This window comes from Gymnodraco acuticeps, unplaced genomic scaffold (assembly GCF_902827175.1).
Source record: "Gymnodraco acuticeps unplaced genomic scaffold, fGymAcu1.1, whole genome shotgun sequence".
Taxonomy (NCBI): domain Eukaryota; kingdom Metazoa; phylum Chordata; class Actinopteri; order Perciformes; family Bathydraconidae; genus Gymnodraco; species Gymnodraco acuticeps.
Window position 1 is genome coordinate 910,203 of NW_022991375.1, and position 224,217 is coordinate 1,134,419.

The following is a 224,217-nucleotide window of genomic DNA, read 5'->3' on the forward strand; positions in this document are numbered from 1 at the left end:
GCCCCGAACCACACACGAAGGCAACATTTACATTACATTTAAGACATACAACTGCAACGAAAGTAACACAAACAATTATGTTAAAGTACTATTACATTACATTACATTACATTGCATTTAGCTGACGCTTTTATCCAAAGCGACTTACAATAAGTACATTCGACCAGGAAGACACAACCTTGAAGAAAACAGAATCATATAAGTATATCAGGTTTCATAGAGCCAAACATTTCAAGTGCTACTCAACTGGCTTTAGGTAATCCAGTCCTTTATTAGTATAAAGTGCTTCGTTAATCGTTCTAACGCTCGAAGTGGAGTCGAAAGAGATGAGTTTTCAGTTTGCGCCGGAAGATGTGCAAGCTATCTGCCGCCCTGATGTCAATGGGGAGCTCATTCCACCATCTTGGAGCCAGGACAGCAAACCCACGTGTTTTCGCCGATGGGAACTTGGGTCCCCCTCGCAGCGAGGGCGCAACGAGTCGTTTGGCTGATGCAGAGCGTAGTGCACGCGCTGGGGTGTACGGTTTAACCATGTCCTGGATGTAGGAAGGGCCAGATCCATTCGCAGCATGGTAAGCAAGTACCAGTGTCTTGAAGTGGATTCTAGCAGTTACCGGAAGCCAGTGAAGGGAGCGGAGGAGCGGAGAGGTGTGGGCAGTGCTTGAATTGGAATGAAAAAGGTGCCAGTACTCTAAAATCAGCAACTTTTTCAAGTCAATTTTATATATACAGCCCACAAACAAGAATTTGGCTACTATAATGCTGGTGGGTTTGTCTCTTTACTACTGTATATTTTAGAAAGGTTCACTGTACTTAACATTTTTTATGATAGGCAGCGGATATGGCTAAAGCTCAGTAAGGTCAATATTAACTGAAAATATAGCAATCAAAGTCTAGATCTTCTGCTGAAGACACATGAAGCAGATACCTTTCAGGTGAGAGCCCCTCTGGTGGTGTTCAACATTAATGACAAGGAAACAAAGCTCTGGTCAGAAGCATTTTTTATAAAAAGCTTTAACAAAATTAAGTATTTCTGTACATTTTGAATGCAATCTAACTTTCCAACTCAGAAAACGAAAAACGAAAAGTGCCAAAAGTCTTCTCACATGGCTGAGCTGCTTTGCAATATACTTCACCACTGAAGAATACAAATATGTATAAAGTAAACTATGATGCAATCTAACTTTCCAACTCAGAAAAATGATAAAGAGCATGAACAAAGAACATGTAAAAACAAATGCAAAATTTGCACAATCTAAAATGAGAAACTGTAACTGCAAGTAACAAAGTCTGAGCCATGGTAAAGAGTTACATTGAACACCAAGCTGATCAGATAACTCCCTGGTTGGTCTGAAGTCCTTCTATCTCCAGGATCTGTACAAATCGGCACATTATGCCAAAAGTCTTCTCACTGGGTGAGCTGCTTTGCAATATACTTCACATTGTTAGAAAAGGCTCCAGAAGGCCTTGGGGACATCAGTATCAGGGGCTGGAGCTGGACAGGCTCTTTCATCAGCACTTCTCCTTCCCTTTGCCAGCCAGGACCTCACATACTGTTCCGGATTGAACTGTCCTAGTGATGGTCCATTACATTTAATGAAAACCAGGCCTGACAGAGAGAGCATTCCTTTTTGCAGTAAGGATATCGTTCATGCAGATGAATGCCCGCTCACACTCACTAGTGGAGACAGCGATGGTTCGGACTGCTTTCAGTAGAGGCTCCTTGGCAGCAGGTGTACGGGATGCCCTGGTTTCCTTGTATTTGCGAAAGCCCTGAACAGTCTCTCTTCTGTCCACTTTCAGCACTTCGCACAAACGTAGCACCTCTACGTCCTCATACTGTACATCTAACTCCTCTTCAGGCCAACTTCCAGGATGGATAACTTTCATGTCCTGGATTAGCTGATTGTCCCGGGCCTCCCGGCCATGTAATGGGATTTCTCTTGTGCTGACATGAGAGGAGGTTGTGGAAGTCATTCTGTGTCTCAGATTCTCTACCATACTGCGGAAAAACTGACCTGCATGAATCTGTACAAGCCTGCCATTCTCACGCAGGGCAACACCCTTGAAGGACTTCTCAGCTAGAGCTGTATGAACTGTAGTCATGTGTGGGCCAGGCATGGTGACCATGGATTCAAAAACTCGTATTTCTCGAGTTAAGAGCCTATCTGCTGTAGGCAGTGTCATCTCTCTTTTTTGGAGTTGCCGAGAGAGGTCGCTGAGCTCTGTGAGCGCATCGTACATCAGTCCCAGATTGCTGACAAACGTTGCAGATGTGAGCACATCATCCAGGCCCTTGTACTTTGCTCTGTCTCTGGAATCCCTGCTCGTGTCGTTTGCAGCATTTGTGAAGTGATCATGAAGCACTCGGTAGTTTTCCCAGACTGCTCTGACGCTCCTTTCACTTGAAGCCACCCAGCGGATGGACAAAACACGCCCTATCACCAGGAGACGCTGTCCGACTGCTTGCGCACACTGCGCTAACTGCCTCTGATTTTTGGGGGAGGCATGGAACAAGGAATAGAGTTTGTCAAAAAAGATCTGGAAATGATTGAGCCCTGAGACCTCCTTGACCACATCCCCAACTGCCAGCTCTAGACGATGATTGGAGCAGTGCCACACAAACAGGCTTGGGAATTTACTACACAACTGGGTAGCAACGCCTGTTCTCTTCCCTAGCATGACTGAAGCCCCATCACATGCAAAAGAAACGAAACACTGACCTAAAAAGTCCTCGTTAAAATCTCTTCCAAGACACTCCATTAACGCCTTTGTGATGTCATCAGCCGTTGTTCCATCCAACTCGATCAGCTCCCAAAAAAACGTTTCGGGCTCAGCATCAGCTAATGCTGAGCGTAGACACACAACAAGCACCGTTTTTACCACTAATAGTGGTAGATTCATCGACCAAAACACAGAGTTTTCTTTGGTTTTCTGTAATGTCTTTTGCCATTTTTTTCTTCAGCTCATGAGCTATGTGGTCGATGATTTCGCCACAGGTTTTATTGGAGTGCAAAACCCTGCCCACGTTCAGCCCATTCAGTTTCTGTACATTCAAATCAATTGGCATGTCTGTGAATGGCCGGCTATGTTTGCCAATTTTATATGCCGTTCGAAAAACTCTGATAGTGGTGTCTAATTCAGATGTATGCATAGACTGCACTTGATGTTGAATAGTTTCACGTGAAGCAGATGTAAGGATGTCAGCAGCTTTTACATGGGCTTGTGATTCTTTATGTTCTTTGATTTTTTTTTCTCAGGCTAGCTTGTTGTTTGCCCTTGTCAACACCGAAATGAGACACTGCCACACTCACCCCATTCAGTTGACAGTTTCAGTCCTTGTCCAGTGTGTATTCCCAAAGATTTGACATCTCTGCATATCCGACATCCTAGCTTCTTATCTTTAAGAAGGAGCCATGCATTGGTCTTGCAAAAATATTGCACCTGGTCCGTTGTCCAGCAGTCAGGTGCATCGCTTTGCCCGGTGTTGGTGGTGGCAGTTGCGCCAGCAGCAGCTAACGTTAGAGGCTCTGGAGGAGGCGGCGGAGCTAGTGCTAATGCTAATGCACTAGAACTTGGAGCAGGAGGATCAACCAAAGAAAGCTCCCCATCAGACACAATTTCCAACACAGGCACAGCATTCTCTGTATTTGAAGTTTCTTCCGGCGACAACCGCTGTCTTTTTGCACTTTTATTAATCCATGCTAACATTTTAGAAATGCTAATTGTGACGTGACTTGCTTTCCTTCTCTCGGGGGCGTGCCTGCTCTGTTCTATCACTCTACATAGCCACCCACTGGGTGGGAGTTGCACTGCATAAACACAACACACGTGCATCTAGGTATGTAAATTGTTAAAGCATTAAAACATGGTTTTACTAACAGTTTTCAGTATGTTGTTACTTCGGCATTATTATTATTATTATTTTGAAACGTGTATTACTATTAAATCACGGTCAAATAGGTTAATTTTGACATAGTCGTTTCCACCACAGTATTTACATGGAGAAGATAAGCCCCGCCCCCTCTCCAGCACGTTCTGTTTGAATGACAGGAGTAAACAGCTGACAGCCGCTGTGAAACTCCAGCGGTTAGAGCGATGAGAATGTCCGTTCGGCACCTCATGACGCATCTACTGAGTACCGGGCGGCTATATATATGGATGTATAATAAGAACGGCGGGAGAGTGTTGAGTACTGGCACGGTGCATGAGTACCGGAGTACCGCCAGCATGCCGGTACTGAGCAAGAAGTGCCGGTACTCCATGGGTCAGAATCAGAAGTGCCGGTACTGCGTACCGGTGAGTACCGGCCCAATTCCAGCACTGGGTGTGGGAGAATTTAGGAAGGTTGAAAACCAGACGAGCCGCTGCATTCTGGATGAGCTGCAGAGGTCGGATGGCACATGCAGGTAGACCAGCCAGGAGGGAGTTGCAGTAGTCTAGGCGTGAGATGACGAGAGCCTGGACCAGAACCTGAGTCGCTTTCTGAGTCAGCTGGGGACGTATCTTCCTGATCTTGTAAAGCGTGTATCTGCAGCAACGGGTTGTAGCAGCGATGTTTGCAGTGAAGGACAGGTTGTTATCTAGGGTCACACCCTACTATGATACAGTACTGATATTTTCAGACTTTGTTCTTTACTTTATCCGTCTTTATATGTAGAAGATATTAAGTTGTCTCCGTCATGTTGTTTCCATAGCAACAACAACTTTCTGTCAACTCGCCTTCAAAATAATATATTATATCCTTTTTTGTTTCACAGAACACAAATTGGGTTATTTACATAATATATTTACATGATTTTGTTGTGCAATAAAACAACCCGATGGACACACGATAAAGGAAATGTTCAAATTCGGCTCTGATCGTAGCAACATCGGGCCATTCGTGAGGGCATCTTAAGCCATCGTATGATTGCTGGTGGAGTTTCTCAGGCTCCGGCAGCAACTTCGTGAGCGGTGGCAAAATCTTTGGCATGCCAAAACATTTCCGAAGGACCTTGCGAAGGTTCATTTTCGTGTTGAATTTGTGTGTCCATTTTGCCCTTCGTAAGGCCATCGTGAGGGCATCTTGTTATCATCGGTTCTCATTCGCCCCGATCAGAGTGATGCACCGATGATAACACGAAGATGACACGATTTGACAAGATGCCCTCACGAGTGCCTTACGAAGTTGCCACTCACGAAGTTGCTGCCGGAGCCTGAGAAACTCCACCGGCGGTCATACGATGGCTTAGATCAGTGATTCTCAAATGGGGGTACGCGGACCCCTAGGGGTACGTTGGGGTACTGCAGGGGGTACGTGAGATTTAAAAAATAAATAAAAAAAGTTAATTAAAAAAGTTCCATGCATGATTACAAAAATAATCTTAGTACAATAAGTTAAATAGAAAACACAATTCTATATAAAATATTCCTAGAACCACCTCATATAAACATGTCAAATGTGTGTATTGTATAGTTTTGCATAATATATCATTTTGTTCATTGGTTTGTTAAACTTCAATTGAAAAACTCCTTGGAAAAATCTGTTTACATTTTTTTTTGTTATGTTATTATTTTTCATGCATAAAATGAAAATATCCTTAGTTTGTTGTAATGCATGCATGAAGGAGTAAATAAATCACACACTGAGGGAACATCACAATATTGGAATTATTTGTATAGGGTTTTTCGATCAAACATTTTTGGGGTCGGTCAGGGGGTACTTGGCTGAGAAAATGTTTCAAAGGGGGTACATTACTGAAAAAAGTTTGAGAAGCACTGGCTTAGATGCCCTCACGAATGGCCCGATGTTGCTACGATCACAGCCGAATTTGAACATTTCCTTTATCGTGTGTCCATCGGGTGTCAATTTCGGGACAGTGTGACAGGGGCTTTAGGAGACTTATAAATCGTTGTCATTTTGCATTGTAACTGACAGGTGAAGGGTCTCACAATTGGGATTTCCACATCTAATGCAACCCATTGCATTATGGGATTCTAAGCAGAAAGTACATTTGCTCTTAAACTTGCGAGTAGATGTAGGGCCCTTATATGATGGGAGCAATTTAGGCACAACCAAAGAGTCACATTGGTCCTTTTTCTTTGAGTCAACCCTGGAGCCCCTGTGCTAAGCTAACGTTTTTCCATCAGTGTTAATTTTGACTAAATATGTTCAGAAACGTCCTTTTTTCAATGTCAATGACAAGACATCATCGAATTCCTTCAACACTGTGACTGTATCAACATGCTATATTGTTGAGGGAAAGATGAGACAAATAGTATTTAAAAGAGGGGACAACATTTATATCGTTATATACAGTCTATGCGTTCAACGCAGCACTTCTATGTCCTGCAGTCCCAATATGAGGACTACACTGTCAGCACCCAATGAAAACTGTTAGGAGGACTTACTCAAGTTAACAAAAACAGGGCTTGGAAGAAGGAAACTTGACTGAAATGTAAAATATAATTTGATGACTATAAAAAAATCAAATGTCAAGAGTTTACTTTGACTGAAACTCCTAAAACAGGTTAGTGTCTTTAACAAAATGAGACTAAAACGCACCAAATGCACAGCACTGAGACTCGACTAGGATGAGGTTGACTATATATGACAAGAACTAAGAATATTTAGCCAGGATGGAGACATAATAACTGTCAAAATTAGATTAACACACAGAGATGAAAAATTAATATCAACCTCCAATCAAACTTCTGGTCAACGAAACAACTGTGAAGAGTGACAGTACACGTGTAGGTAACAGTAATAGTTTTATAATTGTGAACCTGTTCACTACTCATTATTGAAAAAGTATTGTGTCACTAAAAACATTACTGCTATGGGACAATTACACAGATAATTTTGCTCTATTCATGTTCTAAAATTGAGATATTGCAATAAGCATCAATGGCAATTATTGAATCATCATTGAATTACTGCCATCATCCCTCCTTTGAAGTGCAAGCAAACAAAGAATAAAAAAAAGAACGGCTTTATGATGTTTTTTCGGGTTCCTTCATTTACCTCACAGCAAATTACCCAGGAGGAAATGGCCAGTGCAAGTGGATTGTGGGACTTTATTTGAATGTTTCCTGCAGTAAGTTATTCCTTTGTCCGGGCCGAGCTAATAGCAGGGAATGGGATTCAAATAGAGTCAAGCTGCCTCCTGAGATCCCTCAATCCACCGTTGCCATAAAAAGAGGTCTGAGGCCAGTCTAAATATTTGGTAGTCTTAGCAGGTTCATGTTAAAAGACACACACACACAAGCACGCACACACACACGGTGAATGCACAAGCAGTCCGAGGCTGTGAAGTTGAATGGCATAGCTCAAAGCCTTCCTCCCCCTATCCCTGCCTCTTTCTCTCTCTAAACCGCCAAACCATTCTCCCCCTTTCTCCAGCTCAGAGGAATTCATTAACTGCCTCTCCACAGAGACACTATGGAAATCAGGCAGCTACAAAGGCAGGGGAGAGAGGCAGAGAGAGAGAGAGAGAGAGAGAGAGAGAGAGAGAGAGAGAGAGAGAGAGAGAGAGAGAGGAGAGAGAGAGAGAGAGAGAGAGAGAGAGGGAGGGGTGGTGGTGGTGGTGGTGAATGGGGCTATATTATCCTATTAGATGGTGGATATGTCTCGTTTCCCTCCCCTGTCAAGAGAAAAACATTAATTTTAAGTGAGAAACGAGACAGAGAGAGAGAGAGAGAGAGAGAGAGAGAGAGAGAGGAGAGAGAAAGAGAGGGAGAGAGGGAGGGAGAAATTGTGAGGGTCTTTAACATTGCTCTTTTATCGAGCTGAAATGGAGAGTCCCCTGGCTCCATTTACCTTGGCAATGAGGATAGAGTCGCTCTCCATGAATGCCATTTAAAATGCCATGGAGATTAAGCATCCTCTCTCTCTCTCCCTTTTTGCTGTTTCTCTCTCACACACACACACACACACACATCAGCAGCAGAGGTGGCGGTGCTCGTCATAATATGTGTTTAGGAAAACAGCTTTGAGATTCATGAGTAAAGCCCTTTAGGTGCCAGCGAAGAGAACGGGAGAAAGAGACAGAGAGGACCATCACTTAGCCAGAGTGGGCTTTAAGCACTGTAATTAAATCATTAGATCCTCCACCCCCTCCCTCTTTTCCTCCCTCCCCTTCCTTTCCTCTCCTCTCCCTCTCCCTCTCTATCTATCTCTCAGCTCAGCCAAGCTCATCAGGGGCTCCAGTGTGAAATGATGAATCTGTATTTATGGGGATGGAGTAATTACACACTAACCTCTGAGGGAACCCAGGAGGGCCACAGGGCCACCAAGCAGGGCGCTGGGTGCTCAACCTCATTAGCACTGCCCCAATGCTGTGTGTGTGTGTGTGTGTGTGTGTGTGTGTGTGTGTGTGTGTGTGTGTGTGTGTGTGTGTGTGTGTGTGTGTGTGTGTGTGTGTGTGTTTCAAAGGAGCAGATTTAACAGTTAAGCCTGTCAATGAGGAGCCATCAATATGTATCCGCATCTTGGTGGTATAGAGGGAAGTATTGATATTAGTATAGATGTACGTGCTTCTAAATCTGCACCTTATCCAAATATATTGATTCATATTTATACATTATGTATACAATATTCTTCTGTCGTGTGAGTTTATTGAAGCCTCACACTTTACTCTTTGCACTTTAAGGTTGAATGCAAACTGCATTTCGCTGTACTCTGTGCAATGACAATAAAGTTGAATTTAATCTAATTAGTTGTTTTTGCATGTCAAATCTCAACTTTATACTTTTTTAAATGACCAGATATTCTCATCATTGGTGACTCTAGTCCTATAGGCTCAGCAGAATACAGTGAGTCCATTCTTCTCAACAGACATCTGTCATTTTCCACTCCACAGCTCCTGTGTGCTGCCTATCTCTGCTATCTCTTATCCTCGTCAATCTCTGTCATTACCTGCACTCTTTATCTTCGCTCTGAAAATATGCTCACACCGACTTCCGTCGATAATCACGGACATTCCTCTCGGATCTGGCCGACCATATCGATGCCTCCCGGCCCATCTGCTGGACAGAATGTCCCGGCATACCCTGCGGATCAGCTGTCAAAGCGTGGAAGGAAAATGACACCCAAAATATGCCAGTTCGTTTTTTGAAATATTTAAATAAGATAAGATAAAGATGAGATTATTGATCCGAGCAGCATAGATAAGACATTGCACATGAATCAGAGGTAAATAATAAATAAAAAAACAATAATAAATACATAACTCTTATTATTATTATTTTCATTATTAATATCATTAATATTAATATGAATTGTCTTCTACTATAACTGCTGGTGTATGTGCACAACAATACGGGGGGGGGGGGGGGGGAATAGTGTTGATTAAATAAAGTCATTCTAGCCACAAAAAGCTAATACACACCATGTACACACTTGCACACACTTCACAGGTTTTCCTCTCTGTATAGACACTGCAGAAATTAGATCACACACACCAACACTCACACACATACACACACACACGACCTAGGCTAACCAATGCACTAATCGCCTGCCCCGGGCATAGGAGGAGCTTGGTGCTTAAGTAGGCTGCCAATCAGTCAGTCAGCTCCACATCCAGAAGCTCCTGCGGCCAGATCCACGCATCACTCCGCACTCGAGGTGCCAAACTGCGGCTGTGATACAACTCCGGGTCGGTGGAAGTGTGGAAGCTTGACAGTTTCTTAAAAAGGGGGGACTCTGGTGATTTAGACGCCCCCTTCATCCACTTCTTTCTGGGGATTTTTTTGTGTCCTGCCTCTTGCTTCTTGCAGTTGTGTGACTTTGGCTTTGAGAGAGATTTACAGTATAAGCCGTTTTCCGGACCATGTCTTTCCCTCAGCTGGGATACCCCCAGTTTCTCAGTGCCTCCCATGAGATGTACGAGCGGCCAGCCTCTGCCCGGGAAGGAGGCACTGAAGGCGGCTTGAGCTCATCCGCAACCGCCGCGGCTGTCGGCTCCATGCTGGGGATGTACGGAAGTCCATGGGCGGCTCACAACTACAGTGCCTTCCTGCCGTACAGCGGAGCCTCAGACCTCGCCCTCATATCCCAGATGGTGAGAGTTCAGATCAGGTGTTAATGATGGACTATCACTGCTGTCTGTCCGGCTCAGCTCCTCTGTACTAATGCGCAATTACCAAGTAGTTAAAAGTGATTAAGATATGTAAATACAGCCATTCTTCTTTATTAGATATTTGTGGATTTTAGAATCGTTAATGAATAATACATGTTAAGTTTAAAGATCACATTAATATTTAATGAAATGCTTAATATGTGCAGTCTGCAGTATAAATGTGCTTTTATTGAAAATGTTGAACATATAACGTGTTTTTTTACAAAATAGAAATGCATCACAGTTAAGGTTAAACTTTGCAATCGTCAGTTTTGATTTGTGTGTGTAAATAAAACAATTGGGCAAATCCCTGGTAATTTACTGTAAGACAATGTTAATTAATTAGAAAAACACTATTAATATTTCCTAACTGTTATGTTCAGAGACGTTAGGAAATTAATTGTAATTCGTATCCGTTTGTTAAATCAAAACAAAAGTTGACATATTTTAAATGTCATTAAAAAACATAACCACTTTACGGCAACGTGTTAATTGTTATTGGCTGTATTCCTAATTCAATATTAATAATTCCCATAGGCTAAATATATAACCACTTGGGGGCAAATTGACATACAAAGTTTAAAAAAGTTGTATGCACACATTTTAATTCAAATGTTGATTAATTGTTTTACTCTTTTCACTTGAAGAGGAAATATTTTTAAAGTCACTCAACAAGTTGTCCCCCCACCCCTCTCCCATTAACATTTCAGGGCTCCCAGTATGAGCTGAAGGACAGCCAGGGCTCCCACCCGGCCTCTCTACCTGTCCACGCCGCTCAGGGCTTCTACCCATACGGCCAATACCCGTACGGGGACCCGTCGAGGGCCAAGACGGCCACCAGGGAGACCACCAGCACCCTGAAGGCCTGGCTGGGGGAGCACCAGAAGAACCCCTACCCCACAAAGGGAGAGAAGATAATGCTCGCCATCATCACCCGGATGACACTCACACAGGTGTGTGTAATGTTTGGAAAAATCAGTGTGACTCATTAGAGGCCCTGGATATTTCATGTGTTTCCAAACACAATAATATATTTGCTTGTTTTAAAAAAAGTTATATCATACGTCCTCTAATAGTTCATTAATCGACGTGTTATATTACTTAATATGATTATCCAGTTGCCAGAGGATATTTAAATAAAGTCATCCCGAGAGAGATAAATCTCCTGATATTTAATATCTCGTTTAATGATAATGACGAATTAGGGAAGCATAATGAGGCTTTTTTTACATATTTAATCAGTCCATAATTTGGGCCACGTATTGTCAAACTAAGAGTGCCTTTTACTCTGATTTATAATACGTGGACATTTTTTTCTTATCCCAGGTATCGACGTGGTTCGCTAACGCCCGCAGACGCCTGAAGAAGGAGAACAAGGTGACCTGGGGCCGCAGCGCAGAGGACAGGGACGGCCGCATCTTCAGCAGCGACAACGAGGACGATATCGGAAAGAACGGCAGCGACGACGAAGACGAAGAGGAAGAGATTGATTTGGAAACTGTCGACATCGAGAGACCCGAGGTGGAGCAGGGGAAGGGAGGAGAGGGGAAGGGAGGAGAGGGAGAGGAACAGGGGGAGGCGGGCCTGGCCGACAGAGAGCTGCAGGCCTCAGAGCCGAAGAGCTCCGAGAGCAGCAGGACGCTTTCAGTGGACGCGGACATTTCTCTCAACAGATCGCCTGTTGTCAAAGTTGTGGATCGTTCTCCCAGCAGACAGGAGTGCCAGAGACCCCCGCAGAGCAAACCCAAAATATGGTCCCTGGCTGAGACCGCCACGGCCCCGGACAGCTCTCACAGACCTTCCACCCATGCGCACCACCCGGCTTTGGCCTCCCCCGGACACCCGGCCTTACTCCCGGGTCATGGGATTTACACATGCCAGATTGGCAAACTTCACAACTGGGCCAACGCAGCTTTTCTGAACGCCAACTCTATTTTGAACATGAGGTCGCTCCTCGGAGGTTCGCCGGCCGGACACCTACCTCTCCACGGAGCGGTTCCCGTTGCGCGTCATGACACACGGCCTGCTGCGGCGACGGGGCCCGGAACTTCGGGGACGGAAGAGGACAGTGATGTGGAGTCGTCGGGGAGCTTCAGTCCAAAAATAGATGGTACGGAGTGCATTTGATTCTGCAAACCCTCTGAAAATATATGGAACTTAATAGGCCTCAACGTGACGCAAATATCAACACTTCTAAAGAACCAGAATTCCGTTATTAGTCCCATAGCGGGGAAATGTAGAGGTTTACAGAAGAAGTGGCCAAGCAGGTAGAAAAAACATGAAATAATAAAAAAGAAAAGCACTAGTAACATAATACAAATAAAGAGAATAAGTATGGCAAAAAAATTAGTAGCAGCCACAAATTGATCTTAAGAAAACCTAATAAATAGCATACAGAAGTATTGAGAGAGTTATAATATAACTCCAACTTGTTATTAAATTGATCTTATTCTTCTTTTTTTAAGAGAGTGACCACAGGCCCGATTCTCTGAAGTCCCCTTTCCAGCTGATCACTGACAGGTAACCATTTGAAATCAATTTGGCATCACGACATTATCAACTTCAATGTCTCTCCACATGTCCTGTGCTAAATGAACCCTAAAGCCGAGGTAAACACTGTTACACCTGACCAGGCAGAGCTCAGCACATAAATCATGTGATTGAGTCTCCACTTTAACGCCTCGTCAGGCAGCAGGCTAATATATCCTGCAGGGTTCCACCCCCCCACTCCCCCACCAATGCTGAGTTATCGCCACCTATGTCATTTAAATAATCTCCCTCCATTTATTCACGCCCCCTCAGTGAATGCAGCTAATGTATGTCAAAGAAAACGCTGAGAGCAACATCAGGGATGTAGTGGAGGGTGAAAAGACATAAAACAATTTACCTATAGTGGTTTCAATTTGCATAAATAAAGTTTAACATTGTCTTTAGAATTTAAAGTCATTAGAATTAAGACTTGTGTGTTATTTTGAATATTTAGGATACATTATATATAGAGAGAGATAGATAGACAGATATAACAATATTTAAAAGATTCAATAAGATACAAATATAATAAAATAAAAAGGAACACTAGCAGCAAGTACAAATTCACAAAAGGACATCAATCTCTAAATACTTCACAATTTAACGACAATATACAATCCCACTAAGTTAAAGACATAGAGAATTATACTACTGACACATATTGGCATGGACTATATACACTGATTTTCCACTATTATTTTATTAAATGATTGACCTCTGACCTTTCCTTCTTGATTCTCCCTCACTTCAGACCTCACCATGGGACAGCACAGCAGCGAGTTCTGACGACGACATTATGAGAAGATAAAGAAAGAAAAGAAAGGAATAATTTTATTTAACGGAGAACAGTTTAAATGAAGGCTATTTTTTGAACAGTGCGACCTGTTATAGTATTACTGTTTAGCTTCGACTTGCAAAAAGAGATGGTTGTTTTTTTTGTCACAGATTTGCTTGTATCTCTCTCTTCTGTCTGTCTTCGCCTCTTCTGTTGTGAATGGAAACCTTGAAATATTGTAAATACAGGATATGAATTTGTCTTTAAAGAATATATTTTTTGGGAACTAAATAAATGTCATTATAGTCATTTTATTATTGGAGAGTTAATTCCCTGGACCTGATGAGAAATTGTTCATGTTTTGTCAAAAATGTCTGGAAAACCAGGGGTACAACGAGGATTGTGTCCAAATGTTAGTGTATCATATATTTTAGAGTATGGAAGATTATTTTATAATTTCTTATAGTATATTATTTTATATGTCAGATATCAATTTAAATGTGCACTTTAGAATGAATCCTATCACGGCAATTCTCTTTTTTATAAGCTTTCCTCTAAGAAATGAAGTGTAAACTCACACAGGATTTGGTATTTTAAGGGAAAATGACCAATACACATACATTTACAAAAAGATATTATTGATTTCCACTTGCTCACTTCTTAATTGACCCCTATGCACTGTGTCTACTTGTCTCACACTCTCCCTGCCAACTAAACCATGCAGTGTCAGCCCTTTTTTAGCAAGAAAAGTCCCACCCTTATTGAAACCTGCACCCTCGCCAAAACTTGGAGACTTATGCCAGCACCTTGGAAGCCACTGCAAACGCTGCGGAAATTGAAATTGAAGATTTCCAGGACCTTATGAACCGGCCCAGGCCTCCCTGCTTTAATGTTGGATTATACCCCCTCAGTGCCACCACTGCCGCCTCTGAAATATGGATCAGACGGCAGGAAAGGCCAGAAGCCAGTATGGGGGCGGCAGCTCAGGGGGGAGGTGGGTGGGAGGTGGAGAGGCGGGCGGTGGGGGGGAGGTTGTGTGTCACTGTGAGCCATCCTTGACGTTCACAGAGCACCAAAGACGGGTAAAGGCAGAGAGAGGATGGTGGGGGGTCTCAGGGCTGTTAATAGTGAGTGTTTTTCAAAGCTTTGCTCCTGTTTGTGCTTGGATTAGCAGCAGGTCATGCATGCCTCATGATTTGAGTCTTCTGGAGGGGCCACAACAGCACTAGCTTCATTTAAACACAAAATCATTTTTAAAATGTAAACTTGCTAATCAGTCAGTGAAGACATCTATGGATATTAGGGAACTGTTATAAGCTCAGACTTAATTTTGATAGTCCAATCAATCATCGGTTTACCGCCAAGTCGCTTGGGGCTCTTTGTCAAGTCAACGGCTGCAGAAGTGTACAGATGTTCAGTAATTTGGAAACAGTTAGAGTGCGGTTAAACTTGGGTCGGATTGGGAAAGGCGACATATTCTCCAAAGGCATAACAAATAAGGATATGCAGGTTTTGTAAAAAGTCCTGAAAGTTTGGAACCATTGTGTTATCAAGGTTAGCAATATACTTGAATTTGAATGCTTGATCCCAACACAATCTGGTGTTTCTTCAACACAATCATTCATGTGTTACCAGGGGCGCCGTAAGGGGGTGAAAACTTAGGACGATTCTAAGGGCCCGTGACTGACAGGGGCCCAAACCATTTAAAAAAAAAAGTTTAAGTAACCAATGTGATATCTTTTCATGGGGCCCAAAATCCCTGGCGGCGCCCCTGTGTATTACAAATAATAGTCTCGTCACATTTGTTTGTTGAGTGAAGGGGAGCTAGCTTAGCATTAATAAACACATCAAAGTCAATACAAACAGTGGCTTAGCTAACCAAAGTGTACATTGTTGGGTATAAAGGAATTCGATAAAGATTATTTATCACAATTGCAGTTATGGCAACATTGTAGATGTGACGATAAAGGCTTCGAGAGTCTGGACATTTTTTGATTCCTTTAAAAGTGCTTGAATTTTACTTTTAAGAGGATGTCCAAGCTGTGTATGGCTATGTGATGGATAGCAACTTGCTAGTTGAAGTTAAATGAAGGGTTCTGCTTTAATTGCCTAAATATAATGGGGACGTTTTTGGATGCGGCCCTAGCTGGGCAGCTTTACAGTACACAGTGAAGTGTTGATTTGAGCAGGCATGATAGTACACACTGACAGAATCAGAGCCAGCAGGTTCACAGACCTGCAGATTAACTCAATGCTGCCCCCTCACTCCCAGAGCCAGTAGTGTACTTCATCTAAGTAGACAACTGTCACTGTGTGTGTCCCCAACACTAAAGCTTTCTGCAAGCCCACTGTCAAATTCCAGACAGTTGTTACAATCTCTAAGCAATATTTTGGTGCATTCTCTACTAAATTGGCTTTTTAGCTGAAAAACACTGATGCACCGACCTATTAATGCTCAATTTGCATTTTGTCGCTTCATGCAAAAATCATCTACCTTTACATTTAGTAACATTGACGTTTTCTTCAATTTAATTTCATAGAGAAAAGGGAACCAAATGGATTATTGGAAAATGTTTTAAAAAAGAGACCTTTCTTATGAAACATGGATGAATTTGAGAAAGTTGGATATACTGATGATTTGGATATATATGGAATTTACAGGACAGACAATATTTATTGTATTGGAAGAAGATTATTCTATTTTTATTTGACTCAAATCAACAACATGTTCCAAGTACACATACATCGGGCTCTATGATGGCTTTATCGGTTATCCAGATTATATTTAATAGGACATTTGCAATCATCATGCCAGAAACTAATTTAAATCTTTCCGGAGCATGTGTGAAAAATGTATTTTACAACATTTGCTCCCCTTTCCAACTTGTACATTAACATTTGGCCTTATTATTTTTAAAAGGATCAACATATTATAAGGGAGGGAGGTAGGGGATTATTTAAAAAAAAAAACATTATCTTGGATCTATGAAGCTGGCTGTTTCCAATTGATATACGATTTAAATACACTATTAACATCACAGTATTTAATAATGTAATAAGTAAATTAATGGGGCTGCGAGGGAGTGTGGTCATCTTTCAACCAGAAGGTTGTGGGTTCGATTCCAGCCCATGCAGTCAACATGTCGATGTATCCTTGGGCAAGATACTTAACCCTGAGTTGCTCCCGATGGCCAACGGTGTGTGAATGTGTGTGAATGTTAGGTCCTAGAGTAAGATACACTGCTCTGTATGAATGGGTGTGAATGACATGTAGTATGTAAAGCGCTTTGAGGGGTCTTAAAGACTGGATACAGCGCTATATAAGTACAGTCCATTTACCATTTACCATTTATAGGAAGTCAGAGATAGGCAGTTTTATTAGCGTTAAACAACTTACAAACAAGGATTAGTTTGGTATTTTTGGAAATACACTATTTGATTTATTTCCAACAGTTAGCACCTTATAACAACTATAACATGTCATTTTTACACTTTGGTTTTTGAAGCAACAAACTGAATACAAAGTGTTTTTTAGTGAGGTTTAGGTGAGTGAGGTGCTGGTAGGAATTTTTACAAACATTTTTTTAAAAGAGTTGCCCCTGTTTCCACTCTTTGCTTAGCCAACAGGCATATTAGCTGCACCAACACGAGAGTCTTCACTCAACGAAAAACAAATGAGTGAATTTCACAAATGCTGAACTCTTACCCTTAAACCTGACACGTGTGTACGAGCTCTGGGGAAATAATGATTGTGACTTTTCTGGTGTTTTTTCTACTTTCTCAAACACCATATTTCCTAATTCATCCACCCACCCTTCCTTTTTACAGGCAGAGAAAGAGAAACCGGGAGCTAGAATGAGTAAACTGGGGTGTACAGAGAGAGAGATGATGCACTGAGAGCCATCATTGATGTGAGGAACAGCATGGAAGGAAGCCAGACACTTGAGGCCATTTTCACTTCCTCTGCCAACTCCGACAGACTGCCACCAGCACGGCTGAGGAGAATATCAGCCACTCTTTCTCTTACACACACACACTTCACTTTCTCCAAACTTCATCCCAGCCAGATCACGCTACTCTTCTTCCAAGTACCCAAACAATATGTTATTCTTTCAAAAGTTGGATATCAGGAAGCTTAGCATGATGGCGCTGAAAAAATGACATCAAAAGGCCGTTTAATCAGTTACACAGGGTGTCCAAAACATGTTTCGCTATATGAAAGGAGTGGGAAAAAGTGAGCAGATCCAAAATATGATTAGTGTTTGCTGGCGGGGGCTGCCGAAAAAACTTCTTCAGTTTCAAAGTTTGTGCTTCATGTTGGTTGTTTGTCACCCAAGCTGCCCCAAAACTTTTTCCGAAAATAGAGCTCACTGTAAACAGCCAGGAGAGAGGAAAACTTCTGAATATCACTCTCACTCTCTGGACTTTCTATCAGCCCCTCAAACTCTCGCTGTGAAAGGACTCTTCATTGGTGCTTTGGTATTCTGATATAGGCTCTTTGGTGAGTTCTAATCCCTATTAAAGAGGTAGATTATGGAAGGGATTTGTCTTTGATTTGCCTGTCCCACTGCTCCTTTCTGTCAGCACCTCTCGCTCTCTATATATCCGAGCCTCGTTCTTTCTCCTCTGTCTGTCTTGATGGGATGGTTGATGGTCACGGATTGAACAATGATTGCCTCCATGTGTCATCCACCCTCACACTCCCCTAACCCAGCCATCCTCCTGTGATTACGGCCACATGTATGAGGGCCCCTGGTCGCCTGAATAGATTTGTTAAAAGGCCTCCAGTGGATGAGAGAGGCTCGGTGTCGCCTGGCCCTCGTGTGCACATCTATCCCCTTTTTTCGAGGCACTCTGCATGGGGGTGAGCTCCCTGCATCCCCTCTCCTCCCAACTTACCCCTCTCCTCCGCCACGCAGAGATAATCAGGCTTATGTAAAGACGACGTGCTCTTTTGACAGTCATCAGCTCATCAGTGATCCAATCAAGACCCAAATCCGCCATTGTTCGCCCCTCAAAGTGTCTCAAATCCGCTTGTGCAGGAGAGAGGGGCTGCGCTCTTTATCCTGCCAATCACTCCTGACATTCCTGCCCCTGTTGCCATGGCCCGGGGTCAGAGGTTGGGAAAACAGAGAGCATGAGCTGACTCGGGAAGAATGGCGGTGAGCTAAAGGAGGGACTCTCCACGCCACGGCCCCATTGGTCAGCCAACGTAGGGGGTAAATGTAGACAAGTTAGGACTCTATAGCCCCGCTGAGAGGGCCAGTCGGACAGAAAGAGATCTGGGCAGGGACGAGAAAGAAAGGGGGGATGATGAGGCAGAGAAAGGGCCAAGGGAAGGAGAAGAGGGCATGAGAGGTGTGTGTGGAGAAAGGAGCTAAAAAGAGGGTTAGGGAGGGACGGTGTTTGATTTCCAAATAGGCTTTGCAGAGCTTGACCTCAAGGGGATCGGAGAATAAAGGGCCTGACACACAGTTAAAGAAATAATGAACATGCAAGTTAATATTTCTTGCATTTGTAATGGATTTTCTGCACCTAACACGTAGAAATGAAGCATTTGATCGCTAAAACAAGCCACTTTTTAAATTCCATACAGCCGTAGCTAACGAACACATCGCCAACAAAGAAAAAAGACGTTTGATCCATGTGTGTGTGTGTGTGTGTGTGTGTGAATGCTATCTGCAGAGCTGTAATTTGAAATGGAAATGTACCTCCCAACGCAATGAAGCTAATACATGTCATTGCGGGATAAGCAGGGCACTGGGTTAAATCTGTTGTAATGTTGTCAAAAGAATAATTTTCTGTAACCCAATGTATACGTAAGTGAGCAAATGTTTAGCCTAGACAAGATATCATAGGGAATTTACGCCATTCACTGTTCCTCCATAGGGATTAGTGGAATTAAGCGTTTTACACAAAAGCAAAGTATCAAAACTCATGAGTAATTCAACAAGCTCCACAATTCAGAGTTTACCGAGTGCTGTGTTTATTGTCGCGTTGCAGCTGCGTGTACCGTACAGACACATCGCAAACATTGTCAACTCCTTTTAAAAAGGAGACCAATTTAATATACAGGGAAAATACACACAACAAATACTATGAAAGGGTGGGAGTGATAAGTCTTTTCTCTTGTTGCCTGGCCATTCATGGCAATAATCTGAGGGAAGAAGCAGATTAGGACAGAGGGAGGGTTCGTGGCCGAGTGTTCGCATCGCTGGCTCCTTTCAGCCATTTTGAAACAATGTTTATCCACTGGTTTGTTATAGCGTAGCAACTTAGCTTAGTTTACTGCTGTGAGAGTCCTGAGGGGGCTGAGGACTCGCTGTGTCTTTGTTCAGCCTCCATTGAGACACACTGGAGTATTAGAGCGGGGCGGAGAAGCTGCACAAAATTAATTCATATGTGATCTCAGCGATTTCGGTAATTTGTGCCTCGGTTTGTAAAATGCCTGGGAAATGTCGATGGGAATGTGCTCGACAAAGTCACATTGTAGGTATGTACAGCCAATGTTTGCACGTGAGGAAGAGAAATAGCATTTGTCTCGACTTTTATAGGGACCAAAAATCCAGTTTGTAGCATTTGAACTGTGTTGAATGTGTGTCTGTCAATATCTTCTCTATTATGATCTGCCAGTGCAGGATGGTTACTTCAACGTTTATACAATTGAGTGTAAGTCACTTTAAAGGGGCCATACTTGATATCTCATTCTAACCATGTTAGAAATGACAATGTGAAAACAATGGGACAATGTTAAAAGAGTCGCTAGTAGATGGACCAAGAGGAGGATTATAATTGATGGAGCACGAATCAGCTCTTTGTTGAGCTGTTCGTCTGTAACTTCACTGTTCTGGTTCACTCTCAACGCTCTCATAATGGTATCTTTGGACAGAGCAACCATCCATTTTTAGAAAAAAACTCTATCATACAGTACTTGCTCTGCACCTAACTACAGACTAACACAGTTAAGCCTCAGACATACTTTCTGAGTCTGAAGCTGAGGATTTGTACCAGTCACGAAGATGCAATTCATACCAAAATTCAGGGTCAACACACCATAAAAGTCGGGGTGGTGTTGTTACGTTTTAGCCAGGAGTTCAATGTCTTTTGGCTTTCTTTGTACTCTTTCGAGGACGAATTATACACTGAACAAAAATATAAACGCAACACTTTTGTTTTTGCTCCCATTTTTTACGAGATGAACTCAAAGATCTAAAACATTTTCTATATACACAAAATAACCATTTCTCTCAAATATTGTTCACAAATCTGAAAAAATCTGTGATAGTGAGCACTTCTCCTTTGCCGAGATAATCCATCCCACCTCACAGGTGTGGCATATCAAGATGCTGATTAGACAGCATGATTATTGCACAGGTGTGCCTTAGAATGGCCACAATAAAAGGCCACTCTGAAACGTGCATTTTTGCTTTATTGGGGGGGGTCTGGGGGGGTCCGAAAACCAGGCAGTATCTGGTGTGAGGGGTAGGGGTAGGGTTAGGGTTAGGGTAATGTTGTGAATCGAGTGGCCTGTGTTCGTCGTCCATTACATACGCCTGCCCATACCATAACCCCACCACCACCATGGGCCACTCGTTTCACAACATTACCCTAACCCTAACCCTACCCCTAACCCTAACCCTACCCCAGACAGATTTTTTCAGATTTTTGAACAATATTTGAGAGAAATTGTTATTTTGTGTATATAGAAAATGTTTTAGATCTTTGAGTTCATCTCATAAAAAATGGGAGCAAAAACAAAAGTGTTGCGTTTATATTTTTGTTCAGTGTATATACGGCATTAGTTACTGCCAAATCTCACTTCAAAACAAACATACATTTTGTCAACTTCTTCTTCGGCTTCTCTGTATACCAGCTACAGGTGCATTTGGAAAATAGGGTCACAACATTTGGGCTGAAACCAAATTTCCACTTGGAGTCAATGAGGATTCTCATGGACAAAGGCAGATAACATCTATTACGTCACTTGAAGGACCAAAAGGACACTTAAGGACACGAGGATATGGATATTTTTGAATTAGCCTTTAATGAACGGATGGTCCACAGAGTGGAGCGTGTGGAGATGTGGCATTTAAGGCAATCAGCAGCTACGAAGCATTGTAACTGCTGATTATGTTATAATAGTGACACTATTATTTGGATACTAGGTCATCACTGTGTGAAAGCAAATCATTCTTTTTTTAAAGTCTCTCATTATTTGAAGATATTGAGTCATTCTTTTCAGAAACGAAGTCATTAATTTGAGAAAAATTATCAAAACATTATTTTTTCTTCATTACGTCGGCAGAGATTGGCTTCCATAGTAAGCAGGTTGAAATTGGCTGTTGGACATTGTTTTAACAAAAGGGATATTTTTCAGACTTTGGGATGACAACAGATGCATAATACAAGATGCGATCGGGACTGTCTGTCAGTGTACAGTAAACCAGAGTGCTAAAGAAAACCTCTGCAGTCTTTCACTCTGTTGATAATGATAGATGACTCAAGGGTCGCATATCGTCACAGTGTAATTACACATGAGATGCATGCACACACACCATCATTCTACACACACACACACAGTCGCAGAGTAATTTGAGTCCTCATTCATCTGCCCAAGTCATTTAGGGTAATAGAGCTTAATGGAGTATATTAACCCTGTCCAGCTTGCCCACCCCCACTCAGATATATGTGTGTGTGTGTTCATGCAAGTGCACAGGGAAAGGGGAAACCTGCCAACTGTTTATCTGCAAGACACACTCACACACAGACACACACACACTGGGGGAGCAAAGATCTGGTTTCCCACTGTCACAGATGCTTACCCGCCTCTCCATTAGTGATGTGATTGGAGTGGACACAGAAAACCAGCAGCCTCATTCCCACAGGGGCAATCTGAGGAAATTATTGCCCCCGCTCCTCTCCGGGGAATGTCAGCGCTCTACGAAGAAGCACTTAATCGACTGCTATCACATGCAACTCTCTGTAAACTGCATAGCATGGCTTTCTGAGCGGTTGCTGTGGATTAATACTTTGTGAAAAGGCGTGTGATGATATGTGATCAGGCATGGCACACGGCGAGGAGGGATCTCACGATGTGGAATCAGGGGATCAGACGCTGGGAAAGTGACAGGGAGATAATCACTGGCGAATGAAGGTCTTCAGTGTGTTTTAATGTCATTTTCTAGGTGGGTGTAAAGACAATTTAATGCTGTAAACTATAAGGAAAAGTATAGTATAATAGTTTTTATATTATATTTTGTTAGCTGTAATTGGTCCTTCATAGTGTATATTTGACAGACAGTCTTCAGATATATATCTTAAAATGTCAATATGTATATTTTTAGTTGTGTTTTATTTTCAATTTTTAGACGTTTATATCTGTTTATTTGGTACTCTTTTCCAAAATTGAGGTACAATGTATATGCAGATAAAGATGTAGCAAGGGCCCTAAGAAAAAAGGGCGTTACCTCACTGGGGTAACATGTCCTGCACGCTTGCGGTGGAAAAAAGTCCTGGGAGGTCCAGTGAGAGAATGTAACATGACAACCAAACCCAAGTGAACGCACGCAGACAAGCAGAGCTAGTGTACCAGCTCTGGTCACAATCCTGTGGGCGACCTTTTCACCCCGGTCAATAACAACTGCCAGTTGAGCACACTGCGCCCTCAGGCTAACACACACACACACACACACACACACACACACACACACACACACACACACACACACACACACACACACACACACACACACACACACACACACACACACACACACACACACACACACACACACACACACACACACACGACAGTACGGTTGTAGTTCTGTAAACCACCAGAGGATGGCACCTGAGGTCTAAGCAGTGCTACTGAAGTGTTCATGTGAATCACTTGGGGAAATGTGACTCTGTTCATGGTATTCCCCAATCTATCAACATGATGAGACTAGGGTAATGATCTGACATTGAAGGTGGTCCTCAGTTTTCTAGGATTTGTGGATTTTCAAGAAATAATGAATTTTTTATTCCAATTTCGATTTTTCAAGTTCATTTTAGGGGAAATAAAAATGTCTCTTTTCTGTCCTTTTAACCAAAGAAGTAAAACAGAGACAAAGATGCAACACTCACATTATATGAAGTAGAACTTGGGCCCTCTTAAACTAAAAACAAAGCAAAAAAACAACATTATTCATACACATGCATACATTTTTTACAACACACAATTGTACATATTGGTGAACTTAAAACCATGATTGGAAATGTATCCGCTCTTTAATTTGACTTTGCACTGATTTCTGTTGTTTGTTTTGTCGTTAATATCTCTTTTTGTTTACTTCTGTTTTAAATGTTCTCTCAACTTAATTTAATATGAGGTCAAGCTCCAAAGAGTTCTTCAAGATTTAATTTAAAGGAAGAGTGAATGATTGAAAAACATTTTTGTATCATTTTGATACATTTTTCTTAATTTTTAAGAATTGCTCATACACATGATTTTGAGAGCACATTTCAGACAGTGTGAGTATTATTTTATTTAAGTAAAGTGCAGAATTGTTCTTTTACAGGTCAAATCCATGCATTCAGAATAGGATTTAGTTAAAAGTACACAACTCATGATAATAATGTGCTTTAAATGAATGTGTAAATAAGCCACTATTCGCTCAAAAGGTTTGCCAAGAGAATTTGAAAAGTGACAATACTGTAGGTCAAGGTTGAGACCATCATGTTTTCACTGCCCCCAAATTGCCAGAATAAATTGTTATTTTAGTTTGTAAGAAGAAAATATATTGATTTGGCTAATATTATTTGTACTCATAGGCAGTAGAGTCGGTGGGAACCTGAACAAGATGATGAAGGCATGTCAACACATCTGTAAAAAGTACAGTTAAATAATTGTTTAAGAACAGCAAGAGAAAATAAACCGATACAAATCAAGGCTGACCAAGAGCGTTAAATGACAAATAAACAGAGAGGGTAACAGCCCGAGGATCAGTGGGAGAGTTAGGATAGGTTAAAAGTGTTTGTTAAAGGCTCTATCGGTCCCTGTGGACTGAGGCTTGAAGAGCTGAATAATGTATGTCCGCTCCCGGAGTAATGAAGTGGAAGTGATGGGGAGGAATACGGCTGGCCTCCCAGGGCTCAACGCAAACTGTACACACTCTTAAGAGCTGCCTGTAGCCTAAACCCGTTTCCCTCTCTGCTTCTGTCTGTCTCCGTCCACTTCTGCCACACACACTGCCACACACACACACTGCCACACACACTGCCACACACACACACTGCCACACACACACACTGCCACACACACACACACTGCCACACACACACACCACACACACACACACACACACACACACACACACACACACACACACACACACACACACACACACACACACACACACACACACACACACACACACACACACACACACACACACACACACACACACTGCACAGCGGCTAAGAGTGTTAGCTTGTCTCTGTTCCAGGATCCTACATCATTGATGAGGGAGATCAGGGCATTTAAAGTATCCCACTCAGCAGCTCCAGATCCTCCATGAAGCTCCTCTTAGACACAAGCAGAAGGATGCAGCAGATAGCATGGCTGCTGCTCAGTGGTCAGACAGGTACTCGGTGTTGGCAGCCTTGTTTGTGGATCACATCGAGCCGGGTTTGCACATGTACTCGGTCAGTGCTATTGTGCTTAACAAGAGAAAAGCTGCTGCTGGAGGCCGTGTCATGTGGTCAAAAGGAACGCCATTTCTCTCCTCATGATCCATGTATTGCCTGTTCTTCTCTGTCTACTTCTTTATGAATATACCACCTTTTTTCACTGGGAAAAGGTTTGAAAATAAATGGAAAAGTCTTCTGTTACCCCTGTGTTTCTCAAGGTTCAAGGTCCATGGTTCTTTATTTGTCAAACGAACATAGCAGTGTAGTTATGTCGATGAAAATCTTGTCTCACAGGCTTCTCCAACAGTGCAACACAAAACACAGATAAACAGAAACATATGAGTCCAATGGTAGAACATGGTGGGCAGAGGAAGTCCTGCATGGAGATGACTTTTCTCCCTTGTTTTGTTTCACTTCACTTCAAATAATAAAGCCACAAAGTTGCTTGACAGAAACAATGACAACTGCATGGGAATGAAACTAAAGACCGGGGGTTTGCTGGTTGCACTGCTATCCTAGAAATATTGGCGGTTGTCCTGTAAATCATCCTCAGACTGATAGCCGATGCTGAGATTGCTGCCTTAACCTTCCTATACTTTTTGTTGTTGGGTATATAAAGACAATGTTAAAGGTGTTGGACATTTTGGGAGTTTTGGAGTTTGTTTTCTTCCAGAGTTAGATGTTAGAAGATTGATTCCAACCCAACATCGGTCCAGTTATTAAAATAATTGAAGAGGCTAAAGCCAGCAGCCATTTAGCTTATAGCTTAGTACAGACTACTACCGGTGGAAACAGCTAGCCTTGGCACTGTCCAAAAGTAATCAAATCTACCAATGACACTGTATATCTCCAATGTATCATCAGCAGAGCCGGCCCGACCCATTAAGAGACATAAGCGGCCGCTTAGGGCCCCGCAGCCACTAAGGGGCCCCCTAGCAAAAAATAAATCTCAGTACACCGTCGCCATGATAAGTATGTTTGATTAATTGTGTTAATATGCCTAGATTGCCTACTCTCAAAGTCATGTATTATATTATTGAGTCAATAATATAATACATTAACCGTGCTTTACCTGAACCTCATCATGACACAAGAGAGGACGGCAGGATTGTAATTTCCCGTGTTCAGTGAATGCAACATAGGCAAGACACCAGACCAACCAGAGAGTTGAATGGAAATAAACATCTGTCTTATTGGCTGACAGGTACCTATCCTGTGAGCTGTGACAATGTTTAAAATAAACTGTCAGTCGGACAGTCAGTTTTTGAAGATGGACATAAGAAAACATTTTCTTAAAAAATACGACCATTCTCAAGTGGTGGCTCACACAACAACCCCAGAGCCACCACTTGAGCCAGGTAAACAAGGTATGTAAATGTCAGTAAACTTCCAAGTTATGCGAACATGTAAGCAAAGCATAAATTACAGCTATGTTGACGTTATTTTGAATCGTGGGGGTAAGCTAAACCGTTAGCAAGTAGCTATAGCTAGCCAGATATATTAAATAAACACTTTGTCATACAATCTAAATGTAATGTTTTTTAGCGTTACCTGGTGATTTCAAAGAAAGCTCTCTGGGAAATGTTGACTTACTGTCTGTGTTCGACATGAAGCTAGAAGCTACCTTACAGTACACAGTTGATCCGGAGTCCTGTCAGTTAAAGTGTTTCATAGTTAGCTTAGCTAAGCATCAACCTAGCACTGAAATATATGGATGTTATGTGACAGTATTTCTGAGAAAAAGTCAGCTGAAATGGTGGCATAGTTGCCACTGCTTTACGTGTCGACAGCATGTTTGAACGTATTTGCAGCAGTAAATGTGAATTTAACCTGAAACCTGAATTTAAATGTGCAACCTCTTTTTGTGACAGATTTTTGCAAGAAATTATAATTATTTTGAATGATATTCCTATTGACAGCTAGTTTCTATGTGAACATTATGAGATGGACAGCCAGAGAGAATAAATGAAAAACAGTTATGAAATACTATATGACAAAACAAGAATACAGTTTAAGTGATTTGTAAAATATCCATAAAGAAAAATCTGTTTACAGTTCTGTTTCATATGGGTGTTGAGAGATGTTTCCATAGATCTCTTAATTTTGCTCTCAAAGTGCACCAGATTGATGCTTTTAACTTCAATATTTAAAAATAAATCTTCCCGGGGGAGCATGCCCTGAGGACCCCCTTAGAGGATGTTAAGTCCACGGTGTTTACATGCTTATTTATACAATATGTGTGCTTATGCTAACATCATAAGACAAAAGTTGGTTCCGTGTTGTGTGTAGTGAGAACGCGCTAGAGTGAGGGGGGCCCCCAAGCCAAAGCTCGCTTAGGGCCCCCAAAAGTCTAGGGCCGGCCCTGATCATCAGTACAATAACCAGTGTAAAGGTGACAAATTGTGGTTTTAACAGCAGATTACAAGTGGATACTTCAGGAACTCACTATGCCCAGCCAAGGAATAGTCAATGTTCACATTATAACATTCAAACAGCAGGGGAAGCTGTTCATATCAGCCTCTGACCTATTATTCCAAGTCAAAAATATCGTAAATTCCTGGCAAAATTACATTAAAGATATCATCACTGGTAATGCCATCTTAATAACATTCAATATTAACACAATGCTTTTCATCCAGTTCATATAAAAAGGCACATCAACAGTGTGTTTACATCACTTGATAACACAATGTTTCAAATAAGCCAAAACATGCAATAGTAGTTAGTGAATTACGACTCTTTGAAGGGAGCCGGATCTTATGGCTCCGTTCCTTTCCGAGAGCCGTTCAAAAGAGACGTTTTTTTTTAGGGGGGCGGGGTTAATAGGTTTATCTGCGAAAGAATCATCAGGATAATGATTGACTGTATTGCCAGAAATCTACTTTTACTCAAAGAAAATGTATAACTTGCTACATCTCTCAGCCAGCCAAACTACTACTCAAGCAGCATGCGTTATGGCAAATTTGCATTCAGGAAAGTAAGTTCCTTTGAAGGCGAGTGGATTTATGGCAGGCAGTGAACCACCTATAAAAAGAATGGCTCTCACCAAGTAGGACTCGGTTCCCTTCGTTCGAACCAAAGAGCCGTTCAAAAGAAACGGATCGTTCGCGAACGTCACATTACTAACAGTAGTCGATTTAGATTTTTCGATGGTGTAACAATCAAGCTAGTTTTGGCTAACCCGTTAACCAGCATCACAAATAGTCATTTTTACATTTCTCTTTTTCCAAGGATAAACTGTAGTGCCGAGAGACGGGAGTCGGAGGCGGGGTATCAAAGTTACAAGTTATACTTTTATTTAGCATCTGAACACACATGTAAACAACTTCATGCCCGGGAAGCGAAGACCGGCAGAAACAGGAAGTCCGGCTCACTCAAATGTCCGTGCGGAACAATACCTCAACCCATAAATCCGTGGGTGAATAATGTCACCACACAAGCCCCCCCAGTATTCACCCATAGTCAAAATCCTCGTGCCTGGGAGGAAGTACCACCCGACCCCGGGCGTACGGACCACAGGGGCCGAGGAGGGCAGGGCCGCAGGTGAGGGCAGGGGCGCCAACGAGGGCGAGGGCATCCCCACAGGGGGCGGGCCATGGGAGGGCGGCCCCGACGTGGGGGCAGAGCCAACTCCAACGGCCTGGAAATGTCCATGTGAGCAGGCTTAATCCGATCAACGGACACAGTCTCAGGCCTGCCACCAACATCCACCACCAGGCTCTTGTCCCCGTGACGTATGACCCTGAACGGACCGTCGTAAGGGGGCCGCAGGGGACCGCAGTGGGCGTCGTGGCGAATAAAAACGAAATCTGCCGACCGTAATCCGGGGGACACTCGGAAAGCTGGGTTGCTGTGCTGCGACATGGGGACGGGCGTGAATGTCCCGGCGGTCTCCAGCAGGGAGGAGCGCTGCCCGGCTGCAGACCAGGGCATAGTGGCGGTGGGAATGAATTCCCCGGGGACCCGTAGCGTCTGGCCATAGACGAGCTCCGCCGACGAGGACTGCAGGTCTTCTTTGAGGGCACACCTGAGGCCGAGCATAACCCACGGGAGCTTATCCACCCAGTTGCCGTCTGTCAAGCCGGCACGCAGTGACGCCTTCATGGACCGGTGAAACCGCTCACACAATCCGTTAGCCTGGGGGTGATATGCGATGGTCCGGTGCAGCTTGACCCCCAAACCCACAGCAACAGCGTTCCACAGCTCTGAGGTGAACTGAGAACCGCGGTCAGAGGAGAGGTCAGATGGGGTCCCGAAGCACGCCACCCACGTGCCCGATGAATGCCGCGGGCGACGTCGGAAGCTGATGTCGAAGGCGAGGGGAACGGCCTCGGGCCAGCGGGTCGTCCTGTCCACCATCGTAAACAGGTAGGTGAAACCGTGAGAGGGGGGAAGCGGACCTACGAGGTCGATCATTGACATGGTCAAACCTCCTCTCAGGAACCGCAAAAAGTTCAAAAGGGGCCCTAGTATGGCGGTGGACTTTGGCCCGTTGACAGGCCACGCACGAGTCGACCCAGGACCTCACGTCCCTTCCTTAAGCCCCTGCACACACGAACTTCTGCGAAAACAACTTCACGGACGGTTTCCTACCGGGGTGGGAAAAGATTGTGAACGCCTCAAAACGGGTCGACGCCAGTTCGCAGGGACCAGCGGTCGAGGCTGGCCCCGTGGAGACGTCACAACACAGCTTTGCGCCGGAGTCACCGACCCGTGACCTCCTCCAGGCGTAATCCCGTGACCGAGGCCTTGAGGGTCTGGACCCCGTGGTCAGAGGTCTGGTCAGCGCCCATGCGGAGGTAATCGAGGCCCAGCTGCACAGCTCCGATGACCGCTCTGGAGAGGCAGTCTGCGACCACGTTAGCCTTGCCAGCGATGTGTCGTATGTCCGTGGTGTACTCGGAGATGTACGAAAGCTGGCGTTGCTGTCGGGCGGACCACGGCTCGGCCACCTTGGACATGCAGAAGGTCAGTGGCTTGTGATCCACGAACGCCGCAAACTCCCGGCCTTCCAGCAGGAAACGGAAGTGGCGAACCGCCAAATAGAGACCAAGGAGTTCTCTGTCGAAAGCGCTGTACTTGCGCTCCCTGGGAGTCAACTGGCGACTGAAAAAGGCGAGCGGTTGCCAGGCGCCGTCGACCCATTGTTCATGCACCGCGCCCACTGCGTAGTCAGACGCGTCGGTGGTGATAGCGATGGGGGCCCTGTGTGACGGGTGAGCCAACATGGCGGCTTCGCTCAGGGCGGCTTTGGTGGCGTTGAAAGCGACCTCCCTTTCAGCCGTCCATTCTATGGCCTGGCCGGAGGATTTGTCCCTGAGGGCCTCGTACAGCGGGCGCATGGTGTGGGCCGCCCGGCGGATGAACCGGTGATAAAACGTCATCATCCCGAGGAACTCTCGGAGCGCCCGAGCTGTAGGCGGTCGTGGAAAGGCAGACACAGCCTCCACTTTCGACGGGGGGGGGGGTGGCCCCATCCTTGCTGATGAGGTGCCCGAGGAAATGGATGGAGGACAACCTGAACTGACACTTTGCCGGGTTGATAATCAGGCCGTGTTGGTTGAGCCTCGTGAAAAGGACCCGGAGATGTGCCTGGTGCTCTTCGGAGGAGGAGCTGGCGACCAGGATGTCGTCTAAATAGACGAAGATGAATGCATGTCTCTGAGCGCTGAATCCATCAGCCGCTGAAAGGACTGAGCTGCGTTCTAAGTCCAAATGGCATACGCAGGAACTCGAAAAGCCCAAACGGCGTAAATTACCGCAGTTTTGGGAACGTCCGAGGGGTGCACCGGAACCTGGTGGTAGCCCCGCACCAGATCCACCTGGAGAAAACCAGGCTTGCCCGCCAGGTGTGCAGAGAAGTCCTGGATGTGAGGGGACCGGGTAGCGGTCTGGCGTAGTGGCGTCGTCCACACGGCCTCTACGGTAGCCGGCAGGACGCTCCGCTGGGCTCCTGTGTCACAAAGGAGTCTGCGACCAGAGAGGGTGTCCCTGATGAACAGGAGCCGGTTGGATGTGCCCACGCTCGCGGCCACTACCGAGCGCAGGCCTTGGCGTTTCCCGTTACCTAGTAGGTGCAGGGAGGATGGCACATCTTCGCTTTCGCCCCGTAGCGTGCATGGTAATAACACAGGCCAGGGCTGGAGTTGCTGACGTCGGCCCCGGAGCTTCTGCTAGGTGGCATGCCTGTACCAGGGAAGGTGCTGCTGCGTGTCGGGGCCAGCACCTCCGGGGCAAAACGCTGGGTTGCCAGGAAGAACCGGTCGGCTTCTTCGGCCAAAGCGCGGGGCTCAGTAATAGCCGTGTTAGCGAGCGCTGTCTGTACATGCGGCGGCATGTGCCGAAGAAACAGTTATATGAACAAAAAATTAGGTTCTTCCGTACCCAGCAGGCTGAGCATCATCTCCATGTGGTCAGAAGGCTTGTTGTCCCCCAGGCTATGAATAGCGAGCAGGCGTCGGGCCCGGTCCGACCGTGACAGCTCGAAAGTCTTTAGCAGGAAAGCCTTGAACGCTGCATATTTATCCTGGGCAGGAGGAGATGCAATAAAGCCCACCGTCCGGGTCGCAGTGGAGCTCCCCAGCGCCGAAACAACGTGAAAATAGCATGCTGCGTCGTCAGTCACTCCGCGGAGGGCGAACTGAGCCTCCGCCTGAGCGAACCATGCAGCCGCAGATGTCTCCCAAAACTCCGGCAGTTTGAAAAAAACGGCGTTACTTGCCATGCTCGGTTCAGTCTCGGATCCTTCAACGAGACTTATGTCGGGGTCACCAATGTAGTGCCGAGAGACGGGAGTCGGAGGCGGGGTATTAAAGTTACAAGCTATACTTTTATTTAGCATCTGAACACACATGTAAACAACTTCATGCCGGGAAGCGAAGACCGGCGGAAACAGGAAGTCCGGCTCACTCAAATGTCCGTGCGGAACAATACCTCAACCCATAGATCCGTGGGTGAATAATGTCAATTACCACAAAACCACATTTAACTGTTAAGCTTTACAAGATCCCAATAGCAGGGTTTTGTTACCTTTGGTTAGAGACAGGCCACCCAAATATTTTTGGCAAAGAAGGAAGTCAGGTGCCGTATTGGGAAAAGGGTCGGTGTAGATATGCAAGTTGACTTACCTCCATGCTCCAAAATGGTGGAATGAGCTCCCCATTGAAATCAGGACAGCAGATAGCTTGCGCTTCTTCCGGCACAGACTTAAAACTCATCTCTTTCGACTCCACTTCGAGCGATAGAATTACTAACAAAGAATTGCTAACAAAGCACTTATATTATAATAAAGGACTGGCTTATCTAAAGCCAGTTGAGTAGCACTTGAAATGTTTTGGCTCTATGAAACCTGATATTTTCTTCAAGTTTGTCTAATTGTTGGTCGAATGCACTTATTGTAAGTCGCTTTGGATAAAAGTGTCAGCTAAATGCAATGTAATGTAATGTAACTTAGGTCGTAAACATACTTATATCGACCTCAACAATGACATTGTTCTTAACTTAACAAATCTGTTTTGTTTCAATTTAAAAGGGGAAGCAAGTGTTACAAAAAAGTGACTTAAGTTAGTCACTTTCCAATGTGCGGGTAGCTGCAGCTTATCTACAGCATAACAAAAGTAGTGATAACAACTGATAACGTCCATTCAATGGGCTGATAACATTTACAACTGTTGGCCTTGCAGGCTTTATGCTAAGCTAACTATCTAGCTATGGTTTTAACAGATAGTTTTAGTTCCCAAAATGTCAAACTTTTCCTTTAATTATTATTTTTAAACCAGAAGACAATATATGGAACTATTTAATCTCTTTTCTCACTACATTTCTCCACCCCAATGAGCCTGAAGTAACAATGAAATCATGTTTTCACTCAGACTCTTCTCACCTCATTGTGGGCCCCTTAGCACCAACCACTTAGATATTTGTATTCAAGGTGAAATAGCTTAAGCCGAGATGAAGGCTCAAAAAGCATCTACATGTTAAACAGTGATTAAAATTGCATAGATTTCAGACTTTAAGGTAGAAAATATTCAAATGTGGCGCACTGTGATTGAAGGAACTTGTGATTGGAGTTGTTTGCCGTTGTCTTCCAAACACTTTGTGCACCGCCCGACCCTCCTCCTCCTCTCACATTAACACGATTCTATCATTAACCCCCACGCCCCACCTACTGCATAATAGCTGGAGCTGGATGCAGGAAGCAGAGAATAACAATGTGTTCCCTTTCTCTTTTCTTGAGGAGCATCTTGAATGAATGATTGATGTTAGGGGAGCTACATCAGAAGGATATAATCACGGTCTAACGAATGCAGAGCCTTAAGAAATATATACTGGAGGAATGCCATAAATATATAAACACACCATATATTAATATATAAGTAGAGCAATGAATATTCAAAAAGAGGGAAATAATATAATCTATGCCCCTCCACGCAATGCATTATGTTTACCCAGGAAAAAGGTAACAACAGATTCCAGATTCAACCCACCTCTCTGTTTCCTCTACACCTCACAAGTTATTTTCCCCAACCCAAGATTAAACAAAGTCATGTTCATTGTCAGTGGCTAAACAAATAGCAATTCTCTGTGAGTGACATGTGTTTTGTGTGGAGATGTGCAACGCCAGCGATGGGAGATAACTTCATTTCCATGCTTTGAGCACAGATGAGGGGGAGACAGTTAGTCCATGTTCAGTATATGAGCACCTTTCATGGGACAAATGGAATGTCAATCAAGCGTCGGTACACAGATGCATTTTCCCGGTGGAGCCCGAGATGCTTTCTGGAGATGCAGCTCTGTTGTTCCAACTCTACTCTGGGTGCACTGGGAATATTTTGTCCTTTTACCCCTGCTCATCCCCTCGCTCCATCTCAGATCCCCTGGCTATTAACAATTCTTTCTGCTCCCCAAGTTTGCCTCTTTAGGCTTCCCCGATTTTCCACATTTATTCCTTTATTTTATCTTGTAGGCTACGTTAAGTTTCAGACTCTCAATTTGTCTTTTATTTCTTCTTTCTCTATTTAACCTCTCATGTATTTAGAATTTTTGTCCGTCTCTCCTTTTCTGACAATATTAGGGACTGTGCAAAAAAAAACTAAGGAAGGGGGAATGATATTCATATGTCATTATTATAGAACTTCTCTCAGACAACAAATATATTAATGGAAAACATGATAAAGAGATGCTAATCAAACAGTTATCTACAGAATGAGTGAGCTTGTCTCAATCGGCAACCCTGTCTCCTGGAAATAACCTATAATCTGCAACAGCATTTTTTTATGGAAAATAAATATCCACTGGATTATGCCTTATGAAATATTGCTCATTCACTTTAAAGCAAGTCTAAAACGTAAAGTAAAATTCTCTCTGACAGGGAGTTTTCTTTTTTTCCTGAAAAGTATCTAAGCTTACAATGCAGTATCCACTTTTAATGAATAAAGCATGCTTAGGAAATGTTCTTTCATAAAAAAAAGGTCAGTAACGCGCTCGGTCTCAAAATGAAAGATGTGGAAATCATGATACATGTTGCTTTAGCTTCATTCAAAAGTCACATTTGTAAGCTATTTGATAAATATTGTTTTTTTAACAATAAATCCCATCAAAAGCTAACCTCATCTCACTCATCATTTGTACCCAGTCCCTAACTCCTATCCTCCATATTTTGTGATTCTACCCCTAAAATTCTTTATTTCTGACACTTTTGCACAAAATATCCAATTATTTTTAACACCACAAACTACTCTAACATTTCCCCTATCCCTTGTGCACTTTACCTTCATCCACCCTATACAAAATAAATGTGGACCTAAAGGTGGATTGAGAAGAAATGTTTCCACTTCCGAGACTTTGATATTAAAAACATGACAAGCCATTCAGTTGGTAAAGGTGCTTACTCAAGGGAACGCAGAGTGTTTATTCTTTGATTAATTTGCTTGAAGGAGACCTGAAATCCCCCCACTCATGAATATGTGGATGACAAGGAGATTTCACTGTGGTGACAAGTTATCTAAACTACAGGGCAAAACGATTATGCTAATATCAGGATGTAGTCATCAATCATCTTGTGTCAATGTGGTGTCAAGGCATCACGTTCCCGATCCCCCCTCTGGCCATAGCACTGAGTGTAGGAGTGTGTTTATGGGACATGCAGATGTGTGTTTGTTTGGAAAAGAAAATTGATCACATTCTCATTACGCCTGGGGATTATTGGTGGGGTTGCTTTTGCGTTTGCGTGGAGCTGTTCTCCTGGATAACAGTTGGAAAAAAATGGGAGGGGATTAATTAGGTGAGTTTCTTCATCTTGATATGAACACCGGGCTACACACACACACACACACACACACACACACACACACACACACACACACACACACACGCGCACACACACACACACACACACACACGCACACACACACACCACACACACACACACACACACACACACACACCACACACACACAACACACACACACACACACACACACACACACACACACACACACACCGAGAGTCCGGGCTGACGTCAGATCGACGCGCCTTAAAACCAAAGAGCGCATAACAGGAAGATGCATGGTTTGATCACACACTCTCGCTTTGGATTGTAAGATAGCACGGATACAGTAGAAGCTGCAGTGGACGAGCTGAAAGGGAAGCCAGGAACTTGTATCGGTATTTTTCTCTTGGTGCGTAAAATGAAAGTGGCGCGTAAATGTCTGCGCGGTAGATGATATTTTTTTTAGAAGTTTACTTGAAAACTAAATTGTGAGCTAGCTTCAGAGAAAAAGTCTCCTTTTGGCACGGATGCAGTTGGATATTGCCCCAGGTCCGCGCTCCTGCTATTGATCTTATTTCAGCCATGGCTTACTCTCAGCTGGGATACTCCTACTCCACCACACCTCAGGTAGTCAAAATGTTGTTACATGTTTCCTTCAAGTTTTAACAGACGACATTTTACATTATTATTAGTAATTATCGATTGATTTATTTGACATTTTAGAAAAACTGAATGAGAAGATCTAAGGCGTATAGCCTCTTAAAACAAGGAAAGACCAAATAAAACACCAGTTGAAGAACTAGATTTGTACTGTAGATGTTTGTTTTTGCAGTTAACTACTACTAAATATACTTTTTATTGTACTGGTTTTCGAGAATGTGAACTTTCCTTTCTGTAACTTTCTCAATTGTAATGTTATGGGACAAATAAGCTTAATTTTGCATTTATCTTGCCAAAGTTTCTGATGACCCCCGGCTCTCTGGCCGGTTGTCTGGAGTCGGGAACTCCTCCGCCTCACACGGTGCTGCGCTCCCCGGCCCACCAGCTCACCTCTGGCCCCGGCATTGGAGTCTACAGCGGAACGTATCCAAAGAGCCAAGGTTACTATAACACCTGCTCCAGCGACGCCACCGCCCTCTACTCCAGAGTGAGTCCACTTCACGTTAATTGATACCATCATTTTCACTTTGGACAATGCGTAATTGCGCACAATAGTTCTGGCACAGGCGAGAGTGAAAACGAGTGACCCTGTATTTTTTTGAAGGCTGTATGTTATCAAGTAAAAAGGTGAATTCAGGATAAGTCATCCTTAAGTATCAGAGGGGATTTCTGTGAACAATATAACATCTGAATACATGTATATTTATATTAGTCATTTGATAATATTTTCAGGCACCACTAGATCCCAAAGATGGAGCTGCATCTGTGGGGACATCTCATACTCCTGGCTACTATCCCTATGAATATGCACTTGGACAATATCCATATGACAGATATGGGTAAGTGAAAGTCTTTTAAACCTTAAACTAAATGGTAATCTCTTCAATAAGAACTAATCACTCTCTAAAAAAAAATATTTCAACTGACTGCAGTGATGTTTGTAGAGACCTCCTATTTGCTGTTTTCTCTTGGCATCATTATATACATACTGGAATAGTACTGGTACAAGGATGTATACTTTTTTTAGGGAATTTATAGTATTGTCTCTCTACCAAGACATCTTTAATATATATTATTTAATTTAATTTAATTCATTTTATGTATTTATTTGATAAGGTTCATGAATACAAATACATTAATCTCAGAATAGAGAAGAGTTGATTTATGCCAGATTTGAGATAATGGTTCATTTCCATCTGCAGTCCTAAGGCAGACATAACAATCAACAAACACTAAAAACATTGCATAAAAGTCAATCGTTACCCATAAATTATAAGGCCTTTCCTAGTAAAAGCACTTATTGTTGATACGACACAGCTAAATAATATTACAATTGTTATCATTTCTCTCAGGTATTCCAGCTCTGACGGTGCTTCCCGTCGTAAAAACGCCACCCGAGAGACCACCAGCACCCTGAAGGCCTGGCTGCAGGAGCACCAGAAGAACCCCTACCCCACAAAGGGAGAGAAGATAATGCTCGCCATCATCACCCGGATGACCCTCACACAGGTAGCTTTCTGTTACATAAGAAAGTCACTCTGAAGTTTAGTTGCCTGAAAAATGTTGTCTTGTTTTTCAAGGTATTTAGCGTAATTTGCCCTTTCCTTGTTTTTTTTCTTTACACTACAGTATGTTTAACGTCCTATTTGTATTATTTTCTGTTCCTCTCTGACATGCCATCTCTCCCTCCTTCAGGTGTCAACGTGGTTTGCTAATGCACGCAGGAGGCTGAAGAAGGAGAACAAGGTTACGTGGTCACCGCGGCCTTGTAAAAGCTCTGATGACCGAGGCTGTGATGAAGACAGCGATGAAGCGGAGAAGCCACTTAAAAGTGACAAAGACCTTCCTGGTAAGCAAGACCTACTCAAATCAATCTGTCAATAGATTAGCATGTGCAGACTTCCTGTGATCTGTATGATTCATTATTGCAGATCAACAGTGTGCAGACCTGCAGAGCGACCTTGAGGACTTCGACCTCCTGGAGTCAGATGGTTCTGATTGTGAACCGAAGCCACAGTTTCTACGTGAGGACAGTGACGCAAACCCAAACACAGAACTCTCACACGGGCATCTCGCACACAACCCAGACAACACACGGCACGGAAAAGACAGATTGTCCCCAGACTGTCCCCAGACTGTCCAACAGCAAAACAATACCTTCTATGCTAATCCAGACCCTCGAAGTACAGAGAGCAAGCCCAAAATCTGGTCCATCGCTCACACTGCTGCGTCATTGGACGGCAGCTTGCAGCCAGAATACCCCCCCTGCATGCTGTCGTCGACCGGGTCCTTGTCTCCTGGGTATCCATCAAACATGGCGCTCACCAAGGCAGAGAGGGAACAGGAGTCGCCAGTCGCCTCGCTCAGAGAATGGGTGGACGGAGTTTTCCACGGTCCTCCTTTCCAGCAGCCCAAACCAGCTGATGTGTGGAAAGGCTTAAATGATGCCATGATAGACAGCCGGACAGTCCTTTGAACTTGTGAAGACTACGTCATCATTGTAGTCCAACCAACACATCATTGACGGAATATTTCAAAGACTGATGAACTTTAAAAAAACAATATATTCTGTCTATATTTTGTTGTCGTGACTTGAACCAATTCACCATTCGCAAATAGCTACCCCTCAGTTACTGTTGTTACGTCTGTCAAACTTCCATTTTCAAACAGCAAATTACCTTTAAAGTTTAACACATTTTTTAAATCAATGGGTCCAGACAGAAGTAGAAGAAAAGCCGCTCTCTCACAACCAGCAAACAACCATCGCATATGCCATCTGATATGCCATATAACAGACTTCCTCTAATGGCTAGCTTGCTAATTAACATAATGTTCAGACTGTTTCAATGTGTCTTAAATATGCATGGCCACATACAGTACCTGCTGTAATACTAAGAGAAAGAGATTTTAAAACTGTATGTACTCAGCAAAAAGTCAGCATATATTCACCAGTTGATGATCTAGGAAACATTTATCCATATGATAAAACATTATCCCAGGTATTGTTGACTCTTGGGTTTAAACTTCCCCAAATCTGGTCATGAGATGCTAACATTAGCCACACATTTAATTGCATATAATACTGACTTCCACACAATGCAATACAGTGGATATTCTAGTTGTTTAAAGCAACATTGTGACCAGCTAGAGGCATAAAGCAACATTGCAAACCCACCAATAATTATGGTTAATGCTAATTTATGATAAGTTCCTTGGCTTTGCAAGTCACTGTTCACTTTTAATTAGCCCTTAGCTAACTGGACACTCTAATGATTGCAGTGCAAAGCATTCAAACAGATTAATCTAGCGTATTTCTTAAACTTATGCTTGTGTTTTTGTGTTTCCAAGGTAAAAAAAAGACACCACTCTCCAAACTCTTAGCAGTATTTCTATTTCTCCAGTTCTATATGCATGTGGAAACAAGTTTGACAGAATTTTGCACGGTTACATTTGGTCTGATTGGCCAATGGTTATGTGGGGTAGGGGTTTAGCGAATGGTAAATTACCAATCCTATTTTGACATTTTGAAAGGCCCCAACCCTCTCCCAACTTGCTAACTCTTTTGGTCCCCATCTTTGGTTAAATGTCTTTGAGCAAACTGTGTCACCACACACATTCCTGCAGCAAGGTTGTACGGATCACACACACATGAAAAACATACAATATTGTACACTTGCACTATAGCCTGCACAAGCACTGAGTCACAAAAATAAAAGGTGTATTCCGTAGCATGGCAAAGATCTCTGAGTGTGCGCTTACATTAGCTGTCCACTGTGCAGGAACCATCAGTGGTATCAGTTGGGTTGATGTGAATCCTGTTTGGGAATAGTGAAATATACCTACACAGCTGTGGGTAAATGTGTGTGTGAGTGTTTGTGTGTATGTGTGTGTGTTTTGAGTGAGGGAAAAGGGGGGAAGTGGGTGGTATTCAGCCGTGACTAATGGAAACACACAGAGGAGGGTGCTGCTAAATTGTTAAATCGATGCCACTTCCACCTCGGCTCCAGATATAGCTGCAATCAGCGATGCGTCCCTTTTCATTAGGCGGCTTTTGACTTTGTCAACCTGGGACTGCAAGAAAATCCACCACGCACAAAATGCTTCATAAAACCTCTTAAGTAATTTTGAGTAAGTGTCACATCTTTATCCACTTCAGTGAGCTTTTCATACAACCCGTAATAAAAAACAGCATTGAAACAAACAGAGAAATAAGACTAGCATCATTAGGCCTAAATAATTTATAAAAAATAAATCCCCATCAACTTCAATTATTAAAGAAAACTTCACAAAATTAGCACTTTAACCAACACTTTCTGAAACAAAGCACAACAGGAAACAGTGAGAAGTTGTTGTTTTTTTTTCACCCCCCATCTTTTCCTGCTGTTTTCGATTTAGGAACAGTGATAAAGTATTTATCAGAACAGAGGAGGGATCTTCCTGGGCTTTGTATGGAATTAACCATTTCAGATTAAATAATTCAGGAAGAATTCAACCGAGAATTTCATTCTGTTTCTGCCTCATAAATAAGTCAGATTTAAGATGATAAATAATGACATCTGACTTCTTATTTCGGTAAAGTTTTCTTTCTTCCTCTCGCTGTCCGACAGGATCTCATTGTGGCTTACTGCAGATATATTTTCATGTTTTGGCTCAATTTCATTCCCTTTTCTATATAGGTTAAATGTACTTATATTGATACAATTTTGTTTTCTTTTAACAAAAAGCTTGAGGGTGGATTTCGCATCAAAGGAGGAGGTTGTGGTGTCATGAAGGATGTGGAATGGCACTCAGAAAAGAGGTTGACCTGGTGCTGAGTGGGGTTAACAGATATAAGGTTAGATGTGTTCTCACCTCTGGCTGTTTCAGACATGACTTGTCACTTGGGCAAAGAGCATGCGGAAAACTGCAAAAGTGCATACAGTATACTGTAAATCCACTGCAATCCACTGAGAAGCACTAAATCACACCTAACCTCTGGCTTTTAAAATAAGAATTAGTAACATGAAAAACCCTCAAATCTATATGGGTTTGATATGCAATTGTGTAAGTATTTAACTTTAAGTTTCCATTTTATCAATAATCTACCACATCCTTTTCAATAGATTTCCATGTTGAAGTCAGATCGAGTTTAAAGAGAAATACAAAATGTTCAATAACAGTTTTGAGGTACTCTTGGGAAGCTAAAAAACATTTAAATATCATGACGCATTTTCCGATTTCCAGATTTTCGAAAAAATGTAAGTCTGACATTCATTCTCATTTTAGTTCTTTTTTAACGGCAACTAACTTGCTTTCAAGCTCCGACCTACAGTATATGTTCCAAAGATGTGTAAAAAAGATGGCATGAACGTCAAAATTAGGAAAGTAAGCAAGTATAGAATTATGATGCAAAATACTGTAAAATTTAGACAAAGACAGTTTTTGGCTGGAATTTAACATGTTTCCTGGTGAGATGAACCCTCAATTCTCTCTTTTTACCTCCACATTCTTCCTCCACTGACAGCTGACACTTTATTGCCTCTTTATTCCTCATTCTTACCATCACCCATCTTCTTCCTCTTTTCCTTCACCCCACATCTCATTCCCCCTCCTCCATACCCTCCCACCCCCTTTGCCTCTCCCTTTCTCCTTCCCTCACCTCTGTCTGCTCTCCACACACAAGCAAGACACTCAGCAGCCACTCTGACAAGAAGGCCTGCTCTCTGGTCCATATAATGTGATTAAGCCTCAGTGTGTTGCTTTACAGGTCGGAGGGTGTAAGAGCCACTGTTTACTTGTCTGGCTCACACCACCAGGCATTGTGTGGCCTAAGGGAGAATTGACACAGGGTATAGGGGTGGTAGGCAAAGGGCACTCAAAAAAAGTTTTTTTTCAATTAATTGTTCAAACTACTCATCCTATACTCTGTGGCCCTTTTTCGTGAGTGAAAAGTCTGAAGGAATGTCTGCACAGGAAGTATTGACAACTTCAAATTACTCCTCTATGCACCCTCCGTCTGACACCTATTTCCTTTCAACACTGTCTGAGCCTCCCTGGCACGCTCACACACACACACACACACACACACACCCTGGCATACATATACACATAGTTCTAAGTCTCTTGCGTCTTGTCACACACACTTTGGTTTCCCGGGGCTATCAAAGTGCTGAGTGCAAACTCTCTCCTCCAAAAACTGTCACATGTCGCCAGAGGTGTCTCGCTCCCCGCGGTAACCCTCTGAGCTCCTGGCACAAGTACAAGTCATTATTTCCATGGTAAAGGTCAGAAGCTGTGTCACCTGACTCTGAAGTGGAGCAGTGTGGAGACGCCCCGAGACAACGACCAAAGGTCAGTTTCCTGTTGGCTTCTCATACAGTAAGTATAGATGTGAGGAGGACAGAGCTGATCCCAGATCTGCGTGCGAGCCCCTTTTGGTCACTGTGGCTTCTAAACGAGGAGGTTCAGATAATTGGCTGCAGGGAGCTCCATAATGAGCCTGAGGGTCTGTAATGTGACACATCTTCAAGGAGACATATTTTAATAGGGCAATTACGGCGTCAAGGAGGATGTTTTGTGTAGAGTGAGTGATTGTTGTGGAGGGGCGCTGTGTTAAGAAATTCAATGGCATTTAACTCCATTATCTATCGTGTGGCTCACCAGTGAGGAGACTTTAAATATCATTACAGTCTTATCTTTGAAAGGACTGAACAAACAGTGCAGGTCATATTAGGGTTAAAGGAACAGTTCACCCCAAATCACAAATGTATTTTTCTTCTCTTGTAGTTTTATTTCTCTATATCTAAAATGTATTTTGTTGGAAATGTGGTCTGAGAGATGTTTGCCTTCTCTCCGATATACTCAAACATCACTCAGCTTGTGGAGCTGTAATTGCAATACATAAATGTTTTCAAAGAGCAATGCCTATTTCCAGAAATCACAACTTGTTTAATCAAGATAATCAACAAACTTGGTGTGAGCAGTTTCATGTAGGAACTATTTTCTTTATACAGAACGACACCCGACAGTTGGATCCACCCGCAGAAGGAAGCCTGCATTTCCTCAGCTAGCTAAAGCTCATTTGAGGGAAAAGCCATTACATTTTACATATTGAGCTTTCAAGTAAACAAGCATCTTGTCCATGAGTAGATGCACATGTCCTGCATGGGCTATGATACGATTGCTGTGTGTAGAAAGAAAATAGTGACAATAAACTGGTCACCACGAGTATAGGGTTATGATTTCTGAGAAAAGAGACATTGATGGTGAGTTCTTCGAATATTTATTTGGCACTTTGAATACTGTAAGACAAATGCCATTTAGTACCATTATATTGGATAACAATCTCTATGGTCTATTTAGGGTGAACTGTCCCTTTAAGAGTTGTATTTGCAATTATATCTCATTATGCTGAAAGAAAGTGTGTAACTGGATGTAGACCCCTGCGGTGATTTGACAGTTTAAGGTTGAACCCATGAATGAGTCTGTGTGCAAATTGTTTGAATCAAATTTGATAATCTGGAGTTACTTGACGATGTAAAAGAATATTTTATTATGCCGGCTGATGCATTTAAGAGCAGTGAATAATTAAACAGGGCGGTTAAATCCAGCACAAAAACACTGCACTGTTTAATTCAGCACAATTCATATGCTCAGTTTCATCTGAAGATTTTGCCCCGGGCAATGCCTCCAACTCAACCAACCACCACCTCTGAACCACTCAGACCTACCAACCGCAAGACCGACCAGTCAGCTCTCTGACATGGACCCGGCTCGCCTGCCTCATTTTAACAATGCACCTCTCTCCCCTTCAATCATCCAAAGTGGTCTGACTATAGATGAGGTTAACTACAGCATAAGCCTCACTTCCAGGAGTCACCAGGGCCAATTATGTCAGCCTGACTACTCTTCCCAACCTGCGCTCCATGGTGTGGAAAATGCAGTTCCACTGGCTGCATCACTGGGGACAGAACAGGCCAGTGCTGTCTGGAGCCGGAGCCTAGCGAAGGCCAATTTGGCATGCAGAGGTCTATGGAGAATAGGCCCGATGAAATATATATATGATCTTCTTCAAACATGTATTGTTCCGCGCTGCTGTGTCTTATCAGGCTGGCTCCCTCCTGATGTCCTCCAGGCTTGGCAGAGCAAGACTCTACATCGCAGATTGTGTGGGACCGATGCACAAGGAATGCTAAAGTTCTCTCAGTGCATCTTACAGTAAACAGTAGAGAAGAGCCTGCTTATTGGTTAAGTTCAAAGCAATGCTTTTGTTTAAAGGTGCAGTGCAACTTTCATCCAATATTATTATTATTTAATTTCAGAGCAATTAATAGTTATTTTGCACAGAAACCTTTTTAAAACAAAAAGCTTTGGTTTGTGCTTGAGAAAACTATTAATTTTATTTCTGTACAAAGCAGCCTTTCACTGTCTTTCTAGTACCAGACCAATCTCATCTGCAGGACACTGCTGACCTCTGCCTGTCAAATGTGGAACTTCATCTGGCAATTTAACCCTTCTCTTGCGTCAAAATTGACCGGTGTGTTTTGCACAGTGATATCTCTGGAACACCCGATCCAATTTTGATGGTTGACATATAATTTGAACAGTCAGAGCAAGTATAATCCAGGAGTGACATACAGAATGACACCAGGGGTGAATTTCATGTTATAATTTTGCAGTAAGTTCAAAGATAGTGCATACTGTACATTACTGTATATTATAGAAATGCTTGCCATGTAGGCTGTGTTTACTGGAGATGGAAATGCTTTAGTTTTAGTTGTAGCTGAGATTCTTCCCGTTCCAATGATGTAAGGGATGTATATTGATTTGATACAAGCAAGCCAGTGTTTCATTGTGTACTTTCAACTACAGTATAGCCTATGGTCCGGACCCACTGGTGGGCCCATCAAGTTCAGCATTCACTGCATTCACTGTGATGAATATAAAATAAGACACTGATGCTGTTTTCCTCAATGATCATTTAGAGAAAAATAAATATTCAGGGCTCCTCTCCCTCAGGGGCCTCTCCCTGGTCTGTTGACTGTTGGTCAGGCTCATAGTCTGGATCGCTGTTGTCTTCCATTTCTGAGACATCGTCCTCTATGTCTGGTTCAATCTCCTTTTCATCTGGTTCAAAACATTTGTCCAGAGCCTCTCTGACAGAAAATCGCCTAATCGGTCACCTACTCATTGTGTCAATGAGTTAAATGTGAGCAAGGCACAAATATAACTGCACGAGACAGTAATGGAGGGGCATTTACTGCGAGTAAGTGAAAGGTTTTTCTTTCTCGAGCTCGCACATGTGAGAAGGTACACTGTAAGACCGAACAGTACAAGCTTCTTGAAGAATATGGGTTGTTTTAACCCAAACATTTATAAAAGTTATTTCACCGCAAATTTTCTGATGACTATGAACTGATTTGTAATATTGTGTATGCAGTATTACTTACACAATACTGGGGGAGGGGGGGGGGGGGGGGGGTGCTAGTGTGTGTTAAGATGAGAGATAAAAACCATCCCTTGATTGCAAAGTTAATGCAGACTACCTTTGCCCTGCAGCACAATGAGATCATCAATGAGCTACCTGTTGGAGAGACCCTGGAACGCTGGCCTGCCTTGACAATGGAGTCAGGTGAAAATATTTTAGATATTACAACTATATAATAATTTTGTGTGCCTTTGTCACTGATAACTTGGCATGTTTACTCAGATTTAGCATGTCATGTTTCTGTTTATCTCTGCTGCCTTCAGTCCACATATACATTGTACTCTGAATTAAATAGTCATTTTATATGTTGGCAGATTTGTGCAGAGTTTCACAGGATAACGAACATCAACCTGAAGAACTACTTTTACGCGGAGTTGGATCGGCATGCTGTTGAGCTTGTTCAGGAAGAAGGCGCCACGCAAAGGCGAAGTGTCTGAAGTTCAGCTCTTCACCGCCTATGACCTCCAGGTGAGGTTAAGCCTCTTGGTGTTTTATTATCATACTAGAGTGGATTTTCTGTGTGTGTTGGGGGGCGGGGGGTCAGCCTGATAGATTTAGATGTATTATTAAGATACTTGTGTTTGGGGAGGGAACAGCAGTGTTAATGTTATTGCACCTTGTTGTTGTGCTAATGAGATACAGGTGGGATCGCAGACGCCTCAATTGCTTCAAAATAGTAATCTCTTCAGTCATGGAAGAGCCCTTGTGATATAAATTGTTGTGTGGCTATGCTGTTAAGCATCCAAAGTAAAACAAAGATATGTTTTCGCATTCAAGGATCAAGGTGACATCCATAGCCGACGTGCTGCTCTCCTCCCTGCCTGGATTTCTGCATGAGGATGACTCCAGGTTTCTGAGGCTGTGGCATGTAAGTCAGCATAATAACTGTTTTCAATGTATGTGACAGATCATCAAAAAATATAGTTTATCTTATAAATATACATACACACACATACACACAGACAGACACACACACACACACACACACACATATAGACACACATACATAGACACACACATACATAGACACATACACACATACAAACAGACACACATAGATACACATACACAAACACAGGCATACACTCACACACATGCAGACACATACACACACAGATACGCACATACACACATACATAGACAGACACAGACACACACACAGATACACACACATAGACACATGTACACATACACGCATAGACAGACACACACATAGATACACAGACAGATACACATACATACACATACACACGCAGACACACACACACACACACATAGACACATACATAGACACACACATAGACAGACACACATAGATACACAGACAGACACACATACACACGCAGACACACACAGATACACACACATAGACACACACACATAGATACACAGATACACACACACACACAGATACACACACATAGACACAGACACACACAGACACACACATAGATACATACACATTGACACACACACACATACATAGACACACACATGCACGCAGACACACACACACACATAGACAGACACACACATTCACAGACACACACACAGATACATAGACAGATACATACACACACATATATATATATACATAAACACACATAGAAACACATACACACACATAGACAGATACACACACAGACACACATATAGACACACACAGACAGACACACATACATACACAGACACCCATACATACACAGACACATACACACAGACAGACACACATACATACACAGACACACACAATCAAGAGAGGGCTTTCTTTCCTGCAGCATCAGTGTTCAATACAAAATAATCTCTAGTGTTCCCCATATATTTTTGCATGTGTAGTAGGGAGAGATTATACTGTAAATATATATTCAGTTTCCAGTTTATTAGGTACAACTAGCTAATAGTAACAGTCTAATACAGTGATAAAATAAATCCTACCCTTATGAAGATTATACATGTTTTTTCTGTAGAAAGAATTTATGTCAACTAATTGGTTATTTCAGAGGCTGAAGTTTCTGGTGCAATGCGAATAGGCGTTTCCTTAAACCCACGTTATGCACAAAACATTAGGTTATTTGATGTGATATGTCACTGATGTATTTTTCAGCAAACATATTTCTGAGATAGCTAAGGCAATTTGGGGTAATAGGTAACGTGTATCTGTTCTTGTCATCAGGTGGAGCAGTCTGAGGATCCAGAAATAGATGACGTCGCGGTCGGACTTCTCCAGATCAGTGCCAGGTCAACAAATGCCACGCTCTTCTGCCCAGAGAAGATCGCTGTTGTCATAGAGGGGGACAAAGTTATGGAACTCCCCACACTGGCTGAGGCATTCATCCATCTTTTCGCACTGATCTATGCCCTCCATCTGAGTTACCCAAAAGAGTTGGCAAACACTTTCGACTTCATCCAGAAAGTATTGATGGGCCTGGATGAGGGGAACATGAGGCCCAGGGTATTGAGCCTAAAAAATGAGCTTCTCACATTGTAGTCATCACACAATATAACACACACACACTCCCTTGTGGCTGGACGCTGGCATTGTGCCCCACACACACCACACTCCCTTGTGGCTGGATGCTGGCGTTGTGCCCCACACACACATACACACACTCCCTTGTGGCTGGACGCTGGCATTGTGCCCACACACACACACCACACTCCCTTGTGGCTGGACGCTGGCATTGTGCCCCACACACACACACACCACACTCCTTTGTGGCTGGACGCTGGCGTTGTGCCCCACACACACATACCACACTCGCTGGCGTTGTGCCCCACACACACACACTCTTTAAATCTGCTCTATGCATGGTAATATGTGTTACTGTTCAAGTTTGTTTGTAAATGTTAAAAAAGGATGGAAAACATTTTCACATAAATGTTGATACCTTACAATACATATTCTACACACACACACAATGTTCTCGGTTTACATCCTGCACTTTAAATCTGTTCATTGAAAAATGTGTTACTGTTCAGCTTCAAGTTGAAGGACTGTTTCCCATACATTATTTTATACTTTAAAAAAAAAAAAATCTGGATATTTGTCAAGGCCTTAGCACTCTTTAATTTATTTTGTATTTAAAAGTTAGTTATTTGCTATAATTTATATATATTGTTTGGTAAAGTGTGTGTCACTTAATAAAACAGTAATTTGCATTTAAATTGTCAGTTTTAAAGTGCTTTTTAATGTTTAGTCAAAATGTTAACTTGGGGATTTTGAGTTACAGTTAACTAAAATGTTCGATGTAATCGGTTTCAACAAACGTTTTAAGTATTCGACATTCCGTTTTGAGTACTACTCAATTGAAAAAAAAAAAAATGCATATTGGGGTTTAGAGATAATACAAATATTTAAGTTAAATCTACCTGATTTTCATATCTACTGTGCTAACAAAATAGCTAGTTGAAGAGATATGAAAATGTTTAAGTTAAAGATACTTGATCTTTATATGTACAGTGTTAACAAAAATTATTAGTTTAAATAACTTAATATATCCATGTTTCTTTAACTTAAAACAATATGTTTGTCACTTAAAAATTACTAGTAAATAGAACTCAATTGATAAGATTATACTTGAACTTAAAACATTTAAGTTATGGTACTCAAAAATGTCGATGTAATCAGTTTCAAAAAAACGTTTGAGTTCTATTAACTTGTCAGGTTTTACAGTGTATGATACAGCGAGAGAAAGTGAGAAGTTCCCGTAACTTCGAGTAAATTGTTTTGTCTGGAAGGTGTGGGGGGACATAAGCGTGTGTGTGTGTGTGTGTGTGTGTGTGTGTGTGTGTGTGTGTTTTCCATCTGCAGGATGAACATAATACCTACCCATTCATTTTCCTATGGCGGTCAATTCTGACCGAAAACATCATGGGTGTTTCACTGTTGAATACATCACAAAAAAATCAATGCAAGTGGTGATCATCAATTGTATATGTTCAGAGGCCTAGTGTGGAGGATAACATAAGGTCTTGAGGCAATTGGATGAAAAACACAATATTTATGATAAAAAACAAAGTCACTCGGTTACTTTTGACCCGAAACGCAAGAGAAGGGTTACATAGATAACTAACTCAGTATCCCAGAATGCCTCACTGCACAGCCTGCCCAATGGAATTGGGGACATCAAGTCAAAAAAGAAACCCCTTAAAGACATATTTGTATCACCTTTTTCAACGGACGCATGGTGCACATACAGCATTGATTTCATGATGAAAAAGAATCCACTCTCAGACAGACACACGTACAACATATCATTTATTAACCAATATGGCAATTTAAACAGAGAAGCAAAGCTGAGGACATGTTTCAGTGATGATGCTTATGCTTGAATTGTAATCCACAGTAGCCACATGTGCCCACTTTTGTGTCTTTATCCTGGAGAAAGAGAGACAAACATGATAGTTATAAATTGGGACATTTGCTAAATCACTGGGTTCCTGCACTTCACTGTAACCCTGCCATCTCACTAAATATTGTGTCTGTCAATTATTGGACTAGATCAAGTATCCCTATTTAATAAATACAAGTGCACTTTAGCTACATTGAACCCTTCAATCTGATCCACAGAAACCAAGTATTGATTGTTGGTTAACTAACAATAAATAGCCACCATGACATATCATTTCTGATAAAATGCACCGGTACAACTTATCATGTTTTGTCAAAATGGACAATTGGACCACTTTAAATCATTTCATGATATAAGTAGCAGGCTCTTACCAGGTTGATGTAGACTTTGGGATGGCCCAGGGCTCCTCCACCTCCATCACATGACACCACTCTGGCCTCAACTTCAGTCACTGGCTCCTCCGCCACCAACTTGATGGCAAAGTTTGCATTCACCTAGACCCAAAGAATGTGATTTTTGTCATTATTGGCTTAATAAAAAACAGGAAACGGAGAAAGTATAATGCTCTGATTATGATTATTATCCTCTGTGCACACCATATACTTATTGTGTTGTGTGCACATAGTTTTAATAGAGTAAACTTGTATATTGTGTTTACCTTTATGTGCTGAACTTTCTTTTGTAGCAGTCGTTTGAGCATTGTATGGTGAAATGAGGAGCAGTAATGGACTCAAGAACAGGATGCTATTGTTTGACAATATTTATATAATGTAAGATACCATACAAAAGTGTGCACATGTGAGGATGTATCACAGGTGCACACACCAGCAGTGGGGCACATTGACAGGCTCGTTGTTTCTTGTCATTATAGCGAATATACATATTTTTTAAGTTTGTTTTTCATTGCTTCTCTTACCTCTTTCTGCCTGCCAACGAATCTTGCCCTCCTGGGATCCTTTTCATCAAACACCTGAGAGAAAAACACTAAACATTAGAGAAGAAGACAACAGCGGCACATCATGTTTCATATCTTATATTTAGCTCTAGATATGGGGGGGGGTTCGTTTTCTTACTCTATGTTTTGCTAGCTGAGACAAGGTGTCATTGCCTACGCTGTCATTAAAACACGAACATATGTTGAATCACTGTGTATATGTTTTCTAACAAACAAAGGCCAATTTAAAAATGTTAAGGAAAACGTTAAGGGTCAATACGAAGTGCTGTCCGATAATGGAATTAACGTTAGCTAACATTGACACAATGCTAAGCTAACGTAGGGACACCAAGTGAAAGCGATACATACGAATATGATTTAAGCTTACCTGTCCCGTGTGAGTAATGGCCTCGCCGGTAGTGGCAACCTCGACGCTGTAGCGATGAACAGGGACAGCAGAAAGCCTCAAATGTGAAACAACCACCTTAGCATTTCTAGTGAAGGACAGAACTCTCCCCATTGCGGCCGCCATGTTTACAACTGACTGGTTTCCCAAGCTGCACTGCAGAAAACACTGCTATTGGATCGACCGTGCCCTGAGATTTGCTTGCCAGGCTCAAGACACTTATGTGTAACACCTAAAACAAGCCTTTAAATTGACTCATTATTCAGCTACATGTTGTAAAAGTTAAAAAACAAAGACATTATGCATGTTTAATTTGGACAGTAAAGCAAGGTTTCACCAAAGTCAGACAATCAAATTGTCCGAGAGGCCAAACTGAGGGCATCAGTTTAGAAAATTAAACCACAAAACGGAAGTAGCTGTATCCTCACAAGCAAGAGCAGCATTACGGTCAAACTCTGGCGATATAAACCCAACATTTAGAGACTTAAAGCACATTTTAAACAACAAAGGGATCCCTGAAAGGTTTGTTTACGTTATTTAATTGTGGAATAAGACTGTGTCATGTCGGGGACTAACGCGTGTGCCGTTTTTATATCTTTCTTTGCAATGGCAGGTCAAACCCTGACATGCTGCTCTCCTTGGCAGGTCGCTTATTATGGTCGCATAGCTAGCCCAGCATCGGGCTCTACTACTGTATACATTTGTTAAAACTTGTATGTATGTCAGACAGCTCCATGCAAGGATCCATGTGTAGATAGTTGCTCATTGTTTTAAGAATAAGGCTACGTTTAACCAGTATAAGGTAAGGGTTAGCTGAATTAGCAGAGTGCAGAGTTGTGACTTTAGCCAATGGGATATTACAATAACAACAACAACAACTATTTTGCAAACAAAACACTCTAATTCGGCCACCCTTAAATTAGGAAACCACCAACTACCTTAAAGACAGGTACTCGGATGGGCCAAATTGCTAAAGTTATTCCCGGGTTTGAGGACTCATTCCTGCACCACTCGAGCAGTATTGACTCTACAGTTGACCCCTAGGATAATGGCTCACTTATTACTTTGGGTGTCAATTAATCAATAAACAATAACCCAGGGGACTACAATTAAAAATGCTTTTTTTCTTTTTCTAATATTAATTCTGCCCCCTTAACAAGGCCTTGCTTATTTTCTCTGCAGTGCCAGTGATTTTGCTGCAGACATTGACCACCATATTAAGAACATTCTATGAATCTATGTGTTCACCTTTGATATTAAAACCAGAACATCGATATTGGTAACATTTGTTTTTAGGATCCTGTCAACTTAAAATGTTCATTTCCCCGAGACGAAAGAAACACTTCTGTAATGTTTTGTATTTCTCTCAAATGTCATTTAGTTGTCTTGGAAATGTCCCAAATACTTGTAGGACTCCACCATTTCTATAATCTGGAAATGAATAACTGTACAAGGAGAGGAGTGATGATACCTAAACTCAAGGCACGTGCCAGTAGTCTTTGACACTGTTTTTCTTGCTGTTATGCAATATTTGACACATCTAAGAAAAACAAGTAAGGGCATTTATTGTTTATTTTTCTCAAATAAGAGTTAGAAAACAATAAAGAAGCAACACTTAAGTCACATCACAACATGACACTAACCAACTCCCAGACTTAAAATATGTTTGTTATGTCACAAGGTCTTGTTTAGCAACTGTAATGGCACATGAACGATATGATGATTTCTCCGTCTCTCTCTGCAGCATTTGACAGCATGGCGTCCCTCCTCTTGAAGCACCTGGCTTCCTCCCTGACCCGACAGGTGGCCCAGATGAGCCGGTTAAATCTGACCTTCTCTTCACCAGCAGCAAGCGCCTACAGAAGTCTCTGCATCCTCTCCACAGCTCCACACACGCTCCTCCTGTCGCCGACCAGAGTCAGCTCCATCCAGTGCTGCTCATCCGGCTCCTCGTCTCCGTGTGGATCCTCTCTGTTGGGACAGTGTCAGCATCTCCCCTGCAGCCAGCCCTCTGCAGGCATGAAAACCAGGTCTGCCCTGAGGAGGCGCTGCAACGACTGTTTCTTTGTACGGCGGCGGGGGCGCTTGTTTGTTTTCTGCAAGACTAACCCGAGACACAAGCAGAGGCAGGCATAACATGATAAAGAAAATTGCTTTAAGATTGTGAGAATTTTGAAAAACTGATGTGAAATAAATTGTTTGGCTAAAGACTGTGTGTAGCTCTTTTATCGCCCTTTCTGTAAACCATCATATTCTATCATTTTGGTACATTTTAAAATAGCTATGTATAATTTAAGTTTAATTAAATTACAGTTTTTTTCAATTGCTAAAACACGTTTTTTGAAAGCAGGGCTTATTTTCTCAAAACACTTAACACAATTCACAAAACCACACACAAAGTGCAAAACACCTCCTATATACTGCAAAATGAAGCACTGCACTCAAAACTACATACACACTTACCGAAACCAAACACTTCATTCATAGTACAAGACACTTTATCCAACCAACTACACACTGTGGTGCTCTATCTAAAGCACACACATGTTGTATGGTGTTCTGTATGTAGAGAATTCTGCATATAAAGATTGTTGAAGTCTACAAAAATATGTGCAGGAACACAGATATACTGTTGTTATTGGTGCAACATTCATGCACAACACATAGTTACAGTTGTGTAAACAAAAATGATGCCTCAAATACAAGGCAAAAACATGTCAAATACAGTAAATGGAAAGGAAAACTTTGAGGAAAAAGAAATACAACAAATATTTTTTTAAAGAAAACAGGAAAGAAAAGGCTGCATCTCGCCACCCAGCTGGGTCTGGCCACAGCGCCTCATCCACATGCAGAAGAAGCATGCATCCATTGACCTGACGGTCACACAGTTTCAACCGTTATGCTGCAAATAACTTTATTGCATTTGCTTAATCTTTATCAAATATGTTTTATGGCCAGACAGATTTAAAAACAAAAATAGAGCCCAAAATGTTCTACCAGGCTGGGCATTCAAACCCACTTCTCTTAGAATTTTAGATATGGCCTAGCTGCTTTAACCACTGAGCTATACAGCAGCTTAAGGTTTTCAAATCCGGCAGAACCAATCACTGGTCTGCCACATGTGGAAGCCCCTCTTTAGTTTCTCACCTGTGAGCCCAGAGTAAAACATGTTTGTGTGCACAAACTAGAGGGGGACAGCAAACACCAGTGTGATTTTGGTGACAGTACGCCTTGGACATAGTTATAGTGGGGGTGCCAAATCCGGCAGCACCAACGCCTGGTCTCCTCATATGGAAGCCCCTCTTTAGTTTCTCACCTGCTGAGCCCAGAGTAACATGCTTTAGTGTGCACAAACTAGGGGGGGACAGCAAACACCAGTGTGATTTTGGTGACAGTAGGACTATCTTGGACAAAGTTAATATGTGCAGTGTTCTGCAAAAAGTACCAAGTTGAATTGCAAATTGAGTGCAGAGCTGAACATGTGTTTAGAGTTTTGGAGATTTGAGCTGAGGTTTTGCTCTTTGAGTGTGAGATTAAATAATTCTTCTTTATGTGTCATGTCAGCAACTTAAAAAAACTGCAAGAGTATGAAATGGTAAAGAAAACACAATTAAAACAAACGCACTTTTGTTACATAGCAACGTATTTCACAGCATTTATCCGATTATAGCCAATTTGGCTTTAATTATCTAATGTAATTGTTATTGTTTGCCTTTCATGGTTAACTTGGGTCTTATATATTATCACAAAGCCTGTTTTATTTCAGATTCCTTTTCATCATTCCTCCACATGAGGGAGCCAAAGTCTTGGGTTTGGGTAAGAGCTATAAATACAGGATCCAACCATAGACTTAAAGGTCCAACCTGCCATAAGGCATCAATTTGACTCCCTTTTTCTAATGAAGTGATACCTTTTATATTAAAGGTATCACTCTATGGTCCCTATAAAATAGTCTTTGCCCATATCTTTGTAATATTGTGTCTAAAAACGATACATTTTCTTCTAGGTTAACATATTCTTGAGGTGATAAACAAGTTGTTACTCCAAAAATGTATAGCCTACTTTTCTATCATTGTATTAATACTGAAAAACAAGAGGAATCACAATGCACACAAGGGTATCGAAAGGCTGTAACGTTCAAACTACAGGCATTGAAACCTGACAGGGTTGAAAGGTGTTTGGGAACAAACACTAGGTCTCGACTGCGGGTCAGTGAGCAGCTAGATTTATGTTATTAGGTGTCTTTAAAAGAGGTGTACAACGTCAAATATCAGCATTTCGATTTTTGGTTATAAGCCACATTGTACGATGTAAATTGGCCATCTGCAGCTCCCAGAAAGTACAAAGTCAGCTTAAATGGGACAGTTGCTGTTATCTAAAAATAAAAGACACTGTTCATTGGTGGATGAAGCAGCAGGACACAATACTTCAAGTGCAAACTAAATCTCACTGAACCCAAACATCTAAAACACACATTCCACAAAAATCTTCTTTTCATCAGTTTTGTATCAGTATATGTGTGTATATGTATGTGCATGTTTGTCAGTGACGGCTTAGAAGATTATTTTAATATTCCAGATGTCAACCCTACTACTTGTGGTTTTCATAGAAAGGATGATATCATATTTGTTTACCCAGGTCTCACAATGTATGGGGTTCGAGGTCAGTACACAGTTGTGAGTTAACAGTGCACCGTCAGTCCATACCGTCTTAACCCCTTATAGTTGTATATTTAATGAGTTGAACAGGTTTATTTTATCATTCAATTGTTTTTTTTCGGGCCTTTACTTGCATAAGTGACACGTGCATGTGCTTGGGGACCTGCATGCATCTTGTTTTAATAAGTCTTCCTTGCCTTCAAAATAAAGGCTCAAACACGACACGCTTACACTACTTGATTTGACTTGTAAGCTTAATGTGTAGACTATTTGAGAATAAAGCACATGTTCCATTTCCCAAATGATAACCTATTTTAAAGATTAAGCACATCAATTATTTTTTATTATTCATGCTCAACAACATTTAGGGCATTTTAGACTTTATACAAAGATGCACATACTCAAACTTTTCAAATTAATTGTCATTACTTTTGTATTTCCCCGCACGTGTACAGAAGAGGTTTAGGGCCATGGGAGACGTTTTATTTTGGAATGTGACCAAATAAAATTCCGAGAAAGAAATGTGTTGGAGGAGATAGTGAAGACAATAGTGAAAAGGGTGGAAATCCCCAGTACCGTATGTATATAAGAAACCACCTTTTGCAAGAGGGTTGTTTGATATGGGAATTAATGTGTGGGGATTACATTTAAAGTAAAATAATGCAAGGACTAGAAGAGATAGCATCCTTTTTTTTTTAAATATATTGTCTTTCTATTTAGTTATTCAGCAATTATTTGTATTAGACTGTATGTGATTCTTTTTTTACTATCACTACGCACTGTTTTTTACTTGTGTTTTTGTGCATAATATTTCCCGACAGACAGTAATAGACTACTTGTAAAATGTGAATACATGAAGTAAAAAAACTCTGTTGCTGTTTGAGGTTAAAAATATTTAATCTACTTAATATAATGTGGGATGCCTACATATATAACAATGCATTATATTATATAAAGCTATAATTTAATTATTTTTATCTGAATTGGTCCCAGAAAACACAATATTTACTTGAATTATTGTTTTTTGTTGTAAAAACACATTGAACCTGAAAATAGAGTTGAGGACACACCTGCAAACTAACCTTCTCAATCAAAACTCCTACTCCATGTTGGATCATATTATGCTGACGTTTATATGGAACATGACCTTGATATTGAAACATGATTAATATAAACGCAGGGTGATGATGAATGGCTGAACTGTAGGGTGGTGAACACGTGAAATGTTGCTTGGAGAAAACAGAGTTTGTAAATGGGAAGAAGTGTGCCAAGAACAAAAATATGTCATAGTTGACTTTTGAAAAACAATGGATACAAATCATTAAAGAAACAAGGAAAGATAATATAATGCATATAACTGGCTTTATGTTGTCATGGTGATTCAACAGTGTTCCATAGTTCAAATCTTCAAGAACATTAGAACCCCTTCATAGCTAGAGATTCCTAACCAGCTCACTCACACACAAACTGACCATCTTCAGAGACACAACACAGTTTTGTCCCTTCGATTAAGTTGAGTTTTTGTGATAGTAATGGCGTTTTACAGGACACTTAAATCTCTCCTGTCCCGTAGGCACGCAAGGAAAAACTTTGATGTAGGGAATGATGTAAGTAACCAACTCAACCCCTTCCTGTTGGAAGATAGAAAGGTGGGGGGCTAATGAAAGTTTTACACTTTTCTATTCTAAAATGTATTAAGGTATCATTCACCAGCACTGTTTTAGCTTTTAATCAAAGCTGATTGAAGATTTGAGCATGTTAATCCGGTTTAAAGGAGGATCATCCCTCAAAACGATGAGATGTAATACACAAACATTTCTCTGGACAATTCAGATTTTCAATTAAACGGGAAACATGTCTTGTTTTTATACATTCCTTTAATGAAAGATGTTAGGACCTGGACACTTATTTTTATAGACAGATCAGTCTCTCTTTGAACAAGCATCACAATGAACAAGTAGTGTCTTGCAGAGATGGGGACTCGAGTCTGTGACTCGGACTCGAGTCGCACTTAAGTCGCACACACAGAGACTTCAGACTTGACTTGGACTCCTGCTCAAAAGACTTCAGACTCGACTTGGACTCGTGTTTTGGGACTCGTGAACAATCATTGTGTTTTCTATTTTTGGCGTATTAAAGGTGGGGTAGGTAAGTGTGAGAAACCAGCTCGAGATCGCTAGAATTTGAAAATACACAACCGGAGAAAATCTGCCACTTCCTCACAGAGCCCCTCCTCCAACACACACGAACGCGCACATGACCAATGAGGGCACGAGATAAGTTTGTGCCCCGATGGAGACTGACAGGCAGGTAGGCCATCCAGTTACTTTAGCCGGGCCGGCTATCGGGATGTTAAGAGCATTCCATGGAATATAACAAGAAGTGTATCTCGAGCCGGTTTCTCAAATTTACCTACCCCACCTTTAACATTAACATCATGGTAACACCATGGCGACCGGCGGCACACCTGCAGCTGTACCGCTTGCAGGTTCAACTATAAAAACTTCGAACAAAAACGCCGGCGGCACCAACAAAAGGAGCGCACACTGCAAAGTCTGCAATATTAAAATCAAGGATGCTGGTGCAACAACGTCAAATTTCATCAGGCACTTGAAAACTCACCCGGAGAGGTCAGTCACATTAACGCATATGGACGGTTAGCAAACATGTTTAGCTCAGCATCAGCTATGTAATGTTAACTTAGCTTGCTACTAGCTTTGTAACTGAATATTTGAAAAGATGAGTGAATGTTTGCTTGTCACACTTGTTTGCGTTGAGTGGCGTTGACATCCAACTCTTGACATGACATAAAAAAGGTCGGTAACGTTAATCATTACGTTCCGCTGCCACCATCTACTGGCTAACGTTAAACGTAGAAAAATACATAGTTACATACATAAATACATCTGTCGGTTTATAGGCAGGTTACAGGTTTATTGTTGACCACGTAACGTTAATGTTACAGGTTTATCAGGTTACCATTACACTGGGTTTGAGTGAGAGGATAGAGGAATATGTTTATTTATAGTAGACTTAAAAGATGTAATTAGAGACCCAGTGTAATTAAACAATACGGTTGCAGAGGTCAAATTTTAACATTTTTGTCCACTGGCCAAATGGCTAGCCTAGTGAATGTTGAAATGTTACCAGCCACTCAATAGATTGCCATTGTTATTTGTGGCTGGTGCGTGCAACATACAGTACCAGCCACTTGCATGATTTACCAGCATTTGGCTGGTAAATGGTGTTAATGGTAGATATCTCTTTTGGAACAGGTCATGTTTTAATATCACCAGTTCAGTATATTTCAGATAATATTGCAGCAATAGTTTTTTAGTTGCAAATGGCACAGAACAAATGTTTACTTTTAAGTACTTTTAAGTACTTTTAACACAGTTTCCCTGCGGGGGATTAATAAAGTATTTGTGATTCTGATTCTGAAGTGTTTTGCTTATAAGTTGTTTGCATTTAGCTAAAGTGTGATGTTTTTCCTCATATTGTATTGCAATAGCCTGTTTAAAGTGATCATATAACAAACAACTAATCAGTACTGATACTGTATGCTAATAGATATAGGAGTGATAATAATACAGTACATGCTTTGAATTTCTTAGATATAGCTGTGCAGTATTCTTAACAGACTGGATAGCAGCAGACAATAGAAGGCTTATTACAACCAGAAGAGACATGAGACTTTTATTTTTTAGAGACTTGAGACTTGACTTGAACTTGTGACCAAAGACTTGAGACTTGACTTGGACTTGCAAAAAAAGACTTGTGAACATCTCTGGTGTCTTGTGTCAAATCATGTAAAAACGCTGACTTTCCAAAATGAAACAGATCTCTTTCGAGTGTTTGAATTCAAATCATACTACAGAAAAAAACAATGAGCAATTCATTTAAAAACATATGTATTTGTTTTTGTATACAGCCAGAAGAGAGGTATATCAATCAACATGGATCCAGTATACAGTCCAGGATCCTGGAAATCAAGGAAGCTGACAGAGCCAAGAGGGATGCACAGGTTCAGCGTACCGAGAGGCTCTTTGCCTCACAGAAAACCTGCAGTGACACTGTTCTGGAGAGACTGGGATTGTCCCTCCAGCCCCCTGACACCCGAACCCTTCTTCAGCGTCCAACTTCTCAACCAAGGAGACCTGAATCCTCTCAGCCAGGAAGGAGAATCAGGCACGTTTCAGAGGACATGAGGTTGTTGGAAGACAACCCCTTCTTCGAAAAAAAGCTGCTGATGGGCAGTAAAGTGGCAATACTTCATTGTAAAATGGCAAAAGTGGCAAACAAAAACAGGAACACAAGCCCAGACTACTCCCTCAGCTCAATAGACACACACACTCCTGATGAGCTGAGGATCATTCCACACTTAGGTCGTCCTATCAGGAGACCATCTCGTCTACCAGTGATGAAAAAGAAACACAGTGAAGAGGGTATGTATGACTTTATGGAAACTTAAAAGGACATTTAATGACAGTAGAGAAGTGGGAAATGTGAGTAAACATCACCAATTTGCTTTTAATCTGAACAGGCAAGGAGGTAGCCGACGGTTGCATACTCAGAACAGCTCAAGAGAATTTCAAGAGAATTGCAGCAACAATGAAAAAGTTCATGGTTGACGACAGTCCTGCACCAACTCCACCGCCCAGAAGGACCTCGTATGTGGCACGTAAAGCTTGGAAACCCACTTTGAAACCTCGAGCAGCAGCTCCCCCGCCAAAAAAAGCCCCTCGTACCCACATCCAGGCAGAGGCACCCAAGGTTCCCGTCCCTCCAAAAAAAGCAGCCCCTCCCAGCAGAAAAGGACCTCACCGTGGGACGAAACTCAGCCCTCAAAGGGCTGTCCCACAACAATATATGGAGCCTTTGGCCCACCCTGAGGAGGGCCTGTCCAGCTTTTTTCAAAATATTGGCTCAAATGAATGGTAAGACAACAACACTGCAGGAGTGTTAAGATCGATTATAACAAGCTGACATAACCGTCCCAATGCCTTTATTTTTGTCAACTCATAGGAAGAAAAAGCTTTTGGGATTAAAAACAATTCAAGCTATTGCACAAAACCACCAGGAATTACTAACTAAGATTAAACTGCATGAAGTATGCATAGTCCTTGCAGAACAGGTAATGTATTTATTTTAATAGTGTTGTTGTTGTTGCATGTTCCCGTATGCAGAAGTATTGACTCTTTCTTATTGACCATCTAGGTGAATAACCTGCGCTCGGTCGTGGCCTGCGCTGCAATGGACGCATTAGCAGATCTCCACTCTTACCTGGGGAAGATGATGGACCCTGAGGTGGAGCGGACCGGAGGCGCCCTGCTGCTGAAGCTGGCACAGACGACCAACGCCTTCATCCTCCAGCAGGCTCACCTCGCCCTGGACGTGCTGGTGAAGGGATCCAGCCCTGGAAGAGTTATGAACGTTCTCCTTAACATAGGATCGAAGTAGGGAGAATTTACAAAGAGGTGTAGCAGTGTTTCAAGTACATGAAATGTTGCATAGTTCATTCTGACATTCCCATGTTTTTGTCCTTTCTCAGCCACCGTTGTCATGCAGTGAGGGCGTGCACAGCATTGCACCTAGAACAGCTGTTGTACATCATCGGAGAGGATGAGATCTTTGCCTCTGGGAAGATAATCTCAGAGCGTCTCCTTATTGCCGTCAGCAAGATGGCTGTGGACGCTGCATCAGAAGTCAGGTGAGTTACCAAGTCTTAAAGGTCACCTATTATGCAAAATCCACGTTTTCCTGTCTCTTCTACATCAACAAGTGTCCCCTATGTGTAAAGACTATCTGAAAGCTTCAGAAAAAAAGATTCTCTCACTTTTTGTCCTGATCCATTTAAACCTGTCTGAAAATGAGCTGATCAGATTTTGGCCACTTGATGATGTCATAATGATTTTTTGGCTTGTGTAACCATTAGCCAATCACCAAACAAGGTAACCCCCCCCCCACACACACACACACCTTATCACCTGAATCTCCTCCTAGAGCACCATTGTGTTCTTTGTAACCAAATCTCTCTCAGAGGGGCGTGGGGAGGGGCTCCTTATTTTCATCTAAAGTAACAGACAGAGAATCAGCACTTTTGAAACAGGTCTGAAACAGAGGGGATTATGGGTAATGCTGCAATGATCGGTTTGGTGTTTGGAGCCAAACACTTCAGAGACATGTTTTGTATATATCTGAGACCTATAATAAAGTAATGAAAAACAGTATAATAGAGGACTTTTAAATTGTTTAATCGTTGTCATATTTGCATAACCTTTCCTAACATTGTGTTTGGACACTAAATTGCTAAATGCGGATTGTTTATTTCTGAACAGGCTCCATGGACAGAGCATGCTCCTGGTACTCTCCCGGCAGGAGGAGTTCTCTGTCCTGTGGCATAACATCATCCCAATGAAGGACAGGCACCCATTGCAGAAGATCCTGCAGAAGATGAGGCAGTAGAAGCGGAGGCGACGGGAAGACATCGGGGCAACAACAAAAAGTAGACTGGCATGGGGTTGCAGGGGTTAGCTCTGTCAGCTCACAGAAAGTAGGGTTTCAGGTGATCAGGTGGGTCTTTCTGTGTGGAGTTTGCATGTTCTCCCCATGCCAGTGTGGGTTTACTCCAGGTGGTCTGGTTCCCTCCCATAGTCCCAAAGATATGCAGAGTTGATTAATTGTTGTCTGTCTTTATTTGTATTTGTGTGTACTTGTTCCGTTTATTTTTCTTCTGCACAGGCACCATGGACAGATCACGCCTCAGGGACTTGCCCACCAGAAGAGGTCCACGGCCATGCCTACGAATGACCGCTTGCAGGAGATGCTGTCGTAGAAACGCAAGCCAAAGGAACCCAGGAGGAGATTTTGCACCACAGAGGAGACGGGAAGAAAGGAGGACATCGGTTCACTGTGTAATTTAGGCTGGCATGGTGGTGCGGGGGTTAGCTCTGTGGCCTCACAGAAGGAACATTGTTGGTGTCTAGCTCTTTCTGTGTGGGTTTCCTCCAGGTCGTCTGGTCACTCCCACAGTCCCAAAGATATGCTGATTAGGTTCATCTGAGATTTTAAATGATATAATATACAAAATAAATGTAAAACCCATGAATGTTTTTTGTATTGTTATTCGGTGGGAATGATATACCTGAATTGATGTTCAACATATTGCACATTACTCATTTAATTTCAATGGCAGTCAGTTTTTCTTTGTCGCTTTTACTTCAACCACATTCGCAATGAAACTAATTTTACGATCATATTTTCACCTATAATGATCTGATGGAGTGACACTTTTTGATGATTCATATTTTTTGGAAATACTTATTTGTGGCAGTGAGGGAAAAAAGCTAACTAAAATGTGCCTTGAACATACAAAACAACACCTTGTCCATTCATTGTACAGTTTATTTTCTTCTTTGAACATGTAGTATTATTGCTTTTTGTCCTCAATGATTATCCACAGTCCTATGACAGTCATGACTCGTTAGAACAAGGCAGCGTACTGAAGAAAGGCTAAAGTCTTTCTTTTATAACTAAAACCTCTGATTAGCTTCTGGCTTTAGTCATAAAACAACCCTCAGGTCCTGATGCTGACACCTCCAGCCCTGGTCCTCTCCAGTGAAGTCCACATATACCGACATCATCCAAATCTTTTTTTCGGAATAAAAGTGTTTATGCATAACTGCAGCAGCAGTTGATTGAGTGAGGCACTGCAATAAAAAAGGCACTTTGGTAAATGCTGAGATGCAAAGTAACACGATATGAAGATGTTGTAGATTACAGTTATGGTAATGAGAGGAGAAACTATTTTAACAGAAACAACACCAACAGACGATCTGCTCGGTCCAGAAGAGGAAGCAGGAAGTCCCTTAGGTTTGCGTTACCATGACATGGAGTGATGCATGTTAACCAGGTCAGGACACTTGGAGCCTGCTCTCAGTTCAGTTGTATACCTCCCTCCCTCCCTAGGTCACCACAACACAGGGAAGTCCGTTTTACTGAAGCCCGGGTCTCTGCGAATCTCCCAGTACAAGTTGTTGCTCACCCACGTGTCATTGTTAGACTTCCTGCCAAACACAACAAAAGGATTTTCCTAAGAACAAGTAGGTTGAATAACTTGTTCACACAGGATATTGCTAGCATTCGGCTGACGTAATGCCCGAAGCAAGAAACAACAACAAAACCTTGATGCACGCAGATAAGAAAGATCAACATACTTGAAAAAGCGTGGCTGGTGGCTCATGTTGTTTTCCTGCAGCACTTTCCTCCTCTCTCTCTGGAGCTGCTCTATCCTCTGCTTCTGCTCCTCGGCTCCTTCTGTGTTCCCCTCCTCCAACAGCCTGGACCAAGGACACAAAGACAGTGACTCAGGATAGAAGATAATATCACATTATATTTCGTTTAGCTCACGTTTTTATCTAAAGACATTTACAATAACTGCAGTAGGGCTGACACATGTATCAACATTTGATCGGGTCATATCGCAGGAAGCACAATATTTGTAAAAGGCTAAATGTGGTAAAATACCATTTTAAATGAAGTATTGGGGAGCTGCAGCAATGTCCTGTCCTATAAAGTATACTCTACTACAGAGTGAAGAAATCATATCTGTTTGGTACAGACTATCATAATTTCTTTTATGCACGTCATGCCCACCAAAATCTAAATAATCGCATTTAGTTATGTTTCCCAAATTGTGCAGCAAGATACAAACTCAGACAGAAACCTTAAAATACCTTAGCTTCCATTAAAGCCAAACTTTTTAAGAACCGAGACATTTTGTTACGTTTCTTGTGTGGCCATTGTGCAGTCGGACAGCAAACAGAAACATTTTGTTTGAGACTCTGGTTAGGTTAGTATTTTTTGCAGTCGACTTTCAGTTCCTATGTCAATATAGTTACTAAATGTCCTCACTTAACACTTGAAGGTGAAAAAGGCGTTTTCTGTACCAAACAGTTTAACTCTTCATAGGAAGAAAAGCAAACCGGTGTTACGGAGAATATTAACAATAGCACCTTTCTGCTCAAAACGTTTCTGGAACTATGGAACCAGAAGAACTCTAACATGTTTTCACATACAACAACATATTAGTAACCCTGCTGTTTACTGCCACACTTTGATGTTTAATGTAATCGATCCTACAGAAACTAAATTCAGCTCCAGGTTTATTTCCTGAAAAAAGTTCTCAGCATCTCGGGAAAGTCCCTTCAGTGGAAACACTCTAGAAAGCTCTGTCCCTGGTACGCCATGACAGCGTGACAGTCAGCCGGCCTTTTATCATTTACACCTTGGGTTTTCCAAAGTTTTTAGCTTCATGAGAAATGTGTGCTTGAGTACTTGAGTATATGTGTACTTAAGAGCAGTTCTTGAGTAAATGTGTTTAGTTACTTTCCATAACTGAGTAAATCATAGTATAAACACTGCAGATGGATAAAGATGGCAACCTCTGGTCCGGCCTGAAGCGTGTGTCTGTGGAGGGCAGCAGGAGTCTCAGGTTGGAGTCCAGCTCGTTTAACTCCACTGCAAACTGGGTGAAGCCGTAGTACTGGTCTTGCTCCACTGGCATGGGGTCTACACACAAACACAAATGTACAGTTAAACTAGGGCTGAACGATTAATTGATTTTAAATCGAAATCGCGATTTGAAATGATGCGATTATCAAATCGCAAAGCCTGCGATTTTTAAAAACTTTTTTTACATATATATATATATTTTTTTTTCTTGTGTGTCAGTCATCCACACCAATCAGAAGTCCTGTGCTCCACATGTACCAGCCATTGTTAACCAATCAGAAGTGGCCCATGATAGAAGGTGGTCCAAATGGCTTCCAATGGAGCTTTCCTAGATGGTTTGGTGAAACAAACCATCTGAGTCAGGTTAGTAATGCTCCATCACATGTTTCTATGACAGGGTGAATCTTAAACTGAAGCTTGACTTTAAAGCAACCCAACGGAAGTTTCATGTAAATGTAGTTCTTTCACTCGTAGCTCGGGCTGCGGGGTTGCTAGAGACGGGAGCATGTCGATGCGACCTTCCTAGTCGGAGATATGGCCGCATTTTACAATAAACTTCCGTTGGGTCGCTTAAAAACAAATATCGCAAATCGAATCGCGATGTTTGTCAGAAAAATCGCAATTCGATTTTTTTCCCAAAATCGTGCAGCCCTAAGTTAAACTCAGTTTTTTGTTCCTGTAGTGCCTTGATGTTAAAACGTTATATCTGACTTTCTTCGGGACCAATCACTCACTTGATCTCCAGATACACGTGGCAGAAGGCGGGTCTCCTTGAAAAACTGACTCGTGCCATTTTCCAAAGATGGAGTGAACTACTTTTCCATTTGAATCCGTAATCACGCCTTCTATCTCGTTAACTGTGGAGCTCCAAGATCTTGCCTGGATAAAGAAAAAGGAAATTGTTAGCATTTTTTTACATAAAGAAATATATTACATCAAATGAGAGCAGACATGTGACACCCATGTGATTAATACCGTAGGATTTATGTCATGGTTACAGAGGATTGGATCCATTCTGCCTCATTTTACATACTTCGATTGTGATTCCTATACAGCAGAGGGCGCCATTTGTTTGCCTTGATAGTGCTAATGGAGGAGCTATATTTGACTAGGCAGCACTGCTTTGAAGAACACTGCAGTAATCTTTTAGAGGAGCAGATATATGTGTGTGTGTTCAAAAGGAGGATTTAAGGTGCTTACAGCCACGCACCTGACACTGACACTTATGTGAATGTGACTCATACTAAGAGGGGAGAACCAACAGTAATAGTTTGTTAGGTACAATGAGGTACAGCATGTCCCTACAATGGAACTACACTGAACAGGAACAAGACACAAAAACCACTACCTTTCCTTTAAAAGCACATCAAAACTGTGATTTAAACATCTGTGTTTCCTAACCTTGACGAATGTGACTTTACACTGACAGGCGTCACTGTTGATATTTTTGATGGACATCTCTCCGTAATGTTCGATCCAGCGCTGGCCGCTCAGGATGTTATGGATGCAGGACGTGACTTTGTTCCATTCATAGTGGTCCCCAAACCTGGAGAAATCAAACACATACTGGACTTAATACAGTTTGTCTCATTTGCTGTACAGCGTATACTGCAACTAATTACAATGATGTTCATGTAAACACCTTTCAAACACGCAATGAGTTAAAGGTTCAAGGACTTACGCAGGTAGTGTGACATGTGTGGTCCCCATGGGAACAATTTCCATGGATTTGCCCCAGAATTTATTTTTCCATCGAACATCTAAAAGAAACGGGTCGTAAGAATTACAAGGTAAGTGCTAGTGACAATGAACATTGCCATATTGTCATAATCGAACACGGCAAAAGTCAACTGAATAGTTTGATTTTGAGTTTTAAGATAAGGTCACATTATAATCTGCACAGTAATTTCTTATACTGTATGGATATCATGCACATCAGGAGTGGAGAGTAACAGCAATCACCAAGGCAACGTGAGGAAAGAAAGTTGTCTGCTTTAAAAACTGCCCAAAAAACCATTGCATTTTCATATTATTTAACCCTTTATGTTACTAGGTCTTTTAACCAACTTCAGTCCTGACCATCTCTACCAAATATTCATTCGGTCTCAGAACTTCAACGTTTTCAAAGACAGTTTGTTTACATTATTTTAAAAGAAAATAGAAAAATAGAGAAATGTCTGTTTACTAAATGCTACGTGGATTTTCTTTCAGTCTTGGAAATGTCAATGATTAGCAACAACATTGATTTGTATGCTTTTTTATGTGCAGCAAACCAGAAAAATAATCATATGCAACAGGGAGAAAGTGGCTCAAGCTCGTGGAAAACATTACGGATTAAAGCCAGGGCTTAAAAATCCTGAATAATAATAGAATGCATGGTTTCATGCTGTAAGGTTGGAGGAATGTGGCTTAAGGGGTTTCAATGGGGATATGTCTTCCATAAGAGTCTGTATGTCAGCTACACACTTTATTACAGACATATCATAGGAGCTGAAGTTCCAAAAAAAACTCAACCCATGGTATGCCATATAAATTAAAAGGGCAAACAAAGTTAGAAATGTACACCCAAAAAATGTCCCTAGTGAAGCATATTGGTTAAACTTGACCACAACGCACAGCAGGTCTCGCTGAAAAGCAGAAAGGTGTGGTGGCAGTGTAATCTACGTATAAGCCCAGACAGAAATGAGATTTTCATTCCATAAAGGCTCTTTCCAGCTCACCTTGCCAAAAGGTGAAGTTCCTTGAATCAGAGTGACATGCTGACACAGGCGGGTGATGACTCACCTGGGAAACATAGAGGGTGAGATAAAAGAATATTATCAAACGCTCTACAACAGAAGTTGTTACATGAATCATTCAAAAACAAAAAGTGTGAGAAGTGAAACCTATAATGTTCTTTTCCCCAATGATAAACCATAGCTACATTTATTCAAAGAGATTACTTTAAAACACACAAGACCACCTAAGAGACAAATGGCAAGTCAGTGCAGGACGTCTCACTAAATCCAATCTAGTAGCAAACTATGTCAAGCAAAGAAGTCTTGGGAATTGTTTTGAACAGTAACAGGGAGAGGGCACAAGACCTCCATTTAATGTTGATTGCATTCAAACTACTGTATGTGAAATCAACTGAAAGTAGCCCATCATACAGTGAGTCATGTGTGTGTTTTAGACCCCGTGATCTCTTACCTGCTCAGCTATAAACCTGTAGTTTTTATCAGGTCTGTCACACTCGTATGTCTCTCCCAGGAGGGGGTTGAAGGGTTTACTTCCTGCTCGATGGTAGGTGGAGGCATATGCAGATATTGCAAATGTTGCAACATACACCTGCACAGAAAGTCAGTGGGGATGAAGTAAAGTTGTTACGCGTGTATTCAAAGTATTGGCATATTTGCTACATAAGGTTGTGAACATGACTGTGTGAACATGCATGAGTGTGAAACCACCAACTTTGTTTACATGGGACTATAGACATATACTGTAAGGACACTCACACACTGTGTTAGAGTCTGTGTTAATACATGATTTTAGTGAGAGGTATTTGTGCATGTAGAGTTAATAATTATTATTTGATGTATTATGTGCAGCACTTGATGTACATTTCACTACAAATGAGAGTCAAATACTATAGATAAAAAACCTTCTAATCAGACACAAGAAGATACAAATAATTAAAAGGCTTCTAGCTTGTAAGAATAAAATATTGATTAAAGCGAAAAGAAGCGCTCACAAAGCAGAAGTCGGACATTAGAGTAGTTTTAAAAAAGCTCTGGAGCTTTGAAACATATTTCTATATCTTGCTACATTGATGTTCATATTTGTTCCCACTTCCTTTCAATTATTGCATTTCCACCTTTAAGTAGAACATGTTTTAATATTGCAGGATGAATTTATCAAGTGACAAAACGGATCACTTGTTGTATGGCAAATACCTGTAATAAAAAAATGTAGTGCCAATCTTATAGTGGACCTATTTTTTGACATGCGTTATGTAATATGCATGTACATTAAACGCTTTAATGTAGGGATTGGTGAATGCTTAAATGGCTCTATCTAGCTCTTGCAGGTGTTTCTCTCCTCACCATGCGCTGGAAGGGGTCCTGGGTCTGGTTGGCGGTGTCCAGCAGCTCGCTGTACTCCAGCTCCTCACACAGCCTCTGCAGGGTGTTGAGCGGCTCGTTGAGCTGCACTGGCATGGCCACTTTGGAGAGGTCCTTCCCGATGTTGTTCTTCAGGATGTTCCACAGGCTCACGGTGCTGGTGGGGCTGGTAGACGGCAGCGCGGAGCGACGGCGAGCCAGGGTCACCACGCTGCTAACTACAGGGGAGAAAGGTGGAGATCATACTGGTTCGATCATTTAGATATAGTTATTAAAAACCAGTGAGACGGAGCATGTGAGAGTGAAATGGGAGAGACGTCGATGCTTGGTTGTGGTATTTTCTAAAACTAGTTGCGGTAAAATCTTTGATGTTCAGAACACATTTGATTGATGTGATTTATTTAAACCTTAAACTAATCAATATTCATCTGACACTGTGTTTGAACTGTGAGTTCTTGAGCACATTTAGATACAAAAAGTACATACATCAGTACCATAGCAGCCCACTAGATGCCGCTCTGAGGACCACCAGAGAAATGTGGGTGTATTAGGAGATACTCTAAAACTGTTGAATGGGTGTTCTTTTAATATTTTTGAGGAAGAAAATGGCTAAATTGAATTTTTGCAAAAAAACAACTATTCACACAAATGTGTTTTCAGTCCCCTTACAACATGACTCATAATACTGGCGTATCACTTCACAAACACATCTTGATAAAAGACCAATACAGTAGAGATAAAACAACCAGTCATTTCATTTCCATTAACCCCATTCTCTGTTTTCTATACCACATTCAAACCAATATTTCTATTTGCAACTGAACAATGCAATTACATTTAAGTTTTGTTACCTGAAGGCAAATGTTTCAGCAGTGAAAACCTAAAAACTAGCACCATCTGCAGCACTGAATTAATGATGCCTGTACACAGATGCTTTGTCACATACAGCATAAGGCAGCTTCGTAAACTACGTTTGTTAACACGTCTGCAGGATGGCAGTGGTCATGTTCAACACATTCCCTGAGGAAGTGAGCAAATTCTACGATTCCAGACATTCATAATTCATTTGATGCCAACACTCTTTGAGAAATAAACCTACAGAGGCTGAGTCACATAAGCTCTGCCTATCTTGGAAAGATTAAGGTCTTTTTGCACTCTCACTGTCTTTCCCTCTGTTAAGAGAGTTAACACACGGACAGATGCACGCCTTGTTACTGTATAATGTACCAGAGTTGTGTCTCTCACTGCCTCCCTCGTTGCTGTAGGTATCCATGGAGACGCTGTCACTGATATCACTGATGTACGAGTCATCGTCGGACACCTGGAGGTAGAAAATCAATGCAGAAGGTCAAAATGTGGTCATTTAAATAAGAAAGAAAACATGCACCCAGTGTAAAGTCTGTTTGTTGTGACTAACTGGTATTAGTGGTTCAAATACAAAAAGGTTGTGTTGAAACTTGTTGCTAATTTGAGCAGGTCTGAGGGTAATACAACACAGATTACACACTGCTAACCCTTAATTAGCCTTAAACTTGATTAATTTGATCAATAATGCCGAAACAAATAGTTAATCTTATCTATTAAAGTGGACAATCTTGATAAAGTGTAATTTATAAAAGAAAAAAATGCTATTTTCTGTTCCTATATTCTAAAACATTAATATAAACAAACAAAACAAGTCATGTACAGACATGGATGGACATTTTTCCCAGTTTTTGAATTTTTCTGGACGAAACAATAAGTCTTTTAATAAACCAATTAATTTGACTTGAAGCATAAAGGGTAACGTCGTAGCTAGTGTCTCACCTCATTCTCAGAGGAGGAAGAGGAGAGGAGGTACTCCTGAGCATCGAAGAACTCCGATATGGACTCTGGGATAGACCCTTTGCTCTCATTGGACACCTGGTGGACTAAGGAGTGGGAGCCTCCTGGACAATCCTGGTGAAAATAAGAAGTATGTTGAGAGAAGTTGTACCTGTAGTGATTGGTGTTGGCCATTTGGGGTGTAACTGTGAAAAAGCATGATTTGTAACCACACTCACTGAGGCAAAGCTGGTCTTCAGGCCGATGACCTGCGCCGGCTGTGGGGCCTGCAGGTCGATGGTGTGCCTCAGTCTGTCTCTCTCCGCTACCAGGGAACCAAAGGCCGATTTCAGTGTGGTGTGGACTACAGAGAAGAAAGAGCCAGGCAGAGGAACTGTTGGACAGTTGTCATGGAAACTATCCTACCATATAGACAAAAAAAAGCATGTTTTTCTATCTAATGTAAAAGCCTCTTCTGAGCAGACTCGCAGACGTCACAGCAGGCACTCACTGTTGCTGGCCAGCCTGCAGAAGTCCTCCTGAAGGCGGGACCCATCTGTAGGCGAGTCTGGGGATTCGGGACAGATCTCCGGTGCGTTTTCCTCCGTGGTGGAGAGATTGGGATTAGAGGCGTGGAGACGAGGGGATTGGGAGGAGATGCAGCTTGGGACCTGGTGGACAAAATCAGAGAAAAGGTGAATTGATGCAAACCATAATTTATCCACACTGTTGAATGATTTCAAAAAAGGTTTCTTAAAATCTGGAGATGTACCTGTAGTGTGGCTTTGGGTTCTTTGCCATTGTTTTTGGATCGCCATCTCCTTGGCCTCTTCTCTTTTTTGGGCATGTCATAATTAGATGCCTGTGGGACCAAAGGAAACTATTTATTTCAGTTTTGACCTAATCACACACAAATGTTTTGTCTTTCAGGCTTACATTACTTGATGCGTAAGATACTTATTTGACTTCTTACTCACTGGGAACATGAGTAATTTTCATGTTACACCCACAAAGTTCGCTAAAGCATATTTATTCAATATTATTGAAATAGCTTAAATAAAATGTAGATTCCGCGTTTTGAATCAAATACATTTGTGGTCAAATATCTCTAGTAGCTTTCTGTTCCGTATATTCTTACATGCACAGCCATGGCTCGGTAAATAGTATACAAACAAAGTGTGTCAGACCGAGCTGCTAAACGCTATTCCAGTTAGGATAGCGGGGGGACAAAATGATGTTTCAAGAGAAAGGCAGCGGCGAGGGACAGTAAATCCGGCACATGCTAACGTTCTGCCGCAGTGTTGATGGGAGGGGTGTATTGGTTTTGGATTTGAATTCAAATATCAATCTGTCTCCAGGATAGCGGACTCCACCTTTAAAACAAAGAACACCTCAACATGGTATGATGACTAACTTAATGTGTGTGCCTGGGCTTACTTGTAGTGCACTAATGGCGGGGGCGGAGTAAGTGCGGTGGAGGACCTCCATGCTCTTCAGCAGCAGATTGAGCTCCAGCAGGTACGATTCACATTCCTCCAAGTCTGAGGGAAGGAGAGGTTACTATTAGATGAAAGATTGTGGGCATGCATAAATACAAATAAACCATTTCAAACGATGTATTGAACTGAGACTTGTTGTAAAGGGTCATTTCTGTATATTTGAACAGGTTTTTGTGTTTAAGTGACAATTATTCTTGAAATGGGTTCAATACTAGCGAGAGCTAAACGTCAATGTGGAATGACCCCAAGTGATTACATCCCATAACGTCTCTTAAAAGTGTTTTTGCCAACGACAGGCTGATGGTGTTTGCGTGATCCAGTCGGTTTGTTATTGTGTCATGTGCCCTTTTGCCGGAAGACAATGGTGGGGATGTGAATGGGAGACGGAGAGAGGAGTGCCGGTGTTGTCAGAGTTTGTAGTGTTTGAGTACACAAAGCGTAGCCTAGTGTATTCTAAAAGAATTTCAGTGTCATGGCTGGATATTTAGGTGATTTTGACAATGTGGATGTTACGCAATATTTCATAAAGAGACATCCTTGACTTAGTGAGACACAATAAAAGGAGCCACCTGAGAATGTGTGAAGTAAGTGGGCAGAGAGAAAGCAAAACATAAACCAACCTTTGCAGCATTTGTTCATGTCTTCTGAGGAGTGGAGCCAAGAACTGACCTTAGCCTGGTGGACCGACGCCTGCTTAGTCAGAGTAGCCCTCTGTTTCAAAGAGACAGACGAGAGAGCACAAGGTATTTCCAGCATCACATAGCAACATCTGTACCGTGTGTGAAATCCAAGGGAGCAGTAATGTTTTCTAGAATTTGCACTTACTTTTCTGAGGGAATCACTGAGAGAGGGGGAGGAGGAGGCGTGGGGGTTGAAGAGGTGCCTCTCATGGGGGTACATGGCAATCTCGTTCTGCCGAAATACGCGGTGATGACGCATCTTTGACACCCACTCCTCAAAAAGCTCGGGAGACTTCACCTGGGTGCCATAAAGTCAAATTAGGAGCAATATCTTGAGTGTCTTTGAAAAGAGACGCAGCACGTAGGCGCCGAGACATTTGAGTATATCTCTGACTCATAATGAATTCAGCATAACTTTGATCGTTCTGGATTTACCTTTAAGTGATAGATGTTATTCTCCGTGTCCAGGTCGATGCACATGGCTTTCTTTTTGATCGACATGACCGAGAGGCCGACGTCAATGCAGCCGTGAAGCTTTCCCTTCTTCATCTGCAAACATAACAATGTGTTATCTTGTGTCTTTGTTTTGTGGAAATGCAAGAATATAGTCTTGGTGAGGATACTTACATCAGGTCCGCGCTTCGCATACTTCAAGATGCCTTTCTCCAACACGAAGTATCTCTAATTGGGAAACAAATCAAACATGTTTATTCAGAGTTTTCAGTTCTTGACTTATAGGTTTATTGAACTCTTAGGTTTTGGGTAACCTGTGTGCTTTTATTTTATCCCATGTTTTATTGTGTTTTTAGCACTTCTTAACACGTGGCTTGTGTAGTCATTTCTTATTTTATGATTCCTTTGATGTTTTAATGTTTTATCAAGCGCTTTATAAATAAATGTTACTTACTTACTTACTTACTCACAATAGTTAAAAACACTAATAAAAAAAGCTATGCAGACACTGTTGTGGACCTATAACCGTGAACAGCAGCAGTTAAAGAAGTGATCAGCAGTGACCACATACAACAGCTTACAAGCACACCTTGTTCTCTCGAGTTGTTACAGTTAACACTTGCACACTGATAAAGCACTTTGAGAGTACTTGAACATATTCTCTATTTAAGTGTCTTTTCAATCCAAGGCAGAACTTCCCAGGTATGCACGAACACACAGAAGAGGGGGAGGAAGATGAGTCAGGGTTACAGTATAATCGGCGGGGAATAAAAAGAATGGAAAGAAGGAAGAAGACATAATAATGGTGAAGAGGAGGAACTGTGGAAATAGCTGGAGGTATTTAAAGAAAGCAGGTCAGAACTTAGACATTTAGGCAGGACTGACTAAATGTCTGCTTCAATCATAGGTATCATCTTTAAAAAGCGTAATTGCTGAATTTCCTTATGTAAAAAAAAACACAGCTACAAACAATGAATACACTAAAGAATCTAAATCAAAAGAAGTCTGCTGTATCCAGAAAACCATTTGCCTAACCCTAAACCCACATCTCTGACAATCTCACAGCTGTGGCTCACTATCTGACACCCTTTGCATCGAAAATAGCTCTTTGGTTGAACAAAAGGCAGCGGGGGCGTTGTATAATAAGACGTGTTACAATGCAATCACTGACTCGGGCTTCCACAGGGTTGCCGAGGGGCTCACCTTATGCCACCCCTTCATGGGCCACTTCCTCCTCTTGAGCAGGAAGCCCTCCTGTCTGTCGGGCTCCTGCATGCTGGCAGGAACCCCCCGGAGCCCCTCCACGATCTCCCAGCTGTCCTGGAGGGAGTCACAGGAGCAATACCGTATGAGTTACACAGGCATTTCCTCTTACAGAAGAGAGGTGTAACACAGTCTCAACATGTAAACAATCCTCACAGATAACGTTTAGGTTTAATCATGTTGTGACTGCATTACAGGTTAGTGTAAATACAGTGTTATTGCACTTAACGCATGTGTTTATTGGCATTCATCGGATTATTTTAATGTGTGTTCACTGAAAACAACAATTAATAATGGCTACATTTCGACTGCTTTATATTGACAACTAGATCTGCAAGAATTAGCCAATCAAAAGTAATCATTTCATATTTTGATAACTGTAATATATCATTCAAAATGGCAGAACATTTGTTTTAGCCTCTTAAATATAGATTGTCTGCTTTATATCATATTAAAGTGTAAAAACAATATATCCCCTTTGACGATGTCTGTTTTTCATTTTCTGACAAAACGATAATTCAGGTAGAAAATGGTGATTAAAGATGGTTTAGAAGCAGACCTATAGAGAACAGACACACTTTAAAACACACATAAGAAGTGTTAATATTTGACCTGCTTCGGTATTAGCTGAGAATAGAAATCAAATGCCGAAGAGCTTTTTGTAATCACAGCGAAAACTCATATTCTCTACAGTAAAGTAGCACACAGGCATACCTGGTTACTGTCGTGCTTAGAGGAGCCGCTGCTGTCACTGTGAGTGGGCGACGACGACGTCATCTTTCTGGGACTGAACCGCTTTCTGCCCACCGTTGTTTTGTTTCTGTGGAAACCGCAGCAGCAGAGATCACAGCAGAGCCGCCAGGAGCATCACTCTGACCTTTGAAGGCCAACGAAACAGTCAGCACTGCGGAGAAAGGTGGGAAACAAACTGATGTCAGAGCAGCGCTAAGGTAGCAGCGTGCAGGACGACACAGATCCAAACAGAGAGGAATCACTTACTCAATGAGTGTCTGACTAACTGTGAACAGCCTTATTGAGGATATAGAAATCCCCTAAATCCAAAATAACTTGGTTTTAAGGAACAAGAAATATCCAAAATAAAAAAAACACATGAGAGGCTGATAATTCTTTATCATGAGCTGTGACGCACTCGTAGATCAGGGTTCAACGTGCACCTTGTGTTCTCAATGATGTCTGCCTTTTTGTGGACTCTGATACGTTTTGAGTACACACATAACTCACATATATGTTTACAGTCAGCATTCATCACTGTGCCATACAAGTGCGCTGATCAAAGGCCTTCGTGTAAAAAAAAGCACGTGATCATCAGGAAAATAGCAATACATTCCCCATGGAGTAGGGGATGCACCACTCTGAATTTGTCAGCCTCAATACCTTTCGCCTCGTACTTTTAAGGCGTAAGGTAACATCAGTTAGAGTTGGGCGATATGGCGGTACACAGTATACCGCAATGGTAGATTTCTGTCCATCGGAAGAGATTCAGCGATACTCAAAAATGAGTAAAACATGCAACATTTGATATTGTTTTAGTATTACAAAGAATTCAGGCTGGATTTGTTTTGCTCCAACTGGTCACAAGTAACTCTTCAGAACATTTCTAACCCAAATAAAAGATTATTTTAACATCTTGATTTAACGTTCATTTCCGAATTGTTAAAACAATTTGAAACAATAGGAAACAGATCGGTACAAAGACAGATGTACTGAATTATTACCTATTAAAATAATGGTTTCCAATACAATGTCGGCCATTTGTCACCGATTCCTAATCCAGCGATAATAATAATAATAATAATAATCCTTATATTTATTATAGCGCTTTATCAAAGACTCTCAAAGCGCTTTACAAATACACATACAGATCATACATGTAATGGTCGTCTACTGTGGACAATACCCACAGGAGCATATCCGGGTGAAGTGTCTTGCCCAAGGACACAACGGCCTGACGCAGTGGGGCGGGAGCGGGTTTCGAACTGGAGTTCCCCAACACCCCCCTTGATCTGATGATCAAACGCACAGACCACTGCGCCACCCGTCCCACGATATGATCAGTATATCAGTATCTCTAAGTAGAGTGTGCAGAGCATCCTACAAGTGAGATTATCATTGAAATAAACAAAAGGGTTATAAGTCCAGACAGGCTACTTGTGTCGCTGTGCCAGACAAAACTACCACGTTAAGATGTCTAACACAAAGCGTTATCCTCGCAGCTTCACCCTTGGCTAGTCTCACATGGAACTTCCTCCTCCTTCTGTATCAGCTTTGTGGAGTTGATTGTGAATTTGAATGTTTCTTTCATGTGTGTTGATCACATGCTGTGTTTGAAGCTCTGCCTTGAGGTTTCGTGAGGTCATGGATGGTGTATGTTAAAGCTACTTCTAATTTATCTTTATGACAACATCATAATTCAAAACCACCTGCGATGAAAACACATTCCCAATTTGCTTTGCACATATAAAGAGTTTTGCATTGTGCCTCTACATATAACAGATAGTACGCGCTGTGCATGTTAATGGTTGCGTGGGATAAGCAGGGAACGCCGTCTTCTCACTCGAGTGTAACATTCATTCTTCTCCTCGCCACAAAGGACATGCCCCAACCTGGGTGTGTGTTTTATTGCCACTCCCTTTTTATGAGTATACTGTCAAAACCTAGCCTCGGGCGTGTTTATCAACATGTGAACAGGGCACGTCACGGTCTGTTTGCTTTGTGTGTAGACGCACGCACATTTGTGTAAACTCTTGGATTTTCTCAAGTGTGCAGCATGCTCTGCAAACGGTCTAGTGGTTTGTGTGCGTGTGTGCGTGTGTGTGTTCAGTAGTTCCCCAAGGCCCCGCTCACAGTCAGTAGGCCTACCATGCCCAGGACGTGAGTCATCAACAGGAAAGAATGTGCTCCGTGCTTCGATACCCCCGACACACCATAACACACAGCTAGCTACGGTCAACACTGGGCTAAAAGCAGCTTGAAACACACGGACGGCCCACTTTCTTCACAGCTCCGGAGCACAGACTAAAAGTACAGACAGCATATTTTGAGACGGCTTGAATTGATAAACTTGGAGGGCTCGGATTAGCTCATCAAGTTGTTGGGTTCACACTTTTCAGGCTGTGACATGTCTGGCGTCTCCAGCTGCCACTGAAACATTATCTCAAATCAAGTTCAGGAATTTGCACTGAACACAATTTATCTAGGCTTTCAACAACAAACGGTGCATCTATACATAAAACATGATGTATGGGGGTGTGTAGGAGCTCAGGGCATGGGTGGTACATTTCCAGCTTTGACTGCATTTGAAGAATACAACTAGATGATTACCTTTGCATAACACGCTGTCCTATTCCTCAGCCGTTTCACTTTTACACAACTCAGCAGAAAAGTTTGCAGAAACACACTTCCCTTTGAGCAAAAGCCTCCACTGCGTCTGTGCACATATTTCGATTTGAAGTGTCACTACCTCTCGACACTTCCTCACTTCAAAAGCTTCCATGAAAGCTGTGTATTAGTCTATCTGCTACAGATGAACTGTACAATGTGTGAGTGAAGCTGGGCCATGTCAGTCCCTGAACATCCTACCGAGTGCCCTACTTACCTCCAGTGAGCATTGTACACCGCCGAGACACCTGCGCTGTAAGACTAGAAGTGCTTGCCTTTAGTCTTACGTAATGGTAGTCAATCATTAATAGCACAACACCTTGTAAATGATCTGTTAAGATGAAAAAGGGGTCATTCTCACGGCAAGGGCCAATGCCACGGAGTCACAAGCTCCAATAAGGGAATACAAGGTTTAAAAGGTGATGGTTTTTGTGTTTTCTTTCTTTTAACACGTGTCAGCATTCATGGGATCAGCTGATGGGAGAAAGGAAGTGATTAGCCGATTCAAATGAGTAAGGTTGTCAGGATGTATGAAAGTCTGACAACAGAGAGACGCCATAAGGTCACGTGTCGGTCCAACAACAAACCTGTAGAAAGCCGATTAACCTTTTAATGAAATACTGTACAGTAGAAAACGTGTTATTCTTCTGAATCCCAGTAACCGACAAACTGTCAACCACACTAACCACTGTTGCTTCCTGAAAGCTTTCACATGCCAAACTTTGTCCACAAGAGTGCGTGCACTTCAGGAATGCTGCTATTAAAAGGCATTGTTCAAATAAACTCAAACAATGTCCAGCAAGTCATGAAGTAGGCCTGCATCATAGCTACAGGCGACACGTAATGTGTGGTTACAGAAAGCCCTGAGGCTTTCATACAGCAGAGCCTCATCTGTTGTTTCCACGACAGGTTCTGAAGACAAGTGACGCCTGAGGAATCGTCAGGTTGGAGTCTCCAGTCCTGGCATCACAAACACACAGACATTGACTTAGCAGCCAATCCATCTGCTTTTCCCCGTTCACATTCTCCCAACAGCAGGACTGCCATTAACCTGACAGTGCACATAGTTGTATATCCTCTCCATTGCGGGCGGCAAACAGGTCCTCACAGATGGACCATATGTGACTTTACCTCCAATAAAGCGTCTTCCGGTAAAGCTGTGCTTGATCCGCTGATTATCAAACTGAGAGCCGGCTTAAAATAGTCTCACATCTGGCAATATTACCCAGCTACTTCTTAACACACCCCAAATGCTAAGCAATGGATGTTGTGCATCATATGGTTTTGCATTAGATGTTGGCAGTCTGCTTATCTGACCTGTGACAATAGCCTTAACATAATGTTTCCTCTGACGTAACATGATGCGTGCGTTTTCTGTATTCAGGCAGAGAATAACTCATTTGGGCGGCAGCGAGTGATCAAAGAGGTTCAAATCAGCCTCAACATGCCATTCAGCAGCCAGATATTTCCATGTGCGGAGACAGAAAGAGAACAAGCATTCTCATTTATTCTTGACCAATGTATTTTTGCAAAGCTGCATCCCAAAAGACGTCTCTTCTTGGTCTATTTCCTGCTGAGACAACAGACACTTTGTGTTACTGCTCAATCACAGGGTTGCTATGGATACTAAAAAACACAAGGCAAGAATATATTCAGTTTGTTTGTTGTTTCGGGAAAATCTGAGGGCATAAAACATGGGGCTATTTATAGAAGCTTTGCCGTTACCAGCAGGAACACGATTTCACACGAGTGTCAGCTGGAAGTAGGACACAGCATCCTATAACCTTATAAAAGCATGAGTTCACAGGCGCGCTATTCTCTGAGTGGCCACTTGGTGCGATAGTCAAAGCGGGAATGCTGTGGATTGACCAGCTTTTAAGTGGGTGTTGTGCAAAAGAGAGTGACATAGAGATAACTCAGTGAGTCACGACAGCCATGCTGGATGTTCACGCCCAGAAATGTTGCAGCAGGAATAAACATTTTGGGCTGGACTGCAATCAGCTGACTGAAAGACTTCATTGATCCATGTGTTGCAATCCTCTGTTGGATCCAGATCACCAAGTTCAGAGGGGAAAGCCTGGAACAGCGCCCCCTAAAGACACACAGGATTCATGGCAGATACAACACAAGGGTCTTTAACCCAGATTGTGGGTTTGCAATGCAGCCTTTTAATACTTCTACTCTTCCTAGGGCTGCAACTTGTGTGCATCTTCATTTCAAAACAAATCTGGAGTTCATTTTCTGGATTATTGGGTAAGGATCACTTGGTCTTTAAAGTGTCAGTCATATCAGAAATTCCCAAAGCCCTTTCTGACAACCTCAGTGTCTCATCTTTCCAACAATCCAAAACACAATTGTATTCAGTTGAATATGGTATGAACTTTTTGATTAGTCAACTAATAGTTTCGTCTGCTAGATTAGAGGAATAACTCGTTCATATAAAAGGCTTTTGATGAGTATAGACATTTTATTTAAAGCCATTTTGGTATTCTCTCTCATTTTTGTCTGTAATGTAGAAATCTACAGCATATATCAATATCTGTCTACACATCTATATATATCTTTATTTATACCATTTGTTGAACCAGCCTCCTCTCAGTTTAGATAACACTTCAGGGCTTTATAGATTTCTTTAACACTAGCTTGGGTCCTGTGCTGGCAATGTGTGCCAACAGGCAGTCAATGAATGGCAGTAGATAGCGATGCCATCTCCACTCATGCATACAATGATCCTGTTTGGACTAAGAGGTGTAAGGCCAAGTATTGATATACAGTATGATAACAACAAAGCCCTTAAGCGTCACAAAAGCCTAAAGTGAAACCCCTGAACGGCTAATGCCGATTATTTTATTCATTATTGGAGAGGGATACAACAGACAATTATTTATTATCATTTAAAAAAATCATTGTCCATTACAAATGACCAGAGTTCTAAAATGAAATCTTCAAATATCTTGTATTTTCTTACATTACTATGAATTAACTAGAACATGGGTGCCCTGTTAAGCTTTTGTCAATCGACAAATGGAAAATCGAGTAATCATTTCAGCTCTATCAGTGAGTGTGGCCTGCAGGTACACATACTGTACTCTGTACTGTAGTTCAAGCACAGGATATTGTATACTGTCCTATATAAAACACTTAGCATTGCTATAATATGAATGAATGAACATGTCAATGAATATCTCTTAAAATCCTAACAGCATAGCAAAACAACAGCCCTAATAGGCTACAATGTCAATATTTACCATTAACACAGTAAATAAAAGCAGTAACAATAGTGTGCTTGTGCTGGGGGGATGTCAGCACTGTAACCGATGCAGATTGGTTAAATTAAAAAGTCATTAATGGGGATACACTCCACGGGGAGAAACCACAGGTGTCCCGTGCTGCTCAGTTCCTGTTGCCAACAGCCAACACAGCAATTCAAAGTTGTCAGCCCAGACAAAATATACTATATATCCCATGTGGTCGTGAACCCCTGCGCTCACACACAGCCTCAATGAAACCCAACCGGCACATCAAACAGGAGATACACGGACGCTTTAACGCACCAATTTAGCTCCAAATGTCACGAGGAAGTCCATTAATAATTCTATCGAGAGCGATATTTGACAACTAAAGCCACGACAGGAGTCAACTCTCCCGCTCACTATAAACGGAAGCTATACATTAAGGGGAGAAACACAGACATGGTTCCACGCGAGTTATGAGTATTATTTAAAGAATATACTTACGGTTCTGTGGCGAAAGCTAAAGCATCCTATCCTGATAGTAGAGACATACCGTACCTGGCTTTGGGCTACTGCTCCTCGTTACAATGCCGGAGCTATGTGGAGGAGGAGGGCTCTGCTATGTGGGCAGGAGTGACTGACGTTCCTCTGAGCCAATCACAATCCAGGAAAGACACCCGGGGGCGGGTTTAAAGAATGCGCGGACACTTTTTTGAACGTACCATAGAGTGACGTAGGCAGATATGTCAAAGACAGGAAAATACAATCGAGGTGAAAGTTTGGTGATAAACAATGATGTGGCAGGTAAGCTCCAGCTGTTCACGTGAATTCATGACAATACACGAGTTAATGAGTGTGTTTATGTGCTTTATGTTCGTTACCCCCATTCATAGACGGTTTGGTTTCGGTCATTTTGGCATCAATTACAAGCTTGCTTTATATTTCACTGTGCCTTGAAGTCGAAAAAACAGGCTGTTAGATTAAAAGATATGAGGCCCATTTCCCCCCGTGCCCTTCATCTTTGACCCCAGCATACAACTACATAGTTCAGTCAGGTTTAAAGAGACGTCAGAACATGTGTGTAGGTTAGAAAAACTGGCTAAAGATGCCTTTCTTCTTCAATAACGAAAGTGTAGCTTAAAAAGTAAATAATATAAACACAACTTTCTAAAAACGCTTAATCCTTATTCACAATCAAACAAATGTAAAGACTAATCACTAATACAAAATTGAGAGTAACATGATAATTTGAGTGAGAATGAGAAGTTTCTGTTTACAAAGCTGAGATACAACAATACAATCCATGAAGTGTTAATCTTTTCCCATTCAAATCCTTTCCAGATGCTATTTGATTAACGATAATGTAATCGTTGATTGTTTGTTGATTCAACAAGGTTGTCAAAAGAGATGGTCAGCTGTATTCTAATGAAATGTTAATTAAGTGACAACTCTGAAAATAAAAGTCCACTTCGTAGCTTCGGAGGTCAAATAAGTCATACTCCATCATGTAACAACCAATACAAATGACATTATTATTACCCTTTATTTTTGGAAAGGCCATAGAACAAGCTTCCTTTGTCAAGACACCCTCATTATAATACAATATAGTCAAACAGTTTTACAGTTAAGACAATGGAAGTTATAATATGCATTGCGAAATGTTTACAAAAAACAGGGCAAGGACATCTAGATAAGGTACAAGATCAACTCAAAGAAAACATTCACAATGCTCAATGTCAATCAAAGGGGGTTTAAATTGATTGAAAGGGATTAGCTTGACTAAGCCTATTAAAAAGCCAGTTTCCCAATCCCAGTATTAATGTAGATAAAAAGTTGTTGTTCTTTCTCACTACCATAAATTACCACCCTACAACAATAAACAATAATGCGTTGTAAAGCCATCCTAAGATATTTCACGATTATATTCAGTATTAATCATCAAAGAATAAGGAAGAAATGGATATTAAAATGATCATTAAATAGCTTTTTATGTCTGAACAACGCTCCAAAACCTAAATATATTCAGTTTGTTATGACTTATCGACGTATGACTATTATGACTGAGACAAAGAACTATAGGGGCTGTTTGGTGATTTGGCTTGAGCAATGACTCGGCGATTAATTTTAACATTTTTCCAGTAACCGACTGATGAATCCTCTAACCTGTTGAGGATTGTAGGACACGTTTTGATCCTGCGTAAAAGCCAGTAGATGGGGAGATACAGTATTTCACAATAATCAGTCTGATGCTCGTCCTCAGACATTCTGGTTGCAAAAGATGGCTTTAACCACAAGTGCTGTTTGCTGGAACGATGAGTAAGTGACAGAAGTTGTGTGATTGCAACCAGACAGGGTGAGCATGTGGGTGAAGGAATGAGCATGTGTTTATGTGTTTCTATTTCATATCCGTAAGTTTTAAAGCTCCTGACGTCTTTCGCCAAGAAAAAAGCTTTGCTAAGTCGACCTCTACTGCCCTTGTTTCTCTCCGAACCACCTTCATTCCTTGGATTTGTTTACCCAACAAAACAAATTCCCTCCTTTGCATGGTCATGAGTCTGTCACTTCCTGCCTGGGCTTATTTCTATGGCAACAGAAGGCAGGGAAAACATCAAATGAGGGAGACAAATGTAGTAGAAAGGGGAGTTAGAGCTGGGTGTGGCCAGAAACTCTGAACCGACAAAACTAATGACTATGTTTTTGGAGTTTAAAGGAATCCTGCACTGAGAGAAAACGAACGTTGTTAGCTGACGTGCCAAAGCGTGATGTTGGACGTGGAATACACAGAAATAATAGATTATCAGTGTTTGTATCACAGACTTTTCCATTGTCAAACCAAGTTGGAATCCCATGTTCCCATGTTCTTCTCACAATGGAACACACCCTGGCATGCCTGACACGTGCCACACACATTCACATTTTCCACTATTAGCACATCTTATGGGGTTGATGGAGAACTGACAGCGAGACCCTCATAAATAACACAATGTAATGTAAGCTGAAACGTGATACTTGCAAGTGTGTGTGTGTGTGGCAGTATAGCTATTCACATCCCTTATCATCTTACTGTCATTTACAGTGCACACAGGCAGATTATGTAAGACAGTGTCATCTGTAGGTTAGATTTGGTTACTGCAGTGCTGGTGGTGTCAGTGACCCCATGTTCTGTTTAACAAAGAGACAAATAACATGGACTGCAGGGAGGTCCCCGTGCTGTTTGAACTGCAGAAGAAGGTCTTTCATTTTCTTAGCTCTGTGCAATCTGACTTTAAGTGTAAAGGGGGGAAATGAAGAGAGACAACACCCTTCAACCAGAGAACCTCTCTCAGAAGTTTAAGTGCCCTTTAGCAAGACTGACAAGGTCCCTGTTCTATATCTGAACATGACCTCTGACCCTATTAACCCTCAAGGGGGCTTGAGTTTAGTTCTGTGATTTTTCTTGGCGAGGGTCCATTCTTTTCTATTGATTAAACAAACTAAATATACCTTGGTAATTAGTGAGCTTTTAGACGTGCTAGGCGGATTTTGTTATCTTTGGACGGAGTCAGTTCAGCTGTTTCCCGCATCTTTCTCCCCCTGTGCACTCCACATGTTCAGCTAGTCTAACTTAGCCTTTAAGCTAACCTTCCTTTGCAGTAGATGTTGTGGAATCACTCTTCCCAGGTAACTCCCAGCAAGAAAGAAAACATTTCCAACTATTAACATTTAGCTTTAAGATGATATGATGATCCAGATGCTGTCCTTTAGATGTCAGTTTATCCTGTGATGTTGTGGTGCATACAAAGAAAATCACTTTAGCATTGGGTTAACCCTAACCCCAAATGAATTGCCATACAATAAACCTGGAGTCTTCAGGCCCTCTGAGTTGCCCTCTTTACCTGGTTGGTAAGTCGGAAAAAAATACGTTTCTCAGTATGAACCAGCATTACTGTATCACTACTGTTGCCCCTAGTGCTAAAATGTTCCATGTCTGCAGAGGGCGATGTTGCACAGAAGCAATGCAGCGTGGGGCTTCGACAGAGACGGGACAGCTGCAGTTCAGATGTCTCAGCTCAGATTTATTAACTGACGACTTTGTTTTAATGGCTCTTAAAGCCCACATTTTGTTTTGAAGTCTTGTTTGTGACTAGTTTTGCATTATGCTTGCTTGAGTGACGCGAATCCCAGACTTTATGTGCATATGAGTGTTTTGTGTTTACTTTCGTGCCAGCCTATCACAGTTTCCAGGGTGCTTGAGTTCCTGGGTATGAGTGTTATCTTGTGTTCAGCTCAGTGATCTTAAGGCATTACATTGTCCCGGGGTTATTATGTGGTTGAGGCTGATTATGTGCATGCAGATAGTTTCTATCAAACTCAGTAGATCAAAGGGTTACCCTCCCCAATACACACACACACACACACACACACACACACACACACACACACACACACACACACACACACACACACACACACACACACACACACACACACACACACACTATCCTTTACACTGCTCTCCTTATTCCTCTATCTCCCCCTCCATTCTCTCCACCATTTCAACGAGGCAATAGCATGCTCTCTAATTTTTTCCAGATGTCAAGTACCTCCCTTCCCTTCCTTCATTTCTAACTCTCACAGGGTCGACTGAAAACCCGGAACGTTTTGCCCTCCTTTCCCCGCTCCCCCCTTCCCCTCCTCCTCTCTTTCTCTCTCCCCCGGCTCATTCGACATGTTGGTTGCAATGACAAAACATGACCTCTTAGGAGGTCAGACAGGAGAGGCTTGAGCTCTCCCAAAGCAGAAAGGAATGTCTAAGCAAATGTGTTCCCACATTGCATGATGAGATCGTGCAATCAGACGTTCGATCGGCGCTGTATTTCAGTGCCAGCTGTTTGTGAAATGCTCTTTTGCTTTGAATTTGATGAGATTTGTATTTTTTTACCAGCACCTTTCTTTAAGTTGCTGCAGCTGGAGTCTGTCTCGTCCATTTTTCCCTCCATCTTGCGCTTCTCGCTTACTTCCTGCTATGGGAACCACTTGGGGGTGTGTGCACGGGGATGTGAAGGGTTATAGGCATGGGGCCCATGTGTTCCCTCCACTCTTATTCACTTTTATACATTAAGTTGCACCTAAAATGTGTCTGCATCGTCTTAAATATCTTCGTCCTGTTACACAGAGGGGATATAATCTATTTCACCATCTCCCTCTTAAGTGCATAAACACACTCCATCATCCACTCACAAACATATACAGGCACGCACACACCGTTAATACGAGTAAGCATGGACTACTAGATCCATGATTCCCGGCTAAAGCACTTAACGATCCCAGCAGCTGTTGCTCATGTAAACTCTCTCTCTCACACACACACACACACACACACACACACACACACACACACACACACACACACACACACACACACACCACACACACACACACACACACACACACACACACACACACACACACACACACAGTCCCACCTCCTCATCGCCTTCTCCTTTCCTTTGTCTCGCTCTCATTTCTTTATCCTTGCATATCGGTTCTCTAAGGCAACTATGACTTCAAATATAGACTTCACACAAAGAAACGCATACATGCTCCTAATCAAGCAAAAGTGCACACACACAGATGTGTACAAGTGAGCCTACACATGCTTTCTAACTTTGCCACACACTGGGACAATCTGTTATCTGTTTGGACGATTTGCTATTGATTAAAGGCCTGTTGGAAGAGTAATCTGGGGAACAAAGCATGTTCATTGTGGCCCATCCTTCCCGCTGATTACTATGATAGAGCCCGGATACGTGCGGTGTTATGTTACCAGGACGTGTCCCATACGGGTTGTGTGTCTCTCATGCATGGTAGGCCCTGAGGGAAAAGTGAGCCGCTGTGATCCCTGCATTCTGACGTACAATGGGATGCACATGTTTCCACTGGCACAACTTCCTGCAGGTTTGTGACTTTGGGAGAGGCTTACACTGTCTGTCCTGCTGGCTGCAAGTGTTTCATGGGATTGTGAAGTCCTGTGTGCAAGAATGTCTTAGTACTACATGTGTACTAATATGCATTCTCTGCCACAGCAAGATGCAGCATTTTACCTTTTTTTACATTTTAGCCTTGTTGCAATTTAACACTACTAAATGTATTTGAAGGTCTGGATTAGTATTTGACTGAAAACACGTGTATTAACATCCATTAAAGTATATAATAGTTGACATCTTGTGTGTGGTATGAAACTACAGTCAGGAGATAGCTTAGCTTAGCATATAGACAATAAAAAGGGCCAGCTTGCATGGCCTGGAGACTCTGGTTGTGTTTGAAATTGCAAACTCATGTGTTGCATTCTACATACTCAAACAGTATATACTGAATAATGGCTACTCAATGAATGATTCAGTATTCCATTACCTGCAGACTGTTCACACTGACTGTATCATTATGAAGTTACTGGTCCGAGCAACCTTTGAATACAAAATGTTCATCAGTAATCAACATGACGTCTTCTACGCGTTTAAATACTTTTTTCATTAAGAAAAAAACCGATTTCTCCCTTCACGCACGGGCACACCAACACTCCTCTGTCTCTGTCACTCATTCGTGGATAAGCTATTTCAACTGCTAAAGCCTGTGCAGGAGAAATGTAACACTGCTCGGTGACCTACATACACTGCAGCTTCATCTCATTTACATGCACACACAAACTCACCTGCACTGACCTGGTTTTTCCAAACATAGTTTGGCACACACAGAAGTGTTTAGTCTTGTGAAACAGGCACACTCATATACAAGCCATGCGCTCTGTGTTTATGTGGAGTTTCTCCCACACATACACACTCTTTTTCTCTGCAGAGGGACTGAAATGTCATATGGCCGGCTGATTGGACAGCGAGAGGCCCTCTGCGAGGAGAGGGAGGTGATGAAACGATGGGCTGAAAGTCTGCAGCCTTTTGTTTGCAGGCACAGTGGCAGGCAGCTCTATACGGGGTCCTCAAGGCTGCCTATTGTGCCAGAATCTTTCTCAACTGGGTCAGAAGACTTTTTCCCCACACAACTATCTCTGTCTGCATCGGTCTAACATTGCACTCACTTCCCCCTCGTCTGATCCCCTCCCACCGAATGCAGATTGTTTCCATCTTTGATTCTATTAGTCTCATTTACACACTAAGCTCTCCCTGTAATTAATCCTACACCCTAATCCTATTTCAAATGATATGTCAACGTTAAGCTCAAGTTTCTTCGTAATGCTACAGTTAGAGCTAACCTGTGGTGATGAAATATTTTGTGTATTCCTTTCAGCTCTGACACAGACCAGGTTACTGCCATAAAACTAACTGGACTGGTCCCTAAGTGTCTGAGTCCAAATCTCTGACTGTTTTCTCAGTGTGTGTGTTCCTCAGAGAGACAGAGGGGGAGCGGAGATGCAGAAACTCTATGGAGAAATGAGAGACAGGAAATGACCTCTCTGAGAGAGGAGGCTTCCCCAAGGGTTGGATTTCTCTCTGTCTCTGAGACACATACGGCTATATGATGTCTACCAACAGATATGCAGAGAGCTAGAGTCAAACGTTAGCTCAGCTCTGGAAATCATTGCGTCACTGGCCTCCCAAGGGAAGCTGTGTGTGTGTGTGTGTGTGTGTGTGTGTGTGTGTGTGTGTGTGTGTGTGTGTGTGTGTGTGTGTGTGTGTGTGTGTGTGTGTGTGTGTGTGTGTGTGTGTGTGTGTGTGTGTGTGTGTGTGTGTGTGTGTGTGTGTGTGTGTGTGTGTGTGTGTGTGTGTGTGTGTGTGTGTGTGTGTGTGTGTGTGTGTGTGCCTTTGTGCATAAGCAATTATGACTGCTTATTCATCCCATGGTTGACTAATTTCTGCACATGGAAATTGACATCATGTTGCAACTGAGTGTGTGAACTAGTTAGCAAGTGAACAGGAACTCGTAAAAAATGTTAGCTACAAGCCTAATAGACAAGCACATTTAAATTGTTAGCTAAAAGTAAAGAATACAATTCAAATAGCTCAAAGAACAAGAAACAGTTGAAACGTCCAGGGTTGGTAGTCCCACTTTTTACTTGGGACTAATGAACGTAATAAGATAAACGATGATAAAAACGGTGTCTTTAAAAAGCTCCCTGAGCTCAATATCAAGTGTCTAACTCCTGAAATGACCCTGGAGGTGACCTCTGACCCCAATCATGAACATTTTTAGGACCAGCATTTCCTTACAGCGCCCTCTAGAGAGCGAGATCTAAATAATGTGACAAACATCCCCATTCTCCCCTATGACATCTCAGCCAGAGCAAACATAACATTTATGAATACATTGAAACAAAGCATATTGTAACAATATCCAATTTTATATAAATAACCTGGCCAAATATTATCCAGGTAGAAATGATTGGAAACATGCAATGGGTGCTGACTGATCTAATAGAGCTGTATAAGAAAAGATGGGAAAACCTTGATATGTGTGTACTGTATTTCAGTTAGTAAGCACTCTACCTCATGTGCCATAAATGTGCAGATGTTTCTGCAGTAACATTGCATGCTTTTCAGACTGAACTGGAGCATACACTTTCATGTACAAGCAGGGAATGGTGCTCGACTCGCCCTGCATTTATTTCCAAACTTTCAAGTTGGGGAGATCTTTAACTGAGATTTGGCACCTCTTTTCGTCAGTCTTAACACACACTTAACTTCCCAAATTCCTCATCTGCAAATGTGAACCATCTGTGCTCTTTTGTGGCCCCAGCAGCCCAGCGTGTTAATGAGAGAATGGTAAATTACAGCTAAAGCTGCTGCATGATGATGGCGTTTCTACTGTAGCCTTTAGTGTGTGGACTGAGCTGTTGATGTGTTGATTATAGATTACACTTACTTACTTTTTCTATGTCTGTTCTTTTTCTATCAGGATGCAGCAAATAGCTATTCACTACAGCTGTTTTATGAATTATAATTTTCATATCAATCAAAACCGGTGACAATATTCATCTAAGCTTTTTGTTATACTTGTTACATGAGTAAGTTTGCTCTGTCTGCACCCTGCTGCAAGGAAATCCAAAACCTCGGGATCCCCTCGGGATTTCGTGGGAAGTAAATTTCCCCTTCTGCTTTGTCCATACCCGGGATCCGATCCAGATCTCAGACCCCCGGTGGCTGCGGGGGCGCGCAGAAAATACGGTCATAGGGTCCAGGCAGCTCAGTTTCATTCTCCTTCTCTCACTCTAGATCTCGTGTACGTGTGTATTGGTTTGATTATGTGCGTGAACGCGCAGCGCTCTGGATCTCCTGCGTCAAGACTTGTGCACATCTGGTTTTGGCAGGGTCGCAGAGTTGCGGGGGAGGGTCTTTGTGTGTGTGTGTTTGAGAGCACGCTCTGCGCATGAACTCTGTAATTCGCTGCAGATGACCACTTGGGGGGTGGTGAGCGTTCCCTCAGACAGCATCAGAGAGCACGGCACTAATTAATTTGCTCTATAGAAAATGCTGCTATAGTGGTGCTGGAGTCGCGTGTAGCCTACTGCACTTTTCTCAGCATGTTTAAGAGCAACAAGTGGATTATGGACGAGTCTATCTGCAGCGTGAGAGGGGAGAGGGGCGACTGCACCTGAACAACAGAAAGCGAATGCTGCACCAGTCTCTCCTGCGCAGTGGGAATGGATACCGGCAATTCCCTGACGGGGATTTGCTTCATCCTGCTGTCGCTCAATGGATTCATCTCCTCCTCACCGGCGACAATCCTTTGTCCCGAGCGCTGTGACTGTCAGCACCCGCAGCACCTCATGTGCACCAACCGAGGGCTGCGCACTGTGCCTAAACCTGCCACGCGTGTGCCCGAAGAGTTGCTAATCTTCAGCCTAGGGGGCAACTTCATTGGGAACATCTCTGCCTTTGACTTCACATGGTATAGTAACCTTGTACGATTGAATTTACAATACAATCAAATACAAAGTATTCACCCAAAAGCATTTGAGAAACTCTCCAAGTTAGAAGAGCTGTACTTGGGACATAATATTTTATCAAGTATACCTGCTGGGACTTTACAATCCCTGAAGAAATTAACAATTCTCTGTGGAAATGATAATGACATTAAGGAGATCACACCAGAGTTCTTTGCTGACTTGGATAATCTTGTTAAACTGCGTCTGGATGGCAACTCAATAGAAGTTCTGCAGGACTCTGTTTTTAAAAGTTTGACCAGTCTACATTACCTCCATCTGGAATTCAACAAGCTGCAGCACATTCACAGAAACGCTTTTTCTAAACTCATCAACCTGCGCTTTCTAAACCTGGCCCACAACAAGCAGTCAGCCGTGCACAATACCCTAACTTTCTCCCAACTCAAAGCTCTGACAACCCTGCTGCTGTCTGAAAATGAAATTCAGCACGTCGGAAACCACGTCTTCCAAAATCTGAAAAAGCTGTCCAAACTGTCCCTCAGCAACAACAGAATCTCCCGCCTGGACAGCGGGGCTCTGAAGGGGCTGTCCAGCCTCAGAGAGCTTCTGATTGATGGCAACGAGCTGGAGGAAATCCCAGCCGGTCTCTTGGACTCTCTTGAACGCATCGAGGAGCTGGACTTCAGTCGCAACCGTATTTCTAACGTGGACTCTTTAGCTTTTTCCCATCTTAAACATCTGAGGGTACTGAAGCTGAAGAACAACATGCTCACCAGCCTGTCAGGAGACATCTTTGCCCTCAACAACGTGCTTTACAACCTGGATCTCCAGGGCAACAACTGGACGTGCGACTGTCGCCTGGAGGAGCTGAAAAGATGGATGACTGCTGCGCATTCTCAGGGAAAGTTATTGACTGTTTTTGTGCAGTGTCATGACCCTGCAACTCTAAGGGGGAAATATCTGGACTATGTGAACAGCTCCCAGCTGCAGCCTCTCGGGAACTGGACCCATATGTGTAGTAGCCAAGCTGGGCCAGAGGAGAGCCGAGGAGGGGGTGTGTTGGTTAAGATGAAGGGGGAAGAGATAGGGAAGGTGGATGCAATAAAGCAGGAGGAGGGAGGTGAGGAAGTCCAGGTGGAGGAAACAGGTGAAGATCTGAGACAGGCAAACAGCTTTGGAGTTATAATGAAAAAAGAGGGAGAAAAAAGGAAGAGACAAGGACAGAAGGAGGAGGAAATCCAGGAGGACGAAGGAGGTGTGGAGGATGCCAACCCATCTTCTTCACCAGGAAGAAAGAAACCAAACAAAGGGCCACTCAGCCCAAGGTCACGACCTGCGGCAGAGGCTCCTGGGAAACGTGGCAATGGTAGACGAAGGTCAAATGTTACATCCAGAACTGAACCAACAGCTATTTCAACACCTACAGGAAACCAGGACAGAAACTCCACTGATCCAAACTCAGGGCTCATCACTGCCTCTACACTCCAGTCAGGAGAAAAGTTTGACCTTCTGAGGTCAAATCACGAGGAGGCTCTACCAGTAATCACAGATCCATGTGAGTTCAACCACCATTATATCACTAATGTGTCAGTGGATCAAGTGACATCCAGTACTGTCACCATCTACTGGACTACCAGGGATCATCACCGCTACTCAGGAGGACTTGGCCCAGGCCTAGATGAAGTCCACTATCGGATTCAGTTTGACCGCTTTGGTACCGCAGATCGTTTCCCCCGGTACGTTTACGCTCGCGGCACAGCTCGCTCCGTAACCCTTCGAGAACTCAGCTCAGATGTGACCTACATGGTGTGTGTGGAGGGAGTAGTGGGAGGATCTGTGTGCCAGGTTGCTCCTCGTGAACATTGCACAGGACTGGTCACTCTTCCTCAGGGGTTCAGCCGTGGAGGCATGCTGACCTCTGACCTCGAGCTGGTGACAGTGGCCACGCTGGCTGGGAACGCCATGCTGCTGCTGGTCATCGGCAGCGTCTGGCTGGGGCGGAGCCTGAAGAGGAGGCTGCAGAAGAGGAAGACGGCGGTACACGTGCGGCACATGTACTCCACCCGGCGACCGTTTCGTACCGCAGTGGCCGCCGCCTCGGTGTCAGCTGACTTCACCACCTACCAGAGCAGCCGTCCCGCACGACTTGCACCCCTGGAGGAAGGGGACCTCATCGAGTTCCCTTGTGACCGCTTTCTGGACAGCAGCAGTGTTCGTAGAGATAGTGAAATGCAGAGATTTTCTGACTAGAGCCATAACATATCTTAAAGTGTTACACTCTAAGATAAGATAAGAAATACTTTATTGATCCCAATTTGGGAAATATTTGCGTTGCAGCAGCATAAAAATACATGGCATTGTACATTAAAAATTAAAAGACTAGAAATAAACATTCCAAAATGTAAACATCTCAATTAATCTACCACAGCAACACAGGAATTGCGCTGCAATCGTTGGTGTATTTCCCTGTTGACACACTTCCATACTAAAAACATTGGGTGATTTTATGGCTATGAACAAACCAAGTCAACAATCCCACTATTTTGTGTCTTTGGTTTTTCACTTGACCTTAAGAAAACTTTTGAAGTGACAATGAAGTGAACAGCTGAGCTCATCAGTGCCTTTTCAGACACCAGAGGAAGTACAATCCCTCTGACTTCCTTTTCCTGCTTTGTGCCTTTCCTCTTTCATTTCCTTGCACCTGCGAGTGTTTGTCAAAGTAAGACTTATTGTGTGTAAGCAAGAATGATTGCTCACTGATTTCGACTAAGGTGCTAACGTTGAGTTGATAGACATCATATTGTCTCATTGTTGTACAGTATGTAATGATAGCTGCTGGTGGCAGGGAAAAACACATGTTTGTATCACATCTATCATGTTTTGTACTTTTATATATAATTCTTCATTACACAAAGAAGTAAAGTCCCCAACAATGTGATTGATTTGTCATTTGAGTGTTGATTGGATGATTAGATGATTTAACTCAGATTTGACTGTCTCTGTGGCTTTCAAATATCTTTCATTTAAGCCACAGCTAATGTCCATCACAAAGGGATTATGTTTCTAGAGAATATAAAAAGATTATTAAATATTTATATGTTTATAAAAATAACATATTCACACAGAAAGATTACTAGCGTTAACCTCTTGAACTCTATGTTGTATTTGTAGTTGTTATTGACCTCAGCCAAGCATGCTAGATAATATTTTCTGTAGTTTTAATTGACTGGTAAATACTACTTTTAACAAAATATATTTATTTTATTTAAAATTGCAATTAATGAGATGTTTTACTACGCAGCTAATATTAAGTGCTTTAGAGGGAGACCTGCACCATGTGCTAGGGAGTGGAAGATAATGGCAATAACATGTTGGAGAAGCGAGTGTGTGAGTGCATGTGCATCCGTGCTTTTGAATGCATGTCAAGATGAGGTCTGGGATTAGTTAGTCAGTCCCTTTGTTCGAGTAGACAGGGTGGAGTGCCTCCCACACTTAGTCCAAATCAGGCACACATGCACATTTGTGCACACATATGCACAAATGCATGGATACAAGATGTATTAATATCACGAGACACTCAGGAAGTCAGAACGGAAAGCTTTTGACAAAATAGTCCAAGAGTCTACAGCTGGTACCAAAATTAAGTCCTTTAGTTTGGGACACTTTACTGATAGTAAATATCAGTCAGGCAAATTCAATGTTAGATTTTTCTTTGCTTTGCGTAATACAGATTACTAATGTCTATGTACTGGCTAAACATAACACAGGCTATTACATGTCACTTGTTTGACGCTTTTATCCAAAGCTATACTATACAAATACTGTGGGCAATCCCCACAGGAGCCATTTGGGGTGAAGTGTCTTGCCCAGGGACACAACGACATGCTGACTGCAGTGGGGTTTGAACCTGTGACCCCCTGATCCAAACACCAACGCACTACCCACTGCACCACATGCCTCCCTATGATCCACTATGCTGACCATTCCAGCCATCATGGTCAATAACCACTAACAAAACCAGTCACTAGATGGCAGACTAGACCATACTGTATACAGAAACAATCAGATATTTATAATATCATTACTCAAAATCACAGGTTTCCTGAGTCAAAAATAATTCTGACATGTTTTAAATGATAAACAATATTTCAAAAGATCTAAAATAAATATATTGCATTACCAGAATAAGAGATGTTGTATTACCTGACAGGGATTGAAATATGAGGTGCAGATTAAAGTTAGTGTTTTAGTGAGAAGTACAAAAAAAGTGCCTAAATGGAAAGTCTGTACAACTGCGTTTTAAATGGCTTTCCAACACAGACGTAGGTTTGATTTAAAATCTTAAATTAAATATCTGTTGTGTAAATATGAATTATTTGTAGAAAAATACAGGTTTGAGAAGATGCTTAGGCATCAACTAGAAGGCATAGAGTGTGAAATATAAAACTAATGTTTTTTAAATTAGTGCAAGATATAAGAGCAACAGATGTTTTATGATGGTGTGTGTGTGCATAGTCAGAGCGTAGCAGGCTTGCAGAAAGGATCCAGTTGCCATGTAACCATCTCAGTAAAGGTCATTTTTGCACCTGTTATGGAAATGTATCAGTATGTGGTTCTGGTCTCCTTTCCAACCAGAAAAAGATGATAATAATATTGAAAAATACCTCGATGTTCAAATGGATGTATACATTCACCTATCCAATTCAGCATTTTCATCCATAATGCAAATACATGATGCTGAGTCGGACTTAAGTGTTAGGTAATCCAGGCTGTAATTCATCAGCCCCCCCTCATCTTTGTAGTCCAGGCGTAGGGTCGTGCCCTGTCATGCCTTCAGCTGCCGAGGAGGTGGAGATGCTGTTGTGTTGGACGGCCTGCAGATGAGGCCCAGGACCTGCAGGGATGGGACTTCCTGCGGGGCTCACCCCTGCAGCTGGAATCAGAGACAGCTGTCAATCAGAGACACCGATCCTGTGAGGACTGTCCATTCTGTGAGCACCGTTTGTAAGCATTATGCATGCAAATTAATAAAAAAAAACACGACAGCTAAGATTAAAGGAAAATATCTCTTTTATTTTAACAAATGAATACTGTACATACAGGTAAAAAGACAACAATAGAAATATACGAAAGTAACTCATGCCAATATTGCATCCATCTTTGTTCTCTGAAACTCAACATTTTAAAACATAATGGCTGCTTTCTTTTAAGCCACAAGGTGCAGTATATTTTTTCTTTCCTTTTTAGGTCACATACAGGTTCAATTATTGTCGAACATTAATTTTAACCTGTCTGGAGTGCAAGATGGGCACGCTGTTCCAAGCTAGCTTCATGCAAGGCAAAATGGCAAGATATTGCATTTCACTCCAGAGTATTTCAAATACCATCAAGTATGAGTTCATTAAATGAGCATGAAAATGGAAATGAAAAATGCATTCCTTTTTAAATGGAGCGTTAAGAGAGTGCAGTGCTTCCCCGCGATTGGCTCTCCATAGGAATAAAAGTGCATGTACCAATATTTGGAGACTGTGGGGGTTAAAAGCAGAGTTTTTACTCTTAAGTGCTGTTTAGTTGCACTCAGCTAAATACAGTTTAAGGTCGCTGTCTGTTTGCTGAGGGGGGGGGCTTTGCATAAAAACACAATGTCACCATGGGGTATTCGCTTATGTGCACATACAAAGTTTCTGAATTATTCCCTCAGTGGTGGATGGAGATGATTGGTGTCAGGCATCTGGAAAAGCTGGTGAGATGTCTAGGGAGGGGGGCAGTTGTTTTACTCACTGGGATACCCCTGTGACTCTCTCTGCCGGGCGGTGACAGGACAGTCTTTGTGGGTGAGCAGAATCTCCTTTAGCTGACCCACCTCCGACCTCAGTGACGTCACCTCGTTCTGGAAACACAGAGAGAAGCAGTTAGTATCCCTGAAGTGCAGATTGTGTTAACTTGTGTGTACTTGTGTGTGTGTGAGGAGTCTGTCCCACCTGTAGCTGCAGGTTAGTGTGTGTCAGCTCTTCAGCTTTCTTCTCCAGCGACGACACCCACACTTTCCTCTTCTGTCGGCAGCGGGTGGCTGCAGCCCGGTTTCGCTCCAGGAACTTCTGCCTGCGCTGGTCGGGGTCTTGGTCTGCCGTCCTCCTGCGGCGGTGGCTGCCTACTCCTCCTCCACCTCCTCCTCCTCCTCCACTTCCACTTCCACTGCTGCAGCTACTATCTGCTTGCATTGAATGCTGGGAGTGGGATGGATGCATCTGCTGCGCAACTGGTGATAACTGCAAAAAAACAAAAAACCTTTAAAAAGTAACTCTACCATGCCGTAATGCAGAAATGTATTTAGTTAGCATATTTTGGTTGTTCTATACAACTTGGATACAAATACAAATTCTGAATAGCAATAGTAGGTCATGACGGTTCAAACCAAAGTAAATTAATACTCCCCCAATAGTTTTCATCTGAAGCTTAACCTTATTAAACGTACCCTTTTCATAATATTGATAACATTGTCATTACATTTTAATCAAGTAAAACAAACAAACAAAAAAACGATATGTCTATGTGATGTGGTTTTTGTGGACATGATTTGGCGAAATGTGTACAAGTCCAAAACAAAACAATCATATAGACAGACACTAGTGTACAATCCTCCTCAATCATACATTTGAACTTAAAACAGACTGAAAGCAGAATAATATATGTATAGTGTACATTACTTATGCAATTTTAAAGTCGTCTCAAGTGTGAATTTTTAAATGAAGAGTTAGTTCATGATAAACAGCCCATTTTGAAAATGTTCAGCTGTATTCTAGCAAAAAAACAGATGTGAGATTGTTTTTGAATGTTTCCCAAACCTCCACACAGTAGGTCCTTCATCGGCATAGTATATATACTGATGGTAATGATATAAAGTCAGGTTTCACCATCATCACTGGGCAAAGCAGTAAATATAAAGCATCGTACCTGTGAAGGAATAGACAGGGGTGGTGCAGGAGGCGAGCCCTGGTGCAGGTGGGGGGGCGGGGCTTGGTGAGCCTGCTGGTGGAGGCTGTGGGGACTTCCCATGTGCTGCGGAGGCGGAGCGTGGCATCGCTGTTGGAAAGTGATGGGCGGAGCAGGAAGCTGCGGATGATGAGGAGGATGAGGGTGGTGTTGTAGTGGTGGAGCCTGATGACGCTGTGACATCATCTCCATCATGTGATCCATGGCTGTCACAGGGTTGTTGATGCCCACCATGGCAGGGTGGTGCTGCTGGAAATGATGGCCCAGCGTCTGTTTGGATCTCTGAGAAGAGACAAAAAAAGACCAATATATATATTTAAGTATTCATGTGGTACACTCAGTGGTGGATAAGTACTCGTATTTTAAACATGTGAAAGTAGCAATACTTCATTTAAAAATACTTTAGTTAAAGTACTGAATTCGAAATCTTATTTATGTAAAATCATAAATGTTTTTGGATCCTTAAAATCCCAAAAGTACTCGTTATGCGTCATTTCCAAAATCAAATACAGTATATATTCAATTACTGTATTCGACTTTTGATGAATTAAGGCAGAGCTCATTTGAACTACTTTGTTTAAACTGCTACTGAATACCTTAACCTATAAGAATATGTCAACGTATATTTATTAGGAGATTTAAATTATAGCATACAGTAGCATTAAATGAAAATGCTCAGGTAAAATAAAGGTCATTCAAAATGTTACCTAAGTACAGTACTTGAGTTAAAGTACATTCCACAGCTTGAGTCACTGTAAAAAAACATTTGATGTTGCATAACACATTAAATACCAGCTGAAAATAACAAGATTTGTATATGTATGAGATATGATGTCAGCTTTGAATTATGTTGACCACATGTGCAAACATCACAACAATCACCCAAACCAATGCATACCTCACACATATCACATTTCTGCTATTGAAAAGGCTGTGTGCTGTGAGTCAAGAGTTGTACATATCATATCCTTAAGAGAGATTAACCTCAGTAATTGACACTCATAATAGTTTGTATATTTTCACATCTTCTCATTTAAACAGCAGATTCCTTCTGATTGTATCATGGCCTCTAGGGACGTTACAGACTCTCAAATGTCTCAAAGGCTTGTGAACCTGCTATAAGAGGACATAGGAAGGACTTTTACAGCAAGTGAAATATAGTTTCTGAATCACTGAAAGTCTTTTGTCAATGAATGAAATACAACTTAAATCCATTTAGGCCTAGATGGATTTGGGGTTGAGTTCTGTTTAAGCCACTTTATTAAATGGCTTAGTTGAATGCTCAATGCTGTCAATTTACATAAAAACACATGACGTGTTTACGGTTTATGAAACATAATAATCTTCCCACTAGTAAACAGAGTATCCGAACTTGGATCCACAAAATATACAGTACGTAAACTCTTATATGTATTTTTAAGTGATAATAAATAAACAGAATAATATTCTATAATAATACAACACCCAAGAAAGCCTATCTGCGTAATGACCACTTTTTAATTCGAATTAAGTAGCATTTTGAACTCAGGACTTTTACATGCAATGGAGTATGTTTAGGTTGTGGTATTACTACTTCTACTTAAGTAAAGGATGAGTACTTTTTCCACTACTGCCCACAGGGTTATTAAACCTAACGATGTGACACACTAAACACTTAACACCAAGAGCTGTTGTCATACATAAATGTTTCACAACTCTTATACTTGGTGTGCTTGACCCCCAACACCGACTAAATTGGTAACAACCGCAGACTGTATGTACAGATATATTTATCCAGATATAAACAATGTATGCTAAAAGCAGATAAGCTATCAAACATACAGGCCACTTCAGGCCATTTCGGGTCAAACGAGCCTTAGTATCCCACAGTATTCTACCTCTAAGTAGCTAAATGTCTCAAAATTAAAATGATAACCGCTCTCAGCTACTATCTCCCACTCAGCCCATCATCGGCTTTTCTCCCAATTATCCACAACTGTGAAAACAACTGTAGATAAGAGGGATAATGTGTTCCAATAAATGCTGCAGTCTGCAGCTTGGTACCTTCACACTTTATCATTCCCGCATATCATCTGACTAAACAGACTGTAAGAGCTAAATTAAACCTCATCTCACCTTTCTCCTCCCCTCAGCAGAGGAGGGAGAGGTCATGTTTAGAGCATGACATCACCCTCCCTCCCTCCCTCCCTCTCTCTCTCTCTCTCTCTCTCTCTCTGGCAATATTGCTATCTGTTCCCTGTTACACAATATTTCTCTAAGAGAAGAAGCAGATTTTTTTTTCCCCCTTCAACGGCGAAAAAAGGGAGCACATTTAGCCGTTGCCAAGGATGAGGTCACTGAGTCTGTCTGTGCCAGCCAGCCCAGTGCCTGCCACACACACACACACACACACACACACACACACACACACACACACACACACACACACACACACACACACACACACACACACACACACACACACACACACACAACACACAACACACACACACACACACACACACACACACACACACACACACACACACACACACACACACACACACACACACACACACACACACACACACACACACACACAACACACACACAACACACACACACACACACACACACCACACACACACACACACACACACACACACACACACACACACGGGACGTGAGTATCTCAGCTCTGTTTACTACATAGAAACAGCCTGACACTGGGGCCTGTGATTACATCATGGGTCTCCTTGGCCTGGATGACACACCCACGTTGATATTTCTGTCTGGAGGGATCAGTGAATGAAGACAGAACTGTACATGAAACACTGATCCACTTGTTGGACGTTTACTTTTCCTCTTCAGCTGAGAGTGGAGTTACTGTACAACAGAGGCATGTTAATAACCCTTTTTGTGGTTTTACAGAAGCAGGGTCATGTTTAATACCTCGGAATTGTAAAACACAACACCAGACGAGACTAAATTACAATAGAATACAATTTAAATTTGTCTGGAGAAAAGGGGGTTGTATTCAAAGAAGTAAGGTTTAGATTTGAACCTGCGACCTGAGCAGCTCCAAAACCTGAGACCACTTTTCATTTGCCACTCTATATACAAGCTCTGCACATGAAGTCATAACCCGTGTGTGTGTGTGTGTGTGTGTGTGTGTGTGTGTGTGTGTGTGTCTGTGTGTGTGTGTGTGTTTGGGTGGACGCAGGGTGTTTTCACAGTTTTCCCTTTGAAGTTGCTTTTGATAGCACACATATTTAACAATTTATACTACATGCACCTAGAAAGAGGATATGTAAAATTTACCAGGGTAGAGATTGAGAGCAAGTTGACACAAGGAAAATAAAACAACCAAGAAAAGCCAGGGAGAGCATGTAGATTAGGACTTCCTGTGGTGCGGGACCTGTGTGTGTATGTGTGTGTGTGTGTGTGTGTGTGTGTGCGTGCGTGGAGCGTGCGTGCGTGCTGGTTAAAGTGTAGAATTACACTCGGTTTCCCGCCTGTCCTGATTAGAGAATAATAAGCCAAAGGCAGAATGTGTGTTTTGTGGCTTCAATTTCAGAGGAATGGGACAGCAGTTTGAGTAATATAGTTATTTAATTTCAGTTGGAGAATTACATAAGAAGATTGATAGCACTAAATATAAAAGGCACATAGAAAGATAAACCGTGACACATAGACCAGCCACTTTCCCCTTTTGGAACGCTCCCTTAGTTGAGCGGCAAAAAGGACAAAACGACATCCTGCAACATGGCTGCTGTGAGTAAAATTGCAGAAATGTATTTTCTTTATCTTTCTGAAGTCTGTTACAGAATCGCTCCAAATTATTGTTGAATCTGAATGTTCAGTCAAACACCCAATTTCCATTCTTTTTTTTCGCCATTCATTTATTTTTCTCGCATTCGCCTACAGGGACTACTACGGCAAATTGACACTTTAACATGTTAGTTTTAGTACAGATTAAATAAGATGAAATATAACATTTAAATAGGTGAGCTTTAGGGGTGCTGGGAAAGGCTGATTTAGTCACTTCTGGATAGATTCAGGCTATATGTTCTCCCCTGTTTTACAGCCTTTGTGCTAATATGAGGTAACCAGCTCCTGGTTGTAGCTTTATTCTCACTGTGCAAGTATAAGAATGGTTAAGAAATGACTATCAGCTCTATTCCAAAAACAATGGCCTTGGTATAGGTTTTCAAGAAGCCACGAGTGGTCCAGCTGTACTAACTGTTGTCAGCAATTGTATATATGTATGTTGTGCTCATACAGGAAAAGGAAACGAATAATCAGTGAGAAACAATAAGAAAATGTGTGCTCAGTACCTGAGGCGAGGAACAGGCGTGGTTGTGTCCAGGACCGGGTAAACCCATTACACACGACATTTGCTTCTCCATCTGAAGAAGGAAAGGAATTGACACAAAAATAACCTTTCAAGCGTTACAAGGAAAAGCTATAGCGCATACATAACCTCCAGCATAAAGACTTCCTCACAAGGTCACATCCATTTGGAGTTTGACACTTTTCATTAATTCATACACAAGAGTGAAGTGATTTTTTCTGTCAGCCATGAATATTTCCAACTCGAGGATCTTGACCACTTTGGCCACTATACTTGCATCCATAAATCATGCATGTCTGGATGCAAATGTATGTGTGTGAGTCTCTGGAACTTACAGGCATGTGCTGAGCAGCTGCCCCTTGCATGGCGGGGTCTGGCAGCGTGCCAGGTAACGAGGCTGGCAGCGGTTGTCTGTGTCTGTTTCGCATGTGGAGGAGGGAGGACAGCGACCCGGGAACCGGCCTGTGGTCAGCCGCAGAGGGAGAGAGAGGGAGGGACGAGTCAGAGACATCCACGGCTAAAGTTTCACTTATCCAGTTCAGAGAGGGGTGCAGGTTTAAACATGTATGGCTTAAATGGCAGAGATAAATGGACATGGTCAACAAAAAGTAAACTAGGGGTGAAATAATGAATGACATTAATCACAGTGATGATAGAAGATGGATTAGGTTAAATCCTATTTGATTTGTTTTACCAACAATTGGCATTGGCAACACATTTACTTATTTACCTCAAGAGAAACAGATTGTGTCCCTTTTTTTAAATATCCATCTCAGAGTTTTCTGCCTCCATCCCAACGCTTTGAAGCCAATTGGAATTGTGTTTGAGGTGCTAAATACATTTAAACAGTTAGAGATTTCCACTGTCTTTTCAGAAACAATTTCCCAATTACTCTGGATAATCCACAGACTTTACTGTTCATTAGAAAGAAATAATCCGAATCAAACACTTTTGTTCTGTGGATTATCCAGAATAACAGAGACATCTGTTTCTGGAAAGAGTTGTTTCTATTTCCATCATTTTAAAAACAAATGTTCAATGCTGTTCGCACAACCATTTTATTATATTTACCTCCACTGTTCTGAGGTGGAGGCAGTTTAGCCAAATGTGGACCAATCTGGCTCTAATTAAATTTGAATAATTTTTCATCGATTCCTCTGCGAATACTGATTTATTTTACATTTTATAGTTAAAAAAAGGGTGACCGTATTTTGCATGACTCAACTTCTTGAATTATTTTCCTGCCTCAGAGTTTAGCAGGGAGGATCTCAGGTTGCGTGCATGTGAGTGTTATGAGAGAAAAGGGGAGAAGGTGGGTTTTAGGATCTTATTGGATTACCTCGAGCCAGTCCAACCTGGCAACACTAGCAGGGTAAGAAATCTAAGAGGTGGAAATGTGGGGCAAATAAAACATAAACTATCGACAAACCACTAAAAGCAAGTGAGAAGATGAGTTGTTTTATGATCTGGGTGAGGAAACACTTAAAATCTGGACAAAAGCATTCCCTCAAAAAACAAACAACAATCTAACTGTTATTGTTTGTGGGCTGGAAGGCGTAAACAGAGGTTTGAGGTTAAGAAACTAAACTGTAATGAGGCGAAACAAGTGAACGAAAACAGAGATATGGAAAAAAGTGACAGCTTGAGCGTGAGGAGAGGAGCTCAGGGATCTCAGCGGGGGGTGCAGAGACCCGGGGTGCCATGTGCTGAGCTAACCGCTCTGGCTCTCAGCCAATAAGAGAGCGTGGGCAGCCGTGGCCGCGGTGATGTCATCCGCAATGATGTCACCACTGAATCTGGGGTATGCGGCCCGTTTAACATACAACAAAGTACAGACAAACCAAAACAGCATTTCCTCACGTAACCACAACAGTTCTACCGGGACAACAGCCAGACACATTAAGAAACCAGGTCGCTATGGAAACTGGTCGTAAACACGAGGGGAAACAGTCAGACACACGATCCGTGGTTCGTTTAGCAACACTTAGCTGGTTTCACTGACTAAGATGCTGTCTGGATTCAGCTGGCACTGATTTGATGTGCCATTATCAAGCCTCAGTCACTGCCCACAGTCCTGTCCTGTCTGCCCCGGGACAGATGTTTGGACTTTATAATGTCATTTTGGCCCTTTGGTTCATCTAATGTGGGAAAGAGGCTTTGTTTATCTACTATATGTTGCAAGCAAAATGAGAGAGCTTTTCTTTTTGTAAGACAGGGTGTCGGGATAAGAGTAGGCTGTAAAATGACTCAAACCCAAACACTCAAGTGTATGATGTCATCAGGTATCAGGTCTGACACTGCTTCATTGACAAAGTGTTTGGAAAGATGTTTGAGGTAACACTGACATCACCAAGGGGCATGCTCTTAGTGTGTCAGGGCATTTTCTTTTTGGTTTAGGAAATGGGAACATTACAAATAATGATGCTAATGTGGGTAAGAGAAAGATCAAAAACATTCTGTTGGTACACAAAATCGGTCTTCCAGTCATTGTCTATATAGCAGATCTACAGTATATACTTGATCACATCACAAGTTTGACACTTTATTCTCTAGTTTCTGGCTTTAAGGGAGAGTTGCTCATGTTTACAAATGTTGAATAAACGTTCCTAGGCCATGGGAAATATTTTTTTGTAATTATTAGATTTGCAAGTGTTCCCCTTTAAGGCACTGACAATGTATTCATAATGTTCCCAGGGTATAATGTTATTATAAAACTGCCTCTTCTGATTTATTAGGTGACATTATGGCTAGTAGACAAACCAATTAAGAACTATATTTTATGGAAAAGTGAAAGAAAAGACAAATTAAATCACTGAAGTAGCAGTTAAATTACAATTTGTGAAAGAAGCTGGCAGTAAATATGAAATGGCAGTAGGAAGATTACAAGGCGTTACAAGCAAAAGCAATAAATAAAGTTTCAAGTTTAATTATAGCATGGAGAAACAGAACATGTTAGAGACTATTTTTGTTTGATTCTTTTTTAAATAATTTCAACTAACATATTTTATAAATACTTATAAATATAAAGATTGGTCATAATCTATTGACAGATGCAATATTAGATATTTACCAGTTACAAAATGTCCACATTAGAGGTAAACTGGAATGTATTTTTTACAGCTAAAGAGCCGCTTACAATGTTACTTTTTAATCGGCTAAAGTCTTGGGTATTTTAATCAGTTAATAATTTATTATATTTGACATGCTTGAAATACAACAATACTATTTTTCACATCAAACAGCATGCTCCAAGAAAAATGGGTATAACATTGTTAATTCAACCCACGGTAAATGTAACGAGATATTCAGATGACATAAATCCAAATCCAATGTTGAAATGTCAGGCGGAGGGAAAGCAGCTGCTGGGAGCCGCTCAGATGAAAGACAGGAACTCTTACTCTAATCTGTCTGAAGGACGGGTGATAACCGCGGAGCCGAGGAGGCTGCACAGGCTCTGAGCCTCACAGACACAACACAGGCAGTATTTGGGTGGCAGTGGTAGTGGGTCTGAGTGGGTGTGTGCAGCAGTTATCAATCTCTAATGCTATGACTTTGTTCTTGCAGTAAATTGATGTTTGTATTATTTTTCTCTCTCCTTTCTCTCAGTTCATTAGTGCAGTGATAAATTATGCAGGGGGAAATGCCCAGGCAGAATGATTTATAATACGTCCAAAACAGGAGTGACAGAGTGAGAAAAGGCAACATTAAAAAGGAAATATGTGTGTGTGTCTATATGTGATGAAGGCAATACGTTCTGCTGCTGAAAATAGATGCCTTCAAGGGATAGTTTGGGTTTTTTAAAGCAGGGTTTTATGAGGGAATTATCAATATGTCAAGGTGGTCAGTAAATCCCCAGGAATAGAAATAGCACGGAAGCAGAGCCAAGTTCTGCTGTGGACAACATTTGTAGGCAAAATGTATTTTAGCCATTTCAAAAAAATGCATTATCATTTAAAATGTACGCTATATTTTGAGTATTTTACCAAGTTACCCTGCCCCTACACAGCCCTTTCCATTGGGATCTGCAGCTGTTACCTGCGCTTTCTTCAAAGCCACCAAGCTCCATTGACAAAGTCAGTTTACCGCCTAGAAGAGTTATTGTCTACCGCTGCCTTGAATGGTCAGTATATATGCTTTTTGGTGACTAAAGTGTTTTTAAAGGTTAGTTTGGATTCAACAAATTCACACAAACAAAAAAACGGCTTCAGTTCCCTGGCGGAAAGTTCTGTCCGATAGCAAGGTAAAGCGTGAAATGTTCTTTATATAGCTCACACTTAAAGTGATCTTTATTTTTTTGTGTGGTCCTTTCTTTTAGGGTGATGAAAATATGTGTTGCTGCTGCCCCCTTCCACCGCTGTATATTATTTATCTTCTGTGCCTGTACATATTTCTCCAAAGTGGCAGCATGCTGACCATCCTTTACTGCAGCTCACACACTGACTATGGATAAGTCCCTTCTTCACACCAGCTTTAAACTCTCCTTTTAAGGTGTGTGTGCTGCCGTACTCACCCTGAGTGTGTGAGGGCTGAAGGAGCCTGGGTGATGACGGATCCGGACTGCGGGGACGACAGGGCCTGCTGGGCGTTCAGACTGCAGCTGGGGCCCATCATGGGGCTGTGGGACTGCGGGTGCTGCAGGGGGTGGGTCTGGGGGTGGTGCAGCGGTGGCTGGGGGTGCTGGTGCTGAAGCTGGGATTTTAGCTGCTGGTTCATACAGGAAGGCCCATTATGAGGAAGCGTCTGTGGGGAGAAGTGTGAGCGACAATTAGCTGGGACCATTTTAAACTTGCGGTGTCTACTTTCAGTCAGTGTTTGTGTGGTTATTTTTTACGTGTAAGTGCATACATTTGTTTAGGTGTGTGTGTCTTTTGTGTTTGATGTGTAGCTGTTTAATTTACAGGGGGGAATGTGATCGCCCGGTGTGTCTTTCCTCAATGCCGGTCAGATATCTGCAATCGTCTAATTGAGTCTGACTGGTTTTATCTCCCTCACACTCGGGTGTCAGTCAAAACGCTTATCTGACAGAGCTCACAAGCAAACACCTATCAACAGCACGGCACAAGTCAACATTGTTTCTTGATTCTTGCTGTTAAGACTCAAGTTAGGATGAGGTTTAGTCACAAATGTTTTACCTGTTTGCTCTTTTCTTCTTCTTGTGCTTGAAGAAACTCTTCCTCTATCTCCTTGAAAAGACCAACTTCTTCACAGTTCTGCAAAAACCGGGTTGGCGTCGGGGTCTGGTCTAGAAGCGGGAAATACAAACAAAAGAATAAAAATGTATGAATTGCTACAACATAAAAGTATTTCCTGTTATAGCTGTTTGATTTGTAAATCGACTGTTGTCCGATCTGTTATGCAAAGAGGAGAAACAAGTCTCCTCTGAGCGTTGCTCTGTCTCTCTCAGTGATAACATCACAGGGGTCAAAGGGGTCAAAGGTCAGCTGCGCTCTTTGTTTTGACATGAGATTTCCTGCAGGAGGCGTGACAGGCTGCAGGACGCAGAGAGAATGATAATTTTCTGTTGCACGTATGTTAAAGCGCTTTTTTTCCCCTTGTCTATTTTTGCAATCACAAAAAGTATCTTAAATAGCATCAACACTATCATGGGACACCACACCCCTGCATAATCCCATGATAATTAATTACATATGAATAGTTTCTCTTCAGGGTTAGCAGCTCTTCAAAAAGAGTTATGCTGACCCTTTTTTGATCCACTTGTGGGAAAATCAAGTCAAAAAAGAAAAGGAAAAGGAAATCACACACACAATTACTGTGGTCGAGGCATTTTTCAAACATAAATGCATTACATCTGCTTCTGCTTAAAATAAATGCTTTTAGTTTTTTTGGACTGTTGGTTGTGCATAAATAAAGTAATTTAAATATGTCAACTTGTAATATTTCTGAGAGATTTTAAGATGGACAAAACAATTATGCAATCAATCAAAACAATAATTAAAAAACAGTGGTATATTTACAGTCAAAAAGCCACTTTTGCACTGATAAAACTGTCCATCTGATGTTGGTAAAAATGTTTTCAATAAATCAGAAACTAACATAGTGTTATTGTGAAACCCTGGCACACACAGTAACAAACTGAGGCATCCAAAGCATTTAGTTGCATCAATTCTCCCACAAGTTCCTCTCCTGTACCTGTAACCCTGCACCTCTCACTTTGCAATATAAACAAACAAGGACTAAAAATATCTTAGGAGGTTTATGAAAGTTGGTCTTCACTGAAAGCGTTATCACTGCTTTCTGTCAAATCTGATGGAGTATACTGTACATGTTGCAACATGAGCAGCTCCGTTTCACAGCACAGCCTATCTGAGGAAAGGAAGCCTGTATCGAGCTTATCTGATTTCATATTGTATAACGTTGTGTCATCATTTTTTTCGTCAAGAACTGATCCTGAAAAGAGTTCACCACACACACATGCAGACAACAGAGTGATACAGTTGCAAGAACAAGTATGTGAACCCTTTGGATTCTCCACACATAGCGTTGTGTGTTCCTTCCAAACAACTCAACTTTGGTTTCATCTGTCCACAGAATATTTAGCCAGTAGTGCTGTGGAACATCCAGGTGCTCTTTTGCAAACTTCAAACGTGCAGCAATGTTTCTTCTGGACAGCAGTGGCTAACTCCGTGGTGTCCTCCCATGAACTCCATTCTTGTTCAGTGTTTTACGTATCGTAGATTCGTCAACAGAGATGTTAGCATGTGCCAGAGATTTCTTTAAGTCTCTAGCTGACACTCTAGGATTCTTCTTCACCTCATTGAGCATTCTGCGCTGTGCTCTTGCAGTCATCTTTACAGGACGGCCACTCCTAGGGAGAGTAGCAACAGTGCTGAACTTTCTCCATTTATAGACAATTTTTCTTACCGGCGTGGACTGATGAACATCAAGGCTTTTAGAGATACTTTTGTAACCCTTTCCAGCTTTATGCAAGTCAACAATTCTTAATCGTAGGTCTTCTGAGAGCTCTTTTGTACGAGGCATGGTTCACATCTGGCAATGCTTCTTAAGAATAGCAAATTCAAAACTGGTGTGTATTTTTTATAGGGCAGGGCAGCTTTAACCAACACCTCCAATCTCGTCTCATTGATTGGACTCCAGGTTGGCTGACTCCTGACTCCAATTAGCTCTTGGAGAAGTCTTTAGCCTAGGGGTTCACATGCTTTTTCCACCCTGCACTGTGAATGTTTACATGGTGTGTTCAATCAAAACATATAATTGCTTGTGTGGTATTAGTTTAAGCAGACTGTGTTTGTCTATTGTTGTGACTTAGATGAAGATCAGAACACATTTTATGACCAACTTATGCAGAAATCCAGGTAATTCCAAAGGGTTCACACTTTTTTTCTTGCAACTGTATATAGCACGTCTAAGAAGTGAACATACAAGACCAGTATTTATGGGGATACACAAACTCAACTATTAGCTCTTGGCTAAATGTTTTTTTCCCCCTCTTGTGCTCTCTCACCTGTAAAGGGCAAATCCGCCTTGATGGAGGAGAACTTGAGGGACATCTCATGCTTACGTCCGTGGATGGTCAGATGCTCTTCTAACTGGAAGCGCTGCATCACACCGACAGAGTGAGAAAGATATGAAGAGATGCATGTAGCTGCATGACACGACACATGGGATGAGATGTTCAATCAAATCAGCTGACGTCTCTTATAGCTGACTAATCAGTCTCTGAACGTAGTTGATTATATGTACAATGTTTGTGTTATACATTTAACTCTTATTGTATTTTTTGTATGGCTCTTTGGCACAGAACTGAGTATGCTACCTTATATTTTATGATATTTGTTTATTTTTACAATTTAAATCCCATTAATCCGCCTGCCAGTGTCCACAATTGATAACCATGACTTCACAACATTATTTAATCTTCAATAGATGCAAATATATTTTTATTACAGCTCATACGCAGGTGTACCACACATCAAACTGACCTGAGAGCAGCCAGGTGCGCCGCACATATAAGGCCTGTCCTGTTTGTCATTCATGTCATACACCAGCCTGCAAAACACAAGAAGCAAGCACAAAATAATTCATCATTACTGTGTGAAGCATACTACGGATGGCACGGTTCATTGTGTGATGATTTAATTCGGCAGGACGCTTGTAGCTCTTCTTTAATTACTCAGAGAAAGTGTCCTTAGATAAATCACACAGTGAGCTCGTATACGATACATTAATCCTGCTATTATCACGTCTTTATTGTTGAGGCGGTGTGCAATGAGGTAGATGCCACAGATGATAAATGTTTCACCCAGAGACAACATTATCTGTAGGAAAATGATCTCTTTGGTGCCAGTGGGAGAGCAGCAGCGTTGCTACATAGTCATTTTTCATGAGGAAGTGCTTTAATAAATACTGTATTCATTACATATAACTAATAACATGAAGGCAACCAAAGGGAATTAAAGCTTTACGTCATTTACTTTTGTGTAAATGTAGTGCGATAAAGCTTTCATCGGGGGATACAATGCCTTCAAAACAACAACAGACAGACAAATAACAACAGACAGAATAGAGATGAACCCGCATGTAGCGCTAACTCTCGGATCAACACACTCAGTTCTTGAATGGAGATATTAAGCCTTGTTGGGGGTAATTATAACTATTTGAAGTGCTGCTGCTGACCCCTAACTTTCCACTGAGAGCAAAGGAAGGAGCCTTCAACTCAACGGCCTCAGGCATACCTCGAAGCTGTGTGTCACCAAATGAGATTCACACACTTGTAGAGGTCAGCAGGGTGACCCTCGCTTGACTTTTCATCCTCCTACCATAGTAAGTGTTTACTGATAACTCAAGGGAGGAGGAAGAAAGGAAACGGTAAAGGTACAGATGGCAGGGATGACAACAAGAAAAAAAGCGAGGGGCACTTTTTACACTTACACACTTTTCCCTGAAGCAAACTTCGCATTTGTGTGAGCATTAAGTGCTGAGAAGACAGCAAAGTGTCATGGGAAAGTGAGAGCTGAAGAGAAGAGTGAGGAGAGAGAAAGAGAGGGCAACAAAAGTACACTCTTCCATAAGAAATGGAAAGTGTGTGGGGTGGGAGTTGGAGAGGGACATTAGGGTGATGGTGAGAGGAATGGGAAGGGCAAGTGGCAGTGAGAGAGGGAGAGAGAGGGAAAGAGAGGGAGGAAATCACAATGAATGGAAGAGAGAAGGAATGACGGTGGGAGGCGGCAGGGGGAGGGATGCACTGTCGGCCTACTCCTGACAGGTTTAAACCTGCCTCAGCCCCCATTTTCCAACCCCTGCAAGTAGAGGTGACTTCATAGGTGTGTGTGTGGTGTGTGTGTGTGTGTGTGTGTGTGTGTGTGTGTGTGTGTGTGTGTGTGTGTGTGTGTGTGTGTGTGTGTGTGTGTGTGTATGTATGTATGTATTGCAACATGGAATGATGAAGCAATTGTCCACAACAACACAATTACAGATACAAAGAGAGATAGATAAATAAATAAAGTAGAAAATCAGTGGAAACAGTCAAATGGTTACATCCTTTTACTGCACATGGTTATAGTCTTTCTTGGTGCAATGCTACATAATGTGATATATTAAGGCATAAATAAATAGAAAGCGTAGTTAATGTTAATCATAAATATCATCCACTGTTTTCTAGCTCTCTTTCTATACTTTAAGCAGCACTTGAACAAGATGAGCAGACTCAGCACATTTTCAGCAAAACCTTCTGTCAGGACGATTACATCAATGCGGAATGACGTCATCCTTAATACATAAACCCAACAACGGACCAGACAACACGTTGTCAATTCAAGACGGATAATTATATATAAGACTTTTTTCTGTCCTCTATTTTCACTCATGATAAATGACATAATACAACTTTAAAGAAACACCTGCTTGAGAATCCTGTACAATATGTCCAGCTAAAACAAAAGAAGCAACTTACTTACTTCTCAAAGTTGCCATGTTTGGATGTCAACAACATAATATCGAATACGTTTTTCTTCCGAAATGTAGGTTTTAAGCAGCGGTTCCGACCAGAAACTCGTCCTGCAGCCGGACGGTTAGTGCCCGTATGTGTCCCAAGAACATGCTGGTGTGTTTCCTTTCCTAACGCTCCGTATAGCAACCTGTTCACCTAAAAAACAACCCGGCACAGCTGTATGGAGAGTGCTGTCACACCCCCCCAAATAGACACTCGCGCTCAACCTCGTCCGTCTGATGATGAGACTTCACCGGGACAGCCAAGCCAAAAAAAATCTTAACTTTCCATAGCGTCAAAAATAAATAAGGACGAAATACACTTCAGAATATAAACTCAGCACAGTGTATCCGCGTCACTTGAGTTTAAAAGTTTTGTGAATGAAAGTTGCTCAGGCTTACCTACAAGTGGAGAGGGACGAGCGGCGCTCCAGAGAGGAACCACGTTGGACTGGAGCGAGATTACAATACGATCTATTTACAGAAGCATTACATCACCCGGTGACGTCACGTGGGATTCCTGAAGTTCTAAATCATTGCGGTCCCGTACGGAGAGAGGGGCTGAAGGTGGGCGGGGTTTAGGACACCGGCGGTAGGGGGACGGGACGGGACAGCGGCATGGTGCGGACCTGGACAGACACACAACTAGACACACCGACCGCAACGTGACGGGACACGGGACAGACCGGGTGGGCGGATGAGACACTGTTGTTTTTTTCCCCTCCCTCCCCTCTTTCTGTGTGTGTCTGAAACGGGAGGTCCGAGTGTCTGCATCTAGTTTATATGCGGAAAATGAGTACCCTCAATGCTTTTCCATCTTTTCTGATAGTTATTACTTATTTTTAACTTAAATTAAAAGGATTATTATGAAACAAAAGCAGGCTTGAGTTTAGGTCAAATATAATAGGGCTTCTTACCGAATTGATCCCAAAAAACGAAACTGAGAATATGATGAGGTAATGAGTTTGTAATAGCCATTGATATCAGGCTAACAAACTTTTGTCCAACGCTAGTATAATAATTGGCCCTAATAATAATAATTATAACAGGGATAATAATAATCCTCATTTAAACAAATTCATATTATCATTATTATTGTTATTATTATTACTATAAACATATTTTTCCATGGAGAGATTCCCAATTAAATAAGTTGTTATTCATTATGATTTGTACTAAAATCGTATTGTTTATCATGTTATAGATATATGAGAAAGAGAGGGATAATCATTCCGCCTTATGTATCTTTTTGATAAATGATTTTCAGTTAAGTAACACATTTAATTCCAGCACTTTTCTTGTTTTCAGAATTTATATCGATATTAATATTTTTGCACTACTGTACATATTGTAATATACATAATTATTCTCGTTGTTTATTGTAGTAGAATGTGCATTTTTTTAACTTCCCTATGTTTATACAACTAATTTAATTATTTTTTAATAAAGCAACTGTCAAATTGGCCTAAATAAAGTGTTTTGATCCTGATTTTAACTGAAATAAATAAATGCTCACTGATATGGTATTTGATCAATATCCTTTATATGATTACATTCAATCCCATTGGCCATTGTACAAAATAAGAGGAGGGGACTTTGGTCATTCACATCTCTGCTGAGCTAAGCCATGCAGTAATATCTCTGCCATGTTTGGTCAGGCTTTCCGGCCTGCAGCTGAACAGAGGGATATGGTTTTGTTGTGATTGAAGTTCAAAACGGGACCAAGCCCCACTGACTCATCATCCACCAATCGCATAGAGTATGCAAATTCTGGTTGCCAGGGAAACAAGAAGAAACAGGAAGTTGTGATGATGTCACTCTGTTTTGGGCTCTTCCCCCATGTGGATGTGAATCACTGAGCTTTGTTTTCAGTGAAGATATGGGATGTTTTACGGCGCGCTTGCCCGTGAAGAGTGCACACTAACACTAAAAAGTGTATGACGGCAGACAGGAAGTCTCTGGCTGGTGCCCTGGAGCAGACAAAGCCACTGAGATTACAACTACTTCCATAACTCAGAGGCTACACCAGCCATTAGTATCTGGCACTTTCACCTCAGCATGGCTTTTAACAGCCAGACTGGGAGCTTTCTAGAGCAGGCTGATGTCACCCTGTCTGTAAAAAATATGGGGTTTAAGGTCAAAGGTCAAACAAACTTACTGACCTACATTCCCACGTAACATTATCCTCACTGTAGCGTAACATCTCACATCTAGCTCCGCTGCCAAACTGTTTTGATTTGATCCATGATGGTTTATGACTATTTGTTATCACAGCAGATAGTGGGTAATGTGCGATTTAGCAAATTATTTGGAAACATATATTTTAAACAGAATCCAAGTTACAGTCAATTTGATTCTGTAACAAATGGTTATATTTAAATATACACACATCTCTCTCCTAACATGCAGATCCACTGGTTGGACTGTTTGTCTTCAGCGAAAAAAGAGCTGATAATGCAATCCATGCCAATTTGAAATCCATCCCAAGCTGTTACATTGTGCGCTACACACAGTTCAAGTGATGTCATGCACCACAAACTCGCTTCAAGTCTCTCCCTTTCTATCTTGCATTTCACAACACATGCTACCACTTCTCATTTACGCAATAGTGTTGGGAACTGCGTCACTGTCACTACTCTGATACACCATGTGCGTGTAATGAGTGTGTTTATGTTGCGTGTGTGTCTTCACGTGTTTGTGTGTAAGAGAGAACATCTGTATACTGTACATGTGTGGACACCAGGTGAGGTCATGTTGTTTGTGTGAGCGCATGTGTTTGTAAAGGCTGTGAATGGGAATTTATTTTATGTTTTTGTATGCCTGGGTTTTAAAATGGTTGGATGGATAGAGGACAGTCAGAAAAATGTTCCTAGGTCTTAAGGTTGTTTGCTGAAATCACTGGCCAGTGGTTTATGACAGGCCATTTTAACGCTTGATTAACAGGTCCAACACAGGCCAGCCGGCCCTGGTTAGCCAGCCCCAGTGATTTAAGGACATTCTCCTCTCTCTGCGACTCACACACACATAACAGTTTCCTCCTCACAACCAAGCCATTACAGGGAAACATTAATCCTTAAACTTTATGGATGTGATAGATGTTGTTGTCAACGGGTGATGCACGCACAAACACACACATAGCCTACAAGTGCAGTGATACCAACTCCAGCACCCATGTGCCATTTTGATCTCTGGGTAACTTTGCAAATGGTATTTTTTTTATTCAGTTGCAAGCTGCAGTAAAGCACTGATATGTTTCATAAACCTGCAATATTAATTTAAAAACAGCGATCAAGTTAGACATTTTTTGTCATTCACATTATCAATTTGGTCATTTGGGCACTCTATGTTGTAATTTCATTACCTTTTTCAGAATCTTTACACAAGACACTTGACACCTGTCCGTTCTGGGGAGGGATCCATCCTCCGTTGCAGATCCCGGAGTTTTCTTCCATTTTTCACCGTTAATTGTTGGGTTTCTAGGGAGAGAGGAGTGTTGTATGCTGTACACACTGTACAACTCTCTGAAACAAATGTGAAATGTGTGCTATTGGGATTTATTGTTAGCACATGACTGCAAATGAATGTTTGGAAAAATGGTAAACCAACAGCTATTTGCCATGATGAATATAGAGCCAAGAATTTAGTATCAAGTGTTATTCTGGGACTGTGATGCTGCCACTCCTAAGTGACCCTGGTCACTGCGAGTTCAGTAGCTCCTCTGCATCACATCCACACATTGTCTGGAAGACTGCTAGTGCCTATTCATTGGCAAGCTAAAAGGTCCTGATTAGACTCTTTTATCATCAGCTTTTATCAAAAGCTGATGATTAAGGGGTTTATCCCAATCAATAAAAATGTCTATATATATGAATTTAATCATCAACTTTAAGACAAATGTAAAGTAAATAACCTGCTATAGATGGTCTACAGTTAATGAAAATGTGAAAATTACATTTATTTTGGTATTTCCAATGATTGTTGGTCTCTATCAAATACATTTATTTTGAAATCACTATACTCTTGCATGCGCTTTTTTTGGTGACTACATAATTTCATTTTTCTGTGTAGTGTTTAACCAAAGACTCAAATGTTTATTTGTGGTTCTAATTGGCAAACTTTACATTCATTGTAAAAGTTAATATGGCACTATGCTTCAAACAAGTATGGTGTAAAACACATATGCTATATGTATCTGACCTATATGTATAGGTAATACATATCCACACAATTTACATCAAATTGAAAATGATTGAAATCCATATATTCCTCATATATAAGTTGGGCCTTTACAATTAATTAAGATGTGAGATATAACCAGGGTGTTATTAAAATAAAAAATTAAAATAAACTGCCTCTGCTAAATCAATAGTATTTGCAAAAACACACTGATAAATCAGATTGTGTTCATAACAAAGGCATGCACATGTATTATCATGTATTGCATGCAAATACGCTACGATTACACTTTGATTTAATTTAGTGTGATAGTTATCATCAATATTAATAACAATATCACAGTCAGAGCTGATCCATGGTTCCAACAGGTAGGCAGGTCGTGACGTAGCCTGCCACCCGCCGACCATCCTCCTCCCCACATCCCCACCCCCACCGGCCCGCCTGCCTCCCAGTTGCGCTCGCCGCTGTCCTGTCTGGCCGCCCGGTGTCTGCTCCGCCGCTCCAAGCTCTGCGGCTCTCCCACTCCCCTGAACCCGAAAACTCTGCCTCCTCCTGCGGTCACCTCCCCGGCTCCCCCTCTCTCTCCTCCCGGTGAATGCACCAGCGGCGCAAACATGACGGGCATCGCCGCCGCTTCTTTCTTCTCCAATTCCTGCAGGTTCGGCGGCTGCGGTCTCCAGTTCGAGTCTCTCGCCGAGCTCATCGTCCACATCGAGGACAATCACATCGGTGAGTCGGAGGGGGGGAGACGGAGCCAGGCTGCTAGCTGCTGTTAGCATCCTAGGCTAGTTAGCTGAAGAGCTGCAAATAGGCTCGGCTTTGCATTCCGCTATTCCTGCTGCTCGCTCTCCGTCGAGTTTCACCGGAGTGCGAGTTATTCAGCAACAAGAGACTTTATTTCATATGACAAGTACTGCTTCTCTGTGAAATAAGTGACCGGTTTATTTTGCATTTGCTTTGATAGTTACCTTTTGCAGCGGTAACTCGACTCCGAGGGCCGCGTCTCATAGGTGTAACTAGCATTCCGGCCAGGCAGCGGTTCCTCAGCTAACAGTGCTGCAGGGTCGGTGTGTTTACGTTTCAGGCCTGATGCAGTCGGGGCTCCTCACCGCGGTTGTGTATTGGGCTTCCTGTAGCTTTTTTAACAAGGCATCAATGCATCACCTTTTGCATTGCTTTCCGATAATATTGGTGTCACTTAATTATCATTGGCCCCTTTATTATATTTTCAACCAAGATGTGGCAGACATGCAATCAATTATATTTTCTTGCACATGCAAACTTGTGCATGTGGACTTGTTGCATCGTGTGTTAGATGTTCTACTGAAGGTAAAGCCTATGATAACTCACCTGGCAAACATACTCACAAGGTGTTAGCCTACAGTTTAACATAATGAAACCCCACGGATTCTCCAAGGTAGTTTTGAATAATATTATATGAATGCATGCTATTTAACGTGTTGCTATCAAGTAACATAGTTAGTAATATGTGTCTATATTTTGGTAATTGATGAATTTATATTTTTTTACCATCAGTGCATGTGACAAATGTGGCCTCTTAAGAAAAACTTAATGAATTGGTTAAATAATAAATAGATGCAGATGCAATAAATACAAATTTTAGTTTTAGTAAATTAGCATTGCCTTGTTTTTGTCAGTACCCTTTTTCTTCTATTGACATTATGTAACAGGAAAAGCCATTGAAATGTAGTCTAATTAGTATCATGCAATCTTGTTAAATATTTAACACTCTTTGAAGCACAGTTCAGACGCATGCTTTGGTTTGACACTAAAAAAATCCACTCTGTTAAATTAACCCAAAATCCATCATGGCAATGGATATAGTTTAAGATCTATTGAATTGTAAACCACAAAAACACTCAATAATCTGTATCAAAGTTGATGTGGGCTAATCATTATTAGTGGCGTGTATCCATCCTCGGCAGGCGGGTGAGGGGGTAGAATGGATGCTTCATTGAGCCAGTCTCCATGGCAACTGGCTGTCTCCAAAGGGGTTGGGGGCAGTATATGTGGTGAGTTATTGCACACCTGCTGTCTTGCTAACAAAGAGCAGCCAGCTGTGGTGAGGAGTGGACGCCCTGCATGTGATGTCACATCACATGTGGGGCCGGACTGATGTTTAAGAAAAGGGGTCAAGTTTTGTGTGTTTGTGACTGAGCAGAAAGTGAAGCGATGTATCTGGTTTTGGACCACACTAAATAGACCATATGCTCCATGGATCCCTTACTAATTAACCAAAGAGGCGTGGAGATTAACATTGTGAATAGTCATTTGAATGTTTTTCAGGCCAAGGACCCTTTAGTTGATAGAGCCACGAACCAGGGGAGCCCCTACTTACTATATGTCTAATATTGAGTTTCATACTAAACTTGCCTTACAATTACATGTAGGCTTGGCCAAAAGTGCCATGTATAAACATACCTTTTTATAGTGCATACAACTTTAAGCTATTCAAATAATATTACACAACCGGAGCTACCGTAACAGTAATTTAAGTCCGCTTACATTCCATCTATATCATCAATGTTGTTTAAATATATATATTTTTGTATGATATTCTTATGAATAGACAGCGTTTTCTTAGCTAATAACATGATACATTGTTGTTACTCTAATGTATATTTTCAGATATTTACATTTTTGGAAAAAATAACCGAAAACATTATTGAAACATTTTTTGGTTCAAGATTTACATTATATAAACTGGTGGTAATGCATGAACATATATTGTCCTTTCAGTCTTACAGCCAAATCCACACACCGGTAGATGCCCCATCTGGCTCTTAGCTTGACCTTTGACCTCGACCGCCAGCCGAGCAGAATGGCGGTTTTCCATTAGATCACTCGAATTAATGAGTTCCCCCTCTGCTCGCTTTATACTGCGGCTGGTCATCAGATCACACACACTCATTCCAATCAATACTGCTCTCTGAACAGTTACCACAGGGATGAGTGTGACAGATGGATGGGGATTGAGGTGAGAGTGTTGGAGAGAAAGGGGGCCAGTGGCATTTAGCTTTGACTTCCCTTTTAATTAGTGCAGCGGTGTGAGTGATCAGGAATCAATCAAAAGATAAGCCAATTTGATCCTCAAAGCTTCTTCACGGGAGACATCAGATAAGCTGTTAGAGGCCTTGTCGATAACAGTTTTCCCTGATTGTGGTTTGTTTGCACACAGATTATGAAAAAGCAGGCACTTATGATAAATCAGATTACCTAGAGGCGACAACATAAATGTACTATCAGAAGTTAACAGCTGTAAAAATGAATCAGTAGGTCTCTAGTGGGGGTAAAGGAATTGCCTGTGCGAGAAATACTTGGTCTTTAAGGTAGTATGTGCTGCCCTCTTGTGGTAGAACCTTCTATGTGCTGCATAGCCACAATAAATCACATTTGTATTCCCCCTCTGTGTATCTAAATGATCTCAACTTGTATGTCATTTGACCTCCTTTGACAGAATACAGAATAGCAGGTAGCAAACAAACCAGATGAGCCTATCTTGATCCTTTCCGTGAGAAAATGAGGTAATATGTGGGTCGTTAGTGCTGACCTCATCCTAGGAGAAAAGGAAGCAACCCTCAAATAACACACCTGCATTGTTTGGATTACAGCCGGTAGCAAGGGGAAAGGGGTTAAAGTGGTGTTGGGTTGTTGTCGGAGGCTTTGCGCAGTGACTCTAGGTAAGGTCTGAGGAATGCATGATGTCAGGCTCATCTGCTGCCTGTGTGCAGCGGTGTGCTGTGATACTGCCTGCACAAGCACAGACCTGCCTCCTACCTCAACAAAGAGGGGGAGGGGGGAGGTGGATAGAGATTAAAAGTGGGTTAGAGATTTGAAAAAGGTTAAAATGGGAATAATATGGGGGCAAGCACAGGGAAATGCCATATATCTCAGCTTTGTTTAGACAGAATTTACTTTTTCATTTTGGTTTAGTTTTATAGACGTAATGAAAGGCTGAGGTGTGACTTGAGAAGAGGAGTCAGGTCAGCATTGTGTTGTAATAACGCGGTCTTTGCTGAAGCATGCTGATAATTAACCTGCAGTAACTTTACATACGTATCACTCAGCCCACCGGCCATGTTTGGCTGTATCGCTTTATCTGCCTTGGCTCACAGAAAAGGGCAAATGCAAACACACTATGGTGAGGTAGTCTTGCCTCTCTGTCATTAACTGGTAGGAAAACCCCTTTCCTGCTTTTGTTAGTTTTATTGAATAATTTTATAATTGCATAGCGAAGCAGGATCATGGTAATTACCAGAGTTTGTCTTTGCATTAGTTACTTTGATGTTGCCAGTAGGTCTGAGCAGTATTTGACTTTCAGGTGAAATCATTTTGTGGTGATATGATCTTTGAAGAGGAAATGGCAAGTCAATTATTAGAGGAGCTGATTGATGCAGCTCCACTAACATGGAACAGTCTGCAAAAAGAATGGAAAATTACCAAGCTAGTACCACTACATATTTTTAAAGCTCGGTTGGATGCTACAAAATCAGATGCTGTTGGTACCTGTACATGTGGTTAAATATGTAAATTGTAATCCCTGTACATTTTGCTGTTTGATGTCCTTTTGTTGTTCTGTTGTTTATGTTTTTATGTCTTCTTGTGGAACCTACTGCTGCAGGTCTCCCTTGAAAAAGAGATCATTGATCTCAATGGAATTTTACCTGGATAAATAAAGGTTTTGAATTGAATTGAATTGAAGGAAAACATTTGCAACCATTTTGATTTTTAATCATTTAAATACATTTTCCAGGAAAGGTTCAACTGGTTCCAGGTTCATCAGATTTGAACATTTGTTTGTCTTATATAATAATACAATGTCTTGCATGCAAAGTCAATCATTTGAAGTTTTGTGTTTGGTCAGAAAAAAAGGTACTTGAAGCTTCCACTTTTTACTTGGAAACTGTGATTGGCATTTTTCAACAACCTAAGTATTGACTTGATCCAGCCTGTCAAATTGAGAAGCTTCCAGCTTTTATTGTCATATACTAAAGAAAACTGAATATGTGTGGGTGTTTGGACTTTTGGTTGCTCAAAATAAAACATTTTGGCTCTGTCAAGTTGTGAAGGCTATGTCAGACTTTTTTTTTTGACGATGTGTCGACTAAACGATGATTGATTAATTAAAACAAATGATTGCTAATTGATTCTAAAAATATTCTGTAATGGCAGCCCTATTTTCTCAGAATACATTCTGTGTGGCGTCCTGCAACTAACAACAATTCTTGGTTGTTGATCTGATGTTTATATGATTGATTAACCAATTACTTGTAGGGTCCAGGACATTTCACAGAATATAGAAAAGGCCACTACAATACCCTAAAGACATCGTGATGTTGATAACTTTAAAATGTATTGTTGTGTTCTGACCAACAGTCAAACCCCTCCAAATATTCCGTTTACAGTGATCTATGACAGAGAAAGCGGCACATCCTTACAATCTGAAAAGCTAAAACTATAAATCTTCATCAGATAGATAACAATATATATTTCTTGCTGTGGGATCGCTGTGGGACGACCTTTCAACTAATTGATTAGGTGACCAACTGTTTCCGCTCTATTTAAATGTGTTTGTCCATACATAGCCCATATTGTGACATGAATCAGATCACAGCCTACTTAAAGTGCAGCCCTAGTTGCCAGATTGCTTCCCATCCCACTTCCCGAGGTGTGAGACGGGAAGGGGCGTGTGCTTGTGCATGTGAGAGAGTGTGTTCACCATACTTCCTAAATGACCTGTCAGGGTGTAGCGGAGCAATTAGTGGATCGGCATCCCAAACTGGAAACTACAGGCCCTCTCTTTTCACGCTACACATACATCCGCATGCACACAGTCACACAGATTGCCTTTCGGAAGTCGCAGGGCCCGAGCGCCCCACCAAGCTCTGAGAAGTGTAATTACAGAGAGGTTTGCCTTTTCCCCCACCCATATCCCCCCTGCTCCTTCTCCTCCTCCGCCTCCTCCTCTGCTCTCCCTCCATCCGGTTGCCTGCTGCTCTAGAAACACGTTAAAATGCTCTCTGTGGCTTAATTAGCAGTCTGCAAAACAAGCCATGCATTCTTGGCCTGGTCTCGACACATACACACATGTGAAGACACACACAGACACTTATACACGTGTGCACATGCATGTGTGGACAAATACATGCCGTGTGCATTCAGCAGGGGGCAGCAGTGTACTGCTGGTGAGAGATGGATGTCTGTGTTGAAATGAGTGGAGTGGTAGTTGATTGGTTGCTGTTTTTAATGACAGGAATGCTAATTAGGGAGATATTTATAGACCCTCCAGACTGAAATGTCTCGGACATGCAGTATACATGAACTGAAATGAGTACACACACACTCATGCAGATGGAAAACACATAACATAGTCTTGTGGCAATCTAGGTTAAATGTAAAACGTGCAAATTGAATCAGTGGAAATTGATATCATATAGCTTACCGTGTGTGTGTGTAGGTCCCCTCCTGCTCTAGCCGTAGTATCAGCAGTGTGTTAGCTTCCTGTCCTGCTAGGTGAGTGGAAGTCATAAAGCCGGTGAACATTTACTGCAGCTCTCTCTCTGCACCTGGCTAACTCCATTTCCACCAACACCCTGCCCCCCTCCCCCTTCTCTACACACACATACACATACAAGGCAAGGCAAGTTTATTTATATAGCACCTTTCAACACAAGGCAATTCAAAGTGCTTTACAAAAAACGAAAGACATTAAGAAAATGGCATTTAAAATCAGTCATTAAAAAGAAAAGATAATAAAATAAACATTAAAAGAAAAAATACATGGATAAAAGTTACAGTGCAGTTTAAGATGTGAATAGTTCAATTAAAAGCAGCGGAAAAAAGAAAAGTCTTTAGTCTGGATTTAAAAGTAGTAAGAGTTGCAGCGGACCTGCAGGTTTCTGGGAGTTTGTTCCAGATATTTGGAGCATAATAACTGAACGCTGCTTCTCCATGTTTAGTTCTGACTCTGGGGACAGAAAGCTGACCAGTCCCTGAAGACCTGAGAGATCTGGGTGGTTCATAATTTAGCAGGTCAGAAATATATTTTGGGCCTAAACCATTCAGTGCTTTATAAACCAGCAGCAGTATTTTGAAATCTATTCTTTGACACACAGGAAGCCAGTGTAAAGACTTCAGAACTGGAGTGATGTGATCCACTTTCTTAGTGTTAGTGAGGACTCGAGCAGCGGCGTTCTGAATCAGCTGCAGCTTTCTAATAGATTTTTTAGTGAGACCTGTAAAGACACCATTGCAGTAGTCCAGTCTACTGAAGATAAAAGCATGGACAAGTTTTTCCAAATCCTGCTGTGACATTAGTCTTTTAATCCTAGATATGTTCTTTAGGTTGATTTAGTAACCGTTTTAATGTGACTGTTGAAACTCAGGTCAGAGTCCATGACTACACCTAGATTTCTGGCTTTATCTGTTGTTTTGAACATTGCAAGCTGAAGCTCAGCGCTAACTTTTATACGTTCTGCCTTGGCTCCAAAAACCATTACCTCAGTTTTATCTTTGTTTAATTGGAGAAAGTTCTGACACATCCAGACACTTACCTCATCTCAAAGTGAGTCCCTTGTACATCCCAAATTATCATTTCTGGCATTTCTCATTCTGGTACTTGTTGTTTAATACCTTTGTGTCAAACATTTGCTTAACAGGATGTTAGCTTCCTTCCACTCTTGTCACAAAAATTGTAAACGAAACATTTTGTGAATATGGACTTTTAAAAAGAAAATGTTGGAAACTCCGCTGTGGAAATAATCAGTTTTGTTTTAATGTGTACATCCACCAATAAGCTCATGTTTTCAATTTGATTTGTTGGTTTGAAAACATTAATGGCCTGATTTTCAGGAAACTGAAAGGTTTAGGCTAAGGTTTATTTGGGGCTAAGTAAGAACCCATTACATTTTAGATCCGAATCACCGGGCAGATACACAAACTACTTTCCACTTATAGAAACAGCTTTGGCAGTGCCCTTCCAGTTTTCCTTTTTCTTTGTCCTGAGGGCTACATTCCACTTTATTCATCCATATTAAAAGTGCAATGAATAGCCTGACCTATTTGGTTACATAACACACATTTACTTAATTAAATGATTGTTTTTAAATATCCTCAGAGTGCCTCTTTGGATACACATTACACATAATTTGTTACACATATAAATATATATAATTACAGAAAACAAATTGGTCAAGCTTCAAAAATATTCAAATTAACGGGTTTTTAAGATACCATTAAGTCTCATTGTAATGTATCATGACTCAGCCTTGTCAGTGGTGTAGGTCAGGGTGTGTTAGTGTTTGTATGTGTGTGCAGATATGTTCATGCATGCAGAGAGCTCTGGTCTCCACGTCTGAGCAGCAGGTAGAATTATTAAGGCTCTGCTATAAAAGACTGTCAAAGACCACCTGTGTGGACCACCGCAGATGTTTGTGTGTGAGCCTGTGTGTCTGTGTGTTTGTACATGCATTCCCCTGCTATCTAGTTTCCTCAGCTAGCCTCTTAAATGTTTTAAATTTACTAAAATCTACAAGACTCTGGTCTACGCACCAGCAGTGTGCCTTTTCTTTCTAGGTTGTTTTCGTGTTTGCTGGTCTCCTTGGTGTTCTCCTGCACTGTGGGAAGTCTGCATTCGTTTTTAATTATGAGGTGTGAAAGCCTGAAAACTAAAGGGCTAAGAAGGCCAACACACACACACACACACACACACACACACACACACACACACACACACACACACACACTTACTTGGGATTAGTAGTTGGAAGGAGCATCCAGGAGTGTGGTGTTAATGGTTGCACAGAGATGATCCAGTTCTAGGGTCTGAATTGCAATACATCTGCTAGCCATTACACATAACGCTGCAATTATGCCTACATACACTCACTCAGACATAGCCATGCACGCCATGGCTATAACCAAGTCCTCTTTTCATAGTGTGGATCCCTCTGAATGTTCCCCCGTTGAACACTTGATGGCGCTGGTTCTACACACATGCACCCACCCAGGGGCTGAAGCCCAGGGGCCTACGGAGATCGGGGGCCTATCATGAGCCAATAATAAAAAATAAAAAAAGTCTTGGCTCTCCAAATATGAAACTTTTATTTCCAAAATCACACGATAAATACATTTTTGAAGCTTGTAAAGGGAAGATGACAGCTCTCACTCGCCACCCTGCACTTCCACAGCCCCCCCCCCCCCCCCCCTCCGGCTGAAATTATGAATGTAAGGTGTTTAGTAATCATAGATAACACGGCAGGGTCTGTTACAGTTTGTTTTCATCTGATTTCAAATAAACAAAGTCTTGGCTTTCAGAATATTAAACTTGTTTCAGCAAATTCAGATGATAAAAACAACTTTGAAGCTTGTGACGGCATAATTACAAGCGGAGAACGGAGTAACTTGACGTCACAGCAGGCACAACAACAGCCGGTGTTTCTCGTGAGTGTTTTCCCCGGGAAACAAACACAATACACACAAACTCAAAATTACACACACACACACACACACACACACACACACACACACACACACACACACACACACACACACACACACACACACACACACACGTGGGCTTCTCCCAGACCAGTAATCCAAACATCTTCCCTCCGTAGTGTTTTGATCATTTGCTCCGCTAATCAATCAGATCGATGGATTCCAGAGATTTTTCTCAAAAATGACGACTCCGAAACAGTCAGTGGGCACCACTTAACAGCCAATCAGAATGAGAATATGTTTCACATGTGACTTATTCAAATTGCGAGTGATTGAGTGACGGATGAAGGTTGTTTAGGAGAAAATGTCGGATGAAAAAGTTTGAGAGTGGCGCTCGGAAAAGGAAATTGTTGAGGGAAAAGGAGTTTCGAGACAAGCAGCTATTACAAAACATGCCGAAGCTTACAGGTTATTTTAAACCTGTAGGCCAGGATGAGGAGGAAGGACAGATGAGTTCTGTACCGAGCGGCAGCGGTGCCGGCCTCGGAGCCAAGTAGGCCGACTGGTTCTGATAGCGCTGGAGTAGCGGGAGAGGAAAAACAGACAGGAGGGACATTATCTGTTGGAGAAGATGGGAGGACGACGAGGACTTGCTACGTGGAGGGGAGCCAACGCCAACCGGACAGATACATGAGGGAGGCCCGATACGTCACTCATCTGGAGGAGAGGACCAGGGCGCGCGTAGAGCAGAGTGGAGAAGTGCGATCACAGAGCCTGAGGCTATAAATGACTTTGATTTGTTGTTTAAATAGGGGGCCTACAAAAACTATCGGCCCCAGGGCCTGATGGCAGGTTAAGGCGGGCTTGCACCCACCCGCAGTGTTTTCATGCACACTTGCTCCTGTTTTCCTGGGGGTGGGAGGTGGGGCTTTGAAGTTAACTCCACTTCCCTGGGGCAGTGGAAGTTGCCTACTGTAGTGTTACTGACCCAGCACGTCAACTGAAGAAAGCATGTGTGTGTGTTTGGAGTAATACACTGTGTACATTCATTACAGAGTCCAACTCGCTTGTTCACTCTCAGAACAGATTTCTCCACACTCCGAAGATGATTAATCAACCTTTTGGAAAGGCTTTGGTAATAAATCCCAGGAACTTGGCATGATAATGTGCCAATTATGAAAGTGTCCGCAAATATATCTGCGGGCTCTCGCATATTATGGACTGATACAGAGAACTCAGTGTGAGAAACATCCTGTAATCTATGAGCCAGTCTGGCTGGAATAATGGATGTATGAGTCAGCTACATACTAAGAAAATTCCCTCAAACATTTTTTCCCACAGAGCAATGATTAATCTTAATATCTCCTTCTCTCTCTTTCTCAGACACAGATCCACGGGTCCTGGAGAAGCAGGAGCAACAGCAGCCCACTTACCTGGCCCTAAGCTACATCAACAGGTACACACACACAAACACACACACACACACACACACACGCACACACACACACACACACACACACACAAAGGTGTCCGTCTATAGAGGGCAGCATTGCTCCACCAGTGAAAGTATTGTCTTTATGTGTGTGTACTACAGTACATGTGGCTTGCGGAGAGCATATGACTGATGTCTTCCCATAGACACAGCATTGACTCATCCACAAACTAGCTCAGAAAACCACACAAGACAATCACTCCTAAATCCCTGCGCTGCAGACGGCCAAGCCAAAGGCAGCCTTTAAAGATTTCTGCCTGTTTGTATATGTGGTGAACCAATGTGTCACGTCCCACTTAATGCCCTGTTAAATCACTCAAAGATGCAACGTTGAGGAAGAAGAAGGTAAAACAGAGACAGCTAGGACATTTCTGGGGTTTTCAAGTGGTGAGGTTGTAAATGCTAACTGTTTTTACAGTACAATGTTGTGATGACTGTATATTTAAAGGAGCCGCTCGTTCAGCATCTCAATTATGTCTTTGTCTAACGTTTACGCTCTCATAGCACAAGTGCACAGAATAGCAATAATGTGTGAAAGCTTAAATGCCCCGGTTTTAGAAAAAAATAACACAAAGCACAAACCAGTAGAAAATATAATGTAAAAAAGTAATTATGATTTATCAAAGTAATTCCACATGTTTTTTGTAGTTTTGATCATGGTATCTTCCAGTAATAAAACCATTGTACTCATCTAGGAAATTACTAAGATCTGTGAACTCAGTAACCTTGCTAAATTGAAGTAAGTTGGGTCAGGACACATCAGCGTTAAGCAGATCAGACAGGCTTCAAACAAACAAACCTTATTTTTAGGACTACAACAAAGGTAAGAGTATCACCCAAAATCTCTGTTATAGCCATCCACCACAGCTTTAATCACCCCATCTAATTTACCGTAGTTGTACGAGCAGAGTTTTCAGTTTAATGAGGGATTATTCCCAACATGTTATGTACACTCACTTTTGGTTTTCCCTCAAAATAATGTGGCTTGCCGCTGGCAGTCCTGCACCCAGTCAGTTGATCTCACTGCTTGTGCAACACCCCATCAGTCTTTCTGTACTAAATGACTAACTGTTATGGTTTTAAGGCAGGAATAACCCTTAAATGTGTTCTTTAGAAAATGCGTGATTTTTAACATAATCTGATGTTTAGTCATACAAACAAAAATAATTAAATACCTACAAATGAAACAATCTGGTCGCTACGTTTGTTTCTCTTTAAAGATATCCTGTCAACCCTATTTTTCCATATTGCATTTATAATAACACTTTGACATTATAAACTTTTGAAGTTTTGCAATGTTTGATTTAGGTACCTTGAAAGTGCTTAAATATAACTCTTAAAACTGTACCATAACTGTAATTGGAAATAATTTGTAACAAACCAGAATTATTCTTCGTGTAATAAATTATAATCAAAGGGACATTTTATGATCGATTAAAACAATTATACATACATTTTTGTATAGTTTGGCATTTCACTATATCCACCAAGTTAACATTAAAATAGTTGTTTGATGGGAGGTTTTTTTGGTAAATTATATCAGATTTACTGGCTTGTCGTAGGGCTGCTCAATTAATCGTATTTTAATCGCAATTACGATTATGGCTTGCAACGGTTACGAAAATAACGTAATCGAAATAAAACGATTATTTTTGTATTATTATTATTACTTTTTTTTTCTTCAACTTTTTTTTTAATTGGTTTTTCAGTTGAATTATACTTAAAGTTTAGGGTAATCAACTGTTAAAAACATACTGTTTTCTCAAATAAATTGATGTTTTCAAAGTAAATGGATAATCGTATTGACCCAAATAATCGAGATTATGATTTTTGCCATAATCGAGCAGCCCTAGCTTGTCGTGGGATTTACTTGTGACCCCCTTTGCACCACTTTGCGTGCTTTAGGTTCATGACAGATGCGGCACGCCGGGAGCAGGAAACCATGAAGAAGAAGGTCGCTCCCAAACTGTCTCTGTCCATCACCGGAGGAGTGTCCAGGAACAGCACGGCCACCCCCCCTCGCCACACCAGCGGTAACCTGACGCCTCCCGTCACGCCCCCCATCACCCCCTCCTCCTCCTTCCGCAGCAGCACACCTACAGGTACGACAGGTGTGTGTGTGTCGAAATGTGCGTACAAAGAAAGACGGATTGCTTGTATTTGTGGAGTGTTGAAAATGACTAATGCACACCGTAATGGTTGAGTCATCAAGAGCTCATTGATCAACTTCAGACAGCATAGTAATGAGCAAATGAAGATATTTGTCACGTAAATGGCAAGGAAGGCAGCTTATTTCATACCTGGTTACTTCAGAATATGTAAAAAAAACAAAACAAGAGCCCTCTCACCTCAATATAAAAAAATTCAAGATTTAGAGACTTTATTGTCATAAATGTACTAGCTACAGTGTGGGTTTGGCTTGAGTCCCAGGCTCCTCTAACAATTCTACATAAATATACAAAGGACATAAAACAATAAAAAAGGGCAAGAATAAACAGAAATACAAATAAAATAGTGCAAGAGAACGTTGCAAGTGTCAAGTAAACGCAGAAATAAATAAACTCCTTCACAGTGGAATAAAATATTTGAACATGTTTGAAAACCTCAAATGTTTTACTTTAAACTAACTATAATTATTGAGTAATAAATTGTGGATGTTTTAATTTCAACATGTCCTTAATTTCTCTATTAAAATAGCAACTGAAAGAGGCTTAAAGCCCAACCACTGTGTGTGTGTCTGTTGTTTGTGTGTTGGGACTAGGGGCTCCTACAGTGAGCAGACCAGTCAACACTCTGCTAATTACATAGCAGCTGTCACGCTGTGTGTTCGCATGGGGCCGTGTGTTGCACAGCCCAGAAGCAGATGTCCAATTCCAGCCCAAATGGTTCCAAACGTAGTGTTAGGTCTGGGCCTATACACCAGCACGGCTACACGCACGCACGGCTACACGCACGCACGCACGCACGCACGCACGCACGCACGCACGCACGCACGCACGCACGCACGCACGCACACACACACACACACACACCAACACACGTTCTCTTTCTACATGTGCCAGGGTGCCATCCATTTCCTCATGCTGAGGTGCAGCATTTCCTGTGAGATGGTGGGGGGTCAGTGGGCCTTAAGTGTGTGTTTGTGTGTGCCTCAACATTTCAGTAATGTGGTATGTGGGTGTGTGTGTGTGAGTGGAAAATGTTCTGCACTTAGCAAAGCACTTTTTCCAGGCTGAGCAATGGGGATCACTCCCACTTAATGATCTCTTTCTGAGTGCCAGCCCTTGCATTTTGACTCACATGTGTACACATAATCACACACACACACATGCACAGTGCACCATTGCCTTTTTGTATCAACATTGCTCTCCGCGACATGTGGGCTGCTAATGCAGGAAATATGAGCCAAATATAGAGTTATATTGATAAAAAGCCACAAATATATTTTCTGTTTGCTAAATTCCCAAAGCATGACGAATTTTTGGCCATTCCCCATCCATATTTCATCCCGGATGACTAGCGTTTTTTTGTTCTGCGTGTCTCCATTGTGCCTTCAGGCAGTGAGTATGATGAGGAGGAGGTAGACTACGAGGAGTCGGACAGCGATGAGTCGTGGACCACAGAAAGCGCCATCAGCTCCGAGTCCATCCTCAGCTCCATGTGCATGAACGGGGGAGAGGAGAAGCCGTTCGCCTGCCCCGTCCCCGGCTGCAAGAAGAGATACAAGGTAAGGCCGAACCGAGGATTGAGAGGCGGCCCGGCTAAAAGCTTTAGTGTCAAATGCTTAATAGCTACAATATAGTTCCCATGCTCTTCCAACAGTACGACACACAATATACAGTATTAAAGAAGAAGAAATAAAATAGCGCAAGCAACACAACGGTGCAAGTAAAATGCAGAAATAAGCTAATTAAAAAAAAAGTAAAATAAAAATAATAAATACAGCGTTTTGTAAAAGTCAATGAATAAATATCTAGACTGTAGATGTTCTATAGATAAGTAAGTTATTCAATTTCCCAGAGCTCAAGAGCTTATCAGTCTGTGGGATAAAACTGTCCCTGAGTCTGAAGGTCTTTCTCCTGATCCTGCGGTAACGTCTGCCCGGCGGCGACAGCAGAACAAATCTTGTTGCTGGTTATTTCTGGTAAAGCCCACATTTAAGCTTTTGTCTCTGGCATCACATGTCTGGACATTTATCATTTGGAAAAAGCATATTTTAAATCAAGAATAACATGTTTGTAAGCAGTGACAAATATATCATGTTGCGTTTGCTTTGGTTGACTTTTATTACAGCTGGTCACGAAAATCCTCATTCATTTTGTAACTTTTTCAAAATAGTGTCATGGGATAAAGTCACATTTGCTGACCATCTGAATGGGTCCACACACGTAATCAAATCTAATTTGACCCAGTTTGTGACCAGGGTTTGTTGCAGTCTGATATTGTTCAGCTTTATATAACGATATATAGATATGAAGTAGAACTTAACTTAAGAAAGTAACTGTAGAATGTTTATATACTAATCAGTTTTATCAGTATCATTAGTCATTTCATATGTGGACTTCAGGATGACTAACAGCGGCCAAGACTGCAAATTTAATATGAACAAAATAAAATGACCTAGCCTATAAATAAAACATTTCATGATTATTTGAAAAGAAACCAATGTTTTCTAGTGTAAACATGCTGATTTATATTAATTTAGCAAGGGACTCTGTTAAGCATATATACACATTTAGATTACTAAAACTAAAGTGCAGTCTACTGCCAGCAGCTTGTTAGCTAGCTTAGCATAAGGACAGGAAACCGGATAAAAAGCTAGCCAGGTTCCATCTAAAGATAAATAATCTACCTATCAGCACTTCTTAACTTAATAAATGATATATACAATATTGAACTCTACAAACAGTATACTCACTATCTGCAAGTGTGTAAAAGTACACTTGCAGATAGTGAGCTTTAAAGCTTCTATTTGGTACAATTATTACCCAGCTTCCCCTTTCGTAATAAATCTCTTTCTTCCCTGTCTCTTCAGAATGTGAATGGTATTAAGTACCATGCCAAGAATGGCCACCGCACGCAGATCCGCGTGAGGAAACCCTTTAAGTGTCGCTGCGGCAAGAGCTACAAGACCTCGCAGGGCCTGAGACATCACACCATCAATTTCCACCCGCCCGTCTCCACCGAGATCCTGCGCAAGATTCAGGGTTAGAGCCTGCGCTCTCACCATCACTACCCCGAACATAGCCCTATCCTGACTGTCCTTACCCACCCTTTACACCCATCCCCAACACTAAAGGGTCAAGTGCGTGCTTTAAGTTTCATTTTCTTTTTTCATATAATTGTTTGTATGTTACATTTTTTTTTTCTATCACTTGTATTTTTGAAAAAAATTATCTTTGTAGTATTTTTATTGTTGTACATTTGCACATTCGTATATACTATCACATTCTTTTGTTCTCTATTGTTTGATCTACATAAGGTGCTAACTGTAAAAAACAGAAAGAAAAGAAACAAAAACAAACGACATGAAAGAAACTGGAGAAGATGTGAAACAGGAAGTGCAACCAAGCCCTGCCCCTAACATGAAGTTGACTCTTAAAGCTGATCTGAGTTCAGTAGTTGTTACACTCCCTTTCCGTTTATGCAGAGAGTTAGCTGATCTCAGATCTGTGCCTTCGCAGTAACTTCTGGGGGTTTGAGTGCCGGAGTCAAGTTATACTTTAAATAGATTTATTGATATATAAACAATAGACAGATATGTATGTGTACATACAAATATATAAAAATATGAATTAGCATATACATAAATAGGTTACACTTTATTTTCAAGCTTTATTTTATATATTTTTGTCAGTGTTTTTATTCTTTCTATGTATCAGTAAGTGTTCCTTTAATTCGTAAATTGCTGAGATGGCCAGTTTTGTCACCTCAGAGGTCAAAGGTCAAACAGCTGGCCGACGCCAGGTTCAGAGAGTTTTCTCTCACCCCACCCCGAGAGATAAGGAGCCAAAACCCCTTTCTGTTTGTTACTCTGAATCAATGTTTCATTCAGGACAGCGTATTATAGCACGGCCCAGGCCAACAATCCATAATCTGAACGCTTCATTCGCTCGGAAAGCCGACCATGTATTTCATATCTCCAGTGTTTCCTCATTCAGAGTGCCAGAGCTGTGTTCAAGAGACTAAGTGGTGACTGCCATCATGCTGTATTTCTAGTTGCCAAGATCTTTGTTGTGTTTTGTTCCCATGATGTTGCCATCAGCTCGCCACTGCCAAACATTGACCATACCATGTGCCTGATGAGGGGGGGGAGGGAGGGAGGGAGCCAGCTGTAATAGTTTTCACCCTGGAGTTCGCCAAACGTGTGGCAATGAATTTCTTCTTCAACGCGCCTCCAAAATGTGCGCATGAGTGGATGTACGTCGACAGAATGTTTTCATGCATGCATTTTTTGTGTCGTTACGAGAAGAAGAAAAAAAAGTTTTGTATTGAAAGAGATTACCACCTACAACCTGTTATTGTTGTTGTAGACAAGAGCATTCCAGTTCATTGACTTCATGTGTGTGTGATATGTATGCCGTGTATTTCTCAGCAGTATCCAAGTCATCAGCATATGAGAGTGGTTTGTTGTCTTCTGGCGTGTTTTCTGCGTCTTGTGTTTTCTGTTGCCAGGCAAGCCGGTTGGTCTCCTGTGGAGCAGGACAAATGGCAGTGTTTTGGGCCTCATGTAGTGTAGCGGTGGCCAACTTGTTGCCCCCACCCCTGACTGAGATTTCATCATTCATTGCCTCAAAGAAAAACAAAAGCGGCGCTGTGTAGCCGCCCGCGTTGCCAACCACACATCGATCCATGACATCATTTCCCACCTCATCGTGCACAACGTTTTAAATCTGCAGAAGTCTCAAAGCACGAGCGTCTCCTTTTTTTCTTTTGAGGGGTAAAACGTCCCTCAGACATGCACACATCCTCCTGTCCTCCGAGCTTTTGTTGCCATGGAAACATCTGGAATAGTATGAAAGATTTTTTTCCAGATTGATTACCCTTAATTTTACAAGAATATGGTGGTTAAATAAACAATATTTAACCACCTTTTTCCCCGTCATATCCTGTTTTTATTATAGTGATTACCATGCATCTTTACTGTACTTACAATGCCTTTGACTAGTGTGCTACCTAACAAATAAGCACAAATATGTGTGCCTGAAAAAAGACATCCAAGTCTGTTATTAAGCACCAATAAGTACCTAGATCTCTAAAATCTTGGTATCAGTTTCAAAGAGCGTCTGTGTTCTTACTACCCTGATAGTAACCCTGAGATAATGGCTTGCGTGCGATAGAAAAGCTTCATTCCTGCCTCTCAGCGTAGGGGAAGCGTTTCCGTGGCTGGGATGGACGCAGACTGAGAGTCTCCCGTTGGCGCTCTGTCAAACACTCGTAAAACCATCCCTGCTTCACACGGACGCCCCCGTCACCATGGCAATAGTTTCAGCTCTACACGGGGGCCAATTGCAGTATTACACATGTGGGATAGGAGGAGCGGAGGCTGTGTGCAGAGGGAGAAGACGAGGGAGGGGTTTCAATATACTGTGTACAGTGAATGTATTGTAACGTGTCTGTTGTCAAGTGCTTTTAAATTATATTTTCATATGTAACGTGGAGACCAATGTTTCCTTTTTGTATGAGGGGACAACAGGTCCTGAGCAGAGTGACTTGTAAATGATGTCAAACTGTCTTTCTAAAGAGAAGCTGCCTAAATGTAAACAGGAAATGACTGAAAAAAATAAAGTAAAACATTCTGTATATGTACTGGTGTTATTTCTTTATAAAACAACATTACAGCGGGGTGCATTTAGACAAGCTTACTTTATTCGTAAAGATCTTTGCAGTACACACTTAAACCACCGTCCTGACATTCTCACATGAAAAGGGCTGCGTCGGACACATGACATACACACACATTTACCTTGTGATTACTGGGCATGTGCAATTTTTAAAGCCTGAATACAACACTGTCAGGGGTCACTTTGAAATGACAGAAAATAGACAAGCTGTGATGTGGAGCCCCGTGGAGACACACATAGAAATGACACTCACTCATGGACCTGCACACAAAGCAATGACTTTTTTTCATCACAGTTCAAACTTTAAAACGCGGAAGTACATAACAATAAAAGTTGTTGTCACATGTCCCGCAGTGTATATGCCTAAAACATGACAGGATCTCCAATAACACAAAGAGACCAGCCCAGTTTCTTACCACCTGACCAAAGTAAAAACAGTCCGCCATTCTTTCAACACTAAAACATGAAGAAGTAACAATGAGGGGAGGCGGAGTCACGACAGTAAGTCACAGGTCTCTCCACAACTTATACTTATTTTCATATGTACAGTACATTCAGAATAAAGCCTTATTTAGTGCAGATACATGGAAACGTAGTGCTGTTTTTGTTTGAACCTTCTGATGTCTGTTACACGTACAGTAGTACTGTGCTTTTGGGAGAAATCCAAGATCTCTTCCCATTCAAGTCAACAAAATCTCCACCTCACCTCTCTTCAAATAAATATACACACTCTGATGATTCTTTAAGACATCACATATTCAGATCTCACTCTGCATTTACACAAAATAATTCCTTTCTGCCTTCCTCAGCTTTGAAATATGTAGACAATATATATCTTGGCTGCTTCATCACATGAGATAATAATACCCAGGCTAGTTAAATAACAGGGACATACTTAAATACTTTCTCTTCTGGTTCAAGCTCCTGCTACTATTCACTCTTTCAGCTTGAACTGCTTTCATTTTGTCCTTTTGAACACATAATAATTGCATGCACTACTGATGGTGCTTTAGTTTCTCAAAGCAGAAAGACAAGCGTTAAAAATGATACAAAAGTAAAAGACCATGGCACTTTTCCCGAGTGGTCCTTTTACCCATGATGTATTAAGCTACCCTACTTCATAAAACACCTTGGTAGCCACGGGACAAACTCTGCTTCCTCTCTGAAGTGGACTACATTCTTTCTAACCTTTGTCAAGATTGCCAAAAAGTGCTAATGATTGTATAATAACAAGACAACTTAACCCAATCGAAATGAACTAAAAGCTGACGACACATTTACCCACACGGTATGTCAGATTAAAAATGTGCCCTTTACGCCTTTCATTCGATCTGGTCGAAGTTGAGCACGTGGCCATCAAAGTGCGTGAGGACGTGCCTCTCGAAGAGCTGCTGCTCACAGTTGAGGGGGAACTGCTCAGAGCAGACGGGGCAGACCTTCCAGTGGCTCTCCACGTGCTGCTCGAAGCTGCGCTGCTCGAAGTGGGGGGGGAAGATCACCTCGCACAGCGGGCAACGCTTGTGAACACTACTGGGGAGAAAAGGAGAGTGGAGGAGAGATGTCAGTTTTGAGTTCAAATGCTAGTAATGTGTTTACCATTAAGGTAAATTAGACTGCAGCGGTTGTGAACATCTTGCATTTACATCCTTAACAGAAAATGCGTAGATCTGTTCAACATACAGTATGTATTGTAAATATACTGTATATACAAACGATGCATGTGCATACACAGATGCACAAAGTAACGTTTTATGCATCTTTCAAGATATTCTTGCTCATCATGTTTTTACTATGAATTTAGAACTTCTATGTTGTTTATTTCCTGCACAAACTGAAAGATAGAAAGCTGTGGTTGTTTAGGGGGGGGGGGGGTATAGATTTAGCTGGGGCAAGTGGTAATCCAGTGCAGGCAGTTTTGAAAAAGCCATAGGCAGACTTTCAATATGCTTCAATGTTATTTTCGTATTTGACCCAATGTAATGCTAAACATGTACTGCCTATCCCAGTTTTAATGGATAGAAATGACATTTGACAAGAAACTGAAGAACAATGTGAATCTATAGTGTCAGCAGGGAGGAAGATTCAACCTTTAAGGTAAACATGAGCACGAAAACCGCAACCTTCTTTTTATGTTGGCTTTTCTAACGCACCTCTGACACAGGGTTTGACTGACTAACTTTGAGATGTAGTGACTTCTCTTTGCTGTCTATTGATGTCCTTATTGTTGCTTGTTGTATATCAGTCTACCTATTTATGTGTGTGTGTAGGCACACTACCTGGAGTCAAAGCAGAAGCTGCCCCTGGCTTCTCTACGTCTACCGGACAGATGATCACAGGACGACTGAGCCCCGTCAGCAGCAGCCTATAAAACAAAATTGCATACAAAAGGATAGAAACTGATGGCCATCTATTTGCTCATAGAGCACACACAAACACTATCTTAAAAGGTTGTTTACTAAAAAAGGAAAATATGGATTGAAAGGGTTAAAGCCATTAAAGCTTTGTTTCTATTTAAAGAACTACAAATACCTTCCTTACTAGCATCTCTTCAGTTTGCTCCCAAACAAAAACATATAATCCCAGAGACTCTAATTGATCTTGGGTCTGTCCCTTTGCAAAATCCCCCCTAATTACTCCCCAAGCCCTTGTTATCTTCGTCTCTCCTGAGCTCTGAGGGAGTGACGTTAATTAGAGCTTTATGCAAATGAGCTCGTCGCTTTATTTTTAAGGGCAAGCTACTATTCCCTTCATTAAGAGAGGAGGAGAACTCCAGAGACGGAAAGAGAGAGAGGGATCACTCCGACAGCAATGCTTTGGATACTGAAAGCACGACATGAGGGGAAAGAAGGCAAAGGCTGGTCCTATAATATCATAGGTACTGCTGTATTGAGAGCAAATTAATAGTGTGATCAAATACGGCACTTTAACATGTTTCCGTGTGTTAAAGTAGAGCGAGAAGTAAAAAGTGTTCTGCATAATAAAAGCCTTAATTGATACTTATAAAGGACTGTTATTTTGTCTTACTAATGGATTTCCTACCAGGCAGGGATTTTAGTTTGTTAGCATTTAGCGTCCAACCTGTATATGTGTTTATATTCACTTACATTTTGCGGCTCCTCCGGACTACTATCCAGGCTCTCGGGGGGGGCTCGTGCTGCGGGAGGGCTGGATGCAGACCACCTCTCGGTCCCAGCCTGGGGCCCTGGGGCCTGAGCTCGGGGGTGTGATTGGGGGTGCACAGGGAGGGGCGCAGGGTGGGGCCTCAGGTGGAGGACGGGACATGTGCTCAGGAGACAGCGCAACATCCACCAGGTCTAGAATAAAGTAACACATAGTGTTATTGACCAAACAGCAGCATGACTTAAAGGGACAGTGCACCACAATCCCATTGGCATCCTGTTCCTTAATATTGGAGAGAAGGCCGACATTTCTACGTCTGATACATCCAATATTCAGCAGCTAACACCAAAACAACCTAAATGGATACATACACTTCAGGTAGGAAAAAACCCATATTTGGGATTTTTGGGGAAGACTGTCCCTTTAAGAAGAACAGGCAACTGCAGATTTGAAGATAACACAAAATAAATTATTTGTCAACTTTTGACTTCCTCTCACCTTTAGTGGTGTCAGTGGAGTAGGGGTTACCGTACTGCAGCTCAGCCGGCCTGTGAGGAACCAGGGGTGGAGGAGACGGGTCCTGAGGGTACGGCAGGGGGTAGCGCAGCACCATGGGCTCTGAAGCCTGAACACCCGCCTCCTGCTCCCTCTGCCTGGACACAAACTGCTGCAGCTCCTGGAGCAGAGATAGAGACAAAATCAAGCACCTCACAGGGATAAACTACATTTAGTTTACATGTCTTTTAAACTGCTATTACTCAGGAGTCTGTTGCCCATTGGAGCGATTCATTTGAGAATATAGAAAAAGCCAGCCAGCCAAACTTTAACAAAAGGACATACATCCTTTAGACACATAGACACTTTCAAAGCTGTTCTTTCCTAAGTTATTACACATTTGATATGTTAATGTTTATATTTTTTTCATTATTTTTCTGTATTTCATTGTGATTTTTATCTATATTTCCCTATATATATATAGTTTCCCTTTCACAGTAAATCCTCCTTTACAGAACTGTGTTGCTAAAGCAGTGTGATGAGTATAGCTGTAAAGAGTGAAGTGTTTCCATAGCACATTTTCACTTTAGGAACCACAAAGGCAATAAGTATTTTCAGCTCCGAGTTAAGTGTCCTTCTACATTGTTTCTGCCCTTTGTGATTATATCTGAAGCAGTAGCATTTGTACCCTACTCATTACTGTAATGGGTGTCAGACTCTGGCTCCCTGTGCTCTGGCTCTGCAGATAGAGGCGCTCGCCCTCTCCCTCATTTCCTCTCCTCCTTCCTCTCGCTATTCCCCCCTGACCTCCTCTCTTGATGACTTCATTAGTGCGCAGCTATCAGGTTTAACATTTAAACCAGGGTTGGGAAGGTGAAACAGACACGTCGCTTGGCATTTGCACTGTCTAATGGCACTGTACCAGTGGGCGAAAGAAGCAAGTATGGATGTTTTAATTAGTGGGGAGAGGGGAGAATGGAGAAGAGAAGGAAAAGCTACAGGAATGGTTTCAGACACTAAAGCGCTCATAATTGAATGTGATAATAGACCTTAGTGAAGAGCCTACATTATCTACAATGTGACTTTTAATGTCAGTAAATGCATTTTGATATTGAAAGTTTATAACCAGATGGCTTTTCTAAGTCTATAACCTACATTCCCATTCATTATTAAAATCGAATTATTTCAATAACTGTAAAGAAGTCACAATGCTGTACTGGAATAAACCTCTCTGATATATAAATGTCCTACTGTATAGTGTGTACTGTGTATAGCACACCTCCTTTAGTTGTTCCTTGTCTTTGAGGGCCTGGGCGAGGTTGCGTTTCAGCTCCGTCACTTCGCTGGCTCGCTCCGCCATGTGCACCTACAGAAAGAATAAACAAGGAGAAAAACGAATTAAGGCCAGAGTTAAAGAAAATGCATGACAGCATAATTCTATGTTTACAACAAATAAGATACATTTACATTTTGATAAAGAAGTTTTCAAATATGCTAAATAAACTATTGACAAAGGGGCACAGGACCATAACTTGAAATGTGTATTTTTTTTATTTCACTGTCCCTTTAAGGTGCGAGCAGAAGCCTCTGCGATCGTTATAGTTACCTGTCAACTATCTATTGAAAATAAGAAATGCCGTTCTACAAATAAAAGCTGTCTGATTGGTGAAAGAAAAAGAATATTGTGAACTAATACATTTGAGTGAATGCTGTTTTGCGTGCATAATCACAGAAAGGCACCAATGCATGTAGCTCCTTATTCCTCCATACAGGCAGAAGTGACATTATAGACAAACTAAGGCTGCCTCTAGCAAATACTTAAATAATTAATTAGTCTCCTGAGCCTTTTATAGATTAATTAATTAATTGTTCAGTCTATAAAATGAGAGCCCAAGGCATCATGTTCTTATCTCTTGTTTATATCCAAAGGTATTTATTAAGACAAAGAAGTGCAGCAAATAGTCCATGAAAAAGTTGGAAGTAGGAAATATTTGGCATTGTCTTAAAAAAATCGGAATATTTGTCGTTTAATTATCTGTACATTGACCAAACAATTTACATTACAAAAAAAGAAGAAAATAGCATAAATGTTCTCCCAGAGTTGATAAAAAGGACAAATCTGAAAAGGAACCTTTTCCCTTTATTAAAAAAATGATTTGGATGAACAACATGATGAACAACAATGCCTACTCTTGTTCTTTTTCTCAGTGAACCCACATTTTAAAAGAAATGGCAAGTTGGTAAACAAATATATGTTCAGTGGAGCTTTACTTAACCTAAAGTGGTATCAAATGTCTGTTGATTCCAGCCAGAGCTACAGAAACAGGGTCTGCATGCGGGGCAGTCTGCAGCAGAGCAGGGGATCGTAGTAAATCTAACTGCAGCGGGACAGAGCCTGTGGGATAGTTTACATGGCTAGTTGTCTGCTCTTCTCTTATTTCATCCCATCACACAGGATCCAATCCCTGCAGTTTCTCTTCCTGCTTCATGTTTTTTCACTCTTAAATGCTGTCTTCAACCTTTCCCCTCGTCATTCTCTTTCATCTCTTTGTCCTCTCTTGCTCTCCCCCTCCTTTATAAATTTACTGCGCTGCATTAGCGGGTTAGGTTCAGGTGAAGGGAATCTGCAGCAGTGTATTCCTGTGCCTCACTCCCACCACTCTCTGACTGTCTCTTCCCTCTCCATCGGCCCATCCTTCGGGTGGCTGATGTAAACAGCCGTAAAGCCTGGCGCTCTGCGGCTGCCCTGCCTCTGCTGTCAGTCTCAGGGGCCATTAAGAGCGGCTCGGCCCCGGGGCACTCGCTTCAGACGGGAGACTCCATCAAAGGCAGGGGGGGGCTTTTATTTACAGCGCTGATAAACACACACTCACTCATGGAGATTAAATGCCAGTAGGTACTTTGGCCGACATTCGCACGCAAAAAGCAACATGCTGGTCCTGAATCCTGCACACATACCACACACATCGGATCATGTGTGGCATGGAGGAAGCCGGTTACTCCGGTTAATGCATGCTCATGTAAACTCTGATGAACATTTGATACTCTGAGACCAAGTCCTCCAAAAACAATTCGATAATCTGCCACTAACTGTACCCTGTTTTCTTGACACTTAAGACTATTTGTTCTGCTTTAATAAAATGTTTAGTACACTGCAGTAACAATTTCCATATTAATCTATGGCTTAAAGGTGGGGTAGGTAAGTTTGAGAAACCGGCTCGACTCTCGAGATACATTTTTTGTTATATTGCATGGAATGCTCTTAACATCCCGATAGTAATGAATATCTTAAGTGCTTTGACAAAAAATCCATACAAACATTTCATCTGTGGAAGCCGTGGCGCTGTAAAAAGCACGACCAATCATCTGAGCCGGCCCGGCTAAAATAACTGGATGGCCTTCCTGCCTGTCAGCCTTCCATCTGTGCACAAACTTATCTTGTGCCCTCATTGGTCATGTGTGCGTTCGTGTGTGTTGGAGGAGGGGCTCTGTAAGGAAGTGGCAGATTTTTTCCGGCTGTGTTTTTTCAAATTCTAGCGATCTCGAGCTGGTTTCTCCAAAATGACCTACCCCACCTTTAAGTGACTTATCAAGTACTAGTCAGAACAAATAAAGACAAATATGTGTTGGTTCCAGCCTCCAAATGTGAGGACATGTTGCTGTTCTCTGTTATGTATAAAATTATATTAATTTCCGACATAGTCCTGCACCTAGGATGCAATCATGGAATTTGTTATTAACATTTATTACTATTTAGCGTCATTTTATGGACTAAATTGATACATTTTCAAATAATTTTTTTAATTGATTAACCCTTATTTTGCATAAAAAGGTTACATATCAGACGCTATGTATTGTGTTTTTTGTTTACACCAACATATATTTATAAAATGTATCAGAAATAATGAAGATTTTAGGTACAAACAACTGTGTAAAGTTAGGTATGAGTGAATGCTATAATGCCCATTATGACTGGATCACAACTTCACAAGTTCATTCTCTCTGTGTTTCCATCCAGTGAATGCATCCAGGGATAAGAAAAATATCCACATTTAATGTACTGGAAAATTGATTTAGAATAGGTTTGTGTGGAGGTCTTCCTTTCAAAATTGCTAATCTAAAATGGAGCCTGCTTGCTGTTTTAACTTATATTAGCAAAGGGAATGTTTTGCACTCTTTGCCTTGCTGTAGATCTTGCACACACCTCTCCATTTGCAGAGTTCTGATCACTCACAATGTGCATTAGTTTGTGTGTTTGTGTTCCTTACTCTGAATCGCTCCTCCTCATTGGCCAGCCGCTGTTTGAGCGTCTCATTGATCGCACACTGCTGCCTCCACTTCTCCTCCATCATCGCCAGCTCCTCCTCCACTGAGCAGGTTTGTGCCTTCTCCGCCTCCCCCATGCTCCTCCCCTCCACCTCCAGCAGCACCTGGTGCTCCACGACATCCCTCACTTCCTCGGCCTTCCCTGTCATCTCCGCCTCGCTATTCTCCTCGCCGCTCTGCCTCTCGTTCTCCACCTCCACCCAGCTCGTCATCCTCAGACTCTCTGGCAGGCTGTCCTTCTTCTCCTCTTTTTCTTTCCGTCTGTCCTCTTTCTCCCCGTCCTTCACTTGGATTTCTTCTCCCTCAGTCTCCGCCTTAGGCCTTTCATTTGGCATTTTCTCTCTCTGCCTGTCTTCCCTCTCTGTGCTGATGCATGCAGCATGCGTGGATTCCCTGTTATTAAGTCCTGGAGTGATTGTCATCTCAGCGGCTTCTTGTAGGACTGCCATAGCTATATTCCCTGTAAAACACGTTATAGTAGAACACAGATGATCAATAGTCAGCAAAAGAGTCTTTGATTCAGGTATAAACACTTAAATAGAAGAGTGTTTTAAGCTGCAATAACTTTTTTGTTAGACAGAGGTGACCCTTTCATTAATACATAGGTGTGAGGTATTTACCTTGTACATTTCCAAGACAGAGAATATGTTTCAATGTGTTGTTTTAAGATTGCAGTTTGACATTGCTTAGAGAGCAACATAAAAGCCAGAGAAGAAGATATAATGTTGTCAAGTCAGGCGTGTCACAATACTTACTTTCCTTTGTCATGCTATTGAAAAGCATTATTATTGATTCAAGATATTCTAACCATTTATTATTTATTTGAAAGAAAACAAAGAAAACACATTACACATACTTTTCTATAATGAATTTCTCTTTCTATTTGAAATGTTATGCACATCAAGTTTAGTCACAAATCTGTATATACATGTTATCAACCTGTGTATGTTTGGGCAAGTACAGAACATCCTCTACAACTTAAGAAATGGAAATTCAATGTATACCATAATCAGTGGTTTTGGATTCATTCGTTTTTTCAGAATGAGTTTTTGCAAAAATGCAATCATAGTATATTTAAGAAATGAACAACAAGCAGATAAATGTGTGTGCACCTGCTGTCGGTGACTCTGGACTCGGGGTCAGCGGCTCCGGTGTCGTCTCTGTGGACACATTTCTCTTTGGCTCCTGCAAAAGAAAGAACAAGAATGTTTAACAAAATGTAATTGCTACATCTTTACACAAAAACTGACCTGCATGTTGTTTTATGAGTTTTACTGTAGAGTACTCACCCCCTGTGACTCGGTCATGTTTAGTTTAGCCACCTGCCTGCGCAGGCGCTGACACTCCCGGTACTTCTCCTTGTAGTGCTCAGCCGCCATGTGCAGACGCAGCTTCAGCTCCTCCACCTCTCTCTGCAGCTCGGCCTCTGCCTCTGACACCACCATCATGCTGGGCGTCATTTCCCCACAGGTCCCAACACCCTGGGAGAGAAGGACATTTTGTGTGAAAATCACCCAAGAAGCAAGCCAAGGCAAGGCAAGTTTAGCACCTTTCAACACAAGGCAATTCAAAGTGCTTTACAAAAATGAAAAACATTAAGAGCATTAAGAAATAGTGCAGCAGAAACATATTATAAAATGGCATTTCAAAACACTCATTCAAAAGCAAAGATAATAAAGCATGAATAACACAGGTCCATGAATAAAAGCTACAGTGCTATGTGAGATATATCAATTAAAAGCAGCGGCAAAAAGAAAAAGTCTTCAGCCTGGATTTAAAAAGTAGTAAGAGTTGCAGCGGAACCTGCAGGTTTCCGGGAGATTGATATTTGGAGCATAGTAACTAAAAGCTGCTTCTCCATGTTTAGTTCTGACTCTGGGGACAGAAAGCTGACCAGTCCCAGAAGACTTGAGAGATCTGGATGGTTCATCATTTAGCAGGAGATCAGACATTTATTTTCGGCCTAAACCATTCAAAGCTTTATAAACCAGCAGCAGTATTTTGGAATCAATTATTTGACAGACAAGAAACCAGTGTAAAGACTTCAGAACTGGAGTGAAGCACATTCTCCATGTCTTCAGAATCATGTCACAAACAGTCAGACTGACCACTTCCTTCTGCGCTGTGCTCCTCATGCGGTCCAGCTGGCTCTCCATGCGCTGGCACTCGGCCTGAGCATCAGCTAGACTGGCACGGAGCTTGTCGGCCTCCAGTCGGGCGCGGTACAGCTCGGTCATCGTGTGGTCCCGGGCGCTGGCGGCGTCACGGAGCTCTGAGGCCAGCAGAGAGGCCTGCTGCCGGGACGCCTGGAGCTGATCCTCTGCCTGACGGAGCTGCTCACGCACACGGGCCAGATCTGCCTGGAGACATGCCGAGGGATTCGAGATTCAAAGATTTTATTGTCATATGCACAAAGCTACAGTGTAGAAATGGCAATGAAATTCTTCTGACCTGAGCTCCTCCAACAATGCAACATATATAATAAAATACAAAATAAAAAGTAGTGCAAACAGTCTATATACAGTGGGGCAAAAAAGTATTTAGTCAGCCACCAATTGTACAAGTTCTCCCACTTAAAAAGATGAGAGAGGCCTGTAGTTTTCATCCTAGGTACACTTCAACTATGAGAGACAGAATAGGGGTAAAGAATCCAGGAAATCACATTGTAGGATTTTAATGAATTAATTGGTAAATTCCTCGGTAAAACAAGTATTTGGTCACCAACAAACAAACAAGATTTCTGGCTCTCACAGACCTGTAACTTCTTCTTTAAGAGCCTCCTCTGTCCTCCACTCATTAACTGTATTAATGGCACCTGTTTGAACTCGTTATCAGTATAAAAGACACCTGTCCACAACCTCAAACAGTCACACTCCAAACTCCACTATGGCTAAGACCAAAGAGCTGTCAAAGGACACCAGAAACAAAATGGTAGACCTGCACCAGGCTGGGAAGACTGAATCTGCAATATAGCAGCTTGGTGTGAAGAAATCAACTGTGGGAGCAATTATTAGAAAATGGAAGACATATAAGACCACTGATAATCTCCCTCGATCTGGGGCTCCACGCAAGATCTCACCCCGTGGGGTCAAAATGATCAGAAGAACGGTGAGCAAAAATCCCAGAACCACACGGGGGGACCGTCAATGACCTGCAGAGAGCTGGGACCAAAGTAACAAAGGCTACCATCAGTAACACACTACGCCGCCAGGGACTCAAATCCTGAGGTGCCAGACGTGTCCCCCTGCTTAAGCCAGTACATGTCCAGGCCCGTCTGAAGTTTGCTCGAGAACATTTAGATGATCCAGAAGAGGATTGGGAGAATGTCATATGGTCAGATGAAACCAAAATAGAACTTTTTGGTAAAAACTCAACTAGACGTGTTTGGAGGAGAAAGATTGCTGAGTTGCATCCAAAGAACACCATACCTACTGTGAAACATGGGGGTGGAAACATCATGCTTTGGGGCTGTTTTTCTGCAAAGGGACCAGGACGACTGATCCGTGTAAAGGAAAGAATGAATGGGGCCATGTATCGTGAGATTTTGAGTGACAACCTCCTTCCATCCTTTTATTTGTTTTTAAAGTACTAAATCGGTTGGCTCCGGCCTATATAGCTGAACTCCTCCAGCGCTACACCCCAGGCAGAGCCTTAAGATCTGCTGACCAGCTGCTGCTGGTAGTGCCTAAGACCAGGCTCAAAACCCGAGGGCACCGAGCCTTCGCAGCAGCTGGCCCAGGCTCTGGAACACTCTTCCCCTCCATGTGAGGTCGGCCCAGACCCTAGGGGCTTTTAAATCCACACTGAAGACACACTACTTCTCTCTGGCCTTCTAGTTAGAGTGGGGTCACGACTCCTGACTGTTCCATGTGTTGTTTTTATCTGTTGTGATTTATTGTCTTTTATTGTGATGTAATGTATTTTTATGTGTTTAAATTACATGTACAGCACTTTGGCTCGACCAAAATTGTTTTTAAATGTGCTCTACAAATACAATTTGATTTGATTTGATTCCATCAGCAAGGGCATTGAAGATGAAACGTGGCTGGGTCTTTCAGCATGACAATGATCCCAAACACACCGCCCGGGCAACGAAGGAGTGGCTTCGTAAGAAGCATTTCAAGGAGTGGCCTAGCCAGTCTCCAGATCTCAACCCCATAGAAAATCTTGGAGGGAGTTGAAAGTCTGTGTTGCCCAGCGACAGCCCCAAAACATCACTGCTCTAGAGGAGATCTGCATGGAGGAATGGGCCAAAATACCAGCAACAGTGTGTGAAAACCTTGTGAAGACTTACAGAAAACATTTGACCTCTGTCATTGCCAACAAAGGGTATATAACAAAGTATTGAGATGAACTTTTGTTATTGACCAAATACTTATTTTCCACCATAATTTGCAAATAAATTCTTTAAAAATCAGACAATGTGATTTTCTGGATTTTTTTTTTTTCTCATTTTGTCTCTCATAGTTGAGGTATACCTAGGATGAAAATTACAGGCCTCTCTCCTTTTTAAGTGGGAGAACTTGCACAATTGGTGGCTGACTAAATACTTTTTTGCCCCACTGTATGCCAATAGAATATAGGATATGTACAAGAAGAGAATATGAAATTAAATAATGTAAATGAAGACTAAATTAAATACGGTTTATTGTGGTTAAAAACACACAGGAATGTTTATCGGGGCACTTAGCAGAGCTCAGGTGTTTAGCAGGAAATTATATATAAAGATTAACTGATTTTTAACTTTCATACACAAACATGTGGGTACAACCACAGCTACCTTGTCAGTCTTGTGAGCCAGCAGCTCTTTCTCCAGGCTGTCCCGCTGAGCGACGCAGAGCCGGAGCCGGTCCAGCTCCTCCTGGAACTGAGCGATGGTCACCTCCCGGTTCAGCTCCACCGCCTTCAGCATCTGCAGCTCCGCGCTCAGCTTCGTGTTCTCCAGCTCGGTGCTGCGCAGGTGAGCCTGCACATGGGACAACACAGAGAGAAAGAGGTGCAAATGTCAGATTCAATGAGATGAGAATCACACAGGTTTTTTTTTTATCATAATGCATATTTTCGTTGTTGAAGATTTTTTAGCTACTAAACTTCTCCCACCTTGTAGAGGTCTCTCTCATCCTTCTCATTCTTCAGATGGCTCTCAAGGCTGTCTTTCTCTGCTGTCAGCTTCTTCAGGCGGTCGCGCAGACTGTGATATAAAATGAAAAAAGATTTGTACAGCCTGATCGTCTACCGAATTCATTGATTTATGCTTAAGAAAAGTATTTCCAATTTGTAGTCCAATAAGTAATTATAGTCTTAAACTATTAACCACGACCCACTAAATGTCAGTAAAAAAAGATTTGCCTGGTGACCCCCCAAACCATCATTTAAGAGTGCTGAAAAAAGAATAAGCTGGAGGAAAGGTATTTATTCAAAGTAAAATTCATGTCATAAATATAAACATTTGTGTCTATTTAATCATTATTTTTGAGGCTGTGTTTTGTATTATTTTGTAGACAACAGGACTGATGAACATGTTTAGGAAGCAGAAGGCAGGCAAGAAACCTTCCCTTTACAGTTATGTCTGCGCCGAAATGAAGCGCTCGAATGATTTATGGTCACGTGTTCCACTTACCAATCGAGTTCGGTCTCCTTCTGCAGGCCTCTCTGGGTGACTCCCAGCAGATCCTCCTCCAGCTGCCGGACCCGCTCTGTGGCCTCTGACAGCCTCCTCCTCACCTCCTCCCTCTCCTCTGACAGGCCCTGCGACGAGCGCAGCAGCTCCTGCGGGACAGAGAGGCAGCTGCGGCTGTGAGTGACAGGCGCTGCAGCCAATCACAGCGGCTAAATCAGCAGGCTAACAAAGTCTGGTACTGATGCAATACTCGGGATTAATGACAGATGGTTATATTTCATGTGACAAACAACTGTCATGTTGCAAAGAAAATATTATTTTTATATAATTAATATACGTTGTATGTTTGCTTTTATATGTTTTTATGCACAATGCATTCATGCAAAAAAGAGAGTAATGACATGATAGACACAATAACAGTTGAAAAGAAATGTGTTTCACATGTGTAATATTCCTCTCATGACATGCAAGAAAAAAAAAGTTCTCACGGTTGTTTGGACGTTGAGAGGGGTATTTTTGGAAAGGTGTCGTAAAATAGGCAAATATGTAACCTCACAAGTTTTATATGCGTTCTGTCAGTGTAAAATGTTAATTATTTAGCGCTCTCCACACACCTATGTTTACAGAACATCTAGCGAGGCTAGAGAAAAAGGCTAGAGAAAAAACTAGGAGGCAATGGCTCACAGTGGCTGACAATGAGGAAATGAGGTTGCCAGTCAAGTGTTTGTGTTTTCTTCTGTTCCTACATGTGAGGCACTTGTAAGACATCTGATTTGTATGTCTCACTTGGATGAGTCAAAGAAAACATCATAGAGGCTTTAACCATTCCTAGAAGAAGCTGATCTTGGTTTAGATCCAGGTTCAGAAACCACTGGGAAGAAAGCCTACAAATCAATGATGAATTGCAGTTTTCTTTATCTTTTAAGTCTTCTTTTCTTTCATTATTGCTGCGGATCCCCTTGTGAATATGAATGTAATTTGTACCCACATTGATTTTGTTAGATATTTAAAGTATGCTAATAAAATGTAAGTAGGTTTCAATGTTATTTTTTTGTTGAATCTGTTTGGGATTGGACTTATATTTGAGAAATGTTTACCAACAATCATCTCTAAAATATTGTAAAGTCTATTAGTTCGTTTGAAATATTATTCCAACAAATCTCCAGTTACAAATTACAGTATGACTGAAATGAGCCTTGTGATGGACACAGAACACACACCCAGTATTTGAAGTTGTGAAAAAAAGCAGTAAATGTATGCAAATAACCTGTCTATTATCAATGGATTCCTTAAGACAAATTCCTGGTGCAGCTGATCACATGAGGTCTGTTTCCTCCGTGTGGTGTGACTGCTGAGCCGAAGCCCTGTTTGAACTTGCTGCTAATCAGCAGTGAAGGACGTTAAATCATCCATAGGTCATATTGGTTGTGACAGAACAACATTCTTCTGCACACACATTCCTTTCTAGTTGTCGCTTCCACACTCTTACTCACGCTCACACACATACACAATTACAGGAAGACAGACACACAGCTGCATATTCAAGGACGTATGGAGAGAGACAGATAGCTCGGAGAACCGCCATCCATCTAAAACAGACATGCACACATCAATGCACACTCAGGCCTTACTCCCTCTGGGCTTGGCCCGTCGATTACTGTATGATTTTTACGGCTGGCGTTTGGGAAGCACTTTAGCAGTGCATAAAGACCTTATAAAAAGTGTACTCGTAAAATTAGCAGCCACAAAATATGTACTTATGTTTTCATGTTAAACTGGAGATATTTTCATCAGCGTGGGCAGGAGCTAACGCACCTACTGTAAAAGCTCTACAAAGAGACACACACCTACTCAGAGAAGTCGTATATCTACAGATGGACAAGCCTGTTGAATGAAAAGCAGCGTGGTAATAACAGTGTGTGTGTGTGTGTATTACCATGTAATTTATGGCGATTTTGTCGTTCGTAAAAGAGCGGACTAACTCAAAGCAGCCTGCCCTCACTCTGAGCTTTTACCGGAGAGATGCACTAGGGGGCGATAAGAGACTACATTCAAACTCAGAAGTATTGGCATCCCTCCCTCCTTCTGCCACCCCCTCTTCTGTTTCCTTGAGTTGACTGGTTTTTAGGTGTGTGTGCCAAGATACTGCTTATCATGTGCGACTCATAACATATTGACATCTGACTCATCCTGGTAAGTGACAAGGAAATGGACTAAAAAACTATGTGAAATGAAGAAGTAATTTAAGAAGTCAATTTAGTTCAACTTTCATTTATGTTTCCAAATGTATCCCCCCCCCCCTTTTTATGTGGCTTTTGCTCTAATGCCAACAAAACAACTCTAAATTGAGACAACACATTTGTAGAGAGACAGACAGGCAGATAGACAGAGGGAGAGAAAATAGACGGTGAGAAAGCAGTGGCCACTGAATCGCGTGACAGAGTGGTGTTTGTCCCTGAGGCTGGGCAGGGCTTTTTTTTCAAGCAGGCGGTTTTGCGGACTACCCTCCTCTCATTCCACACACAGACTAAAAGTGTTTGCAAGCGGGTGGCATAATGAGTGTGTTTGTGTGCGTGTGTGAATGCACATTAGAGGGGCCCCATGGTGTGGAACCTGAATGTGAGTGTGAGAGTGAAGGGGGGGGGCAGTTTGTGTATGCATATGAGCCCGAGTGTGTGTGTTTCTGTTTGTGCGTTTGACGTCATGTTTGTTCACTTTGTGGTTGCGATGGCATCGTCCCTGACGCCAGATGCCGAGAAAACTCAGTCCCAATTCCGTTCTGGCCCACTGAGTCAGGTCGTTAAAGAAAGACTGGCACACACACACACACACACACACACACACACACACACACACACACACACACACACACACACACACACACACACACACACACACACACACACACACACACACACACACACACACACACACCACACACACACACACACACACACACACACACACACACACACACACACACACACACACACACACACACACACACACACACACACACACACACACACACACACACACACACACACACACACACACACACACACAAGCTGGGGCTCTGTGTGTGTGTCTCAAACATGGACACAGATTATTCATAAATTCGGGCCTTTGAAGTTTTCAGACCTGTGATCACTGGTGAGGAACCGGCTCCGCACACATGTGCAAATAGAGACTGTGAGTCTGTCTGCACACACACACACACACACACACACACACACACACACACACACACACACACACACACACACACACACACACACACACACACACACACACACACACACACACACACACACACGTTGTTTCAACCCAGACACACACTAACTTCCAAATACACACATGTGCAAACACACTGAAACTCACCTCAAGCCTCAAGAGCTATTTTTGTGGTATTCTCTTTCCCCAATTTGTGCAATCATTGAAAGAATGCAAGTTTATTTTACTTTATGAATTAAAGCGAGAGATACTTTTTGTACAAATTAAGGTTAATTAGATGATGATGGGCCCTATGATATATGGAGGGGGTTTACTGGAGCAGGCATGTAGAAATGTGAGTAGAACAGGGCATTGCTTATGGATTTCATCTTAGACTCAGTCTTGTGCCTTTTTGTTTGTTAAAAAAGAAAATTAATCATCTGAAATAAAGGGAAAGGTATCTTCTACTGTGGCATTGGAATTAAATGTATAATAATGCATTTAAAAACAATATCTGCTATATCTATACCAATAAAAAAGCATTACTTCCTGCCCCCACTGTCTCTGACCTGGTTGTGTGTCCGCAGCAGGCAGCATGTGTCCCTCTCCTGCTCCCTCTCCCTGGACAGTCTCCTCTGCTCCTCCTGCAGCTGCTGCTTCTCCTCCTGCAGGAGACGCATGGTCATCAGCAGCTCCCTGCGCCCCTGCTGTACGTCCTCCACATGCTGCACACAGGAGGTTAAAGGTAGAGAGAAAGAAGGTGAGGGTAGTACGCAAGAGGATAAGGGCCACATGAGAAAAAATGTTTGGGATGTGACCAAAAGTCTCAGAATTCTGAACTAAAATCAGAAAGTACAAATATTTTTCTTACTTTGGGTCACATCCCAAAATATATTTCTCATGTGGCCCTAATCCTTTTCTATAGGATACCGGCTTATTGAATATTTATTTTTGTTACGGTAAGTTTTGTGTCCTTTTAATTCCCCTGTCTTGGGAGAGTTTGTGTCATTTTCAAAAATACCAGTTAAATGTATTAAGTCGCATTGTAATATTTTAAATAAAATGTGTAGGATATATTGTAGGATGTATCTATGGCTGTCTAGAATAATAAATGATCAATCATAATGACATTAAGGGGATTCATTCTCCTCAGTGAGGTCAAAGGTCACACTACAAAGCAGAACTTTTAGATCGGGTAGTGATCTAGTACTCTGCCTTTTAACAAAATCCAAGAGCGTTGAATAATATAAAAGTAAATATCTCCTTCTCTTGATTCATACCTCTAGAAGGCCAGTCTTGGTGGTGACGACCAGTATGTCTGAGTTGCTGTCGTCCTCGGTAACAGTCAGAAACTCTTCTGTAGGTGTGGCTGACCTGAACTGGAACGGCGTACTCGCTCCTCTAATGTCGCCAACGTGTGTGACGTAACAAAACTGGTAGAACTCTCCGTCAGATTTAGGAACATAATAACCTATAAAAAGACAAGAGTGAGTTTTCTCTTATTCCATTTTATTATTCAAATATATAATAATAATAATAATATAAAAAACAATAATGGTTACATGGTTGAACAAGAAAAAACCAGCAAATAAAATGAAGTAAGCAAATTAGAGGTGTTGAAAATAAAACAGTGTGCTAGAATGAGTCAATTTTAAATTATTTAATTGAATCAGGTAGTTTTTTAAGTATGTCTGGTCAAACAAAATCTAAAACATCTATACTGGAGAAAGAGAAAACACTGCACAAAAAACAGGCACAGCACAGCGACCGACAAATGCATTGAATAATATTCAAATAATTCAATATGTGAAACATCATTATAGGACTAAGCTTCAAGCAGCCCATAGCTAGACTGTAAGCGCTCACTGGATCACATCCTTCACATGTTGGGCCTGTTTCTCTGCAGCAGAGTAAGAGCAGAACATCCGGCAGCCAACCGGTTTTACTGACTACTGACACACCACAGCACACTCTCCTATTTTCACTATGTAATATCTGACCGTTCCAGGCCAGTAAAACCAGTTTGCAGGCCCTCAACCTGTGTGTGTGTGTGTGTGTGTGTGTGTGTGTGTGTGTGTGTGTGTGTGTGTGTGTGTGTGTGTGTGTGTGTGTGTGTGTGGTTTGAGTGGTGCTCAGGTCCCAGGCCGCTGTTTGCGGTTGTGTTCCCTTATTAAATAAAATAGTTGGTTTTTATACGCGCTGTAAAATGGAGGAGCTACTTCTCGTAGGAATATCGTAGGTCTGTATAGTGGTTTTCATAGTGTGTGTGTGTGTGTGTGTGTGTGTGTGTGTGTGTGTGTGTGTGTGTGTGTGTGTGTGTGTGTGTGTGTGTGTGTACCTTGAAACACCAAAGTACTGTGCACTGTACTTCCTGGTTCGTAGTTCTCAGGCATAGGAGACCAAAGGAAGGTGTAGTAATCTCTCGCTGTGCTCCAACCCACCTAAGGACGTAAATAAACGGCAACGGAAATGTTAATCGACAACAAAAAGTAGTGCCCGACTTGTCGTCTTAAGTTGGGGGAATAGTTATAGATGTTTAAAACCTACATTTTTAATAGACAGATGAGGTTTTATTATTTTGTCATCATTAGATTTCAAAAACTCATTGAATGACAAAAGATGGTGGATTACACACAGTGTTTGAGGCAATGGAAACATTTAAAATCCATGCCCCCTCACTCTTTCACACAACCCTTCCTCCTCTCCTTCCCCGCAGTTCCTTCCCCTTTTGGGCTCAGAAAAAGAGGGCCAGTGAAGGTGTGAGAATGGGGAGGGAAGGCAGGGGTGTATGTAGCTTTTCGTGTGTGTGCACACATGCGCAGACTCGTGAGACGCCAAAGAGCAACCCACGTGGAAATGAGAAGGGCGGAGAGGGTAAGAACGAGGGAAGAAAAGGTGAACATTTTACACAAAATGGCAAGGGAGGTGTAATTCCATGGATTTCATTTGTTGTTAGGTGACAGATGATGAAAGGGAGTTGTGAACATCATAACTCAGGTCCTGCGTCGTAAATCTGTCGCGCACAACCGCACACTCTCCGTGTCTGGGCCGCTCACGCACACAAACACACGCTAAAAAACACACTCACACACACCTCGTTTTAAACCCACATGTGCGTTACATGTTTGTGACATTGCATAACTGCACTTCAGCTGTGGATAACTTAACCACCTGTGGCTCCATGGCACATTTTTTACATTTTAAAATGGAGACAAAGTGGCACAAGAGAAAGTTTCTCCTCTGGACAGCTGTCATACAGCAATTGTAATATATTACAGTCTAGGCAGTTGTGTGACAATGGTATAGGATATACCAGAATAACAGTTTTTCTTAACCATGTTCCCATAAAAACATATATGGACTTAAATACTTAAATAAACAACTATCAATCAATTCCTTTAGGTGAAAAAACAAAGAAGAATTGCTCAACAGCTGACAAAGTGTTGAAGCTTGAAACACAACAGTAAATCAACCCGAGCCACTCAAAACATTTGTCATCATTTCAGGTGTGAAGACACTGTTCCAAGATACGTAATTGGCGCGTGAGCCTTATCAGGACATTACACTCTCTATAATGCTATTCCAAACCGATGGTAATTGTCCGCTTGGAAACCTGCGCCAAGGACATTCTTTCCACATCCAACAGCATCTCAGCGAGAGGGGAAGCTGCGATGGACACCTGCCAAGTTTGCTTGTGAGCTCACGTGTGTTTGCTTAAGAGAAAACAGACATAAATAATTTTGCTAATTGCAGAGTGAAGTTGACTGACATTTGGTCAGGTATGGTGTGGCATTCCAACACGGGAGTGATGTTATAAAATAATCACAGGCAGAGGAACTATCAATCACTCAGCCAAGGTGTGAGGGAACGGCCCGATGACACTTTAATTATACACTCACACAACGGGTTTCTCCCTGTCGACCGAACAAACATGCCACGACCAAAAACCTCCACAGGGCTTTTTAGGGAGTTGTGTGTGTTTCAAATATCAAACTTATGCTTTCACTGAAATAACAAAGAAGAACAAACGTATTCAATATTTCATAGATAAAACAAAAAGACACTATGCTGGAAAACAGAAGAACACATGCCGCGTTTGATTATATTATTCATGGTTGATGTTTATTGTGTATGCACTACTTGTTGTGAGTATTGTTTGAAGACACCATAAACTAGGTCCTCATTATTGTATTATTCACAATTTCAGCCACTAGGGGGTGTCTGTACACAACTTAAATGAGCCGGTCTTGCCTGTGCAACCTGAGTCATCCTGTAGAGTCAGCTTTATTGCTCAGTCTCTCTCTGAAACGCATATGGATGTGAAGGGGTAAGAGGGAGAACATGCTCTCTCCCTGAGTCATCTCTGCACATAGGTTTTGCCTCTGGGAGGAAAAAAGACTCAGCTGACAGAATGGCATCAGTCAAATCAAATCAATCACATTTAATAACTCCCTAACAAACTTCAAGCCAAGTCATGTGATTTCATAGGATTGTATTATTGCAATGGTATCTATTATGATCAAAGTGTATGGTTATTATTTGTAAAAGCACACAGTTACAGTCCTCTTGATGCCGCCCTCATAAAAAGAGTAAATAATACCCATAGTAATGGTTCTTCCTAATATATCTAGAGCTGCAATGATTAAACAATTACATGTTTGTCCATTACATATTTACATATGTATCCGCTATGAGGGTGCACTGAGTATATCTAAGTGTTCGACAAAGGATATTTAGAAGGTCCTGTTGGCTGGAAACACTGATCGCCGTTTTTCACCAAACAACTAAACAATTCATCGATAAAATACAGATTATTGACAGATTAATAGTCATGGAAGATTATTATGAATTGCAGCCATGGCAACATTGCCAAACTTTTTCCCCCCCAGAATTGAACAGATACAGCATCTATGCACAGAAAGACAGACATGTACGTCAAAAGGGTTAAAGAAGCGCGGTCTGCTTGTTCTCTGACATGAAACGCCATCAAACAGGTTTCATTAGCGTGGATTACAACAATTAAATTTTCCAATTGACTTTTTTCCATATAAACACAGCGTCTTAATTCTTTTTTAATTGAGCTGGCAGATTTGAAGTCAGTTCTTAAACAACAATAAAATGTTTGTCTTTTGACTTTACGAGACATTAAGTTTCCTCATTCACATTTCCTGTTAATTACGTGTGAGATTTGATGGCCTTGATAAAAGAGCGGAGGGTGAGGTTGGTTAGCAGGAAGCAGAGAGAAGGACTGATGGAAAGATGAACAAGTGAAGCGGGGTCTAATAAGAATCAGAGTGGTTCCTAAAGAGCACCAAATGTTTGCCCCCCAGCGAGACCTACTGCAACCAGCCCACCATGCACACTCTTCCTCTTTCCCTGGCACAGCAACCACACCAAAGCTTGTGGTGAGGTTTTAGGCAAGTGAAGAGGTGAACCATTAGTGTCAAAGCGGATGTAAATGTGTTAATCTACCAACTGCAAAACCTACGGCCCATTAAAAGAAAAAGCAACACATAATCCATCGAACAAACACTTATGTAATGCCCTTGGAGCAGTTCCAATCTCTATAATCTCTCTGCAACAGAAATGATTCAGCTTAATAAAAGTCTGCTCCTAAATTGGTTATGTTTGGCAATGTCTTTGATGCATGGTGAGGGTAAAAGCCTCCCTGTTGTGTGTGATGTACCTTGAAGATGCCCACCCAGTCTTTTGGGTGGGGTGGGATGTAAGGGGTCAGGGTGTAGCAACACTCCAGGGGCACCTGGGGCAGGAAACTCTTCCCCACGTTCTGGAAGATGACGTGGGCAAAGTTGGACGTTTCCATGATGCTGACGCTGCTGCCCGGCGGCGAGTCCACCACCTGGAACGATGACATTGTATCCTGTCGGTCACTTCATTGGTCTGTAGGACAAAAGAGCACAGGACACAGAAGTTAAGTATCACTAACAGCAGAATAAAGAAGAAGCATGTCATTCAGTTGCACACAGAAAACAGAAAAGGGTAAAACTGTAGTCAAACACAGGCTTATTCTGTGATGAGTTCCCAAGACCTCTCAGAAAATGTATTTGTATTAAAGACCAAGCGTAGGTGTAGTGGTATACCAAACCCTAAGCAGAGGTATTTTTAATATTAAGTAAAAGTATACTATACAAGGGTCTTATCATAGAGGGTATCATGTGCTGTACAGATGATGAAGCCTCGGAGGCGACTGTATGATTTTGAGCTGTAAAAACATAATTGAAATGATTTGAATAAAATAGCCAGTCTCCATCTTGCAGAACTAAACCTGCATATAATCGGTTAAGATAAATGCTGTATCAATGATATGTTCTGCACAAAGAAAACCTTTCTTTCCTAACTTGCCTTCAGTGCCGCAACCAAAGCAACTGATGCAGCGTCCGTAAATAACACGAAGGCGGAGGAGCGCAATCATGGGATAGTTTTGAGGAAATTAGAATGGGTTGTAAAAATTATAAGTACAAATTTACCATTTTGAGTTCAACCCTATTCTCTAAATGTAGTATGTTATGGTGTGGTATTGTATATTTACCTAAAAGGGAATTTTACTTGTCAATTGAGGAGTCACGATGTTGATTAATGGATTAGTCGATCGACAGAAAAGTAATTTCAAGCTTACTTGATTATAAACGAATGGTTAAAAGTAACCTTTCATGCACAAATGGCAAACAATGCTGTTTTTGGCTTCTCTATTATGGAGATGTCATGCTTTTATCTGTTTTATATCTCATTAAAGTGCATGTGATGGACTTAGATATCAAGACTTTTAAAGAGATCCCCTTGACTTTGAGAAACTGGGATAGACATTTCCCCTATTTTCTGACATGTTATAGACCAATCTTTCAATCAATTAATATAGAAAATAATCGGCTGTTGCAACATTAGAAATAACTTCTAAGCTCTGAAGAAGAAGAAGAATGTTTTATCTGAGGTTCAAGAGGAGCTTTCTTAGTTTAAAGACAGTGATGGCATTGTGAGTCTAATCCACTTCCTTAAACAAGGCAATGAAAGTGTAAGGAAATTGCAGTAGGACATATAGTATACTGTAATGAAAGTGTGTTTCAAGACTGTTACATATGACTAAAAGACAACATAACACTGCAGAATACATTTGTAGTATTTTTCTTAGCCTCTAAAAAACAATACTCAAACAGACCCTTTAAGTAAAGATAACTTCTTACACCAAATTGATCACCTAGCTAACATAGTTAAGGAGGCTTAAAGCAACATGTTACCCATGTTACAAGACAGCGACACACCCCTGTGACGAATCACCTTACAGCAAGGCAGTTAGCTTTAAATAATGAAACTAAGCATTACAGAGTATAAGAAGAGCAAGTGTAAATGTGAAGCTGCTTAAAAGTGATGCAAATCAATGCATCTTTTACTGTATTAAAGATTAAACAACAAACCATTTCCACTCAAGATAAATGTGAAAGTAAGTCACAACACATTCTCAATCCAGCCAAGCAGCTAACATAACATTGTCTGTACAGTGAGCCACATTGATCAACATGTCTTCATGAAACATCTAACGCAGAGCTATGTATATAAAATAACCTCAGTTACTCAGAGGATAATCTATTTACGGTGGTAAGGCAGCTAATATTAGCTTGTGAACAGGCCATGTCGTGTCAAGTCACTAGCTAGCTTTCCTCGTAGGTCTGCTAGCATGCTGGCACAAGACGCGACAATCACAGGCATTGATTGAGCATGCAGTTCAAAAAATAACCTTTGCATATGAAATCCACTTGCAAAAATTAGCGAGTTTCTGTCGGGCAGGCCGATGTTTTTGCCACTGTCCCCGTTGTTGACAAAGCTCTGACGATGATGCGTCTCTTCCTGAATGATGCTCCACTTCCGGGATGCTGAGCACCACCAATGATGCTGAGGAGGGGGAGAAAGCAGATGTCTCTACTACAGAAAATAACTAAATTAGTTACACAAGTTAATTCAATCAGTTGAATAATTATCTTCTCTTGCCTCATACATTTATAGCTAATTTCACTTACAATAATAACCCATAATTGCTGTGGAGATCATCTGCTGTGTATATATAATGTCGTAACTATATAGCATTAATTACAATACAAAATATATACTGCATAGCTAAATAATTTGTTATGAAATCTAATGATTTTATGTTTGTGTTCATTTTAAGTGGATACTGTACTTACAAAAGTGGCTAAAGGGCATTAAGCAGTAGCACAGGATGTCCCGCCTTTGCCTTCTTCTGATTGGCTGCGGAAACTTATCGAGAGCTGCGATTGGTGGAAACCGCAACTGATCATAGCAGTTCAGTTGGGCTTTCCTTCCTTGACAGCTGTCACTGTACGCTGAGGTCAAGGGGAAAGAAGCATGGCTGCGTTGTTTAGAGGGTCGCGAAACCTATTGTTGGGGGGGACAAAGCATGTCGACCTTGCTTTCGGTAACGTATTCGCTTATGTTGTCAGTATCGTTGTGACGTTTTCCCCGTGTGTTGAGGGTAAAAGGCAAGCGGAACATGCTCTGCTTCAGCCTGTTAGCTAGCTCGTTAGCCAACTGAAAAAGGTGTGAATACTTACTGCTCATGCTAGTTAAGTAAGACAGTGCGGACACAATGTCCTGAGTCTGTCACCTGCTGCGTTGTGTTCAGTCTGCAGTCTGTTAGGAGAGTGTGCTTAATGCATAATTAAATGTGAAGCAATAGCCAGCAGCAGCTCATTTTAATTGACCATGATCTCTTTGTTAAAGACACCTTTAGAGTCTAGATGGATGGGTAAGATATGGATTGAGCTCTTATTGTGTTAGTCTGCTCTGGATGTTGCTATTCTGAATACACCAAAGTGTGTTTTTCTTTACACACATTAATAGGTAGCTTTTGATTGCAACCATAGACACAACGCCCACTCCTCCTGCCCCTCCTACAATACAATGTGGATATAAATTGTCCTTGTTAAGACACTACTTGTAATTCGAAAACAATTGCCATGATAGTATAGTTACACTGCTCCTTACTTCACTGCATTTAACTCTCTGGTGTTCAAATTGTTGTGCTATGAAGTATGAACTGTTGCTTTTTATTCTTTAATGTTGTCGTTGCATTGCAATGGTGTTATTTGGCTACACAAATAATTTCCCTTAATAATGGCCAAAAAAACCAGTGCTTTCTCTTTTCCCCTGGTACTACCTTCATGAAGCAGACGTGGTCTTTCCCCATTCCTGTACAGAAAGTCTCAAAGTCCATTGTACAGTAATAACAGCAATCACTTCAAATGGGTTCCCACACTTGTGTGAACAGCAACATTAGCCATATTATTATTACTCTAGAAAGATAGTAAATAGTGTCATTAGTAGCCAAATATGTCAATCTTTGTTATTTCATCGATCACATCGTAGATAATTATGTTACCAGCTGATGGTGTGTCATGAGGATAACACTTATGTTAGGACAGTTAATATCAACTTGAAGGAATAGTTTTATATCCAGAGTAATAACATTGTGATACAGTATAGTATATGATGAGGAGGTTGTTACATTTACAGTAGAGATTGTTGTTTTTGCTTCACTGTCCAGGCCTAATCCTATTGCTGTGTTCTGGGTTCAGTGCCAGGGTTTCCACTCTGTTTAGTACCTGTTAACCTGGCTGGACCTTGGCTGAACCAGAAGTGTTTAATAGCCTGGCCAGACTGCGCTGAAAGCTGGTCTTAAGTTACAGCAGACAGATTTTCTCTGTTGTTATTGATTGTAAATAGACAATTTAAATCTTGAAAATATACATGTTGCTTTTAACTGGAATGTTTCCTGATAGACATTAGCCATAGAAACCAAAGTTTTCCATAAGACTGCTAGTAGAAAGTAGTCTCACCATCATTTTAAGTACTCCAATATTCTAATCAACTGCACTATCTTTAGTAGATAGCTACTGTGTATAACTTGTGTTTGAGTTGCTCTGGGACTCTTAATTTTCTCTATCTTTTCCACACATCTAATGACAACTTTGTTTTCCTCCTCAGTGTCATCGCGATCAATGGCTTCAAAAACCCCCATTGGGTTTGTTGGCCTGGGGAACATGGGCAGCCCCATGGCCAAAAACCTGCTAAGAAACGGTTATCCTGTTATTGCCACTGATGTCTTCCCTGAGTCTTGCAAGGAGCTGCAGGACATGGGTGCCCAGGTAACACTCATTACATATTGACAAATAAAAGTAAACCAACAAACTTGACAATTATTGCAAGCTTTTACGAAGCAGTTATTGAAACTTAATGCAGATCTTTTTAGAAGAGCTACAAAATAAATATGTGCTATGGGCCAACAGCTTCTCATAAATAAGAACTTCAACACATCCAATGTGTTAATGAATATTGTGTTGTTGATCTAATGTTTTGTGCAATTTTGACTCCAATCTTTAGGTAGTAGACTCTCCAGCAGACGTGGCAGAAAAAGCCGACCGCATCCTCACAATGCTCCCCTCCAGTCCAAATGTGATTGAAGTCTACACAGGTCCAAATGGCATCCTCAAGTAAGCATAATTTACTATTCACGCATTCATGCAACCCTAATGTACCTCTTAAACAATTATAACACAGAAACATCACAATTGCAGCATGTATGAACAGAGGGGCTTGGCCAAACATTTGCTATACATGAAGTGTTAATGCTTTTTGTTTTGCCCTCTTTAGGAAAGTGAAGAAAGGAACCCTGTTGATTGACTCCTCCACCATCGACCCTGCCGTCTCGAGAGAGATGGCCGTCGCTGCAGAGAAGATGGGTGCTGTGTTCATGGACGCTCCAGTGTCAGGAGGTAAGGTGCCAGCCACATTTGTTTCAATGTTTATCCCGTCTCTGCGAAAATATCACAGAATCGTTCATATTCTCTGCTCTCGAGTTTCACCATGTGCAGAGCTTTGTTTCTCTACTCACACATGAAGCAGTGGAGAAACAGCTGAAGTGAAAATAGATAACGTGGTTACAAACAGACTCCATAATGAATGACATGATAACGTCATGGGAGACTGTTGTTTTGGTGTTGTAACCAGAGCTATACCAGTTAATATTCGGTTAAAACAGATTAGTGATGCTGTTTTGCCTGCATTGTGAATCGTGAAGTGCTGCAAGTGATGTAATGAAGCGCCGGAGCCTTTTATTAGGATTGGACATTTTGCCTGACTCCTATTTAAAAAGAATTGCCTTTTAAATGCTACAGTGGTTGTCAGCAACTGGTCACATCTTAACTTGTGAGCCTACAGTTAACACACCAGTTATCATTTACTGGATGGATACTCAACCCCTGGCATTTGCTCACGGTGTTCTTCCCCACTGTTATGGAAGAAAGAACAAATAGGGGCAACAGTCAAACCAGCTTCAAATGTGACATATTTAAATGTGCTGGGCGATGAATCTCGTTCATTTCAATGTGAAGAGCGTCTCATGTTGATTTAAAAAAGTAATTATTATTATTTGGAAAATAAACTCACATATTATTAAATAAACGTTATTAAAATAAATTGAAAATAAATATATTAAAGTGTTAAATTGGAGAATGGAATTAGCTGTTTAAATAAATGTGCCCATATGTTGCACACAAGCAGTCATCCTATATAAAACACTGCATTATTAAACATGTGCATGTTTTTGAGTTGCTGTCTTTCTCTCTAATGTGTTTACACCTGCTTAGTCCATCTCTGCATATTCTAGATTTTGAGATCTGTGTGTAATTTGCTGTTTTTGCTTATGCAAGCTTTGTCTCAAGGAATCACCGGTTTTCTTTCTTTCTTTATGACTAACTGTAAACCAGTAGTTAGGCCATTAAGACTAGGTGTGGATGGCGTTATCAAAAGCAGAATCAGACTCTTGGTTCACTTAAGAATACCAATCATAGTGTTCGAGCCATGACCCCTCAGCCTCACTTCTGAACTGTCTTATTCTCTTTTGTATATCTAAACTTTAGGACCTTTTGGGTTAGTGCTAGGACATGGGTTGTAATTACTGAGCGGGCCAGCCAGTAGGTGCCCTCTTGAGGTTTTATTGCTGCTTTTGACCAGAGGTCTTAAAGGCAAGGTTAAGGTTTTAAGTCCTCATTATGGTGGTGCTGTCTCCCTGTGACGGCTCTTTGACAGAGCACAGGATCACCAGTCGTCCTTAATGGGCTGAGCCGCTGTGGAGAATCCCATGTCAGAGCTTTTCATGTTGATGGAGCCGTAATGGCGGGTATCCCATGTTAGTGCCTTTCATGTCAGATAAAGAGTCATAAAGAGGAGAGAATCTGCCCTCACATGGAGTGCAGGAAAGGAGAGGAGGGAGATAAGACATGAAGGAGACACATCGCAGTAAAACTGTCCGTCTCTTTCTCTTTCATACACACACATTTCTTATTTTCATTCAGGATTACAGTGAAGGTATGCTGACATTCCTGCTCATCTGGTGACTAACTCTGATCATAACAGATTTGCCTTTTATTGCACAATCTTCAATTCATGCACAAAACGCACTGTATTCCCCGCCCTCACCCTGACAAACACAGACTTAGCCCACACTGGCATGTTTACCAGCTGGCGTCTGCAGAACAGACCCGACTGCAGTCAGTGAGATCAGAGCCTTAAGCCTGTTACTCTCCCTTAACACACACGCTGTTTATATACTATAGACAGTTCACAGTTTGTGTGTGTGCAGTCCTCTGTGAAGGTTCTTCCTTTCCTGTCACTTAACTATGCCTCTTTTACTAGCCTGAGATGACCAATGATTTACCTTCTACCTCTGGCCTCTGCAACTAGCTGTGCAGACACTCTTCTTTCCCACACACATGCACCCAGTGTCACCTTGGGACATCCACACGTCACATTCAAGAGTGCATACAAATACAAAGTGCATAAAACAATCACTGGCCCCGAAATGTAAGGAGCATCCCGCTTTTTGATTGTTGTTTGTCTTACAAAAAAACGTATATTTAAAGATGCCACCACCTACGTCTTTAGGAATGTGATGAGCATTTGTAATAGTTTCTGACATTTCTTAGAAAGATAAATGTTTCTGATGTCTTTAAAATGCACACACTTAGACTTTCAGCCCGACTCGTGAATGGTAGTTTGTGTGTGATCTTGATGTCCCAGGCTTTTAAACATAAGGAGACATACATTTCATCAAAGATGGTTTCAGCATGTGGCAACTTCATTCCCAATAGCAACTAAACATGACCACCTCCCTATCCCTAGCCCACTGTCCATCTCTCTGGGTGGGATATGAGGTTACATGCTCTGTTCCAACCAGGAGATGGCACCCTACCCAAATAGGGCATTGTCATCCTCAGGAGGTTTGTGTGTATGTTTGACAGCAGCTCAGCTCAGCTCTGACTGTGACCAATAGTACTTATAATATGCCATATATATATATATCCACAAATAAACCAAATGTTACATATGAAAATAGAAATTGTCTTTAATACATAAAAAAACAACTGGCTTATTCTCAAGCAGACACACAATGATGATACACATTGATTTATTCTATTCTTTTAACATCATTTATTATATTTGCTGAATGAACTTTATAAATATAGACATTTTCTAATAAAAATGTATTTAGTCCACTTGGTGTAACGATACACTCGGCACAGACTTGCTGATCCCCTGTAAACTCTTGCAGACACAGTCTGCTCTTTTTGTGGTTTCTGCATTTGTTTTTAATTTAGGTTTTACTTCTAGATAAAATTAATCCTTTCGTGTATGTGTGGTGTGTGAGGTAGTGTGTTTTACACAGAAATGTCTGTGTGTATGTGCATTGTGTGCGTCACTAGAGGTTTGGCATGCCAACCGTGGGATCTGAATAGTGGAGTCGCAACCCTTTTTAAAAAGATCTATCAAAAAAACTGTAACTTTCTTCTCGTGGGTATCTTGCCTGCTTTCATTTTTGCACACCGACCAGCATCTTGGCTTTTGCCCTGCAAGACCCAGCTGTGTCCTCACACACACACACACACACACACACACACACACACACACACACACACACACACACACACACACACACACACATATAGTTTTAATCTCTGAGCAAACACTTTCCTGCATAGACACAGTTATATTAACTTAGACACTGGCTCGTCAGGCATTTGCTTGCACACACACTTCTACCACTCTCTGGTGTCCTTAAAAGCGTCCGCATGCAAAGTTGACCCACAACAAAACAAACTCTGATGTCACAGGCTCAGGGTGTTGGCACGGCGATGTCAAAAATAGGAGGTCTGGCTAAAAAGTGGCGGGGTCGTTAGCAGTAATTACCCAGAATGCCTGTGTTTGTGTCTGTGTGCCCATGGTGGGCTGCCACATTGCTAACGGACGATGGCTTTTAAAAGGCCCTAAAAAACCTTTCATTGTGTTATTCCCAGCGCTGGGAAAGTCTGCTATCGGGGCAATTGAAAGCAAGAAGGAGCTGTTGTGGGACCATCGGCACTCGAGATATGTTGCTTGTTTGCAAGCTCTTATAATCCTTAGCTAACTACCTCTTTAGGCTGAGTCTCAATACCGCTCTAATCATAACCATACCACATCAACTGAAGCCTGAGTGTTGCAGTGTGTCATTTGCCGACAGTTTGAACGTCATCCTCCAGCCTGTAGGAGCTTGTTCAAACCAACGCTGGCACCAGTTTGTTCGTCACACAACACTGCGTGCCGATCCACTGCATGCCGACTGATACAGACTCCATTTCTCCCTCCAGGCAAACAGGACCTGTGGCTTCTCCCACAAAGATAATCTTTTACTATGAGTAACCCTTAACATGTAGGCAGACTTGAAATGCAGATAGTCATCATTGTATTTTAAAAAGGTTTATTCTTGCCCTTGGACATAAGATTTGAACAAAACACTCATTTTTTCTGGAGCTTTTATTGACATTACACTGTCTAAACTAATGTTTATTCGTTAAAGCATGAACTTTGGTACTTGAAGTCAACCTCTAAATGTTCTTTTTGTCACTGTTACTTCCCTTGTATTTCTGAGCCTCACTGTGCAGAGTAATGTATGTGAAGAGTTGGAAACAGGAAACCAGTTTTCATATTCATCTGATATACGAGTAAGTTTCTCTGTGCTTATTTTACATGTGAATGTAGGAGGTATGAGCACTTTTCACAACTAGTTCGGCAGCCCATCTCAGTCCAGTAGGTGTGATTTGAGTTTTCATTGACATTTACATAGTTGGACTTTTGGGAAAAACCATGTTAGATATTAATGTTCTTACCAAGAATATACTTTTTATATATCTTACAACAGGAAGCCTCTCCAAGTTTTTTCACAGAATTATTTTGGTCCCAAAACAATATGATTTGTTTTGATTGGGTCACACATTTAAATCACAGTATAACATGCTACCATTTTCTAAAAATAGTGAAATGTTTTGATAAATGAGTGCGCATGCTTTGGATAATTTATTTTCCATTATGGGCTTTTTTCTTGGCTCTATATGGTGCATTAATGTGACACTGAGAACTCAGACTCTTGGATTAAGTGGTTGAAAGTAGTAAATAAAGACTCAGTAGCCAGTTCAGACCAGTCTAACTAAATGTTTGCCACTGGTATGCTTGGTGAGAGGAAGCAGCATAAGGGCTCTGAAGGCAGTTTAGTGAAGGTTAGTGGTATTTTCTGACACTGAGTTAAGGAATCATGTTGGACGGGCAGGGGGTGTTGCTGTCGCAGTCCATCAAGTTGATGGCTCACCAGTACTAGAGAGCGTCAGTGGTCCAAAGACTAGATTAGCATAACAAGCCTCTCACTGACGGGTTCCGGTGACATAGGGGGAAAGAGGGGGGGCAGTGGGAGAAAGGGTGTAGGGCGGTAAAGTGACCAGGGATGTCGATGATGGAGGGGTGGTGAGGGGGGGACTCTAGCCCATGCTCCAGATGGGGGGAGACCCACAGCAGCTGGGGACTGGCTCTCACATCTCTGCCCGTATGTCATCTGCTGTGTGTGCAGGCACATCGTAAGCTGGTGTATGAGCAAAACAAAAAATCTGTCAAATGTAGCTCAAACGTCAAACTGCATGTCACTCACCCAAAAGAGAATTAGCATTCTGTCTGTATCAAGGACAGTTTCTGCACTGGAGCCATAATAATGGGTCTGCTTACAGATTAGTCTATTGACAGATAAATAATCGGCTATAATACAAGCAATTATAATCCAATAACTGTTTTAATTAAGTAATTCTACATGCAGAAAATGGCAGGAAATGCTGTTTTCAGCGTCTCGTATAGAGATTCCCTTGTTTTTTCAATTTAAATTAATACTAAACTAAATATCTTTTCAGTATTAAGTCCAACCTTTTTCTCTAATGGAGTATTTTAATGGTGTGGTATTGTACTTTCCTTAAAAAGGTATACCATGATTTTACTTGTTGATTGAGTAGTTATAGGGAGAAAGAAGTTGCAATGACGGAACAAAAGTCTACAAATAATCTTACCCTAACTACTTTCATAATGAAGTCACTTTTTAATGCAAAAATACCAGAAAATACTGTTTTCAGCTTCTCAAATATGGACAATTCTTGCTTCTTTTTTTCATTATCATTTTAAATAGAATATCTTTAGGTTTTGGATTGACAAAACAAGACGTTTAAAGACATAACCATGGACATTAAGAAACAGGGATGGATACTTTCACTACTTCTGAAATGTTATGGACCAACAATGAAATACTTAGTTTAGAAAATAGGGTGCAGATTTAATAAAACATTTAAAAAATCTTTTGAGTGCAGCTCTATTCTGCACTTCAACCGTTGGATTGTAAATGTGTTTGTGTATAACTGAGACCAACCTAATTGGGGATCATTATTAACTTGTTCCGTCGTAGATGAGTCTCATTGGGCCAGAGAAGGGATTGATCGTGGACCTTTCCTGCTCCCTTTATCCTGTGTCACCTCCCATTGACCAGCCTCTCCCCCACGGACTGGAGTTACTCATGATGATGATGAGGGCTGGCCTAGTGGTCAATGGACAGGCATTACAAACTAAATCCTTAGGGCTGTATTAACATTAGTTTATAAGAAACTATGTTGACACTTGAATTATCTCTTCCGTTATTTTCTTCTAAAAACCCAAACTTCCACTCGCAGTTCTCATGGAGCGTTTCCGTGCAGCAGTCAGTTCTCATGGAGCGTTTCTGTGCAGCAGTCAGTTCTCATGGAGCGTTTCTGTGCAGCAGTCAGTTCTCATGGAGCGTTTCCGTGCAGCAGTCAGTTCTCATGGAGCGTTTCCGTGCAGCAGTCAGTTCTCATGGAGCGTTTCTGTGCAGCAGTCAGTTCTCATGGAGCGTTTCTGTGCAGCAGTCAGTTCTCATGGAGCGTTTCTGTGCAGCAGTCAGTTCTCATGGAGCGTTTCCGTGCAGCAGTCAGTTCTCATGGCTCTGCGCTCGTTAACTGGAGCCGATAAAGAGTCTGTTTTCAACACAACGTCCGAACATTAGCAAAGTTGGCAGACAGTGCTGATTTATTTTATTTAGCGATTTTGGTTTCTGCTCGTACAGTTTCACGCATTTACTTGATATCCGTTGTGCTTTTTACAGGGTCTGCTTGGGTTTTTAATTTGTTTGAGAAAAAGATCTGCCCTGGGGTGTAATTATAATGGTGGGCCACATGATGCTGCGTTGTTGGCCTGTAAACATCCTACCCCCACTGGCTTACACTGCCAACAGTCAACTCCCATCGACAAAGCTGTTAGGCTTGAAGTGTGAAAGCTCTTTTCAGTCTGACTTACAGATTGCTGTCAGGCAAGCAAAAACACAACATGTGGATATTGTTAAGAACTTTGGCAAACAATACGAAAATAATGCCAAAACCAGAGTTTGTTTACACGAACTACATTTGGACATGGACTTAAGCGTAACCCTTAATCACTCCTGGCGTCCTCACAGAACATTTACATTATCATTTTAGGAAATAGGGTGTTTGGAAGAGCTCAAATTATATTATAGGTGTTGTTTTTGCTTAAAGTGTTTCTTTGTATACTCTGCGGGAGAAAAAAGGGTTGTGGCTTGTTGTCAAATGCGTCATTCAGTAACAAACTCTTTTTGTGTGTGTATGTGCGTTTGCAACTGAGTGTGTTGTTTGCGTAGCCTCATATTCACAAATGTAGCTTCATTTAAACCCACCACCAATAAAAAAAAGTGCCTACTGGAACATGCGGCTCGTAACTCCGAGACACGGCCTCAGAAGCTCAGACTGACGTCTTATTGGCGGGCCAGCTCTGGGATCTGCACCTGTCTCTGGTACACACACACACACACACACACACACACACACACACACACACACACACACACACACACACACACACACACACACACACACACACACACACACACACACACACACACACACACACACACACACACACACACACACACACACACACACACACAGGAACCCACACACTGATACTGCATGCACACACCAGAGACATTCTCACTTACTTTGTACATACATGCGCCACTTCAAAAAGAGTTTAAAAGGTTATAACCTTGTCATGAATTGCTTTGGTTGATTGTGCTGTGTGTAATGAAAGAAGTGCTAATGAATTGAGTGCTCACTACAAAACCAAAGCTGTTTCTCTGATCTTCCTTTGCCTTTACACAGCCAGCTTCACCCTCTCATGTTTATGGTTGATGACTGTCGTCGAAGCCTGCTGTCAAGCATCTGTACTAATAGGGCTTGATTGCCTGCTTATTAACTTGAATCTTGTTAATTGAGGAGATCAGATGAAGGAGATGTGTCTCCTTTTGAATTAAAGCTAACTTGCACGGGCCACACACACACACACACACACACACACACACACACACACACACACACACACACACACACAGATATGCACATTGTGTGGTGCCTCCATACGTCATGCAACATATTATTGGAGCGCCTTACTCTTTCACTCTACAAATTAAAAGCCACAGAGTAGCTCATTAATATTCCAGCCAGCTTCAGCGTACTGTGAGAATATTTGTGTTTGGTTATTTAACAGTAAGGACCAACCAGAACTTGTCCCCTGGAGCAAGATGAGAGAAAGTGACCGAGGAGAAGATACGTTTTTTCCCAAGGGAATTATTTCCCAAGAGGATCGCCTGCTAGACATTAGACTGATGTGTTTTTTATCCAAATCTCAAAATTATATTACATATTTATTAAGTATGTTTTTGGCATTATATACGTAACCTCTCCGTTGTGGAAGTGTTTTCAGTATTTGCATCCCTCCTCTACTCTTTCCTCTCCATCTCAACCCTGTATCTTCTATCATAAGTGCCCCCCCAACCCTTCTACACACACACACGCACACGCACACACACACGCACACACACACGCACACACACACACACACACACACACACCTTGTCTTCCCCCCTAGGGGGCGTTGTGTAGTTGTGCAGTGCTAACGATCCCGGACTGTCACTCCCGCTGGGATGGATGAGCCGGCGGGCCCGGCGCTCAGGAAGCCTCATTAGGATTCCTCTTTAATCCGTCTCTGACAGGACCAGTCCGAGAACGGGATGTCCCCTCACACACACACACACACACACACACACACACACACACACACACACACACACACACACACACACACACACACTTACACACACGCGGTAGAACCATAGCCACTGCATAGACATCACAGAATAACACACAAACACAAATGCACTTTTGCCCATACACAATGAACAGACTCACTGACACCCCCATCACACACATTGTTATGCTAATGATTTGTTATTCTTCCACCAACAAGGATCTTCCATCATCCCGGTGTCACTGCCTATAGAAATCCACTACAGATCATAAGAGCTTATTATGGGTGATTAGTTAATTTGAGGGGGGGGGACGCTGGGAGGTAGGAAGAGAAATATCGTTTTCCTTCTCTGCTGTCATCTCTAAAACTCTCTCGCTCTCTCTCTCTTGCTCTCCTTCTTTCTCTCCTTAGCGAAATATATTGATCAGCACGTTGACTGTGTTATCAATAATCTCCTCTTTAGTCGTCCACAAACAGTGATCTCCACTAATGAACCAGCACAGTTGTCACACGGCTCTTTCTGTGCGTCCGTGTGTGTTTGTGTGTTGATGTGTATTTGCCTGTTAGGGAGAACACAAGCCTGAAGAATGAAAACTAGTAAAGGAAATAAGAAGTGATAAGAGGTATTGAACTTTTACAACTATCTGTAAGTAAGATAAACTCCAATCGACTGTCATTATTTGTATGATTATTGATACATTTATAATGATAGCATAGTCGAGAAAAGTGTTATGACTACTTCCGCCGTGTGTATCACAACTAACTTCAACTATTTGGCCAAACAAACAGTAAAATCACCATAAATCTGAGCAATCTGTCACCAAAAGAAACTGTCCTTATATTACACTAAAATAGACTAAGTCAGGCATATAAATGACATTAAAAAAGACAACAGAAAGTCACAGAAAGGATCAGAGTCTATCATGTCTATGGTCTGTGAACCATATGTGTGTATGATGGGTGTGTGTGGCGGCCTTATGTTAAGCGTGTGTTTGCCGTGGTCCATCGGCAGCTGCCGCAGTGTGGGCTTCGTTGTGTGGCCCTAATGACCTGCTGACAGCTCAGCACTGACACACACACACACACACACACAACACACACACACACACACACACACACACACACACACACACACACACACACACACACACAGTGTAGTGGCATCATACACTTGACAACAGAAGAGCCAATTAAAGAAGGGGGAGGAAAAAGAGATGTATATTTATGTTTATGGATCATAGTACAGTAAGTCTCCTCGCCTCCCATATCCTTTCCCCTTATTTCCTCTACCCTTATTTCCTCTCCTCTGTTTTCCCTCTCCCCTCCCCTCTTCTCCCCTTTTTTCCTCTCCCCTCCTCCTCTCCTCTCCTCCCCTTTCCTCTGCAGTAAAGTCTATAATGTGACTTCAGCTGTTTTGTCCCTGGTAATTCCCTTTTAATTATTAACACTGACATTATTAGGCTTTCACTATTAAGAGCCCTTTCATTAGAGCCAGACGACACCCTAAAGAGACATTTGAACTATCTCTCTCTCTCTCTCTCTCCTCTCTCTTCTCCTCTCTCTCCTCTTCTCTCTCTCTCTCTCTCTCTCTCTCTCTCTCTCTCTCTCTCTGCCTTCCCTTTTCTTCCTTTCCTTTTCCCAGATAACTGAAAAGTCCCTTTGCATGCAGAGTCACAGTCTTTTTACTTCAGTACTTTTCTAAATATTGTGTTTGAGATCAGAATGATATTACATTGTTGTCCCTGTGTGAGTTTGTGTATACATTATGTGTGTACCAGCTGTGCTCTGTGTTAATGTTTGGAGTTATTCAATAAAGCATGCAAGGAACACTGCCATTGCACAGGAGACTCAGGCCTGCTGGGTCGAGCCCACTCTGAAAGGGGTTAGTTCTGCATTAAGGACCCTGTGGGGTGGGCAGAGGGGGGGGTGAGGTTGCCTCCCACAACATGGCACGCTCCTTAAGCCATCAGGCACGGTGAGGGACGTCTAATTGAACATGATAAAGTGTAAAGTTAATTACCCCTCACGCCTGTCACTGATACCCCCATGAGGGGGGCTGGCCTTAGGCACAGCTGTTGGTGTGTGTGTGTGTGTGTGTGTGTGTGTGTGTGTGTGTGTGTGTGTGTGTGAGTGTGTGTGAGAGACAGAGAGAGTAAGGGTGACAGGACAAAAGGCAAAGGCTCCCACGAGGGTTGTGCAGAGGATGATGGCAACAATCGGCTTTTAAAGATACCTCTGGCCCTCTGGTGCTCGACTACTTAACACGCCTGTCCCACTATGAGTCCAACACACACACACACACACACACACACACACACACACACACACACACACACACACACACACACACACACACACACACACACACACACACACACACACACACACACACACACACACAGTACACATTTGACCTTTTACACACTGTTGTTAGTGTTGAAACAGTCAAGTGGCTGATGTATTATGTTCTTTTGTGTGGCAAATCTACACATTTGAGTTGGATACACCTGTTTACTTAGGCTCAAACTGCGGCTGCGCTATTTTTATTTGTCACGTTTAACTCACTCTTTGACCTTGTATAAAAGTGTGTAGTGTGTTGCAGGCAGAGCTGTTAATCTTTTCATTATGTCATGATCTGATTCGATTTTGGATTTGTGAAAAATCATTGCATGAAGGCATGAAATTACGTATAACGTAATTAAACATTATTTGAAGAAAAAAAAAGATAAACTCCCTTGCAAACCTTAGACAAATGGTATTCATGCTACACTTGGGCATTAGTAACATTTCACTTTTTTGTTTAGTATTTCTCAATCCTCAGTTAATTAAAAAATAACAAGTATACAAAAAAAAATAGGCTGTCTGATAGATAAATAAATAAATATTGGTAGGCAGTTCACACAATAATGCTTAATACAACTTTGACTTGGTGTGTAGGATTGTCCTCATTGTATCTTAATCTATGTTTGTAGAAAAACATCTTCAATTTTTTTAAGTTGTGAATCAAGTCAGAATATTACAATATGAATTCTTACACGAATCAATTTTCCCTCCAACACTATTTTCAGGTCCACAGGTCTGGGTCGTACTATTTCAGAGCCAGGGGATGGACGTGATGAATGTGTGTACTCAAGCACAGCGTGTGTTCACCTGAGTTAACATCAGCACAGTTTGAACATGTGTTCTGCGTTCAGGTGTCGGCGCTGCCAGCTTGGCCAAACTGACCTTCATGGTGGGGGGAGCGGAGGAGGAATACAACGCTGCGCAGGAGCTGCTCACCTGCATGGGAGCCAATGTTGTCTACTGTGGAGGGGTTGGCACTGGACAGGTAAAGACTAATGCATGCTAACACACACACTCTCACACACTCACTGCCTTGTTTCAGTAACTTAAACACATACTGTACTTTATATATGAACTTACTCCTTTCCATGATTTGCGTCTTTTCATTGATTACATTATATTTTATTTATTTTATTAATAGGTATTTCTTTTTTATCCTATTTATTGATTTTGTCTTCTTTTATTTTACCGAAAGGGATCACCATTTCTTTGTGTTTTATTTTTGATTAGCTTTTACTGCTGTGTCTCTTAAAGTGTTTTTATTTATTTTTTTATTTGATGCTGCATGTAAAACTCTGGTTGTGTTTTAAGTTGTGTTTGTGCTGCCCCTGATGCAAGAAAAGTGCTATACAAATAAAGCTTATTATTATAAAAATAAACAACTCATGGTTTGTGTATTTAAATATTTATAAAATGCACTATAATATTGTTCATTTTGAACTTTTAAATGATAGTCCATTATTCTACCATCTTGCCTTTAACATAATAAAAAAGGAATCTTAAGCAGTTTGAATATCACACTTTCAAATCAAATCAAATCAAGTTTTATTTATATAGCACATTTTTAAAACGATTTTTGGTCGAGCCAAAGTGCTGTACATACAATACAAATACTTTACAATAAAAACACTTTACAACAAATACAACAGCACAAATAAAAAAATCACACACAGGGAAATGTCAGGAGTCGTGCTCCGCTCAGACTAGAAGACCAGAGAGAAGAAGTGAGTTTTAAGTGTTGATTTAAAAACCCCTAGGGTCTGGGCCGACCTCACATGGAGGGGCAGAGTGTTCCAGAGCCTGGGGCCAGCTGCTGCGAAAGCTCGGTGCCCTTTAACTTTTGAAAATTATTTAAAAAATAACTAATCCAGGAATTGTCATGCTTGATGTCTTAGTGAAATATCTTTGTAGGTAGCCACTTGATTGGCACATTCACAAGTCTATAGTATCTGAGTATGATGTACCTTTTTAAATGTATTCACATCCTGTATTACATGTTGTCTTGGAAACCTCATTATACACAAAATAAAAGTGCCTGTTCTGTTTTAATTGAATCTTCTGTAGGCCGCTAAGATCTGCAACAACATGCTCCTGGCCATCGGGATGATTGGGACCGCAGAGACAATGAACCTTGGCATCAGGTACAGTCGGCCGATGCTGCGCTAAGCTGCTTCCTGCCTGTTATCCTAAAGGGAAAAGCAAGGATGAAGATAGATTTACATGGGAAAGGTTAATGTAGCTGTAACACTTTGCAGCAGAGCAAAGACATTCTGACACAGGGAAACCTCTGATTGGGCTATTAAAAATGGATATACCTTACTTCAACTTATACCACCTAAGCTGTTAAATGGAAAATGAGCTAGTAATCACAATATGTTGCTCGTGGAGACCAGTGAGGTGTAACTTCATGTCAAAACCAGCTGTTCAGTAGATCCAGTGGGCTTCCTTTTTCTTGTTGAGGGATGTAGAGCAGTAGACTTTTCCTCCCGAGTCAAGCAAAATCAAGATATTTGTTTGTAAGCCGTACAATCACCATGATCTTCGAGGTGGCACGTTTGAGGGTCCCTTTGATATAGCTGTGTGTGTGTGTGTGTGTGTGTGTGTGTGTGTGTGTGTGTGTGTGTGTGTGTGTGTGTGTGTGTGTGTGTGTGTGTGTGTGTGTGTGTGTGTGTGTGTGTGTGTGTGTGTGTGTGTGTGTGTGTGTGTGTGTGTGTGTGTGTGTGTGTGTGTGTGTGTGTGTGTGTGTGTGTGTGTGTGTGTGTGTGTGTGTGTGTGTGTGTGTGTGTGTGTGTGTGTGTGTGTGTGTGTGTGTGTGTGTGTGTGTGTGTGTGTGTGTGTGTGTGTGTGTGTGTGTGTGTGTGTGTGTGTGTGTGTGTGTGTGTGTGTGTGTGTGTGTGTGTGTGTGTGTGTGTGTGTGTGTGTGTGTGTGTGTGTGTGTGTGTGTGTGTTTTATGGAAGTGCAAAGGGGTCAGCCCAGCCCCGATTGGGAGCCGCCTATGCTGGAGAGAGATGGATGAGGGGGCGGAGCCAAAGATTCTGATTTACATCTACTGATTGAGCTCTCACCAGTATCCTGTCACAAGCCTGTCATTGAACACCGCCTAGATATCCCATCATTCATCATGGCACAAAGGCTGAGAATGATGGGATATGAAGTCTTCTGAATTAAACCAAATCATTTGGATATGACCTAAAATATGTGGCTCATCGAAGGATTCAAAAGTATCTTAACATCCAAATCAATCAATCGTTGGTTAAATTGTTAGGAAATTAAGTCTACACATCAGTTATTCTTCACATGAATGAATTAACCTGAGCCATCACAATAGTTTTTTTGACCTCACAAATGTGAATTTATAATCTACTTTATTATTACACATCCCCTGCCAATAATAGACTGTTCCCTCTGTTTAGTGTGTAACTATTATGCATTTGTATGGGTTTTGCACCTTAAATGGTTTGTGTTTGTGTGTGTGTGCGTGCATGTACGCGAATTGCTTTTCTCACAGTGCAGCTGTGTTAGTGCCGCTGATTTATCTGTGCTGAGACAGAGGAGGAAAATTGGCATGAGCAGTCGCACATAAATCCCCCCACTAGGCCTCTGAAATATGGAGGCATTAAGGGAGCAACACAGATTTACACATTGCCACACTGTCTCTAATGCACACACACACACACACACACACACACACACACACACACGCACACTTTGACACACAGATTTACATCCACAGACACTGAAGACAGCAGTTTTCTAGCAAACTGCGACAGACTGTGCACATCATTGTAACATATGCCAATGAATAAAAGGATACGAATGCTAACTACGGCATCCTTTCACTTTGATTGTGAATTATTTTTTACATGCAAACTGACCCTTCAGTTATTCAGTTATGATTGTGTGTGCGCATACATGCATGGTGTGTGTGTGGGTTTCCATGTCCCCCCCCTTCTTACTAACCAATCTCTGGGGCTTTATTATGGGGTTTGACAAAGACTGTCATCGTTTAGAGAGAGCCCACACCCGTAAATCTCCCATGCTGCATTGCGGCCCAGCCTCTTATGCAGAGAGGGCGCTCTCTTAGCCGTATATGCACACACACACACACGCACACACACACACACACACACACACACACACACACACACACACACACACACACACACACACACGACACAGTCATACACAAAGGAGACTGAACACTCACTGCCAATTTACAGGAAAATGGCAATAACATTTTATCATGCTGGACTTGGGCCTGATAGAGCTGCCCTTTCTCGAATATGTGTATGAGTGTGTGTGTTTCTCCCCACACACACACACACACACACACACACACACACACACACACACACACACACACACACACACACACACACACTTAGACACATACATGCACAGTTCTGTTCGTGGAGCTAATTTGTTGATCTCAGATGGAAGCTCGGGCCGTCTCCAACAGAGCGTGACGTTTTCTTAGTGCAAGGAATGGCCACGCATGACAATTATGAGCACACACACACACACACACACACACACTTCCCTCCCAGCCCGCATACACAGCCTATTATTTGCCGTCCTTCTCGATTGGCTTTTTTTCCCCCATTCCTGTTTTCTGTACCTCCTCATTTTTATTCTTTCCTTTTAATCCCTTCATTTCTCCTCTGTCTGCCATCATTTTTGCACGCAGCCAACCAGTCAGTGGTAGAGGGGGGTGAAAATCTGCGGAGAGTAGCGGAGAGACGGGCAGCAGTGATTTTAATGATGCACATGAAGATGAAAGGAGAGGAAAAAGAGAAGAGAGGCGACTGGCCTAGGAAGGGATATGAGGCTTTTTACGGTTCACCTTGCACATGTGTACCTGCACTCATTCATGCATAAAGACAAGCACTCACAAGTAGGGACACACATATTTGCTCTTTAATTCTTTTATGAGGAAGACAACAGGCGGATCTAAGGGCATAACAACAAAACCCTTTGTGTTGAGAGACAGAAGTAGGTTTGCCACAGGACACACAGATACACATCTCTCCCCCCTTTTAATGAATTGTGAGCATATGTTCAGATGAAAATTAAAGTTGGGTGATAAACGCGCTTGTTGCCTCTATAAATGGGATAGTAAACGCTTGTGTGTGTGTGTGTGTATGTGCTCGTTAGCTCTGTAATGTAATAATAAATTGGGCACGGGTTGGCTTCCTCTCCTGTGGCATCAAACGAGGACGAGAAGCTAATCGCAATGAAACAGACAGTTAATATCAGCGCTGCAAATGAACTCCACCTGCTAGAGCCCTCCAGCACATCAACACCCTCCTCTCTTTTCTTCATCTCTCTCCCTCTCACTCTCACATTTCTTTAATGTGCAGCGGCATCGCACAGCAACACGTTTGTTTCACCGTTTGTGTCTTTGTGTGTTTATCCATGTCAATCTTGTTAAAGCGTGACATGTCCTCTTCTCCACGCAAATTACCGCAGGCGAGGAACAACACCACTGCGTCAGCTAATAACCACGGCGGTGTGTGTGAGTGGCTGTGCGGGTCTGCGTGTGTGATGGGAGCAGGAGGGGAACTTCATTGATTTATCGTTAACAGAGGACAACAGCTCCCCGTCAGCGTCTCTGGTCGCTATAACAAACGATCTGTGCGCTCGGACGCGCTTTATTATAGCTCAGCCAGTAACCTTTTCAGCTGCTGACCCAGAACGCAGGGAGGGGCTGCCTGCTTGTGTGTGCGAGAGAGTGTGTGTGTGTGTGTGGAGAGATGGGGGGTTTGTGCGCGGTGTCAAACATATGTCCCCTAGAGTCCTCAGACAGGGAGGTGTCAGCGGGGAAGACGAGGGGGAGGAAGAGGAGAGAAGGCGGAGGAGGAGATGAGAGGCAGGATGGCGAGGGATGCTTCAGACGGAAACTAAAAAAGCCATCATGAGCGAGACTGACATTAACAAATTGCAAGCTAAAACACATGTTAACTAACACACACGCATATGCACGCATGCGGCGGCACTCATGCCACATTTCCAAAACTGTTAAAAAAACACAGGACACAAAAGAGACGAAAGACATGGAGAGTGTAAACGCAATCCCCATTCTTAATTAGTTAGTAGACAGCTAATAAAAACTGTGGTAGTAATGGCAGAATGAGTGCCAGGTGGAGGGAGGGAGGGCAGAAGAGCGGGAGGGAGGCTGCTGGCCTTAAGGACCTATGATGGTTTAATAGTCAAATTGAGAGCAGAAAAGAGTTACAGGCCTGTAAGTAACAGTGAAGTGAGGCAGCCAGGGCTTGATGTGGTCCGCTTTAAACTGGCCTTTAAACCGTTAATACACAAAAGCTGCACTACACAGACCAACACAGACGCTATAGTTACACCCTCTTCCCTGTAATGGTTGGCACTTTGTTTCACTCCCTGCTTCTGTCTGTCTTTTTGCTTTTTGCATATCATAGCCTGGAGACTTGCATATGAAAGTGGGTTGCTGCAAAATGGGGCAGCAGAAGTAAGAGCGTTCTTCTATACGTGACAGCGAGGTTTATGGCTCCCCTGTGCTGCTTAACCACTTCTCCTCCTCTTTCTTTCATGAAAGAGGGATGATGAAGGATAGATGTGCTGGTAAACATCAATACTGCATTAGCCAGCATTACAAAGCCTTCAGCCATTAACACTGAGGAATGGTCACAGCCTAGCATAAGGTTCAATGGGGGTCACCACGATCACCAGCCGCCCCACACCCATCTTTTTCCATGTTGCTATTTTGCTCTGTTTTGAAAATGGATTCAATAATCGCTGAGTCGTCTGTCCCATTTTCTTACTAGTTTATTAGTATGTTTTTGTGTATACTCGTTGGGGACATTCATTAGTACAGAATAACAGTGACTTCTAGAAGTGTCCAACGTGTCACACTTGTAGCTAAAGATAATTTCCAACACAAGTTCCTTGATGGGCATTGATAGTTTAGGTAATCATTAAATGACTGTACATGACACACTTCAAACACAAGGACAACCTTCCATGGCAGTACACAGATAATGACTAGTTGGTGTCAACAGCTCTGGTCAATGTTTAACCACACCTTGAAAGCTGAAGAAAGCTCTAAAATACTGAATACTAAAAATGCTCAATTTGGTCGAGCTAGCAGGTAGCACAATCCAGAGGGTTGAGCCTTTAATCAAGGATGCAGTTCGTTTGCAATTTTGTTCTGATATGTACTAAAACCAGCATAGCGAGTAAAAGAAAGACTCCTATAATCACCCATAAATGTTGATGTTAACATGCATTAAGAACCGACTGACCCCTTCTCCTCCTTTCCCAGACTGGGTTTGGACCCCAAGCTGCTGGCAAAGATCCTCAACATGTCTTCAGGTCGTTGCTGGTCCAGTGATACGTACAATCCAGCCCCTGGCGTCATGGAGGGAGTCCCCTCTGCCAACAACTACCTGGGGGGCTTTGGAACCACACTAATGGCCAAGGTACAACCTGTCCCCTGTCTTTAAGTCACTTTCTTGATTAAGCTTCTTTTCGTCATTCATTTTTTTTTACAATAAAAGGCTTGTTAGGTAGATCCAACATTTCAAAACAAAAACACAAAATATAATAAAATTAAACAAAGTCCCAAATCTTCATATTTTGTTGAAGCTGGATTTTTTTTTCCCAGGATAATAACCTTAATGGTTAATAATTTATCAAAGTTGTTAGAATCTAATGTAGTCCTAATTGACTAATTATTTTAGCAACTACGGCTAATTTGCCCTTTTTCTTTTCTTTTTGTCTGTTTTTTGTCAATCTCTTTCTCTCAATCTCAACCCTGTCATTTATTTTGTGTCCCTTTTTAACTGCTCTTTTGTCTGTGTGTGATACTCCCACTCTCCTCCTCACCATCCCATCTGTGACTTATTGTGCGCCACTTCATTTTACTGTCACTGCATTAGCTCTTCTGTATGGGTCAGTCTGTGCCTGTGTATTATTTAGTGCATCTGGGGGTCGTTTAATACACTTGCAATGTGTGCTCTGCATACATAAGCCTGGGACGTTAAATTAACACACCAAACTTCTGATAAAATAAGGATATTTATTTGATCAGCCTAGATATACAGAAATAGATTCTATGTTAGTGTAAAAACCCTGCCTCTCTTTCTCCGTCTATCTAGGATCTTGGTTTGGCTCAAAACACTGCCACCAACACTAAGACACCCATCCCTCTCGGTTCCCTCGCCCACCAGATCTTCAGAGTCATGTGCGCCCGCGGCTACGCTAACAAGGACTTCTCATCCGTCTTCCAATTCCTACGTGAGGAGGAAGGACAGTGAATGGAGGGGGAGCACAGTTAACTGTGATGTGACCATACATAAACCCACATGCACACACTACAACCACACACCCCAGTGCCCCTTATCCCACTATGCTCAGGAGAGACGAAGGTCTTACCCTCCGGCGCAGATCTGCGCTCCAATTAACATACTGTATGTCGCAACATGTCCCCTCATAGCATTAGCTGAATCATATTTTCAATTCACGACTCTCTCCCTGCATGGGGGAAATGCTAAAACTGACCTTAGATCAGTATCTAGAGACAAAGCAACTCTCTTCCCAGTCTGGGCTGAGAGTGGAAAATGAGAAGTAGGATGAAGCGCTGAAGGCTTATGGATAGCATTCAAATAATATGTGGATTTTCAAGATGATTGATAAGTAATAACTGCATGATTGTTCAAAGTTAAGGTATGCTTTTGTTGGGTTTGTGCTGCGTATTGCCTGTTACCCAAATGACCTCTGGCCTGTCATTGCTAAATAAATGAGGACAGAAAAGAAAGCTACAGTAAGGATTCACATAGTGATGGACTTTTCATTGAAGAGACAGTGCAAGAGAGTGCAGAGTTAAAGGCACCCCATTTCTATTGGGAGAAGAGAAAATCCCATATTCTCAACATGTAAGGTTGAGCTAGCCACACCATGGACTCAAAGTTCACTTGTTTTGTTACATTTGTCTGTTTATGGCAGGGAGGTGGATGTCATTCAATCACCTCCTCGTCATGTGAGTCATCCTGCCAGCAAAACTTTGTATTTGTTGATTTCATTTTTCAGTCATCCAGTTTATTTTTCACGTTTCATTTTGTAACAACATTTGCATCAGCCCTCACTGGATAGACCACTCAACTTCTGCATTACAACTTTAAATACTGTGATATATACCTGGTTATTTTTGCACTGTGTGCATCGCAGTGCGATGTGCCGGGCCATTTTGATACAGTTACAGAATCTTTCAAACTTACCTCAACCGTATACATCTGCTTATCGAGCCACTCGAGTATTATTTTGTGACCAATCTACTCTTCACTACAAAATGTTGTTCTCATTGTCTAGCACTTTCTCTCGCCAGGTTTGACTTTGAATATCTCTCCTCTCTTTCTCTCTGTCTCTCAACTTGTACGACATCCATGTAAAGTGTAAGCGAGGAACATTTCCTCCCTGCTCTAAACAAATGTACATAATGTATATTTCATATTGTTGCGTAGTATTGAAGAAGAATCGAAATGGACTGTCACTTTTGTAGTAAAATTCATTAATAGTGTCTACAGTTTGTCTTTGCTCTGTTAAACAGATCCTCAGTCACGCTGTAACCTAAAATAAAAGATGTTCTGTGTATCGGCTGTTTGTCTGGTTTTGTAAGATTAGTGTAATAATAATTTGTAATAACTTGACAGATAGCACTACTTCTTCAGCAACATGCAGATGTTGCTGAAGAAGTAGTGCTATCTGTCAAGTTATTGACATAGGTGAACAAAGAATAACCTTTGAGAGTGACTCTGTGGCCATTTTACTTTTAAATGAATGAGAACATAAACGCCCAAATAGTTCAGTAAGATTGATCCTCTAGGGACCATAAATATCTGTACAATGTTTATCAATATACCGAATAGTTGTGATATTTAGAGATAGTGGATTCATTTTCTAACTTTTGAGATCATACCACCATCTACTGATAAGGAACTAAGCATTTGAAGAATATAGGTAAAACATTTGACCTAGTATGTGCTCATTACTTTCATCCAGTAAGAGGCGTCGCTCCTTTGATTCTCTCTGTGAAATCTCTTCAGTTTTTTAAAAGGTTTTATTTGTGTTTTCTAAGTTTTTTTCTCATTCAATTTGAGGACTTTGATGTATAGATCATGAAGCCCTTCAGTGGTGAACTTATGTTTGTTCGGTATACCAACTTAACTCGATCAATTTACAGGTTAGGTGACCCAGAGAAAATAAACACAATTGTCAGTCTTCTTTACCTCTGCTTATATCCAGCCATCCTGCTCTTCAGTGGGCTGTTGTTCCACTCTTTCTGCAAAGCTCTTCAGCAGGCCCTCATATAGTGTTTAACGTCAGACGGGGAGAAATAGCAGCACTAATCTCAAAATGATGCCCTTATTTCCATCATTACAATGAAATGAGGGGAAAAAAACAAATGCGGTTTTGTTTTTTATTTTACTCTCTTTTTCTGAGGGCTGGTGTTCTTTCGCGACATTTTATGGAGCTGCTGTCGTCTAAGTGGCAGCCGCAGTTGTAGCAGACTGGCGAGCCGTTGGTGGCAGGGGTTTTGTCGTGGGCTTGTGACTCACTTAATGTTATTGTTCCTTTGGAAGTATGCACTTGCTGAGTGCTTTGAAGATTGTCCTCATCTGATAATAACAAGTAGTATTTCTAGGATTAAATTAAGAAGCTATTGACATATCATACATGTATCTTCTTTTCTACCAACACCATCTTGGACAGTCAAACAATAGACTGGCCTTCCTAGCTAAAGAAGAGCTACGCCTCTGCCGAATTAGGCAGTGTAGCTGATTCATATTTGGGTGTTTTAATTTGCCTGTGTTTTTATAGCAGGCTGCTGAGCCGGCGGTTTCCTCATTAAAGGACACATGAAAGCAGCCTGTAAAGGAGCCTTGGTGAGACCGGCCTGCACTGACGTCTGAAGGGGATGCGAGCGACCGAAGGACCGAGTCCCGAGCCAGCCGGTCTGAGCCGGAGGGCCTCACCCACTCAGCCAGGCAGCCAGTGGTGGGACACCAGACACACCACACTGAACTGTGTCCACTCCAGGATACGACACCAGTCTGATGTGTCAGCAGGAGTTCACTGTTTGAGGCACCACTAGTGTTTGTATTGTGGTATTGGACAATAGTGCAGTCTGAGATGAAAGAATTGGCCTTATTACTTTTTCAAGGATCGTGCAACCCTACCCTATGACAGTAGTTCTCAGACTTTGAAGGTAAACCCTCCTGGTTTCTCCCCCCCATGCCATTTAGAGAATAAAAAAGCATCTACTATGAGAGTTGCTGCTGTGATATATACCTGGGGCGACAGCATTCATTATTTCACTATTATAACCGCTGGTGGATCCTCTTGGCTGTTTAACGACTCACTCTATAAGGAAGTAAGAGCTGTGGGGTCACAGCTCAGTGAGGGGGGGTGTGAGGCTCCTCTAAGCACCCTGTGATTCATATCAAACGCACGTTAAGTGGCATGTGGCTAAATTAGTGGCTGGATACTAGCAGGTATAATAGCTTGCGCGGCGGTGCGTAACGAGCCACTGTCTCACTGTGGAGTAATGTTGCCTTGATATTTTTTACATTAACCCACCAATAGTAGACGGGCCATTTAGCCCGAGCCGTATCCGCACCCACAGCGTCTGAACATCAGCACAACACCCACACAAGTTTTCTTCCTGTTTTGAAGACAACATTCCCCCATCCTGAGTCATTGACTCCGCTTAGGTTCATTAGTGAAGATAATTCTATTGCAGACAGCGGGTCAGCACACAACATGTCACGACGACAGTGAGGCACATAACAACATCTAATTATAACTATGAAGTCCTCATTAGAATATCAAGAGGGGTGTAGTGAGTTGTTGTGAAACAAGGACCCACTACCTGGTTAAAGGTTGCATTAAACAACATAAGTGAGGATCTGGAGGAGAAAGGACCCCATATAATCAGCCCCCTGTCTTCTCATGCCACCTTGTTTTCAATCACTTTTCCTTCATTTGCAACTTGCTCCAAGCTGGAAATGGAAAGGCGTGCATACGGTTGAATCAACGTGTTGCCTGTTTTATAAGACATTAACATCCTCCAAAGTATTGATTAATTCATACTTTCCTAACCTATCCTGCTCTGGCTTTCTCTTGCTGGACTTTCCTCCCCACATTACCCCCCACACACCCTCTGTCACCTGTGAGTAACAACACCACACACACTCAATTCATCACACACTACTGCACATGCTCAGTAGCTTTTCATTATATGAATTACTCTCATTGGAAGAGTGATCATCAGCCCCGTCAGAATCCATCAAGGCTTGGTTCCCACAGAGACCCAGGCCCGGTAAATAATCACGGGTGTCGGTACCAGGATTCTGGCCCTGTCGTTCCCATCGGACACAACAGGGTGGGCCCTAAACACCCAGGGGGGTGCTGCTCTCGCTGAGCCACATTCATCTCTGCCAACAGTAGAGGGAGAAGGTACCGCTGTAAGGCCGGTTCCAGAGGCGGCTGGTGCTGTTTCAGACCTGTAATGTAAGCAGAGGGTGGGAGAGAGCAGAATCTGATCCAGGCTCAGCAGTCAGTAGGGAATAATGCATTCTGTTTTACTACAACCTTTGGAAAGGTGTATGAGGATCTCTGGAATAAGCTGTGTGTGGTAATAATGGTTTCAAATGAAAAATGAGACATGAAGTGCAAAAAAATACAAACATGACCATGAGAGAAACCATAGGGTTAGGTTCACAAAAAGCATGCTGTGTGGTTCATCAAACTGTAGAAAGTTAACATACAGATTCAAGTTGAGAGGCACAAAAAAAAAATCAAGAGTATCTGTTGACACGGCATACTGATTAGATACCAACAATCCAAAATGTCAAGACTCTAAATACACCAGCTGAACATTGCATCTGGCCTCATCTTGCTCTGTTTAAAACTCTCTTCATGGCCAATTGACCTGATAGCTCACTCTTGTCTCTTGCTAATTGAACAGAGAAGGAATGAGAGCGAAAAGGAGAGAGAAAGGAAGAAAGTGAGGGGGACTGAGGAGGAAGGAATGATGTGATAGAGGCTGAGAGAGCGGAGAGAAGTGAGGGGTGGTGTAGCATGCAAGGCCTCATTGATTAGGTGGTGAGCGGTGCAATGTTTCTCTCCTGACGCTTACACGCATTAAAGCTACATAAACACCCATAATTGGTTCGTTTAGAGCAGAGTGGAGGAAAACAGCACACACATACAGCAATCATTGTCTGTATGTGTGCAAGGAATATATATATAGAGAAAAGAGCAGCAACATTAAATGCTTATAAACAGGCATCGCATGCTTCTAGAGTGGTTAGTGTGGGTGGAAAGAAAGATGCATATGAGTGTGTGTGTGTTAGTGTGTCTGTCTGTCTGTGTGTGTATGTGTGTCACATGTCTCAGTGCTGTACTAAGCAGGAATGATAAAACCATCCGTAGAGACTTGGGATGACAATAACACTCACTTCAGGGAGACGAAGAAATGGGAGGGACACTGCTGACTGTGACAAATTAGCTCTCAAATATCGAGGCAGCTGATTGGCTGTGGGCGTCAGGAGGGAGAGACACGGTTGGCTGGCTGAGTTGGCGGGTAGTTATTATGCCATTCTAATAAAATAAGATGCAATTTTGGGGCTTTTCAGTTCAATGATAGCTGTGGAGAGCTGCTCAGCACTGTCATGTGGAATCCTGCAAAGTGTGTTTGTGCTCATCTGAGCATCTGTGCGGTTCTGACTATGTCCTGGAGCTCACAATAACACACAAACGAGGTAAAGCAAAAAGACAGTACAAGAAAATTAGACAGCTATAAGAGCTGTCCGTCCTGCAGCACTGATGTCAGTGAGTCCTTCTCTTGGATGACAGTGCATGCGAGAGGCAATATTCAGTGTGTTCCCTGCATCCCGTAGCGCCATATCCATCAGGTCATAAGACCCCCTGACAAGGCGTAAGTGACCCCCCTCCTCATGTCCCACCCCAGAGGGCTGTGTCACTGGCTGAATGGAGCACTCCCTGGACGTGGAATGATGGGATTCCTCGGTCTTGGCTGTCATCTCTAATCCGACACTCTCACCCGCACAGCTGAATCTTCATCTCTCTCTCTCATGATGTGCACTGCATACACACACACACACACACGGAACTTTCGTACTCCATCTCTCAAGAGTGGGCCACAAATACATTTGCATTCACTGCCAATTCAGTATCAACATCGCTGAATCTACATAACGTTGACGTGTCCAGGTGCTAAGTCACCATTATGTCTCCCTCCGATACACACACACTCAGGGGAAGGGGCAGGCAGGTCACAGTGGCCCCAGAGCACTGGACTGTGCTAAGCAGGTAAATATAGCGCGGACAGGCTTTATTAGAATAGAAAAAGCTCTGTTACTGTCACAAGTAAGCATGAGCGATTGGGAGGGGTCTCTTCCTCCACGGCCAGAGTCCAACAGTCGGCCTCAGCTTTTCTGAGAAGCCTCCACACTTTTCAATTGTGCCTTTTCTACACCATGCCAAGTTCCTTCCTACTTTAATTATTCCAGTCTCAAAAGGAGGTATCCGGAGTCTGGCGTGTGCACCCTTTAAAATTATTAATAACGTTCTTGGTCTATAAAAAAGAAAAAGGTGTGTGTATGTCATGTCTTCCTAATGTAACTGCCCCGCAGATTACCACCTTATTGCCTTCGAATCAATACCCATGAGTGGGAGTAATATAAGGCTTGTTTGTCACCCCAGCATCGGCCCTGCACACAGACTGTTAATGCATGTAGTTTAACACCCATGTTCATTATAGTGTTCGGATATTAAAGGGCTATTGGCAAATGGAGAAAAAGAGGTAGAAATAAAGAGATTATGTTAGAGACATGGAGCCCAGGTTGTGTAATCTCTCTGGCCTTGTCACCCTCACTGAGCCTTTACACAAGGAACCATCCATCCTCGATCCTCTAAAGCTCATTGATCCTATCAACATCCAGACGGATCAGATATGCCCCTCACCCCCTCTCATCGCCCCACACTCACTCTATAACTGGGATCAATATTGATTATCATCTTTAAACTGCCTGTCTTTGGCCATGTGCTTCAGGAGCAGCTATCCCCTGAAGGTATTGAGGATTAAGGAAACAAGAAAAGGGCAGCGAATACCTTTTTTGGGCTCATTAATAATGTTTTGTGTCTCAAAGTTGAAATGGAAATGGAAGAAAAGACTTAAAGAAGTTTGAGGCAAATTCAGCCTTATTAGATTAGTTTTATAGTTTAGAAATGGAGTTCTGACTCTTGTCCTTCATCATTAATACAACCGCGGCCCACTTCTTTTGCACGTACATATTAAAATCAACATCAGTGTCCAGCTCCCTTCTGTCCTCCTTTATACAACTCTCCCACCCCACACGTGTGACTCCATCGCGTCAATCATGTCTCTTAGATAGCCCCATGATCGCAATCGACACTCAAATGATGGAAGTGAATAAAACTCATTACAGACAGTCAGTGTGAGTCATGGCCGAGCATTAAAAGTTGCGTCTGGCCTGCTGCCGTTCATCCCTCAGCCGTGCTTTATGATGGGGAGACCTAGTCGGGTTCTCATCGCCTTTCTGCACCAATCTCCATCAATCCACCACACCAACAGAACAGACCCCCCCCCCCCCCCCCTCCTCTCTTGTACTTAATGCACCTTGCTTTGTCAGACATTACATCTAACTGCTTTTATCCAAGTTGTGGAAGAGTTTTTAGTTGTGGGATTCGGACGAGGGGTGCCGTCGAAGTCTTGGTATCTGGAGTTGCAAATCTGGTTGTAATAAACCAAATGAGCTGCCACTTTTTAATAAAGGAATCACCCATTGTCACTATCTTGAACTTGGGACTAACTATTTCCCACACTGGCGAAGACCACTGGGCGGCCATTAAACAGCTGCTGTCCATACTCCCCACCTGACTATACTAACCACTGCCTAAACAAGTCTTTACCTAATGTAAACTAAACCAGACCAGTGAGTCACCCACCATCTTAAACCTCCTCCTAACTGGTCCTGTCTCCATAAACCCAGTGCAGAGAGAGAGCAGTGTTTACAGAAACACAGGAGCGGCTCACCTCTGATCTGCCCTGCGATAGGGGAAAAAGAAAAGACAGCGAGGGAATGAGAGAGAAGGACAGAGAGGAAAGGAGACGCCAGGGGTTACATGATTGCAGGACAAACTCATAAAAGTTCCATTAACCCACGAGGAGTTAAAGAGGCCCTGTTTTCATCCAGCAGACAGCCGTCACTAACAGAGCATCACCATAAACTGTGTCCGCCTTCCTTACCTCCATCTTTCTCTTGATCTCTTCAGCCCTCATTCCAGTCTGTGTTTCTTGTTCTCCTTCATCTCTGTGTTTGTTTACTTCTTTTTAAATATTTTACTTATTTCAGGCTTCCTATTCAAAGTAAAAAAAGAACAGACATTACAAACACATATCCATAAAACAAGGACTCTCTCCGCCTTAAGCCCTTCCACTCTTCCTCCCTTTCTTTTCCTCCCCCTCAGTTGACCAAACCAGGACTCCTTCCTTACACCCTCTCCCCTTTTAATCTGGCGTGTGAGTCATAACTTGAAGACGCCACAGGTTTGTTAGCGTCAGTCTGTCTGTCTTATTAAACCAGCTGGCCATTCATCCATGTCTATTTACTAACTAAAGGTTGATCTGACTGCTATAAAGGGAGATTTGCATTACAAAATATGTGTAAGGACATGTTGTCCACTGAAATAGTAACCTGAGATTGTATTGTTTTAATTTTGTTGCCATCTTTGGTATTGAGTTAGAGTCTGCCCTTTCCAGCGGTGGCTGTAAATCCACTCTTCTTTTAGGCTTTCAGTCCAGCTTTCTCTTGTTAAAATATGCTAACTAAGCAGCTCTGCTTTGATTGATTCAGCTGCAGCCTCTGCCAGAAACAAAACGCCTCACTTCCTGTTCGCCAGAGGAGACCCAAGTAACCCTGTTGTCCTGAAAAGGGTATAGTTGAAACGTAATCAGTTATTGTATTACTTTAAATTCAGTTGCACAATTATAACAATTATTTTCACCTAGTTCATTATGAATTAAAATCTGTGCAATTGATATGCACTCATGAAGAACACAAATTAAAATAATAAAATATCAGAAGAAACTCCGACAATTTACTATCCAATTATCAACAGAATAGCTGAAAATACATAAAATATGCAGTGTATGGTTCTTTCTGCTCTTGTACGAAAATCTATTTATATAAGATTTAAATACAACATGTGATCAAAGCATTTCACATAATCAGGAAAAGTAATCGTGTATCTAGGGATGAATCAGGACTACCGTGTGAGGCTGAATCCTGGAGCCATGTCGTATAATAGTTTGAACAGACACTTTAATCCTACAGATAAAGGTTTTTCTGTTGAATCATGTTTTTGTTACCCCGGGCAAGCTTGTTTACTCACTCCCCCACCACACATACACTGCTGACCCTATGCCTTGACAGTCACAACAGTTTTATAGTTGTGGGGAGGTCAGCTCCAAGCCAAACAGTGTGAGTGTTCTTTGAAATCGTCCATTAAGGCACTAAGCACATGCTCTTAGCTCTTCTTCTGATGCTCTCACTATCTGGTACCACCATCTCCCCTGCTCTCTTTCCCATGGTGTAACCTTACCTCCGAAAGTTATCTTTCCATAACACACACACTCAAAGAAATAACTCATTGGATTAACTCAATTTTATTGTTGGCAGGTTTTCCATCCAATAAATATATGTGGCACAAACTCAAACTAATGGCATCCATGCAGTATAATGTAAATGAGTTAGTCCAACTCAAATTTTTCAAATAGAGTTTAAGTAAAATGATAACATTACCTTTATGAATTTAGATAATGCTAGTCCACCTAAATCCTATTTAATTAATTGAAAATGAAATAATGAGGTTAAATATAATTTAATAAAAATGTGTTACACATGATAGAAAACATGGTTTAGTTTTTTTTATTTTTAAATTCACATTATTCAAAACAATCCTCCATTCAATAGTGTTTTAAAATGAATGAATTCACACTGAAAGATGAAAAACATTTCTGAAAGATAATACCATTTTTAAAATGGCAGAGAAATGGAACTCCTATAATTAACTTACAAATCTCCCTTTGCCAAATACAATGAATACAATATAACAGGGGTATGCACTGCTCTTCTAACAGGACAATAACACATAACATGAAGAGTGCACTGCAAACACCAACATATGGAAATAGTGTTACAGTGTGTTGAAACAAACAAATACAGAAAAGCACAAATGATTGATATAACGGCTCAATCTGCTCTGATTAGGAAACTCGTGAATAAAATGACAACAATGAACTCATGAGTCACTTCTTTTTCACATTTCAATCGAACAACTTGATCTTCAGACTTTCGATTTTACCATTCAGCTTGTGCCCATCCAGATTCATCACTACCTTCTGCATGAACTCGAAGGTGTGTTTGAGGTTGTCCGGAAAGCTCAAATCCAGGGCATAAATAAGTCCCAATAGCATGACAAACCCCACAATCACGCTGCCCAAGTTGTCCATGACTATATTGCCTTCGATGACAATTCCCACGTCCTCTTGCTGCCCATCCACATCTCTTTGAAGTGTGTATATGCCCATGACTGTGTTTGCCATGTCCCTCTTGGCATCTTCAGAGGCAGAGGCCTGAACAAAGACACAAGCATACAACACATGTGTTAACTAAAACCTGAATTACTACATTTTATAGAAGCAGATTTACTTATGTGGCTCTCCTCATTGATCAAAACAGTTTTAGACTAACCCTCTGGTATCACTCAAATGTACTATCCAATCTGGCCACTCAGGATAAAAATGTCCACTTTCAAAAACTTGAATGATAAAATGATATGATAACAATATTATATTTAAATATTTTTCCCCCACACTTTTTGGGAAGTGTGGGGGAAAAAGGGAACATTTTTTAAATGGACAATTAGGGTAATTTGTACACAGTGTATTCGAGACCGATTAGAAAAATTGAAATTCCAAAAAGTATCTAGAAAAAACACAAAATCATTATAGCCAAATCTGATGTGAAAAATTACCAATTTGGACAAAAATGTCCGAGTGATACCAGAGAAGGTTAGGACCTCCAACACAGAACTAAATTAAGCTTGTAAGAAAATGTTTACATAAATAAATTATAAAGATATATTCCTGTATGTTCTGTTTGATTATCAACTTTATCTTATTTATTAATTCAGGTATTAAGTTATTTGTTTACATCCCTACTTAATCATGTAATTTGTTGTTATTCCTGTAGTTAATTATGCATTTACCTACTTATTTCGATAAGTATTTGATTATTTATTATTTAATAATTATTTCCTTGATTATGTGATTATGTAATTATTCTTTTAACAATTTAGTAATTGCTGCATTCACATACCTTTTTAAACATGAATCTATTGATTAATATATTTCTGTATTTCAGCATTTATTTATTATTTTATTTATGTATTTATTCAATTATTTATAAGTTCTTACATATGTATTCATGTCCATATTTATTTATTCATTTATAGATGTATTTATATATAAATGTAAATATTTATTTCAGCATTCATTTATTATTTGTATTTATTTCCAGATATATTCATGTTTAATTCACATTTGTATTTATCAATTGTATTCCTATGTTAATTTATAGATGTATTTATATCTGTATAAATGTATTAATTCACTTTTTTCTATATTTATTTTAACACTTGCCCGATGAAATTACTTCTGTATCTATTTATTATTATTTTTTTATTTCTGTATTTATTCATTCTTACATATATTCATTCCTATATTAATGTATACATTTATTTATTTCTGCATGTATTTATGATATGTGATAAGATATTTAGATGTAAGCAGGGATAGGGTTGTGTGCGCCATAGAATTTTCTTATTATCAATGTAAGTAATGGTGGTTATAATTGTGGGTAACACTGTTAACCACTACATTGAAAACATATTGTGATAAACATACCTGATACTCCTTAAAAAAGAGTCTGGATCCTCGTTGAGGTAGATCGCGATGCTTCGCAGGATGCACCCCCTCTTGATGTGGATGTTTTCAAACTAAAGCAGGGGCGATAAATCAAAGACAATTAAGCACAATGCATGTGCAACAGAGCAGGTAGTCTACAAAGTAGAGGGCTGTATCTGTCGTGTGTTTCCCTAAGCAGGACTCCTTACCCCTACATTTCCACAATAAGCTATTGCCTTAAAAACACTATAAAAGCAGACAATTTCTTAAATGTGTTCATATGAGCATGGACAAAAACAATACAGTGAAAAACGAGGTTCTCTGCATTTATACTAACCAAATCTGATATTGCAAGGGCTTCCTTGATTTTGTGGCCCTTTAGTCCTCCTTTGATCTTGAAGATCTTCAAGAGCTTGTCTGAGAAGTGGTCCAGCTGCCACATGAACTTTGATTGAAGTGGTGATGTTGTGATCCTCAAAAACTCCGCATTCACCTTAAAAATATTATTAACAAGCACAATACAACCAATTGTTACTTGTTTATTAGAATCACAACCATGCAAGGATGTAGACATGAATCACAAAGGATAATAATAAAAGACTGTCAACAAATACAAATATTTACTTACTTCACTCTGCTGAAACAGAGCAGGCCATCTGCATTTGAAGTCCCCTATCAAAGGCCTTTGCTCCACAATCTCAAGGCGTCTGTGAGAGAAGGTTTTTTCCATTTTTGCTTTTATCACCACTTCATTGTCACGCTTTTTCAGTTCTGACAATAAGGCAATTCTCTCGTTCTCCAAGCTTTCTGTGGTTTCGCCTTTTGGGTGCAGAGGAATGTAGTTTATTTCAGCTTTTCTTGTTTTTTTTATGTTTGCTGCAGCTTTGCCTTGGCCTGTTTTCTTGTGCTTTAAGGAGTTCACAAGGATTTCAGGATGTCCAAGACGGCCAAGCTTTGTACGATAGTTTTGCATTTTGTACTTAAGAGACTGTTTCCACCCCCCAAATCCTGTCTTGGATCCTAACTGCCCCAAACAAGGGTGGGCCCTCGTCAACGCTGCAGCTACCTCTTCACACTGATAGTCTTTTGGATATTTTGTGAATTTGATCATTTCTTGGGCTAGGCCATCAAGAATGACTCCTTTCAGCTTTAGGCCAGGCTGGAAGTATGTACCAGTTGTCTCAAACTCTGCATTCTGTAGATGAAGCTCAAATTCAGCCTCGTAGGTGAGCTTAGGAACCACAAAAACTGTGGGCCAGGATAACAATTGTGAGGCCTGAGCTTCAGGGGATGGATGCGGGGTTGACGTATACACCATATCATCACTGCAGCATGAGGCTATTGATGATGCAGGGATTAGAGACTCTGAGCTTCCAGTAATTGAGGTCTTATCAAATGAGTCAACTGTGTACTAAGTGATGGAGGGCTCAATATTTGACAATATAGGAGAGTAAATTACTTTCAGTGTGCTTTTATCCTGAATTTCAGACACTGATGTAAGATTCATGAACTCGTTAAAGTCAACATCCATGTATTGCAGACGGAAGTCCTCTTTCAATTGAAGAGATGTCTTGACAAATGTGTGCAGTTCTTCAACTGTTGCTGGGATTCCCGAATCCAGGGTCAGTTTTCTAGTCAGACTGGTCGGCAAAGATGATGCGCAGAAGCGCCCGACCTGCCGTTATGGAACACCTTTTAATCTAGAGCAGAAACAAGGTGAAAGAATAACAAGAAAGAAACACATTAGGATTATATCAAAGATGAACATAAAAATGTTTTTACAGTTTAACTGCCCCTTAAATGTGCATGTGTCTGCTGGAAATGTTTTAACAACAAATACCTGCTAGCTAGTTCCAAACTGCAGTGTTTGCACTGCCACATGCATAACCTGAAAAAGAGAATAAATAGAATTAGCAATTGACACTGAACAACTAACAATGTCACAGATCAGCTTGTGCAAGTATTGTGAAAGTAGCCGTGTACTTACCATAAATAAGAGGTTTCCCCAAGGTGCTTGTTAATGCTGATCAAACTGCAAAAGACAACAAATATATTTTAGAGGTGTGATTAAAATGCTTATATATTTGAATTTTCACAGAAAACACATAATTGCCTAAGATTGCACAACCCAAAAAACGTTTCTGCACAACTCTGGGTGCCTGCTTGTGAGTGAAGTAACCCATACAAGATTCACATATATATTATCTCATTATTTATATTAAATATTTGGCAGTAAAAAACTCAACTCAACTGAACTCCTACAGAAACGAGTGGCTCCGCCTGTCCTCCTCTGCCTGCCTGCACTAAGGCCAGGAGAGAGATGGACACACCTGCTGAGCTTTATGATAGAAAATGGCGGCGCTTACTGGGCTGCATGCAGGCTCTGCCTCATACTGTTACCTCATTCACTTGAATTACTCTTTGCATTTTTTGGTTGAATTTAAACTGAATTTCGGTGTACTGTGTTCAATGACAATAACGTTAAATCGAATGTAATATAATCTAATGATCTCTACTATCCAGTATCCAATGCTAACCGTATCTAGCAAGCTAGCTAACAAACCAGTTATTTGGCTAGCTAGCTTGCCTCATGCACTTTAATTACTCTTTGCATTTTTTGGTTGAATTTAAACTGAATTTCGGTGTACTGTGTTCAATGACAATAACGTTAAATCTAATGTAATATAATCTAATGATCTCTACTATCCAGTATTCAATGCTAACCATATCTAGCAAGCTAGCTAGCTTGCTGTTTAGACCCAACTAAAAACGGAGCAAAATATAACACGGTGGTTTCAAATATTCTTGTCGATATTATGAAAAGGCATTACTTGGAAACAGGGAACATTCTAAACTACTAGAAAAAACAAATACTTACCAAATAATAGACTTTCCACCGTCAGTTTCCCCAGTCAGTTTCCACATGCAGTCAGTGTTAGACAAAAGGCGGCAAATGACAGAACGGATGTTGCGCATACGCAAAGGGGGTGTGCAAAGGGGCGGTCCCCAATGAAAACAATTCATTTTGAGTTGCTCTGTCTTAAATACATTTAATAAGTGAATTGATTAATGTAATTTGTGTTACACTAATGAACTATACTTAGGTTTATTTCTTAAATAAAAATATTTAAGTAAAGTGAAACCATTTTTAATGTGTCAAGTCTAAGAAGGGCTTGAATCATTTTTTTGAGTGCAGACAGTACACACACACTCATGCACTGTTGCGTTCCTGTTTAAGGCACTTATCAAAATGCTTATCTTTTTCAGATTAGCCACACAAACTTCTTATTAAATTACACAACGAAGGGTCTTTGATTTGAGACAGAGGTAGACAACACAAGCATTTAATTTATAGCCGATGGCCAAGAACAGCGCCAAATAAAAATATAACTGTCGCTAGCGGATTTTATTAGCTGTAAGATAATGCTACCTCTGTGAGTTGGTTAAAATGTTGTCTCCAGCTGATTTTATTAATGTCTTTTATATCTTGTAAAAATCCTTAAATATGCACCTGATAGATAGAGGTAAATGCTATTAGACTGAGGCTAAAGCTAACAACTCACAGTTAAAGAGTCATCATTGTGACTAGTGGCTCATCTCTATAGACAGGGATAGGGCTGAGAATGATAAACAGAGATGCAATCAACGTTGACATGGGGACATTTCATAAAATATAATAAATGAACTATGACAGGAAGGCGTATATAGGCTACTTACTGTCAATTAAGCCCACACACGCTCAGGCTCCTACATCCACAAAATAGAGGTAATAAATGCACAGGGGGAAATACCTATAGCCAACATTAGGCCAGATTCACAGGCTACACAACAAATTAAAGGATAAAACAAAATCCTTTAAGCTAACCTGTGAGCATAATTTCAACCATATGGGTGCTAGGCCAGAAACGTAGCCACAATAACAAAAGTGTAAAAATACCACTTTTGAACAGCATAGCGTACAAAGCAGGAGAGGCATTTTACCAAGGTACATTAAATGTGACATAACGTTAAAAAGCCAAAGACAAACTGCATAGAGTACTTTGCAGGTTTGCAACAATACAACCTCGATTGTACACCTGCAGCATTTGTCAAGTCAAGCGGGGACCAGCAGCATTATAAAAGTAGGCATGACAAGAAAATTATCAGTTTCTGTCAGTTGCAATGAGTGTTGCAATGCTATCTTTGCCTTCTGATTGGACAACAAACTGATGGTAAAGGCAGTAGACATCAGGCAGATAACAAAAGCTGCCAGACACCTCCATGCTTTCCAGACATCACCAAGGCAGCATGGCACACTTCACTTATAATCCTTCATCAAATGCATCTAATACACCCATTTAACATTCAAAGAAAGGGGTTTATAAGCACTTTCCTTATCAGACATTATTCTATAAAAAGTATTTAGGTCCAATCCTGTTTGTTCTCTCAATATCTTTCTTTTGAGGTCATTACACTTGACCCTCAAATGTAAGCTCTTCATGTTCAGTTAACATCGCCAAACCACAGCCATTGGTCAGCACCAGTCATAGGTCAGCAGGACGACTCAGCACTTCACACTGAGTGCAGGTTGGGGGATGGGAGTGTGTGAGTCAGAAGGGCAGGGGGTTGGGAGATGGAGGAGCAGAGAGAAGGGGAAGCCCAGACACCTCAATCCCCCAGGAAAGGACCAGTAGGCTGGGTGTGACGGTCATGGGACGTAGGCATAATGAGGATACATCACGGCAGCAATGAGGTGCTCTATCACAGGCACACACACCGACAAGCAGGCATACACACTCCGACTCCAATGGCCCACACAGATGTCAAACCTTAGAGCTGATCATGGCAGAATATGTCAAATAAGCCTCAGTCTCAGCCAGAAATCCCACTGTAAAATACAACTTTAGAATCAGAATCAGAATACCTTTATTCGTCCCACAGAGGGGACATTTACATTTTCAGTGAAGCAAGTTCAGTATAAGACTGTGGGAACATGCTTTTTCTTCCACTCTTCTCTGGAGTCTGTTTGCTATTTCTCTGGGAAAGAAGGAGCAACACTTTTCCTGTCGCCTTCAGCCACCGCCGATGCCGAGCAGTAAAGTGTACAGCGTGCAGTAAAATAAAATGAGGTGTGGAGAGAATTGGACTGATCTGCAAAGCCATTGGCTGCCGTGAGCGTTGTAAAAATAATAACACTCAGTCATAAAACAAAGTGCTTATTAAATCATTTTAAACAATATCGCACAATGTGGTGTGCTTCGTGAGCGTTTCAACAAAACAAGAAAAATATCTCATGGGGAAAGCAGCTGAACAATCACATTTAATTTAATAAGTTGATCATCATCACAGCGCTGAGTAAGACTTTTGGGAGGCCTTGGTGGCTGATCTCCTCCCAGCACTATCAATAAAGTCACACTTGGCCATTATGTGGCCATTACTTGGACAATAAGTGACAATTGTACATCAGAGGAGCAGGGGAGAACAGTCTTACTAAACTAAGCCTGGGGTTTCTCCATGTGTGGTGAACAAGGCCATGCATGTACACAAAATGCATATATTATACTGTGTAGCACTTTGTCAAATATTGTATTTTCAACCCCAAGTAGTGACCATTAGAGACTTTTCTCTATCTAGTATATGCAGACAAACACACTGATGTCCTAACGCCTATACGATCTGCACTCATTCTTTCACACTGTCTGGCCAGTGATTTCATTTTTTTTGCTATATTGAGCTGCAGTGAAGGGATTTCTACCACTATCAGTGTAATGGAGGGCTGATAAGGAAGATACAATGTAAGGACTGTAACTGGGACTGCAGCTTTCTAATGGATTTGTGCGTCAGCAAATAACAAAAGGATGGAGAGTCATGCAGTTCAGAAAGAGAGAAATCATGAGCTGCACTAGAAAATGTACGTGATCAACTAGGTCAAATGGATTCAGACACTTTGCACAAAAGCAAAGCTGAATGTAATCTAAAATAGTTCCACTGTATAGCCCCCTTAGTAGCCAGGGAACACTGATCTTATGTCAACATCATCACCGCAATATTAATTTAGGTAATCTGCATTTCCTGCTTTCCCTGTGCTTTTACTTTGGTCTTTGCACAAAATACTTTTTTGCAATTATATCATAAAATGTATAATGCAAACATTTCAAAGGCTTTATAAATCAATATCCCTTGTGATACAGTTATATCAAGGCAAATTGCTGTAAATGTAATATTAAATAGATTTAAACAGTCAAATCTCACCTAGTATGCTGCTGATCTTCAGATTACTTCAATACTTTGATTTTCCCTAGGGATGGCTATAATGAAAGGAATGGATACCAATTACTAGAAATGAAGGGCAAACAAAGGCAGCAAGTGACATGCCATTAGTCTGTGAGGTTGATGTGCAGCTGCTGTCCTCATTGTTAATACTCATTCTTAAATTAGCATTGTAGTTTTAGTCATCTGCATTGTGAAACATTTTTTAAGTTTTCACACTATGTTACCTTCTTGTTTGTGGTCTGTACGACAACAAATACATTATGTATATGGTTTGTCTTCTTACTTCTATTTGATACATTTTCTTCTCCCCCAAAATTGGTAACTGTTTCTTTATATGTCCAGAAACTAGGACAATTTAGTTGCCTTACCTGTGAATTTACTTGTGAATGAAGAGGGTTTACACATACAATCGTTGTCGTTGTTTCTTTCATTCCCTGCTCCATCAATCAAGGGAAAGGAAGTGCTTCATTCTGGAGAAAGCAAAAGTCCTTTATGAAGCTGACTGAAGTTGGGGCCACGTACAAGGTGAAATATGAAGAGCATTACATTGGGAAAACTAGGAATAATTATAAAAAACTGCTGGCTTAAACACCCAGTCTGAAAATCAACATTTTGCTTAAGACTCATAATCCATAAAGCATGATGCTAAACACTGTCTTGCTCATACTGTATTGACTGTATGTAAGGAATTGTATTGTGTTGTTTGCGTCTGGGTACTGTCTGTACTGCCATTTGTACTCTATAATTAGCTTATCACTATAGCTTCCCAATATTTTGGAAAATGTTCCCGATAATTAAAAAACACACTTTTTTCTCAAAGGTTGTGCAAAATCCCAGGAATGTAAATCTGTTGTCATCCTCTAAGTACACTTAAATATATTGAGATTTTTCTCTCTGCTGCAACTAAAGAAGTCTGATGTTTGTGTGCTTTTTAAAATCAATACTTAAATATTTGAATTCTCTATCCAAGTCTCCAATGTCTCCAAAACCGAGAACTAATGATGGCTAAGAGGATAAAGACGAGGAAAGATCAACACCTCGATCCAAATAGGGTTCCCCTAGGAGACTGTTCTGGTTCACCACCCATCATCCTAATAGCTGTTTCTCAAGAGGTGACACTCTAACCAGCCCTGTTCAAGCCCTTCATTTCAATATAATCAAACCAACTGGTTTCTAAAATATATTCAAGACTTGATGTTACATTTTTGCAAGAAGCTATAATTTTGACGATTTGATTCAGATCAGAAGGAGAAAAAAATGAATATTCCTGTACAAATTACAGGGCCCTATACAGAACACCACAACATGTATTTAGTTGTTAAAATAGGACAACAACAAGCCACTCACAAATCTATTTGTGCTCAAGAGCTGAGCCGGAAAATGAGTGGAGATTGGGGAGCTGAAATCAAGTCTTATATCTTTTTAATTCCCTCAAATTCTGTTCCCTTTTCCTGATTTAGTAACAGAAGCTCATTAACACGTAATATGTTGAAAGCCCTCAATAACTATAGTTACAAAAAAGCTAAATAACTTGGGTACAATCTTGTCTGAACAAACTAGTAAGAGAAACATGCCAAGTCTTCAAATAATTATATCTCTCATTGTGCAGACAAATGGTTGCATGTTAACAACAGTGGTGCTGCTGCTCAATATGCTTTAATTTTTAACATGCATGTTCTTGAAATGTTCATGCTAAGGATCTTTTCCACAACACATTTCAGACTATTTATATGTGAGCACATTGAATACAGAACATAAAGCTGACTACATTCAACCTCAAATATTCTCACATTTAAAATAAATGTAACAGTAGTGATTATTTGTCATAGAATTCTAGCTTGAAGTTGACAAATAACACATGTAGCCTATATTCAAATCAAACCAAAAGTGAGGATGATATGAATGTATTGTCTACTATAAAATAGTAGTAGTATCTTACTACCTTAGCTTGATGATTAATAGCCAATTGATTAAAATGTCAAGCCTAGGCAAAGGTTTGATTGAACGGAGATTTCGTCTTGTTTATTTTGTCTGCTGACCATTTCACAAGTGCTTTACTTTTTCCGATGGATATTTTAGATTGAGGACATGAAGTGTATATGTTTATTTCCTGAAAAACAAACTAAACGAAGCAGAAATGTTTAATCGGATTTACCTCTTCCGTATGGCTGCAAGTGCAGTCGCGGTTAAACTGCCGCACCTGCTTAAAAGCTCAAGGAGCAGACCACGTTAATTGGTAGGGGAGTAGATATTGCAGAGACGGCGTCAATTTGTGTTAATTTGATGGTTTAATCAAAAATGTATGTACAGGTTATTAAGTAGGCCTATACAGTTTTACTTGTAAACATGTATTTGAATGTATGTAATGTGTTTTTTCTAATAATTATTGATTAGTCTGTTCCTATGCCCCGCTCACATGGTATTTTACAACTTCGTACCTGCAGCGCGGATCGAAAAAAGGGCAGCTCGTCACTCTGTTTGAAACTGTTACCATGCCGTGTCCGATAATGAAACCCCCATATGCAATACTTAATATGTGATGTGCGGATGTCATATGTCCATCGGCCTGTATTACATTGTGGTGTTGCTGTGTTCGCATTTGTGGATATCTACGAATTAGAGCTGGTGTGGTGTCCGCTGTGATACTAATCCACTTCGTGCTGATAGGAAAGATAATTGTGAAGCAAAAGGGCATGTCAAACCCTTCGATAGGCCCTGCTTGTGTGTGGCTGTGAACTTTGGCGAAGATAGGCTATAATTTAATTAATTACAATGATTAAATCCCAACCGGATTTGGGGATTTGTTAAAACATGGATATCATTTTCAATGTGCGAGGTTTATTGTTATCTGTCTTTGAATCCTACCCTCTTTTTAATGTGTTAATCTCTGTACAAAGACAAACGTTGTGAGTTCATTTGGATTAAATATTTTTAATTTAGTCCACAAGGTAGCATGACTGCAGAAACCCTAAACATATTCGGTTCCTGATTTGAACAGAGCTAAATAAGTGGATCCTTTTATATGCGAAATCCATCTTGCTCTGTTTTTGTTGCTCTTGTATGTCACATAAGCACGTAGCAGCCTGCCCATTTTCCAGCTGCATAGGCTAGCTGTCTCCGGTGCACCGTAAATAAGGTTGATAAACACGCCGCCGAAAATGACTTTCACGCGTCCCCCGATTGATTTAACGTGACCCCCGTTTCCAAATGATATTGGAAGCCTATTTAAACAGATGAAGGTTTAAATTGTCTTGCTTGTATGCGCATTAATCTCCCATTCATCATCATTACTGTGTGATTGGTCCGTCCACGCCTCCGCCAGCCCCTTGCGTTACGACAAGGGCCTGTAAATTAGGATGTAATCCAATTTAAACAGCGGTAGCAGCAGCCACAGATCCATTTGGTGTTTCTTTTTCTTTTTTTGAATTTGCTGTCGGTCGACAGCTGCAGTGTACCGCCCCTATCAAAACGCTTTGTGCTAGTTGTGGGAGCTGGGGAGCCCTGAGCCAATTCTCACTAATAGGATCTTATACGGCTGATGTAATTGGTGTTATGTGCGCAATCTATGAGCCCATCATATCTTGAAACTCAGTCATACGCAATCTTTCAGCGATTAAATGGCATGTTGATGCTGGATTAGGCCGCTGAGGATTCAGTCATATAGTTTATGCAGTGAGGGGAAATGGGGTTCCATATGCGCTCAGTAAATGTGGTTGTAATTCGCCTCACTTTAATGTGTCATTCTGGCACAGTGTGGCGCGGGTTTAGAATATGATCGTATAGTGCTACTGCTCCTGTGTAACCAGGTGCAAATCAGATCCAAGCTTTAAAAAGAACCCGCTATGAAACTAGAAGTTTGGAGAGACTGCGTCTCTTGAATAATCCGCTAGCCTGATTCGTTCATCTTTTTTTATGGCACAGTTTTATTATGCACAAACCAAAGCCATTTTCCTGCATGACCCGTGTCCCTATCAGGCTTAAAGACACCGGCTGATAGTTTACATAAATCTGCCTTGTGGTTTCGCCCCGACCCAGGCGGCTTAAACGGTGTATTATTCCAAACATATGCATTTTAATCAGCTCGGTCACACTTACAAGAACTCCAGTTAATAAGGCCATCAATCAAACGCGTGTGCGGGAGGCAGTAGTGGGAGAAGGGGGGCTCAGCGGTGCGGTGTGTGTGGGTGCAGTCCTGTCTGATTAGGATGAACCTTTTACCTAAAGCATGAGAGGAGAATGAAAATGTAGTTATAAAACATGTTTTTGTGTCGTTTTCCATTGACACAGTTGTTAATGGAGGACTTGATGAATTAGCTTTTCTAGTTGTTATTTAGTATTAAGGCTGGTGGACAGTATCTCAGCTAAAAATAATAATCAAAAAGCTTTGCAATCTTGCTTGTTAGATTATAGCTGCATAATTACGCAATAGGCCAATCGTTTTGCCAGGTGGGCTCTGCATGGCCAACGCTAAATGCAGCCATCTCTCCACTGCATTACTGCAATCACTTGTGATCTCTCCCATGCATGGAGTAAAAAACCGTTTAAAATGTTTATTTGTGTGTCTCTCTGAGGGCCACAGCACCCCTCTAATAGCTATTACGCGCAGAAAACTCTTTTAATTTGTGCAGCCCTGGTCAAATGCGGCCAATTAAGATTGGTGGCGGGCCTCTGCGAATCATCGATCTCTTTGCATTTCCAATACCTTCAGACAACTAATTTTGTCTTGTCTATTAAGTAGTCGGAGAGAAAATATGAGTGGCTATAACGGAGCTCAGGGACCACTTAACTGTCACGGGCAATCTAGTGGTCCCATCAGGAGATATGGGCGCGCTCTGGTGTTGTGACACCAACCACTTGAGAACCAAATTAGTTTTATTATTGCAGGGGGGAGGTAGACCAATTGTGAGTGTAGAAAATCCTTAACCACCCAAATGAAAAGATACCCGAAGAAAATACTAGTTTAAATCAGTTTGTATTCTGTTGTCTTGGTTTGAATTATTGAGAGATAGCCTACTGTTTTTAAATTCTCATTTTCTCAGTTGTGCTGTATACGGGCTCTTTGAATGAATCATAAAGGCGTTTAGAAAAAAATACTCAATTGATTCTTTGACAGTGTTTATTGCAAATTAGACGATTAGGACAACTCAGTAAAAATAAGAAAATAAAACAAACAGTCACGTATTAGTCCGCTTTCTCAGCCACTAAACTGGCGCCACAGTGCAATAAAAATATTTAAAAAGAGGCCTACAGGCATATATTAATCACATTTTCATCTCATAGAAGAACTGTCTCTTGTATCGTTAAGGGAGGGAACTGAAAGAGTGTTTTATATACTTAAAATGTTCACTTTTATTTATTTATTATTTTATCATTTTTGATTGTCCTCTCTCTGTCTCTCTCTCTCCATCCTCTTCTGGGTCCTTCTTCTTCTCTTCCCCCCTCTTCAAACCGTGCTGGCTGTAGTAATCCGTTCCCTCGGCGCCTTGTTACCTTTTGGCAGTAACGATCCCTTCCTGGTATTATCATTAATTCAACACTCAAAAATCGCCGGGTCGTACATATACATCACTTAATAATTTCACTAGCATCTGCACATTTCGGGCCGGGCCGCAGCGGAGGGCCCCGGTGTGGAGAGCTGCTTTATAATGAGACGGCCGCAGTCTGTTAACAAATCCCCTTGTTAAAAAGAGACATGGAAAGCATCATTCTCGCGTAACTAACAATACACGTAGGTCAATTTAGACGCGTAAAGAGAGGAGATGCCATAATAAAAAACTTAACGCCAATCCATCTCACATTTATTTTTTTCTGGATTCCCCTTTCTGTCAATTATCAAATGAATGTTCTGAAAATCTAATTTGTGTCCATGTCGTCATATTTCAGCCTACTGCTCTGGCTCTGTAATGGGATTATTATTTTTCAGTAATGGGAGATCAGTTGTGCGTCACATAGCTGAATATCTGGCTAATTATCTTGCCTCTGATTTAAGCTGGTTTTCACTGCTAACAGGCTACCTCCTCATGCTGTTTCAGTCCCGATCATATAATCTGTTATGTTAAAAAAAAAGCTTATGTTAAATGCTTATATATAACTACAGCTGGTGTGTTTTGGTTTTATCTGGTCAGAGGCACTTCTTCCCTCTGGTCTAATGTCACAGGTGAAGATTTGCTGAGCACTGAAGGCGTGAAAGTGACAAAAGCGTCAGTCCTGCTAGTTGGGGAGCAAGCGAAGTCCGAGCCAGAAGGCCTGGTTGAGATGCCGTTGGATTGACTTGAGTGACAGGCCAGACAGGAGCAGGGGCTTCCTCCGGGTCCGAGGCCGTGGTGCGGACCCGGGTACAGGGAGGGGTGTCTGAAGGCGCACAGGAGCTCCGGCCTCGGGTAGGGATGAGACAGCATCCGGAAACTGTCGAGGGAGCGCAGGGGGTTTGAGAAAGGGGTGACAGTTGGAACCGAGCCAGCTCCGACACCAAGGTGGGAGTAGTAAGGAATCGGCAGGTGGGTTGGGAAGGGGTAGGGCAGGTTCCCTGTGGCCGCTGCGTGGCTCATCATGTAGGTGTAGAAAGCCGGGTCTGCGGGGTGAGGCCACGTCATTGCCAGACGCTGCCGCTTGTCTTTCATCCTGCGATTCTGAAACCACACCTGGCAGAGACAGAGACACACCGAGTCAAATATTAACCACAGGCCACACTGATCCAAAGACAAACAACAATAACAAAAGCAGATAGTTCATACAGTACTTCTGCTTTTACGCACGACTTGAAATGCAGAAAGAGTTCTTGAATTCAGTTTTGTGATTTATATGGACATGTATTTCTCACAAGGTGCATTTGTTCGTTGAAAACAGAAGACAAAAAAATACAACAGGCCTGTGCATGGTTAAACCATGTAGGCCTATATGTGCATGTAGCATGCATATTAAAAGTTATTCTTGATATTTGGTTATGAGCTTGTCTTTCGCTTACTTTGTGGTGTTTTTGCAATATTTCTTGCATGTAGAATGTGCAAATTAATTGGATAAATATTTGATTTTATGAGCAGTTCTGCGAGATTTCGTTTTGATAGAGCTTTCCAAAAACAAGCTCGAATATGTGGTCGTGTATACTGAGCGAGAGGCCTGATTCAGCTCTGCTCCTTTGAGACTTAAGCATCTTACCTTGATGGTGGTTTCAGGTAGATTTAAGGCGGCCGCCAGCTCGCACCTCCGCGGCCTGGATACGTAGTTCTCCCGGTAAAATTCTTTCTCCAGCCGTCCGATTTGCTCCCGGGTGAACGCTGTCCGGTACCGGCGAATCTGATCCGCTGTGTAGGACATAGATCCTGGTCCTTGGACCATGTTTCCCGGGTCAACACAAGTCTCAGACGGGTGACCTGGAGAATCCCCATTTCGACCTGAAACAGTATATACAGAATAATTCATCAGATTTAATAATCATGCTTAAAATACATTCAGAAAAAAAAATTCCACCCAAAACACATCGAAATGTTTAATTAATTTCATTCGATTCGTAATTAATAAGCTATATGAGGCTTGCTAATTTCATTGTTTTACCTCCCTGTTCGTCATTTTAATTGTGAAGGGTCTGCCTAACATAATTTTAGCTCAGACAACTCTTCATTTTCTCGTAACATCTACCTGCTAATATTTCTATTCATATTTTTTTCAGAGTATTTTCATTTGTTGAAGCATCATCTTAAAATAAGGACAGAGGTTGTATTGTTGTCATTCGTTGGTATAAGTCCACCGGTTTGGTTTGAGGTAAATAGAGCTGGAAATACTTAGTTATTTATAATAATCTGAATGTCTATTCAAATATTGTCGTTGTAGGATGTAACACATTTGTACGCACATTGCAGTCTTAAGTCATTGTGCCCAAGAAGATGCCCAACATTTCCTATGTTAGTGGCCTTCTCGTTTGGTTTTTGCTTGCGGTTTACATACAATCCTACATTCTTCCTCATGAATGCACACATAGGCTTTGCTTTGTACGAGTTACTAGTCAAACTCAGAGGGAGACAATGTCTAAGATTGTGGGTGTCACCTCACCGTGTTTCCAGCGACACTGGTCTCTTCACAGAACAGCTGTGCAGCACCGACTGCGGTTTTATTCTTATGTCACTGACGCTAGTGCATTGCATTGAAGACTCATTTTGATTTTATCGTGCAGTTTTAGATATAATAAATGCACATTTTAGACTCATTGTGTTTACTGACGCTTCTGATTGCAATAATGCACGTTGGTATTTAATCTGATCATTGTCACGACCATGCAATCACAGAAAACCCGCAGTGGCATCCGGCTCCCAGCCTACCTTTAGCTGTGGGGTAGTCCATGCTTTCAGGCGTGCAGCTGACATCAATTTCCTCGTAGAAGTCAGACTCTGTGTCTGAGCTGCTGCCGTCTTTGTGGGGATGATCTCTCCGGTGTCTCTCTCCGGACGAAGACCTGCCAACTGGCCTCATTTCGGCGCGCATATTCCTCCGTGCGCTCTCCTCCATTACCAGCTCCGCTCTGTCCCGGGAGTAGGGCGCAGCGCCGGGGCTCAGACAGCTCCTGTGGCCCGGCTTCCCCTGCGGTTCTCTTGCGGGGCTCCCGATAGCTCCGGGCAAACTGGAGGCGCTCTTGACAAGCTGAACTCCCTCCGCCAGCATCACCATCTCCTCTCTGCTTTCCATCACAAGCACGACTTTAAAAAAAAGTGTTCGCAAGAGCCGTCAAAACCAAGACGATGATTTTCAGGTTGGAGGGGTGTGTGTGTGTAGTGATGGTGGGTGGGGGGATTGAGTCCTAAGGAAAAGGAGAGGCTTTTTGAAAAGAGGGGATGCTATCCGGTCTGACCCTGAGAGAGGAGCGCTCCAGAGTGCGCAGTGGGAGCTCTGGGAGGGATCACCATTTACCCTCTCTCTCTCTCTCTTTCTCCGGAGCTGTCATTCTTAATAGGCCAGTCGTCATGTTGGTCCCCCCCCCCCCCCTGATGACGACACGCATTGATTGGGAATGGGTAAACAGACGGCAGCGTCGAAATGGAGGTGGGGGGTGTCAGAGAGGGCATAAAAGGCAGCCATGGAAATCTATCTTTTTATCTATCTCGTTGTATCTAGCTATCTTTTTTACATATATATATCTACAATTTTCAGATTTTTTTTTCAAAAGCTTAAAAAAAGATGTATTTTCACATTTGTATACGATTGAAATACATCTTACCGGTTTCAACTGATGCAATGCATATGGTGGATTTTATGATAAATAAAAAAAACGTATCAATCAATTTTTCTATATGCGCGATTTAGTGCACCCCCCTCCTCTTCTCTTTGCCTTTAGTGCCTCCCTAATCTCCACCTAAAGTGGAGTCAAGTAAAGTCCTCAAAGGTCAAGTCTTGCGGTCAGAGTTTAGAGATGCCATTTGACATGAAGTCCTAAAAGTCATCATCTTAAAATAGAGCAGCACCCAGGCGGAAAGCATAATTCATTATTTCTGTCTTTTGTATTATCAGGAATATACACGTATGTCCTATACATTTAAAATGTAATCTTTAATTTGAAAAACAAATCTGAAATGCACTTATTTCTCCCTTACCTACATACTTTTAAACCACAAATACAAATGGCGTGCAGCTGTAACAGTGGTTTTAAAAAAGAGCAGTAATGGGTGAGGCTTTTTTATTCTTTTATAGGTTCCTAATTTTAAATAGTCCAGTGATTATGAAACATAATGAAGGAAGAGTTACTTCATGGCTTTAATAACATTTATAAACTGTGGCAGGTGTGAGGAACTCCCACAAAATAACTTCATGTGTCTTTAGAGAACAGGTATATATACTCTCCCTGATCTCATGTGGATTTAACAGTTGTGTCAAATCTTGGTTCATTGTATGCGTGATATTAATTGTAAAGGATGCAGTACCCACGATGTCCACTGAATGTTTTCTGGTGTTGATGCCACTTTAGACTTTGATCGAGTTCACTCTCCTATTCTTCCTAACTAAAATGGGCTGCCATTTTATTTAACTTTTTTTTCAGTGGCCAAAACATGTACACATGTGATTGAAAAATCACATGTGCCTACCACCTAAATGCTAGTCCGATATCAGAGAATCTAACTATTATGTTTTCTATGTTTGCAGAAAATCATTTTATGCACCTTTTTTCCAAATTCAAAGGGAATACAAAGTTGAGTTAATATTAAAATATCCTGTGATCTGACATTGTAAATACTGTATTTACATGTGAACAGAAAACAAAGTTGAGTAGGCAGTTTCTAGTCATATACAATAATACAATTGCTGCTTCTGTTTAGGGGGGTCATCTCACCTTTTCACATAACAATATTATGGATAGAGACATTTGCTATCACACATTTTCAAGTGACGCTAACTGTTATCCATTATGCGTATAAAGCAATACAAAACTAATTATACCAGGGTGCTTTGTATAATTGAAGAACATCAAGATATTAGGGCAGCATTAGTGATCAGTTAAGCTGCTTTGTTGTATTAAATCCTGCACCTGTTCCTTACCTAAGCATATGATTTATAATAACACCCTAACCACTCTGTCCTCCGATATGTTTTCAAGTTTTGGTGAAATAGCATTACTTTATAACCTGGTCTGTTTAGAAACAGCCTTCTCCCCCCGACTTGTGATCAGATTAAGCAGCAGTAGGTTTTGTTGGTACACTCGGACGGCCATGTCGTGTAGAGAGAGTGAGTCATTTGGTCTCTCAGGAGATGCAGTCAGGCTGTGCAGCTCCAGTAGCCTCCGCTGTCCTTGTGCGCCCTCGCCTGTCCGAAAGAGGGAAGAGGCCCAGCGGCGGCAGCCCCCTCCCCCAGCCAGCTGAGGAGCTGAGGAAAATTCCTTTGGCTTTCTCCCCCGACTCTTTCATCTGGCCAGCAAAGGCAAAAAGTAAACCTCTCTCACTCAGACGATTGGATGTTGTTGCTTTTGGGCATAGTTGGTAAAAACTTTTATCTGGGCTGCTTTGCAAACATAGCTACAACTCGAAGTATATAAGAAAAAAAGTTCCCTTAGTTTCCAACTTTCTCTCATTTGATTTAATGAATGTTGATTAAGTGACGTAAACTCCCAATGTATTAAAACTGAAGTGAGTTGTGTTTCTTAGACAGAACCAATAGCACGAATACACAGTAGATCTTTCTGCATGCTGTTATTGAAGAACTGGAAATGCAATGAAGGAATTTCTCAGACACACTTTAAATATTTTTGAAATATAGTAAGAAGGAAAAGCTAATGCATTTTTTTGATTTTGGTCTTTGTGGTTCAAGGTTAGTTGAATGCTGTAAAACTCGTGAATCTGCTCATTTATATTGCCAAGCCCTAGTTGTTAAAAATAAGGTTGAGCTTGTGCATTATTTCCCTTATCGAAAATGTTTTTATAGCAGTGCATTTAGTAGCCTATGTTACAAAGGCTTTTTTGGATTCAGGCAGATCACTCCCGAAGCTGTATACGCATATTTTCTTAAAGACACAAATTGTAGTTCGACATTTTAGTTGTGATTTCCAAATCATAAAGATGGGTCACGTGCAGTCTTCCAGTGTAGCACTGCAGATATGCTAAAGGTCCCATTGTTTTGCTACTTGGAGTTATGCAATGGGTTGTGTCCGGGGCAGATGGGATCTTGTGATCATCCGGAGATAACACTTAGAAAGCGTTTTGCGCAACAGATGAATGACCTTGTGGGTTTACAGTAGTGTCACTTATATAGTGTGTGTTTTAGATAATGAAGGCCAGCGGATGGGTTTGGAGAGTTTGATGATTGTGGAACCGTTTTATACTTTATTTACAGGCAGGAATGATCATGCATTGGATAAAAATATGTTTGTCCAAATTCTGCACATTTTTGGCGGCAGAAGTGCAGAAAGTGGACCGCAGTCATGGCTCTGCTTCAGTGTCTAGTTTTGCAGGGGGAGATCAAAGAGGGGGAGCGCCCCCCACGGCAGACACTGCAGAATGCGCCCCCTCAGTTTTACTAGCCAGCCCAACTTGAACTTGACCATGGAGCCTGCGCAGTACGCATGTAATCCAATCCATGGCCCTGCAGTGCAGAGCTGACAGAATATTTGCTTTTTAGCACAAAAAGTGTTTCATCGTGTGAATGAATGGAGTTGGTGGATGTTCAGTGTGCAGCAAGCTGAGATGCAGTGCGTTGAAGGAGTCAGAACCTGGAAGAAAATACCATCTAGCCTCTCCTTCATGATCGTGGCCCCTCCCGTCTCTGCTGCTTCAACTTGGCCTTGAAACAGGATGACGCGGCTACCAGAGAGTTAACTCGCTGACCTTGGAGCGAAACATGTCCTGATGACTGTATGGTCCCCGCGCTGTAAGACCCACTTTTATCGCTATTCCATCCAGCGAAGCTATCACACAAATGGCTTAGCAAGCCTCTGAGATCAAGCCTGTATCACCCTATTAAAGGGGCAAACATCATTGGTATGGCTTACCACCAATTCAGCAGTAGCAAGGCAACACACCAGGTGCAAAGCCCTGACGTTTCACAAGAGTGCATGCGATGTTTTACGCTGCGTCCCTGGCATCTTTGAGAAAGGTGATATTTATAAGTCTGCCTGGCTGAAAATGGCTTTTTATTTTTAGAGAGTGTTCTGCAAGTGTATGTCCCACTGTTTCTTAATATGTTTAACGATTTTAGCTGCTTATGGATTGGCCAGAGGTAGATTTGAGGTGATTTCTGTGCATAATTTGTTGAACTATCCTCTTATGGAGGTGCTGATGTTGTCCGTCTGCAATGTAGCATTTAGACTGACATTCAATGAATTTGCATTGGATTGAATGTGTGTTAATAAAAGCCCCGACAGAGAGCTGTGTTTCTTAATTGGAGCATTTTGATTTGCTATGTCGAATGATACATTATATTGCGCTTGCCATGACTTGAGTGACTCATGGATAGCAGTATGCAAATAAGTCGTAGAATATTTTTTAGTAAGATTTTGGAATAAGTTTACATCTTAAAAATGTTTCGGCCCTGTTACAATTTTAATGGATGAGTCGAGATGAAGGCGAAAGTTAATAAATAGCATGCTGTTTAAAAATGATCTATCTCTAAACCTACATCACATATTTATACATTTAAAAAAACGGGGGAAAGCTAGCTACATTTTCTATAATTTGATGACGCCTTTATAATTAATGAAATTGAACGAAACGTGCAAGTATCTCAAATATAAACTTACTGTTTTATTATGCCTTTAAAATCCTCAGTATCCAGTTTTTAAAGAGGTACAAATGTTTGCAGTTTAATTGTTTAAGCAGATATCTCCTTTATTTATACATTGTGACGATTGGTCGATCTTTAAATGCAGGTCAGCTGATACTCAATGTTTGCGACTATTTTCGTTTTGTTTTGACTAGATCTCTTAAACTCACTACAGCATCTTAGTATTAAAATGCAAGTGGAGACATGCGTTCTCTGTTTACGCATTTTATTTTTTAAATAAGGAAACAACAAATCCTCTGAAATATAACAGGTGTAAGCGTTTCGTCCCAGGACACAGTCTTATTTAAAAAATAATGTTATTACATTAGTTTTCTATTTTATTATACACTATTTGCAGCTTATATTTGAGGTGCAGTATACTACAGACTGGGAAGTAATATTTGTATTTCGGCCTTTGTGCTTTATGGAGCAGTAGGCCAAAATGGCAGATTCTGAATATATTCAGAATCTGCCATTTTTACCGTGTGGTTACTTGTAGGAAAGCGGAATAAGAATGGCACAAAGATTACTGCAATAATTATGCATTTTAAAGAGAGTACTAATTCCTATTATACATCCATGCATTTGCAAGCCTGTGAATGAAACACACTGCATATACCTTCATATGTTTTATATAGATTCCTGCATGCCAATAAACGATTTCACATGCAGCTCGCATAAATTGAAACGTAACGGCGAGCGTGAGTCAAAGGCGCGCACTATAAGAACACCTTATGAATGAAACTGTCCAGTTAACTGTAGACCTTTTAGTGGCTGCCTGTGTGTGTTTCGGATTTTGAAGTGGGTCCGTTTCTCTTGTTATTTTTATGCAATCCTTTATAATCACACCGCAGGCCACCGTCCAGAAAATATGGAAAAGTCAAGTGTGGGACCGCCCTGCGTGTGGTTCCCTGCTTTGACCACAAAAACATATTGGTTGTTATGTTTTGACAATTTTTTGACAACCGTATACTTTAAACACGTGTCATCATCAACCAGACTAACATGGCTGCATGCAGATCGTCTAAGCAGCCTGTTTTATAACAGATGTTATACTATTAACAATATAAATGTATAGCTGAGCATAACTTTATATGGACCTACTTTACCCAGGCTTCAGGCGCTGAGGCCGGGGAATATATGTGCTCTTTCTCTCTCGCGCTGCGTAATTTAGATGCCAGTGTAAACAGGGGGTTGAACCTTCATTATGACCTCAGAGAAAAGTCTTCAGAATGTGCTGCCAACTCCCAAAATGCAGTAGGGACCTCCAGGAATCACTGTGATTTATAAGGGAGGGTTCATATTGAATGTAGTGATGGTTTAAATCCACTATCAAATACTATCTTGGATGTTATACAAATAACATTAAATTATTACTTTTATTGTTGGGTCCTTGCTATCTTCCAAATATTTCTCAAGATAACTAAGAATTCAGTGCCAAATCAATGATATTTGTGCGTGTTATACGTGTATCCCGTGTCCCTTTGGCGGGACATTGTGTGAGCCACTCCAATAAAGAGTGTGTGCCTGTGTGTCCATTGTACTTTGGGATGTCTCATGTCTGGACTGAACACATGTGCGCCCAGCGGCCACCTTGGCGAGGGCTCATTGTTGTTGTGACTGCAGGACTTTAGTTTCTTATGCTGTATGGAGGATATTTTATTCAGGGATGATTTATGTTTGATCCATGTTGAGATCTTTTTATGATTTGAACAAAATAATGTATGCATTGGCTATAATGCAGATAGGTGTCAAATGTATCTTGACAAATGACATGTCAATGTATTGTAGGGTTAATGATTTATGGAACTTTGTTTATATTGAGGCTGTGAGGAAATTGACAACCGGCTAAGCCTTGTGCAGCTACTCCATGACTCATAGTTGTTGCTGCATGTTGCTGCTGAATGATTTAATTACTTAGCGTTTCTTGTATGATAACGTCAAGACGCATCCAGGCTGCAGTGAATCATACTTTATATCACTTTGCATTTTGGCTGTGTTTTTCTGTTTCAAAATTGCAAACGTGATACAGACAATCTAACTTAATTTATTAAGAATATTGCACATAAACATACTTAATTTGATAAATTGTGAACTGATAATACATGTACATTATTTAAAGGCATATATACCATATTTCGCATTAGCCTTTTGTGTTTTCTAACCGTGAGTTTTTGCATGATTAACAGGCTAAGAAACTATAATAAGCGGGTTAACCCTGTGTTTAATGACTGTTATTTGTAAAAGGCTGTGTATTAATAAGCTACTTTTTTGCATGTGTTGATTAAAACACACATAATGATGGTAAATATTTCAACCCTATATTTCTTATTTAATTTACACAATACCCCAAAAATACTCCCACGTATAGTTTAAATAAATTATGCACTTCCCCTAGAAAAAACAGCCCATATTGCCACATTATTGTGGATATATACAAATACTATTCAATCTTATGTTATCTAAATCTAAATCGCCATTGTTTTCTCTGAGGCATTTGTTATGTTTAAAGCTCCCATATCATTCCCATTTTACACAAAACTGGAATGGTTTCAAAATGTTAGGCATACATCTGTGAATAGCCTATACCATTGTTCGTAGTTGATCATTTTGTGCGTTGAAATTGAGTTTTTGATATATTGTATTTTTAATCTTAATTTCTGTATCATTAAAAACGAGTTGAAATGTGATTTAACATTATTTTATGTAGAGATTCAGTAAGTGGAGATTTCGCTTTGCCAAAGAAAGAAATAAGATGAGACCAAATATCCTTTTTTTATTGTATTTGTATTTTATTTACATAGATGTAATATACGTATAGGCGGGAAGCAAACATCTGCTGTTTTACGCACACGAGGCAGCTTCTGTTTATTTTCATTTAATAGTATACTTGCTCCAATATCAATTGTACCAAATCTGATGGAGGATTTTAAAACTCAAAGCAGTGAAAGCTCCACCAGGTCCATTTCCTCCAACATAGAATAGACGAATAGCGACTGGTCGTAAAAAAAAATAAACAGACCAGACACACACACACACACACACACACACACACACACACACACACACACACACACACACACACACACACACACACACACACACACACACACACACACACACACACACACACACACACACACACACACACACACACACACTCACAAGAACACACACACGAGCGACAAGTCTACCCGGTCCCCTATTTTCAGAGATCAAGATCATTTTCACACATATGTGGCACAAACACCCCCACAAGATCTGCAAATAAAAAACTGCAGCATTCCTTTTATATTTCCAACGCTGGGATACAAAAGTATAGGCACCACCCAAGTGAAGCGGGCACAGACTGGCTCGTGAGAATGAACGGTGGAGAAAACAAAAATAATAGTAAAAGTTAATGTCCTCCAATAGATTTCATTGGGACAGGAATTCTCACCCCTCTTCCGCTCTTTTCAAGCGCTCAGACGTCCCTTCAAAGCCCGAATAGCCCGACAGGCAGGATGGCTAGACAGCAACTTTCAACTTGACCTTGGCCTCCAGCCGCGTCTACTCCTATGTAAAAACACAGGCATTGCTTAGTCCATGACTCATTTCGAACTTTGCATATTGTAAACATGTGGGAACTAGTTTGTGAAATAGCATCTTAAACCAGGATGTAACATCCGATTGTCTTTGTTTTTACCTGAAGTATATGTAGCTATTAAAAGAGCTGCTTGTATATTTGCATCTACAAATTCACGTAGGCCTATATGAAATACATCGACTCATACGGTTAGCAGTTTTTCATCCTTTATATATAAACGCATAAGGGGGTGACATAATTATGTTTAGTTCCTTGTGGATCGTGTGCAATATTGGAACACAATATAATTGTACATTATGTTTGTATAACTGTGAATCTCCTCTTGTAAATTGCTGTAGAATGATACTCAGCTCCTGTTGCGATGCAGACAAAGGCTGATCAGTGTGCGTGCGTAAAGGCCATGAGTCTGTGTATATTAGTTATATAATGTAAATAGATGAGTAATACTTTCTTTGTTGACCACCTTTCAATAACCAACTCCTATGTGAGCTTTACACATAATAATAAACCTTGTTAACCATAAAATACAAGCATTTCAGATATATACAATCCATTGTGAATAAAAGTAGGCTATATATGCTACTCTTATGTTTTATTTTTATTTTTAAAGAGTAAGGAACAATATCCATCTGAATTGAATAAGCAACGACAAAAATATAAATCATCTAATAGGTACGGTCACCTTACCTCGCCGCATTTTTCTCCATTTAATTATCTGTACTGGGTGATGTTTACCGTCCTCTTTGCATAGCCCGGTCACGTGGTAACATATGGGCCAATGACAGCTCAACCTCTACGCTCTTGTGCGCGTCAGAGTGGCATTACTCTCTGTGAACCAGTATCTCCTTTTCTCAGTCTCAGGGCTTTTTAAAAAAGAGCCAGAAGCTTCAATGTTGCATGCCGTGCTATGACAACGTCACTGCTCCTCCGTCCGCGCTGGGTCGACCCCTCGGTAATGTTCCTCTACGACAACGGTGGCGGTTCCGATGAAGTGACCAAGAACATGGAGGGTTTTGCTGGTGGCAACTTTGCAGCGAGCCAGTGTAGGAATCTTATGGCGCACCCCGCGTCCCTGGCACCCAGCACGGCTTACTCTTCCAGCGACTTGCCCACCTCTGGTATGAGTGAGCCAGTGAAACAGTGCAGCCCTTGCTCTGCAGCTCAGAATTCCTCCAGCGCCTCTTTGCCTTATGGGTACTTCGGTAGCGGTTACTATCCGTGCAGAATGTCGCATCACAGCAGCATAAAATCTTGCGGAACACAGCCCCCCTCCGCGTATGGGGAAAAATACATGGATACCTCTGGCTCGGGCGAAGACTTCGCCTCTCGGGCAAAGGAATTTGCTTTTTATCCGACCTACACTTCAGGTCCATACCAACCTGTCCCCAGTTACCTGGACGTTCCCGTTGTGCCAACGATCAGCGCGCCTTCAGAGGCCAGGCACGAGACCCTGATGCCTATGGAGAGCTACCAACCGTGGACTCTCGCAGCCAACGGCTGGAACGGCCAGGTTTACTGCGCCAAGGAGCAGCCTCAGCCTGGACACATGTGGAAATCCTCCATGCCAGGTAAGCTTCATATTAAAGTGTCCAGTCTTTACTAACCATTCCACATACTCGTTTGTTACCACACAGGAGGCACTTTGTTCAGAATAGGGATTGTTAATATCAGTTGTTGTGTGAACCTGGACAACAAACAGCACAACAGATACTCTTGTTGGAATATAATAATAATGTACCGAAAGTAAAACATAGTTTATTTTCCTTAAACAAAGGAAGTAAAGATATCATCTCGGCGCAGTGTTAATTCATTTTATTTAAAATAAATAACTATTTTCACAGAGTAGTCAAGTTTATCTGCCCTATTTTTTGGGGATTTTACGCATTATTCTAGAAAGCAAATCTCGAAATATATTACATTTTAAATCACGAAATGTGTGGCTCTGTTTTCAATATATTTGTTCAATTATTGAAAGAAACATATTATTTTGAGAGATAAATGTGAAGCTTAACCACTTGTTGAGAAGCAGTTCATAACATTTTGTCTATTCTTTTCCTCAGACGCGGTGTCCCATTCCGGAGGAGAATCTGGTTCTTATCGACGTGGAAGAAAGAAGCGCGTGCCATACACCAAGGTGCAACTGAAGGAACTTGAGCGCGAGTACGGCGCCAATAAATTTATCACGAAGGACAAAAGGAGGAGGATATCTGCCCAGACCAACCTGTCCGAGAGACAGGTCACAATATGGTTTCAAAACAGACGCGTAAAGGAGAAGAAAGTGGTCCACAAATTGAAACCCATCAGCTAGTTTCTTTTTTCTTTCTACGGACAATATCTGGTGGAGATAAACTACCACACAAACTACCACACACACACAAACTACCACACACACACACACACACACACACACACACACACACACACACACACACACACACACACACACACACACACACAACACACACACACACACACACACACACCACACACACACACACACACACACACACACACACACACGCGCACACACACATACACACACACACGCACACGCACGCACACACGCTTGGACTCATGGATTGGAACAACTGAAATATTTCCTGACTGAATATGATTTGTTCGTATGTTGCCAAATATTTTCATGGAGCTCTTGGATCAACATTTGAGGCCTGTGCAAGATGGACCCTCCATTTCCTGCCACTTGTTTATAAATATTGTTAATGGAGTCAAGTGGAAACAAATATTTAGCAGCAGTATTTGTGATTTCTTTTTTTTGGCATGCTCACTCTCAACACAGGAAACTGGCCCCAGAAAGGTGTGTGCCACCGAGCTACACCTTTATCTGCAACTTTAACGAGAGTGATAAAAAAAAAATGCGAAGATTAACAGAAAGACGGTGTTACGGATTTGGACCTTGGGAATGTTAAATATTAATCTCTCTCCTTGCTTCCTTTTTTGTTTAAAACCTACTCACATGCTTAGCTTGTATGAAGTTTAGTCTTATCATATGAACCCGTGCTCTCATTCATATCCGATCCATGGTGCAATTCTTATTATAATGCTTAGATAATCGTTCGGGATATGTGTTCATATGAGCTTTTTATGATGTGTGCGTTTTCATGTGGTTGTATATAAAGTACATTTCGGCATGATATTCTGATTATTTGTGTGTGAGTCCAGTGTTGTTTAAGTCCTTCCCAATAAAATATGGACTTTGTTGAATTTGATCCAGGTTATGTTTGTATTGCATGGCACTGTAGTCATAGCTTGGCGTTACTTTTTCATCTTTTGGAAGACGTTCTCCTCCATTATCGCTAAAACAGTCTTGTAGGCCCATACTCCACTGGCGAATATTTGAATAGTAAACTTGTCTCGCAGTCTTTGCTGGGTTTGTAGCAGCTTCCTTTAGCCGAAATTAGGCCACTAATACGTTTCAAATGTATTTTTGCAACTCCAATATTTGTCATGTGTAGTAGCTTTCTGCTGGCTCTGGGAAAAGAGGAAATAGCCTAAATCAGTTGAGGCTGATCTGTGTTGAAATATAGGCTAACATCGCCATCTAGCGGCGACTTTGTGAGATACTCTGGTGGATTATCAGTGGTCAAATAATCAAATACTGAGTATAAACTCGTACTGGAAAAACAAATGTAATATTATAAATAATATTTATAATACAATTATTTCATTTTCATTTAATTTCTCCATAAAAAATCTAAATTATTATTCATTTACTTTGACAGAGACAGCAGCCGCAATAATCAGACACAGTTGAACGTTGCAGGAAACAAATTTATTTTAATAATTTTGTATATAAAATACAAACTATAATCACCTTTCTCACTTATGGTGAGAGTGGGAAATGTACATTTGCTGTACAACAAATTGTATTACATATTTAAATGATTGATAAAAGGTTTAGGTTTGAGGCAGGGTGTAATTGTGTCTATTTTTCTCCCAACGTTATTCTTCGTGCTTCCGTTTCATTCATAAATACAAAAAAAGATGAAATCCATACAGTAGGTTACTTTTTAAATCCCATGCAGTCAATCTTTTATATTAATATATTGTAAAATATTTACATGGCCTTTGAGTCGTTTGTGGTTACTGATATGCAGCTATTTTGCGCTGAACGTTGGTGTATTTGTATCTGCTATGTGTCTGTATTTTGATCAGTGAAATACATATTGATTTGTCTGCTTTATTCCCTAAATGGTCACTGCAGTAAACGACATTCAGGCGACAGGTTCCAAACGGTGCGTTGGGCCGGGTGTCCATCTACTTTGTAAAAGGCGACACATTTACGTGCGTTTTAAGTTCTAAACATGAGTGCAACTTTTTATATTGGTAAATACATTTCAGAATGCAATATAAATGATTGTATTTCTATTATTATAATTGTTAATTTTTTCTTGCCTTTCTGTGATTGTTGGATTAATCCGGAACAAGCTAAATCTGAAGGCCTGTACTCTCGGTCACGAACATTATGTACATGTTTTTTGAAATTGTAATCAATATTAATTTGGTGTAGTTTTTGGATGATTAAGACAATGTTTATGAAACGATGTGTGCTGTATCAATAGGGTTATATTTGAGATACATTATTCTAAGATTCGTTGGCAGTTTACACAAATGAAATGCTTGTGCTGCGTATTTATTGCGTCCTCAGTCCTTCGTATTGTTCATTACAACGTAGGCCTAGCGTCTGAATATTTACATTTTAAAGTAGTTTCCGTTTTGAGTGACTAAGAGTATTGCAACTTCCCACCATGCTTGTTTTGGCTGAATTGATAAATATGATTCAGTCTTACTGGCAGTCAAATGTCAGGCATGAAACCAAACTCCTCCTCGTCCAGAGCGCCAGCTCCTCGGCCTTTCCCACCTGTTAGTGTGACATGTCTGTTTAGTTTTTGTACATTTAAACATGTTTGTTTATGCATTGTCTCAATATTTTTTAAGCACATGGCAATGTGAATGACTCCCATAAGGCGTACGCATGTTACTTACCCCAATAAGGGAAAGCTCATGGGTTACACAGACACGAAGCTTATGTAGCCTATATGTTGTATGTATTTATTTTTGTCCTTTTTTTAGTAGCTTTACTCACTAAAATATTTACGAGACGGATTTAATGTGTTCTCTCAAACTCAGAATGTAGGCTACATTCTTTATACATCCTCCTCCCGAACCAGGGTGCTGAATTTGTATAATAATAATAATAATAATAATAATAATGATAATAATAACATAATATCTAGTATTATTATTATTATTATATTATTAATAATAATGTTAGTAATAGTGTTAGTTTGAGTGATGATTAAATCATTTGTGGTCAATTTTAGCCAGATATATGCCATATATTTTTGTTTGTAACTTATATTTATCGTTTTATCTTAATGGGCGTTGTTTTCAGATTTGAATTATTACTTCTAATATAAAATCTGTTGCAACAGTTATTGCAACTCAAATTGTATTAACCTTTCTTAAACAATTTTTAAATCTCCAGTAGCTTCAACATTAATTAGTACTTTGGGGTTATTCACACTATCTACTACAGGCTGGATAGTGGGATATTCTAATATAGTTAGTAGTCCGATATCTAGTGTTTACGATATACTCATAGCCAGCTGGCTAATGCAGAGAGTCACCACAGTAATGTGAGTCCGTACATCCTCGTCGCCCTGCTCTCACGTCCTCTGACGTAGGCACGGCGGGGTGCACACGTGGTATGCAATACACTCAGAGATAGGAGAAGAGTAAGATGTCTGACTGCGAAGAGTAGTTTGTAGTCCAAAAAACCCCACGGAGCGGAATAGCTAAGGCTAAAGAGCGGAAGTGTACAGCGAGGCAGCTCATTGGCTGAGAGGAAGCATAGGAGCGTTTGATTGGCTTGCTGAGAACCAAAACAAGCCTTTGAGTCCCGCCTCCTCCCTGACGCATAACGTGACAGACCAAAGAAAGCTGGCAGCACGATGCTCCGCCTCTCCTCTCCTCACATGAGCCTTCAGGCTGTGGCAGGAGGAACAGGGAAGATCACTGCGCAAAAATAGAGTTCTGCCGCCACACTAAGGCAAACATAGTGAATTACATTTAATATCGTTAGCTACTTAAATGGGTTCGGTGGGTTTAAATAATTATTTAAAGATGAAATAATCAAAGGAGGAAGATACCATTTAAGTAAATAATAATAGTTCTGATAACTGTGCAAAACTTGAGTTCTTCCATCAGGCAAAACAAGTGAATTACAGTTAATATCATTAGCTTCTGAAATGGGTTCAATTAACCTATTATTTGCTTTATAAATGGCCAATTCATCATTAACTTTACAAACAAATAGGCGAAGGATGAAAAAGTAAAAAAAGAAATAATCGTTTTATTTAGGGACATTCAAAAAATACAAAATATCAATGAACCAAAGCCTTTTTTAAGAGATAAAGGTTATGTTTCTTCAGATTAATTGAAAATACGATTGTGCATCCTCATCCTCAGGAAGTTTATAGGATTTAAATAACACACACTGTTTATTCAAATAAACCGTT

The 224,217-nt window shown here is 41.5% G+C and overlaps 14 protein-coding genes and 1 long non-coding RNA gene across 20 annotated transcripts; 8 read left to right on the forward strand and 7 right to left on the reverse strand.

The window, feature by feature from the left end:
• Positions 1-9,573: 9,573 nt before the first annotated feature.
• irx1b (iroquois homeobox 1b) lies at positions 9,574-13,721 on the forward strand. 2 transcript variants are annotated; one of them, XM_034241071.1, is made up of 5 exons: positions 9,574-10,046; positions 10,814-11,056; positions 11,430-12,213; positions 12,569-12,623; positions 13,384-13,721. In XM_034241071.1, the coding sequence occupies exons 1-5, from the start codon at positions 9,816-9,818 to the stop codon at positions 13,430-13,432; spliced, it is 1,362 nt and encodes a 453-aa protein (XP_034096962.1). In that variant the 5' UTR covers positions 9,574-9,815; the 3' UTR covers positions 13,433-13,721. The 2 variants fall into 2 exon arrangements, with proteins under 2 accessions (XP_034096962.1, XP_034096963.1); XM_034241072.1 differs by lacking the exon at positions 12,569-12,623.
• Positions 13,722-35,932: 22,211 nt separating this feature from the next.
• On the forward strand, positions 35,933-38,486 carry irx4b (iroquois homeobox 4b). The gene is made up of 6 exons (XM_034241193.1): positions 35,933-35,977; positions 36,309-36,497; positions 36,743-36,849; positions 37,363-37,519; positions 37,706-37,859; positions 37,942-38,486. Exons 1-6 carry the CDS (start codon positions 35,933-35,935, stop codon positions 38,484-38,486), a joined length of 1,197 nt encoding a protein of 398 aa, XP_034097084.1.
• Positions 38,487-49,716: 11,230 nt separating this feature from the next.
• Positions 49,717-51,338, reverse strand: ndufs6 (NADH:ubiquinone oxidoreductase subunit S6). The gene is made up of 4 exons (XM_034240748.1): positions 51,151-51,338; positions 50,745-50,798; positions 50,200-50,322; positions 49,717-49,854 (listed from the first exon to the last, which is right to left on the reverse strand). Exons 1-4 carry the CDS (start codon positions 51,292-51,294, stop codon positions 49,786-49,788), a joined length of 390 nt encoding a protein of 129 aa, XP_034096639.1. The 5' UTR covers positions 51,295-51,338; the 3' UTR covers positions 49,717-49,785.
• Positions 51,339-52,923: 1,585 nt separating this feature from the next.
• On the forward strand, positions 52,924-53,304 carry mrpl36 (mitochondrial ribosomal protein L36). The gene has a single exon (XM_034240822.1). The coding sequence runs from the start codon at positions 52,924-52,926 to the stop codon at positions 53,302-53,304; it is 381 nt and encodes a 126-aa protein (XP_034096713.1).
• Positions 53,305-58,404: 5,100 nt separating this feature from the next.
• On the forward strand, positions 58,405-62,819 carry LOC117562867 (TOG array regulator of axonemal microtubules protein 2-like). Its single transcript, XM_034240806.1, has 7 exons — positions 58,405-58,456; positions 59,758-60,271; positions 60,370-60,763; positions 60,852-60,960; positions 61,044-61,282; positions 61,378-61,536; positions 62,165-62,819. Exons 2-7 carry the CDS (start codon positions 60,031-60,033, stop codon positions 62,289-62,291), a joined length of 1,269 nt encoding a protein of 422 aa, XP_034096697.1. The 5' UTR covers positions 58,405-58,456; positions 59,758-60,030; the 3' UTR covers positions 62,292-62,819.
• A 393-nt stretch (positions 62,820-63,212) lies between these two features.
• On the reverse strand, positions 63,213-82,403 carry LOC117562865 (oxysterol-binding protein-related protein 3-like). Its single transcript, XM_034240799.1, has 22 exons — positions 82,274-82,403; positions 75,852-76,041; positions 75,078-75,194; positions 74,049-74,102; positions 73,857-73,970; positions 73,567-73,719; positions 73,362-73,452; positions 72,680-72,783; positions 72,015-72,104; positions 71,754-71,913; positions 71,482-71,606; positions 71,246-71,377; positions 70,667-70,760; positions 69,422-69,657; positions 68,529-68,666; positions 68,060-68,123; positions 67,021-67,099; positions 66,741-66,885; positions 66,074-66,218; positions 65,270-65,396; positions 64,043-64,165; positions 63,213-63,892 (listed from the first exon to the last, which is right to left on the reverse strand). The coding sequence occupies exons 2-22, from the start codon at positions 75,912-75,914 to the stop codon at positions 63,796-63,798; spliced, it is 2,451 nt and encodes an 816-aa protein (XP_034096690.1). The 5' UTR covers positions 75,915-76,041; positions 82,274-82,403; the 3' UTR covers positions 63,213-63,795.
• An 8,573-nt stretch (positions 82,404-90,976) lies between these two features.
• Positions 90,977-94,581, forward strand: tril (TLR4 interactor with leucine-rich repeats). The gene has a single exon (XM_034240797.1). The coding sequence runs from the start codon at positions 91,401-91,403 to the stop codon at positions 93,891-93,893; it is 2,493 nt and encodes an 830-aa protein (XP_034096688.1). The 5' UTR covers positions 90,977-91,400; the 3' UTR covers positions 93,894-94,581.
• Positions 94,582-94,856: 275 nt separating this feature from the next.
• On the reverse strand, positions 94,857-116,533 carry LOC117562866 (cyclic AMP-responsive element-binding protein 5-like). 5 transcript variants are annotated; one of them, XM_034240805.1, is made up of 11 exons: positions 112,905-113,106; positions 110,931-110,997; positions 110,453-110,546; positions 108,102-108,211; positions 107,480-107,709; positions 103,305-103,431; positions 102,953-103,024; positions 98,598-98,918; positions 97,625-97,912; positions 97,425-97,533; positions 94,857-96,576 (listed from the first exon to the last, which is right to left on the reverse strand). In XM_034240805.1, the coding sequence occupies exons 1-11, from the start codon at positions 112,937-112,939 to the stop codon at positions 96,434-96,436; spliced, it is 1,596 nt and encodes a 531-aa protein (XP_034096696.1). In that variant the 5' UTR covers positions 112,940-113,106; the 3' UTR covers positions 94,857-96,433. The 5 variants fall into 5 exon arrangements, with proteins under 5 accessions (XP_034096696.1, XP_034096692.1, XP_034096691.1 ...); XM_034240801.1 differs by lacking the exons at positions 94,857-96,576; positions 112,905-113,106 and adding an exon at positions 116,297-116,533 and having other exon boundaries at positions 96,696-97,533; XM_034240800.1 differs by lacking the exons at positions 94,857-96,576; positions 112,905-113,106 and adding an exon at positions 113,338-113,408 and having other exon boundaries at positions 96,696-97,533.
• Positions 116,534-117,529: 996 nt separating this feature from the next.
• On the forward strand, positions 117,530-135,871 carry LOC117563044 (juxtaposed with another zinc finger protein 1-like). The gene is made up of 5 exons (XM_034241178.1): positions 117,530-117,840; positions 127,954-128,026; positions 129,968-130,164; positions 131,620-131,789; positions 133,098-135,871. Exons 1-5 carry the CDS (start codon positions 117,726-117,728, stop codon positions 133,272-133,274), a joined length of 732 nt encoding a protein of 243 aa, XP_034097069.1. The 5' UTR covers positions 117,530-117,725; the 3' UTR covers positions 133,275-135,871.
• A 38-nt stretch (positions 135,872-135,909) lies between these two features.
• LOC117563059 (tax1-binding protein 1 homolog B-like) lies at positions 135,910-160,556 on the reverse strand. The gene is given in 18 exon segments (XM_034241200.1): positions 135,910-137,436; positions 138,183-138,268; positions 139,011-139,052; positions 139,054-139,220; positions 139,525-139,702; positions 140,801-140,887; positions 143,790-144,307; positions 144,960-145,032; positions 145,137-145,328; positions 145,956-146,207; positions 148,628-148,813; positions 148,948-149,038; positions 149,468-149,616; positions 153,250-153,405; positions 153,961-154,151; positions 155,019-155,121; positions 158,367-158,581; positions 160,431-160,556. Coding segments are annotated over 17 exon segments (2,868 nt in total). The 5' UTR covers positions 158,556-158,581; positions 160,431-160,556; the 3' UTR covers positions 135,910-137,228.
• Positions 160,557-160,999: 443 nt separating this feature from the next.
• On the forward strand, positions 161,000-184,187 carry hibadha (3-hydroxyisobutyrate dehydrogenase a). The gene is made up of 8 exons (XM_034241187.1): positions 161,000-161,126; positions 162,695-162,855; positions 163,091-163,200; positions 163,361-163,482; positions 175,414-175,547; positions 176,627-176,703; positions 181,861-182,017; positions 182,696-184,187. The coding sequence occupies exons 1-8, from the start codon at positions 161,057-161,059 to the stop codon at positions 182,852-182,854; spliced, it is 990 nt and encodes a 329-aa protein (XP_034097078.1). The 5' UTR covers positions 161,000-161,056; the 3' UTR covers positions 182,855-184,187.
• Positions 184,188-192,282: 8,095 nt separating this feature from the next.
• Positions 192,283-195,621, reverse strand: LOC117562852. Its single transcript, XM_034240779.1, has 4 exons — positions 195,239-195,621; positions 194,948-195,103; positions 194,611-194,702; positions 192,283-193,278 (listed from the first exon to the last, which is right to left on the reverse strand). Exons 1-4 carry the CDS (start codon positions 195,581-195,583, stop codon positions 193,158-193,160), a joined length of 714 nt encoding a protein of 237 aa, XP_034096670.1. The 5' UTR covers positions 195,584-195,621; the 3' UTR covers positions 192,283-193,157.
• Positions 195,622-195,642: 21 nt separating this feature from the next.
• LOC117562853 lies at positions 195,643-197,555 on the reverse strand. The gene is made up of 4 exons (XR_004571631.1): positions 197,489-197,555; positions 196,598-196,642; positions 196,451-196,498; positions 195,643-196,310 (listed from the first exon to the last, which is right to left on the reverse strand). It is a non-coding gene; the product is annotated as an uncharacterized LOC117562853 (long non-coding RNA).
• An 8,460-nt stretch (positions 197,556-206,015) lies between these two features.
• evx1 (even-skipped homeobox 1) lies at positions 206,016-209,718 on the reverse strand. Its single transcript, XM_034241118.1, has 3 exons — positions 209,175-209,718; positions 208,018-208,253; positions 206,016-207,503 (listed from the first exon to the last, which is right to left on the reverse strand). Exons 1-3 carry the CDS (start codon positions 209,536-209,538, stop codon positions 206,976-206,978), a joined length of 1,128 nt encoding a protein of 375 aa, XP_034097009.1. The 5' UTR covers positions 209,539-209,718; the 3' UTR covers positions 206,016-206,975.
• Positions 209,719-218,555: 8,837 nt separating this feature from the next.
• hoxa13a (homeobox A13a) lies at positions 218,556-220,061 on the forward strand. Its single transcript, XM_034241102.1, has 2 exons — positions 218,556-219,246; positions 219,739-220,061. Exons 1-2 carry the CDS (start codon positions 218,586-218,588, stop codon positions 219,984-219,986), a joined length of 909 nt encoding a protein of 302 aa, XP_034096993.1. The 5' UTR covers positions 218,556-218,585; the 3' UTR covers positions 219,987-220,061.
• Positions 220,062-224,217: the final 4,156 nt, after the last annotated feature.

What these genes read in the sequence shown, in the direction of transcription:
- irx1b (XM_034241071.1), top strand. Translation starts at nt 9,816, where the DNA reads ATGTCTTTCCCTCAGCTGGGATACCCCCAGTTTCTCAGTGCCTCCCAT. An exon ending in CCCGGATGACACTCACACAG is followed by an intron (nt 11,057 to 11,429) that starts GTGTGTGTAATG and finishes TTCTTATCCCAG; the next exon opens with GTATCGACGTGGTTCGCTAA. An exon ending in TTCCAGCTGATCACTGACAG is followed by an intron (nt 12,624 to 13,383) that starts GTAACCATTTGA and finishes CCCTCACTTCAG; the next exon opens with ACCTCACCATGGGACAGCAC.
- irx4b (XM_034241193.1), top strand. Translation starts at nt 35,933, where the DNA reads ATGGCTTACTCTCAGCTGGGATACTCCTACTCCACCACACCTCAG. An exon ending in CCTACTCCACCACACCTCAG is followed by an intron (nt 35,978 to 36,308) that starts GTAGTCAAAATG and finishes ATCTTGCCAAAG; the next exon opens with TTTCTGATGACCCCCGGCTC. An exon ending in AAGTGACAAAGACCTTCCTG is followed by an intron (nt 37,860 to 37,941) that starts GTAAGCAAGACC and finishes TCATTATTGCAG; the next exon opens with ATCAACAGTGTGCAGACCTG.
- ndufs6 (XM_034240748.1), bottom strand. Translation starts at nt 51,294, where the DNA reads ATGGCGGCCGCAATGGGGAGAGTTCTGTCCTTCACTAGAAATGCTAAG. An exon ending in CCATTACTCACACGGGACAG is followed by an intron (nt 50,799 to 51,150) that starts GTAAGCTTAAAT and finishes TTTTTCTCTCAG; the next exon opens with GTGTTTGATGAAAAGGATCC. An exon ending in TCGTTGGCAGGCAGAAAGAG is followed by an intron (nt 50,323 to 50,744) that starts GTAAGAGAAGCA and finishes CTTTGGGTCTAG; the next exon opens with GTGAATGCAAACTTTGCCAT.
- mrpl36 (XM_034240822.1), top strand. Translation starts at nt 52,924, where the DNA reads ATGGCGTCCCTCCTCTTGAAGCACCTGGCTTCCTCCCTGACCCGACAG.
- LOC117562867 (XM_034240806.1), top strand. Translation starts at nt 60,031, where the DNA reads ATGAGGTTGTTGGAAGACAACCCCTTCTTCGAAAAAAAGCTGCTGATG. An exon ending in AATATTGGCTCAAATGAATG is followed by an intron (nt 60,764 to 60,851) that starts GTAAGACAACAA and finishes GTCAACTCATAG; the next exon opens with GAAGAAAAAGCTTTTGGGAT. An exon ending in CTCCTTAACATAGGATCGAA is followed by an intron (nt 61,283 to 61,377) that starts GTAGGGAGAATT and finishes GTCCTTTCTCAG; the next exon opens with CCACCGTTGTCATGCAGTGA.
- LOC117562865 (XM_034240799.1), bottom strand. Translation starts at nt 75,914, where the DNA reads ATGACGTCGTCGTCGCCCACTCACAGTGACAGCAGCGGCTCCTCTAAG. An exon ending in CATGAACAAATGCTGCAAAG is followed by an intron (nt 72,784 to 73,361) that starts GTTGGTTTATGT and finishes TCCTTCCCTCAG; the next exon opens with ACTTGGAGGAATGTGAATCG. An exon ending in AACCCAAAGCCACACTACAG is followed by an intron (nt 71,914 to 72,014) that starts GTACATCTCCAG and finishes TTTGTCCACCAG; the next exon opens with GTCCCAAGCTGCATCTCCTC.
- tril (XM_034240797.1), top strand. Translation starts at nt 91,401, where the DNA reads ATGGATACCGGCAATTCCCTGACGGGGATTTGCTTCATCCTGCTGTCG.
- LOC117562866 (XM_034240805.1), bottom strand. Translation starts at nt 112,939, where the DNA reads ATGTTGTTGACATCCAAACATGGCAACTTTGAGAA. An exon ending in GGCGGATTTGCCCTTTACAG is followed by an intron (nt 108,212 to 110,452) that starts GTGAGAGAGCAC and finishes TCCCGCTTCTAG; the next exon opens with ACCAGACCCCGACGCCAACC. An exon ending in AAGAAGAAAAGAGCAAACAG is followed by an intron (nt 107,710 to 108,101) that starts GTAAAACATTTG and finishes TTCTCCCCACAG; the next exon opens with ACGCTTCCTCATAATGGGCC.
- LOC117563044 (XM_034241178.1), top strand. Translation starts at nt 117,726, where the DNA reads ATGACGGGCATCGCCGCCGCTTCTTTCTTCTCCAATTCCTGCAGGTTC. An exon ending in CATCGAGGACAATCACATCG is followed by an intron (nt 117,841 to 127,953) that starts GTGAGTCGGAGG and finishes TCTCTTTCTCAG; the next exon opens with ACACAGATCCACGGGTCCTG. An exon ending in GCTGCAAGAAGAGATACAAG is followed by an intron (nt 131,790 to 133,097) that starts GTAAGGCCGAAC and finishes CTGTCTCTTCAG; the next exon opens with AATGTGAATGGTATTAAGTA.
- hibadha (XM_034241187.1), top strand. Translation starts at nt 161,057, where the DNA reads ATGGCTGCGTTGTTTAGAGGGTCGCGAAACCTATTGTTGGGGGGGACA. An exon ending in GGTCCAAATGGCATCCTCAA is followed by an intron (nt 163,201 to 163,360) that starts GTAAGCATAATT and finishes TGCCCTCTTTAG; the next exon opens with GAAAGTGAAGAAAGGAACCC. An exon ending in ACAATGAACCTTGGCATCAG is followed by an intron (nt 176,704 to 181,860) that starts GTACAGTCGGCC and finishes CTCCTTTCCCAG; the next exon opens with ACTGGGTTTGGACCCCAAGC.
- LOC117562852 (XM_034240779.1), bottom strand. Translation starts at nt 195,583, where the DNA reads ATGCAAAACTATCGTACAAAGCTTGGCCGTCTTGGACATCCTGAAATC. An exon ending in CCCTTGCAATATCAGATTTG is followed by an intron (nt 194,703 to 194,947) that starts GTTAGTATAAAT and finishes CCCCTGCTTTAG; the next exon opens with TTTGAAAACATCCACATCAA. An exon ending in TCTTTTTTAAGGAGTATCAG is followed by an intron (nt 193,279 to 194,610) that starts GTATGTTTATCA and finishes GTCTTTGTTCAG; the next exon opens with GCCTCTGCCTCTGAAGATGC.
- evx1 (XM_034241118.1), bottom strand. Translation starts at nt 209,538, where the DNA reads ATGGAAAGCAGAGAGGAGATGGTGATGCTGGCGGAGGGAGTTCAGCTT. An exon ending in GGACTACCCCACAGCTAAAG is followed by an intron (nt 208,254 to 209,174) that starts GTAGGCTGGGAG and finishes ATACTGTTTCAG; the next exon opens with GTCGAAATGGGGATTCTCCA. An exon ending in TACCTGAAACCACCATCAAG is followed by an intron (nt 207,504 to 208,017) that starts GTAAGATGCTTA and finishes TGTCTCTGCCAG; the next exon opens with GTGTGGTTTCAGAATCGCAG.
- hoxa13a (XM_034241102.1), top strand. Translation starts at nt 218,586, where the DNA reads ATGACAACGTCACTGCTCCTCCGTCCGCGCTGGGTCGACCCCTCGGTA. An exon ending in GTGGAAATCCTCCATGCCAG is followed by an intron (nt 219,247 to 219,738) that starts GTAAGCTTCATA and finishes TCTTTTCCTCAG; the next exon opens with ACGCGGTGTCCCATTCCGGA.